Genomic DNA, 235,616 nt, shown 5'->3' with positions numbered 1-235,616 from the left:
TACAGCAACGTTTTTTGCCCGTCAGGGCATTCTCCAGTTAGGGGCTATAACCACCAAGTCTCCACCTTCAAGTTTAAGATTTAGTGCAAGAAGCAGCTTTGTGAAAGCCACAAAGAATATAGCGTGAGAGGTGTTATAAAAGGTGAAATACGTGAGCTAGGAGTATACACAGGACAAGTATCAACCCACTCTTGAGGGAATAGGGGAGTATTCACACTGATGATGATGATATAACAGATAATGTGTCAGAGACACTATTGCCAGGCACTATGCCAACATATAGCACGCATTTGGGAACTGTTATCACTACCTTGATTTTTACAGATGAGAAAACCAGGGACTAGACATTAAGGAGTTTACTCAAGATCAGAGAGCCAAGGCTTGAGTTTCCCAGTCTGTCCAACTTAAAGCCTGTAACCATAATTACTGACGCACTGAGCTGGACAAGGTCAGCTCGGAGGTGTGTTGTTCCAAGTGTGTAAGAGGGAGCAGGGCAAGGCTCTATGCACTTTGGGCTTTGGGTGGCTGTTGGATGATTCCAAGGAGGGACTAGGAGAACCAGGGGCAGTTTAGTAACTGGGTAGCTCAGTGATTGTCAATTGGAAGAGAGAGGAACAAAGGTAGGCCAAGGAAGTTATCCAATCACTAGAAAGATGGGGGTTGTTAATCATTTTGCCGCTGCAGTATGTCCTGAAGAGAAGCATTTTCTTCTTGGTCTTGTCTCTGGCCTTGTCTGTATACATCACAGTCTGATTATTAACAGGGCTGATTTTACTTTCTCAATCCTACCCTCATTGCCCCAATTTAATTCCTCATCTAGACTGTGATATTCCAGCCGTTATCCTTTGTATTGCAAACCAGAGTAATTTACCTAAAACACAAATGACGACAAAACTCAACCAAAAAGCTTTCAGTACTTCCCTGTTGCGTAGAGGACTTAATTAAAGCTTCTCTGCATGGTTTACTAGGCCCTTCTTCATAACCCAGGTCCACCCCACCTCTACTGCTATGTTCCTTGATATTTTGGAACTTGCCTTTAAATTCGATGGCCAAAATTCTTGCGGGTCTGGCAGATTCCACATTGTTTCATCCCTCAGTGACTTCGCTTATACTGATTTAGCTTTCCCACCTGGGGATCCCACCCTTCTCTCCCTGGGTAAAGGCCACCTTCCTTTAAAACTCAGGCATCAGAAAGTCCTCCCTGAATCCCAGGTGGACTGTGTTAAGTAAATTCAGTTGCCTGTACCATATTATCTATGTATTTGGTCCTTCTTCGTCTCTAGAGTGCACATTCCTTGGGAGCAAAGATGACGCCTTGGCGGCCCAAGTGTTGCTTTTCCCTACAGAGGTGGCAGGTGTGAATGGCAGAGGGCGCTTCGTCTGAGGGACTGATAGGTGGGACCGCAGAAGAAGGCGGTGCCTGAAAGTCGGACTGGGAAGCTAGGCGATACACTGTGCCTGGAACGAGGTTTCGTGTGACGATGAGGACAAGAGAGACAAGTGTAACTTTAACGTCCTAGCCACAAGACACACCAGTGTGGTGTGGGTAGAGGTAGTGATATTCCCGGGGAAACGCTAGGAGGGAAGAATTACTTTCAGGAAGGGGTAGGAATTTTCGGGAAGGAGACATTCACTTGTGCGGTTTCGGAACACCAGCAGCCTATCAGAACCCCCACGCGCCATGCGTCTTTGTTCCCCCAGGGGCGCCCCGCGGTACCCGCGCCTGCGCGCGGCCGCTCCCTTGCTCGTCAGCCGGCCTCTTCCGGCCAGCTCGTAGGGGCGTGGCTGCCCTGACAACATGGCGGCGCCCGGGAAGATGATGTTTCCGGAGAAACCGAGGTAGGCTGGGCTGTGACAGATGAGCTGACGAGAAGAGGGGACGGAGCTGGCCCAGGCTGGACATGGAGGATGTGTAGGCAGGAGGGAGAAGGGAGCTGGGCCAGGCAAGAGCCACCGTGGCCGCTCGAGCACTTCCTCGGGCGCGCCCCAGCCTGTCACCGGCGCGTGTTGTGGGTTCGGGGAGGTGAGGAGGGGACCGGGGGGCGGGATGGAAAAGACCTGCCGTCTGCTTGTGGGACGGCGAGGCGAGAGTAAATCCGTGTTGTGTGATTAAAACACGGGAGGCAAGATTTCACTCCCGGGCACCCGAGCGATTTCCTGTACTGGGCGCCGAGGAGACGGCGCGCGGAGCGGGCGGGCGGGCGGGAAGGGGTGGGGGGAGCGGAAAGCTCCGGCAGCGCCGCAGGTGCGGTCAAGTGATGCTGGCGTGTGCGTGTCTCAATCTTCCAGTCACAAAAAGTTCAGAGCCGCCCTGAAGAAGGAGAAACGAAAGAAACGGCGGCAGGAACTCGCTCGATTGAGAGACTCAGGTAATTTCCCCAGCCCGTTTTGTGTGTCCGAAATTGCTGTCTCCGCTCCCGTCCTGACTTGAAGCCCCGGTGCCAGAAGGAAGCCAAGTATTGTACGCGCTGAAAAATTACTGCGGCCCCTGCCTCCCGGGTGCCGTTAGGTTAGACCCACTTCCGAAACGCTGTTAACGTCCTAAAAAGAGGGGGGGACAGGTCATGGTGAATCGCCCCTGGTCGTGTGTAAGTATTTATGAAGTATCCGGTATTACAGGTGCAGGCATCATGAATTACAGCAGCTAGCACAGCCCTTGCACATAGTAAGTATTCGGTGAACGTTTCCCTTTGTAAAACCAGCAGGGCTCGAGGGGTTTAGACCTTTTGCCCCAGTTTCTCTTTCACCGTTTCTCGAGTAACACAAGAGACCCTTTGTGGGCTCCGATTATTATTGTCATTTAAATGTATCTGAGCGCAAAACTGGATACGAAACTCTGACCAGAAAACAATGTCTTTACAGATTACCAAACCAAGTGAAATGACACATCCGGTAAAATTCAAATCTACGTGAATGTAATGTTAGGGATGATGTGAAGCAAGCTTACAAGCACGATCATGGTACTGATTGGAGTTTGGAATGCCACTGCCAGTGTTGCCCTGTGGTTATTTAGCAGTTTTTTTTATTCCTATTAAAATACTGTGGCACCTTCATCTGTACTGGCTGTGGTGTCATTTCTCCTTCACAAGGCAGAATCTAACATTTATATATTAAACCTGCCTGTTTAATACAATGAAATTAGTACTAACGCAGTTTTAAAAGTTACATAGTCATTATAGAGGCTGATGGAAGCACTGAAGCAACACAGTACTGTGTTAGGGTTGCCACCCCGATTATTCAGACACTTCTCTCTCTCTCTCTTTTGAGTTATAGTCCTCACTGCATTAGTTTTATGGGTACAATGTAATGGTTTGATATTTGGATACATTGCACAAATGTATCTAGACACTTCTTGCACTCCACCGCAAAATGTATCTAGACACTTCTTGCAGTCCACCGCAATGGCCTCAAGTAACCAAGATTCTCTGGCCTTGGGAAACATAGTTATTAGACATTTCATTTACTCTTGGAGTTGCCCGGTAATTATTTTAGTAGCAATACTTGGAATATTTAAAATGGGAAGAGTGGTGTGTTTACCTGGGACCTGTGTTAGTGTCTCTCTTTTATTCATTCAACACTGAACCACTAAACGCAGGATAAAGCTTCAGGGATAAAAAGAAAAAACAGGGCAGGTTGCAGTTATTGATGTCCTTGGTGTCTGCCCCACCCTCATTCCCCTTATCGATCTCAGCTACAGTACTTTGTGTACTTAACCTGTTCTCTTCCAACATAACTTTTTTTTTTAACTTGTTAATCTTCCCTGTTTTAAATCCTAGACCTGTTTGTATTGTGTTCATTTCCCCGCCCCCCCCCCCCCCCCCCCCCGCCCCCTTTGACTTTGCAAAGTGCTTTCGGAGTGAGCCTTTGTGGAGAAGCAATCTGGTCATGTCCTTTGGCAGTTCAGTCAGTTGAAGGATGCAGTCACTGGTTTGGTCAGGATTGTATAGCTAATGGCAGATCCAAGACTAAGCACTTGTCTTTGGACTACTGCCCCAACTTTGGCCCACTCCAACTCCTAATTCTTAGTGGTGCTTCATGAATAGTGTGGCCTACCAAACACTGCTATTAATTGTAGCACATGTCAGATGGGCAAACAATACCCAGTAAGCTAGAAGAGATATTCTGTAAGAGTGAGTTGGAAACTGAGTGGTAGAAATTTCTGGAATATTGACCACTCATTTACAAGAAGCCTCTTTAGCATCCAGTTCTACTTGAAATAGCCTGAAATGAGCTGCCTTCTCAGAAACCAAGGTGACATTAAGAATAAAAAGCAAGTTGTCTGATTCCAATATGTACAGTTATATGTATAATACGGTTAGATATACTATACTTATATATATCCTTACATATATTTGTACGTATAGAGCAAATGCTATACCTCGTACTGTTAGTGATCACCTCTGAGGAGTATGAGCTTGACTTTGAGAGGATGGAGGGGTTGAGTGAGTCAGGCAACATGTTTTTGAGCATCATCTGTGCCCGGGCAATGTCTACTCTATGGGAATACCTCTGTAAGTCAATCAATCATAGCCCCATTGCCAGGTTCTTTGGAAGGCCCTCTCTGTAAATTAGATCATTTAATGATCTGAATAATTAGATTTTATTCTGTGTGAGTTAGGATTTACCCTAATTTTTTTTTTTAACCTATTTTAATTTCAGGTGCTAAAATAATAATGTGTAGTCGCTTAAGTAAATTATCTAGGACTGGGTGTGCCTTTGATTAGACCTGTACTCAACATATATGTGGCAGATACAAAATCTTTTTCCTTTAAGTCTGAGATCTTCTGTTATATTTCCTTAGGATCACTTCAGTTTTCTTCCTTTTTTCTCAAATTTAAATTATGACTAGGAAAGGATAAAAGTTTTTATTATATTAAAAATACTTTCCTATGTTCTTATTTTGGAAATGGTCCAGTGTACAGAAAGTTGAAAAAATGGTGCAATAAACATCCACGAACCCTTCATCTAGATCTCCCAATTGTTAACAATTTGCCTTACTTTCTCTTGATATATATGGATACATATGTACACATTTTTTTCTGAACTCTTTGCATGTCATTTGCAGATATCATGACTTCTCATCCCTAAATACTTCATCCTGCATCTCCTAAGAATAAAAACCACAATATCAAACTTGCAGCCAAGTAAAGGAACAATACCTCAGTTGTGATATATAGGCCATACTGGAACTTTCCCAAACCAAGACTGATTATTGTGCAAAGCCCACAGTAGTTGTCTGGTGGAACACCCAGACTTCTGGATTAGCCTATCTTCTGATTAGCTTACAGTTATACTCCTTGTGACAAGTACTACAAAGCCGATGCTGTATACCTGTCATTGCACACCTCAGGGGGCCTGTGATGTCACATTGTTTTGCTCTTAGTAACGCTAGGAGCGGTCAGAGTGTCACCAATCAGATGGCTCCACGGAAAAGGGTATTCCCCCTTTGGAATTGGTACTCGTCCGTGTGCTCATGTTTTGAGGTGGGGTAAATAAATTTCTTGCCAACAAGCTTTCATCCAATGTTTCTAGCATTTTTTTTCTAAATAGTTCTTAAGTGGGGGTTGCAAAAATGACGGCCTTTCTACATTTTTTTTTTGTTGCCGTTTTTCTGTAAAAATGAATGTTCCTTCTCACACCCCACCTCCTTTTTGAGTATGACGATGGAAGCATCAATTAATTTTTTAAATTTAATGTGTTATCTACCATTATTGTTCTTTTTGGGTATCAAAATTGTTACACATTTGGTTGAAGCCTTTATTGTTAGACCCTTTATTATTAGAAGGCTTTAAAAACAGGTTCGTACCATAATTGTAAAGATTAGCTTTTATCTTTTTTCTTTTTTCTTTCTGAATCATTGACCAAGGTTTTACAATATTCAGATCATTTAATAAAACATTTAAATTCCCTTAGGACTCTCACAGAAGGAGGAGGAGGATGCTTTTATTGAAGAACAACACCTAGAAGAAGAGATGCTGTTGGAGATAGAGAGGTCAGCAGTGATCGGAGCACTTCCTCATGAACCCAGTTGTTTTATTTGAATTTTATAAGTCTTTATGAACTAGTACAGGTCTTTATAATATCTTATACAGCATAGGTCTTATAAAATACCTTGGATAAAGTATTTAAATCTCTACTTGACAGACTAAAGTTAGATGTTCTCATTTTTCTTAAATGGAAGTATTTTTCGCTATTTTTGCTAATATATAAATGTTTTTGAAAGAGAAATTGAAATAAGTGTAAAAAAGTGAAAGGGCTTCAATGAAATCAGCACACCCAAAGATAGCCACCATTAAAAATGTAAGTGGGGGTCGGGGGAGCACCTGAATGGCTCATTCAGTTAAGTGTCTGACTTCGGCTTAAGTCGTGATCTTGTGGTCAGTGGGTTCGAGCCATGTACCGGGCTCTGTGCTGACAGCCCAGAGCCTGGAGTCTGCTTTGGATTCTGTGTCTCCCTCTGTCTCTGCCCCTCCCCCACTCATGCTCTGGCTCTCAAAAATGAATAAACGTTAAAAAAATTTTTTTTTCAATTAAAAAAATGGCCCATTTTGAGCTGTGCACTGAGTGTGCAGTCTGCTTAAGATTCACTCTGTCTCTCTTCCTCTGTCTCTCTCCCCTGCTTGTGCTCGCTCTCTCTAAAAAAAAAATTTAAGCGTGTAAATGTACTATACATGTTTATTTCTATAATGGGAGGATATTTATGCATTTTTTAAATTGCTTTTTTTGCATAATATATAGGACCTATATTTCAAATATTTTTTTAAAATGTTTAGTCATTTTTGAGAGACAGAGACAGCATGAGCAGGGAGAGGCAGAGAGAGGAGACCCAGAATCTGAAGCAGGCTCCAGGCTCCAAGCTGTCAGCACGGAGCCCAAAGCAGGGCTCAGACTCATGGACTTCGAGATCATGACCTGAGCTGAAGTTGGACGCTTAACCAACTGAGCCACCCAGGCGCCCCAGGACCTATATTTCAGTGTTGATTCACATACCCGATTCAACAGTTTCAGTGGCAACATAGTGTCCATTGTTTGAATGTGGCATAATTCTTTATTCATAATTTATAGTTTTCTACTGATGGACGTTTAGGTTATTTGCTATTAAATAACGTTCACTTATTATTTACTATGAATTTCCTATTATTTATTAATTTATACTTAGGTATTTTTTATAATTCAGTAAAAAGTTGCCATGAGTATCCACGCTTATGTATCGTTGGTAATTGTCCTGTTTTTTACTCAGGAAAATGCCTAGAAACAGAATTGTTGGGATCAAAGGATAAGTACATGTAAAATGTCGGTGGTTGGGTAGAAAGGGCATCCCAGTATGCAGCCCTTCCAGCTGTGAATCGAGGTGCCCATATCCCCATACCTTCACTCACACTAGGCATCTATTTTTTAACCTCCTGTCGTGAAAGTTGTATTTCATTGTTTCAAATATACATTTCTTAATTAGTAAGCCTGGTATTTTTTAATATATTTTATTACCTATTTTAGATTAAGTCTTGTACCTTTCTTTTTTGGGATACATGTTTTTAAAGTTTGTTGTGTAAGCAGTATTATTACTATTAATCGTTGGGGCGCCTGGGTGGCTCGGTTGGTTGAACGTCTGACTCTTGGCTCAGGTCATGATCTCACAGTTCATGAGTTCGAGCCCCGCATTGGGTTCTGTGCTGACAGTGCAGAGTTTGGCATTCTCTCTCCTTGCCTCTCTCTGCTCCTCGTGCGCGCTCTCTCTCTCTCTCTCTCTCTCTCTCAACATAAATTAAAAAAAAATGTAAAGAAAAATTTAAAAAAAGATATTAATCCTTTATCTGTCATATGTATGATGTATGTTTTTCTCATTTGTCATCAGTCCTAACTTGGCTTATGGCATTACTCACCATAGTTTGATTTTCATGTCCTCAACTTTCATCGTGATATCTGGCCTTGGTGTCTGCTGTAAAAGGCCTACTCCATCGCAAGATGATGAACATATTCTATTTTCTCCTCAATATTTTTCAGGGGGTAGTTTTTTTTTTTTTTCCCCAAGTGGTGCAGAATAATGTCCATGTACTTAATGCTGTTCAACCGTACACTTAAAAATGGTTAAAATCCTAAATTTTATGGTACATATATTTTGCCACAATAAAAAGTAAATGTTTTTTAAAAGGAGTAGAAAACTTTATAGACACCCTCTAGCTATGTGTGTTTAGTAGGGAATGTTGCTTCTTTGCATGTAGTTCGTTCCTATTTTCCACCTAAGCACGTAAATAGGTGCAATCAGCAAAATGCCAAGAGAAAATATAGTGGTGATGCAGGCCATGGAGTCGATTCAGCCAGAGCTGCATTGCAGCCGTGGCCCTGCCGCTTACCAGCTGTGTTCCAGTTGCTTATCTCTCTAACTTCAATTTCCTCATCTTAAATCTGGAGATAAAATGGAAATAAAATCAATCATAGTACCCACCCCATAGAATTAGGGCGACGGAATGAGTCGGCAGGTGTATACACTTACCATCACGTTAGCAGATGGGCGGTGCTGTAATAACTCTGCTTGTTTTAGATTCCTCTTACGATGAAGATGATATACATGGCATGATATAGGGAAGTCACTTTTTTGTTTTCCCATTTATTTGAGGTGCTGCTTTTAAATCACATAGACAGATATTTGTGTTCCTTTGGTGTTTTTTGGTTCCTGTACAAGTTGCATGATACCGTGTTGTTGAAAAACAAGAGAACTAATTCTCTGGCAGTACCGTATGGCTTTATGTACTGCCTTAAAGCAGATGTATAGCATCAGAGAATAACACAGGCAGACTTGAAAGTGGTGAGAACAGATTGTGTCCCGTTTCTCCTGACTGTAGGGGAAAGAGCTGAGCTCCATTCTGATTTGTGCAGGGGAGATTTGCGTCTTTTAAAGGGAGAGAGCGGGAGGAGTATAGGGGCCCAAGAGAATTCAAGAGGTGAAGAAGTACAAAGGGTCAGTCAGTGTAAATGTGACCAGGCCAGCTGCGTTTGTCAGCAGGCAGGCAGAGAATTCAGGAGTCTGTCCTCTCACAGAGGCTGGGACACAGAGGCCTTATCCTTCTTAAAGACTGCATGTCCAGCGAATGGCTCTCGGGTCCTGGAGAGAGACCTATTCACAATCATAAGCCCTTTTTAGTAAATGCTCTAAGGGAGGGCAAGGGCCGATCATCCTGTGTTGGCTACAGCAAATGCTCCATTTTCCTGGCAGTGTTGAGCTTTCTCAGGCAGGCATTTTCGCGGGGGGTGAGGGTGGGGTTTCTGGGGGTCAGTCTAAGGACAAGCCTTCCACTGCGGCAAGCCATGCTAGAATCTGCTCCAGGCTTCCCGGGGCAGGGACTTGATGTACTTAAGTGACCAGAGCTCTGCAGTCCTAGTTCTCAACACTGTATTCAAGTTGCTAAACTGTAAAGTTTGTGCCATTTTACTCTTTTGAGGTCTTAGATTTATATGCACTTTGTTTTTTGGTTGGTATACAATTAATATATTCCTCAAAAGATTCATAAATTAGAGTCCTACACACTGAAACATCTATATGTAACCTACAATGTTGATGTATGCGGTGTGCCCATCTTTACCATGGGTAAAAGATGTGTTCCTACCATCTGTACTTGGAAATGAAATCTGTTTTCCCGTAGGGTATTTGATACTGTGAATAGGTTCCCCAGACTAGACATAAAACCTTACTTAACTCCTGACATTGCTGAAGAACCATTTCTCGTATTTCACTTCTCTTTTACAAATTCAGTGGCAAAATGGCAATCTAGGTTCTAAACACCATGGGGCACCTGGATGGCTCAGTTGGTTAAGTGTCCCACTTTGGCTCAGGTCATGATCTCATGGTTCGTGGGTTCGAGCCCTGCGTCAGGCTCTGTGCTGACAGCTCAGATCCTGGAGCCTGCTTCAGATTCTGTGTCTCCCTCTCTTTCTGATCCTCCCCTGCTTATGCTTTGTCTCTGTCTCCCTCTCTCCAAAATAAAAATTAAAAATAAGTAAATAAATAAATAGATAGACACCTGCTTGACTTTTGAGTTTTTGAAATGTAACCTATCTTTCAATTAGAACCTGTGCTATTGGATGTCTGAGACGCTTGCCATTTTAAGATAACATCACTCTTTATAATTGGCCATTTTCAAAAATAAACTAGACACCTGCTCATTTATTTTTATAACTTCTTGTCATCTTAAAGCCTGTAGCTTTATTTTAAAGACAAGATCAGGTATAGTTTTATTTCCCTTCTTCGAGCAGTGTAGGTGCTTGGGGCAAGCCACAGGAGTGTCTTAACTGTCTAGACTAGCCATCAAAGATCTATGGCAGCAGATGGCAGGTTTTCATGGTGCTGCGGTCTTCCATGACTACTTGTAAAACGCATAGAAGAGAAAGGATAGGACGCTCGGAACGGGAAAAGCTAGATGGTGCTTCGAAACTTGGCATCTTTATTGACACCTAAACATCACAATGGTCAACCTAAAGGGAAAGTTGTAGCGTCATCGTTCTATGTAAAAGATGTCACAGGTATCAAATGTGCACGTAGTGATTTTCAGCTGTTACCCTCTAGGAAAAGAGCTACTGAGATGCAGTGCTTTTCCAAGGTAGCTACTCACATCTTCTGTTCCTCTTACTTTCCACTTACCTGCTTTCTGGAAAATATCTTTCATGATAGCTTCATCATTTTGCTATCATTGGGTGTATTTGTAGATTAATGCTGATTTCTTTTGTTTGATTGCATCATTACATTGATAGGCAAAAATTACATGAGGCATGGTTGCTTCGGGAGCAGAAAGCACAAGAAGAATTCAGAATAAAGAAAGAAAAGGAGGAGGCAGCTCGAAAACGACAGGAAGAACAAGAGGTATGGTATTCATCAGATAACCAGCTAACTAACTAGTTAACCAAAATAACTCTAATTAAGAGTTACAGGTTTTGAACTTAAAAGAATAGATATTATCCATTTTACCAGTGGTAAAGCTTTTACTTTATCTTCCCCATATGTTACATGTTTTTAAAAAGTGTGTGAGAAGAATTACCTTTCCTTTTCTTTTTTTCTGTAAAGAGAAAGTTAAAGGAAGAATGGGAAGAGCAGCAGAGAAAAGAGAGAGAAGAGGAGGAGCAGAAGCTACAGGAGAAGAGAGAAAGAGAGGTGATTCCTGTCACAGGAGGATAAACGCACTGCGTATCCTCTCAGTGCGCAGATCTGGGCTGGGCTGGGGCTGAGGAATAAGCTATAGGCATATCAGGGTTTGGACTTTGTTTTCCTGGTTAGCAAGAGGCCTGTTTTGTATAGATACACACTAGAGTTGCCTTATGATGCTCTGCTTTGGGTCTTTGCAATGGCAGATACCTTAAATCAACGTTCTTCCCCTTTATACCAGGGATTGGCACACTTTTTCTGTAAAGGCCAGAGAGTAAATATTTTAGGTTTTGTAGTTTGTATGGTCTCTCTTGCAAATATCCAACTCTGTTGGTGCGCCATGAAAACAGCCAGAGATAATACATAAATAAATGGTTGTGGCTGTGTTCCAATAAAACTATTTCTAAAATCAAGCATCTGGCCCCTGCTTTATACTTTGTATCACTCTAGTGCAAGTGTTTGTTTTTTTTTTTTTTTTTTCCTCTGGCTCTTTACATTCACACCAAAGTGTTTTTCTGAGCTTCTGTTGTATATGGGTTGACTCATTCAGAGAATATTTTGTATGGTTTCCACACTTATTTAGTAAATAAGACACTTAGCTGCTTATGGCATGTCAGCAAGAATGAATTGGTTGAAAGAAATCACAAACTCACATATTGAGGAATTAGGAAATATTTTTTGTTGCTAAATATTGACTCCCTTTCCAACTTGGCTATCAAGGTCATTGTAGGTAACACGTAGTCACTCATTAAAGAAAGAAATGTATGAGGTCTACGTATATATCTTCCAGGATCTTTTAAAGATTGCTTTGATGTGTTTTGCTGCTGTTCCTTAATGCTGTGTATTTATTTCCAAGATCCCACAGCTCATCATTCCTTGACTGACTCATCAGGATGTATCTTTTCCATCATATTCCCAAGTTTGAATAGCATAAAAATGGGTAGTCACCTTATCATGGAGAAAAATGGATTTGTCTGTCCTAGTTGTGATAGGGTAGAAGCAGCCTCCGTGAACTTTGTTTTTTGTGTCTCAGGCCTTCAGTTAATTGCAGTGCAGATTTTTAACACCCTTATTTGAGAGCTGCGTTACAAATGAGACCATGCTAGGTTTTTAGGGGGCAGGAAAACTGTTGGGAGCTTGTCATTATTTTACAGAGTAATTGATTCCCATTTTACAGTAGAATATTCTCAATTGAGGTCTTTCTGGCATCAGATAAAAGCTAAGGCTTCTTTTAAAAAAAAACTAAGGCTTTTGTTTGAAAAAAAGCCTGGTGAGACATTACGGAAAGGCAGGTAGAATGAAGTAGGTTCTAAACATGTATAAAGAGATATGCAATCTGTGTTTCTGCTGTATGCTCGGTACTTTTCTAGTAGATGGAGGTAGAATGGTGAAAAGGACAGTCCTTGCTCTCCCCGAGTGTTTTAGATGGGGGAACTAGATAATAAGTAAGCAAAAAATAATTTTAAGTGCTTTGAGATAATGGTAAGTGCTATAAAGAAAGAAAGCAGAGTCATGTAATAGTGATTAGGTCGGAATGTACTTTTTTAGATTGCCCTCACCAAGGAAGACTTGTCTAAGGAGCCGATGTTTGAGCTGAATGCAGAGATCTTGGGAGAAGGGATCCAGGCAGAGGGAAGAACCTGAGCACAGAGCTGAAAAAATGTCAGGGTGTCTGAAATCTTAGAGAACAAAGGAGAGAGTGGGGGGGGCTAGGGAGGAGGTCAGGAAGGTAGACAGGGTCAGATCATGTAAGGCCTCCTGGATTGGGAGAAGGAGTTTGGGTTTTATGTTAAGTGTCATGGGAAGCCATCACACAGTTTTTAAGCAGGGTTTGACTTCATTTAATTTATATCTGTACCCTTAACAGATCATTTTTTTTTATTAAAAAAAATTTTTTTTAACGTTTATTTTTGAGACAGAGAGAGACAGAGCATGAACTGGGGGAGAGTCAGAGAGAGAGGGAGACACAGAATCTGAAGCAGGCTCCAGGCTCTGAGCTGTCAGCACAGACCCGGATGCGGGGCTCAAACTCACGGAGCGCAAGATCATGACCTGAGCCGAAGTCGGACGCTCAACCGACTGAGCCACCCAGGCATCCCAACAGATGGGATGCCTTGTGTAAAGAAGGGGGGCTGGGGAGCAGGGAGCAGTGACCCAAGGAGGCAAGAGTGGATATAGAGTGACCGATTAGACAGTCTGTTCCAGATCGGACATGATGGTGGTTTGAAGGGGAGTGCTTCATATCAGATTCGTATCAATCACACAGATTTGGGGTGTGTGGAGGCAGAGTCACTGGGACTCCAGCTTGTAGATTGAGTGGACAGGGAGGGGAAGAAGGAGAGGCATTCCAGTTCTACTTTTTAGGCTGTTAGGCGGAACAAGCCAGCAAATGGCAGCACCGGTTACCAGGTGTGGGGCAGCCAGGTGGATGGGGATAGGAAAGAGCTAGAGCTGTGCCCGTGGGCACACTAAGCCAGCACCCCACGTGGCCAGGTAGAGTTCTCCAGCAGCCAGACGGATGAGTCTTCTAGGTCATGCTCTTGGGGGCTGGGGAAGAGAGGTCTGCCAAGAAGATTTTAAAATGTGTTTAAGTGACAGTGAGCTCAGAATTGACTGGCATATTGCAGGATTTCCTTTGCCCTACCAAAAACTTTGAGATTTTGTCATCAACCCGAACTACTACTGTTCATGTCATGATTTAACCTCTTTTAAGTGGTGATGACGTTTCTGAGCATTACATTTTGTAATATTCACTAATACTAGATCACTCATCTTAAAAGCTAGAATATGGTATATATGAGTAAATATGCTAAATGGTACTATTACTGAAACTTATAAGACTGTTTTGCCATGTGAGCTGTTCAATGCCCTATTTGAATAAACATTCTCAGCCATATGTACTTTGAAGGCTTTTCAGAAGATCTGTGCTAGAAGAGAACAAACTAGAACCTGAAGCCTTTTGTGTGTGTGGTTTGTTTTTGTTGTTGGTTGGTTTTTTTTTTTTTTTTTAATTGTTACACTTGAGATTCTTAACCAGAGAAACCAGACGTGACTTTCCTGACTTGCACGTTTTCATTAGTCCTGTGTTTGCACCATTTGTAGGAAGCTGTGCAGAAGATGCTGGAGCAGGCTGAAAACGAGGTATTTTTAAACCTTCCATTCAGAATTCGAAACTAGTGAACATTTCTATAAAAACAGTTCTAGTAATGTTAATTTTGTGGTAAGCTATTTAGGTCATGTCTGAATATTGGAATCTCTTTTGTGGCTCTGTGACTTTTTAACTGCAGCGACAACAACGGCAGGAGTTTCCTGACGAACAAAAGCAAATGGTATCAAATCAACCCTGTGGATGTTGCTTATTTATAGTCCTTAAAGTGTGTGTGAGCAACATGACACGCTGTTTCCCCAAAATAGACGGTTTAATTTGCTACAGCGCAGCGTAACGTTCCCTCAGGGGTGGCTCCCTGACAAGTCCTTTGACCCTGTTCAGAATGGATGGGCAGCAGGCAAACCTTGGCGACTGCTCCTGGTAGCCACAGTGATGCCCGCTGTGGGCAGTGAGTGGGAGCCAACAAACACCCAGTGCGTGTCTCCAGACAGTTGTTTGTGAAGTCTCAATTGTGTATTATGACCCATGTGTATATATTCTTAACTCGATTTTTTATTGTTAGCCAAAATATTTGGATATGTTTGAAACATTGAGTTCTTTGTGGATTTTTACACCACCAGTAAAGTCATGGTTATTTTCAACAGTTGGAAAATGGTGCCACATGGCAAAACCCAGAACCACCGACGGACTTACGGATAATGGAGAAAGACCGAGCCAATTGTCCATTCTACAGTAAAACAGGAGCGTGCAGATTTGGAGATAGGTAACTAATTTTGTTTTATCATGAATTGAAATGTCGAGGGTTTTCAGTTCCCCTTTTGGGAGCATCACAGGCTTGAGTTTGACATGTTTGCAATCAGGTACCTGCTGCATTCTTGCCACTTCTGCAGCCCGCTGTTCCTCCTGTACCCATTCCCTGGGCGGGCTCAGGCTGGTTCTCTGACCGGGCTTTCTTTGCCCTCCTTCCACGGCTTCGCGAAGACCTTTTGCTTTTCGTTCTCTTCCTGTGCTTGCATGGGTCTGCGTGGGGCGGTTTGGATGGGGAAATGATGTAACTCAATATGCTGGAGTAGCTTGGCTTTCTTTTTTTGAATGGCCGACACTGTGCACAAAAGAGGCTTTAAAAAATTGGCATGCCTCAAAAAAATAATAAGTTAATTAATTAAAGTTTAAAATTTAAATTTAAAAAATTGGCATGCCCAGAGGGCTATCTGTGAAAGACAGGACCGGAAGGAATGAGGAAAAGTGTTGTAATTCTCCATTCTCAGTCTGTCTGTTCTGACGGAGGAACAGACCCCGGGTGCAGAAACTGACTTTAGCAGCTGTCACTTTGAGAAAGTTACTTAAGAAAAAAAAAAAAAAGAGAGACAAAGTTACTTAAACTTTCTGTGCCTTAGCTTCCTCATTTCTAAAATGGGGATTAAAAATGGTATATCTCCCTTCCAAGGGAGGCAGTTGTGAGGCTGCGAGGAGCGCGTGCGGGGAGAGCACAGAGGACCGTGGTGGGCACACAGCAAACACTGTCTTGAGTGTTTGCTGCTACTTTCATTGTGTTCTGGTTGCACTCATTCTCTGAGACACTCAGTTCCGCCTCTTGTGGCTCAGTGTTTTTGAAACAGGACATTCATGTGGAGAACTAAGTGTCAGTGTCTTCATTCATTTAGCAGATATTTAAATGGTATATGCCAGGCGTTGATGATTTTTATAATTTGGCTTATTTATGAATGAACAACTCAAAGTAGATAAATAATTCACAATGGTGAATTAATCTATCCAAGACAAAAATCTGATTATTACTAAGCATTCGGCAGAAGAGATCTAATCATTTCTTAGTATCCTGTTAATCCCAAAAGGGATATGAATAAGCAAATTCATATGTATTTAATGAGAAAACTTTATGTTGTTGCTCACTTGATTCATAAAATTATCCATGCCATGAGTTTCATTTCCTTCTTTGAAAATATGAACTTTCTCTTATTTTTTATTTTTCATTTCTCATTTAAGCCCTCATGCCCTTTTACATTTTTTAAGAGCAATGGTTCTCAATCCAGGTGCACGTTAGAATCCTCTAGAAAGCTTTAAAAAGTTTGTATCCTACCTTAAGTTGAGTAAATCTGTGAGACTTGGGCAGCCTTACTTTTGAAAGGCCCTCAGACATTTCTCATGCGCCCTGGGATTGAGAGCCACTAACATAGGGACGCGTGGCTCCATTTACAATTTAGAGCTGGGCTTGTGTAAACCTACAATATCTGTGAAAGGGCTCACAGGATGCGGTCAGTACTGGAAGCATCCTCTTGAGGAACTGGGAACTAGGGAAAGGAGAAGAGACTTTATATTCCCCTTTGTACCTTCAGAAGTGTTTCCTGAAATTTACTTAATTTCATCAAGAAATAGTCATAATTGATGTTAAACACCCCCCACCAAAGAGAACTGTTGAGACTCGATACACATTCACATTTGTGTGGGTGGCCGAACCAGATTGCGTTTAGTTTTCTAGCTGAAGGACTTCTCGTTTATGATGTATCTCTAGCATTTCCTTGAATTTGAAGACTGTGCTCATGTGATTCTAAATTCTCCTTTCGATGGGCAGAAATGAGAGAAGGGGAGATGGCCTAAATGATTTCAGGCAATCAGCCAGCAGTACTTGTCTGCCGAAAGGAGAGCGGACTGTCAGGCTCTCAAAACCCAGCCCTGAGAATTGTTTCAAGGAGATAATTGGCAGTGATCAGATTAGTTTGTGAACATTTCTTAGTATTTTCCTTGGCACGTGAAATTGGGAACATTTGGGTACTTTCATCATTCCAGTGATGAATTGTGAAATCAGGTTCTATGCAATGAGCAATTTTGAAATCCAGCACCATCCCTTCAGACAGTGAAGCTGTTCCTCCTCGACAAAGGGCTGCGGTGCCTTGCTCCAGACTCACACAACCGTTCTTTGCTGTTGAGGCTTGTCCCATCGTCAGACAGACACTTCCATAACCTAAGCATTTCTTCGGTGGTTTTGTTTTCGTAATTAGTACACGGTTCAATTCTAGAACCTTTCTGGAATTGATACTTTTTGGAGTCACAGCTTTGAGGGGAGTTCTATTTTTTTTCCTCCTGAAAACATAATTGCTGATGAAAAGTAAAACTTATTTATCAGAATATTTATAATTCACTGATTTCCAGGAGTGATTTAAAGAGGGCTCGTAATCTACTGCACTAAGTTTACCCAGAGAAATGGAGAACAAGGAAGGGAGGAGAAAGTGACCTATTGTGAATGGGCGGTACATTTGGCCCTGGATTGTAACATAGCCTGGGCAGATAATGGCTCACTTAGTTCTTACCAAAAATGAAGAATGAGTGGTATCTCCGGAAAGACAGAGATTTTCCAGGCATCAGATTCTACATGTTTCTCCCACGGAATACTGTGTAAAGACCTGGAGTAAGGAGATGGACACTTTGATAGATGTTTTATTAACAGCTGCTTACAAAATTTTCCCAAAAATGTTTCTTTTTAAAAATTTTTTTTGTGTTTATTTTTGAGAGAAAGAGCATGAGTGGGGGGAGAGGCAGAGAGAGAGGGAGACACAGAATTGGAACCAGGCTCCAGGCTCTGACTTGTCAGCACAGCGCCCGACGTGGGGCTCGAACTCACAAACTGTGAGATCATGACCTGGGCCGAAGTTGGACGCTTAACTGACTGAACCACCCAGGTGCCCCTCCCAAAAATGTTTCTTACAGAGACCTTCAATAAATGGTTGCAGCCTAATTTCAGCATGTAACTTGGTTCTGTGGAGGACAAAGGTAGTGGGGACCTTGAGTGCCCCCTCAGGAAGAGAAAAAGAGGTGTAGTCAGTTGGCTATACCTGAGGGGCATCTGGAGACCATATGGTTCACGGGCCGACCTTGGGCTTGGGTAATGTCTTATTATGTGATTTCATGGCAGTCTTACTCTCTACTCAACTAACTGCTTGATAAGCCTAAACCATGGCTTCGCAAACATGGCTGACCTTCAGTATCAGGTGGGGAGAGTTACTGTGAAAATATGGGTTTCCCACCCTGAGCTCTTAACAGATGGTCTGGAACAGAACCTGAGAAATCTCCGTTCCTTCCAGTGATTCTGGGAATCACACAGGTTTGGTACCACACCTTTAGATTGCCTTCCCAGATCTCTCTTGTCTGAGAGGACTTCTCAGTAGGCGCTTTAGGGCTGGCCCCGAATGAACTCCGATTGTATGGACTGTCTCCAGGCCAAGTGGGGATTTTCCCTAGACAGGGACTTTGGCTGTGTTCCAAAACTCAAATGCTCATTTGACACCCTGGGAATTAGAGCCAAGTTCATTCAGATGTAATAATCCCATGAGCAGAATTTTAACCTTGTTAAATTGGTTTCTTGTTGAAGTCTCTATGTGCTTCGTACTTGGAAAATTCTGATTCACCACCAACACTTGTAGTCAGGTTGAGGTTTCACTCTCTGTATTGCTGGTAGCTCTACTTGGGAAGATGGATCTCATCACAAGGTTTCTAACTGAATCTATATAGGAGGGTCCTTTGAACATTTCACATTAATGGACACTGTGCATCTCTGTACTGGGTATGATGTATGGGAGGTACTCTGTATGCGTTGTCTCCCTCGGTGCACAGATGTATTACGGATGTGGAAAGTGAGTAGGAGTTCAACATTTAGGCATTTCAAGGCCATTGATTTTTCTAACACTTGCCTTTTTCTTCAGCTTTTTTTCTTCCTAAGTTGTGGGGATTTTTTTTTTCTTGAAAATTTTGCCTCAACGAATTTTTTAATAGAAATCTAATCAGGAAAATTTGATGATTTAGAACCTTGAACTACATTTTTTGCCCCTCATTTTTGGAGAAGGAAGTAAATAAAGTAAACTCATATAAAAGACTTAAAATATTCAGGTATAACATGATTCAGTTTAAACTGTGAAAAGAAAAATGTTCTTCATAATGGTTACCCTCTTCATTACATGAAAACTAATTGCATTCATCACACCATATAATGAACAGGCATTAGTCAGGTGAACTCAGATCTCTTGAATCCTCTCTTACCAGCCATGTGACTTGGATAAGTATGCTTCTCTAGGCCTCAGCTTCCCTCTTTGCAAAGTGGGGAAAATACTGGCCCTGACTGTCCTAATGGGTTGCAAGGATCAGAGGAAGAAATAGAAAAATGCCACAGAAACCATGAAATGCTATACACATGTGAAATTGAAGTATTCCGTTAGCTCGAAACTCTTATATTCTCTAAGCACGGAGTTAGTTGAAGATTGTATGGAACCAGGATCGTATTGTTCTCACCTTCCTCATGAGTTCTACATCCGGTATCTTCGTGCTGTCACCACAATCTGTCATGGCAGCGGACCTTTTTTTTTCCTGCACTTTTACACGTAGGAGGCTTTGTGAGCATCACCAAAAGGCAGCTGAATGGCATATGAACTTGGAAACAATTCGCAACTTTACATCTTCATGAAAGCAAGTATATTGGTCAGTCTTAGAACAGTTTAGGTGTTGAAATTGGACATCTGGATAGGGCTTATTATCTTGCAAGTGGAAACAACCAAGTTATTTGGGTCTCTATCCCAAAGTTTAAAGTGAGCTTTTGATACTGTAACTATTGGACTGCTGCATTTAAGTCTCCCTTTCGTATGCAGGTGCTCACGTAAACACAATTTCCCATCCTCGAGTCCCACACTTCTGATTAAAAGCATGTTTACGACATTTGGGATGGAGCAGTGCAGAAGGGACGACTATGACCCTGATGCAAGCCTAGAGTACAGTGAAGAGGAAACCTACCAGCAGTTCCTGGACTTCTATGATGACGTGCTTCCCGAGTTCAAGAACGTTGGGAAAGTGATCCAGTTCAAGGTGGGCGTGCACAATGCACATGAAGGAGGGGACTGCTCACCTGCCACCAACGTGACCCGTAGGACATGAGTGCTAGGGTGTAGGCTCCCTGCCTGGGCTGGGTGTGTGTGATGGTACAGCGCCTAGTCCACTGGTGGGCACCCAGGCGCTCAAATGTGATTTCCTTGGCCTCCCCCCTGCGTCGGTGCCTGTGCAGTAGAGGACTGTGTGAAGTCCTGTGTACTAGTGTGCTGTTTCCTGGATTCCAGGATCTAGATGGATGGAAGGATCTCTCATGTATTCATAGTACCTTTATAGTCCAACTCTTTCCCAGCCTATGAACTCTCAGCATAAGGTCCTGCACATAACCATCCCAGCATTCATTTAGAGGCTGTGTATGACAGAGGATGCACTCCCTCCCTTCCAACTGTAGTGGATCTCACCTAGAGCCGCAGTGCATACAGTGGAACGCCACTTACTGAATTTGTTGCATTTTGTTGGTGGTGCCTGCTTGCAATCTCCATCCTAGGAACCTATTCGGTCTTCTGGAGCTACCCTAGAAAAGAAACCTTGATTCCTTTTTTTGACATTGTTTTTGTTCATTCAATACTCTCAATACTGAACACGGTGTTCTCCAAATCATGGCTTGTGGTGCAGCATCCTGGGTGAAAAAAAGAGCATTTCGGGTTACAGATAGTTATTTGAGAACATTCCTTAAGGCAAGAATAAAGGCAGAGGTCAATAGCTGCTGCTCTCAGGACCCAGGAATTGAATCCTAGCATAGCATGGCCTCCTACCTCATCTGTGATTTGATCAGTTCCGAACCTGAATGATTTTGCTGTGTTAGGGTGGGGAAAACGTCCCATAATTTGGAGGGGAAAAAAAGGAATAAAATCCTGTTTTTTCCCCGTGTTCGTTGGCACTGACCAGGGGCAAGGTGTAATAGCCAGGGAACAGAGCAATTGCTAAGCACCAGCAGCACTCACAGAAGCCAAAGCTATACTTCTGTCCACTGAGTGCAAAATTAAAAAAAAATTATTTTAAAATTTCTCTTCCCCCTTTATGTTTTATTTCTGTGGCGTGCACCTTCCTTCCAGTCTTCACACCGCTTCTCGACACAGGCAGCGAACACGAGAGTGGAAGGGCCGGCCCCACACGGCACAGTAGCACATTAGCAGCACGACCGAGGAGTCTGCGTGCTTTGAGTAGCTCTGGGCTTTTGAGCATGTCATTTTACCTCTTCCTGCCTCTGCCTCATCCCGAAGGGGAGGGACTTTGACTACATCAGTGCCTTCTGATCTGTGGGACCACCTGTGGGCCTACGTTATACTGCTTCTGTGAAGTCAGTGGTGCGGCTGCTTTCAAAACTTCCACCTGCTTAGTGGGGACCCCACCATTCGTTCTAATGGGCTGCACCCGCTAGCCATGGCGTGGTTTTTTTTCTGGTTTAGAATTTTATTGGCCAAGCTCATGCTCATCACATTGGAAGTTCTAAATGGAAAGGTGTTTGGTAAGAAAATTTCCAAAATACTGAATTTATCATGGAAAATTAATGGGTCCTTGGGAGCCACTGGATTAAATGATCTCTAAAGTTGCTGGTGTAACTGACATGGCCTCCCCAGGCCTTTTAGTCCTCCTTCTAAGGAAGGGGTTAGAAGCTATCATTATGGATCTGCCTCTGTGGATATTCTAATAAAAATACTCTAGAACAAAATTGTAACAATGTAGGTTCATTTTGAAAATAAAAGCTAAACATTTGTATCAATATTTGAGGACCTTCTTATACCATTAAATAAAAAAACAAGTCCTATTTTTTTAATTTAAGTTTATTTTAATTTCACCATAGTTAACATACAGTGTTAGTTTCAGGTGTACAATATAGTGATTCCAAAATTCTGTATATTTTTCAGTACTTGTCAAGGTAAGTGTACTCTTAATCCCCTTCCCCCATTTCACCCATCCCCCTTCCCTCCCCACCCCACCTCCCCTCTGGTAACTATCTGTTCTCTAGTTTTTCAGTTTCTTTTTTTTTCCTTTATTTTTTTAAATTGTATATATGGGTGAAATCATGGTCTTTGTCTTTCTCTGACTTACTTCGCTTAGCATTCTACTCTCTAGCTCTATCCATGTTGTTGCAAATGGCAACGTTCATTCTTTTTATGGCTGAAGGACATTCCATTGTATATTACCACGTCTTCTTTATCTGTTCAGTGGACACTTGGGTTGTTTCCATAATTTGGCTATTGTAAATAATGTTGCTATAAACATAAAGGTGGATGTGTCCTTTTAAATTAGTGTTTTCATTTTCTGTGGGTAAATAGCCAGTAGTACTATTACTGGATCATATGGTAATTCTATTTTTAATTTTTTGAACCTCCATACTGTCTTCCACAGTGGCTGCACCAGTTTGCATTCCTACCAACGGTACACAGTGGTTCTTTTTTCTCTGCATACTTGCCAACACTTGTTGTTTCTTGTCTTTTTGATTTTAGCCATTCTGACGGGTTTGAGGTGGTATCTTATTGTGGTGTTTATTTGCACTTCCTGATAGTGATGTTGAGCTGCTTTTCGTGTGTCTGTTGGCCATCTGGATGTCTTTGGAGAAATGTCTGTTAGTGTCTTCCCATTTTTTTTTTAATGTTTATTTTTGAGACAGACAGAGAGAGAGAAAACAGCAGGGGAGGGGTAGAGAGAGAGAGAATCCCAAGCAGGCTCCACACTGTCAGTACAGAGCCTGACACAGGGCTCCATCTCACAAACCCATGAGATCTTGACCTGAGCCAAAACCAAGAGTCAGATGCTTAACCTACTGAGCCACCCAGGTGCCGCCATGTCTTCCCATTTTTATTATTTTAAAAAAGGTTTAGTATCTATTTTTGAGAGAGAGACACGAGCAGAGGAGGGCAGAGAGAGGGAAAGAGAAAGGATCCCAAGCAAGTTCCACACTGAGCATGGAGCCCGATGCAGGGCTTGAAGCTACAACTGTGGGATCACAACCTGAGCTGATACCAAGAGTCGGACACTTAACTGACTGAGCTACCCAGGTGCCCCTGCCTTCCCATTTTTACTTGGATTATTTGTTTTTTGGGTGTTGAGTTGTATAAGTTCTTTATATATGTTGGATACTAACCCTTTATTGGATATGACATTCACAAATATCTTCTCCCATTCCATAGGTTGCCTTTTATTAGTTTTATTGATTGTTACCTTTGCTGTGCAGAAACTTTTTATTTTGATGAAGTCCCAATAGTTTATTTTTGCTTTTGTTTCCCTTGCCTCAGGAGACTTATCTCGAAAAATGTTGTTTTGGCTGATGTCAGAGACATTACTGCCTGTGCTGTCTTCTAGGATTGTTATGGTTTCAGGTCTCACATTTAGGTCCTTCATCCATTTTGAGTTTATTTTTGTGTATGGTGTTAGAAAGTGGTCCGGTTTCATTCCTTTGCATGTTTTCACAGCACCATTTATAAAAGAGACTTTTTCCCATTGCATATTCTTGCCTCCTTTGTTGAAAATTAATTGACCATATAATCGTGGGTATATTTTTGAGCTTTCATTCCATTGATCTGTATGTCCAGATTTGTCATTTTTGAAGGCAAATGATCAAATGTTCAACCTGACTAGTAATAGAACAGTGCATATTAAATGAGATTATTCACACCTATCAGGTGAAAAGTTATAAATTCTGTTAATACTAAGACTGGGTGAGGAAGTGTCCATCAGCAAAACCACTTCAGAGAGCACTTTGTCAATACTTAGTGAAGTGGAAGGTACGTATAACTGGGATAGCACTTCTAATTATGCATACTAGAGAGATCCTACCCACGGAGACACGTTCAGGGATGCCGATTGCAGCACTGTTTGCTGATGAAAAATTGGAAGCACCTTGGATATTTATCATTTAAAGGAGTAGCTGAATAAATTTGAAAATTTGATCTATCCAGCATATAGTTAAAATGAGTCATGTTTATGTGATGATACCTTGAAAAAAGAATGTAAAATATACGCTATTTTTGTAAAAATTTTAAATGTACAAAGCAATACTATACATTATTTGTCAATACATATACAAGTTTCTTTGCATATGTAAACATAAATATACCCATATATTCACGAAAAATATCCCCATTTATTCATAATAGACCTGTCTGTACATAATATACCTGTGTATTTTATGGCATGCCTATATGTGTATATGCCTGTCTGTGTGCATATAGCTATGTGTGTGTGTTTCTGTGTAGACAGTTGTCTGTATGTGTGTTTCCATTTGGAATGTGAAGGATACGCCAGCCTCAGGCTGGTGCTCTTCCGTGTGATGGGGGAGGGAAAATAGGCAGAAGGGGTTTCAACTGGGTCTTTCATGTTTTGCATATTTAAACATTCTTAGTCAAAAATAGAAAGCCTTAGTGTTGAATCTGGGTGGTGTATGTATGGGTTGATTTTTGTTCTCTATACTTTTATGTATGTGTGAAGCATTTCACATCTATGAAAAATGAATCTAATATCAACAGGGATCAAATAATTGGGCCCTGCAACACTGCTGTGTGCTGAAGCATGCCTTAAATAGACCTGTGAGTGGTATCGTATCTGGGTTTTGGAATCTTCAAATGATAACTACTCTTGGTAGTGTTACTCTGGACAAGATGCCTATGATGACCTGGGAGGTGGGGGGGTTCTTTTCCTTCATTTTTCTTCATAAGATTTTTTTTTAAGTTTTATTTATTTATTTTGAGAGTGAGAGAGAGAGCACGAGGTGGGGAGAAGCAGAGAGAAGGAAAGAGTGAACCCCAAGCAGGCTCTGCACTGTCAGCATGGAGCCCAACGTGGGGCCTGAACCCACAAGCCGTGAGATCGTGACCCGAGCAGAAACCAAGAGTCGGACGCTTGGCCAACTGAACCACCCAGGTGCCCCTTCCTCCATTTTTTTAAATCAAATTTTTCATTGCTCCTTAGGTCAGCTGTAACTTGGAACCTCACCTGAGAGGCAATGTGTATGTTCAGTACCAATCGTAAGTATTTGGAACATAAACATCTTCACGTTTTGTCATGGTATAGTGTTGTGATTATGTTGCCATCTGGGGTTCTTCCACTAAATATATCGCTTTCATATGCATGGTATTTTTAAAAATGTAAATATCAAGAGCTAATACAGAAATCTATATAGAAAGGATTTGAAAATGCATTTGTATTTTATCCGTTGTACACTTACATAGTTTTGAGTCTTTTGCAATGGTTATTTTTTACTTACATAGTTTTAATAATTAAAATACAAACTGGAAAGGGGGATCTAGAATAGAGAACAGCAAAGTATACAGTGAAAGAGCCAGAAATTGAAGCCCCAAGTAATCTCCGTGCATTTGGCCCACTGAGAAAGCAATCGGTGTATCATTTCTGCCAGTCTTGCTGTTGGTTTGGGCCATGCCATGGCTAATGGGTTAAATTAACCATTGTGATAAGAAAACTAGCAGTCCTAGCTGAGAAAGGAGAGGCTCCGACAGTCTGCATTTTGAATGGTCGGATCTTTGGTTTAAGCAGCTTTGCCTCCGGCCGGTGGCCATTCGTCAGAACCTCTCAAGAGGGTTAGTACGAAGTGTTCCTGAATAGATTGTGAGCATCAGGGGCTTGAATGCTCTCATGAGGACTCCTTCGAGTAAAAGCAGTGGACTTGGTGGTCCTATGATAAACTACTAGAAGGGTTAATTACCAGTAGGGCTTATCTACGTAATAGAAAGTTACTGTAAAATGCACCCTTTAATGTGTGTTTTTTAAAGGGAAGAAGAATGCCAAGCAGCCCTGTCTCTGTTTAACGGGCGATGGTACGCGGGACGGCAGCTCCAGTGCGAATTCTGCCCGGTGACTCGGTGGAAAATGGCAATTTGTGGTAAAATACAGCACAGTGGTTTTACGCCACTCGTTCCAGTGTTGTATCAGAGGGCTTTCTTGAGGAAAAAAGCGTTCTTTTAAAGGGGTGAAACATAGCTTTTGCCTCACACCGGACGAGCAGAGGTCGTCCTATAAAGGCCCTCCCGTTTTAGATCTGTAATACACTTGTGGGTCACTTTATGGATGAGGTGACTGAAGTCCCAGTGTCTCGGTGGCAGAGTGGAGGCTAGAACCTCCGTGTTCTGGTCCTCAGTCCTGGGCTCTAAAACTTGAGGAAGCCTGGGAGTTGTGTCAGTGGGAAGCCGCGTCTTCCTCGTGGCGGTCAGAGGGACTCCCCTCACTCAAGCTTGGTTTGTTTCCCCATCTTTATCCCTAACGGATCTCCTGTCATCTTTGCCACCTAAAACATGATAACATGTCCTGCCTCGCTCGAAAGACATGCGTTTGTGCAGTGGAGAGCGATGATGGTGGGGTGTGGTGAGGGTGCGTTCAGTCAGACGGACTCATCGCGGTGTGGCTGCCACGTCCAGGAAGGAGTCTGTCCTTTGAATAGCTGGCAGTTTTGAAGGCCTCATTATTGTTTCGTCTCTGTCACATGGGCTTAGCCAAACTCTATTGTTGAACCATTCCGGGAGCAAAGAGAGCGATCCGTGCCTCAGGGGAGTGCTTCTCTTACCCTTTCCCTTTCTTGGCTTTACAGTTGTCTGCTTAAAGCCTACTATTAAAAAGAATCTATGATTTTTGAATTCTTTATCTTTGGCAGCGTGGTCTTAATGGATGCTGTCACTTAAAAGCCATTTATTGAAGGCGGGGGGTGTGTGTGTGATAATTTAGAGTTCCTTCCTTTGGAAAGCCCAACTTTTCCGTCTTACGTTTGAAAGCTTGTGGGCTGCAAGAGACGGAACTGTTTTTTCCCCGAAGGTGGTTATTTTTGTCGGTTCCTGGGAATCCAGTGTGACTTCAGTGAGGTACCTCTGGGTGTGACATGGAGACGGTTTCACGTTTTTGAAATAACCACTTTGTGATATTCCCTCGTAACTAATGACATTGAGCAGTTTTCGTGTGTCCTCATTATTGGCCATTTGTAGAACTTCTTTGGGGAGATGTCTATTTAGATACTTTGCCCCTTGTTAATTAGGTTGACTTTCTATTACTGGGTCGTAAGAGGGCTTGATCCGTTCTGCAGACAAGCCCCTTATTGCATATAGGATTTGCAAATGTGTTCTCCCATTATGCTGCCTGTTCACTTTGATCATGTCCTGTAAAGCACAAAAGGTTTTAGTTGTGATGAGATCTATTTAATCTGGTTTTTTTCTCTTTTTTTGCTTGTACTTTTCGTGTCCTATCTAAGAATCCATGGCTCAGCCCAGTGTCCCAAAGATTTTACTTGTATGTTTTCTACAAAGAGTCATATGGTTTCACATCTTACATTTAGGACTCTGGTCCATCCTGACTTTTTGTTTATAACGTGTGGTGTGGAGGGATTTCACTTTTCACTGTTTTCCATATTTGGGGAATTTACCGATTGAAAAAAAAAAGTTTGAAAACCTCACGAGGGTCTCTGAATCGTTCAGATAGATTTTACCTTTGACAAGAATCCTTTATATTACGAGCACTTGGTATAAATTTAAAAGCATTTGGCCAGTGTTTGCCATCTTCTTAAAGTGTAAGGCAGGGACTCCGAAGGGCTGGGTGTTCAGTGTTAGGGATTTACACTGTCCATCAGTGGGATGGTGCAACTCTAAAAAAAACAGGATGTGGTCACCATTTGTTCGCTTGCACTGCACACTGTCATGCAGTCGGGGAACAGGAGACTCTGGTTAATTAAAACTTCTGGCTTGTTACCTTTTCACAGTGTCATTTGTTAGAGCACTTGAATATTTTTGAAATTCTGGGAACCAGAGCTATGCCATCAATTTATGTAAGCCCCTTTTATTTTCTTATTTATTTATGGAGAGACAGAGCAGGGGAGAAGCAGAGAGAGAGAGGAAGAGAGAGAACCCCAAGCGGGCTCGGAGCTGTCAGTGCAGAGCCCCATGCGGGGCTCGATCCCACGAACCGTGAGATCATGACGTGAGTCGAGACCAAGAATCAGACGCTTAACCGGTCAACCACCCAAGCTCCCCTGTAAGCCCCTTTCACATACGCAGGAGAAAATAGGTCTATCACCTCCAAACATCGGCAGTGTACCCTCTGAAAAGGATCAAGTGCCAGCAGTAAATGCTGTTTCCTCACTGTGCCATTGCAGGTCTATTTGAAATACAACAGTGTCCGAGAGGAAAACACTGCAACTTTCTCCACGTGTTCCGAAATCCCAACAATGAGTTTTGGGAGGCTAACAGAGACATCTACCTGTCTCCAGATCGGACTGGCTCCTCATTTGGCAAGGGCTCAGACAGGAGAGAGAGGATGGGCCACCACGACGACTACTACGGGAGGCCCAGGAGGCGGAGAAGCCCTAGTCCGTCGCATTCCTACAAGAGAAACGGGGAAGCTGAGAGGAAAAGGAGAAGCAGCCACCGGGGGAAGAAGTCTCACAAACACCTGTCAAAGAGTCGCGAGAGGCACAGTTCGCGCAGTAGAGGAAGAAAAAGGGATGGCAGCCGCATCCGGGCCAGCCGGAGCCAGAGTTCCTCCAGGTCCAGGAGTCGTGGCAGGAGGAGGTCAGGCAGCAGAGACAGGACAATGCAGAGTCCCAAATCCAAATAAACCGATTTTGTTCCGAAATGATCGTACATCTTATTTGTGATGGCTGCTTCATACTCGGGTAGCAGAGGGCTCTGAGCTCGATGGATTAGCAAGTCCGGCAGAAAGAACCCTATTTCAAAATACTTTTATTCTCTGAGAATCAGTGTGTTTAGCATAGAAGACACAAAATGTATAGATAATGTGAAGATCACTTGTAATCCTAACCCTTGGTGATAACCAACACTGGAGCATTGCTTAAGTCTTTTTCCTCTTCTTACGGATGTGTACAAATATTTTTTACACAGAGATCATGTGTGGCTGCAGTTGAATATGCTTTTCTTCCTATGCAAAACCTCATAATTTGTCAACCCTCTTACTTTTCTCACTGCATGGTGCGGATCTATCAGTTTTATTCAACCATATCCCTAATTGTTGGATTTTAAAGTTCTCCCTAATTTTGCACGATTAAAAGAATCCTAAACAATCCTGCTGTGGATCTCCTTAAATACTTTCACACGTTTCTGATGGTTTCCTTAGGATAAATTACATTACACCAAGAGATAGGACTACTGAAGCATTTACAAATTGCCCTCTGGAAAGGCTGCAAAAATTTTACTCTTTCAATAATGAATTTTTCTATTCCCACAACACCAAGTTATTTTAATCTTTGCCAATTTGGTAAAATTTTAATCTTTGCCAATTTGGTAAATTTTATGGTTAACTCTTTGTTTCTCTATGTATTGGTTAAGCCAGACACTTTTTCTGTATTTAATCGCTGTTAAATCTGGTTGTTTGCCCTTTATTAATAATCTATTGGATTTCTCTACATGCAATAGCTGAGCAGCTTTTTGACTTTAAAACTCACTTTGCTTTAAAGTACTTAAAGGGAGGAGGGGCGCCTGGGTGGCTCAGTTGGTTAAGCGTCCGACTTCGGCTCAGGTCATGATCCTCGCGGCTTGTGAGTTCGAGCCCTGCGTCGGGCTCTGTGCTGACAGCTCGGAGCCTGGAGCCTGCTTCGGATTCTGTGCCTCCCTCTCTCTCTCTGCCCCACCCCCGCTTGTACTCTGTCTCTCTCTCTCAAAAATAAACATTAAAGAACTAAATAAAGTGCTTGAAAGGTAAAGTCAGTTTTTCCTCTCCATCCTGTTCCTTATTCACAGCCCCTTCTCAGGTGGAGGTTTTCCACTGGGGGGGTTCATCTTTTTTATAGTGTGTTGGGGAGCTCTTTATATAGAGGTAAATCCTATTTTTGTCATTTTCAGGAAAATTAGGATCGTTGCTGCTGCCTACTGTTAAAGGAATTCTCATTTAAAAAACAATGGTCAGAGACCTGTTTAAAGAAAAAAAAAAGGCTTAAGGCCAAAAAATACCATTCTTAGATTTCAGATCACAAAGAAGAAAAGATGCTCTCATACTTCATATGTTTTTAATTTCCTTAGTAACCTCTCCATTGACATACTGGAGATACTGAATTTCAGAGTATGTGGCATTTGGCAACTTGAGATTTGGAAATAAGGGTGCACAAAATACTGAAGCCAACAGAGGAAAAGAAATTTCAAGATTGGGATTTCTGAGTGGTTATCTGTTGAAAATGAGTTCTTAAAAAAAAACAACAACGAAAAAATGAGTTCTTCAGTATGTAGTCTATGGAAGAAAGTATGGTCCAGGTGTGCCTGGGTGGCTCAGTCAGTCGAGCGTCCGACTTCGGCTCAGATCATGATGTCACAGTTCGTGGGTTTGAGCCCGTGTTGGGCTCTGTGCTGATAGCTCGGAGCCTGGAGCCTGCTTTGGATTGTCTCCCTCTTTGTCTGCCCCTCCCCCACTCATACTTTGTTCCTCACAAATAAACATTATAAAAAAATTTTTTAAAGTATGGTCCAGAAGTCATTTTACCTTACAAATTGATTTGTTCAATGCTTTAAATGCTTGCTTTACCCTAAAAACGATTGAAAACTGTCATTATCTACTGGACTCACTAATGCAGAATAACTATCCCTAAATCCAGTGTTCTTCAGTACTTTCCTAAATATAGTCAAGATATACACAATTAAAGGTGGTATTCCGAGCTGAATAGCCTTCACGGATCAGGGAGGACAAATCGGGATAAACACCAGCTTGGGCTCGAGGTAATCATGAGGTGATGGGGTCTTTTCCCTTGGGCATTCATGGGCATTGTGTGGAGGGAGGGAAAGGGCAGTTTTTAAACCACTTGACTGGTTCGTTCAAGTGTGCATCTTGAACTTAAATGTATTACTGTTTTTTAAATTTATAACGTGATTTCTATTTATGATTTAAAAATTCCAGCTCTACGTTGCCAGCAGAAGCCCATCAGGCCGGTTTCCAGTGAATAAACCAACTGAGTATTGGAGACTAAGTCTGCAAGTATCTTTTTAGCAGACTAGAAACTTGATGGTAGTTGATCCTTTGTTCTTTACTATCCTTGCTTTAGTATGTAACGTTTCCCATCTGCACTTAGGAGGGGGTCCCTTAACTATCATGATAACCGAAGTTTTGAGTTGCTGCTTATATCAGGCAGTAGTTTGCAAACATCAGTTCATTTTGGCAAGTGTGCTAGCCTCTCCGGGGCTGGGGGGAATGGGGATCCGGCTGATGTGGCTGATGTGCAGTACCTTCCATTACCTGGAGTAATCAGGAGTTGCTCACTCAGAAAGAGTAGAAAAGTCAACTGCATCGAGGTTTTAAAAGCGGCATTTATTGATTGAAAATAAATGTGTGGATAGGCTCTCAGCATGGAATCCACATTATTTTTTAATGAGCTTGAAGTACATGAAGACTCCTTACATCTTCCACCGTTTATCTTGTGTGTGCTTTTAGCAACCGCATTCAAACGGAGATGAATTTTTGACATTTGACTGAAAAAATGTAAAACTCTTTAAGCAGCTCCCCATAGTTGATAAACCTTTGCAAAGAGAAAGATAAAAACACACTACAGTGGTATACGTTGAACATTTATTACAACCAATTGGTGATGTGATAAGACAGTGCTAACATGGCCTGAATATGTATCGGTCACAATCACAACAAAGCTTAATCCAGCCCAGCAGATACAAATGAAAGTGTAAACCATGAAGACATGTTTACATACACAGAAGTATGTATAAAAGTGACATTGAAACAATTGTACAGCTTTAAAAAATATAGGGCCCACTAATGCCATTTTACCTCATTCGGCTCTCACTTTTATATGAAAGGTGGTGTCTGCTTTTAGAAGATTTCTGGTAACTAGGCAGTGCCATGGAAGGGAATGAAGCTGCCCTAACGTTTGCAGCACTTGTAAGTGGAGGGAAGCTAAATAAATTTGGCTCTAACAAGCACCCCGGAAGGAATATTCGTGCTTTAAACAATGACTTAAGCAACACTCTGTGAAGAGAAGAAACATGTTTTCTGTAAGATACTGTTATGAAGAAATCCAGGTTACGTCTATGTTTCCTTTTTTATTTGGGGGCATCAAAAACCATCTAAGTCACTACATGGTTATGACCACAAAAAAATCTGTCTCAGGAGTTGAATGTTCCTTGGCCTTAAAAATAACGTGCTCACTATTAGTCGCTCTCTGTTCCTCGTCCCAGGTCTGGAATGCCAGGGAAAGATTTTTTAGTGTAAAACACACCATTTCAATTTAGTCATTTGTGTATTCCCTTTAAGTATGTAGTTTCCAATGAGGGTCTTTGGTATAAATTTGGTTCTCTTTTTTAAAGTTTCAACATAAACAGTTAAATTTTAATTCATTTGATATGTATCAATTCCCTTTATCCTCAGATATACTGAAATGTCCCACACTAGTCTTTGGTTTCATATAACCAGGTTTCATATAATTTTTAACAGTTTCCTTTGCCAAAGACCGTAATTAATGAATGTAGATTGCCTAATTGTGTCATTCTCATAGATACATAATCAGATTGAGAGAAACAGATTTAAAAACTAAAATATCCAGAAAAGGTACCTTTCTTTTTCTGCATCATTCTAACTCATGTTTAAGTCCCTTAAGTTATCACTTGATTAACCAAAGTTCCCTTTAAAAAAATTTTTTGTGTGTGTAGGCCTGAATGAAGCAGCTTAGCAAAACAGTAATACTGACAAGACGTCATCTTATACCATTAGCTAACATGGACATGAAGGCAGTGACCATCTACAGTGTGTGAAATGTCACAAGAAGTCATCAACAAGGGAGGTGAGTTATGTCAGTCCAATTTCTTCAAGAACACTACGTGGGGTTTCAGCTTCCTGTGGAGGGAAAATGTGAGACTCTGGTAAGCAGATCCGGGGAAGCTTGAGAGTGTGAAATTGACACGGAGGGATGTGCAAGTTTCAGAGAACAATGCAAGCAGTTCATTGGTTTGGGCACAGTCTAAAACCGAGAGCAGGCGGTTATTCAGGGTTGTGGACCCCAAAAGACCACAGAAGGGTATTTTCAGCATGCATTAAATACTCACTAATTAACCTACCAATGTGCTGGGTACCATCGCTATAACACAAAAAGCAGTCAAGCCTGCTGGCAATTTAGGAAATCATTGCTACTGAATTAGCTGCAGGAAAAGTAAGTTATCTTTGTGTTAAAATTCAAAACCTCCCCTAAATAAAAAGCAGGGAAAACCCCAAGTTCTTCTGAATCTTCAATGGTGTTTCCCATGGCCTTTTTTTTTTTTTTTTTTGGTCATGTGTATTCATAGAAATGTCTTACTCTGAGTTTTTACTCAGTTTTTAACTTAACTGTCCCCAGCAGCATGGCTTCAGAAACTCACCTTCCCAGACCTCTCCAAGGCAACCAATGGCTTTGGTGAGGCAACACAGAAAGAATACCTGGGGACAAAGGCATTTTTGTCCTATGTAACAATCAATATTCATTTTTAAATGTCAAAGGAAGACAAGACAAAGCAGGCATATCTAGAAAAAAATTAATATTCCAAAGTGGCTGATTTTGCACATCACAAAATAGGACCAGGTCAGATTCAGGGGTTACTTGCAATAATTCTGTAGTTAAAAGGCATACTAGAATTTAATGGAGAAAACGTAATTTTTAGTATCCAATAACAAATTAACTTACTTTTGCATCCTAATTATGGTACAGCACAAAACAAGGAAAAGAACAATATTAAACCACAAATCCACACGTTAGATTTAATTGCATGTAAAGCAGCACATGGAATAATCTTAAGTAAATTAAACGCTAGTCTGTTTCCGTATTTGGATAGTACTTACCTTCATATAGAGATTTGAGGGAGAAGGCTTAGTGCCCGACTTCTAGAAAGTGCTCAAAAAAATGTCAACTGATAACATTACACAACTGAGACCTAACTGAAGGTATTTAGCATTTAGTACTAAATAAAGTACTATAAATCAACTCTGCATATAAAGTTTTTATGGTAACCTTTTGGTAGGTGTGTTTACTAATGAAAAGTGGGTAAGAAATCAGCTTTGGTTAAAGAAAAAAATTCTGAAGTATTCTTGCCCTCGCCACCCCTCCCCCCAACGAAACCTCAGCTTAACCAGGCTACACATCAAAATATATATGGTGGATAAGCAAACAAGTTAAACAGCGCCACAAGATTACAACCCGCTGGAGGACATTCTACAACATAGGTGACTCAGTTTAAAAAAAATGGCAAGGAAAAAAAGCAGACGAGTTGTTAAAGATGAAAAGACTTAAAAGACATCAACCAGATACCACGTGAGCCTTGTTGGAAATCTGGTTCTAACCAAGTATAGAAATGCATTTTCAACAATTAGGAGAAATTGAACCAGGAACAAGTATTAGGAATTACTGTCAAATTTGGGGGCGGGGGGAGGACTGTGGTACTTCTTTCTCCTGGTGATACATATCGAAGGATTAAAGATGAAATAAGAGGTCCAGGGCTTGCTCTAAAATACTGAGGCAAAAATGGGGGTGGGGGAAATGGATGACGAAACAGGCGTAGTACTAGGAGTACTGAGCTGGTGGTTGCTGAAGCTGAGCGACGTGCACACAAAGGTTCTCTTTTATTTGCAGGTCTCAGAGTTTTCACGCTACAGTTTAAAGAAAGTCTAATGGAAAGATGCAACAGTCCCAAGAATCATGTAAGCCAGTCTCTTTCACTTCTCATGTTTAGCCTCAGACATTACATATACTGTACTGACATCTGAATCACATATATCTTAAATAAAGGAAACAATTTAAAAACAATCGTTTCCCTTTAGGCCTTGAACTGTAACCAGTCCATTTACTTGCGGACTTTTTTACCATATAGTAACTCTATTTTCCTTAGGATTTTCTGAACATTTTTTCTCTACCTTACTGTACTGTAAGAATATGGTATATAATACATATACAGACGAGGTGTTAACTGAATGTTGAGGTTGTCGGTAAGGCTTCCAGTCCACAGTTGGCTGTTAAGTTTTTGGGGGAGTCAAAAGGTGTATGTGAATTTTCAATTGCCTGGGAGGGTTGGCGCTCCTAACCCACTCGTTGTTCAAAGGTCAACTGTAATGTTAAATTGTCTTTAAAAACGCCATATAGCCTTTAATGCATTTATTAAAAGATGCTACATTGAACTCCATGCAGGTAACATTCTTCACTTATCCATGTAAGAATGACTCCCATTCTATTCCCCGGAGCTGGTCAGACTTCCCCTATGTCCTTACTGCCTGTAATCCTCTATGGCATTTCCTGAAGAGAACCATGTTACGTGTCCCATATGCATTATTTAAAATGTATGTCCTTTCCAAAAGGCCTACTTAAAAGCAATCAGTTACATATTTGATTCCTTGAGACTTGTACTATTTGTACATTAGTTTTTTTGTTTTTTTTTTTTTACAAATTGTGTTCATAATATAAAATGTAATTTTGCCATGTTCACACTGAAATTGTAGCTCAAAATTACCTAGAAAAACTATTCTCTAAAGTAATCAAATTCATAGAAACAAAGTAGAATGGTGGTTACCAAGGGCTGAGGGGAGGGATGGGGAGTTGTTTAATGGCTACAGTTTCAGTATGACAGGATGAAAAATTTCTGGACATCACCTGCACAACGTGAATATACTTAACAGTCCTGAACTGTACATTGAACAGAATTTGCCAGTGTAACCATTTTTATGTTTTTTAAATATGTTTAATAAAATTACCTGGAAAAACTAAAGTGTAAAATATATTTGTCAAAAGGGATGCAGAAGAAAAAAGTCATTCACATGAGACAAAGTACATGCAATACTTTTATTTTAGACGTGCAAGAAAAGCGATTTCAGAATCTACTAATTTAAAGCAAGCAGCTGTATACAAATAACAAAAGAAGCAACATCTTGTTACAGCTCAGCACACAGCATCCAAAGCAAACAGGCATGAGACAATGCATATTCAGCATTAAAACCAGATGAATAACATATTGCAGGGTTGGGGGAGGGGCAGAGGACAAAAATGGAAATGAAAGACCAGTGTCTCCCAATGCTTTCAAGGTATAATGCTAAGTTTCTCATTTGATAGCCCATCCAGGTGCTTCAAATGTCATGCAGTACAGTGAGAATGGAAAGAACTGGTCTGCATACCTGCCTAATAGACACTTTCATAGGTCGTCTTTCAGTGGTAAACCTGTTTGAGCATCTTTTGAATTGGTTTAATGATAGCTTACTTAATCAGGCTTTAAACTCTCTACATATAAGCAATGAATTATTGGATACTTTTCCTTTTATAATAAGTTGCACGTTTTAAAACTATACACCATAATCAATATTAAGTCTTAATATTTAGAATATAAAACTATAGTTAACAAATCATTAAGTATTTAAATGAAGACTTAATATATTATAAAACCATCACTAGTAAAATACTAGTATTTAAACTATTAGGATTTTAACTATATAAACAAACTCAGTATTAACATTTTGAAAAGGTTATTTCCTATTAAACAACAGATACTGTAGAAGAGACTTCTAACACAGTTTTCTGATCATTCTTAAAGGGACCGTTCAATATTGTGTGGCACAAATGTGATCCAATATACATGGCATTACAAACTTAAGAACTGTGAATGTTTCACCCTTAAATATTATGTAATAGTACAGATTTTACTTTCTTGAATTATTTCCAAATATACTTTTATGTGATACGTCAGAATACATTAGCTCACAGAGAGCTGTAATACAGTCACACTATATAGAATTTCTTTTCTCCCCCAACATCTGAAGACCAAGTCACACTGTATGTTACGGCACCGTTTATTCTGCTGTAGCACTTCTGCTATATGCTCTTTGGTAAAAACTTGAACGATTGCTAACGTTTCCTCTTACAAGATGAATCATGGACGTGTTTAAGGTGAAATACTACTCAAAACATTCATAGGCCATATTTCAAGAAGAAATTAAACCAGTTGAGAGCAGGAATAAACTATATCAAGATCATATATAGAATGAAAATCAAACAGAGAAATGACGACAGGAAAAAAAAAATTACAACGGTGAAGGTATTGATTCTGAAATGATTATACAAGATAATCAGTCACCAAGCTGAGGGCATTTTCTTTCATAAGTATATCAGCTCTCTATTTCCTCTGTGCAATTCTGCATACACGATGAGTAGTCATTTAGTACACAGGGACATTAAAATATTCATGACGTGGCTACAAAAGAAATGCATATATTCTTATACAGTATACAAACTGAGAGACACAATCAGATTTCTAGAATGTTTACTGCACAGTAAGGAAAATGGAAACTTAAATTTTTGTTTTTGTTCTTTGGTCTATGGCTGAATATTTAGCTTTATAAACAGTGCTAAAGGAGTTCAGATTCCTCTTTTAAAAACCTCATATAATGATAATCAAAATGACCTATGTCCTACAAAATCCAAAAGCACTGTATTTACTAACAGGCTGAAAAGATTTTCGGTGTAAAGTCATCTGGTCAGTACTGAGTTAACTGAAAATTCAATTAGAACACTACCTCCCGCCAGTCTTCAAGTATGTCAGGATTTTATTACACAAAGTAAAGGAATTTAATCCGTTAATGAAAATCGTTACATCCTAAGGTGACCATAAACTCTTTTACAGATCCTAAAGGAAAATCTTTCCCAAGAAGTAGTGGAAAAGCAGTCACCCATTTGGTATTTTAAGTAGCAATGGAGGTTTTTCATGGTTCACTTAGCTTTAAAAAAACAGAACAAAAAGAAAAAAAACAACAATAAAAACTCCAAAGACAATGCCTTTAAGACTGAGGATATTACTTTTTAAATAATCCTCAAGATAGATTATAAAGAAATCTCCAAAAAGATGTCAACTGTCTATGCCTACAAATTTATGTAAATAGAAGTTTCTCATGTCAACGAGGTAACCTGAGGTGAGGTTTTAAACTGAGCCTAGAGTGTCCACAGATGGATTTCTAGGGACTCCACAAACCCCTTAAAACTAGAGGCAAAATTCTGTGCAGATTTTCCTGAGAAGAGGGCCCAGGGCTCTTTAGACTCTCAAAGGGATTTTACCCCTGCCAAAAGGCTTGTGATTCAAAGTTTAAAATTGCTCATTTGAGTGCTTCTAAAATATCCTCATTTTAATATTAAATTCGGCATTTTGAAATGTTAGGCTACAAAGTCATGTAAACCGTTCAAATATGTGACAGATCTCTCATACGAGAACCATTAAATATAAAAGTATCTGAGAAGCACCAGTTAAATTTTAATCCTCAGATAATTCTTAAACACTTTCAAGAGACAGTTGTGCCTTCTTCCTCACTCAATACAGTGGAATGAACCAGCAAGTTAAAATAATGTAATAAACCCCAAATGCTTCATGTTCTTATGGAAGCTCTCATTTGCATAGGGGAATTCTATTTCTGTTATCAGTGACATTAGCGCTTCACAGTATTTACTAATACTTTTTTGTCAAAGAACCTCTGAACCTAGTTCAATATTCTGTGTAAAAAAAAAAAAATTCTAAGTCCCAACGATGAATGACTAGCAGAGTAAAATTCCCTATGAAAATAGCAGTTAAACGAAGTATTGGGACTATCCCTTACAATTTAATGGAATCAGACTTATCAGGTAATACTAAAATATAAATAACAAACTTGACAAAAACCAAACTGAATTCATAGGTCCTACTACATTTTGATGCGTGTCAGAACTCCAGCACGTATTCTAGTACGCTCTCTTACACCCAATGAAACTCTTGCTGTGATACATATTCTCTGTTTTCTGGAGAGAGAACAAGAAAAGTTTAAGTCTGTCAACCTTTCACCTAAATAGCAGTTCTTTGAACCTTTATATTATAGCTTTAAATCTTTTTGTTTTCTCTTAATTCTATACACACTGTGCAAAAACCAACCATGGAGAGCTTATGCCCATTGAAAGAAAAGAGAAAGGTAGTGTCCCAAGTAGAGCTGAGCACACCAGCAGTCCTCCCCAGAAGAGACTTACTATGGAAGAAAACAAACAGCTCTCAAACATGACTGCCCGGCACGTCTGACAGGCCTCTTACTACACTTCGTAAAGGAAAGGGGAGATGCTAAACAGCCAATGATCCATATTAAGTATACTTAAACAAGAAATTAGCATCCATCAAGTGTGAAGAATATTCTTCACAGGGAGAAAACCCTCTTCATTGGAAAAATATTCTTTCAGAAACCCTAAAATGCACACAAATAATGTATCCTTTTACCACTTTTAAGTTACCGTAACATGTTTCAACAATTTCTCAGTTGAGACAGTCTGAAAAAGCTGTGCTATAAATGCCTTAGTGACCACTTAACATTTAGGGTTAATTTTAAGCTGAATGATAGATATGCCCACATTAGCCAAATGATTTTTTTCTTTAATATCCAAAGAAAATATGACAGCGGATTAAATATAACTCTAGTATTCTGGGCCCTCACACTATCAGTACATCTAATGAGTCATGGAATAATTATTTACTTAAGAATTGGGGAGGGTGAGAGTCAAGCGTGTCATAATGCACAAGGGGTCCTGTGCAGAACCAGAACTACTATCTTTTTCCACTACCCAGGCAAGGTGAGTTTCTTAATACACTAAAACATCAGCGATTTCAAATACGGGGGAATAGAGGCCAGAATGAAAGCAAACATTTTTTTAATACAGTTGTTTTATTACACAAATACCGCAAATTGCCCTTAGTACCAATTCTCTGGAGACCTGTTCTCTGATTAGAGATTAGACATTATTTTCAACCTGAAATGGGCCTACAGTCCTGGGCATTCCTTTTACTCCTCACTCATTTACTCCCCAGTTAAGTCTATTCCAAACCCTCAACATTTCCCTCAGGTTATCTACGTCTCCTCTTTCTCCTCCGTCCCTAGCAGCTCTTCTCGAGTTTCTCAAAGAAAATGACAACTTTCTCAATTTCGCTCATCCAGCTGATGAGGAAAAAACAAACTACAGCTTTACTCAGTTATCTCCTCCTAGCAGGAGGAAGATGTGTCTTGCCTAAGACCAATGCTTTTGATTCCATTCCCATTCACCCTGCCAATACACTTTCCCCTTTAGTCTATCGCTGTCTGCATTTGCTCCTTCTCCTTAGTGTACGTGCATGTATGTTCAACTTTCCTCCATACTAAGAGTAACTTTTTTCTCAACCCCCTACAAAAAGAACCAGAGGTAGCGGGAAGTGGAGGTTAACAAACACAGCAGAGAGAGGAATTAAGTGACACCTGTTCTTAAAACTGCCTACATTGCTAAGACAAACTCCATCACCTTCAAAATTCCCAGAAAGTCACCATACTAGGCCGATAACTCATAACAATCTGGGAAACTGTAATGAAATCTGGTAAGCTAGCACTTATATGAAGACTTAAGTCTTGTTGAGATGAGTGCTTAAGTTAACTACTGGTATTGGATCCAAAACGGAAAACCTAGTCTCCCGATTTTCTAGTACACAAAGAGAAAATAGTTTACATTTAATGAAAAATACAAGTAACTGTAATTTGAAGTTACTGCTTTATTCGTTTTTCTTGTAGAGGGGCTTCACTTATTCCTTGTACTAAAAGTAGTATCCTGTCCTTCATGTTCTAGAATACAAAGGTCCAGGGGCGCCTGGGTGGCTCAGTCGGCTGAGCATCCGACTTAGGCTCGGGTCATGACCTCGCCGTTCGAGCCCCATGTAGGGCTCTGTGCTGACAGCTCAGAGTCTGGAGCCTGTTTCAGATTCTGTGTCTCCCTCTCTTTCTGCCCCTCCCCCGCTCGCGCGCGCGCTCTCTCTCTCTCTCTCTCTCTCTCTCTCTCAAAAAAAACATTAGAATATAATGGTCCTTTTTACTGCCCCTCACTGTATTCTGTGGCAGAATTCCTACTCTCAACTCTGGAACCCTATTCCTTGTCCTTAAAGACCAAAGGGCCAGAGAAGATCCAAATTCACGAAGATCTATGTTTAGCAATGAATAGAAAGAGAAGAACTAAAAGCCCTCATAAGGTACCTTTCATGACACAGCTCATGTCAGTCGTATTCCATCAGCAATTGTGAGGCACTAGTAAAGTCAGAAAGTTTTCTGACGTTAAGTTAGCAACGATTGGCAAGAGCAATATGGTTGTTCCAGATAGTTAGGGTCTAAAATGGCCAAGAGCATACAAATGCCTCACTTTATATGCTGGAACTTTCTTTTTAGCAAATTCTACCTTTTACCTAATGGAATAACACAATGTGTACTCTTCCATTCACACAGCATCATTTTGTCATTTAAAAAACTTGTAGATTAAAAATATATTTCTACTTCTAGTACATGTTTGTTTTACAGTTCTAGAAAAGGGAGGGGGACCTCAAACATTTTCACAGGTAATGCTGATAAGTTAATGTCCCACTCCTAGATCTTTCCTCAATTGATATACTGTGAGTATCTTTCCTTATCATTACATAGAAATCAATCTCATTGCTTTTACAGCCAGGTTAACAGTTCCATGTATGTAGGTAGCATAATTTTCTTAACCTATTTCCCACTGATTAACATTTGGGTAAGTTCCAATGGCTTAATATTATACTGAGTCTTAGTGTATTTGTATATTTCTTTTGGACACAATTCCTTGAAATTTAACCGATGGGTCAAAAGGTGTACACATTTAACTGTTAACAGCACCAAACTCATGCTCCAAAATGGACTACAAAGTTTAAGTGGTCATAAGCAGCAGACAAGAGGGTTGCTCATCCATGCCAATCCAAGAACCAAAAGAAGTTATCATTCATATTTTAATTTACATTCCCTTACATAAAAGGGCCATTTGTTTTTTTCTCTCATCTGTGAATTATTTTCTTTCATCTTTGAATTATTTATTTATATCTACTGTTGTCTTTTTCTATTGTGCTGTTGATCTATTTCTATTCCACGTCTCAAAAGTTTGTCTTAAAAATGATAGGGATAGGGGCGCCTGGGTGGCTCAGTCGGTTAAGCGTCCGACTTCGGCTCAGGTCACGATCTCACGGTTCGTGAGTTCGAGCCCCGCGTCGGGCTCTGTGCTGACAGCTCAGAGCCTGGAGCCTGTTTCAGATTCTGTGTCTCCCTCTCTCTCTGACCCTCCCCCGTTCATGCTCTGTCTCTCTCTGTCTCAAAAATAAATAAACGTTAAAAAAAAAAAATGATAGGGATAACTACCATCTTGTAAACCCTGCTCTAAAACCTATTAGTTATAAAATACTAAGGACAAATTACTTTCTCTGGCAGTTAATTATACTTTTCAAATTAAAAAAACCAGACTAATTAGCAAATATCACTTTAGACTTGAAATAGTTTTAAGCATACTTTAGGGTAACTGTATTGTATTTGCCTTGGTCTTCCATTTGGATCAGGACTTGAAATGCTTTAAATTTGATTAGGGTTTTCAAAACATAAAAGATTTCTTTGAATCACTGAATTTCAAATATTCAAACTCTCTATCTTTGCTAAGTAAGTTCTTGAAGGCTAGTAAGGTACAGAAGAACAACAACAAAAAAAAGTCTGCATGTACAATAAAAGCCTGTATTTGCAAATTCTGATCATTTAAATTATTCCTCCTATAAAAAAAAATGATCAAATCCCTAAAGTGAATGGGGAAAACAGCAGAAAATTAAAAAAATATTCTAACTGCCTGCAGGGTATACTCAATTCTGTTTCCATGTAAAAACTCAATTACCTTAACAGACATCAACAGATTTGGTTATTGTTCAGGAAACGAAATTATATAGTGACAACCCACAAGCTTTGCTGTGGGTTAGGTGTTGAAGTCAACCACAGATTATCTCCCCAGGCACTGGTTATCAAGTAAGGGTGATTTCATTGACTCACAGAGGTGATTTTTATAGCCATTTACATGTTCTTATTAAGCACATTTGTCCTTCTTTTACTGTCCTTAGGGTTTTTTTCCCCCTCCTGCTTTTGATTCATTGCAGCCAATCATTTATACTCTGGACTATATATTATATTGAAAAGATATATGGTCTGTAAAATGTAAATGGAATCTTTGTATATATATCCTATTGTGTTAAATTAAACTAAAGTTTCTTAAGCAGGGCACTCCTGATACTTGAGGCTGGATAAATTCCTTATTCTAGGAGGGCTGTCCTGGGCACTGTTGGACGCTTAGCAGCATCCTTGGTGCTACTAGATGCCAGTAGCACTCCACTGCCTGTTGTGACAATCAAAAATATGTCTAGGCATTGTTTAATGTTCCATGAGGAGGCATAATTGCCCCACTCCCCATCCCAGTTGAGAACCACTGAGTTAATCTAATCGTCCCTGGTTGATGGGTAAAATTATGTTTTAGTGTGCGTACCTGTATTTGCTCATTCTTCTATAATGGACATTTAAAAAAAAAAAAAGGCAATAGAGGAAACAATAGAAGAAAATGTAAAAGAATGTGTCAGTAGGGGGGAAAAAACCCTCAAACCTTGAAATTTTTCAGAAAGTACTTTTTAAAGAAAAAAAAATCACCACCAACGGCTAGGAATATGCTCTTTGCAGGTGCCAGTCTTAGGCCTCATGCAATCAATTTAGTAGATCAGGATCAGCATCGAAGAAAATAGAAGAGAAAATGTGAGATTGCAACACAAGAAATAAAAGTATTATTTAACAAAATATTTTTTCAGTTTATGTGCGTGTAACTACTGTGATATAAACATGTATTTTACTGTGGGTTCTTGTCAAATATCTTTGAAAATCAGATTTACAGCTACTGATTTTAAGTTACTCCAACTTTTCATTATTACAAATAGCCCAGAGTAGCAAGAGCAGGCTCAAAATGAGTTAAAATGAAACTCATTTAACTCATAAAAATAAAAGGGGGGGGGGAATCCTCAAATTCTGAAAAGCAGGCAAATACAGAGCTCAAAAAACATATCTAGAACAAAATGATTAGAACCTGAAAACCAGTGATCAAGGACATTGGCCAAATTGTTTCTTATAAAGCGTAAAATGAAAGACAAGATTTGTTCTGCCTTTTGTTTTTTCTGCATCTGCCTTTCTGTATTTTCCATTTCAAGCATTAATGTAACCAAACCTTACTTATCTAGTTTGTTCTAGCAGACCCCAATCAAGTTTACCTATAAAAAATTACAATATGGGGGCGCCTGGCTGGCTCAGTCAGTTAAGCGTCTAACTCCCAATTTGGGCTCAGGTGATGATCTCATGGTTTGTTGGTTTGAGCCCCATGGAGCCTGCGTGGGATTCTTTCTCTCCGTCCCTCTCTCTGGTCCTCCCCTGCTCTCCCTCTCTCTCTCAAAATAAATACACTTAAAAAAATTAAAATACGCTGGCCTTGTTAACTTTTAACCCAATTTAAAAGAAAAAGGGTGGGGCGCCTGGGTGGCTCAGTCGGTTGAGCGTCCGACTTCGGCTCAGGTCACGATCTCGCGGTCCGTGAGTTCGAGCCCCGCGTCAGGCTCTGGGCTGATGGCTCAGAGCCTGGAGCCTGCTTCCGATTCTGTGTCTCCCTCTCTCTCTGCCCCTCCCCCGTTCATGCTCTGTCTCTCTCTGTCTCAAAAATAAATAAATGTTAAAAAAAAATTAAAAAAAAAAAAAAGAAAAGAAAAAGGGTTAGGCTTAAAGGCTTTAACAAACAATGGAAATCACAAAGGAATCAAAGGAGTTTGTCTTATTAAACCAAATCCTAAGAGGATTTACATCAAAACACTTTTTGCTGTTAAAGGATATTGTAAATATTTGAACATATCTAGCTATTGTAAAACAATGTACAATATTCTTGAGTTTGAGTAGCATGCCCATTCTTAATTAACAAGATTTTAATTTAACCCCCCCCCCCACTTTATACTAAAAGGCATGTTATTAAATACTCCAAGTACTTATTTACTTAAAAATAATTTTAGGTTACAAAAGATTCATTTTTAAAAATCACTTTTTCTAAGATTCTTACCTTTCCATTTTTATGCAGTCCAACAGATTTATTATTACTTCCACAAAGATGTTGCATAGTACTAAGATATATCATGCAGCCCCAGCACTAAAACAAATCAATTTTAGCAGCGCTAATTCTCCACAGAGCACCACTTTCTAGCTGAGGCAGATTAACAACTGCAAATCTGAGTGAATCTATTCATAAAGTGGATCATCTCGAAGTAGAAGCAAATTCATAAGTGTAATGCTTGCTTTTGGTACCTCACTTATTTTTCATTTCTCAGATTACTTTGTGAGAAACAATACCAACAGCAAACAAAGCTCAAAAGGAAAACCCCCACAAATTTCAAAATGATGCTGTTAGTATAAAAAAGAAAGGCTGACACATCTCAAAGCGCTGATCAACACCATCATGCATCTACCGCTGAGGTTAAAGCCCGACGCCCGGTATTTAACTATTTGATCTTCACGGATCAGGCAAGGACTTGAAATCATCTCACGTGCAACAGTCTTTGCATAACACCCCACTTTATCCATGCCACAAAGATGGTAAATTTAGTAGTTACCAAGAAATAAGTTGGGGGTCAAAGGGACTAAAGCCTTAGACTGCTCTTTATCATAAGATATCCTCAGACAAACCTCCCCATTCTTCATTCTGGCTCTATAAAATTAAGGAGCAGAGAAAAACTGGTAAGTGCCTGACTTTACAAAGAAAATGCACTCTACATTTCCTTGGTCATTACATGTATGTTTATAAATCAACTGTACCACTCCCCCAGGTCCTCCCCCACAAAAAGCTGGCTTAAAATAGGCACTTAATTGGTGGTGTGGGTGGAGAGGTGGAATGTTCCAAGTATTGCAAAGAATGTCAGTTTAGTAATCTCAGCATGTTGCACTTTAGTAATTTAAGAATCAAGTACCAGTGGCATGTTAAGAAAACGTGTTAAATTCCAACAGACATTAAAAATTGGATAATAGACCAATTTTTCTGGGCTTTACCCCCAAATCTATGTATTCACAGAACCAAATACCAAGAGGAATACACGTACAGTTCAGTCTAGAAATGTCAAAACTGAACCACTATTTACCAAGTAATTAAATAAAATAAAAAAGATCTTTATTATTTGATCACAGTGTCTGATATTGTAGCAATTATTCAAATACCCATTGATGTTATGTTCTCATTACTGATTATAATATGCTAATAGAACAGCTACCATATCCACTGACTGTCTGTCCTGTTAGTCTATAAAACGAAGGACTACCTGAACAAACTATGTGACATATATACAAATCAGGTAAAAGAGAAATTTTTCTGAAGAAAAACATTCTTAAGGATAGAAATGTATATTTCACAGATTTTAAAAGGTCTAAAATCAAAATTATTTTGCGATTTCCCATGTAACATCAAGCCAACAAATATTTGCATTATAAATTTAAAGGCATCTTTGGTGTCTAGAAATAGTCAATTCAAGTAAAAGACCTGACACCAAACAGAAAAGTCACAATACATGGAAAAGTAATTAATTAGGCCCTCCACAAATTTAAACTTGCATTTAGATGAGTGTCTTTACAGCCATATTTACAATGTTGGAAGCAAAATCATTTCATGACATAGGCTAAATGAATACTATATCCCAAATTTTAAGACCAAAAGAGCTACTATAAATCCAGGAGTTTAGATAAATCCGAGAAGAAACGATTTAAACAATTATTATTTATGCATCCAACTGAAAAATACCAATTACCGATAATGTGGACAATGAAAATCTTCAGTATAAAAGGTAAAAAATGGTATCTTAGAAAATCTATTCTGTTCCATACAGAAAAACCTCCAGAATGATTAATCTCTTTATTCCTGAAAAACACAGAAGTTGGTACCTAAAACAGAAGGTTTAAAATACACATACCAAGACAATACACAAAGCGGGGGGGGGGGGGGGGGTGGGGGGGGGGGTGGGGAGGGCGACGGGGGAAGGGAGAGATGGACAGAGCTCAGTGGTTAAGATTTCACACAGCTCTGAAGTCTAGCAGATCTGGGTTTGGAATGCTAGGACCAGTTGCTGGAACCTCACTGAGCCTCTCCTTCGTCATCTGTTAAAAAGGTACTCATGATCTTTCTCAGGGCATGTTGACGATTAGCACAGGATGCTTCACAAATACATACTCAGTAAGCATTAGCTCTCATCATAGTTCTTTTTTTTTTTTTTTATTTCATAGTTCTTTTTTGTTGTCATAGTGTCCAGACCTGATCTCATGACTGACTATATGTAATATGCTAAGAGAAAACCTACTTTATCACCTGATGGTCTGCCCTGTTTGCCTGTTAAAGGACTACCTAAACAAATCAAAACATGTTTATATAAATTGGGTAAAAGGGAAATTTTTAGCAAATTTAGAAATTTTAGAAACTTAGCAGTCTGTGGAATGCTTTTTCTCATCTTATTCCACTATTTTATGAACATAATATTCAAATACTCTCCTAGAGATGTAAACATGTATCATGTATCAACATATAAATGAATCTATTTTAGGAAACAATCATCTTGTCATCCCTGGATTTGTGACAGTATGTTGGCAAATAAGCTAAATGAGTAACAGGTTAACCTGAACAGAATCATCTGAAGCCTTACTGCCACAAAGAGACTTTAGCTTGGCTTCATAAAAGCCTTAATCTGCAATGTATTATAACTCACTCTAAATTCAGAACAGACTAGCCACATTCTGCCTCCTCAAGAACTGAATGGCTACATTGAGAAAAATGGTTTATTCAGACACCAAATAGAAACTGTCTTAATGTACTATCACTTTGGTTTATGTACAAAATGACGTTAAGGTCACAGATAAGAAACTGGGCAAAAGTTCTCTTCAAAAGGTAAGAAACTGTAATTAATAGCAGTCAAAAAAATTTTTTTTAAACTAGGGTGAGACAGGGTAAGGAAAATCTTACATGGAACCATAGACATCCCATGCTTCTCTCTACTCCTTTCTACTAAAGATAAAAAAAATACTGCTTCAAAAAGGGAGGTATTATTTACTATTAAAATACTTTAATAGGGGAGATACACACACACACACACACAAATAAATATGGACTTGAACTAACGTTTTTATCCCCGATACATCAAATACTCAACACATGCTATAAAGTAAACTTAGTACATTTGCCGTATTTACAAAGTCAATAGCAAGTTCCCAGTAGTTTAAACAACAGTCCAGACACAGGAGAGATCAGTACCCTAAACACTACTCTCCAGAAAAAAATATATTAAAAGGTGAACTTCAAGAACTTTAAAATGTTTTAAGGCAGATGGAATTAATCAAGAAATGATGAAGAACCTGGAGGAAATACCAGGATCTGACATAATATAGCTCCATAATAACAGAATATAAAAGTGAACAAGGGAAGAGACAAAATGAAAAATTCATAGTTCCTGATTCTGCTTTTAACCGAATTTTTAGAAAAGTCTGATTAGTAAACAGCAAAATAAGGGGGTGCTAACTTTAAAACCACATATGAGCTTGTGGTCAGAATATCAGATGTTAAAAAAGAATCTCCCCAGTGACATGTCTGCAATCAATGAATAAAGCACCGCGGCGAGCTGTACGCACTCAGGAAAGGCGCCGTGCCCCTTTCACTACTGACAGCGGATGGCATCAGGGCTGCCAACCAAAGATTCCACTGGTGCAGGCATCTTAACCACTGTTTTGGTACCTCGAGATCATTACACGCACAATGTGTTGTCTCACGTTTGACAGGTGTATGTTCTGGATGATATCGTCCCAACTTTGAGCAATCCTCACAACTGACCCAGTCAGTGACTGATGCAGAGCCAGTATTGAGGCCCTTCCTCCCACAGGGGCCCACTAGAAATTATAATGGACAAAAAGAGATTTACTCTTCTTAGTTCACATTTCTGTTATAGCAGAAATGCTAAAAAACTGCATTTAAAGCCTCCTTTCATAGTAAAAAAGGCAATTATCTTAATGAAAACATACATTTTTTGTATTCACTACTCCTTTCTATTTGATTAAAACCACAATTACTGCTAAAGCATAATTCAACTTGGTATCTGAATTAAGGTGTCCTTAAGTTTTTTGAAAAAGGTGGCCCTATCTGTGAAACTTTAAACTTCGGAAATTGAAGGCCCAGAAACAACAAATACACAGTTAACCCAGGACAACTATGGGAACTGGAAAGGGAAGATGGTTTGTAAATGGCTCTCGTGATAGATATCAAGGCAAAATAAGAACACAGTCATTTGACAGAACACGGTTTGTTATTTCAAAAGAGCCAAGAGAAGGCCAACTACCTTTTAGTTAGTCTTGCTAACATAAAACTACAGACGTCTACAAAAAGTGTAATTATAACACTGTCATTTGCTTGGCTAACACTTGCACTTAATGGACATGAGGTGAAAATATGAACCAATCTGGGATGAAAACACCACAGTCTCACAGTCAACTGATGGAGAACAGGGGTTCCCGTAAGTAAGTAATTCACAACAACGGATGGAGAGTTCTCAAATTCCTGTTATCTTGATGAATCTTTTCCCTTCTTAGTCTGTCCTCTAAAGGTTCAGACTCTCGTGTTTTAGGGTCCAAAAATGGGCCATCATTATGACAGACCATCTCCAAAGTAAACAATCCATCCACAGATAACTGAGTTGATGAGATGGACACATATTCCCATCAAGAAACTGTACATGGACACTACATGCCAAGCATGCTTCAGAGTAATTTCTGAGAGTCTACGAATGAGGGAGCACAACTGAGACTTCCCTGGCAAGAGCAAAACATGCTACTGCCCAGCGAAGAGAACTCTGATTAGCTTACCTCCTGCAGTAGATCAGCCTGTTCAATTGCTTTAAGGACATTTTTCTTGGATGTTTCCTGAACTTCCCCTCCCAAAAGAAACTCATCCAAAATAAAATAAGCCTTCTCAAAATTAAAGATGATATCAAGTTCACACACCTGAAAAGCAAGGAAAACAATGGTAAAACTGAAAAAAGCAAAAGGTACTTACCCACTATCAGGTAGTGAATAAAATCTGATCAGAGCAAATCCATCTTAATTCTCTCTAAAAATGGCAATCTTGCTAACTAAGCATCATCAATTTAGTCAGCATATTTCTCAAATCTCAAGTACTTGGAAACACAACGCCTACAAGCTAAGTAAGAAAGACCTGATTCTGGAAGCTCCCAACATGGGCAACTTAATAATTTTCTACTCACAAAAACTGATCTTTTTAAATACGTATTTCCCGGATAATGTGATCGTGACTGCTCACCAAATCTAAATTCTATATTAAGCACTTCCAGAATGTTAATCTCTGCAGTTGAACTCCTTTCCGTTTCACTATTTTAAACCTTATTCTCACGACCGTCATCAAATGAGGCAGCGGGGTCAAGCACTGCGGCAGTTAAGTGGCTGTGCACGCTGGCAAGAGTCAGAGTCAGCCCTTCCCTCTCCTGCAGTTACTTTCAAAGAGTCAGAATCCCCAAGACAATCAAATAATAAACTTGTTACAGAAAAGATTAAAAAAAGATACTATGGCATTCATTTTTCTAAAACAAAATACTACTCACACTGCCAAAATACTTGTCAAGTAATTCCACATAACGATGAATTATTTCCAGGGTAATTAGCTCATTGTCCTGATCCTCGATAGCACAGCAAAAATACAGACTAGCATATCTGTAACAAAAGCAAATGTGGAAAAACTTTTACTCTATAATCATGTTTTCTAAATATATTTTCATACCCTATTGTGAAAGATCCCATACTTAAACAATTCATTTTCCCTTTTACAACAGTGTAGATTATTTTCCTCCCGGAGTGCAAAAGTAATGAATGCATATAGAGAAAGTTTGAAAGGTACAGGCAAGAAAAAAAAAAATCACTCAAATCACACCATCTAGAAAGAGAAACTTATTCTGCTCTTCTTCCTTTCAGGCTCCTTTCTAAGAATATTCATAGAAATACATATAATATTCTAAAACCTAGCTGGACCCAGTTACAAAACACATTGAACGAAATACAACGGCCCTCAATTGTATGAAATACGATCTTGTGTTTACTTAACTAAAACAAAATGCACTGTGATTAATGCAAACTACAAGTAAACAGGGAAGAAGATAAACTTTCCGACTAAAGGACTTATTGAAGATATTGTCAATGCGAAGCCAATGTCTCAAAATGTTTTACTGGAGCGTTAATATGCACAAAGAGAACACAAATCATGTATGTACAGCTTAAGGAGTTTTCAAAGTGAACCCACCTGTGTATCAGCACCCTGATCAAGAAACAGATTATCGAACTCCTAAATCCCCTCCCCTAGCCTCTCCAGTTCACCACCTGCCACCCCAAAGGGTAACTACTATCTTGACTTCTAATAGCATAAAATTGTTTTTTAAAAGGTGGTTTCTAGATCTGTGGAATAAACTCCAAGAAAAGAACAGCTCTGTTTTTACAGAAGTTAGAGAAAGAGAACAGGGGAAAACTGAAACCTGTCCTCAAATTTTCCAAGTTCTACCTGTTAAATGAAAGTTTTGGTTATTTACCCTTCATGAAGAGTAAGATTGGAAAAGTAAACATTCTCTTCCAAATTAGGATTGTAGCACATGGGACTAGACTATACTTGACTCAAGGAAGCCAAAACTTAAGACAACCTTGAGGCATAGCAAACAATGACCAAGTCCTTTGAGGAGGATTAAAAGAACATTTTCAAATGGTTTAAGTGTATTAAAGGCTTTTGAAACAAACAAAAAACAAAACACCTATGACATTCTTAACAAGTCTCAGTTTAGATTGTAATTTTCACTGAGGAGCATTTAAGGGATTTTTGGGAAACACGATGAGCAACTACTGCTCATAGCATTGATGGAAAATAATATATGCAAACACATAATCTGTTTTGGAACCCAATGAATTTCTGCTCTTCAGTATGAGAGTAACTAGTATTTACAGAATCCTCTATTAATTTTAATATTATCAACTGATTAAGATCAATTATTTGATCTTTCCAACAGCAAGCACCATCATCCTTGACTGGGGGTGGGGGGTAGAGGACAAAAAAACTGAGGCCCCAAGAGTACAGGGTCTGCCAAGTGGTTGCTCTGGGACAAGAAATCTGATCTTCGGACATCAACTCCAGGCCTTTTCCCACTCCACCTTAGGGACTCCCTTGTCATCCACAGCTTGACTTTTCTGCCGTGTCCATTCTGACTCACACATTCAGTAAGATTTAAAATGGTAGGAGAGTCTGTTGCAGTCTTAGAGAGGGGGCTTTCCAATGTGTTCATTTATTAGCATGAAGGACATAACAGGGCACCACCTCCAACTTTAACAAAGTGTTTCCTCTCTTTCCTACCCTATGGTTTTATCTGTTTAACAGGCAATGGGATGTTTCAATTCTCCATCCTCCCTAACCCATGCTCACCAAATAGTTTTGAATTTGGGGAAATTGATACAAATGATACGTTACAAGTCCCTGAATTAAGCAAACTAAAAATTAAAGGAACTGGCATTAAAATGGTAGATAAAAAAAAACAGCCATGAACAGCGCACATGAACAGGGTGCTATTTCAATAATCCCATTAGAAAGAATTTACTAAGTCAGTTACTAATAGTAAATTCCTTTTAGTCTTAATTGTCAGCATTTCGACAATGCTAATGTTAAGTAATCGAATGCTTGCCCCATGGTCCTTGCTCCTCGTCCACAGTACTGCCAGTGCTGCCTTCTTACAAATAAACAGCACTGAAATACTAGTCATCGGTCTTCAACTGTAGAATCATTTGGAAATATTAACTTAACTATCACAAGGACTGGGGGCTCCTGGGTGGCTCGGTCAGTTAAGTGTCCAACTCTTGGTTTTGGCTCAGGTCATGATCTCACAGTTCTTGAGTTCTAGCCCTGCATCAGGCTCTGTGCTACAGCTTGGGATATTCTCTCTTTTGCTCTCTCTCTCAAAATAAATAAACTTAAAATTAAAGAACTGTTTTCAATACCACCAGGACTGATGTGTCTAAGCATCAGCTGATAGTATTTTAAAAATCCTGCAATTCTACCTAAATGTAGAATGGACAAAGGGCCATCAAAGTAAACAAATTCTTTGCTGTAAGTGAACAGCTAGTTATCAGGATTCTAAGACACCACTTTACAGAAAGCTTACTGAAGAAACAGAATAGTGACAGGTAAGACTCACTGAGTCCTCCCTCTGAATGAGACACTAAATATTAGCTGAGGCTTTTGCATATTTTACTATTTGAATCCTCACAACTCTTCTAGAAAGATACCATTATTACTTGCATTTACAGGAGACCCAGGCTTAATTGAGTAACCTCCCTAGGAACAGCAATTTGACTCCAAAGCCCAAGTTTTATATTAAAAACAATAACCAGGAACTGTATTAAATAGAGTAATCCTGCACCTGGCAAACATTAAAACTGAATAGGCAGTATTTTAAGAGGTTTGAAGAGGCAGTGAAGTAAATGGTGTTACACTGATTTAGTAAAAGATTACCAAGAGAACCCTATTTTTGAGCCAAATGCTTTTTAAAAAATTCAATTATGAGCTCATTTTTTCTTAGTACATATTTGTAAGTCTAAATCTGAAGTAAAATTAATAATAGACTAGTAAGAAGAAAGGCATGTTTGGTTATTTTTAGCACAGTGGATTAAGGCTTACTCTAATTACTGGCACTCAGAGAACATCTGAAAGTGCCTATTCTTATACTCAAAACACATGACTTCTCTGCAGTCAGCTAAGTGTCAGCTGACTATGGGTGAATGTAACGAAACTGTTCTCAATCCCACCGGTATGTCATTAAAAATTATTTTGTTAGTAAAGAAAAGAAGGTATTCTGGCAAATTCTCAAACTAGTAATTTGGACCTATGTATTTTTAAACTCATTGTAAAACTTTAATCTAGTGCCTCTTCCGTAGCATGCTGCATAAAATACACTCTTCAGCCTTTAAGGGATCTTCAAGAGCATTTATTTCAGAGATGAGGAAAAAAGGAAAAATGACTTGTTCAAAGTTACAAAACTAGTGAAGGGTGCGAACCAAGCAGAACTCAAGTCCCCTGATTTTCGGTCTGTATTTTCAGCTATATTATCCCTATCAACCCCCATCCCCCACCTGCTCCCCAAGAGGGGGAACTGTTTAAGTGAAATACTCAGCAAGAAGAATGTGGCTGAGACAAAGGGGGGAAGGAAGACCTAAAGACCACTTACTGACAGGAACAGCCAGAGTCCTGGTTCACAATCTCTCAGAAGTGATAGCTCTTTTGCTTAAAAAGGTCTTCTCTTCCAGCTGGACTAAGGGGGAAAAAATCACCTGTTTCTATGAATATGTCCTTACAAAGAATATGTCCTTAAATATAAAACATGAGGTTTTCAGTATGAAATGGGGCAGATGTATCGAAAAATTGACTGAAGATTCTAACTTCTGTAGGTGAATTTTATTTCAATAAAGCTGTTTTTTAAGTGCACCTTTTGTTTATAGCCGCTTGATACAAGTATCAGAGTCAGGTTAGATTACCCTTTATAGCCCTTCATAAGAAAAAGTGGCGGCCCGACGTAGGTGGGCTGAATCCTGTGTGCGGGAATACCAATGAGTGCTTTCTTTCCCTCTGTTTAACAGGCCATTGCCTGCTGCAATGAATCTCGATTCCTGGGATTGATTCCCTTGCTGGTATTTTCCTCCTCCACACGGGGGACTCCTTCCCCTATCTAGAAATAAGCTTAAGTCACTCGCACCTTTTTAAAAACCCTGTTTCCGACTCCTGCATCTATGGGTGGTTACCACCTCTTCGTATCTTCGGAGCAAAGCTCCCCAAATAGTCTACACTTGGTGTTTAAAAGTCTCCACCTCTTCTTCACACTTTGCTCCATTTCTTCGAGACTTCTGTTCCTACTATTTCACTGAAAATGTTCCCACAGATGGCATTTTATGAACTCTCATTGTAAAACCTAAAAGATTCTTTTCTTCATTTAAACTGTTTTTGCAATTTTGGCAATGGTAACTTAATTTGCAAAACTCTCTCCCTTTCCCTGACGTTACTGACCCTACACAATACACCCTTTGCTTGCCCTTTGAATGCCGGTGATCTAACACTTTATGCCTCATTTCCCCCCCTGACTTCCACACCCGCCCCGAGAAAACTAGGCATCTTCAAATGGAAGTCATACAGGCATCGCAAAGTCAACATGTCTGCTACCTCCTATTTACCCGTCAGCTGAACCAGAAATGTGGAATCACTGCCCTCCCCCCTTTTAGCAGCCACCAAGTCTTCTAAAACTTACCTCATAGTAACAGCTCTCTCCACCTGCTGTGCACACAGCAGCAGTCTTCCTTCAGGGCCTCATTATAATGCGGTCTCCTTAAGAGACCCCTCAGGTGCCAGTCCCGGTGCTCCCCTTACCCATTCTCCTATTACAAGGATCTTTTAAGAAATACATATGTGCTCTTTTCTCATCCCCATTTAAAACCTTTGCCTCCAGGCTTAATATTTCAGTTCTAGCCTCCATGTCAGTCACTAACTAGAACGTGACCTTGAACAAGTAAGGTCTCCCAAATTCTTCTTTTCTAAAATTGAAGTTTAATCAACAGTAGCCATTTTAGGGGCACCTGGGTGGCTCAGTTGGTTAAACATCCTACTTCGGCTCAGGTCATGATCTTATGGTTCGTGGATTTGAGTCCCACATTGGGCTCTGTGCTGACAGCTCAGAGCCTGGAGCCTGCTTTGGATTCTGTGTTCCCCCCTCTCTCTGCCCCTCCCCGCTTACACTGTGTGTGTGTGTGTGTGTGTGTGTGTGTGTGTGTGTGTGTGTCAAAAATAAACATTAAAAACAAAGTAGCGTTTTATTTAAAACAAACAAACAAAAAAAACACTTCTCCTATGCAGAGGGTACAGGCCAAGTGAGCAGGGGTATAAGATCCCAGTCCTGATTTCATGAGAGCACCTCCACTTCCACTTGTTTCATTTAGGGTTCTAACCTTGGGGGCAACAAGCTTTTTAAAACAATCACTTGACTAGATTATTCTAAGACCTCTCTCAGCTCTAAAATGCTATGATTTTTCTCAACAAGTACTAAAACAAACACTGGATACAAAATCACCCAAAGATGACTAAATTTATTCTACTGGAAAGAGGAGTTTATGGTATTTAAAATATTCTCGATGTCCTATAACCTCCATTACTTCCTCTGCCATCTCCCCCACCAAAAAAAACGCATCCATACCTAGAGTGGAATAAAGGAAATGGAGATAAAACCCAGACTTCTCTTCAACTCTCCTTGCAGCCCATACCTGTTAGTTCCCTGCACTTCCCTACAGAAGACAATTTCTGACATGCAGAAACACTCATCTTAAATACAGTAAATTATTTGTAAGGGAAGGGAAATGGAGAGCAAAGTAATTATATTTCTTTTAACCTGATTAGCCCAATCTTGAGAAATGTATTTTAAGGTATTGAAAGACTTTCAGATATTAATAAAGACGTACATTTTTTTATGGTTTTTTTAAATTTTATTTTTGAAGGACAGAGACAGAGCATGAGAGCGGGAGGAGCAGAGAGAGAGGGAGACACAGAATCCGAAGCAGGCTCCAGGCTCTGAGCTGTCAGCACAGAGCCCAATGTGGGGCTCGAACTCACGAACTGTGAGATCATGACCTGAGCCGAAGTCGGATGCTTAACCGACTGAGCCACCCAGGCGCCCCAAGACGTACATTTTTTTAAAAGCTTAGTGTTCAGGGGCCCTCAGGTGGCTCAGTCGGTTAAGCATCCGACTTCGGCTCAGGTCATGATCTCGAGGTTTGTGAGTTTGAGCCTTGCATCGGGCTCTCTGCTGTCACTGCAGATCCTGTTTTGGATCCTCTGTCCCCTGCCTCTCTCTGCCCCTCCCCTGCTCACGCTCGCTCGCTCTCTCTCTAAAAAATAAACTTAAAAAAAATAAAAAATAAAAGCTTAGCGTTCAAGCAAATGTGTGTGACATTTTGCAACACCAAAAATTTAAAAATCTATTCTTCCCAAAATTATCAGATCTAATTACACCTCCACCACAAGTATACTTCAAATCAGTTAACACTAGTAAAGAGATATTGTATATACATAGTTTCAAAACATCTATATGACTGAAATGGTCTATGCATCCAAGGTGTTGTGTTCATAAGATTGTAAAAGTCTGAGAAAAGGCATGTCAAGTATCAGTCATTACTGTATAGATTTTCAAGAAGGGGGTGGAGGGAAAAGGCTTGTTTAAATTCAGAGAATTACACCATTTAAAATACGGCCCCATATTCACCTGCAAAGACATAAATTCGTTGCATTTTTCTAAAAAGATTAAATAGTAATAATCATTTATGCCTTTATTTACATAATTAGTTTTCAATCGACTTTCCTGATTTTATCTTTTTGCCTGGGTAATCAAGCAAAATAGCAGTTATTTTAAAAATACAAAGCTTTGACTTAAACCTTTTTCATCTAAATCATTATTCATTATTTATAAATGTCATTTCTTAAAAGTCTGCCATTACCACATTACAAGTGACCAAATATTTGATTCTACTATTTCATCTTTCTGAGAAATAAAAATTATACCTTTTGTAAACAATCTTCAGATCTCGCCACTCAAGAAAGCTGCACATTTTCGGTTTCCGTGCTAAAACGGTTTGAACAAGTTCTCTTGTGATCTTTTTCTTTTCTTTGTCTGACAGTGGGACATACCATTTCTGCAGTCGAAGCTTTCCCTGACGACTAAAAAGCAACATAAACTGCATCTGTTAAGATAAATAGAACCAAGATTACATGCAACACTTTGATTCAGTAGAGATTAAGAGGACATGTTTCACAGAGAAGCTTTGGGGGCAGGGCCTTTGACTGACAAATGATTAGCAACCATCAGTATTTCTACGCCAGTAGAAATTCTGTAGAAATTCTTGTAGAAAGAAATTCTTGTAGAAAGATCTTCTGACCAGATGTAAATCTTCCCACCCCTTCCCACCCCATCCCTTTCCACCTAAGTTTAGAGACAGGTAAAAAGCCAGAGTGAAAATTTTGAGGAAAAAGAAAGATAATTCTTACAATTTCAGAAACTACTGTCTGCCAGGGCTATACATTTCACATTCTCTGTATGCTTCAAAAGAGAACTGTTGACACCAACTGGTTCAGACACATTTGAAAGAAACAGCAGATCTAGTCCTGTTTTTCACCGTGAGGCTGTTCCAGTTCCAGGCTGAATTACTTGTAGACAGACTGCTATCACTTAGGATGCCCTCTTCAGTTTATGCTTATATATCTTAAGCAAAACAAAAGATCTCAAATATTAACCCAGAGAAAACCCCACAAAGGCACATTTTTCCTAATAAAAGCCTGATGTTTAAGTATCTCTTCTCATCTTCACTTTTTAAAAATTCCAGCATAAACATGCACACAATAAAGTGGGCTACTGAAATAATATGACAGAGAATATAAACCTCTAAAAGCCAAAATAAGAGGTACACACATGCAGAGACATTACACGAAATACTTCATTTGAAACAATTAAAAAAGGCATCTACAGATGGAGTGGATGCTGAATTCTGGTGTATTTTACTTAAACTATTTTGTATATGTGTATTTGGAATCTCGAATCTGTTGATTTGTTTAGATGTTTAATTTTCAAGGAAAGCTTTTTGTAATTCAACTGGTCTTCTCAACTGCAAACAGGTAGGCATTGTTTCTACAAAAGTAATTTAAAGGTAGAATTCAGACACGGTTTTTTTTCCCCCCTTGTGAACTATTTTAAGTTCCTTTAACAGCGTTACTACAAGATTCCAGCCTGATTCTTAATATGCACCACACCATCTTAAATTTGAATATGGGGTGGGGAAATTTACACAACCAATTTAGAATAAACCGGGCTCTAAATTTCCCTAAGAAATTAGTGACGTTTTTCGTACTAATCCAAACGGGCATCAACAAGATATTTAGCAATTTATGAGGTGGCAATTTAACTTTAATACTCTATATTTAAGTTAAATAAAATCGGCTTATTACACCTCACTTCAAATCTTCCCTGGCACAAAATAAACGAACGACGTTCTTGTTATCAAAGTGCCCCCCATACGAGTCCTGTTAAGATAGCGGCATTCGAAGGGGGACAGCAAGTAAAGCATCAACTGGACAACGGGTTTAACGCAGACCCGTTACCAGAACTTTGAGAACAACAGACCCCTATTCCCGGACCCTGATGACCTGGAAGGGTGGGGGTTGCTTTGGAAAAAGAGTACGAGCTCAAGGCTGTCTGTATCCCCTCCCTACCACTTCATAGGGCGAATAAATAATTCACTCTTTAAAATAATTATGTGCTAACATGGGACGATACCCGGTTGCGAAGCACAAGTATTCCTTCCCTCGAGTTAAAAACTAATGCTTTGATTTTGCCGCAAATCACAGGCCACCCCAGTTCCTCGAGATTGGTATTAAAAACAATAGGCTCGGCCGCGGAGCGGGCTCAGGGCCAGCGTTCCTCCGTCCGGCCGTCTCCGACGCCTCCCCGCCGCCCCACGGGGCCGCACTCCATCACTGACCGAGCCCGAGCGAGGTGACGGGCTAGGAGCGGGGCAGACAATGGCATTCGCCGCCGCGCAGGGGGCGCCAAGGGTCCTCGGCCGCCCCGGGCCGCGAGCCCCTCCCGAAAATGCCCCGCAAAACTTGAGGTGATTCCCGAACCACAGGTGCCGCGGGGGCTCCGCATCCTCGGGGCGCGGTGAGGAGTGGAGAGGGGCGCGGACGCGGAGAGAAGTGAGTTGCCGGCCGCGGCGCCCCACTGGGGGGCCAGCGGCCAGACACGGGGTGGGGTCGTCGGGGCGCGCGCGGGGCGGCGGAGGGCGCGCCCAATCCTCCCTCTCGCCTCCCCGTCCCCGACGCCCCCGCTCGCTCCCCGGGACTTACGGCGGCCGCGGGCCGCGGGCACGGCGTGGCTCGGCCGGCGGCGGCTGCGACGGGGGCGGCGGCGGCGGCGGCTGAGGGGAAGCCCCTGTCGCCGAGCTGAGGAAGAGAAGCCGTGTTGCCGCGGGGAGGAGACCCAGTTGGCAGAGGGAAGGCTTAGGCGGCGAGGGGAGGGCGAGCCGACAGACCCCGCCCTGTGGGCCGGACGAGGGAGGAGCCGGGGTTGCGGCGAGCGGAGGGGCGGGCTGGGCGACGCGCGGGAAGCAGCTCGACCATTGCCAACGGCACCGGAGGCAGCGCAGGTGACCGCACTCCAAGGAGGCCGATTGGCCGCGTCTCTACCGAGAGGCGTGGTCCCGGCCGGAAGTTAGGCCACGTGACCCGGAAGCGGCTTTTGCCGAGGCCTGCGCGCCTGCGCGCTCCTGCGCGTACCTTCGGAACTCGGGCGGGCGGCTACCTCACCTATCCAGTGGTGGGAGCGCAGGGTTCCGAGGTGCCCTTTGTCGACCCCGCTGTGCGGGGCAGGGAAGGTCAGGATCGCCAAGAGCCAAGTTCGAGCTCCGATAACTCTCCGTGCCCAAAGAGGGCGGGGCGGGGAGGCGTCACTGCCGGTGGTGATGGTGAGGAGAGTGAGGGAGTGCTGCACCTCTGGGGAAAACAAGTCAGCTCTGTCGAGGAGCTCGTGCACGCGTTCAGAGGGCCTTTTGCAATCATTCTGCCTCCAAACTGCCTGGAATCCTGCACGTCCTTCCCATTGCACTGCTACAGCCCTAGACACCTTTTGCCCCAAGCCGTGCGAGTGTCTTTTCCCTGGGCTTGTCTCGCCAGTCCTCAGTGCTGCGGACCTGATGAATTACTGTCCGTTCTCTGCCGAAAAGCCCCGACCGCATCTCGTCTTTGAGATCCCACTTCCTTCACACGGACTCGCGCCCCCCGCCCCCAAAGCCGCCTGTGTTCCAGTTAAGCCTTGCCGAAGACTTGCTCTGCCTGGCATGCACTTCCTCTCAAATGTTACATCTATGAAGCCTCACCCTCAAACCCTGTAAGAACGAATCCCTCTTTCACCCACACGTTCATTAGCCTCTGTTTAGCACATCTTGAGTTTTACTCATTTTGCATCCCCACGTATCCATTTGCCTCTATTCAGCACGTTTTGAATTTTATTCATTTTGCGTCCCAACCTAGTTCACTGCCTGATAGATAACACATCTAATAAATGGGAGTTGACCGATGAGGACTATAAAATGATAGATTTGTTAAGAACCAAAGTGCTGAGTTTTGTGCCTGGCACATAATGGATGTCCATATTTTTTTGAATGAGAAGAATGGATGAATCATCTAGTCCGACTCATCTTTTACAGATGAGGAAAGGGGAGCCCCACGGGATTAAGTGACCTTGCTTGAACAGCCACGGGTTTCTCATGTTGAATGCTATTCATTACCCCAGTCACCTAGGTTCTTACAAAGGAAGCTAGAAAATTGCTTTTGTTGAGCTATGCCCTTTTTGCAGAGGTTCCCAAACACGGTCGCCAGAATTTTTTAATGGCCCAAAGTGAAAAAGAAATGCTACGTTTTCCACGAAGCTAAATTTAATCAATTTAAAGGAATCCTTTATTAGGGATTGTGTTCTTTTTTGTGTGGTAAAAGGTCTATAAAACTATGATAGTATATAGTAGGGATTTGAGGGCATTTTTAATGCCCTTATTTGACAAAATAAAAATGTATAATACCTTCCCTTTTGAGCACAACTATACTGCTAGGAAAATTTCCTACAAATATATATGATAATGTACGCTGGGATATTAAACAAGTGATCGACAGAAGGCACAGAGCTGGCTTTCTGTGGTCTTTAGGCCCCCTGCCCAAATTTCTCTCTGCTTCCTGAGTAGTCATTCTCCAAAGTCACATGTTAATGCCCCATTTCTCCCTTACTACACAAAACAGATGCCATTAGTCAGTTCAAAGATAGATCTAATACTATGCAATGAAAACTTGTCCTCTAGATCCAAATGCTGTTTTTCTCTTTTTCTGTACAAACGAGGTTCCTAAGATAACCACCTCTAAGTTTAAAGTCATTGGTTATGTTCCTAATGTAGGTCTGTGGTTCTGAAAATGAAGACAGGAGTCTTGCTGATGACATATTGGCAGTCTCTGGTGCTCCTAGCCAAGAAAAGGTGGGGGTGGGAGGGTAGTGGGGGAAAGGAATTATGGGAAAAATAATTAGCAGCTGAAAGCAGCTATTACATAATCTTGGCTGCTTATTAATTTAGGAGAAGGAATAGCTTATTAAATTCTAATAGCAACAGCACAACTGCAAACAACCTAGCAATTAACAATGCAGGGCCCATTATTTTGTTAATATGTCCTCTTTTTTTGGCAAGTGTATAAGAACAAAATTTATAGAAGCACATGGTCTTTTTCAGTAGATTATAGATGGTTTTTCCCCAGCCTTAGTATTAAGTGCTAATTGTGCATTCACTGTGGAAGACAAAAGAAGCACTGTTACTGTCTTTGTTAGTAATTAACTGCTTGACTTTGATTCCCACATGTTCCAAATTGTGGGCTTTCTTCTATACGGATTCTCACCTAGTATCTTCTTCATCTGTCATGTTAATAGGGTATCTTTTTTAATCCTCTGCTTTTGTTATCTGGGTGGTCCTGATTTCTTGGTTGTTAAGGATGAAACAAAAATTATTTTTTATGAAAAAGTAAAAATCAGGTTTTATACCTTTTTTTCTTGGTACAGGAGACATTTATTACAAACTCATTTCTCATGGAACAAGAGCATGCACTTTCATGGTGCGAGGCTGTCTGATGCTTCCCAGGTTTCAGTGGCCCAGGCAGATAAAGGAAAATTGAACAAGGTCAGAAGAGAGAAGAACAGATCTGTCCTTAAGTAGGAAAGATAACCGTGTTGCCAGTATACAGAAGGGGAGCAAATGAAGTATTTCTGGTAAACTGCCTTTTATTTATTTTTTATTGAAATATAATTGACCCACAGCATTATATTAGCTTCAGGGATACAACGTAATGATTTGATATTTATGTAGATTTGTGAAATGATCACCACAATCTAGTTAGCATCACTTGTTTCTTAAAAAAGAAAACAAAGTGCCTAGCTTTCATTTATGCTTAATGCGTGAGGTGAGGGTGAAGTAGGGATTTTGTTTTCTAACAAGAAAATTTTGAGATTTTTAATGTAATCTTTTAAAAGTTATCAAAAATAACTTTAGTTTCCTGTTAAATGTGTGATGGCTATGTGCTTTTATCTCTCCTTCTCAAAATGCCCTTAAATGAAAAAAAAAAAAAAAAAGAGGAATGTTTGAAGTATATACCCACATGGACAATAAGAGAGGGAACATTAGTGTGAGGATGTCAACAAGGATGTCTGGGGACACTGTTGGCTCATCGTGAAACATTGATGATTTAGGTAAAAATTGTAATATATTGAGAATGTGGAGGATCACAAGTGAGGGGATTTGAAATAATGGTAAACCCTCATGCACTAGCCGTAAGAAAATAGATAACATCTAACATAAACGAAAAAATAGGATTATTAGTGTAGTCTCTTCAAAAATATATTTATTTATTGGGGCGCCTGGGTGGCTCGGTCGGTTAAGGGTCTGACTTCGGCTCTGGTCATGATCTCGCGGTTCGTGAGTTCAAGCCCCGCGTCAGGCTCTGTGCTGACAGCTCGGAGCCTGGAGCCTGCTTCTGATTCTGTGTCTCCCTCTTTCTCTGCCCCTCCCCTGCTCATGCTCACTCGCTCTCTCTCTCTCTCTCTCTCTGTCAAAAATAAACATTAAAAAAATTGTAGATATTTATTTATTTTGAGAGAGAAAGAGAGCTTGTGCAGGAGAGGGGCAGAAAGCGGGGGAGACAGAGAATGCCAAGCAGGCTCTGTGCTGCTATTGCGAAGCCTAACCTGGGGCTCAAAGCCACGGACCGTGAGATCATGACCTGAGCTAAAATCAGGAGTTGAAATCAAGGTGCTTATTCTTGATTAGCACCGACTGAGGCACGCAGGGACCCCAATTAGTGTATTCTTGAGACACCAGGAAGCAAATTGCAGAGGCAATGATGACTTTCTTTCCAGAGACAGAATCTTGAGGTAGGAGGTATTAAAGGTTATTATTACATTATATTTTAGTACAGGTTTTACTTAGATCACTTTTTACAATATTGTAATGAAATAGATAAAGCCTCTTCTGTTAGTGCTAACACTATTTTATAGACTTGTACAACATTCCTTTAGCCAGTCTATGTTATTTAGAAATGATTAAATAAAAATGCCTTGTAATGCAGTTCAGTGCTGAATCAGTGTAGAAGATCACACTAAGTATAAAAAAGATGCTTAGAGTTTGTGAATTTGCATCTCCAAAGATAAACTTGTTCCAAGGAGAAAACTGGCCTAAAATAATGAGGATTTGTGAACCAATCATTTCAAATAGATAGAGCTGTCACTGCCAAAGCCCTCAACAATGAGCTAAAGAGAAATACGGGACATCTACTTTTTCTTGAAGCCTGTTTCCAGAGCTTTGAATAAAATGCAAGAAAATGATTCTTCTTTTACTCTTAGGCTAGAGCAGTGATTCTCAACCTGGGCAATTTTATACCCCCGCCCCTAGAGGACACATGGCAGTGTCTGGAGATACTTTCGGTTGTCACATTGGTGCCCAGGTATGGGGCAGGTGGGGGATGGGGGTGCTGCTGCTGCAACGCACAGGCCGGTCCCCTACAGAGAATGATCCAGCCTAAAATGTCAACAGTGCTGAGACTGAGGCCCCAAGTTAGTCACAGAAAAGGTTAGCATGTAGTAACCGAGCTCTTTTGTGGACATTTCAAGAAACGGGACACGTACTATCTTTATACAAGGTTTTCTCTCTCTCTTAGAGAAGTTGGAGGCCTTCTTAATATTTGATGACAGGTACAATTCTTAACTGCTGGAAAGACTGGCCACATACATAAGGCAGTCAGTAACTAGAATAAACTATTGAAATCGGATGTTTTTTCAAAGGGGCCCCAGAATATTAGTGGAGAGTATTTAGAACCTGAATCTATGGGATGACTATTCATTCCATCCGTTCATTCATTTAACATAAGCGTTTATTACATATCTACTGTATGGCAGCCACTGTGAAAGATAATGGAGTTGCAAAGATGAATAAGATGTTGACTGTGTCTTAAAGCTCCAAAACCATTTCTCCTGACACAGAATTTCCTGTCTTTTGGAGACAAATTCTGGGTAGTCAGAGGAGCAGTCACCAACCAAACATAAGAATACATTCTCTTTTGGGGAAGCCCCTAGAGATGCTTCATAGAAACTTCGATTTCCATGGGTGCCACCTTTGGAAACTATTTGTCCTAATGACCTACCAGGGCTCTCTTTGTGAGCTTTTCATTCTGTGAGTTTTCTACAGCACTCTTAATTGACAGCAACATAAGAAAGTCGGTATGTTTTCAACAAAATGATTTCAAATAATATTCTTTTGACCTGGTCCTTGGAATGAACTGTTTCAGCCATAATCTAACTAAACTAGACTAGTTATTAAGCTAACTAAACTAGACTAGAGAATACTAGGTTATTCTCTATAGGATTTGTGAAAACATACAGATTTTTGGGTCCCATCCCCAGAGTTTCTGATTCACTGGGTCTGAGGTGAGACCTGAGAATTGTATTTCTAACAAGTTTTCAGTTGCTGCTGATGCCAGCGATTCAGGGATCACACTTTGAGAACCACTTCTCTACACCAGAAATAAAACACAGCAGCCAACCCCCCCCCCAAAAAAAAACAAAAAACCACCCTGTGATACCTAACTGGCAAGTTCTCAAGCCAGCAATTGTGATATAATTTTCCCAGACTGAAGATCTGAAGAAACTTGAGATCTGAATTAAAAAAAAAAATTTTTTTTTAATGTTTATTTTTGAGAGACAGAGAGAGACAGAGTGTGAGTGGAGGAGGAGCAGAGAGAGAGAGAAAGACACAGAATCTGAAGAGGCTCCAGGCTCTGAGCTGTCCGCACAGAGCCCGATGCGGGGCTCGAACTCACAAGCCGTGAGATCATGACCTGAGCCAAAGTTGGACGCGTAACCAACTGAGCCACCCAGGCGCCCCAAGATCTGAATATTTTTTATTGCTGACTTCATTAAGTTTGATAACATTAGGAGGGTAATATTCCCAGTTACGTGAATCTGAAGCTAACTCTATATGCACATACCAGTTTGTATGCCCTGTACAAACTAATGTACTATATTAGTCTAAGTTAGAAATTAGAGCACTTGGAGAAACTTGAATGTTGCACCATAAAAAATCAGATACTTACTTAATGACTATCACTACTCTAAAAATATTTTCCAACTACTCTCACCAAGTAGGAAGCCCCTCTGAAATATTTTGTCAACAATTACAGGCATGAGGTAGGAAAGAGAGTTGAGAGGGAATGACTAGACAGAATCAATATCTCTGGATATGGCAGAAACCCACTATACTAATCAGAATATGCCCCTTCTCTTCCTTGCCACACAGCTAGACCCCATTCCTCAGCCACCCCTGCAGTTAGGTATCCCATGGGGCTGAGACTGGGCTGATGAAATGGAGACGGAAGTGATATCAGGCAGGGCCCAGAAAAACCTTCCACAGGAAAGCCCCTTCTCCCTCCCTCCCTCCTCAGCCCTGCTTTTGTCCCCTGCGTGTTGACACCCAGGGTGACTTTGGAAGTTAGTCTTTTAAGATGGCTGAGTCTCTGTCAGACACGCAGACCACCACCGCCACCATCATACTTACCACCAGTTGCACTTTAAGTAAATCAGAAACAACTTTGTATGAAGCCACTGATTTTTCTGGGTTCATCTGCTACAGCTGCTAGCAGTACTGGCCATTCTTGCGAACTGTTACGCTGTTACTCGGTTGCAAAGAGAAAGAAACATAGTGACTGGGAGAGCAGGTGACTTTGCCAGCGGATCTGCTCTTTTTCTTAATTCTAAACCTGCTTTTTGTGCTCCTTCATGTATCTCCTTTTCATTGAAATTTAAAGAATTTAAAACTACTCATGTATCAAAGGGGCAAAAAGACTGATTGGAGGATTTTTATTTTTTTTAATTTTCTCTGGCAGAGCCTAGCATTTGTGCCAGGCGATAGATAAGGCAAAATTAAAAAAAAAAAAAAAATCATAGGAACTGAAAGAGCCAAGGAGTTGGGGGTTGGGGGCACATTCCAGTAAACTGTCCCTAATTGTCCAAAGTAGATAATTTTATCATCAGTCTCTTAGAATCAAGAAACCAAAGTTTATAGTTTGTGACCAGATTATGTCTTTGTCTTCTAAATATTCTAGGACACAGTTAAAACATTTATCCAAAAACACTATTTAGAGTACATGAACATTTTAATTGAATGATTTGAAAATTTTTTAGAAATGCTGCATGTATATAAAATATAACACATATATGAAATAATAGAATTTTAAAGGTCATTTCACTCAAGAACTGCATTTTACAAATAAGGAAATTAAGGCCCAGAGAAGTTAAACAAATGGTTCAAGATCATCCTACCTGGTTAGCGACAGATGAGGAGCTAAGACCCTATGTTTTGTCTCCAGGCAAGGTTTTTTCCACAACAGTATACAGTTGCCCAGAAACCACTAGTCCTTATCTGTAGGCAAAAACAAACAAACAAATAAACTGAAAAACTACATATACACAGCCCCTCAAAATGTAAACTCTTCAGTGCCTCCTCCTGTGATCTCTCTGACTCCTATTAAAGTATTTGTGTCTCAGGGCACCTAAGTGGCTCAGTTGGTTAAGCATCTGACTTCGGCTCAGGTCATGATCTCACAGTTCGTGAGTTCAAGCACCACGCTGGCCTCTGTGCTGACAACTTGGAGCCTGGAGCCTGCTTCAGATTCTGTGTCTCCCCCTTCTCTGTCTCCACCGCGCCCCCCCCCCCCCCCCCCGCTCATGCTCTGTCTTGCTCTCTGTCTCTCTCTCAAAAATAAATAAACATTAAAAAATTTTTTAATAACATAAAAAAAGAATTGGCTTAATATGGTCCAACAGGAAAGGTATGCCATGCTCATGGATTGGAAGAATATTATTAAAATGTTCATACTACCAAAACCAATCTAGATGCAATCCCTATCAAAATACCATTAGCATTTTTCACAGAAATATAACAAACAGTTCTAAAATTTGTATGGAACCACAAAAATCCCTGAAGAGCCAAAGCAATCTTGAGAAAAAAGATCAAAGCTAGAGGTATCATGGGGCGCCTGGGTGGCTCAGTTGGTTAAGCGTCTGACTTCAGTTCAGGTCATGATCTTGTGGTTTGTGAGGTGCAGCCCCGACTTGGGCTCTGTGCTGAGAGCTTGGAGCCTGCTTCAGATTTTGTGTCTCCCTCTCTCTCTGCCCCTTCCCTGCTTGCGCTCTGTCTCTTTCTGTCTCTTTCAAAAATAAATGAATATTAAAAAATAAAAAAAGTATTTGTGTCTCCAGTAGCCAACTAAAACCCTTGGAATATCCAAGATTGGGACAGTATCTTATCAATCTCTGTCTCGCATAACCTAATGCAATGCCTTGCATAAAATAGACACTCAAAAATGTTAATTAAATTGAATTGGATGACTCTACTTCAAATTTAAAAAAAGGAAAGAAAATGAATTGGAATGGCAAAAGGTTTACTAAGCCCCTGTCTTATTACTTCTCGAATGTTGCCAGTTTTCTGTGCCCCCTCTTCCTGCCATAGCATGCAAAGTATCTTCTTTCTTTCTGTCCCCACTAATATTGCACTAGGTCAGACCAAGAAACTGGAACTTCTCTCTCACCCTTTCCTTCCAACCGATCCCATTACGGTTTCTTCTGCATGCGCATGGCCACTTGAGTGTTTTTTCTAAAACTTAAATCTGAGATTAGACCCCCTGCTTAAAATGCTTCCATTTCTTTATTACTTCGTGAATTTGTACACCTAAGTCTGGACCAGGCATTCAGTACTGGGGATAAAATAGAGAACAACTTAGATGGAACCTCCCACCAGGTTCATAGGTTGTAAAGGTGGGGTTGGCAGGGGGAGTAGAGTTTACAATTGGCAATCCCAATACAGTGGAGTGAGTGTTTCAAAGGGGGGAGGGCAGGATGCTGTGGGAGCATATAAGTGAGGGCCTAACCTAGAGTTTTGGTACTAGTGATATGTGGTGGAGTCAGGGAAGATTGTTTGGAAGATACAGCCTTTGGCCAAGATTTTTAAAAAAGATGGGGGGAGGGGGGCATTAAGCGAGAGAAGACAGGGCAAGAGTGTTCCGTAAAGAGAGAATAGCATGGGCAAAGGTGAAGCGATGAGTGCATGAGTATCCTAGCGACCAGAACAGAAGGTCCACATGGCCAGAGGGTACCTAGGTAGGGATGAGTCTGCGAGGATAGGAGAATCAGATCAGGTGGGACCTTTCAAGCCAGATTAAAAAGATACAGGCTTTCTATAAGGATATTGGGAGACATTGAAAGATTTTTAAGCAAGGGCACTGCCATTACAGGATATGAGTTTTAGAGTTTCAGAAAGATCAGTCTGAATGAACTGTGGTTAATTACAGGATATATTGTAGCCAGAGTTTAGTTGTAGATAGAATGAACCATGTTCTAACTGATACTGATGGAAGCAGTCTAAAAATGATTGGAAGAGCACAATCTAGGCTGAGTTTCCAGAAAAACCTTCCAGAATAATACTACAGACCTTGACTGCCGGGGAGCCTCTGTGTCTGCCGTGATCAGTGAGCTGGAATGTTAAGAAGCTGTCTCCCTAACTGCTGGCTTCAGGACTATACCTTCTGTGCTGTGTTTAAGAAGTCAGGAAGCTGTTGCCAGCAAAATGGATGCTTGGGTACTGCCTTTTTTTCCCCAGTTATATGGATAGGGACTGGACACTGGGCTCCTTCTCCAGCTGCCACTGAAAGCCAGACGCTTCCATAACCATGCTGGCCAGCTGGAATAGCAGAGGCAAGGCCCCCTCTTCATGATATATCACTTCCATCTTCCAAATGTTACATGAGTGCACTTGATCATTACAGTCTATGTCACAACCAGAAGCCTGTTTAAAGAAGGTTGTTTTTCATTTTCTGGAAAGAGCACGGCAGGGAGGTTGGAATGGATATTGAGCAAGCAGGTCCACAATGTCCATAGCAGAGGTTAAGACTGGTGGCTAAGAGACCAGTTGGGAAGCTGTTGGATAATTCACATGAGAGGTGACGGTACCCTGAACAAGGAATAAAGAGAGGTAGATTAGAGAATAAAGAAGGAGGTAGATTAGAGAAAGTTTAGGAGGTAGGACTGATTGGTATAAGTTGCTATGATGTGGGGGCCAAGTGAGTGAGCATAAAGTCAAGAATGACAATGGGGGATGATTTTCTGAGAGGAAACTCAGGAAAAAGGCAGACAGATGGTGAAATGAACCCATTTTTTTAAGCTCCAAAATCAGATATCTGAGGGGCCTGAATTCTACTAGCACCCTGAATGAGCTTGGAAGAGGCCCCCAAGCTGCAGATGAGAATGAATCCCTGGCCAACACCTTGACTTTAGCCTCGTGAGACCTAGGTAGAGGACCCAGCAAACTTGTGCCCGAACTCCTGACCCATAGAAGCTGGTTTAAACTGCTAAGTTTGTGTTAATTTGTTACACATTTAACAGCTCACTTATACAAATACCCAGGACACAACTCAGGGATACTAAGTCTTAGGGGGCAGGCAAGGCAAAGCCTCAAAAGAAGACTGAGAAGGAGTGGTGAAAAGCATGGGAGGAGATCCGGAAGTATGTAGCATCATGAAGCTAAAGGAAGAGATCCTCATAAGAAGGAGAAAGTTGTCAAATGTGCCAAATATTGCTGAGAATTCAAGTAGGAACAGAAAGAGCTCACTGGAGTCAAAAAAGCCATTTGAGTGAAGTGATGTGTAGACAAAAAAGCTATTTGAGTGAAGTGATGTGTAGCAATACTCATTGCAGCATATGGAGGAAAAAGTGGAAAGGGAGAAATGGAGACAGCTTTTTTAGGAGGTTTGTATTTAAAGAGGGGGGAAAAAAGAGAGGTAGCTGAGACAGGTAGGGCATCAAGTTCATGGTGCTGTTGCTTCAGGAGGAGGACATGCTGGTGAGTAGGAGTCAGCAGAGAGGGAGAGGGTGAAGATTTGAACAGTGAACGGTGGATGAGGAAGAAAAGATATTGATAAACACATAGTTTGGTGGTGCGGAAGGAGCTGCTTCCTCTCTGACATAGAGGAGGAGGTAAGATTATCTACTGGATGTGAAGAGGGACGTGGAGATGGGTTGCGAGGTGCGAATCAGTTTTCTACTGGACCTTGGAGAACTGGAGAGAAACTTGTGGAACAAGAGGAAAGGATAACTGAGGGCACTGAATAAGCAGTGGAGACAAGATCTAGGACTGGGTCATTCTGTAATTAGTTACACTGATGGAAGGTTGAGATTTGGCAGATGACTGAGATAGAAGGACACGAGCCTGAAGTGACGAGGCTTGGCATTCAAAGCAGAGCAGGAAGGCAGTGACGCTGGAAGTGGGGAGTTCCAGGATGGGAGGGCAGGAGGTTGAGGAGATCGAGAAGATCAGAAAGAGAGAAAGTAATGGGGCTGAGGAAGAGGAAGACCCTACCCCTAAGAAGGCCAGGTTATAGTTAGTGCAGCTGAGTGAGACAGCTGGAAGTACTGGAAATTGTGTTCCGAGAGAGACACGTGAATGCATTATCTCAGAGGTGGAGGAGGTAGGGAGGTTGGGTAGAGTGTGCAACAAATAAGGGCAGAGTGGGTGGCTGAGCGGAATGGAAGCAACGGTCCCCGGAGCAGAGAAGACCAAGGAAGGGACACACTTGGGTGTTAAGTAGCGGGTCACCTATGTGGATGTTAAAGTCATTTGGGATGGCAGCAGGACCAGATGGAAAAGGTGACCATGATCCAGTTGCTAAGGGCTCCAAAGAGGAGTGGTGTATAATGGTAACAGGAGGAGTAGGGTGTAATTTAAAACAAAACAAAACAAAACAAAAAAAACCCAGCTTTATGGGCATATAATCCACATGCCACACAATTCACCCCCTGATAGTGTACAATTCAGTGGGTTTTAGTTTATTGACAGAGCTGCGTAATTGTTACCAATATCAATTTCAGAACATTTTCATTACTCGAAAAGGAAACCCCCTACCTCTTAGCCATTACCCCTGAATTTCTCCACGCCCCCCCCCTTCCCCGCCAGCTTCTGGCTTTCTGTCTATGGATTTGCCTATTCTGGCCATTTCATTTAAATGGAAGCATACAGTATACAGCCCTTTGTGGCTGGCTTCCTGTGCTTTCTGTCTATGTGCTTTCTGTCTATGGATTTGCCTATTCTGGCCATTTCATTTAAATGGAAGCATACAGTATACAGCCCTTTGTGGCTGGCTTCCTTCAGTTAGCATAGTGTTTCCAAGGTTCATCCATGAGATTTCATTTCAAAGCCTGCTTTTAATGGGGGGACAGAACCTCAAAAGAACTTAGGGGAGGATGTAAGGCAAACACTCCCTTTGGACACCAAGTCAGCTCTGGTCATTAACATTAAGCACCGAAATTGTTATAAGTACCTCTTTCTCTTGGGAGTATGTAAAATAAGTTAGTATTAAATACTAATACTTTCTTTTTCCCTCCCCACCCCCAGCAGTAAATATAACAGAAAGCGTTGCTTAATTACAAAGATGGAGTCAGTCATTGTTGCTTCATGTTAACTACTGGCTTAAGAAACACATTCATCTTGTAGAGGAGATAATGAGCAAAACTGGCAATGGCCTAATAAGCTCTAAATTAAGCATGCATAATATTGAGCAAAATAAAAGAATCAGCAAAAAAATTTTTCTACTTATTGATCATTAGTGTTAATGAGAACAGCAGCAAGTGGCTTTGTTCCTGTTCGCTTAGAAAGTATAAAAACAAGGTAAGCAAACCATTAGGAAGGTTAATGTGAGGATTCAGTTTTCATCCTGAGAATGGAATACTTTACTTCCTAGCCTTTTGACCTTGGAAGCCCTCGACGGCTTCAGGTTTTGTGGTCTTTGGCTAATTTTCAATCACATCAGTAATATAAACTGTGCAAATGGGATCAGGGCCTACTAACAGCAATAAAAGCGAATAAATACATCTCCCTCCAGGAAATGTCAGTTACAAATAAGCATATGGGGCTGTTGTGTATATGAAGGTACTGGAGCCCCTTATTAATAAGAGTGGAGGAAGTAATCCGAGAGACTAAATGTGCTGGCGTGAGGGGCTGAGACTCTTGGAGGAGCTCAGATTGGAAGAGACACATTAAAAACCTGGGAGGAGGGAGATAGCAATCAAAGACTCAGACCACAAGAACAGCACAGACCTGTAACACTAATGCAGGAAAGACTAACTCGAGAGAACTGAGACTTACTGAAGGGTATTTGAAATTGAAGGTTGGGTGCTACAGTAGAATCTCTCGTTTGCCCAGTATCCCTCCCTCCTTCTAAGCACAGCACCCCCATTCTTTAGGGAAACTTCTCTCCCCTTCCCACCACCACTCCCCCTCCAAGGATGCAAAGAATAAAAAGAATGCAAGTCTTCAGGTTTGTGCAAACCATAACTGAAACTATGAAAACAGTTTTCAAAACAGGTCCTTAAGATACCATCTGCAGTCTATGGGAAATAAAAGTGCTTCCTGAAGACAGGAAAAGGGCAAATGTCTTGGTTTTCAGAAAGAGGGAGAAGGTAGGTGATGGCAATGTGAACAGGGATTTCAAAATCAGTTCTGCATTAAGAATATCATAGGGGTGTGGTGCGTGAATTTGCACAGAGGGAAGAGGTGAGCCTTAAAGAAAACAGCATGAATTTACTAAGAAAAGGCAGCCTGACAGGCAGGCTTTGGTTTCTTTTGTGATATGTTTATTAGATGAGTAGATCAAAGGAATTCTGTGGACATAGAGTTTCTGTATTTCTGCAAGGCATTTTTCAAAGACTTTCATGGCATCCTTGCGGAAAAGATGGAGAAACTGGATGGATGATGAGATAATTTAGCAGCATAACCACTCTCCCCTAAGAATGCTGATCTGTTTTTGTCAATTCTGGCAAATTTTCTTGAATGCCTGTATTAAACAGGGATGTTTTCCTAGCATGGTCCTTTTTAAGTAACCTGAATATGGGCTGAGTGGACGTGGTTATCAACGTCTGAATAACAAGAAGCTGGGAGGGAGTGTGAACAATCAGATGACAAAGCAGGTTGCAAACTGGCATTGGCTCAGGGACGATGTATCAGCTAGTATCTTTTGGAATAAGGCAGGATAAATTCATAAATAAATGCATAAGTGGCCATCTCTATTAAAATGAAATTTAAATATGACAAGTTTGAGTGTTTTATCGTTGGAACCAAAGTTAAGGATATGGGGAGAGCTTGGTAAATAGCACGTAGGAAAAAAAGACTTGGGGATTTTAGTGGCCTGAAGCCAGGAAGAGCCCAGAGTGTGATGAGGCTACAAAACAAAAGAAAAAAATACCCAATGGAATCTTGGGCTGTTTAAATAGAAATATAGTATTCTGACTGTTCCGTGCTTTTGATAATCAATCTTACCATCCTTTGATTTATTATGTTCAATTCAGGGAAACATATTTCATGAGAGATGTAGACCAACTTCAACTCCTTCACAGGAGTCATACCATAGAGTGCCATAAATCATGACATAGGAGCAAATGCTGAAATGAGTAAGGATGGTTAGCTCAAGGAATAAAATATTTAGGGGCAAAAGGATGGCTCCCTTATAGCATAGAAAGAGATGGAATATAAGGCAAAATTATGTTTAGTTCCAAGAAGAAAGCAAGGATCAATGGATGAAAGTTACAGGCTGGCAGATTCTAGATAACGTATAAATAAGCACGACTAATAATTAGGAGTCTAGAGTTGAGGTAGGTGAGCTCCCGGTTGTTGGAGATGTTCACACGAATGACATGGTAGAGGGGACTCCTCTGCTACGTGAAGGGCAGGACGCTCAGAACCTTAAGGCTCCTTTCAATTTGGGGATCCTGAAGAGACCAGGGCAGGTCTGACATTGTTGGGGGATGTGTGTGTGTGTGTGTGTGTGTGTGTGTGTGTGTGTGTGCGCGCGTGCGCGTGCGCGCTCTCTGCCCTAAGCAGAAATGAAATGTTTCATGAGTTATATGCCAAAGTCTAGAATAGTCACGCACAAATGAAATAGGAGGCCAGTGTCTAGAATTTCTTTGGGTTCTCCTTCATAATGCCAAATGCACAAGCACTCAGCCGAGGGGCTCTTTTCTTGAAGTTGCTTTGTGTTTCTCTTAAAGATGCTTTCTTATTTTATACTCCATTTATATTCCTGATTTAACCTTGAATTGAGGTGATTTCTTTTCTCTTAAATGAAAGTCTTTCCTTCAACTGCTTTCTTTCTGCTTGTGGGTATCTCTTAATCTGAGTGGAGAATCATGCATTTTCACAACTACTAAAGTGCATTTCCTTACTGTGATTTCCATCATTGCAAATTCATATTTAGTACAAATACTTTTCTTTTTACTTATTTTTTATTTTTTTAACCTTGACTTATTTTTGAGAGAGAGAGGGAAAGAGACGGAGCATGAACAGGGGAGGAGCAGAGAGAAAAGGAGACACAGAATCTGAAGCAGGTTCCAGGCTCTGAGCTGTCAGCACAGAGCCTGATGCGGGGCTCCATCTCACAGACCACGAGATCATGACCTGAGCCGAAGTCGGACATGCAATCAACTGAGCCACCCAGACGCCCTAGTGCAAACACTTCTCTTTTTAAAAAAAAATTTTTTTTTCTTAATGTTTATTTATTTTTGAGAGAGAGACAGAGTGTGAGTGGGGGAGGAGCAGAGAGAGAGGCAGACAGAATCTGAAACAGGCTCCAGTCTCTGAGCTGTCAGCGCAGAGCCCGATGTGGGGCTCGAACTCATGAACTGTGAGATCATGACCTGAGCCAAAGTCAGACGCTTACCGACTGAGCCACCCAGATGCCCCAGTACAAATACATTTCTAATTCTCATCTTATGGTTTCTCCAACAGCGCTTTGTTGTGGAAGGTACTCGGTGTTGGCCACAAAAGCCTGAAAGCTTTTCAGGGAACCATACAAAACACTATGCCCTTCAAGTCAGACAGACTCAAGCTTTAAATGTTGGTTTTTCTCTGTGCCCTAATCAGCTTGCTTAATCTTTCAGAACCTCAGTTTCCTCATCTGTTAAATGAGGTTAAAAATACATGTTTCAGAGGGACACCTGGCTGTCTCAGTCAGTACAGCATGTGACTTTTGATCCTGGGGCTGTGAGTTCGAGCCCCACATTGGGTGTAGAGATTACTTTAAAATGGATCTTAAAAATATATGTTTCAGACAGTTGTTTTGACGGTGCAATAAAATAAAGGATGCTGAGGACCTATCACAATGCTTTGTACATAGTAGGTATAAGGCGGCATGTGAATACTATGAATTCTTCACACAGCAACTTTCCAGGAATTCTCAGTTCTCCTTTTTTAAAAAAATTATTTATTTATATTAGAGGGACAGAGAGCATGTAAGTGGGGGAAAGAGGCAGATGCCGGGGGAGAGAGAGGGAGAAAGGGAAAGGGAGAGAGAGAGAGAGAGAGAGAGAGAGAATATCCCAAGCAGACCCCATGCTCAGCACAGAGCCCAACATGGGGCTCGATCCCACGACCCTGGGATCGTGACCTGAGCTGAAAACAAGAGTCGGACACTTAACCGACCAAGCCACCAGCTGCCCCTCAGCTCTCCTTAAAGTAATAAGTCAAACTAGTTTCTTTATTTTTATTTTTTTTAACATTTATTTATTATTGAGAGACAGACACAGAGTGTGAGCAGGGGAGGGGTGGAGAGGGGGAGACACAATCTGAATCAGGCTCCAGGCTCTGACCTGTCAGCATAGAGCCCGACGTGGGGCTCAAACTCACAAAGTGCGAGATCATGACCTGAGCCGAAGTCAGCCGCTCAACCGAGCCACCCAGGCGCCCCCAAACTAGTTTCTTGACACTGTAATATTTAGTGCCAGTTGCCATTTCTTTCCCTAATCTAATCATTCAGCTGCAGCTAAAATTTTTTACAGGTTTATTGAAAAAAAAAGTTGGTGTGATGGTAACCAAGTACAAGGCATGTGTTTATCATTAGCCTCAGCTTTTTCTACCACCAGCTCTGTGTCTAGGTCTGAAGCTATAGTTCTCCCAGAATGTCTTGCCTGGAGAATAGCAACCACAGGCTTCTTGCCCTAACCAAGCCCAGGGCACTGATTGTTTCCTTCCTGTACTTTGCAGAAATTGGCCTCCTCTGTTGGATTTGAAGTCATGAGTCTGGATCACAGTAAGTGGCACACTCTGCTTAATGAATCATTAGTAGAACAGAGAAAAGAACAGACTCAATTACATGCTGGGCTGGTTAACCAGCCTTTCCCTGAACACTGCCCTGCTCCAACCTACACCGAAACAGGGAAGCTTTTGTATAGCAATGAGTCCCTTACCAGTGGTTCTGTCTGTTGAACCTAGGACCCATATTCTACATTCTTGATTGATTTTAATCTGACTTGGCAGCTGTCTTAAGTACTGCAGCCATCTGCAAGCAGGAATAATGAGGGCTTTGTACAAACAGCATAGCTGCTGGGCTCCCTGCCTCGTTTCCCTCTTTCTGTCTTCTTGACCACATGCTCCGTGCTTGCTTGCTTGCAGGTGTCAAACTGTGTAGTGGCCCTTCAGGGCCAGACTCGGGCTTGCTCAGGAGTTGATGAGCCCAAGAAGTGAGGGGAAAGAGAGTGGCGGACAGATAAATGATAAACACGTGATCAGATGATGATAAGTGCTACCCTTCTCTCCTTTGCAGCTGGGGCTCTAGCCTCAGAATATTAAAGTTCCTTGAACGACCTATATTCTCTTCCACCTCAGTGACTGAACACCTGTGGAAACCTTCCTCAGCATTCAGAAAACCTCAGCCCTTTTCACTTCTTCACTGAGACCTCCCTGACATTCCCTAGATCGTGACCTATTGTTGTCTGGCCACTGCTATTAGTCCAGACATTCCCTACCAGCAGGGACATTGTTTTTCCATTTTCTGTGTCTCAGAAACTTGACACGGTACCTGGCGTATAAAGATTGGTCAATAACTCTTGGTTGACTGACTGAATGGGTCAGGGGAAAGCTGAAGGCCAACCTGAATTTATTACATAAATAATGCAGAGCTCCTGTGATATCCCAGGGGAGCTAGACAATCCAAAAATAAACACATAACTCTGTCATGTAGTGAGAAGTGCCAAGAGGTGAGGAAAAGGGAGTGACAGCAGGAGACACACAATAAGCAGATAAACAAATAGGTCAGAAGGTGAGAAACAGCACCAGAAACATGCCAGAGAGGGGCAGCGGGTGTTGCTATTTCTTTTTTTTGTTAATTAAAAAAAAATTTTTTTTATTTTAGAGAGAAAGAGTATGAGCAGGGGAGAGAGGCAGAAGGAGAGAGAGAATCCCAAGCAGGCTCCATTCTCAGTGCAGAGCCTGACACGGGTCTCAGTCCCATGACCCAGGAATCATGACCCGAGCCGAAATCAAGAGTCGGGCACTTAACCAACCAGGCCATTCAGGCATCCCAGAGGTTGCTATTTCTGATAGAGTGGCCAGGGAAGGCCTGTCTGGCAATGTGATATTTGAGCATAGATCTGAGGAAAGTGAGGGAATGAACCTGTAGAATCTGGGGGATAAGCTTTCCGGGGAAAGAGAGAACAGAGAGTGAAATCCTAAAGATTGGTGGGAGGAAGCTGGCATGGCTGGAGTAGTGAGTGAAGAGGAGAGTGACAAGAGGTGAGATTTAAAAAGAAGAAGAAGAAGAAGGAGAAGGAGAAGGAGAAGGAGAAGGAGAAGGAGGACGAGGAAGAAGAGGAGGAAAAAAAAATCAACAAAAATGCAGCATTGATTGGCCATAAGTACTGGGGTTTGAGCCCAGGTAAATACGATGAACCATCAGCAAAAACTTACAAATGAGACCCTGGATTCCTACTGTTGGAAAGGAGAGAAGCTAGAGGAATGGAAGGGTATGGGGAAAGGGGGGAGTTCCTAATTTTGAAAAATGAGGCAATACCAAAAATTACAGTCTAGTATACTTGATGTAACTCCCAGGTAATTGATTACAATATTCAAAGAACGATTTAGCACCCACACAGGAAATTGCTGAGCTGTAGGAGCTAGGATGGTGGGGTCACAAAGAACGTAACATCAGTCATTAGATTTCCTTTTACTTGTACTTTTGCTAATGATGTGAGACTGGTTGGTCAAAGTAATGTAGTGTAAATAGTGTACAGAAAGTTCTGCAAGGTGTTTGGCAAGGTCTCAGTATCGGTCGAGATGGACAGATAGGCCTTATTAGGTGGCTTTGTTCTTTTTTATTTCTTTTGTAAATTGTGGTAAATTACACATGATATGAAATTTACCATTTTAATCATCTTCAAGTATGCAATTCAGTGGTGTTAAGTACATTTTCAGTGTTGTGCAAGAGTTACCACTAGTTGGTTGTAGAACTTTTTCATCACCTCAAAAGGAAACCCCATACCCATTAAGCAATCACTCCCTATTCTCCCCTCCCCCAGGCCCTGGAAATTACTACTCTGCTTTTTATTTTTATTTTTTAATTTTTATTTAAAGAAATGTTTAATGTTTATTTATTTTTGAGAGAGAGACACACAGAGTGCGAGTGGGGGAGGGACAGAGAGAGAGGGAGACACGGAATCTGAAGCAGGCTCCGGGCTCTGAGCTGTCAACACAGAGCCCGATGCGGGGCTCTTGCTCTGTGAGACCATGACCTGAGCTGAAGTCAGCCACTTAACTGAGCCACCCAGGCGCCCCCACTAGTCTGCTTTTTTAAAAAAAAGTTTTTATTTTTTATTTTTGAGAGAGAGAGTGAGTGGGTGAGGGAGGGAGGGAGAGGAGCAGGGGGAGAGAGAGAGAGAATCTCAAGCAGGCTTCACACTCCGTGTGGAGCCCAACACAGGGCTCAATCTCATTACCCTGGGATCATGACCTGAGCCGAAATCAAGAGTCGAATGCTCAACTGACTGAGCCACCCAGACACCCCTATTTTTTTTTTTTTGAGAGAAAGAGCACAGGAGTAGGATGGGGGCAGAGGGAGAGGGGGAGAGAGAATCTTAAACAGGCTCAGCGTGGAGCCCAGTGCAGGTCTCTGCCTCATGACCATGAGATCATGAGCTGAACCAAAATCAAGAGTCAGATGCTTAACCAACTGAGCCACTCAGGTGCCCCTGACCATCTGTTTTTTTTTGTTTTTTTTTTGTTTTTTTTTTTTTTAACGTTTATTTATTTTTGAGACAGAGAGAGACAGGGCATGAACAGGGGAGGGGCAGAGAGAGAGGGAGACACAGAATCCGAAACAGGCTCCAGGCTCCGAGCTGTCAGCACAGAGCCCGACGCGGGGCTCGAACTCACAGACCGTGAGATCATGACCTGAGCTGAAGTCGGACGCTTAACCAACCAAGCCACCCAGGCGCCCCACTGACCATCTGTTTTTAATCATTTTGGGTATGCCTAGGGGTGGAATTGCTGGCCTACATGGTAACTTTATGTTTAACCTTTTGAGGAACTGCCCAACTGTTTCCCATAGCAGCCGTACCACTTTACAGTCCCATCAGCAATATATGAGGATTCCAATTTCTTCACATCTTCACTAACATTTGTTATTTTCTGGTTTTTGGTTTTTGTTTTAAATAGCCAGCCTAGTGGATGTGAAATGGTATCTCATTGTGGTTTTGATTTCTATCTCCCTAATGATTAATGATGAGTATCTTTCCTGTACCTATTGGCCATTTCTACATCTTCCTTGTAGAAAGGTCTATTTAAGTTCTTTGTACATCTTTAAAAATTGTTTTGATGATTTATTTTGTATTAGCATAACACTTTATTTGCTGAACGAATATCCGTTGAGTAATCTTACATGTCTGCCAGTTTTGGGTGATAAAGAGAAAATGAAGGAATGAAAAACAATGAAGGTATGACATCTAGAAAGGGATGCCCAGGTATAATTATAGATACTGTAAATCCTGTACGGTTATGATTGTGCACCTATTGGTGTTTTACATATATAAGTTACTTGGTGTAGAAAATAACGCAGAGGCTGGATTATCAAGAAGTTACATGAGTAGTGAAGGTTAGTCAAGGATAATTGGTTGAAATAAAAATGATGATATGGTGATGATTTTGACTTGTGAAATAATATTGATGGTGTGAAGTCTGTTTTTTTTCAGATATACAGAATATGTTTTCTCTATGCCATTAAGGTAGAATACACTTACCACTTATGTTATCGTACAGATTACTTGGTGTGCAAGCTGGCATCAGTCTGTGTGCCAAGACTTTTCTCCTCCATCTTCACACTCCTTCTAGATCACAGGCCTAAGCCACTGACCGGATTACCTGTCATTTGGCCCTCCTGCACATAGTGATGCTCTTCACAGTAATGGATTTTTCTGTCACTAAATTTTCAAAATTATAAAATATAAGGCATTTCTCTATATGAACAGGGTAATTAGGGACCTCTGGATCTGTACCACCTGCCTCCTGAGCATGTTCTAGGCCATTACCATCAGCCCTCCTGGTTGGCAAGATTTAAACATAAATTCAAAGATTACATTACCCATATGTTCTTCCTTTTATGGTTCTTTATTTTGTCTTGTAGCGGTAACATGATCTTCTCCACCATGACTTCATGCAGTCTTTCCCAGACCAATCTACTGACTGTCAGTGAACACTGCTCACTTTCCCCTATGATCTCCATCATCAGAGAACTCTTTTTCCCTTTGACACTATCTAGGGACATTTTCTTTGTAGAAGCCATGTGTCTCTCCAGTGCATACATGGTGATTCTTTTGTTCAGGCATCAGAAGGGAACTTAGCACCTTCATAGCATCAGCCGCTCCCCCAGAGTCTCCCCAGAGAAAAGGGCCACCAAGAACATCCTGCTGCTGGTGAATATACTGGGTGGACTTTGTAATTTCATCCTCCTCAACCCTTTTCTGGGTGTATGGCCCAGTAATCCTGGGTTTCCAGAGGCTGCTAGTCAGTACCTATGCTACTGTCAGTCCTTTGGTGCAAATGAGTTCTGCTAAGAGGATAATCAGTGTTCCACAAAATATGCAGTGGAAGTACCTTATTATTATTATTATTTTACAATTTAGCAATAGGAATATTTTTCTGAAAAACAGATTCTTCTGCCTATAAATTAAACTATTCAAGTTGCACAGAATTTCTTATCTCATCTTTTTAATTTATGGAATTAAAAATTTATTGTCTCAAGGCACCTGGGTGGCTCAGTCGGTTGAGTGTCCAACATCAGCTCAGGTCATGATCTCACGGTCTGTGAGTACAAGCCCCCCCATCAGGCTCTGTGCTGACAGCCCAGAGCCTGGAATCTGCTTCGGATTCTGTGTCTTCCTCCCTCTCTGCCCCTGCCTGCTCATGCTCTGTCTGTCTGTCTCTCTCTCTCAAAAATAAATAAACATTAAAAAATTAAAAAAAAATTATTGTCTCAGGGCGCCTGGGAGGCTCAGTTGGTTGAGTGTCTGACTCTTGATTTCAGCTCAGGTCGTGATCCCAGGGTTGTGGGATTGAGCCCCACATCATGCTCTGTGCTGGGTGTGGAGCCTGCTTAAGATTTTTTTTCTCTCTCTCTCAAATAAAAAACACTATTATCTCTAAATACTTTTGAATTTGATGCTGCCATGGATTATGGAGCTCCTTTAGTTTGATGTCCATGATGATTTGATATTTCCATATCAAATCACTTACTGTTATTTTCCTTTTATCTTCATATGTAAAAACTTCTATTTCTCCTAGAAGTGTACTCTTAAGAAACTGCTATTGGGAATCACATCACTCAGTTAATTTATTTTTGAAAACATTTTAACTTAACTCTTATTCGTTATAGATATTTTCACTAAGTTTCAAATTCTAGCTTGAATACTTTTGCTTGGCACCCAATATTTGTTTTTCTGTCTTCCACCTCTGTAGAAGCTGTAGAGGTTTTTACTCTCACGTTTGTAGTTTTCTCTCTTTCCTCCTCATTGCTTTTAAGTGTTTTCATTATTGTTAATGTTATGCAGTTTGTTATTTCTTCTAAGTAATTTTTGTTTTCTCTCTTTTTGACAAACTGTACTTCTGAATTCAAACTGTACTGTCTGGCTTTCAATTTTAGAAGCTTATAAATCACTGTTTTTGATTATCGCTTTGAAATTCTCTTTATATCCTTTGCATATTTTTAAATAGGGTTGTTTGTCTTTTTGTTTTTAAGTTGTAGGAGTTTTTTTTTTTTATATATTCTAAATATTAGACCCTGATCAGATATATGATTTGAAAATAGTTTCTCCCATTCTGTATGTAGCTTGTTTTTTCACTTTCTTGGTAGTATCTTTTAATTCACAAAAAGTTTTTAATTGTGATGAAGTCTAACATATCTATTTTTTTCTTTGCTTGTGGTTTTGGTGTCATGTCAAAGAATCCATTGCTAAATCCAAAGTCATAATTTCTGTCTAGATTTTCTGCTAAGAGTTTTACAGATTTAGAGACCCCCCCGCCCCTCCACTGTTACTCCAATATTTATGGAGGAGCTGGAAGGGTCAGGCAGCACCCTGTCAAGTAACAGTGGGAACTGGGAAGCCTTGGGAGGTCTGTCAAAGGAAGGGCCTCCTGGTGAGAGGAATATCCTCATGTCAAAAGCCCACCAGGAGAGTCTGCTTCCCAGCACCCATTCAGCCTTTAGTCTTCAGGCCTTGCAGACCTTCCTCCCAGGGCTCATTAAATACAGGCTTCCTTTCAGGGGCAGAAGTTAACTGGGCCCTCAGTGGGGTTTCTACAGTTAGCCAGAGGTTAGAGAAGCCACTGTGTTAATAGACTCCAGAAAGTAGTATAGAGCCAACCATGTAGCTCTGTGGGGCTCTCAGTGCACACATACCCAAGGCAGTATCCCAAGAGGTGACCAGGAGCTGCTTGGTGGCTTCCCCAGGCCTTGCAGGGCTTGCTTGACTTGGCCTGGTTGATGACCAGACGGAGCAGGAGGTATTAGCCTCTGCACACACTCCTCCCTCAGCTAGGTGGCCTTCCAGCGCAACCTGACTGACTCTTCTGCTTCCTTTTTCCACTTTGAAGGACCCTTGAGATTACATCAGGCTCAAACAATAATCAAGGATAACCTCATTATTTTAAAGTTAGCCAGGGGCACCTGGGTGGCTCAGTCGGTGAGGCGTCTGACTTTAGCTCAGGTCACGATCTCACGGCTCGTGAGTTCAAGCCCCACGTTGGGCTCTGTGCTGACAACTCAGAGCCTGGAGCCTGCTTCTGATTCTGTGTCTCCCTCTCTCTCTTCCCCTCTCCTGCATGCACTCTGTTTCCCTCTCGCAAAAACAAATAAACATTAAAAAAAATTTAAAGTTAGTTGATTAGCAACCTTAATTCCCCTTTGCCATGTAATGTTACATATTCCCAGGTTCTAGGGATATAGGACATGAACATCTTCTGGGACCCATTACTCTGCCTTCCACCCCTTCCTTGTCATCTTTAGAGCGTGAAAGGATCTTCAGACTTCTGAGAAGAAACCAGGGGATGAAGTCATGGGCAGCTTTATCATCCCATATTTTCCTTTCATTGAACATACACTGCCCTAGGGCTTCTGCAGTCTTTGGGCATAAGCCTTGTGACCACCTGATGATTGGTCATTCCAACTCAGCCGGGTGACTTGCCAACAACCCCAGGGAAGATGTATGTCTCCCTGGGTGAACCCTTCTGTGTTTCCAAACGATCATAGCATTAGGTCAGGTGGTGCCACTATTAAATCCCAAGGCAGCAACAAATACTATACATACTACATAATGCAGTGGTAAACCAGGTTTATTGAGGAAACTTAGAGGAGGACCAATGAAATACATGACAGTGTCACACATGTGCCCTTCTCCCAACTCTTCTCTTTCCTGTAGAGAAGTGCTTGAGGGCAGGGTACAGTTGGAAGCACCAGGGTTGGCTCCAGGAGAAGGACTGTGCTCCTCTGTACTCATAGAGAAGTTGAGAGGGGCAGGAGGCGCCCGATCGGGAGCGCATCGTCAGGACTTAGGAAGACTTGAGTTCATGGTCAAGGGAATGGCTCTGCCAAGGTGAGGAGCATCCTAATCTTGGAATTTGCACAAAGCAACCACCCTTGTCAGCTGAACACCTCGAAGTCCTTCCTGTGAGATAGCCTGTCACTAGGCTCCCTGAGGGGAGGCACAGGCCCGTCCAGCACACCATCTGTCTCTCTCTCGAGATGGCAAATTGATCAGATTTTCAGACGATACCCGAGTGGATGGGGTACCAGATCCAGAATCAGGATTTTGAAAGATAGAAGCCAGCCAGAAAGATGAGTAAAACCTAATCACACATCTATTTGTGATCTTCTTCTCCTTCTCCTTTCTTCTTCTTTTTTCCAAAGGCATCTAAAAACTCCAACATCATAAGTTCAGAGTAAGTGAGATGGGTCACCTGTGGAAAAAGAGATTTTCTGGGCCAGTTAACACATCAATATATGTATTAATCCAAGATTAATTTTAAGGACCTATTTTTCCTTCAAAGAGTAACAAAAGATGGAAAGAATAGATACCTGCTTAAGGAAAATAAACATGAAAATAATTACTAGTACTCTTAACAGGAACCCAGAGGCTACCCAAGTAGCCTACCAAGGAAGGCATTAAACATGCCCAAATTTATTTCCAACATCCCGCAACAAATGAATGTTAAAATTTCAACGTGTGTCCTTCTAAATTGGCAAACTCAAAGCCCACTGGTTACCAAACATTTTGCTTGATGTGGTGATATCTGTCCTCCACTCTTCAAGAGCAGCTGTCACTGTAAGACTGTTCCACTCCAGGTGCCATACATAATGCAATGAATGAATAGGGTGCGTACATGAGGGCTGGGGTGGGAGTAGAAAAAGTACAATTGAGACACCAAATCAGAAACGGTATTATTCTAGAGTCAACTTCCCCACCATAAATTTTTTAAAACCTCAAAATCCATCAAAATGCTTATATAATATTTTTCATCTTCAATATCAGGAGAGCACCAAAGAACAAGCCAATTACTTTCTAAAAAATTTATGAAAAAGTAAATCATAGAATTCCATTCAATTTTAAACTACGTATAATATTTATGAGTCCACAAATTGCAAATGAAAAAATAAGGAAAGGTAATAAAAGTGATTTGTTTCCAACTGGGAAACATGCATTAGAAAATTCGAATCTGCTCTTGCAGTCTTGTTCACCAGATTTTCTCCTGGGGGCCTGGACAGTTAGCATTAACACAGATTTTTCAGATGAAGAATGCCTCCTAAGGTTTGAATTTTCACAACTGACTAATTTTGACAGTTTTAGCTGATATCAAAGGACCTAACTCTTAGCCAGACCAGGGGAAAAAATGCATAATGTAACCTAGGAATGTCTGTGTCCCTCGTCCAGTTCCAATCACCACCATTTATAACATTCCCATGACTCTAACTGAAATCTTTTGGCTTGCACTGTTACTTCAACTTGCAAACAGCAGTAGGAGAAAGGGAACTGATAAATAAAACATCCAAGAATATTATAATTTCCAAGTGTTGACAGAAAACCCATCTGAATGCTACAGCAGGCATGATTTTAAAGTAATATTTGGTGTTTGAAAACACGAACAAGTATTCTGTGTTGTGTGATAGTATTTGAACTTAAGTTAACTGATTACTTAGAACTTTTCAGAAACATGAATTCATATATCAAAAATAGGTGTCTACCCTTGGCCAAGAGAAAACAGGAATCGTCCCAAAACCCAGGGTAAAACTGAAGTGCTATATGTGGATAAGATGACATCTTCATGAGTGACACAGAAAAAAATTCAGGTCAGTAGGGGGCTACTGGATGCTTCTAAAACAACTAAACTGATTCTCAGTTCTCAGGTGGGAAGCACCAAAATTGCCATCTCTCTTGATCTTAGCACTATACATTTCAAACACTTTTTTTTTCCTTGAAGTTACTTGCAGACTAGATGTTGGTGTTTCCTAAGTTATAGAAATAAGCACAGATGAGGGCAGTAACCCCCCAAAAGTGTTTTTGGAATGCTGATAACAAATAATCACCTCTTTTAGACAAAAATCTGCCTCAAAGAAGATGTGAATGCATTTTAAATTTTTCAAAAAAAACCTTATTTCTATCCACAATCTAAAACCAATGGTAAAAATGAAAAGTCCCAAAGAAAAATGTTGAACAGGTGCCTGGGTGGCCCAGTCACTTGAGCGTCTGACTCTTGATTTCGGTTCAGGTCATGATCTCACAGTTCATGAGATCGAGCCCTGCATCGGGCTCTGCGCTAACAGTGCAGAGCCTGCTTGGGATTCTCTCTCTCCCTCTCTCCCTGCCCCTCCCCTGCTCATGCATGTGTGCGTGTGCACACTCTCTCGATCTCTCTCAAAATATACAAATAAACTTTAAAAAAAGAGAGAAAAGAGAGAAAAATTTTGGAAAGAGCATTACATCTTCCTACTTCCCCAAGATAATGTCTTATTAGTTTAACAGAGGAAAATGGATAAATATATGCAATTTTTACATTTTACACTTTTACAGTCTATCCTTATGCCTGCAGTAGTAATTGCCATTATGATCTGGAATGCTGCTTTAAAAAAAAAAATGGTAGCAGTGTTCCAGATCATGATGGCAATTACTCGACTATAGGCCAAGCCCAGCCCACCGGTCTCCTCATCCCTATCCAGAATGTTCCGGTAGGGACTGAGGACTAAAATAGGAATTGTTTATGTATTTTAGAAAGTCTGACTATACCGAGGTGGTCAAGTAATGCAGTCACTGGCGAATTCAGCTTCTCTCTGGGGGCTCCACTGATTTCTAGTGTCTTTTTTCTACCCACCCACTTCCTTCCCCTCAAACTTCTTCATGTGTTTCCAAATTTCTACCTCTTCAGTTCGCTTGCCCTTTTGTTCATGGAGCCTGGACAGATGTTGCTTCCATATCTGGCCTGCCCCCTCTCTCAGTCATGCGATGGGGATCAGATCTTTTTCCTCTTTCGTTTTTATTTTTTTCCTGAGACACAATTTGCCCCTTTACACTATCAGCCTCTATAAGGAAACATCCATTTCTCACCCCAGTTTGTCATGACCACTCAGACCAAATCCTGACTCCAAAAGATAAATGAAATTGTGTGTTTTCATTAAGGTCAGAGGCCAGTAGATTAGGAGAAAAAACTGGAAGTTCAAGGCTTCATTTGTGGATATTATAGCTTAGACATGTTAAGAAATCATCTAGATTGTCTTGAAAAGCAAATATGAAACTGAAAGAACCCTAACTTCATGGTTATGGTGGTACCCTCCTATATAAACTTAAAACGCTTAATCTTGTTTTTAAGGAAATGCTTTAAAATTCCTACAGTACGAATAATAGAAATCCAACCAGCAGGATGAAGGTCCAAATTGTAGAGAAAGAAAAAAGATTGCAATTCTACTGAAAAAGGAGCCCTACTTTCTGTGAAGAAAAGTACAATGTGGCCAGCCCTGACTCAGCACAGATGGGGCAATAATAGCCTAAATCGAATTCTTCTGCTGCAGGATTATCCATTTCATTAGGGATTTCGATTCAGAGAGAGCTGTGCGTTTTTGCTCATTCTTATTCTCACAATAATAATATCCTTTCCTTGAGCTAGTCAATTTTATCTAAAGTTCTCTATGGCTAAGACTGCTAGAAGCTATAATACCCAGCAGAATCTTTTGTATGTTGCAAAGTAAGGGCCAAGGAATATTATTCTTTATGTTGTGACCCTAGTGATCTCCCCCTTTCTATCTCATTTTTATTTAAATTTATAGGAGGACAGAGAAAAAATGTTGAATTTCTCTGTTATCCCTAGTCTGTGACCCCTGTCAAATTGCTTTTATCTCAATAAAACTGTTTCCATAACACATATTTTTAACATCTAATTTTACATGATGAAGCATGAATGACTATTCATGATAAAACTTCAAAAAATACACATTGATGTTGTTGCACTAATTACTTGAGCATCCCCTGTGTAAAACCATAGAATTATTTCTAATATTTGCTTGAATAGATCATTTTTCTTGTGAAGGACCCACTAATAGAGTCAAATAGAATCAGCAGGGTATGTGCCTACAGGGAAAAATGAATCTATGCCTGTCTTTATTATGATAATGGTATACTTTTCTCTCAAGAAATAAAAGCTCATTGCATCCATCCCATAACCCTCTTGTGACAGTGTTAGGAAATGTTTTCCTCCTTTAGTGATCAAAATGATGTGTTTGTGAAAGCCCTTTGTAAGCTCTAAAGTAGTATTCATGTGTGAGTTAGTATCGTTGTTGGGTTATACTTATTTATATCTGAGGCTAAAATGAAACACTTACATGTTGTTCTCATTTGGTTCCCCCAAAGCAGACCCTGAAACTAGGATTTGGGGGCAAAGAGTAAAATGGGCAGGTGATCCCAGGAAGCATAGGTAAGGGAGTGGGGACCGTTAGGCGAGGGAGGAAGTCACCAAAAAGGGTGAGTTATGAGTCATTATACCCATGTGCAAATGAAGCTCAGGGGAACTGAGCAGCCTCTGAGCCCAAGGTATTTAGCCACAGGCTTCTGTCCCTCATTGATTAAGAGCTGCCCCCAGGGGATAATAAATCCCTGGCACTTCCTAGACTGCTGGGCACAGGCTGAGCCAGCTCCAAAGGTGCTAGAGAAAGCCCTCAGGCAGAGATGCAGGGAGACATGGGTCACTGCTTGAGGCAAGGAAGTGTCAGCATGCACAGGACTGTCTTCCCCAGTAGCTGCGGGTGAACCCAGGGTGGGCCGAGGGCATATGGGGCAGAGCATTTGTGGTGTGTGCTAAGAAGTCAACCGTCACATGCAGGCTCAGAAACAAAGTCTGGGATCTGATTTGTTACCTTGGTCCCAGGCGGATCATAAACACTTTGCCTGAGTGGAGCATCCGAGGTGAGATTACTCTGGGTTTCCTTTAATACTTTGTATTGCCGCCACTATTAGCTATTTTTAGATGTTGAGATTGAAGTGCTGTCCAGCCTCTGCTATGTTTCATGAAATTTACTCATAGCGTTGGGGAGGTACATTCTAGTACAGTTTGTTCTAACCCGGGGTTTTCATTAGACTCATCCAAGGAGCTTTGCAGGAAAATGCTGATGCCTGGGCCCCACCTATTTAAAATAAGGATCTCTAAGAGGAGTGGTGCCAAAGTCGTGTGTGTGTGTGTGTGTGTGTGTGTGTGTGTGTGTGTGTGTGTGTTTTAACTCTCCAGGTGATTTTTATTGCAGCCAAAAATGAAATCACTGGGTAATAAAGAAAATAGCTTTAGAAAAACTTTGAAATCAGATGGCCTTGGGTATAGATTTCTGCCTCTTCACTAAGCAGCTGTGTAACTTTCTATGAGTAACACGAGTTTTCTGGGCTCAGTTTCCTCATTTGTAAAACAGAGACACTATACCTATCTCACATACTTGAGAGTTAAATGGATGCACGCACACACACAAAAGTCTACTCTTGTTCCAGTACGTAGTTGGCGCTTAATAAATGTCAGTTTTCACCTTTCCATTACTCTCTGACTTGGCTCTAAAAAGTGGCAGTGTGTCTCTATATGTTGGAAAATGAAAATTAAGCTTTCCTGTGTAGGTGGAGAGGGTGGAAAGCTATAAGAACAAATGGAAGAGGGAAGGATAAGATTGTTGCACTGTCAGAAGTTAATGAGAGAGAATATAGCAAGAGAACAAACAACTGGTTGAAAATGGAAACAAAACCACTAATGGGCTAAAGAAAAGAGTACAATTATGCAAAGGCTTCTTTTGGAATAAACTTAGGATGGCCTGAGAGCCAGTCCCTGCCAAGGATAAGTGGATACTGTAGCGTCAGGCCTTATGAAGCATTTGTACAGAGTTGAAGTCTTAAGTGGAAATATCTTCAAGTATTTGAAAATATTTACTAAGGAGCCTTTACAATACCCTGTGTTAGGCTAAGTCCCCTCCTCTGGGTTTCTTAGGTTACTTTTAAATTAGCATTTAATATTACATTCAAGGGAACTATTTCTGAATTGATTAGAAGCCTGTGAGTTTCTTTTGGGCAGGGCTGTGTTCATTCATCAACAATACCTGGTTCAAAATTGAAGTGCAGCCATTATCAAACTAAACTGAGCCAAAAGAGAGACTCGGGTCAATGCGGCAGACTTGGCAATTGCCTCTCCCAACAAGTGGCAGCCTTAATCCCTTCCCCTTTTGTTTCGGGAATGCTGAGTTTGTCCAGTTAGAGAAGAGTCTAATGTCAGGAGAGACAAAACCTGCACCCATTTTACTTCCATAAAGAATGCCAGTCTTTGCAATCATTATGGTATTATGTTGGAAGACAGAGCAAAGAGTCACGAATAAATGGAGTCTGGGGCCCTTACTACTGGAGCTTGTCAGTTATGTGACCCAGTCCTGTTTCAGTTAGGTCTTCTGCAACTTGCAAGCCAAAGTTTCCAAGTGGATCTGGTTATTGTTGGGAAAGGCAGGCTCACATACATTGGCTCCCCACCTGGCCACATAAGAATGGGCCTTGGACCTTGACCACTACCTTGCCAAGAGGTAAAGAGCCTGCACAGCTTATGCTGCCTTGTGTGGGAAGATCTTTTCCTGTTTCATGCTCAATGAATGTTCCTTCAGTCTCCTTAACTCCATGTATGTCAACAGGCCACAGGCACACACCTAGCTTTTGGTATTGCAGACTCCATGGGGAGGGTCAGAGTTCTTCTGTGGCACAAGAGGGGTGTGCATAGGCCAATTGCCCTGCGTTGGCTTCCTGGGGAACCTGCTGGCTACGGCGGACTAACCCCCCTATTGTCACTGGTCTTGCTCTGTCTTTTCTCCATGTAAGTCAAGCATCATTCCATCTAGTGCTGGACTGTGTTGCGTTTTCCTTAGCAACTCCAGTACCAACATGCAATGGGCAGAAGTGTTTAGGGTCCTCTGGTGGCCAGTGTGCAGGGGATTGATAGCTGGTGCATGGTGTTCTGCTCGACAGTGATATATAGTCATATTTTGCACCAAAGTATAGTGAGTGCATTATCTTCAGACAAGCAGGATAATGACTAAATTTCTTAGCATTGCTAGTTGTATTAGTTGGAACTTTTCAAGACAGATGGTAAAACAAACAAAAAGGACTTTAGGTAAAAAGGGATTTATTAGAAGGACCTTGGGATGATTCATCGTACTTCTTTTCTCAGTGATGTGGTTTGTGGAAAGATGCCGATAGACAGAGTTAAAGGAGTATGTTTTCTCTGATGTCAAAAGATACAGAAACTTAGCTTCACGCAACAGCCTCACAAAGCAGGAGACGATGCAGTTTGCATCCTTGATTCCTCCAAGATCCTTTTAAGGACAGCAGGCACAGAGTGACAATTTTACTAGGTGAGAGAAACCTTCACTTGCTGCTTCTTTTGGGGTCTTTTTACTCTCTTAGCCCCTTTCAATCGTACCGGAGAGCCCGGCCACCTGCTTGCCTACTTGCCAGAAAGAAACGTACACAAAACAACCCTTGTACACTCCTCATTTGCCATGAGACTGGAGACATTAAAGGTAAATTTCCCACAAGTTTCTGGTTCTGAGCCTTCAGGCCTGCTTGAGGTCCATTCCATACTTCTAGAATAGAGATCAGAACCAGCAAAGCAGTCTTGGCGAAGCAAAAACCAGGACGCCCCTGGGAACTTCAGGGATAAGATGATGATGCCCCTCAAGATTCCCTCCCTCCCTTGTTGCTCCCTCTCGATGCAGGATTCAACCAGGATGTTGAAAACCTGCTTGATGGCAGCTCAAGGGCTCACATCCTTCTAGCACAGATGCCTGAAAAGAAACAGTTCTCTTCTCTGGGCTGTTTGGAAAATGTCCAGAACAATCTTGGTCATGTACCCTCTCCTGTGAATCAGGTTTCTTAGCTCAGGCAGCTATAACAGAATATCATAGACTTGGTGGCTGAAGCAACCAACATTTATTTCTCTCAGTTCTGGAGGCTAGAAAGTATGAAATTAGGGTGCTGGCATGGTTGGCTTCTGGTGTGAGCCCTCCTCCTGGTTTCCAGATGACCACTTTCTTGCTGTGTGCTCACACGGCAGGGTGCAGGAGAGGGGGCAAGCTCTGTCATGTCTCTTGTGAGGGCACTAATCCCATTTGTGAGGCTCCACCTCAACATCATTATTTCCCAATGAGCCCCTAATACCCTCACATTGGGGGCTGCAATTTCAACATGTGAATTTTGTGGGGACACAAAATTCAGTCTCTAACATGGGCTGCGGGGTGCTGATGGGAGCTGGGAGGAGGGTATTAGGATTAGCAGTGCCATTAAAACCACACAGTTGGAGCACGAAAGACAGTCCTCCAGAAGAAAGAATGGGTCTTTGTCAGAAGGCAGGGTAGTGGCCACATAAAATAAGTAGATCCCACCACAACAGCAAATAATAAACCTTCAAAATCCAAATAACTTTCACCACTAATGCTATGACCCTGTTCAGGAAGAGCTATCATCCCTGGGAGCCTCATTTGTCTTCTTTTTTTTTTTTTTTAATTTTTAATGTGTATTTTTCTGAGAGAGAGCGTGAGTGGGGGAGGGACGAGAGAGAGAGAGAAAGAGAGAGAGAGAGAGAGATTCTGAAGCAAGCTGCAGGCTCTGAGCCATCAGCACAGAACCTGACGTGGGGCTCGAACCCATGAACTGTGAGCAGGTCGGACGCTTAACCAACTGAGCCACCCAGGTGCCTCTGGAGCCTCATTTCTTAAAGAATGGTGCCCAACAGAGTTGTTTTTCTAATCTTGTTCAGTCATGACAAATATCGTGGTACTCCTGTCCCTTCAAGAAAACACTCAGGAACAGAGGGTGACTGTAGGTTCCATTTCTCTAAAATGTCTAGAATAGGCAAATTCATAGAGATAGAAGGTAGATTAGTGGTAGATTGCCAGGGACTGGGGGAAAGAGGAGTGATAGCTAAAGTGTTTGGAGTTTCTTTTTGAGGTGGTGCAAATATTCTAAAATTATGTTAATGGTCGCACAACTTTATTGATATACTAAAAACCCTTGGATTGTACACTTTAAATGGATGAAGACAGTGGGTGGGGACAAGGTCATTATTTAACTCAGAGCTATTTCAAGTGTGGACTTCTCACCAGCAGCTGTGTCTCCTGGGAGCTCGGTAGAAATGTAAATTCTTGGGTCCTACCTCAAACTACCACATCAGAATCCCTGGGGATCCTTAAAGTTGAGGAAGCACTAATTTAATTTAATTCACCATTGCTTTTAATAACAGGAACTCCTCCCCTAACAGTGTGCAAAGTGCTACCAGCAGTGCTTCCCAAACTGCAGGTCAAACAAGTTGTAAAAGCAGCAGTAACACATTTTTTAAAAAAGGTTACTTGGGGACGCCTGGCTGGCCAAGTTGAAGGGGCATGTGCCCCTTAATCTCCAGGCCTTGAGTTTGAGCCGAATGCTTGGTGTGGAGATTACTTAAGTAAATAACTAAAAACTTTGGGACAAAGGAACTTTAATTCTGTACTTAGAAGATAACGATACCAACGTAGCATGGATTAACAACCATGGTTACTTGCAAATGAAGATAGGTTGTTTGCTGGAAGCTGCTGAAGCAGTTAAGCAGAGTGATGTGCCTTGAAGATGCAAGTATTTTCTCCATGACCTGCTGGAAAGATGCCTCCATCATTTTTCTCCACCCAAGATGCTGAAATTGGTGTGAATGGAACGAAGGCTGAGATGCAGGTGGAAATTCAGAGGTAGTTCTGTCATCTTGAAAGCCAATTACTTGCTCCAATGCCACATTTCCAGATCCAAGGTTTGAGGACAAATTTATCTCCTGTAATCATGTGAAGCAATGTAAGTGCTGCACACATATTAGAAATAAGAAGCCAGAACAAGAAAAACAATCTTAAGGCTGCTCCTGAAAATATTCAGAAATTCTCTTCTTTAAGCCGTACACAAAAGCTTGGTTAGTGAGCCTTCTTCACTGAAATTGCCCGTCAACATCCACCTAACCTTTAACTGTAGGAGGTAAATTTTGACCTTGGTCAGTTACTGTTAGGAAGGAAACTTAATAAATCGGTGGCAACATCCCCAGAAGCAGAAGTCCATGCTGGCAGGTGCTGGCCAAAAACACTGCACGCCTGCTCTGACTTCACTCGAAAGCAAACGTCCATCTGGTACAAAATTGCCAGCATGTGTGTGGTACAGTGGTTGAGAGAGCAGTCCAGCAGCTGTCTGAACTCAGAAGTTTCTGTAGCTACAGTAAGATGTCACATTTTAAATAATGACTACTGTAACTTTGAATAATAAAATTGTAATATTTTAGAATATGTATAGAAGATCATTCTAGGATAAAATACAGTTGACCCCTGAACAAAATGAGGGTTAAGGTCCCAACCCCATTTGCAATTGAAAATCCACGTATAACTTTTGACTCCCCCCAAATTTAACTACGAACAGCCTATTTTTGATAGGGAGCCTTACTGACAACATAAACAGTCAATTAACATATATTTTGTATGTTATACGTATTGTGTACTGTACTCTTACAATATTTTTTTCTTTTTTGGGGGGGCAGCTATTTCTAGACCATGTGTTTTGTCTGTGAGTTTTTTTTCAAATTGTGGCAACTCTCCAAAAATTTTCCAATATATTTACAGAAAAAAATGCACCTATAAGTGGACCCATGCAGTTCAAAGCTGTGTTGTTCAAGGGTCAACTAACTGTATTTGGTTGTGGCTTTGGCTTACACCATTGGGCACTTGGCTTAAAATGTGTATTTTGTGCACTCCTGGATTACAATGGGCAAAACTGAAAATTAACATCAGATATCCAGATTTTTAAAACAATTTCCTGGCCTCCTTTACAACTCTGCATCAGCTTGTGTCCTTGTTCAGCTCTCTCTCTCTTCTTCCTCTTCTGTTTTGTTCCTCTCAGGAGCCAAACACAAATTCCTTCCATTTTCTTAGGGGAGAGATTTGGCTGTCTCTCACCTGGACCTCCAAATTCAGCCAGGGCCTTTCTTCACATAGCTACGCCCTTCTAGTAAGTACAGAAACCTGGGGCAACTCCTTCCCCAGACTCTACAGAGACAAATGTATATATTAGCAAATATATGTAATATAATGTAGTTTATATATAATATACATAAGACATATGCAAACAATAGATGATACTAAGTATTAAACTACATAAAAATGTCCAAGAGTACAAATAAGGGGTGCCTGGGAATTCTCCATACCATCTTCACAGCTCTTCTGCAAATCTAAGTTTACTCCAAAATAAGAAAAAAAATTAATAGATGGAAGAATAATATGTTGGAAAGAAAAACAGTCCCGCCAGCAAGACCCCTGTCTGTACTAATATAGAAGAGAGAGAAAACACAGGATGCAAGTAGTCCACACAAGAAACTGTGGAAATAGGGCAAAATCTCACATACTTTATAGAGCAAAGTAGAAGGAAAAACAATGACTTCTCCTATGTCCTGAGGAGACGAAGGACTTAGCTTTCTGAAGGCCTCCTGTACCTCTTTCAGGACACCCTTTAGCTAATTCCAGAGGTACACACATTTACATATCTAGAGGCTCTTTGGTCCTCGACCTTGGAGATAACTACATTGTCAAAATTGGAGACTGGAAACATTTATCTCTATTCCAGAGGTTAGAGTAAGGACTCCAATTCATGATGTCACTGTGTCTTAGGAAACACTCTAAGAAAAGGAGTGAGGGAGAGAATGGTCTCTTTGCCCTCTGTAAACAGAGAAATAGTTTTTATTTACTCTCACAATACCCAGTGTGGAAGACGTGTGTGAAGGAGAACTAATATTCTGCTGGTGAGGATGTGAATTGGTAAACTCCTTTCGAAAACAATTTGGCATCATCTAGAAAAATGAAGGTGCACATACCCCATGGCCTTACTGCTATACTCTAAAGAAACTGTGGTCTAGGTGTACCAGGAGACATAAAAAAATGTCCACCACAGATTATTCAAAGTAGGAGTAAACTGGAAACAACCCAATAGTCATTGACAGGATAATGAATAAATAGTATTGTATTCACATAATGGAATACTGTAGAGCAGTGATCATGACTGAACTAGAATTTCACCAATCAAGATGGCTGAATCTCACAAATATACTGATGAGTAAAGGAAGCCACAGAATATAGAATACAGAGTATAAAGACACACACACACACACACACACACACACAGAGCATACAGAAGCAAGCAACTCTAAACAAATATTCTTTAGGTTTAAATATATATGTTGTAAAATTACTAAGAAAAGCAAAGGAGTAAAAAAATTAATGAAATTCAAGATAGTGGTTACCACTGGAGGCAAAAGGGATGTGACAGAGATCTTGAAACATTGGTAGCATTGTTTCTTAGATTGAGTGGTACATACATAGATACTTGTTTTTATTATTCTGTATACCTTATATAGGTAGTATAATCTTTTAAAATATGAAGTAACTCATGGTGGATAGTTTTGTTTTAATGGCAGGTAGAGATAGTAAAAGCCACAGGAGAGATTAGTGCTGGCAGGATTTCCAGAGCAGAACCCTTCAGGAGGAGCTGAGACTTCAGTTGGGCCTTCAAAGGGAGGAATCACATAATTTTTCAAGCCTGGAACGAATATGAGAGTTTATTTGCCCCATCCCTTCCTTTTGTAGATGAAGAAATTGAGATACAGGGAAGTACCTTTTTAAAAAATTTTTTTTAAGATTTTTTATTTTTTAAAGTAATCTCTACACCCAGCGTGGGGCTCGAACTCACAACCCTGAGATCAAGAGTCACATGCTGTACCAACTGAGGCAGCCAGGCACTCCGGGAAGTACCTTTTTTTCTTAAAAAAAAAAAAAAAAAAAAAAAAGATTAAAAAAAAAGTTCAATATATTCTCCACATCATCAGACCAATCGCAAGGTGGAAAATTGGGGCAAAAAGCTCTTTTGAGAAGAGCCTTTTAGGAGTTGAACACCACAGCCCTCCAAATGTCAGGTTGCCATGCTCTTTTTCTCAGTCTTTGCACGCCTCTCTGTTCAGTATATGCTCGTGGCCCTATCACGGGGGCCTGAGTGGGTCATTTGGCTATTGGTGATCCGGCATGACAGGCAGCTATGAGTGGGCAGACAACCTCAGTCTTCTGGGCTTCCCCTCTTGCACAGGACAGGTGCTGCCTGGGGCCTGTTAGAGTCCATTGGGGTAGTGACGGTACCAGATGAGTGTCCTGTCCGTGGTACTCTTAGACTCCTAGGTCATTAGCCCAACACACCTGGAGAGTGCCAAGCACTAGAAATATTATGTATTATTCATTTCTTCTTTAAGGGGCTACCTCACTTCATCATACGACTCACCTAACTACTCAGGAACAGGATTATAATGTTCCCTCCCACAATGGAGGTTGGACATCGTCAGGTTCCACCTCAGAGCTGCCTGGCTCCAAAGTGCGTGCTGCTTTTTACCATAACCTACTGGCTGTGTTATCTTCGTCACTCAAACTATTTAATCCTGTTTTAACCCTGTCTTTCCCTGTCATGAATTAGTAATGTTATCTATTTATTTGTGATATTAGTATGTCACTGGATCTAAGGTTGTCAGATTAAATGCTATGCAATATTTGGGACACGTTTATACTAAAAATGATTTCAAGTTTATCTGAAATTCAAATTTAATTGGGCATCCTCTATTTTTAATTTGCTAAATCTGGCAACCCTAACACAAAACCTTTGAGAAGGTATTTTATTATTTCTAGTGAGGCTTTCCTCCTCATGGGATAAAGAGCAACTCATGGGATAGGTTGGCCACTGAGTAAAGACCTTAAAGAAGTCTTCTCAAGTCTTAACTGGGGGTGACCGTGCCCCCCCACTCCCAACATTTGGCAATGTGTGGAGACATTTTTGGTTGTCCTAATTGGAGGGGAACTTGCTACTGGCATCTAGTGGGTAGAGTCCAGGGATGCTGTTAAACTTCCTACAGGGCACAGGACCGCCCTCCCCTGCCAGCAACAAACAATTATCTTGTCCCAAATGCCAATAGTACCGAGGCTGAGAAACCTTACCTTAAAGAATCACTCATCTAAGGCAGTATAAATCCAGGAAAATCATATATATTTATGGGTTTTTTAATCCCTTTAAGGCTACCAATATATTTCCAAATAGGGCTTGGCCTTCTTTTATTTCCTGGAAAAATAATGCCAAAGCCTTTCATTTATCTGAACTAGTTAATTCATAATTATGGATGCTGGTGGCAGCAGAAGTAGACTCAAATTCTTATGTACTTTGGCACATATTAGAATAGGCTTGTGATATAAGATTTGTACTCTTAATTATGTTTATTGAATAACATTCTTGATTTGTACTGGGGCGGGGTTAGAAATGAGGTGGTCTCGGGAAACAGTGTCAATATTAGGTTGAAGTACATGATGGTCAAAACTGGTTGAATGTTGGCACTTTCACATGGTTCGACCTGACGGATGCTGTGTGGTAAGACTGCACGAGATGGAAATGCACGCTGACCCAACCCTTTGAGTCATGTAGGGCTTTGGCTGGGCCGCAGAGTTGCTGTGGCTGTTGGTCCTGGGGTAGAACCTTCACTGAGCGGTTGGAAGGACAGCTTTAGTTTTTTGTTTTCATTACCAATGGCACTTGGGAAACTCGTCTTTCAGCTATTTGCTGTCCCTGCCCTTTTCTCCTTTATCCGCTTCTGTGCATTTCCCTGGCGTGGGCCATAAAGAACTTAGGTCCCCAGGTGCACACGGTGTGCCCAAGCCTTGAATAGCAGGTAAACCAACCAGGAAAGAGAGTTCTAACTTAATTTCTAGTCTTCAAAATTTGGATCCAGATTTAGCTCAGGGCCCTGTAGTGAAGAAGGAACAGAATGTTTTAATTTTATTTCTTGTCAAGAGCCCCTAGAGATAAGGGACATAAGAGAAATGCCAATTTCCCCCTGTTCAACATCCTTGAACATAAATATTAGCTATATTTTGGAGTAATAGATTTAGAAGGAAAAACTTCTTTGTTTAAAAAAAAGACTAAGGACAACATATACTAAAATGATTTGAATTTCACAGATGATACCCTACTAATATTTTTAGTTTAGCACCATCTGTTTATCTGAAATTAAATTTCTGGCAAATGGTCACGCCAGGAGATGCTGTTTTTATTTTTGTGTGCAGCTGAAACACAGAATAATAAAAATCTGCTTGAGTTGAAGAAATATGTTCATAAAATGTTTCTTTTTTAATCTGAGTTGGCTGAGAAAATGACTTTTTAATCTAGTGGCAGCTGCTTTCGTTTGGCTGGTTTTCAGTCTAAATAGTTTATGTTGGAGACAGATCATTTGTTTTATATTTGGATGCAGTATACTAAACAGTGCCTTTTGAGCTATGAGGAGGACCCAGATATACAAACATCTCATTCTCTCATTAGCCTACCTTTCTGATGATCTCTTGTTTCTTTGACCGACACAAGTGGCACGCGGTAGGTCTGTAAATTAAAAGCACAAGTGGCAAATTGCATAGCACCCAGTTGCCGTGTTATTTTTATTCGACTCTAAGAAAGTCACATCCTACACATTAATTGGCATTTGTTTACAGGAGGGGAAAACGATGGCTTTTGAAAATCTGACTCAGTGGAAACCCTTCTCGTCACACTGGCTTGCAAATAGAATCACTGCACTCCCTTCGGGTGCTGTGGGTGATCCCACTGGGAGCCCGATTCTTCCCAACAGAGCGTTAATTAAAGAAAGCCACCTCTTGGCCCCTGTCTTGCTCCAGCTACACTTCAGAATCTTCCAGCCACCTCTTTAATCAACAACATGTGTTCGATGCCTACTTTTAATGTGAGGCACTGCAGCTCTCACCCTCATTTCAAAGGCAGTGGCAAGGACAGGGTGGGGGGGGGTTACTGCATTCTTTCCAAGTCAGCGCACCTAAACCTACATCAAAGACGCCACTAACATCGGCCAATGACCTGAAATAACCAAAACTTCCCGAGAAAGGCGTGAATTAATTTCATGGGAGAGAGGGATCTGGCCTGTCTGCCTTAGTGCCCTAGCACTTTGTGCCCAGGTCTCATTATGTTTATCTAAGAAACCTGCTTGTCCTACTGGGCACAGTTAGTTTTTGTACCATTTTCTCTTAATAATGAAAAAACGATGCATTATTTTGAAGTGCAGAGGCTGGTCTTCAGAAATAAACTCATTAACTCAGAAAAGTGAAACGCATCTTAAAGAAAATGGATGTATTGGTTAGCTCGGGCTGCCATAACAAAACACCACACACTGGGGAGCTTAAACAACAGAAATGTATTTCTCACAGTTCTGGACGCTGGGAGGAAGTCCAAAAAGGTGCTAGATCCTGCTGAGCGCTCTCTTCCTGGCTCTCTTCCTGGCTTGTACAGCCTTCTTGCTGTGATCTCATAGGGCAGATTGTGGTGGGGTGGAGGTAGGAGTGGGGGAGGGGGGGCACGGAGATATCTTCCTCTTCTTGTAAGGCCATAGTCCTATCAGATCAGAGCTCCACCCTTATGACCTCCTTTAACCTTGATGACCTCCTAAAACCCCTGTCTATAAATACAGTCACTCTGGGGGCTAGGGATTCAACATATGTATTTTGGGGGGACACAATCCAGTACAGAGCAATTGGACTGGACTAAAAAAGACACTTAAAAAAATTTTTTTAAAGTGTTTATTTATGTTTTGAGAGAGAGACAGAGCATGAGCAGGGGAGGGGAAGAGAGGGAGACACAGAATCCAAAGCAGGCTCCAGCTTCGAGCTATCAGCACAGAGCCCAATGAAGGGCTCAAACTCGTGAACTGTGAGATCGTGATCTGAGCCGAAGTTGGATGCTTAACAGACTAAGCCACCCAGGCGCCCCTAAAAAAGACACTTTAATAATAAGACTCTCAAATTACCATAAAAAAACAACTTAAGAATTTTGGTATTAATATTATTACCTTTTAATTTCATGTTTCAAAAATAAATCCATTTTCAGAGTTTTACTTACAATTTGAAAAGATGCCAAACCAATCTATGGAATATTAAAAGGCAGGATAGGGGTGCCTGAGTGGCTCAGTTGGTTAATGGTCCAGCTTCGGCTCAGGTCATGATCCTGCAGTTCATAAGTTCAAGGCCCGCATGGGGCTCTGTGCTGACAGCTCAGAGCCTGAAACCTGCTTCAGATTCTGTGTCTCCCTCTCTCTCTGCCCCTCCTGCACTCGCACTCTGTCTCTCTTTCAAAAATAAGTAAACATTAAGAAACATAAATAAAAATAAATAAAAGTCAGGATAGTCATTCCAGGGGACAGGGTGGGTGTAGTGACTGAAAGGGGGCACAAAAGGGGCTTCTGGGATCCTGCAGCGCTCCATTTCCCATTTGGGTGCTGATTCAAAGGATGTGATCAGTTTGTATCTGGTGAGCTGTTAGTATATAATTTGTGCACTTTATGTGTGTTTTAGGTCAATCAGAAGTTAAAACACAAAAGAAAAATCTGAATGATGTGTTTAATACTAGAGGTAAACGAGACAATTGTCCCGTTGAGTCCCAAACTAGACAGTGAACAGGCTACTCCTCCTTTGTGTTTTCTGCTTCAAAAAGGCAGCATGGGTTAAAATCTAATGAGTTGGAGCGTACGAAGACGACTAGCCTTGTATAAGGTTGAGTATAATATTATCTTCCCACAGGCACAAGCAGAAAGAACTGCAGACACAGTGAAAATTTCTGGCTGACATTGCTTGATGCTGTTTTTCTCAGCCTGGTAGCTCAGCAGCTGGAGGCTAAAAAGCCAGGTTTCCAGGGACAGGAGGAAGGCTTTCTGCATAAGAGGCAGCGTGGACTCCAGAACAGGGGCCTAGCCGGAGTCCTCTCAACAGCAGAGGCAATTTTAAATGGGTTGTAAACAAACACCGCCATGTTGTTCCAGGAAGCTCCAGCTGCCCCAGGAAGAGGCTTTGAATCTGTACAAGTGCCAAAGCCGGTTTTCCTAGGTGATGTGTGGAGCCGAAGGATCAAGTGATATGTCTGTGACCCCGGATGTCAGTGTCCCTAGAAGCTTCACACCCACACACCCAAGGGGGGACTTGTCTTCCTCAAAACAGCTGCAGTTACAGAGCTTGCTCCGTGTAACCTTTTACACCAGCCAGCGTCTGCTTTGTAGACGCCTTCCAGGGTTACAAACAAGATTACTGCCCAAATTGTAGAACGCCAGGACTCTGCTCCATTGTTCCCAGCTTACACATTCAGTATTTGATTGTTTCACATTGTGCTTTAACTCCCTACAGAATATTAACAGCAGTAGCCAGTTGAATGTTTTCCAAACCATTTACGTGTGTGGCGCTGACCGTGCCACACAGGCTAATGGAAATTTCATTGTTCCAGGAGTGCTGGCTCTGTCGACAACCATCTCGGTGTTCTCGACTTACTTTTTATAACTGTTGTGATGTAATTTTATTTATTTACTTATTTTTCTAATGTTTACTTATTTTTGAGAGAGAGAGACAGAGAGAGAGAGAGAGAGAGAGAGAGAGAGAGCGAGCGCTTGAGCGGGGGAGCGGCAGAGAGAGAGGGAGACACAGAATCTGAAGCAGGCTCGAGGCTCTGAGCCGTTAGCACAGAGCCTGACCCGTGGCTCGAACCCACCAACCCGAGCCTCCAATTAGTTTATGATCAGAGGGAAGCAAAGACTGAGGAGAGCCCCAGGGAACACCCTCCACCCCCAGCAGGATGGCAGTCTTGAGATGGCAATTAAGAAATGGATGGGGCGCCTGGGTGGCTCAGTCAGTTAAGCATCCAACCTGACTCAGGTCATGATCTCATAGTTCATGGGTTTGAGCCCCACATCGGGCTCTGTGCTGACAGCTCAGAGCCTGGAGCTTGCTTCAGTTTCTGTGTCGCCCCCTCTCTCTGCCCCTTCATTGCTCACACTCTGTCTCTCTTTCTCTGTCTCTCTCTCTTCCTCAAAAATAAATAAACATTAAAAAAACTTTTTTAAAATAACTGCATCAAATGCTTTTTACAATTAATTTGGGAGCTCTTAGTTGTTGTTTCCCTGCAGAAATGTTTCCTTGTGGAAAAAAATTACGTTGTTGAGGGATTGCTTCTCAGCCTTTTGGTGAAGATCAAGTGAAGTTGTTGAGGTTGTTGAAAAGTTTTGATTTGGTGTTTGTGGGTTCTGTGTGGGTGTGGTGGCAACAAGCCTATCTCTTCCTGCTTTACTATGAGACTCTAGACATTCCTGATCACATCAGTCTCTAGCTGTTGGTAAGTTTCCAAACGTTGAGGGATGTAGCTCTCTTTTCTTCACCATTACCCAACGATTGACACTCAAAATGTCCTTGGACCACCAGCATGGGATTACCACAGAGCTGGGCAGAAGGACAGAATCTCGGGCCCCATCTTAGTGTATATAATAGCATAATTTGCATTTTAACAAGATCTTCTGAGTGATTCCTACACACATGCAAATGAATCAGCGCATAGGCAAAGGCAGGAATTGAGAGATCCCTCTTCTCAAAACTTCTCCCACTGGGCCAGGACTGCTATTATTTAGGATGAATTTTTCTAGTTTGTGCCACTTATTATGAAATATGCCTGGCCTGCGTAACTCAGTAAGTCATTTTCAGTTCAAAGCCTTCCTGTGAATTCATCCACTAGGGCCTTTCCAACTCGACAGATGGCAGAGAGCAGGTTGACTGAGGAGTGAAGGTGGGAGGAAGGAAGTGGAGTAGAAAATGCAGCGCCTTCGGTGGAAGAAAGTAGGCAGTCTCCATAACTGGCACCCTGGAGTAGGGCTGCACGGGTGGGCGACAGGAAGGAGCCAGATATCAACGACAGTGATCACAATAGTGGTAAATCTATGTCGTGCAGGAATGCCTAAACTCGTTTGACAGTAAGAGTCACCTCAGGGAGGAGGGGGGCTTCTTAAAAAAATAGATTCCCCAGAGGCAGGGAATTATGGAATGTTCACCCTGGTTTATGGTTTATTCACCTTGGGCTTATGACATCTGAGTCTCTGGGGGAGCAATGTGTGTATTTTTTTTTAAGTTTATTTATTTATTTTAGAGAGAGAGAGAGCATGCGCGCTCATGAGCAGGGGAGAGGCAGAGAGAGAGAGAGAGGGAGAGAATCCCAAGCAAGCTCTGCACTGTCAGCACAGACCCCAGCTTGGGACTGGATCTCATGAACCGTGAGATCACTACCTGAGCCAAGATGAAGAGTCGGTGGCTTAACCGACTGAGCCACCCAGATGCCCCAATATCTGTATTTTTAAAAAAATTTTTAAATGTTTATTTTTTTTGAGAGAGCGCACGAGAGGGGGAGGAGCGGAGAGAGAGGGAGACACAGAATCCGAAGCAGGCTCCAGGCTCCGCACTGTCAGTGGACAGAACCCGACACAGGCTCCAACCCATGAACTGTGAGATCGTGATCTGAGATGAAGTTGGACACTTAACTGACTGAACCACCCAGGCCCCCCCCCCCGCCCAATATCTGTATTTTTAACAAGTGCCTCAGGTATTCACATCCACAGGCATGACTGAGCAAATGGATCCTGTGCCTGGTGTTCTATAAATATTATTTCTAGTGCCCACAGTAAGCCTAACAAATTGTATGACATTTTACTACCTGCCCTTTGTAAAGGAGAAGTTCAGGGCCCTGCCTGGTGTCACACAGTACAGAACAGAGGCAGGATTTCATCCCAGATCTGACTCCAAAGCGTTTGTTCTCTTTACTCCGTCATACCTTAACCTTTGTAGGGGACAAAAACTTTCCCCTTCTTCCCTTCTAGATTCTTTGACTGGTCTAATAATGAAATTGACATGAGACAGATTAACAGGAGCACAACTAATTTAATTATATATGTGTGGCAGCTCGAAGATGTGAGACTCAAGGACAAGTTGAGCTAACGGGTAGGGCCTGGGGCTTCTAAGGGAAGAAGGGTGATTGACAGGACAAAAGAAGTGCAGATGTTTGGTAATGAGAGGGTTGCCCTGCCAAGCGAGGTGGCCCACTCAGATGAGAAGGTATCTCTGATAATAGCTCTCTTTCTGGGCCGGGCCCCTATCTAAGTTCTTTTAGGTAATTGAGGGAAAGGTAAAAGCTTTTCTTGATTCTACTGAGTCTTGACCGCCTTCAACTCAAAACAATCCACATACCAAAGTGGCATGTTTTGGGGTTGCATATTCTGCTCCCCTTCACCTTCCGTAAAGCTGTTGTGGCCCAAAGGTTATTCTACCCAGAACACACTGTTTTCCCCAACCCCACCCTTTGGGGGTGGCAGTTTCTGCAGAAGTTTCCTAATTTGATTCTGAAATTATGATATGAACATCCAGATTTGGGTGGAATTGGACAAGGAAACCACACTGGTGAACTAGGAAGGATGACGCCTCCTTCCTCCTGCTGCAGTTAATAACCAACAGAACTAATAACCCGGGCCTAGGCTGCTGGTCCCAAAGGGAGGAAAGGCAGGGCTCTCTTGGGGAAGTGAGAATTTCTGGTTGCCTTGGTAGTAAAGCAGTTTTCGAAAATGATGGAAGCAGGCGTATATTGTTCTTGCCCTCTGAAACCTTATTTTGTTTCAAGAAATCCCTAGAAAGAAAACACACTAATTTAATACGGCAATGTTGAATAGTGATAGTAGCAAGAACAGGGCACCATCTGGTACATTTGAATAATTGTCAAGGTTGGCTTTTCTTTAAATGCTGCTTATTACTCAGTCCACCCGTATTCAATTACTAGAGCTAGAAGTCATCTGGTGGTGATGTGTTGGTATTACAAGAGTGTACCTGCATAATAAACTCGTCAACTTGGACTCAGTTTGGAAATTCAGATGCAGCGTTTGACCTTCATCTGTATTTAATCTCGTGTTGTTGGTCACAGCCTCCTTTCTGGATTTGTTTCAGAAACTTTGGGTCCTGATTCTGTCGTTTAGGATGGTGGTTTCCCATGCAAGGTATATAAACCCCAAAATAATCCACTGGGATGTAGAAAACAGAATTGCCTTTTTCATTAAAGTTTTTATTTTATATGTACCTTGTAATGTATATGGCATTGTACTGTAGTAGTAGAATATGTATAAGATTTAGAAATGAATGCGTATAAATATACTGGGGTGAGGCTGCATGATGAAAACTTCCCACCCTTTGGGATGCTGGCTCAAAAAATTTATACACTTTTCTTGCTGTGTATTAACTCTTCCTCCCAGCGTCATGTTATCTGCTCATTTGACAAGAATGCCTTTATCCTTGTGATTTTGGTTCAGGCTTACCCTATGTAGGATCATGTGTTAAATGTTCTAGTATATAAAAGGATAAGGCATATGTATTGCTCTTGCAAAGTCTACTATCTGGAATGGAGATGTCGATAATGGTAGTGACTGTGGAAAAGGTGACCATGATAATGGTGGGGATGATGATGATGATGATGGCCAAGAAAGGGAAAGGGAGACGAAAGCCTCATTTATGGTTGACATTAAAGCAAAGCTGAAATCAACTGCTTCTCCTCCACGCTATCTGGTAATGTGACATCTTTCGCTAGCACTCTTCCCTGCTTGTTCATCTTGCTTCCAGCGCAGCTTAAAAATACTTTTAGTCATCGTCAGCATGTACTATAATTCTCAGCTTCCTAGGATTTAAAGCCTTGGGAACAGGAGGTTTTTCTAGGCCTCTGCCACTCTTCTGTATTTTGGTCCTCGGTGCTCCACAAGCTGTGAGTCATGACTCCCATATGGCGGGATTCCCTCCCCTCCCCTCGATCCACACGCCTGCCCAGCCATCTGCTGCCACTCTCAAGGTTATGGAGCAAGAGATGACACAGGGAAGGGAAAGGAAAACACCAGGAACGTGAACACTGTTTTATAAATGAAACTGAAAAAAAGATGTATTTTCTTATTACAAAAGCAATTTGTATTCATTGCAGAAAATCAGAAAATGAAGCACAAAGACAAAACAAACAAAACAAAAACACAACACAGCTTCCCTCACAGCGTCATTAATCATTCCAAGCATCTCCACATACGTTTTTCCAAACCTGCCTCCTGCATGTATTTAGGTAGCTAGCTATCAAACAAAATGGGACCATTACCACTTTATTCCATAACCTGTTTTTTGAACTGAATCAATGAACATCTTTCTGTGTCTGTAACTAAGCCCCCACACTAGCATTTTTTATGTTAAAGGAGTATTTTCTATGCGAGGCATTATTCCAATCGCTGCAGTTTATATACAAAAATAGGTAAGATCGTCTCTGCCCTCAAATGGGTATAACATTATTTTTTTCTCTAACATTTAGGTCATTTCCATATTTTTGCTTTTACAAGAAATGTGTGATGAGTATCCTTAGAGCTAAATCTTTGCATATACCCTTAATTTTTCCATGATTGTGTTGGCTACTGTCTGTTTGCCCCTCTGAGTTTACTCCCCATCCCTCTTTGCCTTGCTCTGTGGTCTGCGTCAGTGGGCTCATTTACTCTCTGGCAACGGGAAGCACAAGCAGGACATCGGGGGAGGGTAGAGAAAGGTGGGTGGTATATTCTGACTTCCACGCTGTCTCCTTGTGGATTGTCAACTAGCTGCATTCTTGTATTGATGATGGCTGTGGTGCCTTGGCAGTCCTCTCCCAGGACTCAGTTCTCAGGGACTTGCTCACCCCAGGGTACCACACCATTCTATGATGGTTTCCCTTAACCTTGCCCTTGCTCTTATAGACAGTTCTTCATTACACCCTTCTCCGTTACCCCCATGGGAGTGTGCCATTTGTTTCCTGGCAGGACCCTGGAGGTTAAGGCATCCTCCTCCTGGCATATTGTGCATCCCTAACCACTTGCCTGCATTGGGAACCTGGGATGGATGGTGCAGAAAGGTCAAGAATTCCCTTTTCTCCTTTGATTTAAGACCTGGACACCAGTGACTAGTGAGCGGCTATTTCCCATTTCTTTCTCCTGGACCCCTCCATACCCCCATGGAGATCTCTCAATCGGTGACTATGGGACTCTGGTGGGGGCACAAGAGAGAACCAGGAGCACCCGGAGCTTTGAGCCCAGGGTCTGTGTCACCTTCATCTTGTTTTTTTCTTTTTAGTCCTGGAATTAATATATTTAATTTATTTATTTATTGGAGTATAACATACGATGTTATATTAGCTTTAGGTGTACAACTTGTTGGTTCAACAGTTCTATAAATTACTCAGTGCTCAGCACAGTAAGCAAAGTCACCATCTGCCACCATATAACATTGTTACAATATTATTGACTATATTCCCTATGCTGTACTTCTCATCTCTATGACTTACTTATTTCATAGCCAGAAATTTGTACTTCTTAATCCCCTTTGTCCACTTCACCCATCCCCCAACCCACCTCCCCTTTGGCAACCATCAATTTGTTCTCTGTATTTAGGAGTCTGTTTTGTGTTTTAGGTTACACATATAAGTGAAATCATATGGTATTTGTCTTTCTCTGTCTGATTTATTTCACTTAGCATAATGCCCTCTACATCCATTTATGTTGTTGCAAATAGCAAGATCTCATTCATTTATGGCTGAGTAATATTCCATTGTGTGTGTGTGTGTGTGTGTGTGTGTGTGTGTGTGTATGTGTGTGTATGTATACATATTCTCTATCCATTCATCTATTGATGGATACTTGGATTGCTTCCATGTCTTGGCTATTGTAAATAATGCTCCAATGAACATAGGGATGCATATATATCTTTTCAAATTCATGTTTTTGTTTTCTTTGGGTAAATATGCAGTCCTGGAATTACTGAACAATATGGTACTTCTATTTTTAATTTTGGGAGGAACATTCATACTGTTTTCACAGTGGCTGTACCAATTCATATTCCCTGCAACACTGCACAGGGCTCTTTTTTCTCCCTATCCTCAGCAACACTTGTTATTTTTTATCTTTTTTATTCTAGCCATTCTGACAGGTGTCAGGTGATATCTCATTGTGGTTTTGATTTGAATTTCCCTGATATAAGTGATGTTCAGTATCTTTTCACGTGTTTGTTGGCCATCTGGATGTTTTCTTTGGAAAAATGTCTATTCAGGTCCTCTGTCCATTTTTAAATCAGTTTATATGGTTTTTTTTTTTTTTTGGTGTTCACTTGTATAAGTTCTTTATGTATTTTAGATATTAACCCCCCTTTCCTTGTTTTTGGTGCCAGAAGCCTTCCCTGGGGACACAGTGAATTAGGAGTGGTTGTGTGGCCAGTTCTTATCCTTATAAACACCTGAGCTCATAGCAAACTTTGTTTCTTTAGTTCTTTCTCTACTTTAGTCTTAAGTGGTATTATAGTATTCTTTTTTTTAAAGTTTATTTATTTTTGACAGAGAGAGAGAGAGAGAGAGAGAGAGACAGAGCATGAGTTGGGGAGGGGCAGAGAGGGAGACACAGAATCCAAAGCAGACTCCAGGCTATGAGCTGTCAGCACAGAGCCCGATGCGGGGCTCTAACTCAAGGAGCGTGAGATCATGACCTGAGTCGAAGTAGGACGCTCAACCGACTGAGCCACCCAGGCGCCCCTAGTATTCTCATTAAATAGGCAGAGCTTTATTTTTAGAGCTTCTAGCTTGAATTAGTCCCCTGATACTATCTCTTCTGTGGTTTTCTCTTTTCTGTGAATCAGTAGAAATGTGTTTTCTTAAAAGTCCACATCCAATTTTACCTTCCTTGCCTTTTGAATTTTTAGATAATGCTATCTATTTCTTCAAAAGTTTTTCACACTTCTGTTTAATCAGTTGTTCTTGACTGTTCAGAATTAAGTGTCCCATTTCTTTTGTCTGCCTCCTGTTCAAGATTTCTTGTAAGACTAGCCAAGAATGATCAAATACTCTTCTTTTTAGTAAGATGAAACTTTCAGATGTCCACGTATTTGGGGTTCCCATCTTATTGCTGTGCACCAGGGCCCTGCTCCTTGGTGCATTACCTTGTTTTGGAATTCAATTGCCAGAGGTGGGCACTTAGAAGGAGTTTAGTTTCCGAGTCAGAAAGATCTAGAGTTAAATGCAGTCACTTACTGGCTTTGTCACTTTAAGTCTTCTATCTTTACTGAGTCTCAAGTTTCCTGGCTTTCCTCTCAATGTTGTTGGGAGAAATAAATGAGATGACCTGTATATAATAAAGAATCTAGCACAGCATGTGGAAGAGTGGTGCCTCAGACTGTGTAACTTTCTCTTCCCTCCCTTGGCTCCCTTCTTCTTTCCCATCTCTCTGCCCTCCTCCCAACATCTCTTCCCTTATCCCCATTTCTTCCCTCCTGCCCCCCCCCCATGTTTTTCTCCTTCCCTTCTTTACTTTCCTCTCCCTCTCTCAGCTTACCCCTTTTCCTCTTCCCTTCCTCCCTCATCACTTCTCCTCTCCCTTCTTTTTCCTCCCCATTTCCTCTTCTTTCTCTCTCTTCTCCCTCCCCACTTTCCCCTCTCTTCTCTCCACTTTCTCTGACTGTGAGACTTACTCCAAAGGAAAACTCCCAGTTGTAAATCTAGGCCCCCAAAGGCTTTTCCAGTATTTCTGAGTTCTTTCATGAACTTTCTCCTTGTAGCATCAAGACACAAAGAATGATGGGAAGTTGCTGATAATGATAATTATTTTCCCGGGCTTTGAAAAATGCTTGTCCAGTGTTCCAGACTGAAGATTTGTTGTGTTGAATCAAAAGATGATTACTCGAATGGGGCACCCTGCTGGCTCAATCAGTAGAACATGCAACTCTCGATCTTGGGGTTGTGACTTCAAGCCCCACATTGGGCATAGAGCTTACTTAAAAAAAAAAAAAAGATAAATCCTCAAATTGGTTATATAATTTGTCAAATGGTCCTATCCCTGGTGGAAGGGAGCTGGCTGGCTAGCATGAGCCAGTTCAATAATTCTGAGGTATTTGGAGTTGGGTTGGAAGTATGATCCTGGGTTTCAGGAAACTGCTGTATCAGTTGATAAGGGCTGCTCTAAAAGCTACCTGGAGAAATGCATTGTGAGTCCTTTGCACCAGAATTGACACTTCACTTGGTCCCTCCTTCTCAATTCATACAAATTCTCAACTTTTCAAGGAGAATACATTGGTCTTAAGATCTTTTAGGAATTTACATCACAATATTATGACAGAAAAATATTTTTTTTCTTAAATTTTTATTATGTAATGTTTTATGTATACAAAATAATGAATGGGGGCACCTGGGTGGCTGAGTTGGTTGAGCATCAAACTCTTAATCTCAGCCCAGGTGTTGATGTCTTAGCCCAGGGTCTTGAGTTCAAGCCCCACGTTGGGCTCCGTGCTGGGTGTGAAACCTACTTAAGAAAATAGTAAATGTAATATGTAATGTATATATACATATACATATATGTATGTATGTATGTTGTGGAAAATATTAAAATATAAATACACAGGGGTTGAAACATTAATATGTGGCCTCTCCTCCATGATTTTTACTTTTTCCACCAAAATAACTGCTCTTCTGAATTTTGCATTCCCTTTTATTAAAAACAAAACACTTTTTGCCATATATAGATGCATTCCTAAACAGTTTATTTTTGCTTTGTTTGGAGCTTTATAAAAAAATGACATCATAATGTGTATAGTGTTTTTTCACTCAAGTTTCTAACATTCATCAATTCACTTATTGTTTATAGCTGAAGTTCATTCCTTTTTACTGCTGTTCTTATATTCCATTTGGTGAACATTACCACAATTCACTTATCCATTGTCCTGTCTGTGAACAATTTTGGTTGTTTATTGTTTCCAGGTGTTCTTACAATAGTCTTGTTAACAAAGATAAGAAATATACTAATAAGAATTTTTAGTGTTCCTTTGTCAAATTGTCATAAACACTAGATTTGTTTGCCTAGTATCCCTTTGAGCTTTTTCTATTTCATTATTCCCACTTATCACCTAAAGAAACCTAGATGCAGGAAAAGAAAATGAATGATTTACCCAGGCTCTGTTGTCACTCCACTATTATTAAATTCAAAAACCAGTTACGTCCCCTCTTGGTTCTTCTTCTCTAAACAAAGAGGAGCCCCTTCCATTCTCACACCAGAATTAGGAAGTTATTAATTTTTATCTCACAAAACTATGATCCAGGAGGCAGTGTGTTGCAGTGAAAACAATACTGGCAAAAGAGGCAGCAAGACTTGGCTTTTAAAATACTGGCATGAGCAGTTAGAGCAGGGGGTAGTCTTGTGCAAATTACTTTATTCTCTCAATTTCATTTTCCTCATCTGCAAGATACAGATTGCAATGCCTTCCTCACAAGATGGCTCACTGATTATGTGACGTGTGAAAGGCCCAGTCATCACATTATAAAATATGGAACAGAGGAGGATTCACAGCCTGTCCAACGGGACTCATGATCTCACCCTAAAAAAAGACACAGGTAGAATACAGAAAGAGATCAGTTTTGGCTTGTGCAATTTCTGACCCTTCTGCAGATCTTTCTAGCTTAGAAAAGAGGAATAACGAGGGCCTTTGCTGACCTGATGGTGTAGGGGTAGAAAAATGTTCCCTTCTTCTTTTCTAGGTTCTTTGGCTGGTCTAATCATTAAATTGACATAAGACAGATTAACAGGAGAAAAACAAATTTACTTTGTGTGGGTGCCCCAAAGACATGAGACTCAAAGACAGCCAGGCAATTAAGACTTATATGCCATCTTGAGCCAAGGAATGGGATGGGCGCCTGGGCTTTCAAAGGGGAAGAGGGCAATTCACAGGATATAACAGCAGAAGTTTGGTTATTAATGTTTGCCCTGCTGCACAGATAGATCTTTCAGATGAAAGTTATCTCTGGTAATAGCTCTTCTTCTGGGGCAAGCTTGCTGTCTAAATTCTTTTAAGCAGTTAAGGGAGAGGTAAAAGTTTTTCTTGAGTCTGCTGGGTCTTGATTGTCTTTAGCTCAAAATAATACACATGTCAAAGTGGCACATTTTGGGGTGGCATATTCTGCTTCCTTTCAATGGTAATGTAATGTTTTGGCTTTGCTTTGGATATCAGCTTTTTCTTCCCCAGCCTATCTTGTGGGTTATTTTAACAGTCCTTTCATTCACAGCTTAAAAGTCCTTTGTATTCTGACTGGCAAAGAAAAACTGATCAGAGTGTCTAATAATTAAGATCATGCTTTTACGCTTGGAGAAAATTTTAAATTAATAAATGTGAATTAGTGTTAATTAGTTAATTAATGTTAAAGCCATTGCATAGAACATTTAAATCCAGATATTGGGTGGGAGCTGCATTGGGAGTGTGACTTAGTCTTTCATGATCTTTACTCTATCCTCAGTGCCTTGCACAGTGACTACCCATAATAGTTGATCAAAAAATATTTGATGAATGAATAAGTGAAAGGGCTACTTCTTTTTTGTCTTTTCCTATTGCTACAATAATATTTTTTTCCTGTTCAGAATCTTGAATAATGGAGGTTTGGGATATCATGAAAGTTTGTCAAAATGTAAGCAACGTCCCTTTGGAGCAATTATCTCTGAAATACAAATATTCCTGGGAGTAACATACTGTCATGCTGAAGAACTAATGGATAAACTGAGTTTAGCTAATCCTATGGCTCATCCTCAGCCTCAGGGTTTAGGGAAGAGACGTGGGGAAGGGAACAAAGACATCACAAACACCTTTATGAATTAGTCTAATTGGAATTAGTTTAACTGGAGGCTTTCCTGCTGACAATTTGCTGATATTCATAGCTGGAAGGAAAGAGACAGAATGGGGGCGGGAGAGGAAAAAGGCCTAATCTGGGAGTCTGGACCTCTGTGAGGGAAAGAAGCCTGGAGTGGAGCTTACCAGAGCAACCTGAATACACCTTGCATGGGGAAATGGAGGTCAGGCAGACAAACCTTGTCTACATGCCCTTTTTCTAGGGGGTAGATAAATGAAGTTATGGTATCCTGCCATAACAGAGGTCTCACAGTAGAGTAATAACTTCTATTCGTTCATTAGTCCATTTAACAAATATTCAGGGAAGGCCTTCATTGTTCCAAGCATTCTTCTAGGGTCTTGGGGTACATGAGTGAAGAAAATGGACAGAGATCCCTGCCGTCATAGAGCTTATATGCTACTGGGGAGAGACAGACAATAAATGAAAGATGCAATAAGTAAGCAAACCGTATAATATGCTAGAAAGTGAGACGAGCGAGAGGGAGCAGAACATGCCTGCCATCCTAAAATGTGCCACTTTGACATGTGGATTATTTTGAGCTGAAGGCAATCAAGACCCAGCAGACTCAAGAAAAACTTTTACATCTCCCTTAACTGCCTAAAAGAATTTAGACAGGGAGCCTGGTCCAGAAGGAGAGCTATTACCGGAGATAACTTTCATCAGAAAGACCTATCTGTGCGTCAAGGCAAACATCTAATGTCCTCCTCCCCTTTGAAGGCCCAGCCCCTATCTCATTTCTTAGCTCAAGATGGCATATAAGTCTTAATTGGCTGACTGCCTTTGAGTCTCATGTCTTTGGGGCACCCGTACGGACAAAATTAAATTTGTTTTTCTCCTGTTAATCTGTCTTATGTCAATTTAATGATTAGGCCAGCCAAAGGACTTAGAAGAGTAGAAGTAAAATTTTCTTCTCCTATACTAGCAATAGAAAACCAAACATGTGGAACAGGGAAAGGGACACTGAATGTGGGAAGAAAAGGGGAGCCATTGGAGAAGTTTCAGCAGAGACAGCAGTATGATCTCACATGTTATAGAAGGTGCCACCTCCCTGGCTGCTAGAATACATGTGTGGCAAGGACAGATTCAGACAGAGAGACCTACAATTCAGGCAGAGTTACAATTACCCAGGCAAGAGGCCAGGTGCTTGGACCAGGGTGGTACCAGTGAGGTGGTAAGAGGAGATCAGATCGTGGATGTATTTTGAAAGTAAAACCATCATAATTTCTTGATGAATCAGATATGGGGTGGCAGAAAATGAAAAGAGTTGGGAATGTGTCAAGAGTTTTTGCCTGAGCAAATAGAAGGCAGATGTTGCCACTACTTGAGGAAAGGTTGCTGGTAGAGAAGAAGGTTTGGGGGGAAACAGTTTGGAAATGTTGAGTTTGAGGTGACTGTCACATGGGATTGTTGACTGTGCAGTTGGATGTATGTGCCTGAATTGGAAAGAAGTATGGGCTGGAGATATAACTAGGGGGAATTAAAGGCATTCTGTACCATTTAAAGCCTCGAGATGGGTTGAGATCATACAGAGAATGGCAGAGAAGAAGAGAGCCAGTATTAAGCCCTGGAACATTACATGAAAAGAAGAGGAGGCCAGCAAAGGAGATTGAGAAGGTGCAGTCAGTGAGATGAGGAAAGCAAGAGAGGGTGGGACCCCGGAAACCAAGGAAGAAGTGTGTATCAAGGAGGAGGGATTATGGACTGTGCAAACTGCTGCTGCTAGGTCAGTGTAAGAGAAGACTCAACCGGGGATTCAGCAATATGAAGATCATTAGGGAGCTGTGGAGAGTGGCTTCAATGGAGTGATAACATGAAAGGCATAACTGAAGTGAGTTTCATGGAGAATGGGAGGAGAAGGATTGAGGAAGGCAAGAACAGAGAGAGCTATTTTGAGGAAAGACTTACCTTTCTGGGAAGTTATATGGCAACGTGTTTTTTAAAATAAGTAATTAAATTCTTTTAATTATTAAAATCTAAAAATGAAATAATTTTTAATTAATATCTTTATTTTACAAGGATACTCTTACTCAATAATTCTAAGAAGCTTTTTGTTGTTGTTTTTAAAGAAAATGTAATCAGAGATATGCACTGAGATTGGCCTACATCTTTAAACACAAGGATGCACATGGCCTTTACATGTGACTTCGGCTTTCTCACAGCATGGTGGCTGAGTTCCCAGGACAAGAGACCTGAGTGAAAGTCACGTGCAAGTATCACCTGGGGAGACTTGACAAAAAATGTGTGCCTGAACTCCCAGAAATTCTGATTCTGTTTCTCTGCGATGGGCCCAGGTATTGATATTTTTATAAGCTCCCCAGGTTGGTTTTGTGCGCCCAGGGTTAAGAACCACTGTTCTCGTGAAGAGTATATGAAACAAAAGATTCGGCTCCCCAAGTGTCTGCTATCAGCAGTGGTTCCACAGTGGTTCCAGAATGTTTCCAGAGGTTTTAGTCATGGCCTGTGACATTGAAAGGCCTGCTGTAGAAATAAGATCAGGACAATGCCTGAAGCAGTTGGATCACCGGTGCAATTACTACAGAGCTGCACAGCTCCCACCAGGCTGCTTGAGGCTGATGGTGGGTGGGCCCAGACCGCAGGTGTCTGACCTGCTGGTGAGGAGGAAAGGCTGAGTTGAAGAACTGGACTGGGACTCCTGGTTGCCCTATTCTTGAGGTGGCCGTTAGATGAGCCAAGTGCCAACCAGAGTTTCCCCATCATTCCCGAAAATATATAATCTCTGCACCCGCGAAAGGAATTCCCCTGTTGTATTATTTGATCAGCAGCTAAAAGGAGCAGGTAAAGAAAGATGAATGTTAGCTACTGCTCATCTGAAGTATTCCCAGTAGGTGCCACAAAGAATTAAGATCTTGTTACTTTTTAACCTGACACAAGATGTCACCATTGCTCCTGTGCTTTTAGCAATAACAGTATAAAGTTAAACAGCAGTGAGAGTTTGACTCACTGATGACACAAGTTTTTCCTTTTCCCTAACGGTATGTTCTGTCGGTGAAGTTCATTCATCTATAGGCCATTCCATTTATCCAAGTTAAAGTATTTATTTATAACACTTACTTGATTTTTTCCCCCTTACACCAGCTATGGATCAAAATTAATATCTCTTTGTGAACACTTCACGAAGAAACTTTGGTGGAGGTGACTGTAAAACAAGATAAGCTGACATTTTTATAGGATAACTGGAAAATTGCAAATCATGTTTTAGTTCAGCTTTACTGCTGCTGCCAATGTTGAAGTGATCTCCTCTTACCATGCTTAGTTTGGTGCCAAAGTGGGAAAACAGGCATGGCCATCTTCCTAGGGTACAAATGGCTAAGAAGCAGGGTTGGTAAAAGAGCACTAAACATCATTGGAAATGTTGCCAAGATGGAGAAACTTCTCTCACACAGCACTGTGCATGGTTGGAAGGAATACTTTGCAAAGCCATTTGGAGGTAAAGATGGTGAACTCAAAGTAGAGCTGAGTGAAGTGTAGAATTTTGGGTTGAAGTCATATTATTGGGAGCATGAAGAGAGGCTGGGGCTACTGAGCGTTTCTATATTCTGCCATTCCTGTATAATACATCTCCTCTATATAAACATTGAACATTGCCTAAAGAATATGTACTTGAAGTGGTGCCTAATTATGATTCTGCTATAGTTTTTCACACCAAAATGTTCAGTGTCTGTTGACTCAGGCTTGTGGAATTAAGGACTAGTGATTAATTTCCTTATTTTCCAATTTTTTCTAGAAGTATGTAACTAGAAAAAAGGATCTCAAAACAACACAAACTATATACTGTATAATTTCAACTAATGTGACATTCTGGAAAAGGCAAAACTATGGAGACAATAAAAAGATCAGTGGTTGCCAGGGGTCATGTGTGCAGGGGGCAGGGATGAATAAGCAAAGCACGGAGGATTTTTAGGGCAGTGAAAATACTCTGCATGATGCTATAATGATGAATTTAGAATGAACGTCAAGAGTGAATCACAATGTCAACTGTGGATTTGGGGGTGATTATCACATGTCAGTGTAAGTATATCAGTTGTAATGAATGTACCACTCTGGTGGGGATGTTGATAATGGAGGAGGCTATGCATATATGGGAGGCAGGGGGATATGGGAAATCTCAGATCTGCTGCAAACTCATAACTACTCCAAGTCAGTAAGTCTTGAGAAAAACTCATGATTCCAGAGATTTGTGATGAAGAGAGATGTGCTTGTGTTATTAGTTAAGAAAATATAATTATCATTACTTTCTAGTCAATCTAGAGGCATATGTACCTTAAGCTCTGGATTAGTCATGGTCCTGGCAGGAACATGACACATTTAAATTCCGTAGTTTGAAGAGAATTTTAATGAAGAAGTTGTTTTTAGGGGCGCCTCGGTAGCTCAGTCAGTTAAGCATCCAACTCTTGATTTTGGCTCTGGTCATGATCTTAAGGTTCGTGAGTTCGAGCCCCACGTCGGGCTCCACACTGAAACTGCAGAGCCTGCTTGGGATTCTGTCTCTCTTCCTCTCTCTCTGCCCTTCCCTGCACTCACACAAGCACTCACTCTCTCAAGAAATAAACTTAAAAAAAAAAAAAAAAAGAAACTGTTCTTAAAGGTTTAGATAAAGAGAAATCCCAAGGGAAAGTGTGGTACTTGAATATAGATTAGTGGAGCTGTTACCATTATTAGGTCTGGAGTGCAAGTGGAGAGAGAGCCTTGTAGACCACCCAACTGGAGTTGTGACCTTCGCTGGAGGGATGTAGACGGCCTGTGGTGCCAGCATACAGAGGGAGCTGTGACATTAATGCCCTGGTCTAATTCTTCTCTCTCACTCCAGTCTCTACTGTTTAGCTAATTCAGCTAAGACTGTTGGTGGGGTCCATGTGAGTCAACTTCCCAGGACACTCAATGGGGAGGAGCAGGGCAAAGGGTAGATCTGAGGGGGAAATGGAAGATATACAGCAATATTTTTTTAAAAAAATTAATTTTTAATCACACAATTCTACAAATTCATAAGGTTCTATTCTACGAGGTTGTCAATGAAAATGAATAATCTCTTTCCCCACCTTTCTCCATGTCTGTCACCCACTTCTAAGAGTCAATCACTATTGATTCTATTAGCTATTTTTTTTCTGGGATTTATCTCTTTATTTTAAATCAACACTGAGAGTTCTAATTTTTTTCTAATTTGGTGCTATTTGTGAATTTATTAGTACAGAGGCTGAGGATTTAACTCTTCCCCTCCCCTTCCCTTCCAATCTCACACTGAGCTCCAAAACTCACCTATTTACTCCATCCTACCTTCCAGTTCTGTTATACCAAATTTGAAAAAAGATCAGAAGTCACTGTTTCTTATATGACTTTGTAACTATAATGTATAAATGAATTATGTAGTATATAATCATTACATTTCTTTTCTTGGAAAAGCTTTGTGTTCTTGGGAGCTGATGATTGCATAATTCTTGGACTGGTTTTCTGCATATCTTTCCCTAACTCATCCTCAAACACTCGGCCAGAAGCATCAATTCCCTTTGAGTGCATCACACGTGTGTGGTAATCTACAGCTTCATTTTGTGTTTGGCGTTACCATAATTGGAGCCCTCATCCTCTTTCTTCAGTCTGAATCAGTGGTTCTCTGGGTCCACTTCTTAGCTGTGTGGTCCCGGGATTTTCTTCACCTTCATCCTGGTGGAAGACAATTATCTTCTCTCTCCTCTGTTTGATTCCTTTTCTTGATCCTTTCTTTATCTTCTGTCTTAGTTGACTCCCTCAGTTTGGTGGACACGTCTACTGATACTGATGTCAATTCCAACAGGGGGGGATAGAGGTTCTACCCCACCAAGCAACTCTCCAAAACCAACTGGTTGTCCTACAATTCAACTCAATTCTGACATTATCTACCTGGAGATAGCATTGGATTCCATAGATTAAGGGCTCAGTCCTACAAGGCTGCCCCGACCCAGTACGTCAGAGTCAGACTGGATACCAATCGAAAGTCCAGGTTGTCACCTGTACTTCTAACCTGACTACTACTGACTATAGATTGGAGGTTATACCTGCCCCCTCCTTGGATTTGACTAATTTGCTAGAGTGGCTCACCGAACTCAGAGAAACATTTTACTTCCTAGATTGCTGGTTTGTTATAAAATAATGTAACTCAGGAATAGCCAGATGGAAGAGATGCATAGGACAAGGTATGGGGAGAGGGGCCCAGAGCTTCCATACTCTCTGAGCCCGTCACTCTTCCCACATCTCCATGTGTTCACCAGCTGGAAACTCTCAAAACTGTCCTTTTGGGGTTCTGTGGAGGCTTTATTACATAAGTATGATTGATGAGATCATTGGCCATTGGTGACTGAACTCCAATCTCCAGCCCCACTTCCCTCCCCAGAGATTGGGGGTGGGTGGGACTGAAAGTTTCACCTTTTTAATCACATGATTGGCTCCACAGGCAAACCAGTGGTTTCTAAAAATCACTTCATTAACATAACAAATGACACCTTTATCCTTCTCATCACAGGAAATTCCAAAGGTAAACTGAGACAAAGACCAAATCTATATTTCTAATAAGAAATAAATATAAATCACAATATCACAACATCCCAGTAGTTTCCTGAGGCTTTTGAGGCCCTATATGTTTTTGAGACATTACATGCCTGAAAATATTTTTAAACCACCATCAAAACAGATTGATGAGATGGCTATGTGTAGAATTCTATGTCAAAATTATTTTTTTAGAATTGTGATAGCGTTGTTCCACTGTCTTCTAGCCAGCTTGCTTCTTTAGCTTTTCTTTGTGAGCTATATTTTTTCTCTGGAAGATTTTATTTTATTTTATTTTTTAAGTGTTTATTTATTTTGGGGGGGGGTGGCAGAGAGTGGGAGAGAGAGAATCCCAAGCAGGCTCCATGCCAGCAGCACAGAGCCTGACACAAGGGTCTACCCCAGGAACCATGAGATCATGACCTGAGCTGAAATCAAGAGTTGGATGGATGCTTAACCAACTGACCCACCCAGACTCCCCTCTCTGGAAGATTTTAGAATCTTCCCCGTATACCCAGTATTCTGAAATTTTATAGTAATACCTTAGCAAGAGTAAAGTGCTGGGCAGGAGGTTGGCTCCTTATTCTGTTCTGGAACTTTTAATTATTTGTTTTTTATTGTTTTCTCCTCACCATTTTTATGTCTTTCTTTCCAGAACTCTTATGATACAGTCTTGGACCTTATAGATTGATCCTCTGATTTTCTTATTTTTTTCTTGTCTTTTCTATTTCTTTTCTTTTTCTATCTATTCAATTCTCTATAAAATTTCTTCAGCTTTATTTTATAACTTCTCTATTGATTTATTTTCTGTTATATTTTAATTTTAGAGAACTCTTTATTGCTTCCTTTTTTCTATAGCATGCTGCTCTTGCTCCTTGGATGATGCAATCTCTTTTATCATTTCAGGATATAATTTATAGTGAGGCTTAGTTTTCCTCTGCTCTCTGCATTGTTTCTGTTTTCTCTGGGTTCCTTTTTTCCATTTTTCTTCTTTGTCTTTCATGTTAGAATCTTCCTTTAAGTGAAAATTCTTGGTAGTCTAGGAGTGAAACACTACAAAACTTAGTTTTGGGGCACTTGGGTGGCTCGGTCAGTTAACCATCCAACTTCAGCTCACTCAGGTCATGATCTCACAATTCATGAGTTCAAGCCCTGCATTGGGCTCTGTGCTGACAGCTCAGAGCCTGGAGTCTGCTTTGGATTCTGTGTGTGTGTCTCTCTCTGCCCCTCTCCCACTCATGCTCTGTCTCTTTGTCTCTTTGTCTCTCTCTCTCTCTCTCAAAAATAAATAAACATTAAAAAATAAAAATAAATAAAAATAAAAAGCTTAGTGTAGTGGAAACTGTGTATACTGGTAGGGCTTGACAGTTGATGGACCTTACCATAGGTTGATTAAGAGGGGGCTTGGATGTTTCATTGGAGACCCCCACATGGTAGTATCTGTGAGTGCTTTCTCAGGGATTATTATCTTATCTGGGAAGTAAGTGAGTGGTTGCTGATATTCTCAGAGCCAAGTAGGAGAAGGGATTGGGAGCATATCACTATTTGGAATATAATAACTCTGAATTAATTCCTCTGGTTTTAGTACAGTACCCCTGCCTGCCCTCACTTATGGCTATGTTTTAGCCTTCTGCCAGTAAACCTTCAGAAGCACCTGGTCCTGCCAATTTCTGAGCATCCCAGGAATTCTGCGACTCAGATTCGTTTTTTCTTGCCACTGCTACCTAACCCTGAATCCTTGTGGATACTTAAGTTTTAGCTTTATGCTAAGTCAGTTACCACCTAGCCACCTGCTTTTCAGCTTTCAAAATTTTATGGCCACTTCTCATTTGCTGTCTTGTGCTCTCTCATTCTTTCTGACCTCATAGCCTTTCTAAAAAATCATTTTCCCTGCCATGTTTAATCTGAAATCTTTCAATCCTCTTGTTGTTTTGTATCTAAACTGAATGAGTGGTCAGAAGAAACTATAGCTTAAGGTTGTTCAGCTTCCCAGGATCACTCCCCCCTAAGTAGTCTCTTGCTGAAGATCTTAGGAAGCCTCATTTGCCTTTATAAACTTTCTTGCTTCTTTGCTGTGTTGACTCTTTCTCAGACATCTGGCCCATTACACCCTTGAAATTACATATTCCTCCATTACACTCAAGTCCAGTTCCTTTATTCCTCAGAAGATTACAGGCTTGCACATGATCAGTGTTGAAATGAATTAATTTCTACTCTATTTATAGAAATGTGGTGACATGTCTCCCAAGGTATAAATAGAACAATGGGTGTTGACAAGATTTTTTGTAACCATGGATACGCTGCAATTATTCCTGAGCCATACTCATTGTGTATCCATATCTGAATTTTAACAAACAGGGCTCTTGCCGCTAACACGAATTTTCCAGGGTAAACATATCGCCCATTATTATCCTCTTCTCGTGAGTCAGGCTTTGTCTTTCAAGTTTAAATTCAGCCATATACATTTGAGAGGCCTGACTTAATCACTCTTCTTGGGTAATAGTTGAAAATTCATGATGAGAATAATAATGGCAATAATGATGATGACGATATAAGAAAAACCAAATATTCTGACAGTGTTATTTGGTTCTAAAAATAACTCTATGATGTAAGCAGGTATTATTGTTAATCCCCACTTTATAGATGAGAAGACTTGAGCCTCAGAGATCTCCATTTATTGCCCAAGACCACAACGCTAATAAATGACTGAGATTCATAATTAGGCTGTCATCAAACATTTGCTGGATACCCATTATGTCTCAGGCACTAAGGATACTGAGATGAACTACATACAGTCTCTGCCCTCTGGTTGCTTACAGATTGATGAATTAATGCATAAATGAATAAGTAAACAAATACTTGGGAATATGTACTGGACAGAGGAATGGGGGTGGGGATGAGGGAGATAAAAAAATTTACCAAATTGCACGCTGATTTCAATGTGCCATGTGAAAGGACCAGAGAGAGAAAGGTTTGAGATTGTATTGGTTAGGTCATAATAATAAAACAGTAGTTTTGAAAGCAACTGATACCAGATCCACCAGCTGTCGGTGGTCCTTGTAGGTCACTTACTTGGATGAAACATTTGGGAGAGTATCTGGAGAAAGCATTGATCAACTGGGTTTTACACACTTCAGGATTGTTTTCAAAGTACGTATGTGCATTCCATGATGGCTGTCCCTACAGTAACACTATGTAACCACTTCAGTGAATATTCCACTTTATGTACTTAAATTGATTGACCACTCAGTAATTCACTTAATTTCACACTCTATTTCCTCATTTGTAATAAAGTACACCATAGACATTTCAAGTATACTTAGAAAGAAATTTTCAGAGCTTCTGAATGTATAATAAACCAGATATTTTTATTTAATATTTTCTTTCCTTTGGGGTTCTGGCATCCCCTGAGTTAGCCCTACTCCACTTATAATGATCCATAGCTAAAGCCTACCATATCACTCAATTTCAAATAACCAAAATTTTCCTCTGTAAAATATTCTATAATGTTCTTCTGATGCCAAAAGACAGATTTAAATTATTCATTTCTTTAAAAAATACATGTTAAAGTCCCTGGTTTTTGAATCCAGTTCTCTCCACTCTTTTTACTATTCCTACCTTTCTATAGAATATAAGCATAATATTTAATATGTTAAATTAATGTTGTGACTAAAAAATAAAGTCTCCAAAATGCTTAGATTCACTTTTAAAAAATCAGTGTAAAACTACAGGCTTGGGAAGACATTCCCCCAAACTCTTCCAGATGTGGAATTACGTTGGATTTGACTTTCATATGGCTTTATGGTTTCCCTGGAGTGAGGTGCTAAGGGAGCTGTGGCAACAGTGCAAGGGATGATGGGAAAGTTCTGTCATTTCAAGGAGTAGAAGGGAGCAGTATTCACCAGGGACGCCTTCCATGAAGCAAGGGGCTGTTTGACCAATAGTTCCAAGTACTGATGAGAAAAGGAGGTATGCAAATTAGATCTGGTACCAGAAACTCTTGAAAACCAACCTCTAGGTTGGGATGGACCTATGTGCATATCTGAATAAGGCCTGGCTTTTTGTTCTGACCCCTCTGAGAGTTTGTATCTAGTTCCATCTCTCATCTGCCCCAAGGAAGCATCGCTCAGGTGAGTGCTCCTACAGTTTTTTGTGGGGACATAACATTGGCCTTCCTGATAATTGTACCCATAAAGCATTTGACTTCTCCATCAACAAATAAAAGATAATCCTCCTGATCTTGATTATCCTGTGTTCCGCATTAAAAATTTTTTTCAGAAGACTCACCAGCTAATGTGAAATTCATAAGAATTTTGTTACAATAAAAAATGGTAAAAATGGACAAAAGCATTCAGAATAGCTTCTTTATTCTCACTGGTATTTTCATGGCAGAAGATACACATTTTTTGTCCTCCAAGGAAAATGTGTAGCAATTTTACCCCAGAAGCCTACATTCTAATTGTATTAGACAGACTATATCTCTAGCATTGTCATTCCATTAGAGAATTTGCAATAAATCTTAATGATACATGCAAATACACCAACCTAATGGTCCATTATAAAAGAAATGACTGACTGTTACCATTTGTTTCCAGCAATTTATGTGATTTCTCACCTCCTGCTGGTAAAAAGTTCTAGAAGGCAGGGAACTTAATTTTTTTTTTTTTTAAGGTCAAAACAGATCAGAGTGAAAAGGGAAGACTAAGAAAAAATATTGCTCTTTTCTTCTGCCTGCATTAAAAGTTTTATAGACTTTCATAACCTGGCATAATTCTGAGCTTTTTGACTTGAAAACTGCCTAAAAATAGTTATGTATAGATATTTTTTTGTTTACTTTGCTTTGGCATTCTTTTTGATGCCCTCCTCCATGGAGTTATCTATACAGAGTGTAGAAAAACAGGGGAGTAGGTAAAAATCAGGTCAGAGAGGAAAAAAAAACTTTGAAAGGGTTTCCTTCTTCTAAAAAATCAATGGAATCATCTCCCCTTTCTGCCTCTAGGCTACTAAGTCATCTTCCAACTAAGAGATCTGAACTCCTTCTTGCTAGATATGACTTGATGTGCATATACAATACTGGAGTTGGGTGAGAGTCATTTACGATAGCAAATTATAAATTCCTGGACAGGGTCCATGTCTTAATCATATGTGCAGTCCCAAGACCTAGCACAGTGTAGAACCTCAGTTGAACTCGGTTTCTCAAATTGAATCCAACAAGCCAAACCAATAGACCAACCCCTTTTCACTATCTTTTTCCCTTAATAGCCTGTGATGACATATGGCAGGCAAGATGACTCTCCTGGCAGGAAGTAACAGATACCTACTCAATGAACTATACACTAGGGATGGGGATCGGGGAACACATAAAAAAGCCAGCAAATTTCATGCTGGTTCCGGTGTACCACATGGGAAGATCACAGATGGAAAGTTTTGGGATCATATTGGTTAGGTCATAGTAGTAAAGGTAAGCCCTTGACATGAGCTACACCAGCTCTTTATAGTCCTTCCCTTTCATCTACTTGGATGTAACTTTTGGGGGAAATATCCACAGAAAACATTGATCTGCAAAACAAAGGCTGCTTCCCTCTCCTCTATTTGCAAAGTACTTCTCTTGGCATAAACTTGGCAGAAGATATCTGCCCCATTGTTTCTGAACTTATATATCCTTTGTTTAAATGACTAGTGGAGACTGACTTGTGCTTTTGATCACAGATCCAAAGTCTCAAAAGAGAGAAACAGGTCTGCTTAGCTTGGGTAAGTTTTCATCCCTGACGCAATATTCAAGGGCCAAGGGGTAGGTTAGGTAGTTATAAATATGACTCAGGGACCACTCTTGTCTGGGAGAGCAGTTCTCAGAGAGGGGAGTTGGTGGGTTAGGCAGATAACCTAGAAGGCCTGTAATACAATGAAAAAAATAATAATAATTTACTTTTTCCCAGAGAGGAAAGAAAGTACAAAATGAATAGGTTATATAGACAATCAATAAACAATATGTGCAAATTTATGGAAGGCAATTGAATTGGATCGATAGCTCTCATAAATATAATGCATTCATCTGGTAGCACAGGAAAAAAAATCTCATCAGTCTTTTTTAATTAAAACTTTCTTTTCAGAACCAAGCCTGAGAAATGGCTGTAACAAAGAATACCTGCTTCTAGAGGAAGGATTTATCCCCTTCTTCTATTAAAACAGTTGGGGCAAGGTGTTGCCAAAGAGCTGTATGCTGAAATTGTCTGCACGCAGTGGGACTTCCCAGAAAAAGTGTGGTTTTGTTGTTGTTGTTTAGCTCCCCCCCCCCACTTTTTTTTTTAAGAAAAGGGTACATAGCTAGCATACATGCTTTATACTTTTCACTCCTTTCCCTTCATCCCGACTGGAATGCAGGCATGATGACTGGATTCCCAGCGTCCATTGTGGAACAATGAGGTGACCTTGAGGGGATGGTAGTCACACTCTAAGAATGAAGGAATAGAGGGGCGCCTGGGTGGCTCAGTTGGTTAAGCGTCTGACTCTTGATTTTGGCTCAGGTCATGATCTCGCGGTTAGTGGGATCAAGCCCCACTTTGGGCTCTGCGCTGACAGTGCAGAGCCTGTTTGGGATTTTCTCTCTCCCTCTCTCTCTGCCCCTCCCCTGCTTGTATGTACTCTCTCTCTCTCTCTAAATAAATAAACTTAAAAAAAAAAAAAGAAGGAAGGACTAGAAATATAGTAGGTGACTGGGTCTAGGATGATGCCATGGAGCTCTACTGCTTAGCTACAGACTTCTTTTACATGGTGGGGATGGGGTGGATTAATGTCTGTCTTAGTTGAACCATTTGTGTCTCAGGTCTCCATAACTAGCAGCCAAATGTAGATCCTAACGTGGTTAAGGAGCCTCTGTTCAAGGGGGGAGCACTATGTGATCAACTGATGAAAACCGATAAAAAAATTGATAACAAGACCCATCACTGAGACTAGTTTGCTCTGGTCCTGACCCTTTATGTTTTCATAGTGGCTAAAATCTATTAAAACAAAATGGTATACAGATAAGACGGATAAACTCGTGTCACCTTTAAAAAAAAACAACCACTCTAGGTTTGGTTGTGTGCTGTGCTCTGAAGCTTGAGATATGAAGAATGAAGGATGAAATAATGTTGTCCCTCTTTTGCTACCTCTAATTTGGTTGAAAATACGAAAAAGTGGAGAGAGACTCTGCCCCACACAGTGTTCAGGAAACCAGGCAGACCTACCTCTGTCTGCTACCTTCAACATGTGGGAGGAAGGAGGGTAGAGGATTACATGGGAGCATTTTTGAGGCCAGGCCTGGAAATGGGGTGTATAACTTCCTGCCTATATTCCATTGGTCAGGAATCTGTCACATGGGAGGCTGGGAAATGTAGTCTACAGGGGAGCCAAGGAAGAAATGGAAATGGGTTTGAGGAACAATTGGCCAGTTCCTACCCCAGTCACTTAGAAGAGGAAGTATAAGGAACAATGGGGCCTTGGTTTCCTCAGAAAGGGGAGTTTCTTTTTACAGGGACATTTCCGTATAGTGCTTTCTCTTTATCAGTACTCTGGCTGCATCACTTCATTAGAAAGTATAAATTTTTAAGGGATATAGAATATAATAAAATATTTTATGGTAGTTAAACTGTCTTAACACCACTTAATTTACTTGGAGATTTGTTACGCAATCAAGTATTCCCAGACTGCTTTGAACAGATTGCAAAGCTGCCTGATCAAAATTCTCATTTCTTATTTATAGGCAGATTATCGTTCAGATCCAGATGTTGAATGGGGAGCAGGTAAGAAATTTTATCTTGTGCTTCATAGGCATGTCAAGTGAAAAGATGAATTGTATTTTCTTTTTAAATGCACAAATAGATGGCTATGAATTGGACCCTGAATGAAAATATATTTAGGATCTAATCAAATTTCTATGAATTTGAATACACTAAGGCTATTTATACATTAAAAATAAAACTAGTTCAATATCACAATGTTCCATATGAACCATCACTCAAAGATGGAAATTTTATTTTTAACAGTGCATTAAACCAAATCAACCTTTACTTTGAATACTGCCAATTTTGGGGTGGGGTGGGGAAAGGAACATGTGTAAAATGCTCTCAGTAACATTTCATTTAACATTTGCCTAGACTGTCAGCATATCTTTTTCTAACTTGTGTTAGCTATTTGGCAATTCCAGCTGCTTGATAACAGTTGCAGGATACGAATTTCTCCAGATTGCTGACTACCACACGAGACCACACAAAGTCAGAATTAGATTAAAAATAACATTCATGAAAGGATAGCAGAGTAACCAAAAGCATCACTTTTTAGTTTGGTTTCATGATACCAGCAGTTAAAGAAATTCTCTTGCCAGTAACACTTTATGAATGCAGTGCTTTAAATTCAGAAAAGATCTTAAAGGTCAACTAGTCCAACCTTTTCATTTCACACTTGAGAGAACTGAATCTCAAAAAAGCTGAAGGTTATGCAGCTAATTAGTTACATGGCCGGGTTTAGAAGCCAAGTTTGTCCATCCATCCATCCACCTATCCATCCAACTAATATTTATTGAGTTCCCACTGTCCAGACACATGCTTGATGCTGAGGATACAATGGTGAACAAAATCAGACATGGTTTCTGTTCTCATGAAAGAAACAAACACTATTCAAATGGTTATAATAATATATTGCCACAAAAGAGAACTACACTGTGTATTGAGAGCATATAACAGGGGCTGACCTTTTCTGGTAGGTGAGGATGGCAAGGAAGTCTGACTTTAGGTCCTGAAATTTAAGCTGGGAGCTGAAGTCTGAGTGTGCCTTAACCAGGCAAAGAGGAGGAAGAATACACCATGGAGATCCATGTGCTCTGATAGAAGTAAGGTAGCATATTTGATGAGCTTGAAGTAGACCAATGGAAGTAGATTGCAGAGACCAAGTGAGAACCTGGTTCAGGGTGGGGCTGAAAGATAGGCAGAGGCTAGCGGAAGAGAACATCTGTCATCCTAGTGAGTTGGTGAAGATACGAGGTTCAGACTTGAGCTGCCCTTTTGCTACAATGGGGGGCAGGCCAAGGCCTCAGCATACAAGGCCTGAGGATGGTGCCAATGCCACAGAAGGCTGAGAAGAGACTAGTGAGAAACCAGGCCCTTGGTGGCACTTCATGAGCCATGGGGTCAAGTCTCACCTGAATTAAGCAATAATGTGCAACTACTTAGTTGTAGTTTTTATGATTTGAGTGAGTTTAAATTGGATTTTTTGTCACGTGTAACCAAAAATGTCTCCCTCACATAGGGAGTCAACCAAATTAAAATGGCAGTCATTGTACTTGATGTGATGTTTGTCTTTTTTTTAGTAATTAGTGGATGTTTGCTGAATTGCGTGCCCATTTCCATCACTCTGTGGATGCATGGAATGCTTTCTATGTCTCTTTAAATCCTACTCATCCTCGAAGCCCAGGTTAACCTCCCTACCTTTCAGGAGACTGAACACGTACCTTCATCCCCTTTTTGACTGCTTCTGCTCTTCCTGTTGGTCCATTAATACTGTGACTGAGTCTACATGATCTTGTATTTTACTTATTTCTTTTTTTTTAAGAACTACCCCCTGCCTCTAACCTTTTTTTTTTTTTTTAAAGAATGCTCTTGTGTTTTAATGTCAGGGCTTCACCTGTATCTTTTTTCCTTTGTGTCTTTTCAAGTATTACCTCTCACACATAACAATCACCTGTGGACTTGTTAAAAAGGCAGATTCTCTCATATATCATAGGTGCACACATGGAGAAACACTGTACATTAGGTATTATATATTATAGGCACTCAGTGCATAACTCATGAGTTGAACTGAATTAGAAGTCCAGGAGGGATTTGCTTTTGGGATTATCAGAAACCTTTCTCCTATAAGGCTTTAAAACTGGGAACCTCCTTCAACTTCTCCCTGGTGATCTCATAACCAAGCTGGGTACCAAGGTTGAGATATTGCATGATTAAGAGGCAGCCAAAATTTTTGATGACTTTAGCTAAAAGTGGTGAGAGAAACCGTATCTCACCCCTCAGATTCTGCATTAATGAGAATCAGTGTCAGGATTTCTTGACAAATAATGGGTATTTCACCAACTCCTCAATGACTTTTCTTTTCTTCCCAAGTGCCTTTACTTCCTTCACCTTTGAGCACTGGTCTCTTCCCACTGATTTTTGGTTTGTGTTCCAATAAGAAGCACCCTGGTGTAACAAGAAGCAGTGATGCTTCTACCTGGACCACAACTTTGTCTCAGCAACAGCTTGTTCATTTCTTCCTTTCTCCCTCTGGCCTGAGCTGAGCCCTGCCTTACCCACCTTTACCTCTCATACACATATACAGCTCTTAGCGGTGTTTGCTGCAGAGGAAGACGGTCTTCCAACTTCTCCTACTGTAATCTTCTTTCTTGGACACACACACACACACACACACACACACGCACCTTTTTCAATTTCATATATGAAAATATAAAATTTTACGTTTGTTTAACAAAACAATGGAGAAGTTTAAAAAACTATAAGAATTTTTTTTTTTTAGTTTATTTATTTTGAGAGAGAGGGAGAGAGAGCAAGCAGGGGTAGGGCAAAGAGAGAGGGAATCCCAAGACGACTCTGCACTGTCAGCAAAGAGCCTGATGCGGGGCTCAAATTCACGAACCGTGAGGTCATGACCTGAGCTGAAATCAAGAGTCCGACGCTTAACTGATTGAGTCACCCAGTCGCCCCCAAAAGTATAGGAATTCTTATAAGCCCTAGTAATAAGGGTCTGTTTTAATTGCCCCCACTGGTGATGGAGGAATTTCCACCCTACAGTTCTAGGGATGGCTGAACACACAGCACCCCCCACTGGATAGATGAGATGGATGACAGTTTATTGGTCTTATGTACTCACAGTCTGGGGGGAGGAGAATACCACATGCCATACATAAGGCTACATGGGGATTGCATTCAGGAACGGAGTGAACACCCAGGGGCTGTGAGAGGCAAGCTTGATGGTATCAAGAGGGTGAGGTGACCCCTGGATCCTGTGGGAGGATGTGATCGGCTTGTCTGGATAGTTCTGAAGGCTGGCAGGGAACTGCAACCCACTACTCAGGGATAAGCAGGAGCCGTGCTCAGTCCCTCTTCAGGAGAATCGTTTGGCTAGAGGACATTACCCTCCACAGCAGAGTGGGGAGAGGAACTTGTATGTCAGCCATGGAGGCCTTCCTGATTTTACCAGATGTCAAGGCAACACGTAATATTAATTTTAGGCCTTATACCACAGGGTCTCTATTCTTCAAAAAAAAAAAAAAAATCTAAGCGGAGCTAGTCTAGTTGTTTCTGCCTCCTGTTTTATCTTCTCAGTGTTACTTTGTGAGTAAACTCACTCAAATAATTTTTCTTTTCGGAATTTATATCGCCACTTTGCTATGTATGCCTTTGGGTCAGATTAGAGTGTGTCAGAGGTCCTTTTATTTCTGCTTGCCCTAAATTTGAGTGATTAAGTAATAACAGTGAAAATGATCGACTCTTTATACACTTAACTTTGAAGCTCTTCACCTCCTCTCTGAGCTTGGGTTCCTTAGAAGCAGAGCCTGAGGCAGGAAGTCAGGTGGATGGGACGCGTTGCAGGAGCATTCTTCAGGAATAACCTGTGAGGAGGGAGGAAAACAAGAAAGGAAAGGAAAGCTCAGCAAGGAAGTGGTCTCATTTTCTTAAAGAGAGGCTCTGAAATGCAAGGCATACGTTGGAGTTATCCCTGCCTTGAGGGGAAGGGGGTCTCTTTTACACCCCATAGCAGCTGGTCATTGGCCGTGGGTCGTGGGGTGGGGTGACTTCAAGGAAGAGATGGCTGCTATCCATCCAGGGAAGTTCTGCAGAGAAGATGGGCAGCTGGGGGGAGGTGCTCTGCCCTCCATTGATCTCCTCTACAACCCGAAGAGGCAGATATATGATTACTCTATTTTTTAGGTGAGGAAATTGAGGCTTAGAAGAAGCATGGCTAAAGTCAAGTCCATATTCCAACCCGGAGAGCCGGGTGCTCATTTTTAGAGCATTACAGGGGAAACATGCTTGACAATTCTAAAGTGTCTTCTAGCTCTTCATTTTAGCCTTTTAATTTGATTCAATTCATAAAAGATGCACTGATCACCAGTATTGTGTAGAGTTGTCTTACAGGAGTGTTTTGCTGAAGGGCCTGAGTTACATTGCATCCCTCTCCACTGGAGGCTTTGATGTTGAAAGACCCTTGGGCCCATTTTGCCCAAAACTTCAAATTATATAATTAACTACCCATACCTTGTTGGATTCAGTCTCAAACTGTCTAATCTGTCTAATGAGTTTGTTCTTCTTAATTCATCCATGTGAATTATCTGCTCATAAGATATGTCTTTTAATGAGGCAATGAAACAATGACTCTTCATTTAAGTCAGTAATTAAGGAATATCATAGAGAGGAACATTATCTCAGCTGCCAGCATTGTACCTTTTTATCCTCAAGCAAATAGCTTGAAAGAGAGAGGCAGATGACTAAAGATCTTTCTGGATAAGACCGGACAGGTAGCCTGCCGTGTTTCTGGTACAAAAGAGAAATGGCATGAGCCATGGGTTCTCTGTGAAAGAGGCAGATCCATCTTCTTAAGACTTTACCCCTGGGGTGCCTGGGTGGCTCAGTCGGTTAAGTGTCCGACTTTGGCCCAGGTCATGATCTCACGGTTCATGAGTTCGGGCCCGTGTCGGGCTCTGTGCTGACAGCTCAGAGCCTCGAGCCTGCTTCGGGTTCTGTCTGTCTGTCTGTCTGTCTCTCTCTGCCCCTCCACCACTCACGTGCTCTCTCTCTCTCTCTCTCTCAAAAATAAACATTAAAAAAAAAAAGACTTTACCCCTTTGTTTAAAAAAATGGGATGGGTTTCCATCAGCAGTGATCTCTGGGGAAGAGGAAGATTGCTAGGTAGGTCAAGTTCGAGTCACAAATTTTCTAAATTTTTTATTCTTAAAATAGATAATACATCACATGGTTTAAAATTCAAAAGGGTATTACAGTAAAAAAAAGTCTTTATCCCTGATCCTGCAGGTATCTAGTTCCATTTCTCAAAGGCAACCAGTGTTGTCAGTTTCTTGGTTATCTTTGCAGAGATGTTTTATGAATATTCAAACAGGTACATGTAAATATTTCCTGAGATCTTTGAAAATTCAGTGCTCAGGGTAGAAGTAGGAAAATCCACGTATTAATCACCTACGGCTGCCATAAAAAATTACCAGAAACTGAGTGGCTGAAGACAACGGAGACTTATTCTGTCGCAATCCTGGAGGCTAGAAGTCCAAAATCAAGGTGTCGGCAGGGCCATGCTTTCTCTCAAGGCTCCAGGGAAGAATCTTTCTCTGCCACTTCCTAGCTTCTGGTGGTTGCCAGCTCTTCTGGGCATTCCTTGCCTCGTAGACACCTTACTCCAATATCTGCCTCTGTCGTTTCCTGGTGTTCTCCCTAGGTGGCTCTGTGTCCAAATTTCCCTCTTATAAGATCACCAGTCACTGGATTAAGGCCCACTCTAATCCATTATGATCCCATTTTAACTTGATTACATCTGCAAAGAGTGTATTTCCAAATAAAGTCACATTCACGGGTACTGAGAATGAGGACTTGAACATTTCTTTTTAGGGACATAATTCTACCCACTTTAACCCATAATGTTATAATTTCTTTTTCTTTTAATTTTTAAAAAATGTTTATTTTTGAGAGAGAGAGACAGAGTGTGAGCAGGGGAGGGACAGAGAGAGAGAGGGAGACACAGAATCTGAAACAGGCTCTAGGCTCTGAGCTGTCAACACAGAGCACAACACGGGGCTTGAACTTACAAACTGTGAGATCATGACCTGAGCTGAAGGCCAACACTTAACCAACTAAGCCACCCAGGTACCCCTTCAATGTTATAATTTCAAAGCTTTAAGTAGCCTTTGTAGGAAAGTAGAGTTCTTTTTTTTTTTAAATATATGAAATTTATTGTCAAATTGGTTTCCATACAACACCCAGTGCTCACCCCAAAAGGTGCCCTCTTCAATACCCATCACCCACCCTCTCCTCCCTCCCACCCCCCATCAGCCATCAGTTTGTTCTCATTTTTTAAGAGTCTCTTATGCTTTGGCTCTCTCCCACTCTAACCTCTCTCTCTTTTTTTTCCCTTCCCCTCCCCCATGGGTTCCTGTTAAGTTTCTCAGGAAAGTAGAGTTCAATTCATTTTTAGGATGTGGAATGGAGTTGAGAGTTCTGTCGTTTTGAAGAAAATAAATACCTAAATGGATCTTTCTCTTTCATAGACATGAAGCAAAGATCCACAACAGTAGATGGAGATTTCTAAACCTCCAGTAGCATCAAGAAACCTAGCTGTTCTGGATGAAAATGAGTATTTATACTGGTGAGGGTTTTTTTTTCCCCCAATTTTTTTTTGATTCTTGCTCATAGTACGAAATACGTCATAACCCTGAACATCCAAACGTTTGAATATACATATACAAATAGATATAACTGAAACAAGGACTTGCTCCATGAAACAGTATGTACATTTATTATTTGAAATGAATTTTTATCTTTTCTAGTCTACCCTTTTTGATTAATTTTTTTCTCAGGACTACTAATGGGTTGCCACTTACAGTATGAATAATACTTCTCGGTGATTCATTCTTCCCTAAGAAAGGGTTTATAGATTTCACTGCCTGCATGTTATTACTTATTCTCATGGAGATGTTTGTGTATAGCAGGAATAAAGTGGAGGACTAATCTTCACCTCCCCACGGGGGAGTTAAAGGCTGTAAAAGGGAAATGACCCCTGCTAATCACCTTGGCTCAACACAGATCGGACTGTAGGTGCCATGCATGCATGTTACTCAGTTTTATGTAAGTCAGACTTGGTTGAATGTACTAATGTCAGGCTTTTGTGTTCCAATGTCTTCTTGGAGTCCTAAGACCAAGATTAGGGAATAGGGCTGTCAGTCATCTTGGAAAATCCTGGAATTGAAACAGGATTGAGTGATGTCTTTAAGGGAGAAAGAAATGTCTCTGGGACCTCGGACTCCACGGAGAGGAGCCAGCTCAAAGACATTTTTGTTGGTGGAATGGAAAGGAGGTGGAAAAATGATGAATAAGGTTAAGTCTTTTAAACACTGATGAGGCCAGGGAGATTGGCAGAGGTGCTCTTCAGGAACTAGTTGTGAGCTCTGTTTTGGTCATTGTAATAGATGCTGTTGGTACCCACCCAGATCTCTGTCTGTTTAAGGGCCTGTGCCCCATCCCTTAGCCGTTGTGAGTGTTGCCTGTTAACAGTTCATAGCTGCCTCTTTCTCTGGAGAATTGTCCTCAGCAGAATGGGACTCTCCTTGTCTGGGAAGTTATGTTACCCTATCCCCTGAGTAGCAATGGCTGATGACTGACTGACACAAAGGTACAACAGGCTGGCTCCTTTGCCCCAGGGGACAGCTGTTCTCCAGGGTTCTCTGTGGGACCAGGTTGAAGCTGAATTCCCACTCCTTCCTTCCTTTGCCCCATCCTGCTTCCTTCACCCCTCTTCTCTCTCCTCCCAAGAAATCACATGCCAGAGAATTCTTATCTTAGGTTCTGCTTCTAGGGAACCCAGCCTAAGATGGTTACTCTGTTTTGTACCTTCCTCAACTTGCAGTTTTATTATTACTTATTAGCATGTTCTGATTACTATAAGCTGCAGCCTTGCATTTCACTTTGGAGATTAAGGAAGGTGATCAGGACCATGCTTTGGGCAGAGCAGCACATGGGAGTGATGCAGGAACACAGGGCAAGTGGATCCTGGGAGAGGACAGTGACCAGCAGCAGGGTCATCAGTGGCCCCAAGGCTGGACAGGAGTGGCTTTGAACCAGGAAGGTACTAAGTCAGCAGGGGACAACCAGGACAAACTCAGAGAAAAAAGTAAGCCCTTCCCTTTTACTTCTGGAGGGAAGTCAAAGCCTGGTCTTCTAGTGACAAGTGAGATGGGACTTGAGTTGTAATTTAGGGACCCGGAGTAAATTGATCTCATCTTGTCTGCATAGGCTGTTGGCATATTAGTTTCCTGTGTCTGTTGTAACAAATTACCACAAATTTAGTAACTTAGAACAACACAAATTTGTTATGTTACACTTCTGGAGGTCAGAAGTCCCACATGGGTTTGCGGGACTGTGTTCCTTCTGGATGCTCTGGGGGCAAATCTGTTTCCTTTCCTTTTCCAGCTTCTAGAGGCTACCTGCATTCTTTGGCTCGTGGCTCCTTTTTTTTTTTTTTTTTTTTTTTTTTTTCCTTCAAAGCCAGCGGCATAGCATCTTCCAATTTCTCTCTGTTCCTCTGCTTCTGCCTCACATCTCTTTCTCCCTGACTCTGACTCCTCTTGTGTCCCTTTTATAAAGACCCTTGTGAATTGAAAGGGCACACCCACGTAATCCAGGATAATCTTCCCATCTCAAGATTCTGAATTTAGTAACATCTACAAAATCTCTTTCATTATGTAAAGTAACATATTCATAGGTACCCTGTATTAAGTCGTGGACATCTTTAGGGAGGGCCGTTATTCAGCCTACTGCACAGGGGAGGCCTGGACACAAAAGTTATATTTGCCTTTCAACCTTTGCTTCACGTTCAAGGCCAATAATCAATTTTGCTGAGTTAATAATGTCTGCACCTACTCCTCACCCTCTCAGTGCAAGAGCTAGTCTCTGTGAGGGCTTGGAGCTGGATCACAGTAGGTTCTGCCTCCGATACTGGGGCCATGGGATCTGTGTCACACAGGCCCAGAGTATACAGGGCTGTGTGGTGCTGGTGTGCCTAGACACGGACAGACTTTGTCCTGGGACAATTTGACAAGGGCAGAACCATGAGTGACATCTCCATATGGTCTGTCCACCACCAGCTATCCGACCGGCTCTTTTGGGAACTCACTAAAGCCCAAAAGGAAAGGATGAGATGACTCTTCTCTCGCCACTAAGGGTGTATACGTATGTTCAGCTGATAATTTATAGCCACTAAGGAAGCAAGGGGACTTAAAGAAGAAATCGCCATGAGTCGCACCCCAGCCTCACTCTCAATCATTCTCTTTTCCTTAATTTGTCATGTGTTGTTCCTCTTTACACAAGATATCAAAATCAGGCTCAGGGCTCCAGACAGAGTCTGCAGTGCATGCAAACGAATTGCAGAAGTACCATTGAGTAAAATGCTAAGATAGGGTGGCATGGGCTTTCTTTCTCCATTAAATAAAAATTTCTTTGTGGACAGTAACTCATGATTAATGTCAATCAAGGGAGGAATAGTATCAGAAGGTGCTGTCATTTGATATCAGTAATTTTTCTTTTGCGTTCTTCAAATTACTGTCAGAGGCCATTGGGAGTGAAGTTAGGCATGATTTTGCCCAGCAAAATGTATCTGACTGAAACATTTCCTGTTTTGTCTTTGCATTGCAGTCTCGATATGAAAGAAATAATTCAGTCCCTCAGCAAGGGGTGCATGATGTCTTCCACTCCTCATACTTTGAATTCATGCCTTTGAGTCTCCCCTTTCATTAATCTCCCTGGCTTTCTCTCCCTCTCCCTCTATGCTGTTCAGATTTTTTTTTTTTTCATCCTCTATATTACTTATGTTCTTCATTGTAGCAATTCTTGCTTGAGCAGGATCCTGGTCATCATATGGATAGTTTGGTGAGAGCTAAAGTTAGAAAGCTATGCTAACTCTACGTTTGTTTTTTTTTTTAAGATTTTATTTTTAAGTCATCTCCACACCCAACCTGGGGCTCAAACTCACAACTGCAAGATCAAGAGTCTCAAACTCTATGGACTGAGCCAGCCAGGCACCCCTAGGCTACGCTACTTTCAAGACACTTGCAGTATGTCGAAAAACAAAACAAAACAAAACAAAACAAAACAAAACCAAACAAAACCATCTGAACCTTTTGAGTTGCTTGCCATTGAATTTCAAAAACCCACCAGTGATTTTCTCAGAATATTGGCTTGGACCATGTGCTGTTTATGACAATTCATTATTCCTAATATAATGCAAAAGAGAGATATTGACTAAAGGTCAAAATCATGCACATTGCCTAGTCACTTTTCACAATCCAAGATGTGGAACCATGAACTTGATGAATTCTGGGTGTCACTGACATGCTTCAGGAAACCAAGTGGCTGCTTCATGGATATTTGTTCAGTCTTCAATCTTTCTTGCTAGCTGACTGTGACAGTTTTGTACAGGGCAAGAATATCCTTTCTTAATATGTTTCCTTCAATCCCCAAGAATATAAATGAGTTGATGATTAGAGCTCTGAAGCATACAGGATTCCATATCACTCTGTTTCTGAGATTTGAGCTATTGATTTTGCCAGCTCAGTGTTTCTCCAATGCCAGGAAGAAATCTAGCAAGAGCAGGAACCCTGTGATGTTCTTCACGTGGGTATGACTGTAGAGACGATAGAATAGAATCCAACATGCGACCAACCTGTCTTAAGTAATAATAATAATAAGAAATAATAATATGTAATAATAATAATAAGAAGAAGAAGAATTTCTTTTTTTTACTTTAGCAAGAAGTAATAAATAATGTGCTCTTAGGGGAAATAAGCAAAATTATTTCAGAACTTGACTAAGGTACGTTATTGGCATTTTGAAAAACATCAGACAGAGGATTTCATGAGTGCATTTGAGTTGATTGAACTTTTGTGTGGGATGGCAATATGTATAAGACAAATAGAAAGTCCTTTCTCCATTGAGAGCTACTGGCCTAAGGGAAGCATTTTTATTGACAACCAAGTAAGAATGCAATTTTATTAGTTTCTTTAAAAAAATAGATAAGTATTTTATTCCATAACTGTAGAAATATTTTTAAACATTTTATTAGGAGATTTTCAAGTACACACATAATTAGTGAGAACAGTATAATAAATTCCCACATATCCATCATCTAGCATAAACAACAGGCATAGATTTTCCAGTCTTCCAACTTCTTTCAAAAGTAAGAAGTACTTGAGTCTTATCTTATAGAGGCCCTATTCAGTGTCTTATCTACTCTTTCAACTTCTTATGAACCTTAAGCCTTCTTAATTTCAATAGATTTTCTTACCTCTTCCTTCCCTGAGAAGATAGGCCATTCTACCATGTTTCTTTCTCTCCACTTCAAAATGTCTTGTCTGTGTCAGAATTCTGCTCTATTTCTCCCATATTTTCCTTTTATTTCTTTTTTTAATTTTTGAAGGAGAGAGAGAGAGAGACAGGGCATGAGTAGGGGAGAGGCAGAGAGAGAGGGAGACACAGAATCCCAAGCCAGCTCCAGGCTCTGAGCTGTCAGCACAGAGCCCGACACAGGGCTTGAACTCATGAGTTGTGAGATCATGACCTGAGCTGAAGTAGGATGCTTAACTGACCGAGCCACCCAGGCGCCCCCTTTTTATTTCTTCTTGTTGCAGAGAAATAGTGTTTCTTCTCAAGAAATTAAACCTCTACCTGAATATTTTGGTCATATCTATCTCATCCAGAATCTTGTCCTATTGATTTTCCCTCATCTATTTTCTTTTTTTTTAAATTTTTATTTATTTTTGAGGGAGGGGAGGGGCAGAGAGGGAGGGACACGCAGAATCCGAAGCAGGCTGCAGGCTCTAAACTGTCAGCACAGAGCCCGATGCAGGGCTCGAACCTGCCAACTGCAAGACCATGACCTGAGCCGGAGTTGGACACCCAACCAACTGAGTTACCCAGGCGCCCCTCCCTCATCTATTTTCTATCTTTACTCTTCCTCTTGGCTCTGCCAATAAACATGCTCAGATCTGCTCTGACTCAAACCTTCCTGTTTGTGGTTATTCTTTTTTTCCACCTCGACTTGAAATCTGGGAAAATTCCTGTTTTCTTCTTGTTGTTCTTTTTCCAGCCAGGCTCCGGGAATCCATATTCCCTCATTGACTTTGCATCTGCCCCAGAGTAAGAGGCTGTATTTTCTGAAGATGGCCACAGCAGTGTTTCCCGTCCTACATGTTCTTCTTACAGTGTGACCTCGACACACCTCCTATTGGGTGGTATGGTCTATGTCCCTTCCCCTTGCACTGGGTGAACCTCTGTGACTAACCTTAACCATTAAAGTATGGAAGAAGTGCCCCTATGTGACTTCTGGGATAGGTCATAAATGTGCCATCTGCTTTGCTCTTGTTCTTAGAGCCCAGCTACCATGCTTCGAAGAAGCTCAGATTTGTCCACATGGCGAGACCACATGAAGAGGCTGTGTGTAAGTGTGTCAGCTAATAGCCAGCCTCAACTACCAGACATAGACGTGAGAAAGTCTTCAAGATAAATAAATGGAGTTCCCAGTCCTTGGGTCACTCCCAGATTTGAAACTTCCCCAGCTGAGGTCCCAGGCATTTTAGAGCAGAGACAAGCTGCCCTCGTGATGTCCTGTTCAAATTTATGACCTACAAAATCTTTGAACATAGTAAATGGCCGTTTTATGCGAGTTTTCAAGTGATTTGTCACTCAGCCATAGCCCTGGAATACTCAGCCTCTCCTTCCTCGGTATGCTAGCTCTGGTTCACACACGCATTTTCTTGGCCTGATTTCTGGATTAGGCTTTTGCCCTTAAGGATCTCATTGCTGCCTCCATGTCTCACCTGAACAGAACACTCTCCTGTTTTTGAAATACTTGTCTGTCACAGTTTTCATTTGCTCCCCAACACTGGGGAATGGGCAGGGCATATTCTAAGAATTATTTTGCAGATAAGGAACTGAGATTTAAGTAAAGAGAGGTTTAAAAGTCTCTCAATTTGGGAGGGAGGCAAACTGTAAGAGACTCTTAAATACTGAGAACAAACTGAGGGTTGATGGGGGGTGGGGGAGGGGGAAAAGTGGGTGATGGGCATTGAGGAGGGCACCTGTTGGGATGAGCATTGGGTGTTGTATGGAAATCAATTTGACAATAAATTATGTTTAAAAAAATAAATAAAAGTCTCTCAAATTAGCTTACAGAGCTAGGACTAGAGCAATAAGAGGGGATTTACTCTAGAATGCAGAGTTTCTCAAACTTGTTTCCCCATAGAATCCTTTCTGTAAACACCTATCAACATTTGAAGAACACTGGTTTCCCCAAGGACCACAGTTTGGGAAATTCCCTTCTAGCCCAATTTCCTCTCTTTATGGTCAGGCTTGGGAGATTCCATTTCTAAGAGGTAATTAAATAAAAGATACAAAAGGGACAACTGGAGCGCAGGGTTATTCTGCCAAGTCTTTACAGCTTGCCATATGTGGTGAGAATTTTTGTGCGCTTATACCTTTGGAATATTCCTATCAGCCTGGCTCGTGGTGTCCCAGATGAGAGAGGAAAAGATGTATTTGGAGGTGTCAATGCCTTTTAGCCAAAGACCACTGGCAGCACACTTAATTAAATAAGTTGAGTTTATTACTCATTGCAGGGTACCCTCAGTAAGAGTGTTAGAAAGAACATATTATAAGATTTGGGCTTCAGTTGGCTGAGTTAGGGGGCAAGAGTTTAGACTGGATGCTGTCAGAAAGCAAGGATAATTCTATGATTGGGCATTTTATGGTTTGCAAAGTGACCTTGTTTTTGTTCATGCTTAATCAAAATTATGGAGTAGTCTTGTTTTGTTTCATTTTATCATGATCTCAGAGTAACCTTGTTTGAGACTGGTGTTTTGTCAGTTTGTTTATATCCAACAGGAGAAAAAAAATGGCCTGGCTGTATCAGATGAGCATGTAAAAGTATTGAGGTCTAGCTGTGAATATCACATTAGTTTTGGATAGCAAAGATTTTTTTTTTTCTTTTTCAGAGGTCATTATTCTTAATCACCTTAGGTATTAAAGAGCAAAGCAGGCTCATCCAAGGGAGCATGACTTGGTTTGGGGTGGGGTCTTTACTGCTGAGTAACAGGAGAACGTTACAGCAAAGAAACAAGCAGATGGCCAACAGACTTTGTGAGTAACATCCAATTCTTATTGCATGTAATCTTCCATAGAATAAAAGACACTGTTTCAAAACAACAACAACAACAACAACAACAACAACAACAACAACAACCCTTCTAACCAATGCCCATTAGAATTCTGAACCTTTCAATTACTGCCTTAGAAGAAACAGATCCTCCTGATTCAGGCCAAGAACACTCAAGACGCATACGCACAGAATTACATTAGAATGGAGAAAGAACACTTATGAACTTAGAACCTGGCTCATAAAGCAACATTTTCCCATTTTACACAACTGGTTAGCATTTGATTTAGGACTAGAACTCAGGTCTCTGACCCCTACTTCAATGCTATTAAATCCCCAGTGCCTAGCACATGGCCTGGTACACAGTACACATTCAGCAAATGGTTATTGAATGGATAAATGAATTCATCATAGATACTTGGTTTGGAAATGGATTGGTCAAAGGTGACAGTGAAATCTATCACCATGTAACTGGCTGAATTTAACTGGCCTCCTGGCTTGCCCTGCCCCCCACGTGCCATTCTCAGCTTAGTCTTCAACAGAAAGCATAAGCTGAGGTACTTCCTGTTTCTTTTATAGTCTCGGATCTGTGTCTGAGGCAAACCAAAGTTTATTGTATTGGTTCTCCAGCAGGAGGTTTCAGCAATAATCAATAATCAAAGAAAACCCTTTGAAGGGTCCTTTAGTGGAGAGGTGAGTTTTCTAAATATAAAAATGTTACAACATTTGTTTTTCAACATCGATCAAATTGGCACTCATATACATAGGCATTGACATTATTCATAATGTTATGTTGGCATCTAGCACCAATTGTTTTTGTCCCTGCATGGCCCTTAATGGGTATGTTTTCCATAGAATGGTTAATCACATTTTAAATTGTTACTTCAGAACTCATGAGATCTGATAATCATTGGGTATTTGATGATTCTTCCCCAGTGTTTTTGAAGGATAATAAGACTGCAGAAGAGAAGTGAATATTTTCTTCTTACAGCAGTGTAGCTCATAATTAATTGATCATCATCTCCTATTAGTGAGGTATCTTTGATCCTGCTAATTGAAAATGAGACTTTTTCCCTAAGTACAGAATAAAAGCAATATTAAACTGCTTAGTCTTTGTCCACTTAAGGGCCAGACGTTAGTCAAGTGAATTTAAAAGAACGATTAATCAAAAAGTTTAAACTGATTTTTTAACAATTTGCTGGCCACACTGGTTGAGAAAATCTTTTAGCAGGATAGCTTTCTTAATAGCAGAGAAGTAATTGTAGAGAGGTTGAGGGGGCATAAGAGAAGGGGACCACAAGATACAGTGAACCTTACCATCATCATCATGACACAAGCATGTTGCTTTCACATAATTATTACTACTTCCCAGAAGTCCCGTGAGAGGTAATTTTTATTCCCTTTTTACAGATAGAAGCATCAGGGCTACATGGTGTTAGGAAATTCACACAATGTAAGTGGCATAACCAAAATATAAATGCAAATTTTGGACTCTAAGTCCTATGTTAGGTACAGCACTCTTTTTCCTGTATCATTTGGCTTTATAATCTGATTAATGTTAAAAGAAAATATGAGCAATGCTAGAATATGAGCAGCTATAGGCAAATGCCCAGGATCAGTATAACTTACCATCACAATTCTGATGTGATTGTTATGCTTATACTTACATTGGAAAGACAATGTAACTTGCAGAGTTGATAGATATGGTAAAATGTTCTTGGAGTTGAGTGGCTGGATGTTGTGAAGTGATGGTGAAGAGTAATTGCTTTGGACTCTACAAATTTCCTATAAGACTAGAATACTCTTAACAATGGAACACCTAAGTAGATAGTTTTAGAAAGAAGAAATCAATCCACTGTTTTCCTCAAATTAGTTCTTTTCTTACTGCAATGCTACATGTCTTTATTCCCCTTAGCAGCAGCAAAAAGTATCACACAAGAGCACAATTTGTTACAATGTCATAGGGACATGATCTAGTGTGTAAAGGATGCTGTTGAGTCTTGCCTTTTTTTTTTTTTTTTTTAATGTTTATTTATTTTTGAGACAGAGAGAGAGCATGAACAGGGGAGGGGCAGAGACAGAGGGAGACACAGAATCTGAAACAGGCTCCAGGCTCTGAGCTGTCAGCACAGAGCCCGACGCGGGGCTCGAACTCACTGACCGTGAGATCATGACCTGAGCCGAAGTCGGACGCTTAACCGACCGAGCCACCCAGGCGCCCCGAGTCTTGCCTTTTTATAAACTTACAGTGTGGTCATCAACATACAGGCAAGAGAATGATAACGCCTAAATTAGGGGTCGGTAAACTTTTTCTATAAAGGGCCAAATAGTAAATATTTTAGGCTCTGTGAGTCACATGGCCTTTTTTTTTTTTTTTTTTTTTCAGCTTCTCACCTCTGTTGTTGGAGAGCTAAAGTAGTCATAGATAATACAGAAACAAATGGGCAGGGCTATGTTCTAATAAAACTTTATTTATGGACAATGACATTCACATTTGATATAATTTTCATGTTTCATGAAATGTTATTCTCCTTTCGATTTTTTTCAACCATTAAAATGATGTGAAAAACCATTCTTCACTCACAGGTTGTACAAAAACGTGCAGCAGGACGGACTTGGCCGGTGGGCCACGGCTTGCAAACGCCTGGCCTAATTAGGATAGAATGGCTGTAAGGGATAAAAGAGATGTGGATTTAATTGGGAGAGGGGAGAAAGGCATTAGGATGAAAACAAAGCTGACTTCAGGTTTAGAGAGGGACGGAGCAGAGAAAGCTCTTGGGAGCAGGCGGACACCTCTTCCCAGCCACAGTAATGAGCAGTGCCTGATGCTTTGAGGGATCCTGAACAGATTCACTCAGAATGACTCACCGGCTTGAACAAAGCTGGGGAAGACTTTTTGCCTTTTATTCAAAGAGAGTAATTGGCCCACCTGCATCTCTTAAATTAAGATTGCCAGAGCTCTAGGCCTTTAAGCCTCTTAACATGGTTTACTTCTTACACCTTTTATCAGCATAGAAGAATGGCCGCTCTTCTCATCTTTTTTTGTAAAACCCTGCTCCAAATGTCCAAACCACTTTATCCACATGATGATTCATGGCCATTTCCAGGCCTATGATCACGGAAACACAAAAAGTTACAGAAAATTTAAATGGCACCCTGTTAAGTGTTGTGGGCAGCCTTTGACAAGACATAGATAATCTGGAGTTTCAGAGATGTGACTTGAATTTCTCATCTGCCTTCCTTCCTGCCCCCCCCCCATTTTTTTTTTTTTCAACGTTTTTTATTTATTTTTGGGACAGAGAGAGACAGAGCATGAACGGGGGAGGGTCAGAGAGAGAGGGAGACACAGAATCAGAAACAGGCTCCAGGCTCTGAGCCATCAGCCCAGAGCCTGATGCGGGGCTCGAACTCACGGACCGCGAGATCGTGACCTGGCTGAAGTCGGACGCTTAACCGACTGCGCCACCCAGGCGCCCCTCCCCCCCATTTTTTTTAAACTGAGGAATAGGTTATATATGGGCAATTCATTCTTTTTCGTACATAGGTCTATGAAGTTTGACAAATGCATGTAAGCACCATGACATGCTACATTTAACAGTTACATAACTACCATGGCAAGCAAAATATAGAACATTTCCATTGACTTAAAAAATTCCCTGGTGCTCTTTTGTAATTATCTTGTACCCTAACACCCTAGTCCCTGGTAAACATTTATCTGTTTTTCTGTCCCTATAGTTTTGTCTTTTGCAAAATGGCATGTAAATGGAGTCATACAGGATGTAGCCTTTGGCATCTGGCTTCTTTCATTTGGGATAATGCAGTTGATGTTCATCCGTGTCGTTCTGTTTTCTCACTAGTTTGTTCCATTCTATTGCTAAGTAGATTTCATTGTTTGAGAGCATCAGTTGTTTACATATTCTCCAATGGGGGATATTTGGGTTGTTTCCAGTTTTTGGTGTTTCTGAATAAGGCCAATATAAACACTTATGTAAGGTTTTTGTGTGAACATAATAAATTTGTATTGCTCTTGGGTAAACTCCTAGAAGTGGCCTTGCGGAGTTGTGCATGAAGCGTACGTTTAACTTTGTAAGAAACTGCCACGCCATCTTCTGTGCCATTTTGCATCCCCTCCAGCAGGGTATAAGAGTTCTAGTTGCTCTGCATCCTCTCCAGTGCTTGGTACTGTCAGTTTTTGTTTGTCAAGTTTGTCCATTCAACAGGTGTATAGTATTATCTCACTGTGGTGTAATCTGCACATTCAGATGACTAACAATGTTGAGCATCTCTTCATATGCTCATTTGCCACCCGTGTATCTTTGGTGAAGTCTAGTCAGATTCTTGCCCCATTTTTTAATTGGGTTGTTTATTTTATTACTATTCAGGTGTGCGTGTGTGTGTTTTTAAGTAAGCTTTATGCCCAACGTGGGGCTTGACCTCATGACCCTGAGATCAAGAGATACATGTTCTACTGAATGACCCAGCCAGACACGCGCTTACTATTGAGTTTTGAAAAGTTTTTTTTAATACTCTAGGAACAAGTTCTGTATCAGATATATGTTTTAGAAATATTTTTTATCAGTCTGTGGCTTGTCTTTTCATTTTCTTAACAATACCTTTTGTAGAGCAAAATAGTAATAATAATCATTTTGATGAAGTTCAGTGACACCCCAGTAACAAGGAGCACATATAGTGCCCAAATTTTGGGTTTAAAATACCATTCTCCAGTAAAAGGAAGCAGGACTCCTTAGGGAAATGACTGATTCCAGGGCTGGGGCAGGGAAAATACATGAAACATCATATGGTGTCAGAAAGCAAAAGTGCTAAAAACTCATGGGGATGGGTTGAAAGAGCATGTGAGTCAACCTGAAGGAGCCCTCAATGGCCACATGGGGAAAATACTAGCAACAAAACAAATAATGATAGTAATGGATTATAACCTATAGAATAAGATAAATATCCATGAATCCATACTGACATAAGTAAATAATTGAGTAAAATGATAAATGAAAAAGAAGTTCTTTTTTGATGAGATTTTAATAATAAATATGGAAAGAATGATGGAAATAGAAACTTGCCATTTGGCAAAAGCTACAGTAATAATTGTTTTAGGCAAATTAATAATGGATGTTAAATTAGCAGATAAAAGTTTAAGCAGATAGAGTATGTGAATGATACCTCAGTAAAGCTGTTTTTAAAAAATTTTTTTTAATGTTTTATTTATTTTTGAGACAGAGAGAGACAGAGCATGAGCAAGGGAGGGGCAGAGAGAGAGGGAGACACAGAATCTGAAGCAGGCCCCAGGCTCTGAGCTGTCAGCACAGAGCCCGACACGGGCTCGAACCCACGAACCCCAAGATCATGACCTGAGCTGAAGTTGGATGCTTAACCAACTGAGCCACCCAGGCGCCCAGTCAGTAAAGCTGTTTAAAAAAACTTTGTTATGGAAATTTCGAACACAGACAAAAGAGTCTAATACAGTGACCCCCACGTACTCATCACCTAGCTTTTTAAAAAAGCAAGTTTTGGGGTGCCTGGGTGGCTCAGTCAGCTAAGCGTCTGACTTCAGCTCAGGTCATGATCTCGTGGTTTGTGGGTTTGAGCTCCGAGTCGGGCTCCGTGCTAACAGTGTGGGGCCTGTTTGGGATTCTCTGTCTCTGACCCTACCCCCACCTCAAAATTGAATTAATCGTTAATTGAATCGTGTACCTCCTGATAGGATGCACTGAACCTTCTCAGCATCACTTCTATGGTTTTCTTACCCAAAATGCATAACCTGAATTTAACCATGAAGAACCATAATTTAAACTCAAAGAACTTTATATAACTAGCCAGTCCTTTTCAAAGGTGTCAAAATCATGGAAGGCAAAGAAAGATTGATAAACCGTCTCACATTGGAGACAACTAAGGAGTCATGACAACTAAATCTAGTGCAGGATCCTGGATGGGATCCTGGCCCAGAAGGAGGACAGCACTGGGACAATAACAATATAATAAAATCTGAAAGAAGTTCATAGTTAAGTTAATAGTATTATACCAATGGTAATTTCTTAGTTTTGAAAAATGTACCATGGTTAAGTAAGATGTAACATTAAGGGAAACTGGATAAAAAGTATATGAAAACTTTCATATTATCTTTACAACTTTCTGTAAATCTAAAATTATTTAAAAAGAAAAGAAAAAAAACCCCAAAGCAGTGGAAAAATAAGCCAAAAACTTTAAAATTATCTACACATTGGAAGAAGGAAGAAACCGTGATAAAGAGACAGGGATAGAAATTGGATTTTCTGCTACATTATGTTTTGTAGATTGGACTTTGAAATCATGTCAATATTTTACATAGCTCTAAACAAAATTAAATTTGAAAAGAATTTCTTAAAACTAAAAAGACAAAATAAACAAGTCTAAAGGTTTAGTTAGTTGCAAAAGTACAGAGACAAGACTATTTCAAAAGACTTTAAAATCACAGTGATTTTGGAGCACCTGAGTGGCTCATTTGGTTGAGAGTCCGACTCTGGATTTCAGCTTAAGCCATGATCCCAGGGTTGTGGGATCGAGCCCTGCATTGGGCTCCGTGCTAAGCATAGAGCCTGCTTAAGATTCTCTCCCTCTGCCCCCTCCTCTGCTTGTGCTCTTGCTCTAAAACTAAAAACAAACAAACAAACAAAAAACTCCAAAAAACCTACAGTGATTTGACTGTATATTGCTAATGAAATATACCCTTTGGACAAAAAAAATTGTAAAAATTCAGTTGTGTCTTATGGCCACAGCTGGGTCATATAGTAGCACAAAGCTGCAAGGGAATATGTGAAAGCACTTGACATTTCACTCTCTGTAGTGTGAGGCATCAAGGGAGAATGGGGCTGGGAATGGCTTTGGGACAGCCAATCGACACTGCCAGCTCAGGATCTACTGGGGCCACCCTCCTCCCTATTTCCACCCCTCTTGGATTGGGGTAGACAGAGTCTTTCCCACCAGCAGATAAAATGGTAGTGGCAGCAATGCTTCTGCTTCAAGTGTTCTGCCAACTTACTGAGGCTAGGGTTGCTGCCATGACCGAGTTGGGCAGCAAATCTGTAACCATGTCTTTTCTGACCAATGCAGGAAGAATTCCAAGTTTGTTATCAGCGGTTACTAATCTCTCATCTCCAGGCTAACGGTTGGAACACTGCCTCCATCACTTATTTTTATGCTGAAGAAAATGGTAACCCTGCTTAGAGACTCTTGCATTTTGTAACAAGACTTGTGATTTTGAAAGTAATGGAAGAGTAATGGAAGCCTAAATTCGGGAAAGTTGCGTGGTGTGTAAATTCAGTCATCATTATGCAAATGTATATTCACATAATAAATCCAGAGATGGCTGACTATATTTTAGAAATATTATAGGCCAATTATTTTGACATCCCGCAGGAGGTAGATAAATTGTGAAATATATGTTATAGTATACACAGTAGCTTATTAACAAGATGTCTTTTGCTGGAAAATATTTTAGCAGAGAAACCATCCATCAGCACATTTCCAACTCTGTTCTCCTCCTTTGACTTCACAGACACATTTAGTAGCATGAAAAAAAGGAGGAAGCCTTGTGTGTTTGGTAGAGGCTTTTGGTAGTTTTATAAACCTTGTCTCATTTTATACTTATAATAATTAGTGAAATATTTGGGTTTTTTTTAAGTTTATTTATTTATTTTGAGAGAGAGAGAGCAGGGGAGAGGTGGAGAGAGGGAGAGAGGGAGAGAGAGAGAGGAAGAGAGAGAGAGAATCCCAAGCAGGCTCAGTACTGTTAGCACAGAGCCCGACACAGGGCTCTATCTGACGAATGTGAGATCATGACCTGAGCTGAAGTCAAGAGTTGGACACTTAACTGACTGAGCGACCCAGGTGCCCCAATGAGTGAAATATTTGAACCATAGCTCCTGTTCCCATTTTATAGATTAGCAAACTGATTAATGATTTATTTAAGGTCAACTGGGAGGCAAATTCAGATCACAGCCCTTTATCTGCTCAGTATCTTTTGCACTGTGACATTTCTATCCTGCTTTCACTCCTCACTTTTCAGATTGAGAGAGTTTGGTGTAGTCTGGCACCCTCAGATGGAGAGTGACTGGACACACATGAGGGTCCTAGCATTATTGGTGCCATATCAACAGAGGGTAACGCTAAAGAGTTTGCCTTTTTAGCTAATGCCTGTGTGCAAAAATGTTTAGTAGACAAAACCTGAACCTTCCAAGACCTCTGCTATCGTTTGCATTGTTTATCAGGTAGCACTGGGGACGGTGTTTCTATATTCAGAAATGCACATTAATGGCAAAGTGTCAGGGCCTCAAGGTAGAGAGAGTGTCAGGAGACTACTGATTTCGTGGGTGACATAGTACAAATTACTTCACCCTTCTGGACCTCAGAGTGTATTATTTCTCAGGCTCCTACATAGTTCTAATATTTCATAATTCCTTGCTTGGAGTTGCAGTGAAGAGAGGGAACGTTCTAACCCAGGGGAATGGTAAGAGGTCAACTGTTTATGCCATAGATTTCTGTCTGGACACATGGGCCTCACCTGCAGAGTTTAAAGTCTGACAAGAGAATTCTCAACTCCCACAAACAATTGTGGAGTGCAGGAAAGTTGAATTAGTAAAGATAATAGTGTTACTAGGAATTTTAAATGATGCACTTAGTGCTGTCTCTGTCGGCCTCACAGAAGCTTCATGGTTGGTTTTGTAAGAGCAGAGAATGACATGGTTAAATTTGCTACTTAAGGACAAAGCTGGGGGTGGATAAGAGAAAAATACCCTGGCAGTCATGGTAGCCTGGTGGTAATGGTTCTCAATTCTGGCCGTATCACTTATAATTTTAAGATTTTAAAGGTTATTTGCAATGGAGATTTAAAATAAACAAATAAATATACACACACAGAGCAAAAATCTTAAGTATACAACATAATGAATCTTTACCTATGTATCCACTTTTGTTACCATTACCCAAGTCATTCCCAGCACCTCAGAAGCATACCTCCCATTCACCACCTTCCCCCTGGGGTTACCACTCTTCCGTCCTCTATCACCATAGATGAGTCCTGCCTATTTCTGAACTTCATGTAAATAGAATCGTGTAGTAGATACGCTTGTACCTGGCTTGTTTCACTCAATGTTATGAGTGAGGTTCATCCATGCTGTTGTATCAGAGGTTTGCTCTTTTCCGTTACTGTGTCCTGTTCCGTGGCATGCAGCTACTACGTTTTATTTGGCCATTCTACCGTACATTTAGGTTGTTTCCAATTTTTGTATTACTCTAAATGAAGTTGCTATGCACATTCTTGTGCATGTCTTTTGACGCACGTGAGCACTCATTTCAGTTAAGTGTATACCTAGGAGTGAATTTTCTGGATCAGAGGGCAGATGTATGTTTACTCTGTAAGAAACTGCCAAACAGTACTGCAGAATGGTTGTACCCCACCAGTTGGCTCAGAATCTCTGAGAGTGGGGCCCTACCTGAATGATAGGGATCATTCAGAATCTCACTTGGTGGTTCTGACACACAGTAGAAATGACAGCCTCTGTGGTCCAGCCTTAATTCCCAGGCCTGTATCTCTGTTATCATCTCAGCTCCAAAGGAACAATTCATTTATTGTCCAAAAGCAAGGACATTATTCCTTGTCCACAGATCTGAGAAGGAGCTGAGATTTATCTTTTGGGGTTTGCCTCTTACCTCTTGATTGCTTTTGTTATACTTCGTGGGGATCAAATTAATCATCTTTGTCCTCCCCAAACCCTTGAACACAGGAATGGAAGGCTTTGTCCTATGCAAATGGGATTTTATGCATTAGGAAATATGAAGTGTGAAGATGAGGCAAAGAGCTCTTTCAGGGCTCTTGACAGCATCTGACCACATGGGTAACCACAATCTTCTCACACTGTAGAAATTCATCTCCTTTTAGCATTTCTCTACCCAATTAGGCTGAGGGACTGTCGTTATTTTCTCGGTCTGTCAGTGCTTTGAATTGACTTCGCTCAAAAATTTTACAAGCAACATGGCCCATTTAGTTATAGTTCATCTGAATTAATAAGAACAACTAATATTTAGTTGTTATTATGGACAAGGCACCCTGCTATGTCCATGTATTCTCTTGTAACAAGCCACCAAGCTTTAGGAGCTACTGTGAAGCCCATTTTACAGATGAGGAAACTGAGGTTGGAGAGCTCAAGTAACTTCCCCAAGTTCATGTGCTGATATATTATGGAGCTGGGATTCAAGCCCTTGTATTCTGGCTTCAGAGATGGAATTCTTAGTCACTAATTATACCACCTCTACTTAACCAATCTGAGCTTTTGAGAGCTATTTATGGCCTGGAATATGAAAAACAAGAGCTTTTCCTACTTCTCTGAGTTACAGGTCTCCTGGAAAGAAAATGCCAAATAATGGTGGTCTCTTGAATAATGGCATAGGGTGGAATGACTGAAGGGCCAAACTTGGACTTTATATCTCCTTAAAAGAGTTGCTAGTCTGCCGGATGATTTTTTCAGGAGAGGAGCAGAAAGCGAAAGGGAACAGAAAAAGCAATAGGAAACTTATACAGCTTGCCTTCTTGTTCTTCATTCTATGTAGATGATCTTACCCACAACTGGAACTAAAACTCTAAATGGGCATGAATCCAGGATTTTTATCCAGAATAATTCTAAGCCACTCCAACTCCTTATTTGGTTCCTTTACTTGGATGTCTTATGGGAACCTCAAATGTAACATTGTTCAAAAATGGAATTTTTTACTTCCTCTGGCCCCCCACCCAATCTGTTCCTCTTAGCATTCTTTACTCGGTAAATGTCACGTCCCCCACCATTACTTATGTCCCAAACCACAGTAGCCTTGCCATTCCCCTTTGTCTTCTTCCACCTTATACCATCACTATGTCCTGTTGATTCTGGCTCCAAAATATATCCCACCTGCCTGTGTTTGAGTCCTGACTGTCCCATTGGAGACAAGTCTCTTAAGCTCTCTGTCCTCAGTTTTCTCTTCTGTAACATGGTGCTAATAGTTGTAAGGCAAGCTAGCAACTATGATTATTATTCTCGAGACTACACCCTAGTTTAAGTCACAACTCTTTCTTCCCTGGATTTCTGTAAGCACCTTCTAACTGGTCTCACAACCATTGGTGTCCTTTGGACCCATCGTCTAAAGCAGTGGTTCTCAACTGTAGCGGTTTTGCCCCCCAGGGACACTTAGACATGTTGGAGACATTTTTGTTTGTTACAGTAGGGGAGGGGATTGCTACACTCCCTGGCATCTAGTGGGTAGAGGCCAGGAATATTGCTAAACGTCCTACAGTGCACAGGACAGCACCCACAACAAAGAATTGTCTGGACATATGTGGAGAAGCCCTGTTCTAAAGTGATGTTTGTGAAACACAAATCAAGTCAGGTCGTGCCCCTGCTTCTGTCTATCCAATAACTCCCCACAGCTCTTGGACAAAGCCCATTCACTTGGCTGTGCCCCCAGGTCCTGTGGTCTGGCTTTAGCCTACTACCCCAGACTCATCTCCCACCACTCTTACCCATTTACCCTGATCCAGCCACCTCGGTGTTCCTCTAGTTCCCAAGTAGACTGAGTGCCTTACTGCCTTAAAATCCTCAAATAGGCTCTTCCTGCTGCCAGGGCCACTGTTTGCTGTCTGTGTGGATCCCCACCCTGCCCTTTTCTGACTTTCCTGAGAATTGGTGGAAGATAGCCCTTGAGATGGAACAATCAATTGCACTTGCTACCAGGTAGTGACCAGCATCCTCTATTAGTTCCTCTATCCCTGCCTTAAGCATCATAGTGTACATTTAGTCACACTACTCTTCTGTGGCCTTTAACCTGAAGTGATTACAGAAGGGTCCTGTAAGGATAGGAAGGTGAGGCAGAGGGCTACACTTCCCTGAAAGGCCTGCCTGGAGATGGTAAACGGGAAACCTGATGGAGAAATCAATTCTTCAGACTAGTCTCTGAGGATTATGAAGAAAATTAAATTAGTTGCCAATATTTAAAGATCCAGAAAATTACCATGGACATCGGAATTCAATTTATCTCTTTCATAGGAAAATCTGGGAGTACGTGGTTACTGCCTCATGAGGTAATACTCACCAAGTTCTGATTCTGGTTTCCCTTTAAATGGGGCTTCCGCAGCCCCCACCTGGCTTCCTTTATGCAGGTACCTTACCTGCCCACCCTTAGCTAGCCATCCTGTGTCTGAACCCCTGTGTCAGTCTAGAGCCCTCTAGTGCTAAAGGATTTTGTCTGTCTGGGGCTGCCAACCCATGCCACTGAGCCCTTGCTACCTACACTTAGGAGGAATGTAAACAGACCAGAGCCTGAGCTCACATCTTCTGCTTTTTGGAGTGTTCTGTGTCTCCCTCCTGGCTGGGGTTAATTTCCTGGGCCCCATTAGGAAGACACTCTGTGCTTTCGTTTCTGTTTGAAGTCAACGTGAGAGTAACTTGGCTGGAAAGCACGTTCATTCTGCCACCTCAGCTTGGATGTGTGTACCTGTACAGGGGAGCTTGGTCACTCATTGTCAGAGGTGCCTGGGTCTCGTGAAGACATTTTGTTGTGATAGCAAATTACAGTGTCATAGTCAGTTTGGACAGCTATAACAGAATACCATGGACTCGGTGGCTTAGGCAAAAACATTGATTTCTCACATTTCTGGATGTGGAAGTGCGAGATCAGCATGCCAGCATGGTCCAGTTCTTGGTGAGGACGCTCTTCCTGGTTTATAGATAGCTGCCTTCTTGCTGTGTGCTCACATGGTAGAGAGAGAGAGAGAGAGAGAGAGAGAGAGAGAGAGAGAGAGAGAGAACGAGCGCAAGCACATGCTCGCTCTGGTCTCTTCATCTCCTCATAAAGGCATCAATCTCAGCATGGAGGTTTCACCCTCATGACATCATCTAGACCTAATTTCTTTCCAAAGGTCCTACCTCCAAATACTATCACATTGGAGGTTAGGGTTTCAGCATATGAATTTCGGGGACACACATTCAGTCTATAGCACACAGCATTAATATTTCTAGCAAATATTAGTGGTTACCAGCTATGCATCCCTAAATTGATTCCAAGCAGGTAGAAGATGAACCTATGTGTCCTGGATCACCTCAAATCCACCTCCTGCTCTGGGAGATTAATGTGGCTGAAACCCTATAGCTGCACACTTGAGCAAATGTGGGGCTCTTCCCACTGTGTTCTCAGTTCCACGCTGGACTTCCACAGAATCCCATGGCTGAATTCATGTTGGTCATCTTGATCCTGCCCTGAGCTTACCAGAGTTCAAGTCTCCTCTGCCAGTTTTTTTTTAAGTTTACTTATTTATTTTTGAGAGGGAGAGAGAGAGAGAGGCAGAGAGGGAGGAGAGAGAGAATCCCAAGCATGTTCTATGCAGAGAGCATGGAGCCCGACGAGGGGCTTGATCTCATGAAATGTGAGATCATGACCTGAGCCAAAATCAAAAGTCAGACACTTAACCAACTGAGCCACCCATGTGCCCCTGTTTTGTTTTGTTTTGTTTTGTTTTGTTTTGAAGTCCATTATGGGCTGGTTAGCCTATAGATTTAATCCAGCTTTGGGGCTCTCCTAGAGGAAGATTTTCAACTGCTTCCTGAACTTCCCATTATCTTGGCAGCTATTAGCTGACTTTCTCTCCCTCCGCCACCACCCTTGCTTACTCTCTGCTCATATTTCTCCCTCTACCTTCCAAGTTCTCCAACAAGGAGCAGGCTTTCTGAGTCTTCCCGCTGTTTGTAGCTTCCCTAGGAATTCCTGTGAATAAAATTTTCTTCATCTCATCCATTGTTCTGAAAGACAAATAGTGTGGAAGGTGACATTACTTTTCAGCACATATGTCAAGTCTTTCTGAAAATCACTGACTTGCATCAAACTACAGATTTCATCAGTTCCAAAGCATACATTTTCCTCCCACATTTTAACATCTGTGAAACTGAGGTGTGTATTATGTCTGCTAGTGGGTCATGATTTAATTGTCAGTGTGGTTTTCTTTCTTAGTGGTATAATAGTTGTGTGTCTTAGAGTTAATGACATCTTAGATTTGCTGAACTATACTAACATGAGCATCTTGCTTACAAAATGTTTTCTTGAGACAGAGACAAGAGGGCAGATGCCTGAAGGCTGTGTAGGGATGAACTGTGGGAAAGGGCTAGGGGTGCAGAGAGAGGCAATAATATTCTCAAGGCACCTGGTGGGGGGAAGAGAATGGCCTGTCCAACAAACCAAAAGTGTTTAGGGAGGCAGGTGTGTAGAGAGCAGAGAGGATAATGAGCCACTTTAAATGGATGTGAGGATTGCACAGGAATATTTATGGAAAGTGCTTAGGACTTATAGGCACTGTATAAATGGTACTTTGCTTTGGTTTGTTTTCTGGACAAATGAATGAGGAAATTTATGATATTTTATCAGTTCTCTGGCATTCTTTTCCCCCCCCCACATTTTACACCTCCAAAATTCGGATGCATTTTACAAGTAGGGTGTTTCATTATTTAATTGGCAGCGTTTCCCTCCATAAATGGTATCTTATAGTTGATGAAGCATGGTATATAAAATCAATTGCTAAAACTGACACACTGTCCCTTTGTTCCTAAGTTCTTAACCTGAATTCCTGATCTCCTACAAATTCTTATCTGTATACTTGGAACTTTTTGAACTGCTTTTCCTAATCCAGGCTTAGGTTATGGGTCTCATGGCATAATCCCTTTGTGCCTCAACCCTTGGTGTCTATGAGATCCTATGGGGCTGACCTGAATGTCAGTTTGGGCTTCTCTACACCTGTGTGAAAAGGAACAGATGAGCATTTGAAGGAATGACAGTTCATACAAGTATTCATGTATAGTTTCTTCTTCAAATTCCAGGCTTTAAAAATTCATCCATTCAACCAGTATTTATTTGAATATCTATTATCTGCTAGGCCAGAGTTTGGCAATCTATGGTCTACAAGCCAAATCAGGACCAATGCCTGTTTTTGTAAATACAATTTTATTGGAACACAGTCACGCCCATTTATTTACAAATGGTCTATAACTACTTTTGAGCTACAAACAGTAGAGTTGAGTAGTTGCAACAGATGGTATGGCTTGCAAAGCCAAAAATATTTACTATCCTGGCTCTTTATAGCACCAGTCTGTCCTCCGGGGATCAAGAAGGGTCCTATCTTAAATGAACAGTCAGAGAAAAGACAATACCATAAGAAAAACGTTCCATTTTATATTGAAAAGCACACATCTAACCCAGGAGAGCATGGGCCTTATATGTCTTTGTCTCCAAAGAATTCCCACTGACTAAAACAGTGCATGGCACAAAGTGGGTGCTTGTGGTAGATAAAGATGCCTTCTCTCTTTGTGGCTCCTCCCACTGAGAGGTGGAATCTATTTCTCCTCCACTTGGTTTGGGACTAGACTAGTGAATTTCTTAATTAATAGCTTATGGCAGATGTGATATTCTGGAACTCTGAGGCTAGGACATTATGCACCTTGCAGCTTACCAAGCCTCTTAGAATGCTCACCCTGAGGGAAACCAGCCACCTGATAAGGATTCTGACTCCATCATGCTGGAGGAGCCAGGTACAGACACTCTACTCAACAGTCTTAAGTGAGGCTAGCCTTGCAGCCATCACCTGCAGACATGTGAAAGAACCCACCCTGGACCCTCCAGACCTCCCATCCACCAGCTGAATAGCACTGAGGAATCCCAGTTGATAACATGGGAATCAGAAGAATCACTCAGCAGAGCCCTGCCCAAATCCTGGACTCATAAAATCATGAGATATAACAAAATGATGTTGTTTTCTTAAGCCACTAATTTGGGGGTACTTTGTTCCTAAGAAGTAGATATACGGAACAATGTTCAATAAATATTGGTGGCTTTGTTTGTTTACATAGCCAGGCAAGTGTAGAGTCAGTACCAGAACCCAAGAGTGTTGATTCACAGCATTTATGATAGTTTTATTTCTATTGATAGTTGCCTAAGCTTAGCAGGGCAATCTGATTCTTCTCACACCCCTTCCGTTCTCTCCCAAAGTCTGAGTCAGTTAGAGGCCAAATAACATGTTAGGAGCTTTGTGAAAGGTGATATCTAAAGTCTGACAAGTGTTTCTGGGCCGGATGCTGGGGAGCATGATGGCACTAGAGTGTGCTTCACAACATACAGGGGCCTAGGGTGCACCTTCAAGTTTTGAGGAGCCCCTCAGAAAGTTTTAGTAGTTCTGCAGAATCTCTGATATAGTACATTTATAGAGGAGGCCAGGAACAATAATGAAATTCAGTTTCTCCAGAAAGACTGCTTGGGTTTCAACTCAGATCTCATGCTTACTAGTTAGGAGGCCTTGGATGAGGTATTGAATTGTTTTACCTCACTTACCTCATTTGCAAAATGGTGATAATATCGACACACGGGTTGTCATGAAGATTGAATGAATTAATCCATGCAAAGCAAGTAGATTTGTAGCACTTAGTAAACACTCCTATAAAGAGAGTCATTCTTAGTAGTAGTACTAAAGATCCAACTTTCATTAAATCTCAACTTTCATCTAGAAATTTTTAAAAAAATTTTTTAACGTTTATTTATTATTGAAAGACAGAGAGAGAGACAGAGCATGAGCATGGAGGGGCAGGCAGAGAGAGGAGGAGACACAGAATCCAAAACAGGCTCCAGGCTCTGAGCTGTCAGCACAGAGCCGATGCGGGGCTGGAACCCACAAACCATGAGATCATGACCTGAGCCGAAGTCAGATGCTTAACCGACTGAGCCACCCAGGAGTCCCTAGAATTTTTTTTTTTTTAAACACATGACATATCCAGTTGTCCTGTAGGGACTAATATATTGGCATATGTTTTTATTCATGGATTTGTTGGAATGATTCATGTGTAGTCACCTACCTTTGGTGTGTTGTTCCACTGCACATTTATCATTTATGTTCTTGACACACTGAATATCTATACTCTATTACTTCATTAAAGGCATTGGAATCTGTACCACAAAAAATTTTTTTAACTACATCTTTGGCTTTCCAGTTTACTCAGCTGTTAGGCATACTTTACAAACTCTGAAGGGCAGACACATCTCATCCATCCCCAAGTTTTCTGGATCTGCCTGTTTTGTACCCTAAGTGGCTCAGTGGAAAAGGGAGATGTTCTTTCTTTTTTAAATTATTTTTAACATTTATTCATTTTTTTAGTGTTTTTATTTATTTTTGAGAGAGAGAAAGAGTGTGAATCGGGGAGGGAAAGAGAGAGAGGGAGACACAGAATCCAAAGCAGGCTCCAGGCTCTGAGCTATTAGCACAGAGCCCAAGGCCAGGCTTGAACCCAACAAACTGTGAGATCATGACCTGAGCTGAAGTCGGATGCTTAACCAACTGAGTCACCCAGGTGCTTCAAGGGAGACGTTCTGTCTTTACTGAACCACACTGTGGGATGGAGCTAGATGTAGTGGTTGGGGTTGGTTTAAGGGAAACTTAGGTCCCAATAGTTCATTGTTGCTTTTATTTCCCCTGCCTCTGGAGACGTGTTGAATAAGAAGTTGCTGCGGCCAGGGTCAAAGAGGCTTTTGCCTGCTTTCTCCTCGAGGATTATGATGGCTTCCTGTCTTATGTTTAGGTCTTTCATCCGTTTTGAATTTATTTTTATGTATGGTGTAAGGAAGTGGTCCAGGTTCATTCTTCTGCATGTCGCTGTCCAGTTTTCCCAGCACCACTTGCTGAAGAGACTGTCTTTATTCCATTGGATATTCTTTCCTGCTTTGTCAAAGATTGGTTGCCATATGTTTGTGGATCCATTTCTGGGTTCTCTATTCTGTTCCATTGGTCTGAGTGTCTGTTTTTGTGCCAGTACCATACTGTCTTGATGATTACAGCTTTGTAATACATCTTGAAGTCCGGGATTGTGATGCTTCCTGCTTTGGTTTTCTTTGTCAGGGTAGCTTTGGCTGTTTGGGGTCTTTTCTGGTTCCATACAGATTTTAACATTGTTTGTTCTAGCTCTGTGAAGAATGCTGGTGTTATTTTGATAAGGATTGCATTGAATATGTAGATTGCTTTGGGTAGTATTGACATTTTAACAATATTTGTTCTTCCAATCCGTGAGCACGGAATATTTTTCCATTTTTTTGTATCATCTTCAATTTCTTTCATAAGCCTTCTATAGTTTTCAGTGTACAGATTTTTTTACCTCTTTGATTAGGTTTATGCACAGCAAAGAAAACAATCAACAAAACTAAAAGGCAACCAATGAAATGGAAGAAGATATTTGCAAATGACATGTCAGATAAAGGGTTGGTATCCAAAATCTATAATAAACTTCTCAAATTCAACACCCAAAAAATAAATAATCCAGCAAAGAAATGGGCAAAATACGTGAATAGACACTTTTCCAAAGAAGACATCCAGATGGCTAACAGATACATGAAAAAATGCTCAACATCACTCATCATCAGGGAAATACAAATCAAAACCACAATGAGACACCACCTCACACCAGTCAGAGTGACTAAAATGAACAACTCAGGCAGCAACAGATGTTGGCGAGGATGTGGAGAAAGAAGATCTCTTTTGCACTGCTGGTGGGAATGCAAACTGGTGCAGCCACTCTGGAAAACATTATGGAGCTTCCTCAAAAAGTTAAAAATAGAATTATTCTACAACCCAGCAATTGCACTACTAGGTACTTATCCAAAGGATACAAAAATGCTGAGTCAAAGGGGCACATGCACTCCAATGTTTGTTTGTTTGTTTATTTATTTATTTATTTATTTTTATTATTATTTTTTAATATGAAATTTATTGTCAAATTGGTTTCCATACAACACCCAGCTCATCCCAACAGGTGCCCTCCTCAATGCCCATCACCCATTCTCCCCTCCCTCCCACCCCCCGTCAACCCTCAGTTTATACTCAGTTTTTAAGAGTCTCTTATGGTTTGGCTCCCTCTGTCTCTAACTTTTTTTTTCCTTCCCCTCCCCCATGGTCTTCTGTTAAGTTTTTCAGGATCCACATAAGAGTGAAAACATATGGTATCTGTCTTTCTCTGTGTGACTTATTTCACTTAGCATAACACTCTCCAGTTCAATCCACGTTGCTACAAAAGGCCATATTTCATTCTTTCTCATTGCCACATAGTATTCCACTGTGTATATAAACCACAATTTCTTTATCCATTCATCAGTTGATGGACATTTAGGCTCTTTCCATAATTTGGCTATTGTTGAAAGTGCTGCTCTAAACATTGGGGTACAAGTGCCCCTTGCATGAGCACTCCTGTGTCCCTTGGGTAAATTCCTAGCAGTGCTATTGCTGGGTCATAGGGTAGATCTATTTTTAATTTTTTGAGGAACCTCCACACTGTTTTCCAGAGTGGCTGCACGAGTTTGCATTCCCACCAACAGTGCAAGAGGTTTCCTGTTTCTCCACATCCTCTCCAGCATCTATAGTTTCCTGATTTGTTCATTTTAGCCACTCTGACTGGTGTGAGGTGATATCTGAGTGTGGTTTTCATTTTTATTTCCCTGATGATGCACTCCAATGTTTATAGCACTGCTATCGACAATAGCCAAAGTATGGAAAGAGCCCAAATGTCCACTGACAGATCAATGGATCAAGAAGATGTGGTATATATATACAATGGAGTATTACTCGGCAATCAAAAAGAATGAAATCTTGCCATTTGCAGCTATGTGGATGGAACTAGAGGGTATTACGCTAAGTGAAATTAGTCAGAGAAAGACAAATATCATATGACTTCACTCATATGTGGAATTTAAGATACAAAACAGATGAACATAAGAGAAGGGAAGCAAAAATAATATAAAAACAGAGAGGGGGATAAAACATAAGAGACTCTTAAATATAGAGAACAAACTGAGGGTTGCTAGAGGGGTATGGGCGGGGGAATGGGCTAAATGGGCAAGGGGAATTAAGGAGGACACACGTTGGGATGAGCACTGGGTGTTATATGTACAGGATGAATCACTGGATTCTACTCCTGAAATCATTATTGCACTATATATGCTAACTAACTTGGATGTAAATTAAAAAATAAAAAAATAAAAAATATATATATTACAAAAAAAGAAAGTTAAAAAAATAAAGGGAAACTTAGGAGCTCTGGTTGCGGTTGAAAAGCTATGTTAGAGCAAGAAGGTATAGTAAGAGATGGTTCTATATGCTGTTTCTTATTCTCAGGCTTCTCATGGGAGATGGCAAGGAATCAAAACTTGTTGAAAGGCTAAAGTAGATACTGGAAAAGGTTTAAAGCCAGAAATCTCTGGTGCTAAGGTCTGCAAATGTTTGAAGGAATATAAGCAGTCATGAAAGTCTATTCTGGGAACCTATGAGTTGTTAGCTTAGCAGGCTGGGCACTGGTAAAATAAGGTCAGGGTCTTAGATGTCATTCCTAGGAAGATAAATGAGCTTTACTCTGGTCCCTGAATTCTGTATTTCTATGAAGCCTGGCCAGGCTTGGTTATTTAACATAGGCTAGTTATTTTGTACCCCCTCACTGAGATCCTGAACACAACGGGGAGTGGATGAGCAGTACGTGAATTAGATGGATCCATCTTCCCTGGTTGGTTAACAACGCATGGTTTAAAAAATGTAGCTGTGAGTGGCACCTAGGTGGCTCAGTTGGTTAAGTGCCCGACTTCGGCTAGGGTCATGATCTAACGGTTTGTGAGTTTGAGCCCGGCGTCGGGCTCTGTGCTGACAGCTCAGAGCCTGGAGCCTGTTTCGGATTCTGTGCCTCCCTCTCTCTCTGCCCCTCCCCTGCTTGTACTCTGTCTGTCTGTCTGTCTCTCTCTGTCTGTCTCTCGCTCTCTCAAAAATAAACATTTTTTTAAAAAAATGTAGCTGTGAGGGGCGCCTGGGTGGCTCAGTCGGTTGAGCGTCCGACTTCGGCTCAGGTCATGATCTCACGGTCCGTGAGTTCGAGCCCCGCGTCGGGCTCTGTGCTGACAGCTCGGAGCCTGGAGCCTGCTTCAGATTCTGTGTCTCCCTCTCTCTCTGACCCTCCCCCGTTCATGCTCTGTCTCTCTCTGTCTCAAAAATAAATAAACATTAAAAAAAATTTTTTTTTTAAATAAAAAAAAAATGTAGCTGTGAGAGCAGAGGGGCACCTGGGTGGCTTAGTCGGTTAAGTATCTGATTATTGATTTCTACTCGGGTCATGATCTCACAGTTTGGTTCGTGAGATTGAGCCCGCTTGGGATTCTCTCTTTCTGTCTCTGCCCCTTCCCCAGCTTGCGTGTGCACTCTCTCTCTCAAAATAAATAAATAAACATTAAAAACAAGTAGCTACGAGGGAAGAAGGATTATTTTGACCAGGTCGTGGGAGGGGAGTTAAAGTAGACCAAATATTAGACCTGGGAAACAGCTGAATTGCTTTTCTCAAAGGATGGCTCTTTGCAATGGACATGGAGGGGAGGGGGCAGGCTATGGGTTTAGGGTGACATGTGGGCATGGATGGAGCTTTTCTTTCTACCCTAACTATAAAATTCAACTGTGTGTTATTCGAGCAGGCAGCAGAAGGCCTCCAAGCACTAGACTTTCTAACTCTTTCCAGTGAAATTTGGATTGTTGAGTGGATCACATGCTTTGAGACTCTAAGCGGTAGGAGTGGGGGTGGGGAAGAGCAAGGGACAGGAAATTCCATTTCTTTCATAGTGAGCTAACTTGAGGATGCTTCTCAGGGCCAGCTTATCAGCAACCACTCTAAATTGACCATGATTTTATCCTTGCCTCTCCTTGTAAAGATTTCTTTTTCAGAATCTTCAGCCAACAGCTTCCAAACTGTCATTTACAATTTACGGAAGGACAGAAAGTAGAATAGTTGTCAGCAAGCAGCATAATTATGTGCCAGGAAATGACATGGCAAATACTCTAGCCTGGCAAGTGCTAGGCGGCTCTTTCCCTATCTTCTAGCTTCAGGCAGGAGCAGAACTATAATATCTGCTCATCTGTTTGTGACTTACTTTACACTTGGAGTGCAGATTACTAAGGAGTATTTGGTCTGGAGATGAGGCAGAAATTTATTTTTTTACAAAGCAGAGCAGTGGGGATACAGGAACTTGGAAAGTGTGATCTGATGTTATGTTATGAAATTCTATTGTGTAATCCAGTGGTTCTTAAAGTGTAACTCCTGATGGAGCAGCTGTGTCATGTTAGAAATGCAATTTCTTATGAGCCATCCAAGGCCTACTTAATTAGAAACCCTGGGGCAGGAGTCCAGCAGTCTGAATTTTAGTAAGTCTTTCAGTTGATTCTGATGTCTGCTCTAGTTTGAAAATCACTAGTATGTAATAGACATCAAGTAAATCCTGCCTTGTTTTACTTGTTTATCGGTTACAAATAAAATTAGCTGCAAAAAAAAAAAAAAAGCCCCCAAATCTGGAAAACCTAGCAAATAGTGTGGCTGTGTAAGTAAGAAGAATTTTTATTATTCTCACAAAACAAAGGAGACACAAAACAAGGGAGACAGTCCAGTTTTGTCTCACATAACAAGGGAGACAGTCCAGGTTGTTTTCCAGGGCTCAAGGATGCTGTGTCCAAGGATCCAGGCTCTTTGTGACTTCCTATTCTGCCATACTTAGCAAGTGACTTTTCTCACCAGAGTGGCAAGATGGCTGTGATGTGTCCAGGCATTACTTCTATGTTCCAGGCAGGGAGAAGAAGGAAGGACAAAGGGCTTCCCCTATTTTTATTCGGGTAAAATAACTCTGCTCAGGGATTTCTGCCTTATCTCATGGCGAGAACCACGTTATATGGCCAACTTGAACAATAATGGAAGTTAATCAACTTTAGCTTTTTTAGTCTTTATGATAGAGAAAGTCAAGGGAAAAGGGGTAAAGGTGAGAGTAGTTTTGGGGAAGCCAATCCATACTATCTCCTTCAACTTGCAATTTGTAGCTAATTCTGTTGCTTTTTGTTGTGAAATTCTTGGGATAGGTCATTATGGAGAAAGTCACCTTAATGTTTAATCAGGAAATAGGATCAACAAATTATCTATTTGCACTTTAATTCTGAAAATCCAATTCATTAACGAAAGCTCAGGTTTTATGTCTAAGAAGTTATGTTACATTAGGTTAAGGGTTTGGCTGAGCTTGCCTTCTTGAGATTTAATGGAAGGTCTGTAAAATAAGGCAATATAAGAAATAATGTGAACTACTGCACAACTACACATATTGGGACTAATTATAGTTGAGAGTCTGAAAATTAGAGTATTTTAAAATACTCATCTATTATTTCTTTAAAATATAAATAATAATTAGAATTACGTTCCAGGGTGGTTACATACAGTTTCTTCTTATTATAATGCATAGACAATGATGATTATTGACTTACTTACAGTAAGAATTGTTTCCAAATTAGTATAGCAGTGTAAAAGCTCTTTATTAGTTTCTGTAATCCTATAAATTTCTCAACAAAGCCATTCCTCTTGTATTTTAAATGGTAAATTTGCACAGACTTTGTTCAAAATATTACCAGTTTTGATTTAATGCAATGTGAATATATGAGCTACTGTTGGACTCATTGCGGTTGCAATGGTAATTATCTAGCTGACAGCTAGAAGCTGAGGACCAGAGAAGATCAATGATATGACTAGGGTACAAGAACTTATCCATGTCAGAATTAGGGTCAAAACAGAGATGGCCGGACACTAAGTCCTTTGTTCTTTTTATACTCTTTTCCTCTAGCTCCCAAAGTTCTAATTTTTAGTCTTCAACAAAATATCTGTAATTAAGACAGCCTCTTAGCACTCTCTTCCTTAATCCCCATCCTGTAAGTCAGGGGTTGGCAAACTAGAGACAGTGGGCCAAATCTGGCCCATCACCTGGTTTGATGGAGCTCATGAGCTAAGAATGGTTTTTACATTTTGAAATGTTTGAAAAAAATTCGTATGACGTGTGAAAATTATATGAAATTCAAATTTTAGTGCCCATAAATAAAGTTTTATTAGAATATAACCATGCCCATGTGTTGAACATGTCTATGGCTGCTTTCATGCTGCAACAGCAGAGTTGAGTAGTTGCAACAAAGACTGTATGGCCAGCAGTGCCTGAAATATTTACTATCTGGTCCTTTACGGGAAAAGTTTGTGGACCCCTGCTCTAGGCCAATCCTAATCAAGGGGCCTTTTGGACACTGAGAGAAAGGGAAGCCCTCTGGTCTGAAGAGCTTAGACACCTCTGATCAGTCTTTCTTGCTTTTCTGACATTTTTCATAGTTCTCTTTCTGCAGCGTGAGTCTTGCTTGGACATAAACGGTGATAGTTTGTAGCTGTGCTATCAAATATGGTAGATACTAGACACATGTGGTTACTGAGCACTTGAAATGTGGCTTGTGCAAATTGAGATGTGTTCTAAGTGTAAAATATATACTAGATTTTAAAGAATCAGTACAAAAAAAGAATGTAAAATCTCTCATTAATATTTTATATTGATTACATGTTGAAATGATAATACTTAGGATATATTAGATTAAATTAAATATATTATACAAATTAATTTCACATGCTTTTTCTTACTTTTTAATGTGGCTATTAGAAAAATTAAAATTACACATATAGTTCACGTTATATTCCTTTTGAACAGTGCTGGTTTGAAACTTTTCACTTCTTCCCACCTCACTCCACCCCTCGGAAATAGAATTTTTCTTTTTTGGGGGTCAAATTTGCATTTGATTTTTTTTCCAGCTTTATTGAGATACAGTTGACAAATAACATCGTGGAAGTTTAAAGTATACAAGGTGATGATTTGATATGTAGGCTGTGTACAATGCAGTTAGTTAACACATCCATCACTTCACATAGTTAACATTTTTGTGTGTGAGAACATTTAAGATCTACTCTGTTAGCAAATTTCAAGTATACAATACAGTGTTGTTAATTATGGTCACCATTGCTGTGTGGTCTCCAGAACTTATTCATCTTATTACTGAACCAATTTTCCATTAGCAAACCTCTGTCAAGTCACTAGAAAAACCGTAACAGGTGCTTTATCAGAGTTCACCACCTTCTTGTTTCTCCATGGGTCATTAGTGACACTTTGGGCAGAAAGTTGTCTTCTTAACCAGGCAAGTAGACAGAAAAATTTAATGGTGGACAAGTATTTCCAAATTTGTTGAGTTACCAGTAAAATTGATTATTTACTGCTGTAGTTTGAAAAGTGTTATTTTTCTAAAGGGTGAAAAATGTTAAACAAAACCATTTTCCAAATTACATCACTTAAAAATATCAAACCATTTTATCAATGTGAGTTTTCCCACTGGTATTTATATATTTTGTAAACTTTATAAATTACAATATGGGAATAGAAGCAAATGTAGGTTAGGGGTTTCTTTTTATAAATTTCAACATGGCAAATTAATGGTAAAAGGCTTGTAGTTAGCAAAAATGTAGAATTGACTGCAAGTACCTAGAAAATGTCATTTTTCCTGGCTATTGTACTTTCAAATCACCATTGGCATAATATGCTAATTCTTATTTGACTTTTTAAAAATAGACTCTATTTCTTACAGCAGTTTTAGGTTCATAGTGAAATTGAGTAGGAGGTACAGAGATTTCCTATATACTCCGTGGTCTCTCGTACCTCCAACGTGTACAGCCTACCCCATTATCAATATCTGTCCCCAGAGTGGTGTATTTGTTACAATCAATAACCTGCACTGACACATCATTTTCACCTGGAGTCCAGAGTTCACATTAGGGTTCACTCTTGGGTTGTACGTTCTGTGGGTTTGGGCAAATGTATAATGATGTGTGTCTACCATTATAGTATCATACAGAATAGTTTGACTGCCCTAAAACTCCTCTGTACTCTGTCCACTCATTCCTCTTATGTGATTTTTAAATCTGCACAACTCAATAGTTTTGTTTCTACGCAGCCACCTTCTTTTAAATTTTATTTTTCTTTTTAATCAGTTATTTTTGTGTGTAATTTAAAGAGACAGGTACTTTCCAAGATTTATTATGACTAAATGTCAGTTCCGTCTCCTCGCTTCACCCCTTTTCCTTCTTTAGAGGCAACATTTTCAGCTTCCTAATCTTTTTCTTTTTTTTTGGTGTTTGTCTCTATAGCTTTAAATAACATGCTTATATTGCAGTTTTTTTTTAATTTATAAGAATTATCTGATTATTTTCTACTATCTTAGATCAGGGCTTAGCTCTTTCAGATCTTTTCATCCCCACCACACACATGAACATTTCCTGTACACCAATTTTCCCAGCATAGTTTCATTATAATTTTAGTTAGCTTAATAATTTGACTACATAAATGCTATTTGTGGCTGAGCCAAGTTAAACCACTGGTAAGACAACTAAAGAAATAGTTAGGGAATTGGAATATAGATTTAAACATTTACCCAGAATTCAGCTTACATAGATACAAATAAGAGAAAATGTGAAATAGAGGTTAAAGGGAAATGAAAGACAGAAAAAGAATGCTCAACATATGCTAATGTAAGTTTAGAAAGAAGTACAAGAATGAGGGGGAATTAAGTGTCAGAGAAAGTTGACTAAGGAAGAACAATCAAATAACTAGCAGGAACATTTTGTAAAAATCATACTTCTATCTGTTGAGATTAAAAATGAAATAAAGATTTTTCCCAATAAAGTCTGAGAGAGTTGACCATTCACAAACCCTTGATATTAAAGGATGTACTTCTGTAAGAAGGAAATTGAATCTAGAAAGAAAGATCAATACTAAGAAGTCATGTTGCGCAAATAAATTGGCAAACATGTTGGTGACTTTAAATAACCAATGACTGTTTATTTTATTTTATTGAACATTAAAAAAATTATTTATCTATTTATTTTGAGAGAGAGAGCACAAACAGGGGAGGGGCAGAGAGAGAGAGGTAGAGAGAGAGAATCCTAAGGAGGCTTCATGCCATCAGCCCCATGTGGGGCTGGAACTCATGAACTGTGAGTTCATGACCTGAGCTGAAACCGAGAGTCGCACACTCAACTGACTGAGCCATCCAGGCTCCCCTAAATAACCAATGACTATTTAAAAAAAAAAAAACAAACCTCAAAATCATAACAGCAATAATGACTATGGGGGGAGGAGAAGTTCAAAATAAAGTGGAATTAAATATTATATGACCTATCATGGAACATTGAGGATGTGTCCATATGGAGTTAAAGGGTTCTAAGTACCTTGAATTGTCAGGAGGAGTCTAAACATGAGATTACAGTCAAAATTTTGAAGTCAAATAAGTATATTAAATCTTTTTACTAAAATAATAGAAATAAGGGGGGCCTGGGTGGCTCAGTCAGTTAAGCGTCTGACTTTGGCTCAGGTCATGATCTCACAGCTCGTGGGTTCAAGCCCCACATCAGGCTCTGTGCTGACAGCTCAGAGCCTGTAGCCTGCTTCGGATTCTGTGTCTCCCTCTCTCTCTGCCCTTTCCCTGCTCATGTTCTGTCTCTCTCACTCTCTCTCTCAAAAATAAATAAACATCAAAAAAATTTAAAATAATAGAAATAAGATGTATATTTCCCAAATAAATGGAAAACAGAGAAAAGAAGAAGCAAAGAAGAATCTAGATAGGACACTCAATAAGAAGAAATCACATATATTTGTAGTAACGATAAATATAAGTGGTTCGACACTCCTCTTTAAAGATAGTGCTTCTTAGATTAAATAAACCCCAAATCTAACCATATTCTGTTTATAGGAGATGCACATAAAACCTAAAGACACAGAAAGGTGGAATGCAAAAGGATAGAAAATGAAAAACTAAGGGACTATTTGTTGAACAAATTACTAAAGTTTCTGGATGGCAGAAACTTTTTCTCCTCTTATTAATAGACTTCATTTTTTAGAGCAATTGTAGATTTACAGCAAAAGTGAGTACAAAGAGTTCCCACGTATCCCCTCCCTCCCAGCCTCCCCCACCACAGTGGTACATTTGTGATAATCAGTGAACCAACAATGACACATAATTATCACTCAAAGTCCAAAGTTTTTATTTGTAGTCACTTGGTGTGGTACATTCTATAGGTTTTAACAAATGTATCATGTCAAGTATCCATCATTCCAGTATCATACAGAAGAATAGTTTCACTTCCCTAAAAATCCCCTGTGCTCCACCTATTCATTGAGACTGTGTCTTATATTTATCTTTTTTTATTTGCTATAGGGCCATGCTTAGGTGTTTGAATGTCTGTGCTTGGATTTAACTGTCTTACCAAGTCTGTTCTCATATTCATCTCTTCTGATTATTCATGATAATCAGAGAAAATGAAAACTTTTTGGCAGTTCCAAATACTAGATCTTTAATGAAAATGCCACCACTACCAAGTACCTGATGCTTTTGCAGACACTTCAGAAAATGGTATTTCTTGCATAAACAGGAAATAAACCTCTTCAATTTTATCTTCTAGAACTAGGGATGCTTAGCTCAGCTCTATGGAAAATGGACATGTTATTTATAGTAATAAAATAATTTGTTCTGTGAAGGATTATCAAATAATCTTAATTTTTCTGAGTTTGTACTTATTATTAAAAGGACAGGGGCGCCTGGGTGGCTCGGTCGGTTAAGCATCCAACTTCGGCTCAGGTCATGATCTCACGGTCCGTGAGTTCGAGCCCCGTGTCGGGCTCTGTGCTGACAGCTCAGAGCCTGGATCCTGCTTCGGATTCTGTGTCTCCCTCTCTCTCTCTCTCTCTACCCCTCCCTCACTCACACTTTGTCTGTCTGTCTCTCTCTCTCTCAAAAATAAATAAACATTAAAAAATTAAAAATAAAATAAAATAAAAGGACAGCGCCCTATGTGACAATCATAAAAAAATCCTTGGACAGAAAGAACATCATCCATCAAATTAACGATTCATCAATTGATTTTAATAAGAGAGTTCTAAGATATTTATAGACTCAAACTACACTAAAATCCTCTGTATTCTTTTTCCTTTTTTTTTAAATATGAAATTTATTGTCAGATTGGTTTCCATGCAACACCCAGTGCTCATCCAAACAGGTGCCCTCCTCAATACCCATCACCCACCCTCCCATCCCTCCACTCCCCATCAACCCTCAGTTTGTTCTCAGTTTTTAAGAGTCTCTTATGTTTTGGCTCCCTCCCTCTCTAACCTCTTTTTTTTTTCCTTCCCCTCCTCCATGGTCTTCTGTTAAGTTTCTCAGGATCCACATAAGAGTGAAAACATATGGTATCTGTCTTTCTCTGTATGGCTTATTTCACTTAGCATAACACTCTCCAGTTCCATCCACGTTGCTACAAAGGGCCATATTTCATTCTTTCTCATTGCCACGTAGTATTCCATTGTGTTTATAAATCACAATTCCTTTATCTATTCATCAGTTGATGGACATTTAGGCTCTTTCCATAATTTGGCAATTGTTGAAAGCGCCGCTCTAAACATTGGGGTACAAGTGCCCCTATGCATCAGCACTCCTGTATCCCTTGGGTAAATTCCTAGCAGTGCTATTGCTGGGTCGTAGGGTAGATCTATTTTTAATTTTTTGAGGAACCTCCACACTGTTTTCCAGAGTGGCTGCACCAGTTTGCATTCCCACCAACAGTGCAAGAGGTTTCCCGTTTCTCCACATCCTCTCCGGCATCTATAGTCTCCTGATTTGTTCATTTTAGCCACTCTGGCATGAGGTGATATCTGAGTGTGGTTTTGATTTGTATTTCCCTGATGAGGAGCGACATTGAGCATCTTTTCGTGTGTCTGTTGGCCGTCTGGATGTCTTCTTTAGAGAAGTGTCTATTCATGTTTTCTGCCCATTTCTTCACTGGATTATTTGTTTTTCGGGTGTGGAGTTTGGTGAGATCTTTATAGATTTTGGATACTAGCCCTTTGTCTGATATGTCATTTGCAAATATCTTCTCCCATTCCATTGGTTGCCTTTTAGTTTTGTTGATTGTTTCCTTTGCAGTGCAGAAGCTTTTTATCTTGATGAGGTCCCAGTAGTTCATTTTTGCTTTTAATTCCCTTGCCTTTGGGGATGTGTTGAGTAAGAAATTGCTGTGGCTGAGGTCAGAGAGGTTTTTTCCTGCTTTGTCCTCTAGGGTTTTGATGGTTTCCTGTCTCACATTCAAGTCCTTTATCCATTTTGAGTTTGTTTTTGTAAATGGTGTAAGAAAGTGGTCTAGTTTCATCCTTCTGCGTATTGCTGTCCAGTTCTCCCAGTACCATTTGTTAAAGAGACTTTTTTTCCATTGGATATTCTTTCCTGCTTTGTCAAAGATTAGTTGGCCATAGTTTTGTGGGTCGAATTCTGGAGTTTCTATTCTATTCCATTGGTCTATGTGTCTGTTTTTGTGCCAATACCATGCTGTCTTGATGGTGACAGCTTTGTAGTAGAGGCTAAAGTCTGGGATTGTGATGCCTCCCGCTTTGGTCTTATTCAAAATTACTTTGGCTATTTGGGGCCTTTTGTGGTTCCATACAAATTTTAGGATTGCTTGTTCTAGTTTCGAGAAGAATGCTGGTGCAATTTTGATTGGGATTGCATTGAATGTGTAGATTTCTTTGGGTAGTGTTGACATTTTAACAATATTTATTCTTCCAATCCATGAGAATGGAATGTTTTTCCATTTCTTTATATCTTCTTCAATTTCCTTCATAAGCTTTCTATAGTTTTCAGCATACAGATCTTTTACATCTTTGGTTAGGTTTATTCCTAGGTATTTTATGGTACTTGGTGCAGTTATGAATGGGATCAGTTTCTTTATTTGTCTTTCTGTTGCTTCATTATTAGTGTGTAAGAATGCAACTGATTTCTGTGCATTGATTTTGTATCCTGCAACTTTGCTGAATTCATGTACCAGTTCTAGCAGACTTTTGGTGGAGTCTGTCGGGTTTGCCATGTATAATATCATGTCATCTGCAAAAAGTGAAAGCTTGACTTCATCTTTACCAATTTTGATGCCTTTGATTTCCTTTGGTTGTCTGATTGCTGATGCTAGCACTTCCAACACTATGTTAAACAACAGCGGTGAGAGTGGACATCCTTGTCGTGTTCCTGATCTCAGGGAGAAAGCTCTCAGTTTTTCCCCATTGAGGATGATATTAGCTGTGGGCTTTTCATAAATGGCTTTGAAGGTGTTTAAGCATGTTCCTTCTATCCCGACTTTCTCGAGGGTTTTTATTAAGAAAGGATGCTGAATTTTGTCAAATGCTTTTTCTGCATCGATTGACAGGATCATATGGTTCTTCTCTTTTCTTTTATTAATGTGATGTATCACATTGATTGATTTACGAATGTTGAACCTGCCCTGAAGCCCAGGAATGAATCTCACTTGATCATGGTGAATAATTCTTTTTGTATGCTGTTGAATTTGATTTGCTAGTATCTTATTGAGCATTTTTGCATCCATATTCATCAGGGATATTGGCCTGTAGTTCTCTTTTTTTACTGGGTCTCTGTTGGCTTAGGAATCAAAGTAGTGCTGGCTTCATAGAATGAGTCTGGAAGTTTTCCTTCCCTTTCTATTTTTTGGAAAAGCTTGAGAAGGATAGGTATTATCGCTGTCTTAAATGTCTGGTAGAGTTCCCCAGAGAAGCCATCTGGTCCAGGACTCTTATTTGTTGGGAGATTTTTGATAACTGATTCAATTTCTTCGCTGGTTATGGGTCTGTTCAAGTTTTCTATTTCTTCCTGTTTGAGATTGCTTAGTTTGTGATTAATTGTTTTATATATTTGGGTGCTTCTGAATTCAGTGCATAGACATTTATAATTGTTAGCTCTTCCTGATGGATAGACCCTGTACTTGTTATATAATGCCCTTCATCATCTCTTGTTACAGCCTTTAATTTAAAGTCTAGTTTTTCTGATATAAGTATGGCTACTCCAGCTTTATTTTCGCTTCCAGTAGCATGATAGATAGTTCTCCATCCCCTCACTTTCAATCTGAAGGTGTCCTCAGGTATAAAATGAGTCTTTTGTAGACAGCAAATAGATGGGTCTTGTTTTTTTTATCCATTATGATACCCTATGTCTTTTGGTTGGAGCATTTAATCCATTTACATTCAGTATTATTATAGAAAGATATGGGTTTAGAGTCATTGTGATGTCTGTAGGTTTCATGCTTGTAGTGATGTCTCTGGTACTTTGTGGTCCTTGCAACATTTCACTCACAGAATCCCCCTTAGGATCTCTGGTAGGGCTGGTTTAGTGGTGATGAATTCCTTCAGTTTTTGTTTGCTTGGGAAGACCTTTATCTCTCCTTCTATTCTGAATGACAGACTTGCTGAATAAAGGATTCTCGGCTGCATATTTTTTTCTGTTCATCACATTGAAGATTTCCTGCCATTCCTTTCTGGCCTGCCAAGTTTCAGTAGATAGATCTGCCACTAGTCTTATCAGTCTCCCTTTATATGTTAGAGCGTGTTTATCCCTAGCTGCTTTCAGAATTTTCTCTTTATCCTTGTATTTTGCCAGTTTCACTATGATATGTCGTGCAGAAGATCGACGCAAGTTACATCTGAAGGGAGTTCTCTGTGCCTCTTGGATTTCAATGCCTTTTTCCTTCCCCAGATCAGGGAAGTTCTCACCTATGATTTGTTCAAGTATACCTTCAGCCCCTTTCTCTCTCTCTTCCTCTTCTGGAATTCCTATTATACGGATATTGCTCCATTTAATTTCATCACTTAGTTCTCTAATTCTCCCCACATACTCCTGGATTTTTTTAATCTTTCTCTCAGCTTCCTCTTTTTCCATAATTTTATCTTCTAATTCACCTATTCTCTCCTCTGCCTCTTCAATCCGAGCTGTGGTCACCTCCATTTTATTTTGCAGCTCATTTATAGCATTTTTTAGCTCCTCCTGATGGTTTCTTAGTCCCTTGATCTCTGTAGCAATAGATTCTCTGCTGTCCTGTATACTTTTTTCAAGCCCAATGATTAATTTTATGACTATTATTTTAACTTCATTTTCTGTTATATTGTTTAAATAGTTTTTGATCAGTTCGTTAGCTATCGCTACTTCCTGGAGTTTCTTTTGAGGGGAATTCTTCCCTTTCGTCATTTTGGATAGTCCCTGGGGTGGCGTGGAACTGCAGGGCTCTTCCCCTGTGCTGTCTGGAGTAACTTGCATTGGTGGGTGGGGCCGCAGTCAGACCTGATGTCTGTCCCCAGCCCACTGCTGGGGCCACAGTCAGACTTGTGTGTACCTTATCTTCCCCTCTCCCAGAGGCAGGACTCACCATGGAGTGGGGTGCCTCTGTCTGGGCTACTTACATACTGCCAGGCTTGTGGTGCTGCTTCAATGGGATCTGGCATATTAGCCGGGGTGGATCCGCAAGGTGCACAGGGGCGGAAGGGGCAGGCTTAGCTGGCTTTGCCTTCGGTGGTCTGCTTCGGGAGGGGCCCTGTGGCACCGGGAGGGAGGCAGACCCGTCGGAGGGATGGATCTGCAGAAGCACAGCGTTGGGTGTTTGTGCGGTGCAAGCAAGTTCGGTGACAGGAACTGGTTCCCTTTGGGATTTTGGCTAGGGGATGGGAGAGAGAGATGGCGCTGGCCAGCACCTTTGTTCCCCTCCAAGCTGAGCTCTGTCTTCTGGGGCTCAACACCTCTCCCTCCCAGTGTCCTCTCGCCCTCCCGGTCTCCGAGAGCAGAGCTGTTGACTTATAACATTCCGGATGTTAAGTCCCACTGGCTGTCAGAACACACTCCTTCCGGCCCCTCCACTTTTGCAAGCCAGACTCCGGGGCTCTGCCTTGCCGGGTGGCCGCCCCTCCACCACCCCGGCTCCCTCCCGCCAGTCTGTAGAGCACAGTGCCTCTCTGCCCTTCCTACCCTCTTCCGTGGGCCTCTCGTCTATGCTTGCCTCTGGAGAGTCTGTTCTGCTAGTCTTCTGGTGGTTTTCTGGGTTATTTAGGCAGATGTGGGTGGAATCTAAGTGATCAGCAGGACAAGGTGAGCCCAGTATCCTCCTACGCCACCATCTTCTCCTGTATTCTTTTTCTGTTATGCAAAATAAGTTACTCTAAAACTTAATGACTTAAAACAACGAACATTAATTATCTCATAGTTTCTGTGGGTTGAAAATTTGAGAGCATCTTAGCTGTGCAGTTCCAGCTGGGGACCTAGCTTAAGATTTCAGTCAAAGTGTCAGCTGGGGCTGCAGTCATCTAAGGGCTTGACCATGACTAGAGGGTTCACTTGCAAGATGGTGCACACACATTGCTTTTGGCAGGAGGCCTCAGTTCCTTGCCACATGGGCCTCTCTAGTTGCTGCTTGAGTGTCATGATGCATGGCAGCTGGCTTCCCTCAGAGTGAGTGATCTAAGAGAGAGCAAGACAGAAGCTACAATGTCTTTATGACCCAGACTTTCAATGTCACACTCTATCATTTTTATAATATCTTATTGATTATATAGGTCAGCCCTATTCAGTGTGAGAGGGAACTATCCAAGGGCATGAACTAAGAGACAGGGATTACTAGGGGATCATTTTGAAGATTGGTGATCATGTTCTCAGATATAGACATCAAACTAGTATTTGGAAAGGATAGAAGCAACATTTTTAGGAAATAATTTAGAATTTCATCCCTACTTTCATTTTTTTCTATGTTACATAATGACATTTTTAATTTAAATCAACATTTTGACTTTTCCTTAATTCCTACCGTTTCTAGTTTTATTAAGCCTGAAATTCTTGAAAGTTAAGGAAGCTGGTGACATTTAGAGGTTTTTCCACTCTTATTGTGTAGCAATATTGAGGATTTAATTGTCACTCTGGTGTGAATATCTCAATGTATGTATATATCATTTGAAGTGAAAACTGTCTTCCACCCCTACAACAATTATCTTCATTTTATGTGTAGCTTTTCCTAAAGTCAGAGGTAATCTCTTTTGTCAACATTTTAGCCGTTTTCATGCAATTGAGGCCACGTTAAATATAAGGAAAATGTTTTTTTTTTACCTTCTTGTCATCTTCTGATCTGAAAATTTCTGAAAAATGTCCTCTAACTTCCATGAAATTAATGCCTTTAACATTTTTCCATCCATACTAGAACCATAGTAGGAAGTGCTTTTGTAACATTTTTAAGGGAATGGTATATGAAAACCTGCCTATAATTGGCTAAATGGAGACATTAAAGAATGAAATACCTCAGCCCTTTCCAAAGGGCTGCTTCCACGGGACGATATGAGCTTTGAAAAGTGGATGCGACTTTATGAAATTGGGGGCTTACGATGCATTAAAATCTAGAAAGTCTGCACTTCATTTCAAATTGAGGTTTTAAAAGGAGTACTCTTACAGCTGCGTTATTTTCATAAAACTTCAGGGATAATTATTTTGAAACCACCGTCATCCTGGGTTTAAATGAAAATCACAAAAACTTGATTTAAAACTTGAAGCACGAAAGTTGCTAGAGTCTATTTCATATCATTTTTAAGGAGATTTGAAATAAATGAATAGCTGACACTGCCACCAAACCTCACTGCAGATAATCTTGCATGGGTCTCTTGTCTCTTAACCTTGGAGAATTCCAAGTCCTTAGGGGCCTGCACAGGCCCGTTTTTACTTTGTCTGGAATCTTCGTGGCTACACACTCTTCTGGGTTAGAGAACAAAGGAGAGGGCATTGTTTTCAGAAGGTTTTAGTTGTTTGTACATTTTGTGTCTCACCAGTGTGTGAGTTCATCCCTAGACTCCTGATTTGGAACCCACCAATTGCCAGACTGGCAGGATCTTCTTGTACTTGCCTAAAATCAGGCTGGTGGGATGAAACATAGCCCACAGGAAATCAGAGCTGATGTCTTTGAACTTGCTGTCTTTCTAACTGCAATGTTCTCCTACCTCTGACCCAAAGCTCAGCTGCTCTGCTCAGATCCCATGAGGGAAACCCTTGCCTGCTGATCTCCATTACCTTCCTTGGGATTTTGGCTGGACTATTAGAAATGCATCTCTGTCTCTCCCTCTCTGTCTCTGTCTCTCTCTCTGATGATAGGGCTACAGGGTAGGATTTCATCTCAGAGCTCTTGGTGGTCATCTTTGTCACCACTTGGGGAGAACTGTTAGAAAATAAAACCAACTGGGGCACCTGAGTGGCTCAGTTGGTTAAATGTCTGGCTCTTAATTTCGGTTCAGGTTATGATCTCACACATGGTTCATGGGTTCGAGCCCCATGTCAGGCTCCAAGCTGGCAGTACAGAGCCTGCTTGGAATTCTCTCTCTGGCTGTCTCTGCCCCTCCCTCTCTCATGCACACTGTCTCTCAAAATAAGTAAACTTTAAAGTTTAAAACAAAACAAAAAAAGAAAATCAACACAGCAGAAGAAAGGGGCAAGAAATGGAAAGAGACTCTTCTGGGCTCCTGCCAGGTGACTGTTAGATTTGTCAATGAAATAAGCCCCAAGATTCCCTCTTCTTGTGCTTAAGTATATTTGAGCTGAATTTAGATCACTTGAGACCAAAAAGAATCCTTATTACAGCAGCAATTATGAGATGAAAGTATTGCTTATAAAAACAAATGTTATCTCTTGAGGGAAGAATTTGATTATGTTTTTCATTGAACAGTGGCCAAGAAAAAACAAAATAAATCCTTAGTATGGCTTTTTGAGTTGCTGTAAAAAGAATACAAATGACATTATACCTAAAAAGTGGAGTAAGCAAAGGCTACTGGTAATATAAAGAGGTTTGGATTGGCTCAATGGCTGAATGAAGATCGAGGGGAAAGCTAGTGGTTTTAGTCCACAAGTGCTTCGAGGCAAAACTAAATAGGAGAGATACTTTCTTCTTGTCAAGAGAATTTTAAGACAGCCATCTGGAGAAATGAGAGCAGTGGATAAGACAAGGACCTGTTGCCTGGTCAGTTTTAGGATGCGAATTGTAGGGTGGGGATTGGTAGGAGTAAAGGGCATTTGTCCTATGACTTTGTCCTAGATGTTTTTGTCTTATAACTTGAGACACCAAATCTCAAGACCCTGTGACCTAGCAAGCCAGATAGAGATATTAAGAATCAGACTGAAATAGGAGGAAATTTTGAGTTCTGAGCCTGATTTTTCCTTTTGTCTCATGGAGCAACATGTCCTTATTTATAGTCTCTCTTCACATGCTAGAGCCAGTGATGTGGTGAAGCCCTCGGGACAAACATAGAGAAAGCATCCGTGTGTGTGTGTGTGTGTGTGTGTGTGTGTGTGTGTGTGTGTTGTATTTTATGCAGGGGACAAGAACTGTCTATAGTGTACTTTAATTATTATTCCCTTTGACTGTTGGGGAGCACTTTGGTGAATCGAGGGAGAGAGGAAGAAGCTGGTTTCTGGGATCATATTGTAGACACTGGACAGTGTTTCACAGAAGCAGCAGAGAAAGAAGGACGTGGTGGGTTCACTGCCTAGGAGATAAAAATACTCAAAATCTGAATTTCAAGAATCCACAACTGTTACTTGCCCCACCCATGTTTCACCTCTGCAGCAAACACTGACAAGTATCTCCTCCTAGTTCCACTTCTATCTATAAAATAGCACTTTTTGTGACATTACCCACCCCACCACCCCCACCACTCCCACCATCCCCACCCCCCCCCACCCCCCGCTTCAAAGCTACCCTGATACTTAGGGAAGAGAGAAGAGATGGAAGGAAAGATGATGAAGATAAAATTCAAGGCACTCCTCCTCCAGGCCCTTAAATGAAAAGGAAATGTTTTAGCCAGGCTTTCAAATAACAGAGGCTTTGCTGGCTAATTTGGGCAAAACAGGGAGTAGGACCATCCTCGAGGAAAAAGAAGGTGAAAAGAGTCTTGAAGCCTAAGTACATTTCAGAGCACCCAGTGCTGCTTGAGAGTGAATGTCAAGCAAGGGCTTCCGATTCTCTGGTTGGCAAATTCTCACTCCTGTCTCACTCTTTGACCATGTTTCCTAGCATTGGAATGTTCAGAGTCACATTGGCTGCTGTAATATGAATTAGCGCAATATATGACTGGCGCCATTTCTGATTCCCAGCCTAAACCTGTGCTTTTTGCACCCAAGAGAAACAATGGATCCATAGACCAGAGTGTGTTTTGCTACAAAAACATTCATCAGTGTTTGAGCCCCACCTCGGGATGTAACTTGAATCACACTGGAAAATTATGTATTGGAAAATATGTGTCTAATAAATCCAGTGTCATTCAGAGAAAGAAGACCTGTTATTAGGCTGAGGCACTGGCCCGCTATTCATTTTCCCGGTCAAGACCTCCAGGCATGGCAATTTAAAGTTTAGCTCTGAAACAAACAGCCCTCTCGCCTTGGAAACCTCTTTCTCCCCACTGTTGCTAGGTCCTCCAGCTCTGTGCAAGCACCGTGCGTAATAGCTTCTTGTGAGGAAATGACATTTAGAGCTCTCAGTCTGTTAGCATAATACCCGCATTTTAAAAATCCTATGTTAGTGAGGCCCTCTCTTCCTTTAAGTCTAAATTTTTCTGCTTCCAAGTTTGAAAATATGTTCAAGGAGCAATTTAACATTGACACTGGCATTTGTGTGGTGATTTTCTATTTAACAGTGTTGATTTTCCACGTTGAAAATAGCTTCTTTAATGAGCAAAATATAATATTAAAAAATAGCTGTGAATGAAGGGTTTTCTTGCCATAGCTCATTTCCCCAAAGCATTCCTTTCCAAGTAGGTTACTGTGGATGAAAGTAGATAATTATTTATTGAGTGGGCTGTTCTGCATTTTGGCTTTCTTTCTAGTGCCTGGCACATAGTAGATGCTCAATAAATAACTGCTTAATGTTTAAATGAATTAATGAGTGCCTGATGAATCAGACCTGCCTCGTTATTTTATACTGAACTCCAGATCAATATACCAGTGTTATACTTTTTGGGGAAAAAAAACTTGATTATCTTGAAGGAATATTAACATTGCCATGTGTGTGCTTTTAATTTTTAAAATTATTTTATTGTGAAATTTTTCAAACATACTGCAAAGTTGAAAGAATTTTATGGTGATTATTTGCATACCATCACCTAGTTCCTCCCACTTATAGTTTACTGTATTTGTTTTACCACCTGTATCAAATCATCTTATCTGTTGATGTGTTAAAATTGAAAACATCTGTATGCTCCCTCCATGTCCTGCAGCATTCATGCTACCAATTAGAGTTAAGTATCTGCCTGAAGTTTTCCTTTTGATGTAAAATTTACATGCAATGAAATGCACAAGTCTTAAGTGTACATCCCTGACGTTTTTTGTTTGTTTGTAGTGTTTATTTACTTATTTATTTTTAATTTTATTTTTAATTTTTTAAAACTTACATCCAAATTAGTTAGCATAAAGTGAAACAATGATTTCAGGAGTAGATTCCCTAGTGCCCCTTCCCCATTTAGCCCATCCCCCCTCCCACCACCCCTCCAGCAACCCTCAGTTTGTTCTCCATATTTATGAGTCTCTTTTGTTTTGTCCCCCTCCCTGTTTGTATATTATTTTTGTTTCCCTTCCCTTATGTTCATCTGTTCTGTGTCCTAAAGTCCTCATATGAGTGAAGTCCTATGATTTTTGTCTTTCTCTGACTGACTCATTTCACTTAGCATAATAGCCTCCAGTTCCATCCACGTAGTTGCAAATGGCAAGATTTCATTCTTTTTGATTGCCAAGTAATATTCCATTGTATGTATACCACATCTTCTTTATCCATTCATCCATCGATGGCCATTTGGGCTCTTTCCATACTTTGGCTATTGTGGATAGTGCTGCTATAAACATGGGGGTGCATGTGTCCCTTTGAAACAGCACACCTGTATCCTGGGGATAAATGCCTAGTAGTGCAATTGCTGGGTCATAGAGTAGTTCTAGTTTTAGTTTTTTGAGGAACCTCTATACTGTTTTCCAGAGTGGCTGCACCATCTTGCATTGCCACCAACAATGCAAAAGAGATCCGCTTTCTCCTCATCCTCACCAACATCTGTTGTTGCCTGAGTTGTTAATGTTAGCCATTCTGACGGGTGTAAGGTGGCATCTCATTGTGGTTTTGGTTTGTATTTCCCTGATGATGAGTGATGTGGAGCATTTTTTCATGTGTCGGTTGGCCATCTGAATGTCTTCCGTGGAGAATTGTCTATTCATGTCTTTTGCCCATTTCTTCACTGGATTATTTGTTTTTTGGGTATTGAGTGTGATAAGTTCTTTATAGATTTTGGATACTAACCCTTTATCTGAGATGTCATTTGCAAATATCTTCTCCCATTCTGTTGCTTGCCTTTTAGTTTTGCTGATTGTTTCCTTTGCTGTGCAGAAGCTTTTTATTTTGATGAGGTCCCAGTAGTTCATTTTTGCTTTTGCTTATCTTGCCTAAGAAGTTGCTGAGGGCAAGATCAAAGAGGTTTTTGCTTGTTTTCTCCTCGAGGATTTTGATGGCTTCCTGTCTTACATTGAGGTCTTTCATCCATTTTGAGTTTATTTTTGTGTATGGTGTAAGAAAGTGGTCCAGGTTCATTCTTCTGCATGTCTCTGTCCAGTTTTCCCAGCACCACTTGCTGAAGAGACTGTCTTTATCCCACTGGATATTCTTTCTTGCTTTGTCAAAGGTTAGTTGGCCATACGTTTGTGGGTCCATTTCTGGGTTCTCTATTCTGTTCCATTGATCTGAGCGTCTGTTCTTGTGCCACTACCATACTGTCTTGATGATTACAGCTTTGTAGTATAGCTTGAAGTCTGGGATTGTGATGCCTCCTGCTTTGGTTTTCTTTTTCAAGACTGCTTTGGCTATTCGGGGTCTTTTCTGGTTCCATACAAATTTTAGGATTATTTGAGAGAGAGAGGGAGAGAGAGAGTGAAGGAGGGACACAGGGAGAGAGAGGGAGACACAGAATCTGAAGCAGTCTCCAGGTTCTGAGCTGTCAGCACAGAGCCCCACGCGGGGCTTAAACCCAAAACCGTAACCGACTGAGCCACCCAAGTGCCCCCATCCCTGAGTTTTGGATGCATTCAGACCCCCATCAAGGTATAGAACATTGTCATCACTCCAAAAAGTTCCTTCATGCCTCTTCCCAGGCAGACACCGTCCTCACCTAACACCCTATTCCCCACCAGGAAACCACAGTCCTAATTGTTTTCCCTATAGATAAGATTTGCCTCTTCTAGAGCTTTGTATAAATGGAACCATACAATATATATTCCTTTCTGTAAGGCTTCTTCTACTCGGCATGTCTTTGAGATGAGTGCATATTATAGAGTGTATTGGTAGCTCAATTCTTCTATTGCTGAGTTGTATTCCATTATATGAACATATCATAGTTTGCTTATACATTCCCTTATTGATGGACACTTGGACTCTTTCTACTTTCAACTATTAAAAATAAAGCCACTGTGAACATATGTGTGTAAATCTTTCTGTGGACATGATTTTCATTTCTCTTTGGTAGTACCTAGGAGGAATTGCTGCATCATAGGGTTGGTATATGTTTAGTTTATAAGAAGCTGCCAGACCTTTTGCCCAATGGATTGAATACTTTTAAAGTCATACCAACAATATATGAGAGCTCTGATTGCCCCAAATCCTTGCCAACATTTGGTGCCTATTCAAATATCTTGCCCGTTTAAAAAAAAACTTTGTTTTGTTTTAAATTATTAAGTTTTAGTTCTTTATATATCCTGGATGCCAGTCCTTTGTCAGATAATATGTTTTCTAAAGCTTTAGGGCTTTTACTTTTATGTGTAGGTCTGGGATATATTGCAAATCAGTATGTGTGTGGTGTGAGGTGGAAGGCTGATGTTATTTTTTTCCCCTTTACATATGGATACCCATTTATTCCAGCAGCGTTTGTTGAAAAGACTCTTCTTTTCCATTTGGATTCCTTTAGTGACATTATAAAAAATAAGATGACCATATAACTGGGGGTCAATTTCTGGGCGCTATTCAGTTCTGTTGATCTATTTGTCAGTCATTAGACCAGTACCACACTGTTTTAATGATTTTAGCATTGTAGTAAGTCATGAAATTAGGAAGTGTAAGTTCTTAACTTTGATCTTTATTTTCAAAGTTGTTTTGGCTATTCCACATCCCTTGATTTTTCATGTATTTCTATACTTACCTTGTCAATTTCTATAAAAAACTCTGCTGAGAGTTTGGAATTGCATTGTATCTCTATAGATTCAATTTGGGTGAACTGATATCTTAGTAATATGGAATGTTCTAATCTATGATATGATATATCTCAACATTTATTTAGATCTTCTTTGATTTCTCGCAGTGATCCTTTACATTTTAAAAGGTAGAGACCCTAGAAGGCTTTTGTTAGATTTATTATGTTATGTTTTATGTTATAATTATGTTATATATATTATATATAACATGTTAGAATGACTTTGTAATTGTTTTTTTTTTTAATTTTTTTTTTTTTAACGTTTATTTATTTTTGAGACAGAGAGAGACAAAGCATGAATGGGGGAGGGTCAGAGAGAGGGAGACACAGAATCTGAAACAGGCTCCAGGCTCTGAGCTGTCAGCCCAGAGCCCGACGCGGGGCTCAAACTCACGGACCGCGAGATCATGACCTGAGCCGAAGTCGGCCGCCCAACCGACTGAGCCACCCAGGCGCCCCGACTTTGTAATTGTTGATGCTATAGATGGGATCCATTTTTAAATTTCATTTCCCAACTGTTTGTGACATTACTTGATTTTTTAAATTAACATATCTTGTGACTGCTAAATTCATTTATTAGTTCTAGCATTTATTTTGTGATTCTTTAGGCTTTTGTATGTAAATAGTTTTGTCATCAGCCAATATATTCCTTTTAGTCTTTCTGCCTCTTATTTCTTTTAATTTTAATTTTCTGCCATACTGAATTGCCTGAGACCTCCTGTACAATATTAAATAGAAGTGATGACAGTGGCAACCTTGCCTTTTCTTAGTATTACAGAAGAAACATTCAGACTTTCAGTATTAAATATGAAGTTAGCTGCAGGTTTTTAAAAGATGGTTTAAAAAAAATTTTTTTTAACGTTTATTTATTTTTGAGAGACAAGAGACAGAGCACAAGTGGGGGAGGGGCAGAGAGAGAATGAGGCCCAGAATCCAAAGCAGGCTCCAGGCTCTGAGCTGTCAGCACAGAGTCCAATGAGGGGCTCGAAACCACAAACCGTGAGATCATGACCTGAGCCGAAGTCAAGACGCTTAACTGACTGAGCCACCGGGTGCCCCAAAAAGATGTTTTTTATCAAGTTGAATAAATTTCCTTTTATTCCTAGTTTGCTAAGGGTTTGTATGATGAGTGAGTGGATTATTTTTCTGCACCTAGTCAAATTATGGTATAGTTTTTCTCCTTTATTCTGTTAATATAGTAGATTGCTTTGACATTAAATGTTAAACAATCTTGCATTCCTGAGATAAACCCTACTTGGTCATCATGTATTATCATTTTGATATATTGTTGGATTCCATTTGCTAATATTTTGTTAAAGGTTATTTTTGCATCTATGTTCATGAAGGTTATTGGTCTATAAATATCTTTTTTGGGCTGCCTTTTTCATGTTTTAGAATTAAGATGATGCTGACCACACAAAATGAATTGGGCAGTATTATTTCATTCTTTATTTTCTAAGAGAGTTTTGGTAAGATTGGTGTGATCTCTTCCGTAAGTGTGATAGAATTTACAAGTGAAACCATCTGAGTTTAGAGTTTCCTTCTCAGAAAGCTGTTTAACTATGAACTTAATTTTTCTAATAAATACAGGAATATTATCTTTCACACCCTTAATCCAATCCATCAGCAAATCCTATTGGCTTGACCTTCAGAATATATCCAGAAACTCACTTCTTATCACCTCTTCGGCTACCACCTTCCACCAAGCATCTCTGGTCTCTTTCTGGATTACTGCAGTGACTGCTTTGCTGGATTTTTTGCTTCTGCCCTTGCTCCTGATAGTCTGTTCTCAATATAGCAGCTATTGTGCTGCTTAATGTTAAGTCAGATTGTGTCACTTCACAAAACCCACAGCCAGAGTAAAAGTCAAAATCCTTGCAGTAGCCTATAAGATTTCACATGGTCTGGCACTACGTTACCCCTATCACCTCTCATTCTTCTACTCTCTCTCTCTCAGCTGCTCCTCTCCACACTGTCCTCTTTGCTGTTCCTTCAACATACCTTGAACATACCTTGCCCCATGGCCTTTGCACCTGCCTCCTCCCTCTTCCTCCCCTCCCCCACCTCAGCACATATTCTCCTTAAATATTCATAAGTCTTGTTCCCTCATCTCCTTTAGGTCTTTGTGCAAATGTCATCTTCTAAATGGAGCCATCCCTGACCACCTAATTTAAAATCCCCAGTGACCCCTGGAATTCCCTGTCCTTCTTTCCTTTTTTCTTGTTCTCTATACACTTATGACTTTCTAATGTACTATGACATTTACTTATCTTGTTTATTGTTTGTCCTTTCTATAAGGTCTATGAGAGCATAGATTTTTGCTTATTTAGGTACCACTGTATCTGAGAATCTAAAACAGTGCCTGGTAAATAGAAGCTACTCAATACATATTTGTGTAAGGAATAAACTGTGCTCCTAGATTCACAACCTTGTCTAAATCATATGGTATTTTGGGGGCACATAGGTGGCTCAGTCAGTTAAGCATCCGACTTTGGCTCAGGTCATGATCTCATGGTCCATGAGTTCAAGCCCTGTGTCAGGCTCTGTGCTGACAGCTCAGAGCCTGGAGCCTGCTTCGGATTCTGTGTCTCCCTCTCTCTCTGCCCTCACCTGCTCATGCTCTGTCTCTCAAAAAATGAGTAAAAATGTTAAAATTTTTTTTAAATTTTAAATCATATAGTATTTTCAAGAAAGGAAAACTAATATGTAAAAGTGTTCCAAAACCAGCTCTAATGACAGTACCTTTTTCCTAATACTCTTAATCTTTATCATTTAAGAAAATAAGATTTTTTTAAGTCTGGATCTTTTGTAAATAAATGATACTATAAAACAACAATTTTGTATCTTTGTTCAGCAACAGTGTCACAGAACTTATCCTCAGGAGCAGTGAATTATTTTATAACAGTTGATGGAATTGACAGGTGAGGTTGCTAAATGAAAATGCTGTCAATCCCACAATCCTTTAACTGTGTTACAATATTTTAAAATATAGAACACCTTAATATGATTCTTACTCAGTAAAAATATGTATAAGAAAGAGAGAAGCCCTGCTGTGAGTTTATGATGATTTGAATAAATGAAGTTTGCAAACATCAGTAGTTAAACTATCCCTTTGTTTGTGTGCCCCTGAAGTTTTCACACTCTGGGGTAAGGCCTAATGGTAAGATTTGAGAATTCATAGAAATATGTCTATGCCTGAAACATGGAAAAGGATGCTTCTGAAAGGAGAGGAAGGAAAGAAGACCACCACTTTTAGGAGGGATTGCATATATAGAGAAGTTGAGCTGAAATTGATTTCCTCAAAACTATTTATGCCCTTGTATCCCTTGGAAAGTCTTTGTATAACCCCAGCTTGAAGACTGCTGCTATTGTTTTAACTCCATTCTTCTGCAGTTTTGGCTCTCTTAAATCATTTTGGTAGGCATGGATTTTTTGGAGGGGAAAGGATATTTATGATATAGATTTTTAATAACTGTAGGCTGGCCTAAGATTTTCTTTACATCTGCAATGATGAATATAGAGCCTGAGTTTAAGGATGCTTGTGACGTTATCCCACATGTGTGACTAGTCTCCACTGAGAGAGATGCGTTGTCATTCCTCACAGGGTCTTCTGTGGGCTACAGAGCCTTCATTGTGACTGGTGGAAAATTACAGCTTCTTCTAACTGCATTATAACCCACAGTATGTGGAAGCTTTTAAAGAATGTTATTGTAAGCTTCTAAGTCAAATCTCTCACTTCTTTCTAAATTTCTTTGGAAATTTCCCATGTATACTTAAAAAGAGAATCATATTGTACTTGTCTTTGTAGCTGTGTTTTTCCTGTTAGACCAGAGTATTATCTATCTATTACTATATAACAATTACCCCAAAACTTATTGGCCTATAATGATAAAACTTTGTCACCCCATAGTTTCTGTGAGTCAGAAATTCAGGCATAGTTTAGCTGGATGGGTTTGGTTCAGGTTGTCTCATGAAGTTGCAGTTAAGACATGGGCTACCCTTATCTGAAGGCTTGACTGGGGTAGGAGAATCGATTGCCACGGTCATGCAAGGACTGTAGGAAGAAGGCCTCAGTTCCTTGTCAATTGTTGGCAAAAGGTCCTAGTTTTGCTTCATGTGAGACTCTTCATGGAGCTGCTTGAGTATCTACACAACATGGCTGCTCTCTTCCCCCAGAATGGTTGATCAAAGGAAGAGAGTAAGGAGGAAATCACAATGCCTTTTATATCCTAAGCTCAGATGTCATAGACTGTCACTTCTACCATTCTATTCATTTGAAGCAAGTCACTAAATACAGGTTGCATTTAAGGGAAAAGGAATTAGTTTCTACCTTTTGAAAGAAGGAGTATCAGATAATTTGTGAACATATTTCAATGCCACTATAGCCATATATCTGGATCAAAAGTAGATTGCTCTTTTTCTTTGGCTAAGACATTCCATGTTAGGTAAAGCCAGGATAAAAATACTGTTTCTGTTTTTCAAAGGAGGCTCAGATACAATGAATGATAGACCTACTTACACAGTTAAAAAATGGTGGTCTGAGATTAGCTCAGATCTTCTGACTATGATAACTCCTACTGGTTGATAGCGGTTTTCATCAATTATGTCAATAAACACTTGAGAATAAGTCTTTCTGTTAATAACTCACCAGTACATTATTGAAAACTACGCATGCAATAATGCGTTGCATATTTCTTGTACTTATTTGAGCCTCATTAAAATATTTCATTGGTATGATATCCCCAGTAACTAAAGAAGAAACAGATTCCTATGAAAGATACCATTTCCATGGAAACTATTTTCAGTTGCTCAGACTATCTTTCAAAATACTTGGTGTGTTCATTGAAAATGACACACTGGAAAATAAAAATTTATTTTGTTTACTTTTAATGGCTTGAACTTTTGTGTATCAATCTACAGAGATTTTTCAATTAATAAGCTTGTAGCCGTGAGTTGGCACAATGACAACATGTATACTCTTTGTGGTCTTTGGAACATCATTATCCTCTCCTCAAAGGTCAGAGATAGAGGTGCTGATAATTTGGGTCCTTGTTAGCAGAAAAGACAGGAAAACAACTGAAGTCATTATTTCTCAGCTGTTTGCAAAATAGTTGAAATTAGATTTCAGAGACTCAATATTATAACAGATTTTTCTGTTTGTTTATAAACAGTAGTTGAACTTGGCTCTTGAAAAGCTCATACAACTTTTGAGTAGATAATACTCCTTGCATATTACTAGCAAATCAGTCCCTTTAAAAATAATGGCCTGCACATCAGTGCTGGATACACACCTGTACTGCATTGTCACACAGCTCACATTGCTTACAAGTTCGCTGAGCTGAAGGAAAGATTGATCATCGTTCTGGAAAAAGGCTGGAAGATGGTCCCAAGTTCTTGAAACCTGGTGATGCTGCCATCGTTGATATGGTTCCTGGCAAGCCTGTGTGTGTTGAGAGCTTCTCTATCTTCCTCTGGGCCGTTTTGCTGTTCGTGACATGAGACAGACAGTTGCCTTGGGTGTCATCAAAGAAGGCAAGAAGGCAGCTGGAGCTGGCAAGGTCACCAAATCTGCCCAGAAATCTCAGAAGACTAAAAGAATATTATCCCCAGTACCTGCCACGCCAGCCTTAATCAGTGGTGGAAGAGCGGTGTCACAACTGTTTGTGTCAATTGGCCATTTAAGTTTAATAGTAAAAGACTGATTAATGATAATAATGCATCATAAAACCTTCAGAAGGAAAGGGAAATGTTTTGTGGACCATTTGTGTGTGTGTGTGTGTGTGTGTGTGTGTGTATGTGTGTGTGTGTGTGTGTGTGTGTGTGTGTGTGGCAGTTTTAAGTTATTAGTTTTTAAAATCAGTACTTTTTAATGGAAACAACTTGACCAAAAATCTGTCACAGAATTTTGAGACCCATTAAAACAAAAGTTTAATGAGAAAAAGAATAATGGCCTGGTAAGAACGTCCTAAAACCACTCAGTGAATGCTCCCACAGAAAGCTCCCCATAATTGTCACTGGTTTCGTTATAACGGCTCAACAAGAAAGTTATTCTATTTTGTCATGCCACTGGTTCTTCATCCTAGACGTATGACTACAAGCAGTATACTTTTGTGGCAAGTCCCCCAAATTATAACATTCTCAGCCAATCTTTTAAAATGAAAAATCCCTTCGGGAATAGGGGAAGCGCTTAGCAGAGGCACTTGTGTGAGGCACTTGATTGAACAAGAAAGTACAAGTATCTTTGTCTTTTGGTTTCTCCCCTAAGTTATCTATACTATGAGTCACCTCATGGTGTATTATAAAACGAGCATACCTGATCCTCAACTACGTTTCTATTGAAATATTACAACATGTTTGTCCTTAGCAGGGGGAGGATGCAACAATAACACATCATTTGCTGGTACTGACAGCTGTGTGGTTTTTGGGGAAGGCTGAGTTAGGGGAAAAAGAGACGCAGGATCTTATTGTTGAGGTTGATGATTAGAATCGTGCTCTCTGCTCTCAGTGCAGTATCCAGGCACCCTGTGAGGCGGTAGGCTCACTCTCTCACTGGTCTCACTCCAAATTTGCTTTGTTAGGGGCAGAGCTAGTGGAATGAGGATCGGACATAGAATAAATAACCCAAGAGAGGCAGGAGTAGCAGCATTAGAAGGCAAGGGAGATAGGTTAGCCAGATTCGTTTCTGGGCTCCAGGTTTATACTGTGGCAATAGTCAGACTTGACCTTTTGGGAGGCAGGGAGTGTCTATTTATTGTTATTTTAAAATAACACTAGTTCTTGGGGCGCCTGGGTGGCTCAATCAGTTAAGCATCCAACTTCTGCTCAGGTCATGATCTGACTATTTGCGAGTTCGAGCCCCATGTCGGGCTCTATGCTGACAACTCGGAGCCTGGAGCCTGCTTCCGATTCTGTGTCTCCCTCTCTTTCTGCCCCTCTCCTGCTCGTGCGCGTGCGCTCTCTCTCTCTCTCAAAAATAAAAAAATAAACATTAAAAGAATTTAAAAAGTAACACTGGTTCTTGACAAAATACAGATAAATACAAAGAAGGAAAACAAAAAAGGTCATATTCTCACTGTTCAGAGAATGTACGTTAACACTGAAAACATACCAAACTTCACATATGTACATGTTTAGAAAATGTAGGTAAAAAAGAAAGATACAAATAGCACAGACATCTTTTCTTGCTCACTTTCCCAGCCCATTTTTTTTTCCCCAAAGGTGACTGCTGTTAACAGTTTCTTAGTATCCCTTAAGAAAGAGTAAAAACCTATCTGGGATTGAAGGAGTGAAAAATCATCTCAGATTTTGGTGGGGGGAAAGGAAGTCCTTCTACCGCTAAAACTAAGGAGATAGACACATAAATTCAGATGCAAAGTTACCAGAAAACATTCTTTCTCCAATGATTGTGCAGCAGCTGTAATATGCCGAAATGGCACCCCTTGTGAGTGGCTCTCGGTTTCTTACTGATGACAGCCCTCCAGCCCCACTTTTGCTACATCCATCTATTATCAAGAGACCCAATCCTGCTAAAGTCCCCTAACCTCAAGACAGCACTCAATCCCTAGTTGAACTCCCCTTCTAACACTACTTCAGAAAAGTAACCAACCCAGAACTGATCACCACTCTCCTAAACCTTCCTTATAATCCTTCAGCGAGAACCCAAATCTTATAAAAGATGTTTCTCTCTTCCTTGTTGTTGAGCAGCACTCCGTGGTTCTCCCAGAGGACCCTCCCTCGCTGCATCGAGCGAGACAATAAATCTAACCTTGTCATACTTCAAGTTTATCCTTGGTAGTCTTTGGCTGATTCAGCTTTAAGGTAACAAATTTTGTATTCATCTACCTGCTTTTTAATTTACAAAAGTGATTTGCTTTACACACTGAATTACACATGCCTTTTTTGTTTAATGATACATCTTGGAGGCCCATCTATATTACAACATAAAGGTCCACTCCTGCAAAGGATCCATAATAAGAATTACCATAATTTGTTTAAACTTAAGTCCCCTATTGACATGTACTTTGGATGTTCCTAGGTTTTTACTATTGAAAAGAAGGTTGCAATTAACATCTTTACACACGTATTACTATACATTTGTGGTTGAACTACCTAGCATCTACTTCCAGCCTCTCCCTTCTCAATAGTACACAGCTTTTCTATCTGGGGGACACATCCCATCCTTATCTTTGGGGGTTGATGCTGATTGATTTAAATCATGTAGCAAAATCACAGGATGCCTAAGTGGCTCAGTCGGTTAAGCATCTGACTTCAGCTCAGGTCATGGTCTCACAGTTCTTGGGTTCAAGCCCCGTGTTGGGCTCTGTGCTGACGGCTCGGAGCCTGGAGCCTGCTTCTGATTCTATGTCTCCCTCTCTCTCTGCCCCTCCCCGGCTCACACTCTCTCTCGCTCTCTGAAAAATAAATAAACATTAAAAAATGAATAAATGTTAAAATATTAAAAAATAAATAAAATAAATCATGTAGCAAAATCAGAGGCCTTAATTCAGCCCTATTAGGCTAAACATGAGCGTTGTTTCTTGGAACATTGACACTGAAGTGCTTTCTATATCCTGCAATATCTATATCCCCAAATGGGACTGCTAATCATTTAATGAACACTATGGAAAATATTGGTTGGAGAGAACTAACCCTGGAAATCAGAGGGGAGAGAGTATGATGTTGTTCGGCTGCTGGATCGCCCAACCCTGAAGTCTGCCTGTGGCAGATGCTATCAGTGCCCTGCCCGTATCCACTTGTCTTTACCACTTCAGCGCACACTGGCCTGATTTCTAACTGTCAGTACTCAACTCTTTGCCTCAGGGCTTTCTCTTACTGCTGGAGTCCCCTTTGCCATCCACTCAGCAGAATGGAAGGGATGTCCCTGAAGGGCAGCTCTCAACCAGTGACTCATTACGTACCTCACCCCCCTAGGGTGGATTACCTCGAAGGCACATGTTTTACACCGGCTCTCAAGGGTTCCTCCCTGGAATTAAACTCCAGTTGTCCACAGTGGAAATTAGCTTGATAATATACCCAGCATTGGCTCTCTTCTCACCTGTCTCACTTTTCTACCCTTTCCTTGGTGTTTCCTTCACGTCCCCCAAACCAGCCCAAACTATGAAACATCTTACACTCGAATTTTCCAAGTCTTTGAGCCAACAAACCTCCTTTATTGTTTAAGCCAGATTGCATTGATTTTGTGTTACTTTCTAGAAAAGCGGTCTGACAATACATATCTTTCGTGGGCATATCCAAGGAGTCATTTTTTTTTAAATATATGAAATTTATTGTCAAATTGGTTTCCATACAACACCCAGATGCCCGAGGAGTCATTTTTGTAGACATATCTGAGCGGTGAGTATGTGGGGACTAAAAGGTACACACATTTTTTCATTTGGATAAATATTGTCCTCCAGAATGGTCATATCAATTTGCAAAAGATTTGTCTCTTTAAAAAGTAACCCATGTTATAGTTACCCAGATGTTACCCTTTTCTTTGCAAAACTGCCCAAAGTTACTGAGCACTAAAGTGAGTTTGAATAACCTGAAGCTTTTAAGGATTGTCGTCACCTGTTCCAGAAACTGCCACCTAATCAATTATGCTTCACACATACCTGAGGATTTTCTATAGCAACCCTAAAGAGAAATAACATGTGTGGGGCAACCTGACTGGGTGGAGGCTGGTGGGGTGGGTGGTGAACGAATTCATCCAAGGTAGAACAAAGGAGATAGAAATTTAATGAATACACACAAGGGAGCACGGGTAGGACAGCACAGGAGAGACTGTCTGCCAGGAGACAGTGATGAGGGGCTATAATTATAGGGGGGGAGTGAGGGAGTATGGGAATGTACAGAGTTTTTCTGTTTTGGTACCTGTGCTCGGTTGTAAGTAGCCTATTGGTCAGTTAGGGCTTATGGATAGTTTGAAGTGGGTTGCCTGATGAGCCTGTTTGCATTCAGCCTGGTAGTCGGTAGTCGCTGTGGGCCCTCTTTACCTTACCCAGGTTGCCTAAAAGCAGCCTCTACACATCATTTTTCCTTTTTATGGAGTTTCTCATTTATTCACTATCAGTGCAACTTTGTGTGAATTATCTTCCCATTAATAGCTTTGGTTTTACAGCTAGTCATCAATTGAACATTGTAGCAGTGTTGAATTAAACTATTGATTGATTTCACATGGGGAGAGCAAGTAACGTTATATAGCATCATCTTAAATTCTCTTGCAAGCCAAATGATTTCCCCACCCCTGGACATAGTAATGTCACCAGGAAAGATATTGATAGAAATATCTCTCCTTTTGAGATGTTGGGTTTCTTGGAGGGTTTTGTTTACTAATCTAATATTAATCTAGTATTACTGATGATCTAAATGCCATCTTATATGAACAAACTTTTACAATATACATAATGTCTTTCAGCCAAAAGTAACTAGGCTTCAACCTTTTTGGTAACAAAAACTAAATCTGTTATGAGCATAGATTAGTCTAGACCACTTGGGGTTCCATTTTAGAACACACCATGTTGGCACACCTGGGTGGCTCAGTCGGTTGAGCATCCTACTTCAGCCCAGGTCATCATCTCACTGTTCCCAAGTTCAAGCCCCACATCTGGCTTGCTGCTGTCAGTGCAGAGCCTGCTGCAGACTCTCTGTCCCCTTCTCTCTGCCCCTCCTCTGCTTGCTCTCTCTCTCTCTCTCTCTCTCAAAAATAAAAATAAATGTTAAAAGAAGAAGAAGAACACACCTCTAATTCAGCTGACTCTTAGAACTCTCAGAAAGGTGAACTAGTGTCCCCCCAACCTCCATCTTATCTGCCTCTTTAAAGTCTTCCTTTGCTGGGGCACCTGGGTGGCGCAGTCGGTTAAGCGTCCCACTCTTGATTTCAGCTCAGGTCATGATCTTGCGGTTTGTGAGTTCGAGCCCCGAGCCAGACTCTGCGCTGACAGTGTGGAGCCCCCTTGGGATCCTCTCTCTTTCTTTCTCTCTCTCTCCATCCCTCCCCCACTTGTGCACTCTCTCTTTCAAAATAAGTAAATAAAACTTAAAAAAAAATAAAGTCTTCTTTTTCCAAAGTGAGATTTTGGCACAGTTTATAGTAGAGATTTGCCCTGCTCATGATCTTGCCTGTGAAATCGCATTGACAATTTCAGTGATTAAGGTTAAGGGTAGAAATAGAAATTTCAGCACCTATAATTTAATAATACCACAGAGAAAGAGACAAAAGATTTGTTTGATGGGCCAGAATATACTCTATTTTGGTTAAATGTTCTCTATGCACTTGAAGAAAAATGTGTATTTTGCAATATTTTGAAATGTTGCATAAATGTTAACTAGGCATTTTGTTGATAGTGGTGTTCAAGTCTTCTGTATCCTTATTTGTTTTTTTGTCCATTTGTTCTTTCAATTATTGAGAAAAGGCAAATCTCTGAGTATAATTATAGATTTGTCTATTTCTCCTTATACTTGCATCAGTATTTTTCCAAATATTTATTTTTGAGGGAACACAAGCAGGGGAGGGGCAGAGAGAGGGGGACAGAGGATCTGAAGCGGGGTCTGTGCTTTGAACTTGCGAACTGTGAGATCATGACCTAGGCTGAAGTCAGACACTTAATGGACTGAGCCACCCAGGTGCCCCTATTTATATCAGTCTTTAATTCATGTAATAATTCTTTTATTAGGTGCATGCAAATTTAAGATTGTCATGTCCTCTTGCTGAATTGCGCTCTTTATGAAATGACCTTGTACTCTTGTTAATATTTACTCTGAAATCTACTTTGCCTTATAATAATATAGCGGCTCCTGCTTTTTTTTTAGATCAGAATAACATGGTATATATTTTTCCATTTTTTTAAAGTTTGTTTATTTATTTTCAGAGAGAAAAAGTGAGAGGGAATTCCAAGCAAGCTTCATGCTGTCTGTGCAGGGCCTGACGCGGGGCTCAATCCCAGGAACTATGAGATCATGGTTTAAGCTGAAATCAAGAGTCAGATGCTGAATTGACTGAGCCACCCAGGCACCTCTCCATTTTTTTATTTTTAACCTACTTGTGTCTTCATATTTAAAGTACATTTCTTAAACGTAGCATATAGTTGGGTCTTTTTTTTTTTTAACGTTTATTTATTTTTGAGACAGAGAGAGACAGAGCATGAACGGGGGAGGGGCAGAGAGAGAGGGAGACGCAGAATCAGAAGCAGGCTCCAGGCCCCGAGCCATCAGCCCAGAGCCCAACGCGGGGCTCGAACTCACGGACCGTGAGATCGTGACCTGAGCTGAAGTCGGACGCTCAACCGACTGAGCCACACAGGTGCCCCTCTTTTTTTTTTTTCTTAATCCAATTTGATGATCTCCATTTTCATTGGGTGTTTAAATCATGTACATTTAATGTTTTATTAGTTATTGCTGCAGAATAATACTGTCACAAACTTAGCAGCTTGAAACAACACACATTTATTATCTCGCTGTTTCTGTGAGTCAGAAATTCAGGTACAGCCTAGCTGAGTTTTCTACTTCAGGATATCTCACAAGGTTGCAATTGAAGTATTGGGCAGGGTTGAGGTCTTATCTGAGGCTCAAAGAAAAAAGAATCCGTTTCTAAACTAATGTGATGAGAGTATTCAGTTCTTTGCATGCTGTCAGGATGAAGGCCACTTTCAATTACTTGCCACATGGACTTCTTCATATGATGACTTCCTTCATCAAGGCTAGCAAAGGAAACTGTTAATAGAGAGAGTCTGCTTGCAAGATGGAAGTTCCAGTCTTATATAACAATCGTGATGGTAACATCTCATATTCTGTTGGTTAGAAACAAGTCACAGGTTCCATCTACACTCAAGAGGAGGGCATAAATACAAGGAGACAGGGATAATTGGGGGCCATCTTAGAGTCTTTCCTCCACATATGTGATGATAGATATGGCTGTACTTATATCTAGCATCTTTCTATTTTTACCATCTTTTATTTGCTCCTTTTTTCTCCTTTTCTCTCATATTTTGGATTCGTTGAGTAATTTTTATGATTCCATTTTATCTCTTTTGTGGCTTTTTATCTTATTTATATTATAAAGTATTATATAAATAACACAAAAAGTTACCCACACGAGTAATACAAAATATTACCCCAGTCTGCCTTCAGGTGATCTTGTACTCCTTCCTATATAGTATAAAGATCTTACCACAACTTACCATTTCTCCCCTTCTGACTCTTGTGCTATCATTTTCATATATTTTACTTCTACATATAATATGAACCTCAAATACATTTTTTATATTCTTGCTTTAAATGGCTGATTATCTTATAAAGAGACTTACATAATGACAAAAATTTCTTTTAATTTACCCATATGGTTACCATTTCCAGTACTCTGTTTTTGTGTAGATCAAGATTTTCATCATTATCATTTTTCTTATTTACTATTTCATATATATAAGGCCTGCTTACAATGAATTATTTCGTCTTTTGTATGCTGAAAAAAATATTTTGCCTCCATTTAAAAAAAATTTTTTAACGTTTATTTATGAGAGTGAGATAGAGTCAAGTGGGGGAAGGGCAGAGAGATGGAGACACAGAATCTGAAGCAGGCTCCAGGCTCTGGACTGTCAGCACAGAGCCCAATGTGGGGCTCAAACCTACAAACCGTGAGATCATGACCTGAGCTGAAGTCGGACGCTTAACTGACTAAGTCACCCAGGTGCCCCCTCCATTTTTTTAAAAGATATTTTTGCTGGGTATAGAATTCTAGGTTGACAGTTTTTTCTTTTGGTACTTCAGCGATATCATTTCACTGTCCTTCAGCTTGTATTGTTTACGAAAAGAAATCCGTTATCATTGTTATCTTTGTTCTCCCATACTTACTATGTATTTTTTCCTCTGGCGGCTTTTAATATTTTCTCCTTATCACTGGTTTTTAAATTTTTGACTATAAGTGTCATATGTGGTTTTCTTCATGTTTTTGCACTTGAGGATTTGTTTAGCTTCTTGAATCTGTGGGCTTAAAGTCTTCATCAGATTTGAAAATTTTTGTCCATATTTCTTCAAATATATTTTTTGTCTTCTGCATTCCCCTTCTCTTTTTACATATATATATATTTGTCCATTTGAAGTTGTTTCACAGACCATTGATTCTATTTCCCCCCCACACACACACACTCCCAACTCTGGATGTTTCATTTTGAATTGTTCCTATTAGTAAGTATTTAAGTTTACGAATATTTTCTTCTGCAGTAGCTAACGTGGCTACTTAATTAATTCCAATTAATTCCATCAAGTGTATGTTTCATCTCAGACAGTATAATTTTAATCTTTAGGGATTTGAACTGGGTCTTTTTCAAATCTTCCACGTGTCTATTTAATATGTTCAGTCTTTCCTCTATATTTTGAATATATGGAATCCAGTTATAATTTTTTCCTTGTGTTTGTGTTACTTCTGCATGAGTTTTAATTCATTGAATTTTTTCTAATTTTGGGTCATTTTCCTGCTTCTTTGCTATTGTCTTATAGGGTGCCATATATTTTTGGATTACTGTAAATATTCTTGAGCTTTGTTCTGGGAGGCAGTTAAGTTACTTGGAAACAGTTTTATACTTTTGAGTATTGATTTTTGAGTGTTGTTAGGTGAGATCAGAGCATTAAGTAGTCTAGTGTTATTTCTCCCCTACTACTGAGACAAAACCCTTTTCAGTATTCTACCCACTTCCCTATGAATTTCAAGTTTTCCATCCAGCCTGGTAGGAATGAGCACTATTCCTGGTCCTGTGAGATCTTCAGAGATTTATCCCTTTAAACTTCTCTGGAGTTCCTTTCCTCATGTGCATGTACTGATCTATACTCAGCTGAATAGTCAGAGGGGACCCTCTGCAGATCTCCAGAGTTCTCTTTCTATGTAGCCTTTTCTTCTTTGATAACTTACTGCCTTGGCTTCCCTGGATCCCAGCTCTCTGTTCTAAATTTGGGTGCCTGTCAGGACTGTTCTGGGTTTTTTCCTTCCTGCAGTAAGCTTGAGCAATCATAGGGTGCATCTCATTTGCTTATTTGTTTATCTTTTGGAGATGATTGTCTTTTGTTGCCTGATATTAATGTCATAAAAAACATTTTTTATACCTTATCTCCATTTTTTGGGTGTATCTGTCAAGAAATTAAATCTGGCACCTATTATTCTGTCTTAGCTGGAAATGGACATATCATCTAAGTCCCCTTTCATTTTTAATCCTCTACATGCAATCAGTAGTCAATTAATAGTTGAGCTAACATTTATATATGTCTTATATTCTTTTAAAAAAAAGATGTAAGTCTGTTTTAGGTTGGATACTTCAAGTGTAGACCCTGAGATGTAGACTTTTTTTTTTTTTTTTTTTTTTTTTTGCAAATACCTTATTGAGGAAGTTTTCTCAGAAGGGAATTGAGGGGAACAGTACAGGACAAGAGAAGGAGTCAAGCAGGGTTGTGATATCAGCTGGAGACTATCTCATTCTGATCCTTTGGGGAGTTCTAGAGCACAAATTGTATCACAAAGTTGGTTCCACCTTTAGGCGAATGTGGGAATGGGAGGACTTTTGTACATCCTTGTCTCTAAGTTAATGAGAATAAGCTGCTTCTTGCAGGAAATGACTTCCCCAGTGACACAGCTCCCAATCAAGCAATGACTGTATTTTTTAAGGAAGGAGGCAGCTGCAAGCTATTAGTAACCAACATTCACAGTGTGTAGGGGTTGGATATATGGACTGAGTAAAGGGATCTGGGAAGAACAACAGCAACATTCCCTATATTGTTTTAGGAGTCTTTATCTCCAAAATGCCTTGTACTCAGTAAGCATTCTATATGTTAGTACCTTAATGTATAGAACTACAGCAATAGCACATTTCCAAGGAATAAGTTATTTCATATGGGTCAATTTTTTTAGATATTAAAGATTGTACTTTTAAAAACTTCTTGATGAGAATGTTTCTAAAATATATCATATATTTTCCTTACATCACACAGACGATAGTGAGATCAAAATGGTCTTTCCATGTTGACTCAGGGTGATAATTTAGGAACCTTAAACACTTTGCAGGGGTGCAAGTTAGTAGGATCTTCCTTTCTAAATCTTTAGGTGAATTTTAGGAGCTACTGTACAAGGCAGTATGCTGGGCTGTCAGATATCAGCTGTCATTACCCGTAATAGTACACTGGGTTCTTGAAGGTTTCTTCAACTTCACATCTCTGAGGACTGAGAAGTCTGATGATCAAAGATGTCAAGTTTGTGAGAAAATAAGGTGTGGATTACATCCTGAGGATTTCTCCTAGAATGGATTACAGGGCTTTAGTTCTTTGGCAATTGACAGATTGTATGATGTATGAGGTGTTAAAGCATGCTCATGCTTGCTTCTCATTCGTAGCCCCGCCCTGTAGACTGGGGTTTTCTAAACTTCAACATCTGTGGGAACCCTGTAATCAGAGTCCATCCATGGTTCAATTGATGATTGACTTTTCAAATGAGAGAGTTGATTTGACAAATTTCATTCATATGGGCATTAAGGAATTGAAAAGACAAAATTTGCTTTTACTAATTTTCTGACTTAGAACTTTTAGAAGTCATTTGTTGCTTTTATAGTCTGATGTTAAGGAATGTTTTAAAGTAGGTGAAGAATTGCTTCTTGGCCTTTAGGCTGAGGTCAAGTGTAGCATCTGTTCTTATCAGTTTAAAGTAGGTGAAGAATTAAAATGGAGTGTAAGAAAAGGAGATTGAGTTTGCAATTCAGTATTTCATGGTCTCCAGAACCTTTGTTCTTTTTTCCAAAATGGCAGTGAATTTAGTGGTGCATTTCGTGTGGTAACAAGGGTTTATTTATGTATCTGCCCTAAATTGAAGCTGAAAATATAAAGTGTCCTGATCCCTGGAGCTGTTCTTCTTTGTGATGTCCTTACTACTCAGGAACTGAATGAAGGGTGAGCAGTGCAGTCCATTGGATTTGGCACAGTGATGTGCTAGAGAAAGCGCCATGAGAGCCAGTTGTGTATATCTCTTTCCTATTCCACCTGTAGTGATATCTCACTCATAGCTTCAAATTAGCCATAGTGGGAATATTTATAACATGGAAATTGGCTAACACTATAAACAGGGTTTTTTCTTTTTGTTTTTTTTCTCAGAGAGCCAACATTTTTAAGGTTTACTGGCATACCACTGCTCTCTAGACCATTGGCCTTAGCATAAGCCACTAATTAATGCTTTATTAAGGCAACTTTAAAAAAATGGACATATAATGACCAATAAATTATATTAGTTTCAAGTGTACAATGTAATGAATTGTTATTTGTACTTATTGCAAAATAATCGACACAATAAGTCTAGTTAACATCTATCACCATACATAGTTACAGTTTTTTTCTTGTGATGAGAATTTTTAAGATTTACTCTTTTAGCAACTTTCAAATATGCAAAACAGCATTATTAATTATAGTCACCATGCTGTACAGTACATCCCTATGGGTTATTTATTTTATAACTTGAAGTTTGTACCTTTTGACCACCTTCACTCATTTTGCCCAACCCAACCTCCCTGACTCTGGCAACCACCATCTTCTCTGTTTCTATGAGCTCAACTATTTTTTTTTTTTTGATTCCACATAGTATTTATCTTTCTCTGACTTATTTCATTTAGCAAAGCCCCCTCAAGGCCCATCTATGTTGTCACAAATGGCAAGATTTCCTTCTTTCTCATGGAATAATATTTCAGTGAGTGTGTGTGTGTGTGTGTGTGTGTGTGTGTGTGTACCATAATGTCTTTATCCATTCATGTATCAATGGACACTTAGGTTGTTTCCATGTCTTGCCTATTGCAAAAAGTGCTGCAGTGAACATTGGGGTACATATATCTTTTTAAAATTTTATTTATTTTAGAGAGAGAGCGAGCATGTGCATAAGCAGGGGAGAGGGGCAGAGGAAGAGTGTGAGAGAGAGAATCCCAAGCAGGCTTCATGCTCAGCAAAGACCCTGACACAGGGCTGGATCCCTGGGATCATGACCTGAGCTGAAATCAAGAGTCGGATGCTTAACTGACTGAGCCACCCAGGTACTGTCTTTTTTAATTAATGTTTTTGTTTTCTTCAGTTAAATACCCAGAAGTGGAATTGCTGGATCAAAAGGAAGTTCTATTTTTATTTTTATTTTTATTTTTTGAGGAATATTCATGCTGTTTTCCACAGTGGCTACACCAATTTATGTTCCCACCAACTGCATACAAGGGTTCCCTTTCTTCCACATCCTCACCAACACTTATTTCTTGTATTTTTATTGATAGCCATTCTAACAAAAGAGGTGTGAGGTGATAACTCATTATGGTTTTAATTTGCATTTCCCTGATGGTTAGTGATGTTGAACATCTTTTCATATACTTGTTGGCCATCTGTATGTCTTCTTTGGATAAATGCCTATTCAGATCCTCTGCCCAATTTTTAATCAGAATGTTTGGGTTTTTTGCTATTGAGTTATATAAATTCTTTATATATTTGGATAAATAAATAAATATATATGATAAATAAATAAACATATGTATATATATATAATTGTATATTAACCCCTTATCAGATATATGATTTGCAAATATTTTCTCTCATTCAGTAGCTTATTTTTTCATTTTGTTGGTTTCCTTGTTGTGTAGAAGCTTTTTAAGTTTAACATAGTTCCACTTGTTAATTTTTGCTTTTATTGCTCAAGTCAACCTTCTTGGACAAAGAAAACAAATTAGACTCAGATGAACTTAGAGTTATCAAGTTGCTGATATGTTTGTGTCAGAGGGCACCTGGGTGGCTCAGTCAGTAAATGTCTGACTCTCCATCTCAGCTCAGGTCTTGATCTCAGGGTCATGAGTTCAAGCCCTGTGGTGGGCTCCACACTGGACGTGGAGCCTACTTTTAAAAATAAAAAATAAAATGTTTGTGTCAGGAGAGACAATATCATCAAATCCAAACCCCTTATTTGTTTTTAACCAAAAGTAAAGTGGGACTCATAAATGAGTGGAAAACAACTTGGGCAGATTATATGTTGTAGAAAGAACAGGGTTGGGATTAGAACCAGGTCTCTTAACTCTTTGACCAGACAGTTTTAAAAAGTTTACTTTAAATAATACCTTTTATTAATAGTATAAAATAATGTTCCAAAATGGAAAAATAGAATAATAAAATTTAATAAGAAACATTAGCAATTAATTGTATATAATTAAGAATTTAATATCTCGTGTGTTCTAAGTACCAAACTGGCAATTTACAGTATTCTTTTTTTATTAAGTTTTTTATTTTAATTCCAATACAGTTCGCATACAGTGTTCTATTAGTTTCAGGTGTATAGTGATTCAACAATTCTCAGTGCTCATCGTAAGTATACTCTTGATTCTCTTCATCTATGTCACTCATCCCCCCACGACCTCCCCTCTGATATGCTTTATTTTAAACAAATATCCTCAGTAAAAGTTTTTTTTTTTTCAACAAGAAAATTTTTTACTTGAAGCATACTTGGGAATACGTGACTCTAAAAGATATATATAAAACATTCCAGGGGCACCTGGGTGGCTCAGTCAGTTGAGCATCCAACTTCGGCTCAGGTCATGATCTCGTGGTTCATGGGTTCAAGCCCCGTGTCGGGCTCTGTGCTGACAGCTCAGAGCCTGGAGCCTGCTTCGGATTCTGTGTCTCCCTCTCTCTGCCCCTTCCATGCTTGCACTCTGTCTTTCTCTCTCAAAAATAAATAAACATTAAAAAAACATTCTATCGCAGAAAAATAGAATACACACTTTCTTCAAGTACACACAGAAGACTCTACTGGCTATAATATTCTCTCATTTAAGCCCTACCACAATCACATGCCTTATAATCCCCATTTTACTGAAAAAGAATCAAAGATCAGAGAGGTTATATAACTTATGGAAGTTTACACAGCAGGTGGGTAGCAGGAGCAGGAAGCAGAGAGCCCTGCTGTTTTGAAAGCCCATTCTTCTCCATGTGCCAGATTGCCTTTCTAAACCTGACATTAGCAGGCTGAGATTGTGCCCCAATGAGGCACACATTTATTTACTTCAAAAACACTTTGGAAAATAAAAAAGAGCTAAACACTAAAATGAGAATTTTCTCATAGACTAGAGTGTTTCTTTCTATAGCTCTCTTCCCCATCTCCTCATAGAGACCCTTAAAGGAGAACAGCCTGCCATTTACAGCAGTTAGCCTCACGCCTCTGCAGTGCTCCCTGGAGCTTGTGAGATTCCCGCTGGGTCACATTGGATTGGTCCTGCTGGGAAAGTTTACTGAGTAAGCCTTGATTCCTCCAGTGATAACCTACCATTTATCAATTGGTTAATGTGTGTCTTATTCATTTATGTAGTCTACTAGAGGGACATTTGGCATAGCTTCTGTTTGCCTTTTAGCAAGGCAAGTTTTTGTTGTTGTTAAGTTTTGTACATTCTTGTATGTGTGTGCCTGTGTGTTTAACAGTTTATAACAGAAATGCTTCTTTGAAGCCAAAATAATTCTTCATGGTTACAATGTAACCTTAAACTCTTATAGCATGTATGAACACTTTCTTGAAACTGAGGAATACACCTCCTTGAGCCAGCAGATTAGTTTTTAATTTGGGATGTTTTCTTAAAAGATAAAATATTCTGCATTTTTTTCTTGGTGAATAGTTTTAGAATGGGTTCCCAAATTGCATTGCCAGTTCAAGTCTGGCGGTAGTTCAAGTGGAATATAATAACAGATAAAGGTCTGGAAGTGTGTGTTCCTGTTAAGGGCAATGGGGCTGGAAGGGCTAGAAGTAAAGAGTGTCTCAGAACAGCAATATGTCCGGGAGGAAAATCTTGGAAGCCAAGGTGAAATGCTGATAAACACAGGCACCCATGCATTTGGGAGGGTGAGTGCAGCTACATTCCTCATTAACCTGACAACAGTCCCTTTCTCCCTGGCAAGGTTGTCTTGGTAGGCTCAACGTGCAGCTAAAAGAGGAATATACACTGAGTGCTGGAGGTGGAAGTTAGGATGTGGCTGCCAAACAGTTCATATCTTTGAGATGACCACAAACACGGTGCAATGACCGTGAGGAAGAAGATCCACACAGATGTTCTTATTCAAAGACTATTCTGGCTATCTATTGCTGGGTATCAAACCACCCCACAACGGGGGCTTAAAAAATAACATTCACTTATTTTGCTTACCCATAGCGGGGGTTGACTGGACACAGCCAGGCAGTTTCTCTTGAGACCTAGCAGATGGTTTCAGTCATAGTGGTTGGAGTTGGGGCCATCTCAGAGACTCCTTCACTCTTAGGTCTGGTGCTTGTGCTGGGGAAATTCAAACAGTTGGGGGCTGGAACAGATGGGGATCCTGGGCGTCTCTGTCTCTTTGTCACCTCTCCAACATGGTGGTATAGACAACCAGGCTTATTACATGATGGATGAAGGCCCTCCAAGAAGGTATTTTAAGAGATAACATTTAAAAGGTGCCAAACATATAGTAGAGTACCTAACGGTAAATATTACATTCATCCAAAGGAATTTTGAATTCAGAATTTCAAGCAAACAGATTTCAGGTGAAGCACATTATTCTCCTTATAGTAGAGTATATAAGGCTGACCTGTGGGATTGGAGACTGTGGGACATGTAGAGGTGTGCTCGTGTGTGTGTGTGTGTGTGTGTGTGTGTGTGTGTGTGTTGCGGCATGTAAACAATTTAATGATTCCTAGAATCTCCCAGAGGTTCCTCTCCCTCCTGGCTAGAGAGAAGAGAGAGAAATTCACATGATCCTATCCATCTCCACCTCCAGCTTCTTTGTAATCTGAGATTTTTGTGTGGTCCTGTATCACGCAATCATTCAGTCCTCAATGAGAGAACATGTCTAACGACCAAGTTGTGCAGCAATAATTAAATATACCATAGGTGAGGCTATGTATTTTACTTGGTTCCAGCCATGCTTAAGTGGCTCAGCCTCTAAAGCTTATGAACTTAGTTCAATTCAAACACAGGAAGGTATCTTGTTTATTGCTAATTAGTATAAAATGTAATTACTATGAAAGTAAAAAATATGTTGGGAATCAAGCAAGGATTCCTTGGTTTAAATACATTTCATTTGGAGAATAGGGAAGGCTTTTTTTTCAAGAAATATAAGAAGAGTTAAGCATTTTGCTAAGGAAATTGAACCTTGAGAGACCAGAGTTTAAACATATCATACTTAAATATATCATATTTAATCATTACTTGATTAACACTTTTAACATCCAATTAAAGATTAATTTGTACACCAGCTCTAGAAGCTTATTTCATTTACTGATCTTTAGTCTAAGCTGGTTTTTGTTTAGTTTTCAAAGCACCTTGGATGCTGTTCTTTGAGCTTTCTTTGTGGTAATTATTAAGTTAATTGAGGGAAGTCAGGGCCTAAGTATTTCAGAAATGAAATTATATGGCCATTAATTTGTGAAGCTCCTGATTATCTTCTCATTCAGTGTTTAAAGTTCATTTCAGAATCATAAATAAAGGAGAGATGACAAGTCTAGTTTTATGAACTAGGCCCTGGCTTCAAGCACTTAAGGAAATCATCCTGAGTCCAGTTTCTAATTGCCTTGATCCAGTTGTGTGAATTATCCCCATTTGTTTTTGCTTCTTCTTCATAATAATGGGGCACATATTTCTTGTAAAGAATAGCCGACTTATTAAGAGTGTGTTTAGTGCTATTTGACCAAAGGTAATGTTCTGGAGAATTTATTTAGATAAATCCCTTGGTTTATTCCATCCACTTGGCCTGCTTTCTTCTTCCTGTTCCTCTTCATCTCTATGACTCTCATCTATCCTTGATGAGGCTCTGAAAGACATTTCCACTTCTCAGGTTGGATTAGTTGCCTTGCTGCAGCGGGCATAGGCCTTCAATGCACACATTCCTCTACGGTTTCTATCACTTGAAATGAAAATAAGTATCTGTTTAGATGTCTGTCACCTCACTAGATATTAGCCCTCTGAGGACAGGAACTTTCTTTTTCAACAGTGTACCCTCCATATTCAAATAAAATTATATAAGCTAGGGAGAAATTGTGCCTCAAACTCAGGGCACATGATACTCACCTGATAAATGCTTAGGGGACGAATGTGTACAAGTACCCTGAATTTTTAACTGGTGCTTTTCAGAAGCCCAAATCAATGCAAAGTTGACTTGATAAAGTGAGCTTTGAGGCATTTTGGTGAATGAAAAACACAGTTTTGAATTTTTGAAGAACAATTTGCTGATACATATTGCAAACCAATAATTATGCTTAACAATAAAGCAAACAGCATTTTGCTATTGTTGGGTTTTATCATCTGTGAACCCTAGCTGATTGATAAATAATGTATTAGTTACCTATGGCTGTGTACAAATTACCCAACACTTAGTGACTTACAACAACACACATTTCTGATCCCACAGTTTCTGTAGGTCAGGCATGTGGGCATGGTTAACTGGACACTTTGCCTCAGCATCTCACGGTCTCCAGTTCTCTTGAGGCCCCAACTGTAAAGGACCTACTTTCCAAGCTCACACTCGTGTGCCTGTTGGCAGGATTCAGTTTCTCATGAGTTGTTGAACTGAGCCTTCAGTTTCTCATGAGGCCTCCCTTGGTTCCTTGCCATGTGGGCCTCTCCATAGAACATCTCATTCATGGTGACTGGCCTCATCATGGGGAGCACGCAGGAGGACGGGAGAGGGTGCCAACAAGAGAACACACACAAGTCACGACGTTTTGTAAACTAAACCTGGAAGTGAGATCCCATTGCTTTTACTATATTGTACTGGTTACTAGGTCCACCCTACACTCAAAGTGGGGGAGGGGGTATTACACAAGAGTATGCATGCCAGGAGGTAGGAATCATTGAGAGCTGTATCAGAAGCTTCCTACCATTCCTAAATAAGAATTTAAGAAAATTACAAAATGTATAACACAATATTGGGGGCACAAAAATGAAACACACTAATGTGATTTTAAACAATTTAAGCCCCGATTTTTTAACGCTTTATTCTTTAGTCCAAAACATTAATTTTCTGTCTACTTGGTGCCACACCTCACAATACACTCATGGCACCCCAGAAAGGAATAAGACCTTGTTAATGACTGAAGGAGCTTAGAGATTCGTGAAGGAAATACACACGGAGGAAAAAACCATTAAGGAAAATTTCATAATGCAAGCACTTGAGTGTGGTTTTTGGAGTATAGGAGTAGAGTAGGTGTCAGGAAGGTTTACTGAGAGTTGTGTTGCTGAAAGTTGTTTGGGGAGGTGAGTGATGAGGAAGAATTTCCTAAGCAGACAGCGGTGACATGAGGAAGAGCTTGTGGAAAGGAAGAAATACTGCTTATCTGAGATGAATGAAATCAAGGTTTTGCTGATCGTATAAATACATAAGAAAAAATCATGAAGTGGCTGGAAGAGAACTTATACCAACTGTCCCCCAAGTCTCAATGTCAGTGCCAAGGGGAGCAGAGGTGACTCAACTCCCACAGTTAGGAGAGGTGACTTTGTGAACATGATCTTTGGCAACTGCTCTTGTCTCCTTAAAGGTTAGTTATGCTGGATTTTTCTTCTTTTCTTTTTAATTTTTTTTAACATTCATTTTTGAGAGACAGAGAGAGACCGAGCATGAGTGAGGGAGGAGCAAAGAGAGAGGGAGACACAGAACCCAAAGCAGGCTCCAGGCTCAGAGCTGTCAGCACAGAGCCCGACATGGGGCTAGAACTCACGAACCATGAGATCATGACCTGAGTCAAAGTCAGATGTTCAACCGACTAAGCCACCCAGGTGCCCCTATGCTGGATTTTTCTGAATTCATGACTGGTCCTTGATGAAACTTTGAAACATGCACATTTTGTCATTTGGGTCATAGTTGAAGCCCCTCTCCTGCTCTGTGGTATTTCTCTAACCCCAGGAATTTGGTCAGTTCTGGGTGGTTTCTTGTCATCTGAGGTTTCACCAGGCCAATCTTGACAGGCAGTGTGCCTTCCAGTCTCCCTGGGAAGGTCTCCCTCCTCTTACCTATCAAAGCCTGTGTAACATGTTTCCTCTCCAGAGGGAAGTAAAGGAAGAGACTTGGGGCCAGCATCCAAACTGGCAAAGAAACTGATACCTGTGTCACCTGATTTTAAGGCCAGCATCTAAGGTAGCAGCACAAATTACCCATAGTGATGTGGTGAGGGAGGTGTGCTTGACTGTAGATTATACAGTTGACCCTTGAACATGGGTTTGAACTATGCGGATCTACTTACATGTGTGTTGTTTTTTTAATATAAATACATTACTGTAAATTTATTTTCTCTTCCTTGTGATTTTCTTAACAACATTTTCTTTTCTCTAGTTTACTTTATTGTAAGAATATGGTATATAATACATATAACATACAAAATAAGTGTTAATTGATTGTTTATATTATCCGTAAGGCTTCTAGTCAACAGTAGGCTATTAGTAGTTAAGTTTTTGGGCAGCCAAAAGTTATATGCTGATTTTCAACTGCACAGGGAGTCAGTGCCCCTAACCCCTGTGTTGTTCAAGGGTCAACTGTAATTGCATTATTTTGCTCTTAATTATCTTATTTTTTTGCTTTTGCTGTCACCTCAATTACATTTGTACAAATATGCCTCTTTTCTTGTGACAGGAGCCTGTATTTATTTCTGAGTTTAATTGTTTTTGGCATCATTCAATTTTACATTCTTCAAAATAATAACTCCAGGATGCCATTATCTAATGATCGATGAGTTCTCTGCCAAGTCATTGTCTCATGTTTAAGTTTTTGGGTTTTTTTAAATGTTAGGTTATATCTAAAAAAAATTCTGTATACTAGGGAGGAACTGTACTTCAGAGAGGGTGAGAAAACTGACCTAAAGCCTGTGTTCTTTGCACGAAGCCAAGCAATAGAGCCAGTAGAGCCAGTAGATGAAATTATTGTCTGGAATCTTTGAGAAATATGCGGTATCAGCAGAGCTTCTGAGTGGTGAGAGTTGGGCAAATGATCTTTCCCTTTTCCAATAAGGGGGAGCACTCTTCAAACTATAGGTTGAATAGCTTTCTGTCAATCCTTGGAATGAGGAGATGAATAAAATAAGCTAGGAGAACTTATAAAAGGGAATGACATTGACCTTGTAACCCTCTACACCCTCACAGCTATCAGCACCCCTTTCTGTAGCTTTTTGAATTTGCCTGTTTATGACACCAGTATCCCCTTGCCTACTCAATGGTCACGAAGACTCTCTTCCGTGTCGATCATAGTGCAGTTCTCAGAAGGCATCTTACTGTGTATATAAATATAAAAGAACACCTTAAATTTCTGTGTTTTTAGGAACTCGGATAGGTTATCACCAGCTTCTGATTGGTAAAATATTTCCCTTCTTTTTTTTTCCCACTGAATCTCTAAGGGCCATAGTCTGATTTTTAAATCCTGAGCCACAACAGCTACACGTGTCAAATTACGCTCTAATTATGTGCTTATATATCTGTCTTTCCTGCTAAATTGGAAGCTCTCTGAAAGTTGGAGTCCTGGGCTTTTTATCTATGTATACATTCATTCGTTCATTCAATACATTCATCTGTGTATTGAAATATATATATATGGGGACGCCTGGGTGGCTCAGTTGGTTAAGCGTCCAACTTCAGCTCAGGTCATGATCTCATGGGTCATGATTCTAGCCCCACGTCGGGCTCTGTGCTGACAGCTCAGAGCCTGGAGCCTGCTTCAGATTCTGTGTCTCCCTCTCTCTCTGCCCTTCCCCCACTCACATTCTGTCCCTCTCACTCTCAAAAATGAATAAATGTTAAAAAAAAAAAAAACTTGAGGGGCGCCTGGGTGGCTCAGTCACTTAAGCATCCGACTTCGGCTCAGGTCACGATCTCACAGTTCATGAGTTTGAGCCCTGCGTGGGGCTCAGTGCTGACAGCTTGGAGCCTGGAGCCTGCTTCGGATTCTGTGTCTCCCTCTCTCTCTGCCCCTCCCCTGCTCATGCTCTGTCTCCCTCTCTCTCAAAAATAAATAAACATTAAAAAAATTTTTTTTATTTGAAATGTATATATATATATATATATATATATATATATATATATAGTGTTAATACACATATATAAATTGTTATATATATATATATATATATATATATATATATATATATATATATATATAACAATGCCTGGCACCTAGCAAACTGTAACAAATGCTTGTCCACATAAAGTCATTCATTCATTCATTCAGATTATTCAATCTCTCTGAACTTTACTTTCTTTATTCTTATTAGGATAACAGTACAAAAATCACCTGGCAAGTTGTCAGATACATAGTAGATATTCAATAAATAATGCGATATTCTTTCCTCCTACTCAAAGATGTAATCCATGAAACCTGAAGAGGTAGGTATTATTTAGAGAAGTCAAGTGTTCTGGGACCATGTTCTTATCTGTTCTAAATTCATCCATGTTAGCTTTAAGTGTATCAGTCTCTACATACCTCTCCTTCGCAGGACAGCAGAAGAAAAAAGGCTTCCCGGGCATTCTGCTTTCTCTGTCTTACATGAACACAATTTGTGTACAGACTGTCAGTCTTGTTCCTTTTGCTGTGTGAACACAGCTATAAATAACCCCTAACTTTACAGACATGATTTGATCTGGGCCAGGTCCCGTTTTTCTTCATCCTTGATTAAACATCCTGCCTTCTAATTTTTGTATGTGACTTTAAAATCTGAGTTCATCAAATGACTTTATCATTCATTTTCTGCTTTGATCAGGAGAACTCACAAATGTTTAATGCTCACAAAATGGAAACATGATAAAATATCACACATCATAATATAGTCAAATATAGTACATGTGATTTGAAATCTTATCAATGCCTTAAAGAACTTCATTTTGACCCTATTTTTAAAAGAGGCCAAAGTCATTAACAAAAAGTCTGTGAAAAGTTTTTTTGTTTTTTTTTTTTTGTTTTTTTTTTTAATGGTTCTGCTTATCAAGATGCTGAGGGCCTAAATCCTGAACCTGATGAAAGAAGTTCAGGTCCATAGTTTCCTATCTGCAGTCCTGAAAATTCTTAAACTCTGGCAGGCAATAGTTTTTTGTAACATATTTGGTGACAAAGTTTGAGCTAAACTGAAGAAAGATTACAGTCTCTATCCTACTTTGCGTGAACATTCGTGTTTCATGGCAAAAATGCCAGTGTTCAGGGGCACCTGGGTGGCTCAGTTGGTTAAGTGTCCAACTTCGGCTCAGGTCATGAGCTCATGGCCTGTGAGTTCGGCCCCACGTTGGGCTCTGTGCTGACAGCTCAGAGCCTGGACCCTGCTTCGGATTCTGTGTCTCCCTCTCTCTCTGCCCCTCCCCCACTCATGCTCTGTCTCTGTCTCTGAAAAATGAATACACCTTAAAAAAAAATTTTTTTAAATGCCAGTGTTCACTTACTGTGGGCTGCCCCAAGCCCACTGCAAACGTTATTTAGTACAGAGTTTACATTCTCTATGACATTCTAAAAATTTGAGAAGTCTGGATATTGAAATATATTTGGTCCCAAGAATCTCTTTGGGAGAAGAGATCATGGGCCTGTAGTTACCAAACTTGATCCCTGGAGTGTTAGCATATGTATATAAACACTTGTATGGAATTAAGTTCCATCACGTTTGATTTTAATAGTTTCAAAGAATATTCAAAATAGTTTCTACCTACCAAAATATTTATGCATGGAATAATGTAGTGTCTGTGATTTGTTCAAAATAAAATGGGAAAGAGGAAGTGGATGTCAAGAACTTTGAAGAGTCCTAGATCTTACCTGACTTGCAAGCTCACAAGTTAGTTGGCCACAGTTTCATAAATGTTGGCAGACGAAGCTGGGTCAGAGGTAAAGGACTTTATTTTTCACTGAATAGCAACCAGCATGACTTTCATGTTCACATTAGATCCCTCTTGCTTTCCAAGTCCCAGTGGGCAATGGGAAGTGGCCCAGGTAGATGTTGTGCAAGCAGGCAGTTCACTGAGTTTAGAGAGCCTGAATCTTTTTTCTGAAGTTTATTTATTTCTTTTGGCTTGGGGGAGTGGGACAGAGAGAGAGGGAGAGAGAGAATTCCAAACAGACTCCGTGCAGAAGTGTAGAGCTGGCTGTGGGGCTTGATCTCATGAACTATGAGATCATGACCTGAGCCAAAATCCAGAACCGACGCTTAACCGACTGAGCCACTCAGGCACCCCCTGAATCTTTTATAATGGGCACTATATAATGGGCACTTGCCTGACCTTGCCTTGTTGGGAGCTATTATCTTTGCCATACTGGTCAGTAAACAAATCTACCCTCTGCTCTGAAGAGAGACACTATCTTAATTCTCCAATACTGTTTACTATACAAGCATCCTTGAAAAGATAGTTCATAACAAGGCAGTCAGCACCTCTGGTCACAAAATATACAGAAACACAAGAGACCTATGGGGAATTGTACCCCAACAGTAGAAGCTGAAACAAAATTAACTGAGTTGATGGATTAAAACTGGATGATGGATACATTGAAGTACGGTTTACTTTTGTATATTTTTGAAATTTTCCATGGATAACAAGTTCAAAAATAGCAGCCACTCTAAGTTCTATGTGACACTCTCCACATAAATCACAATAAAAAAGACCAAAAGTGACTGTGTTAACTCTGCACTATTTCACATCTCTACTTCCCTGAGCAAATGTCTGAGGTCTGTTTAGTAAATGTTCTTGGAGGCTAATTACATTATTGGTTTGCTAGAGCACTGACAAGTTAAATTTGATGAACTGAAATCTCTATAGGTTAAATAGTTGGGAATATTAGAGAATGGTAGAAAATTGTTTTTCAGTTTTTAATTTTTCAGGAGTACCACATACATGTCATATATATGTGTGTGTTTGTGTGTGTGTATGTGTGTGTATAAATACACATATCACAGTATACATATAACATATACATATATATATATCACATATATATCAGTGAGATAGAGGCAAAGGAGACTTCATTTATCTATAAGGTCTTTTATTCATATAAATAGTAGTCAGACTGTCAAAAAAGGGAATCTTGAAAATCATGCTAATGTAGGTCTTAAAAATCATGCTAATGTAGGTGTTTTTGGCAAATAAATGTTTCAAATATATATATATATTTTAGTAAAACATAGATACATTCCTGTTCCATAAGCAGAGGTATCTAGACTAAAAAGTGAATGTCTTATTCCCCACAAAGCAAGCACCATGCCCTCTCCAATTTTCCATTTGCCTCTAGAGAGATAATTACTGTTAGCAGTTTGGTGTGTATTCTTTCAGGCAAGTCATTATAAATTTACATACATTAATATGTAAAAGTACAAATATAGTTTTAAAAAGCGTAAATGGGATTATACTGTGCATACTTTTATATAACCTGCTTTTTTCCCATGAAAATTCCTTGGAGATATTTCAATTTCAATATATATAAAATTATTTTGATTTTTAAAAAATGGTTGCATAGCATTTCATAGAACGGATGTATCATACCTGAAATATTCAACCTAAGCTCATATTTCACTGCTGCTAAGAATTTTTCATTGTTATTATGAACCCATATCACTGTTGCATTCTTATCAAGTAAGTTTCACAGTCTAGTTCCTGCCCACCTGAGTATATATAATCTAAGACAACTTCAATACAAACATGTAGCAAGAAGATAATTTCTGTGCATGTCAAGAGTTCTGAGACATTTATTTATTTATTTATCTATTTATTTATATAATGTTTATTTTTGAGAGAGAGCGTGAGTGGGGAGGGGCAGAGAAAGAGGGAGACAGAGAATCCCAAACAGGCTCCATGCTATCAGTGCAGAGCCCACTGTGGGGCTTGAACTCACGAACTGTGAGATCATGACCCGAGACAAAATCAAGAGTTGGATGTTTAACTGATTGAGCCACCCAGGTGCCCCAAGACTATTAATTAATTTATTTTTTGTTAATATACAGTGTTTATTAGTTTCAGGTGTACAACATAGTGATTCAGCAATTCCATACATCACCTAGTGTGCATCACAAGTGCACTCCTTAATCCTCATTACCTATTTAGCTCATTCCTCCCCGCCCCTCCTCCATGGTAGCCATCAGTTTGTTGTCTGTAGTTAAGAGTCTGTTTCTTGGTTTCTCTTTCTGTCTCTTTTATTTTTTTTCCTTTTTTTGTTTTGTTTCTTGAATTCCACATATGAGTGAAATCATACGGTGTTTGTCTTTCTCTGAGTGACTTATTTTGCTTAGCATAATACTGTCTACCTCCATCCATGTCATTGCAAATGGCAAGATTTCATTCTTTTTTATGGCTGAATAAGGTTCCATGATATATATATATACATATATATATATATACATATATATATATATATATACACACATATATATGTATGTATGTATACACACACACACACACACACACACACACACACACACATACATACCACTTCTGTATCCATTCATCTATGAGTGGACACTTGAGCTGCTTCCATAATTTAGCTATTGTAAGTGATGCTGCTAATACACATAGGGATGCATGTATTCCTTTGAATAGGTGTTTTTGTATTTTTTGAGTATATACCCAGTAGTGTGATTACTGGATCATAGGGTAGTTCTTTTAGCTTTTTGAGGAACCTCCATACGGTTCTCCACAGTGGTACACCAGTTTGCATTCTCACCAACAATGCATATCCTCACCAACACTCGTTGTTTCTTGCATTTTTGATTATAGCCATTCTGACAGGTGTGAGGTGACATCTCATTATAGTTTTGTTTTGTATTTCCCTGATGTTGAGTGATGTTGAGGATCTTTTCATTTGTCTGTTGGCCATCTGGATGTATTCTTTGGAGAAACATCTGTTCATGTTTTCTGCCCATTTTTAATTTGATTACTTGTTTTATGGGTGTTGAGTTGTATAAGTTCTTTAAATATTTTGCATACTAACCCCTTATAGGATGTCAGAGACATTATTGTCTGTGCTCTCTTCTAAGATTTTTATGGTCTCAGGTCTCACATTTAGGTCCTTAATCCATTTTGAGTTTATTTTTGTATATGGTGTGAGAAAGTGCTCTAGTTTTAGTCTTTTGCATGTAGCTGTCCAGTTTTCCCAGAACCATTTGTTGAAGAGACTGTCTTTTTTCCCATTGCATATTCTTTCCTGCTTTGTCAAAGATTAATTGATCATATAATTCTGGGTTTATTTCTGGGTTTTCTATTCTGTTTCATTGATCTAGGTGTCTGTTTTTGAGCCAGTACCATACTGTTTTGATTACTATACCTTTGTAACATCACTTGAAGTCTGGAATTGTGATACCTCCAGTTTTGTTCTTCTTTTTCAAAACTGCTTCAACTATTTGGGGTCCTTTGTGGTTCCATATACATTTTAGGATTTTTTTTATTCTAGTTCTGTGCCAAATGCTATTGGTATTTTATTAGGGGTTGCATTAAATTTGTAGATTGCTTTGAGTAGTATAGACATTTCAACAATTTTTGTTCTTTGAATTCATGAGCATGGAAAGTCTTTTCATTTCTTTGTGTCATTGAGACTATTTTATTTTTAATCGTGAGGCTTATTTTAAATTCTCTTGCTAAATTGAGGAGGAAGGAAGCTTAATGAGGAATAGGATATTTATATACTATCAAAGTATCTCCTCATTAATTCCTTTAAGTTACAAAAGGAAAACCTGTAAACATGAAGGAAGCAGACCAAATGAACAAAACAAAATACCAAAGTCAGTATCACCAATAAGGCATCATGTGCCTCCAGATATGAGACTCTGACAAAGACACAACATCACCTATGTAGTATTCCAACCAGATATGCATTACTTGAATCAGATCATGAGAAATTAGACAGAGGCACCTGAGTGGCTCAGTCAATTAAGCATCTGGCTCTTGATTTCCAGCTCAGGTCATGATCTCATGGTTGGTGGGATCGAGGACCGTGTTGGGTGCTGTACTGACAGCACAGAGCCTGCTTGAGATTCTCTCTCTCCCTCTCTCTCAGCCCCTCCTCCCCTCAAACATGAGCATTCTCTCTCTCTCAAAAAAAAAAACATTGAAAGAAATATATATTTAGGGGCACATGGGTGGCTCAGTTGGTTAAATGCCTGACTCTTGATTTCTGCTCACATCATGATCTCGGGGGTTTGTGGGATTGAGCCCTCATTGGGCTCCATGCTGACAGCATGGAGTCTGCTTGAGATTCTCTCTCTGCCTCTCCCTCTCCCTCTGCCCCTTCCCAGCTCACGTGCAAGCATTCTCTCTCTCTCTCTCAAAACAAACAAACAAACAAACAAACAAACATAAAAAAAAGAAATTAGAGGGGCACCTGGGTGGCTCAGTCGGTTGAGAGTCTGACTTGAGCTCAGGTTGTGATCTCGTGGTCCATGGGTTCGAGCCCTGTCAGGCTCTGTGCTGACAGCTCAGAGCCTGGAGCCTGCCAAGGAGTCTGTGTCTCCCTCTCTCTCTGCCTCTCCTCTGCTCACACTTTATCTCTCTCTGTCTCTCAAAAATGAATAAACATTAAAAAAAATTTTTAATAAAAGAAAAGAAATTAGACAAACTCATATCAAGGGATATTCTGTAAAATAACTGGCCCATACTCTTTATAAATACTGAATTAATAAAAATATTTATGATCTTGATGAACACTAAGAATATATAGAATTTTTTTTAATGAAATTTATTTTCAAGTTGGTTTCCATACAACATCCAGTGCTCATCCCAATAGGTGCCCTCCTCAATGCCCATCACCCACTTTCCCCTCCTCCCCACCTCCCATCAACCCTCAGTTTATTCTCAGTATTTAAGAGTCTCCCATGGTTTTCCTCCTTCTTTCTCTGTAACTTTTTTCCCCTCCACCTTCTCTTCCCCCGTGGTCTTCTGTTGAGTTTCTCAGGATCCACATATGAGTGAAAACATATGATATCTGTCTTTCTCTGCCTGACTTATTTCACTTAGCATAACACTCTCCAGTTCCATCCACATTGCTACAAATGGCTAGATTTCGTTCTTTCTCATTGCCAAGTAGTATTCCATTGTATAGATAAACCATGTCTTCTTTATCCATTCGTCAGTGGATGGACATTTAGGCTCTTTCCATAATTTGGCTATTGTTGAAAGTGCTGCTATAAACATTGGGGTCCATGTGCCCCTATGCATCAGTACTCCTGTGTCCCTTGGGTAAATTCCTAGCAGTACTATTGCTGGGTCATAGGGTAGGTCTATTTTTAATTTTTTGAGGAACGTCCATACAGTTTTCCAGAGCGGCTACACCAGTTTGCATTCCCACCAACAGTGCAAGAGGGTTCCTGTTTCTCCACATCTTTGCCAGCATCTATAGTCTCCTGATTTGTTCATTTTAGCCACTCTGACCAGCATAAAGTGATATCTCAGTGTGGTTTTGATTTGTATTTCCCTGATGAGGAGCGACGTTGAGCATCTTTTCATGTGCCTGTTGGCCATCTGGATGTCTTCTTTGGAAAAGTGTCTATTCATGTCTTCTGCCCATTTCTTCACTGGATTATTTGTTTTTTGGGTGTGGAGTTTGGTCAGTTCTTTATAGATTTTGGATACTAGCCCTTTATCCGATAGAATTTTGAATCATCATATGGTATACCTTAAACTAATGTAAAACTGTAGGTTAATTATCTTTTAATAAAAAATTAAAATACTAAAAAAATATTGATGAAGGACAAAAGTAAAAATAAAAGGCTTAGAAATTTTTCCAGATTGGAGGAGACTAAATATACATGACAACTAAATGCGATGTGTGATACTGATTGTTGGAGTTGGAACAATCAGTAAAATTGGAACATGGACTACAGATTAGATAAAATACTGCATGCATCAATGCTAATTTTTTCCAATTTTCACAACTTTAGTGTGGGTATATAAGATTATATGTTAGGAATATGTTAGGATACATAGGAAATCCACACTGAGGGATTAAGGTGTAAATGTGCATCCTGTCTGCAGAAGTTTCAGGAAAAAAGGGGGAGGGAGGGAGAGATTATGATACAGCAAATGTGACAAACCTACAATTAGTGAATATGGACATGAATAATGGGTACATGGAAATTCTGTTTACTATTTTTTTACAACTTTTCTCTAAATTTGAAATTATCTCAAACTGAAAATTGAAGAATATGTCCTAGTTTCCAAAGTGTACAGAGACCCAAAGTAGATAAGTCATGTGTTTAAGTGATGGTCATGATCCCTGTTCAACATCTTGCCTGCTTGGAGTGAGCTCTGGTTATAAGACTTAAAGGAATGGTTCTTTTTCAATAGAATTTCATAAGATATTTCATATATCTCACAACTAGGAACTGTCAAAACATTTTAGTTTTAGAAATACAAATAGATGAATAGCTGTTAATTTTAGAGGCAAGAGAGGAACTTGTATTTTATTATTTTTTTATAATTTTTTAATGTTTATTCTTTTTTTTTTCATTTTTTTAAGTTTATTTATTTATTTTAAGAGAGAAAGAGAAAGCACGTGAGCCAAGGAGGGGCAGAGAGAAAGTGAGGAGGAGAATCCCAAGCAGGTTCTGCGCTGTCAGCATAGAGCCCAGTATGGGGCTTGAACTCATGAACCAATCCCTGAGATCAAGATGGGAGCCTAAACCAAGAGTTGGACTCTTTTTTTTTTTTTTTTTCCATTATTACAGTTTTATTGACCAGCTTCTTATTCCTCATTAAGTTCTTCAGGCTGTTTTTTTTTTTTTTTTCCTGTTGGTATTTTTATTTTTATTTTTTATTTTTTTCAATATATGAAATTTATTGTCAAATTGGTTTCCATACAACACCCAGTGCTCATCCCAAAAGGTGCCCTCCTCAATACCCATCACCCACCCTCCCCTCCATCCCACCTTCCTAATGTTTATTCTTGAGAGAGACAGAGCATGAGTGGGGTAGGGGCAGAGAGAGAGGGAGACACAGAATCCGAAGCAGGCTCCAGGCTCCAAGCTGTCAGCACAGAGCCCGACGCGGGGCTTGAACTCACGAACGGTGAGATAATGACTGAGCCACACAGGTGCCCCTAGAGGAATTTGTATTTTAAAGGGTATGTTGTTATTTTTAGTAAAACATTGTCTTGCACCAACCTGTTATACTAATTCCTCACCTGGAATGTTTCACTAAGCTGTGCCTATGCAGATAAAATCGCTGTCAGTTTTAATGCCTTACTTTTTGTAATGCTAGTGGAGTTAGTGAACAGTGGGCCATAGCTTTCACTTTAGAGATGCATAAAAACATAGAAATTATTTTAGCAGATCAATAATCCTTCTTGTTTATCTGTCTCTGAATTGCTCCAAGGAACTAGCAATAACAATTATTTTAACAGCTTTATTGGGATATAATTCACATGCATACATTTTACCCATTTAAAATGGACAGTTCAATGTTTTTTTTTATATATTCACAAAGGTGCAACCGCCACCACAATGTACTTTTAGAGCATCTTCATCATCCCATGAAGAAACCCCATGCTGATTAGCTGTCACTGCCCATTCCCTCCTCCTCCTCAGCTCCTGACAACCACTAATTTATTTTCTGTGTCTATGATTTGCCTATTCTGGACACTTCATAAAAATGGAATCATATAATACATGATCCCTTGTGACTGACTTCTTTCACTTAGCATAATATTTGAAAAGCTCATTCATGTTGTAGCATGTGTTAGTAGTTCATTTCTTTTTATTGCTGAATAATATTTCAGTATATTTTGATATATACCACATTTTGTTTATCTGTTCATCATTTGTCTCTTCATGGACATTAGGGTTGTTTCTATTTTTAGGAACATAGAACAATGCTGCTATGAACATCTGTGTGAATGTATGTTTTAATTTCTCTTGTGTCTATATCTAGGAGTGCAGTTGCTGGGTCATGTAGTAATTCTGTATTTCACATTTTGAGGAACTACCAAGTTGTTTTCTAAAGTGGCTGCAACATTTTACATTCCCACCAGCAACATATGAACATTCCAATTTCTCCATTTGTTATTGTCTGTCTTTTTGATTATAATCATCCTAATGGGTGTGAAGCGAAATCTCATTGCAATTTGGATTTGCATTTCCCTAATGACTAATGATTTTGAACATATTTTCATGTGCTTATCAGCCATTTTTATGTCTTCTTGGGAGAAATGTCTATTTAGATCCTTTGCCACTTTTTCATTGGGTTATTTGTCTTTTTTATAAATGAGTTATAAGACTTCTTTGTATATTCCAAATACAAGTTACTCGTTGGATATAAAATCAACAATAGCAATTTACACATGTTGACCATATTTGGCTGCTTTTTTTTGACTTAAAATCTCTTGTATATATTTCAGTTTCAGTATTAATGAGCAAGTCTCAATTTTTAAAGAAACTGCTGAATAGTCTTCCATATTTGAAACATCCCCAATAGTTGCCACCTGAATGAGGTCTTCTGTCTGTATATTCTTATAGGACATATCCTGAACCACACTCTTTTCCCTTCCCCATTTTGGAGGTATTGGTTAAATCCACCCTACTAGATTTATGTTAAGACGGAGGAACGTGTATTCTGCTTCTTTTTAAATGTGTGTGTGGTTCCTCACCACAGTGTGTAGCATATACCACTCTGTTGGCTGGTGAATTTAGAGTAGATGGTTTCCACTGGCTCATTATAAACTCTCAACAGAGAAGTCTTTTCCCCTTTGGGTCTTGCTTACAGTGCTACAGAATACACAATCTTAGAATTGGAAGGGACCCCATGGGTCCTCTAATCCAATGGAACTCAAAGTGTCATCCACAGACTGGTGCCAGTCCACATCTCTTACTGGCCCATAACGATTGAGTAAAGGAAAATGGAGAGTAAGTGTTTAGAAACTTTTATTGTATTTGATATTGCTGTGGAAACCAAGTATGTGGTATTGTATTAGGCAAAAATATGAGACCACAATTGATAGGAACTTTTTTAAAGTTCTATGCAAAGACAACTGAGAAATACTTCTGTAGTCCAAATTACCACCCACAGACACAATCCCTTTTGCATTCAATCAGCTATAATTTACTTAATCCATTTAGTTTATTGATTCAAGAAATATTTAGCCCTTACAACACATAGTGAACTGCTTGAGCTTGCAGGTCCATAACCTGGTTTTTCACTTGCTAGGTGTGTGAACATGGGGAGGGTTCTTAATTTCTCTGGGCCTTAGTTTCCCAATTTCCAAAAATGGGAGAAATAAGAGTGTATATTGTCATAGGGTTGCTTTGAGGAATACATGAATGAAGATAGATAGATAGATAGATAGATAGACAGACCAGTTATTCGATAAATGTTAGTGAAGTTAAATGATGCTAATGATGTAATCCAAGGAGAAGTTGATAGTTTAAACTGAGGTAGTATTAGTGGGAATGGAAAAAATTAGATGGATCTAGAGAGTGTCCTCAGGACTTGTAGACTGACAGGCTAGGGAGAACTGGTAAGGATCAGAGTGAGGACCAGGATGACATCTTGCCAACCGTTCTCTGAAATGGAGAACCTGAAGGAGGAGGGTTTGGGTCGGGACGGGGTGGGGGGGGGCAGCAAGGTGGAGAATTATGATTTCAAATTTGGCCACATTGAGTTTCGGGTGACTCTGGAGTTTTCCAATGAAGCCCTCCAGTTGGTCTTTGGAGATAGAGACATAGATTTCAGAAAAGAGAGTTACACTGGAAGTAAGGTCTCATAATGTATAAATGGCAATTAGAACAATAGGAGTCACTGAAACAGCAAATGATGCCATGTAGAAAGAGAATAGAACAGACCCAGGACAGAGCCTGGTGGAACATCAGTGAACATCAGTGTGTGTTAGATGTGAGGGAGACCACGAAGGAGGCTTAGAAGAGTGGCCAGAGGAGTCTGAGAAGTGGCAAGAAAGTATAATATTGGAGAAACCAAGGAAAGATTATTTTAAAAAGGAGGATGTAGTCAATAGTGTCATGCAAGAGAAATTGCAAAGAGCATTTATCCACAGTGACAAAACAAAGATTAGTTTGGGTGGCTCGGTGGGACAAAAGCCAGACTGGGTGGACTGACAGAGGAGTGAAGGCCATGCAGGGCAGATCACAAGTGCATACCACTCTCAGAAGGCCAGGCTTTAAAGAGGATGAGAGAAAGAGGCAGTAGTTTGGTGGGACGTGAGGCCTAGGAAGTTTGCTTTATGTTTGTGATAGGAAAACCCTATGCATGATCACCAATGAGAAGACAGGTTGGGTAAAAGTAAAAGTGAGAGAGGGCATAATTAATGGGGGTAGGAAAGGAATCAAGAGCATCTGTGGATGGGATTAGCTTTAAGTATGAGTTCTCTTTCCCACAAGTTATTTCCTTTGTGTACAACTCTAAATATTAGAACTATATTTCTTATACTGAAGGGAAATATGTTTTCTTGTACTCTCATCTATGAGTCCTATTTCTGCTTCCTCAACTCATACACAGTTGCAATTCTGTTTCCTTTTCAGTTTCTTTTATAAACATCCATGGTTCCTTCAAGCATTTTTCATATGATTTCATTTCAAGGTTTCCTTTGAGTAATGTTCAGCTTAAAATGTCAAACCCAGAACTGCCAAAAAATTTTCCAGATGCAGTTTGGCACATGCGATACCAAGCCCACTGTTTATGTTTTCTTTCTTGATCTGGGCTCTATACATTTATTATTGCTCTGTAAATTACATTTTGAGCTTTTAAAAAATCACATTATACAAACATTACTTATTGTGCTTATAAACAGTTAAAACCCAAGTCTTTTTCCAGAAACTGCTTTTAAGCCAGCTCTCCTGTGTTAAAAGCTAAGTATGGGTCTCAAGTTTCTTTTTGCTACTTTTGACCTATTATTTCAAGCTGTCATCCTATTGTATAGGATATGAACTCTGACATCCAACATATATACTCTTTCTCAGTCAGTGCTGTCAGCTTCAACATTCACAAGTTTGTATTGGGAGACAGTGTTCTAAGGCGATTCCCATGATTCCCACTCCATGCAATCCTCACCTTGGTGTAATCCTCTCTCTTGAGCATGGGTAGAAACTGTGAGTTGCTTTGAACTAATATAACGTGGCAAAGGTGAAGGGATTTTGCAGATGTAATGAAGGTCCCTAACCAGTTGTCTCTGAGTTAATCAAAAGGGAGAAAATCCAGGATGGGCTTGATCTAACCAGGGGAGCCCTACAAAAGAGAGTCCAGACCTTTCCTGAGAGACGAGACTTGAAGCAGGAGAGATGCTCTCCTGCTAGCCTTGAAGAAGCAAACAGCCATAGGGGTGCCTGGGTGGTTTAGTCGGTTAAGCGTTTGACTCTTGGTTTCAGCTCAGGTCACGATCTCATGGTTTGTGAGACAGAGCCCCACACTGGGCTCTGCGCCGATGGAGCAGAGCCTGCATGGGATTTTCTCTCTCCCTCTATGCCCCTCCCCAGCCCTCTCTGTCTCTCTCTGTTTCTCACTCGCTCACCCTCTGAAAATAAATAAATAAACATTAAAAAAAAGAAGCAAGCGATCATATTGTGAACAATCTATGGAAAGGGATGCCTTCTAGGAGTTGAGAGCCTCAGTCCTTCAACTGTAAGAACCTGAATTCTGCCAACAACCTGAATGACCTTGGAAGAAGTCCGTGGGTCTCAGGTGAGACCCCTCTTCCCACCAACACTTTGACTGCAGGGGACCCAGCCAAGGACCCATGAAAAGTGTGGGATAATAAATGTATGTTGTTCTAAGGTGCTAAGTTTAGTAATTTGTTCTGCCTCGTAGAAAATAAAGGCACTCATCTTTAGCATTTTACCCTCAATGTCTGGGGTGAGAAAGTTGGACCGCACAAGGAGAGAGCACCATTTATGGGGACTCTCTCCTCCATTCCTCACCTGTGGCTTCCATAGCATCCTTAAGGCTCCTTGTCCACCAGTTTAATGCACTTTACTCAGTGAGAGGTAGAAAACCTCATCACAGTGGACCACACATCAGCTTCTGAGCCAGAAGAAAACTGCTTCCATGAAAACAAGGAACACATTGAAAACCAGTACTGTTCATGCTGTGTGCTGTACTGTTGCAGTACTTGTTAACAGCTCTGCTGATTCATTCTGTGACAGAGCATCTGAATCAGACATTAGTGGATCACCTCTGTTGTTGTGAGAGAGCCATTTGCCTCAGAATAAAAAAACGTCTGTTAATATTCTGCGCACGCTTGAAACTCTTGATTAAGAGGCCAATCCTGCCCTCTCATTAGTACTTGGTGGGTGTCAGGGCCCTCATTAAGATTGCACTTCCTTTAATGTGGTCATCTTGGCATGGTTTGTGAATGACCTTAGTGGCTTAGGGGAGGACTGGTTTTTCCAAACAGTAGGAAAGAATGCGGAAAGAAATTGGATATGGCATACTTTGTAGCATCTTATTGGATCGCTTGTAGAAGAGCTCTTAAAGAAGGGCCTTATTTTGGGGCGCCTGGGTGGCTCCATCGGTCGGGCATCCGACTTCAGCTCAGATCATGATCTCGCGGTTCATGAGTTCAAGCCCCGCATCCGGCTCTGTGCTGACAGCTCAGAGCCTGGAGCCTGCTTCAGATTCTGTGTCTCCCTCTCTCTCTGCCCCTCTCCCGCTCACACTCTGTCTCTGTCTCTCTCAAAAATAAACAAAAATGTTAAAAAAAAAAAACAATTTAAAAAAAAGAAGGGCTTTATTTAAATCAGAACAAAGAAGAAGATTTGGCTGAAGACACTGATGAGCTTCTGTGAGATTCAGTGACTAAAGCTGCAAATCAACACCGGGCTCCATATAGAGGATATTATGACATCAGTGTGTATAGACTGAAAGCTGAGAGAGAGAGGGGAAGACAAAGCCACCTCACTCCATTCCAGAAAGTTAGTAAGAATGTAGTGGGAATCTAGGAGGCTGAAAGGATTCTATATTGGTTGATGGACAAATGAGCAGAAAACTTCAGTTTCTGGGGTGAATTTGGATCTCAGAGATGCTCTCAGGCAACAGCTCTGAACCTGACCTAAAGCAGGCTTTCTTAATCTTGGCACTGTTGACATTTGGAACAGAATAATTCTTTGTTGCGTACGTGTATGTAGCACGGAACACTGTCCCGTGCGTTGCAAGATGTTCAGCAGCATCACTGGCCTCTACTCACTAGATGCTAGCAGCATCCTGCCTGCCCCCCACGCTCTAAAAGTTATGACAACCAAACATGACTCCAGACTTGAGCAAATGTCCCTTGAGGGAAAAATCACTTCCAATTGAGAATCACTGGTATAAAATAACCACTTAGTTTTTTGTTCAATGTCTATTTTTTGTGATGCTTTAATTTTCTAAAGTCAATTTAACCAAAACAGATTAAGCACTTGCCACGAACAAATGCACAGAAGTGCACTGCATGTGCTGCAAGAGGTTCTGCCCTCACTTCCTTCTCATCTAGAACTGGCTGGCTGCAGTCCAGACATATTTTAGTTTCTTTTTTCTCTTCTTCCAGAATGTTTAATGAGATAGTCAAGACTAACATACAAATGCTCACCTACAGAGGACAGGACCCCAAATTTAGAAATTGTCACATTGTGGCCTCTTCCAATCCTGTTATTAAAGCCATATTATATTTAATAACTCCATGCATGTCTAAGCCTGTAAAAGAAAGGGGCACCCAATAAGTGCTTAATTCCTATCACTTCTAAGAACTTGATGAATTAATCAGAAAGCCACAGGCTACCTCTTGTTTAGGGGTATGAGTGGTGTTTCAAAGTTTGATGACAGTATCCCACAAGGAATTACTTAATCACAGAATAATTTGCTTTTAATCCACGTCAGTTTGCTTTCAAAGAAAACCCTTTCCTTCTCAGTCATAAACAAATGCATGTTCACTAAAGACGATAAGAAAGATATAGAAAAGTATAAAAAAGAAACTAAAAAATACTTTTGGGCTCATGTTACCCTGTGTACCAGTCATTGCTTCTCCTCTCCTTCCAGATACATGAATGGATAGTATTTCCCACCCCCTTGAAGTTAGGCACAGTTATGTGACTTTCATTGGCCGATGAAATGTGAGTGGAAGTTCATGTGTCACTGATGAGTAAGAACATTTAATTGCCAGTGTCTGAATCCGCGCCTCTCTCTACCCCTGCCTCAGTGACGTGGAAACCCATGCTGATATGGCCACGCAACACTGAGCCTTCAGATAGAGGACAGCTGTCTAAGAGAGTCAACTAGAACCATCAGCAGAACCTGAATGATGAAGAATAAGCCTTTGCTGTTTAAAGCCCCTGAAATAGTAAAGTTATTCATTGCAGCAGCAAGACCTTGCCTATCCTATCTGAAATGATATCTGTCATCCCACAACTCAGAGATAATTTTTATTAATATTAAAAAATTCTCAACAGTGTGGAGGTTCCTCAAAAAATTAAAAATAGACCTACCCTATGACCCAGCAATAGCACTGCTAGGAATTTACCCAAAGGATACAGGAGTACTGATGCATAGGGGGCACTTGTACCCCAATGTTTATAGCACCACTCTCAACAATAGCCAAATTATGGAAAAAGCCTAAATGTCCATCAAGTGATGAATGGATAAAAAAATTGTGGTTTATATACACAATGGAGTACTACGTGGCAATGAGAAAGAATGAAATATGGCCCTTTGTAGCAACGTGGATGGAACTGGAGAGTGTGATGCTAAGTGAAATAAGCCATACAGAGAAAGATAGATACCATATGTTTTCACTCTTATGTGGATCCTGAGAAACTTAACAGAAACCCATGGGGGAGGGGAAGGAAAAAAGAAAAAGAGGTTAGAGTGGAAGAGAGCCAAAGCATAAGAGACTCTTAAAAACTGAGAACAAACTGAGGGTTGATGGGGGGTGGGAGGGAGGGGAGGGCGGGCGATGGGTATTGAGGAGGGCACCTTTTGGGATGAGCACTGGGTGTTATATGGAAACCAATTTGACAATAAACTTCATATATTGGAAAAAAAAATTCTCGGGGCACGTGGGTGGCTCAGTCAGTTGAGCATCTGACTCTTGACTTCAGCTCAGGTCATTGTCCCAAGGTTGTGGGATCGAGCCCCACGTCGGACTCCGCACTGAATGTGGAGCCTGCTTAAGATTCTCTCTCTCCTCCCTCTGCCCCTCTCCCCCTCTCCCCCACTCACACACTCTTCCTCTCTAAACAAAACAAAACAAAACATTTTCTTCAAGGATATTTTAAATGTATGATTTTATATAGTTGGCATCTTAATGTTTTGTATTCTAACTTTTACCAGTAAGCATATTATGAAAAGACATTTCTTTGTTTTCTAATGCCTCTAGCACATCACATTCTTTTCCTTCTTAGCACTTTGTGAAATTATCTTTATTCACTTACCTATTTACTTGGCTTTTGCTATTTTTCTCCTTTGGAGTGTAAGTTCCAAGAAGGCAGAGGTCAGGGACCCTTTTGCCCATGTTCACTTTTGTTTTCCCCAGTATCTGAAAAGTGCTTGGCACATAACAGGTACCTAATAAACATTTGCTAAAAGAATAATGAATGAATATTCCATATGAATTTGCTATCAGTTATCTAACAATTTTCCTATTGCTGGACATTTTCATAGTTTTCAGTTTTTCCCTTTGAAGACCAAACTTTTAGAGAAATCTTTTTGTTCAACCTTCTTATAGGAACAATGTGATTAAGAGCATGGTTGCTCAAGAGTTACTACTGCACAAAAAACCAGGAGATTGAATTGTCATTGAACCAATTAGTTTCTGCCAATAATTGGCAAGAGCCTCAGATATCATCAAATCAAATACATAGAGAGAAGACTGGAAAGCAAGATCTGAAATTTCATCAATTTGTCCATGAATGTTCAGTTAATTATTTGCTATGAGAGGTAATTTTAAATTCTTCAAAACACTCTATGTGTTCAAAAGGATATTCCTCTAGAGGAGGTGAAGCACCACGTTCTAACTGAGGAAACCAGCCTGGCTAAGCTAGCAGATGGAAGTAAGAAGCCAAATCCATTTACAGAACTTAGTTTCCTGCTGTTCATTCCATGTTGCCCAAGCTTCCTCATAGTAATGAGATTATCTTCAAGTGAAAGACCAAGGCTTAGAAGAGAAATTGAGCACAGAAAATCAATACTAAGTTTTAGTGGTTCCTGACCAGAACATTAAGTTTCCTTTTATAGCACAGACAGAGACAGATCCAAGTGACTCAGTCCTGTCTCCCTGGTTGGTGGGACACATCACAAACAATATTAGATTTGGGTTTCTTTAAAAACTATAAAAATCATTCCAGTCTGAGAGGTTAGCCTTTTTTTTCAATGGTGTCGCTACTAACTTGAGATTTTCATCTTTAATTGAGTTGGCATTTTAATTAGGTATTAACTTTCTCTGTGAAAATGAAGATGAAAGGAATTATTTGGGCTGCAGCCTTTTGAGAAGAGAACACTTGTCAATAACATCAGAGAATGCTGGCAGTGAGGGAGGTCAGAAATGATCCCCTGGTCTTTTCTTGGGGTGTGCTTTCAATCTGATGTTGTTAAATATAAAAGAGAAACGAATGTATTATAGTTTAGAAAAAAAGGTTTTATTTCAGTCAATCTTGCAAGGGTATGATTTTGATCTTTTTGTTCCTCAAAATTGCTGAAAATGAATTTTATTATTTGTACATTCTATGTATTATTTACATGTATATATTCATATGTATACATCTATTTGTATTTATATGACTTTATAGCAGAGGTTGGCAAACTACAGCCTGAGGGTCAAATACAGTCTGCTTCCTATTTTTGTAATAAAGTTTTATTGAAACATGACTGTATTTTTACATGTTTATGTGTTGTCTGTGTATGTTTTTGTGCTACGATGACAGAGTTGAGTAGTTTGGACAGAGACTGTATGGCCCTTTATAGAAAAATGTTTACTGAGGGGTGCCTGGGTGGCTCAGTCGGTTAAGCGTCTGACTTCAGCTCAGGTCACGATCTCGCGGTCCATGAGTTCGAGCCCCGCGTCGGGCTCTGGGCTGATGGCTCAGAGCCTGGAGCCTGCTTCCGATTCTGTGTCTCCCTCTCTCTCTGACCCTCCCCCGTTCATGCTCTGTCTCTCTCTGTCTCAAAAATAAATAAACTTAATAAATAAATAAATAAATAAATAAATAAATAAACATTTAAAAAATTAAAAAAAAAAAAAAGAAAAATGTTTACTGAGTCCTGTTCTAAAGCTGGATCTTTGTACTTGGCACACGTTTGAATCAGAAGGGAATAAATATTCCTATAAGAATACCTATTTATGGAGGATATGCTATGCAAGGACAGTGCTTGTTGACCTGGAGGTAAAACTGTATAGAAGAATGCATATAAACTCAAGAAGAAGATCTCAGAATGTTATTAGAGACCGCTAAGGAGAAGGAAAGAAAAACAATACTCAGTTGTCAACCTGGAATTAATTAAAACTTTACCAAAATGTCTATGAAAATGCATATATCAGAAGATTCAGTGTAATTCAATTGAAGAAATTAAGCAGGTGTTGTGTGGCAGGCATTGTACCAAGTTACAGAGATTACAAAATGGGTAACTAATGGGCCCATCACATGAAGAACTAAGAATTATTTTTGTTGGCTTTCGTTTTCCAGAGCTGTTGCTGGCTAGAGCACTGATCAGTTATACCACTGAAGTGGTATATTGTGCATAGGCAGGAAAAATGATCAAACTTGACTCCCCGTCTTTCCCTTCAAACCTGTTTCCCTTCATGTACTCAGTTCAGAGAGAGACATCACCACCCAGCAGACCAACTTGCTCGTCAAATGGTCTCCTTTCTCTATTCAGTGCTAGAATTTGCTTCCCACGTTGCTTCACCTGGTTTGCTGAGGTGCCACCCCAGCAAAGATTCCCTGACCCCACCTCTTCTTTCCACAGCAGTGCCAGTCTGGGTTCTGTACCTGCGATGTGTATTCCCACAGATGCCAGTACTTCTCATGCCTCTGTCTTTTAATGGTTTCTTTACTTAGGAAGAGTTCATTTCCCACATCATGGAAAACTAGGAAATGCTCACATCTGTGTGCAACATGGGTAAATGGATGTGGCCAAGAGGTAGTGAACCCAGGTTTTCTAGCTGCCCCAGGGTCAGTGCATATGTAAGTGTGTACATGTTCACGTATTAATTAATTAATTAATTAATTTTGTTAATGCTTATTAAGCATTATCTTAATGCTGAACACTGTTACATGTACTGGGGATATAGAACTGAACAAGACTGACAAAGTTTGTGTCCTCATAGAACTTGCATTCTGGTGAGGACAGATAGACAATGAAGATTTTCAAACTAACCTCATCACCAGCACTGCCATTTTGAAGATAAAAGAAAACTGAGACCTATTATTTTTCTCCACAATTTCTTTTTTTTTTCAAAAATTTTAAGTAGTCTCTACACCCAATGTGGGGCTCACACTCACAACCCCAAGATCAAGAGTTCTGTGCTCTACTGACTGAGCCAGTCAGGCACCCCAAACTGAGACCTATTACTTACTTTTTAAAAAAAAATTTTTTTTTAACATTTATTTATTTTTGAGACAGAGAGAGACAGAGCATGAACAGGGGAGGGTCAGAGAGAGAGGGAGACACAGAATCCGAAACGGGCTCCAGGCTCTGAGCTGTCAGCACAGAGCCCGACGCGGGGCTCGAACTCCCAGACCGTGAGATCGTGACCTGAGATGAAGTCGGATGCTTAACGGACTGAGCCATCCAGGCGCCCCTCTATTACTTACTTTAAGCTCTTATTGGAACCATTAAGTTTTGTTTATGTTTTAGAAAACATTATAAATAGATAGACTTTTCTAAGCTGTCACACAATTAATAAACTTTACAATCAAGAATAAAATATTATTACAGATTCATGAGAAGAAAACTCACCATAAGTATATAAGGCAAATGATAAGTGTTATGGGAAAAAAAAGGCAGGAGGAGATGAACGCTGAGTGAGCAGCTGGTAGTTGTTTTTGGTAAGGTGGTCAGGGATAGCATCTCTGAAAGCATAGTATTTGGCACTTACAGAGACCAGGATGAAGATGGGTTGAGTGTGGGGTTGCCAGAGCACAATGAGAGAGAGAGAGAGAAAAGCATGGACCAAATTATATAATATTGTTCAGCCTTGGGAAGGAGTTTGGATTTTTTCTGTGTATGACAGGCAGAGCCATTGGAGGATTAGGAGCAGAAGACTGACATGGTTTGATTTGGTTTTACAAAGTTCTTTAAGGTTACCCTGTGGAGAACAGACCAGGGAGCTATAGGAAGAGAAAGTAGAAAAACCAGTTAGGAGGCTCTGGCAGTTGGGGGACCTGGACAGTGATGTTGGCAGTGGCAGTGGCAGTGGCGAGAAGTGGTCAAATACGGGATCTGCTGTGAAGGTAGAGTTGCCATGATTCAGTGAAGAATTGATTTTGGAGATGAGGGAAATGGAGGAGCCAATGACGGATTACTCCAAGGGTTTTGTCTGAACAACTGGGTGTATAAAGTAGTTATTTACACATACACACACACACACACACCACACGTGTCATTGAGTTAACTGACTTAAAACTATTAAAGAATTTAAATCATATAATACACAAATTTTTCTTTTTTTTTTTTTAATTTTTTTATTTTTGGGACAGAGAGAGACAGAGCATGAACGGGGGAGAGGCAGAGAGAGAGGGAGACACAGAATCGGAAACAGGCTCCAGGCTCCGAGCCATCAGCCCAGAGCCTGACGCGGGGCTCGAACTCACGGACCGCGAGATCGTGACCTGGCTGAAGTCGGACGCTTAACCGACTGCGCCACCCAGGCGCCCCAATACACAAATTTTTCAATAAAGGTAAAAATTTCCTCAACTACTTGGCTTTTATTTTATGAAATAAAAGTATCTAAAGAAAAGGTTGGTCCTTAGACCTTTCTTTTAATTTAATTTAACCTCTTCCTATCATACATGAAGGAACTTCATCTGATCATAGAGACCCAGAGGGAGGTTCAGAGGTTCATCCTAGGTTGCACTGTCAATGTTTTCGGGGAAAAAGCAGTAGAGCCCCCTGCTTGTATTTCCTTTACAAATTTGAGCATAAATTACTCTGCCTTTTATAAAAACACAATTTTTTTTGTATCTATTTAGAATAATATTTGCAGCTCATCATGAGAAATCAACTTGGGGGCTTGTTTTATTTATTTTATTTATCTTTTAAATTTTAATGTTTATTTTTGAGAGAGAGAGACAGAGTGTGAGCCAGGGAGGGGCAGAGAGAGAGGGAGACACAGAATCTAAAGCAGGCTCCAGGCTCTGAGCTGTCAGCACAGAGCCCGGTGCGGGGCTCCAACCCACGAACCTTGAGATCATGACCTGAGCTGAAGTTGGATGCTCAACCCACTGAGCCACCCAGGCGCCCCTGGGGGTTGTTTTAAACTAGTGACTTAATAGTTTAAAATTTCTCTCAATCCATATACACATGTTTTTTAAGCCTTTCCATAGCTCCATGCCTGCTGAGGTTACACATTCAATTTTACTTCTCCTCCAAAAAAGAAAAAAAAAAAAAGATAAAATCTGTTCAGTCCTACTTTGTTTAAATTTCCTTTACAATACTGGTTTATTTTATTTGTTTTTTAAGAAGTTTTTACATATTTATTTATTTTTAGTTCTTATTTAAATTCCAGTTAACATGCAGTGTAATATTAGTTTCAGATGTACAATCTAGTGATTCAACACTTACATACCACACCCAGTGCTCATCACAAGTGTCCTCCTTAATCCCATCACCTATTTCACCCAACCCCCACCTCCCCTCTGGTAACCATTTGCAACCATGTGGATGGAGCTAGAGAGTATTACGCTAAGTGAATTACTTTTAAATTATATATAACTGTATAAAGTTTTTCCTCTATAGAATACATTTAGCCTTAAGTTTATAATCCTCAGCACACAGATGGAACAAAATGTACCTGAATATATTAAATTTTCTTTCTGCAAAGATGAAGGGAAGAAGAAGTTTAACCTAGGAGGGTTTTGGTGATTTTTCTGCTAAAGTAAACATAATGTGGTCTTAATAATTCTCTTCCTTGTCACTCAGCACATCTTGTGATACCAAACAGTCTTTTATAGTATTTTTTGTTTCATGAGTCTCTAATATTTTTTACTGTATTCCTTAATGTGAGGTTTATTAATTGTGTAACGACTTAGAAAAGTCTAACTCTTTGGTAATGTTTCCTATCATGAATAAAGGTTGAGTGATCCAAGTAAGTAATACATTGTAAAATGGCAGTGGTGTTGATTAAGTTAATTTAAAAAATCTTCGAAGTTCTTCACTTGAATTAAAATTCATATTAAAATAATATGATTCTCATTTCTATGACATTTGAGTTATTCTTCTAGACTAGACTGAATATTATTTGGCGCTAAAATTTAAATGTTATGTGCTTACATAAGGCCCTATATCTTTATTTTTTTATTAAAAAAAATTTTAATGTGTATTTATTTTTGAGAGAG

The 235,616-nt window shown here is 40.3% G+C and overlaps 2 protein-coding genes, 1 long non-coding RNA gene and 1 pseudogene across 9 annotated transcripts; 3 read left to right on the top strand and 1 right to left on the bottom strand.

Moving 5' to 3' along the window:
- Window positions 1-1,715: 1,715 nt before the first annotated feature.
- ZRSR2 (zinc finger CCCH-type, RNA binding motif and serine/arginine rich 2) lies at window positions 1,716-28,694 on the top strand. Of its 2 annotated transcripts, none has more exons than XM_019417973.2 (11): window positions 1,716-1,839; window positions 2,290-2,369; window positions 5,914-5,992; window positions 10,744-10,852; window positions 11,054-11,140; window positions 14,234-14,272; window positions 14,885-15,003; window positions 19,892-20,105; window positions 25,038-25,093; window positions 25,856-25,965; window positions 28,216-28,694. In XM_019417973.2, exons 1-11 carry the CDS (start codon window positions 1,799-1,801, stop codon window positions 28,674-28,676), a joined length of 1,395 nt encoding a protein of 464 aa, XP_019273518.1. In that variant the 5' UTR covers window positions 1,716-1,798; the 3' UTR covers window positions 28,677-28,694. The 2 variants fall into 2 exon arrangements, with proteins under 2 accessions (XP_019273518.1, XP_019273519.1); XM_019417974.2 differs by lacking the exon at window positions 1,716-1,839 and adding an exon at window positions 2,620-2,665.
- A 2,917-nt stretch (window positions 28,695-31,611) lies between these two features.
- On the bottom strand, window positions 31,612-60,077 carry AP1S2 (adaptor related protein complex 1 subunit sigma 2). 6 transcript variants are annotated; one of them, XR_008418322.1, is made up of 7 exons: window positions 59,899-60,074; window positions 57,565-57,743; window positions 50,549-50,657; window positions 49,797-49,934; window positions 45,527-45,621; window positions 33,419-33,476; window positions 32,766-32,900 (listed from the first exon to the last, which is right to left on the bottom strand). XR_008418322.1 is itself a non-coding variant. In XM_019417976.2 (6 exons), the coding sequence occupies exons 2-6, from the start codon at window positions 57,741-57,743 to the stop codon at window positions 32,893-32,895; spliced, it is 492 nt and encodes a 163-aa protein (XP_019273521.1). In that variant the 5' UTR covers window positions 59,899-60,077; the 3' UTR covers window positions 31,612-32,892. The 6 variants fall into 6 exon arrangements, 4 of the variants coding, with proteins under 4 accessions (XP_019273521.1, XP_019273525.1, XP_019273526.1 ...); XR_002072002.2 differs by lacking the exon at window positions 33,419-33,476 and having other exon boundaries at window positions 31,612-32,900; window positions 59,899-60,073; XM_019417976.2 differs by lacking the exon at window positions 45,527-45,621 and having other exon boundaries at window positions 31,612-32,900; window positions 59,899-60,077.
- A 144-nt stretch (window positions 60,078-60,221) lies between these two features.
- LOC109248326 (uncharacterized) lies at window positions 60,222-128,950 on the top strand. Its single transcript, XR_002072004.2, has 4 exons — window positions 60,222-60,937; window positions 62,642-62,848; window positions 77,205-77,250; window positions 128,916-128,950. It is a non-coding gene; the product is annotated as an uncharacterized LOC109248326 (long non-coding RNA).
- A 72,840-nt stretch (window positions 128,951-201,790) lies between these two features.
- On the top strand, window positions 201,791-201,968 carry LOC128774031 (U2 spliceosomal RNA; annotated as a pseudogene).
- Window positions 201,969-235,616: the final 33,648 nt, after the last annotated feature.

Source organism: Panthera pardus, unplaced genomic scaffold, assembly GCF_024362965.1.
Source record: "Panthera pardus isolate Hobbes unplaced genomic scaffold, ASM2436296v1 HiC_scaffold_27, whole genome shotgun sequence".
Taxonomy (NCBI): Eukaryota; Metazoa; Chordata; class Mammalia; order Carnivora; family Felidae; genus Panthera; species Panthera pardus.
This window is presented reverse-complemented; position numbering and strand designations above follow the sequence as displayed.

What these genes read in the sequence shown, in the direction of transcription:
- ZRSR2 (XM_019417973.2), top strand. Translation starts at nt 1,799, where the DNA reads ATGGCGGCGCCCGGGAAGATGATGTTTCCGGAGAAACCGAG. An exon ending in TGGAGCAGGCTGAAAACGAG is followed by an intron (nt 14,273 to 14,884) that starts GTATTTTTAAAC and finishes TATTTTCAACAG; the next exon opens with TTGGAAAATGGTGCCACATG. An exon ending in GGAAAGTGATCCAGTTCAAG is followed by an intron (nt 20,106 to 25,037) that starts GTGGGCGTGCAC and finishes ATTGCTCCTTAG; the next exon opens with GTCAGCTGTAACTTGGAACC.
- AP1S2 (XM_019417976.2), bottom strand. Translation starts at nt 57,743, where the DNA reads ATGCAGTTTATGTTGCTTTTTAGTCGTCAGGGAAAGCTTCGACTGCAG. An exon ending in CTGAAGATTGTTTACAAAAG is followed by an intron (nt 50,658 to 57,564) that starts GTATAATTTTTA and finishes CTTTTGTTACAG; the next exon opens with ATATGCTAGTCTGTATTTTT. An exon ending in TTGACAAGTATTTTGGCAGT is followed by an intron (nt 49,935 to 50,548) that starts GTGAGTAGTATT and finishes CTTGCTTTTCAG; the next exon opens with GTGTGTGAACTTGATATCAT.